Consider the following 288,358-nt stretch of genomic DNA (forward strand, 5'->3'; position numbering starts at 1 on the left):
TTGCCTCACACTGTGGCCTGCTGCGCGGTGGATTGCCTCACACTGTGGCCTGCTGCGCGGTGGATTTCCCCACACTGTGGCCTGCTGCGCGGTGGATTGCCCCGCACTGTGGCCTGCTGCGCGGTGGATTGCCCCGCACTGTGGCCTGCTGCGCGGTGGATTGCCCCACACTGTGGCCTGCTGCACGGTGGATTGCCCCACACTATGGCCTGCTGCGCGGTGGATTGCCTCGTACTGTGGCCCACTGCGCGGTGGATTGCCTCGTACTGTGGCCCGCTGCGCAGTGGATTGCCCCGCACTGTGGCCCACTGCGCGGTGGATTGCCCCGCACTGTGGCCCGCTGCGCGGTGGATTGCCTTGCCCAGGGTCCCGCTGCGCGGTGGATTGCCTCGTACTGTGGCCCGCTGCGTGGTGGATTGCCTCGTACTGTGGCCCGCTGCGCGGTGGATTGCCTCGTACTGTGGCCCGCTGCGCGGTGGATTGCCTCGCACTGTGGCCTGCTGCGCGGTGGATTGCCTCGCACTGTGGCCTGCTGTGCGGTGGATTGCCTCGCACTGCGGCCTGCTGCACGGTGGATTGTCTCGCACTGTGGCCTGGTGCACGGTGGATTGCCTCGCACTGTGGCCCGCTGCGCGGTGGATTGCCTCGCACTGCGGCCTGCTGCACGGTGGATTGTCTCGCACTGCGGCCCGGTGCACGGTGGATTGCCTCTCACTGTGGCCCGCTGCGCGGTGGATTGCCTCGCACTGTGGCCCGCTGCGCGGTGGATTGCCTCGCACTGTGGCCTGCTGAGCTGTGGATTGCCTCGCACTGTGGCCTGCTGCGCGGTGGATTGCCTCGCACTGTGGCCTGCTGCGCGGTGGATTGCCTCGCACTGTGGCCCGCTGCACGGTGGATTGCCTGCCACTGCGGCCTGCTGCGCGGTGGATTGCCTCGCACTGTGGAGCACTAAAAAAAATAAGGCCTGCTGTACTTTTTTTAGCCCGCCCTACCACGATGCAGTAGTGTGAAGCGGCCATGTAGGGGACAAAGCATTTTGCCTCATCTTGTGGTGGGACTGCAGTGGAATTGCCGTCCAGCGCAGTCCTACCTCACCTGGTGTGAATAGACCCTCATTTCACTGGGCTGCCCTACGCGTGAGGAACACACAAGTCCTCCACCCTTTTGCTAAATCTTGTCTGTGTTAGCAGATTTGTGAATGGCTCCCCCCCCCCCCCATGCGTTAGTTTCTGTGTGAGTCTGGAAAGTGAGTTATTGTGTGTGCTTTCTGTTCTTGGGTTTAGGTATATTTTTATTGAGGAAGAATGGAAGAACATGACACCCCCAGGACTCCTCAGCAATGCATTTCCCGTCATCTACAGGCTGATTTGCTTTGGTCGTTTCCACATTCCCCCGCCAGGTGGCGCTCCAGTGCTGCGGGCCCCGTTCTGCAGAGCGCCCATCTCTATAGTGCGCAGCGCGGCCCTGGTAACAGATACATGACTACGGGTTGTCATGGAGACGGGACGCGGCCAGGAAGGGCTGCTGTGTGTGAGACAGCCGGGAGGGTAGAGAGCCGGTCACCGTGATGATCCCGGGGAGAAAGGATCTCTGATACCGCCAGCATGTCAGACATTATCTGCCAGTGGCTCAACGAGGAGCTGGGGCTGTCCAGGCGTGTGGGTGAGTGATGTGCATGGAGTGTGTTCACAACACTGGCTACATGCTGAAGGACAGGTCTGTCCCTGGAAATAGGCTTCGCTCTCAGTGGTGACCAATCACATCATACAATCTGTCTGTACGGCATTTATATATCACAAGTATGATTTATACATTTATTTGTGGAAAAACTATTATAGGTGGATGGTGGGCGACATCGGAGGAGCACCGACCAATCAAATCGTCTGTTTTCCTCGCTTACCGATTCCATTCTAATGCTGTAATTATATCCTTATAATGGATCCAGCCTTGTCCTCCTCTCACATCCATCCCGCTCTCCTCTCATTCCGCTCTCCTCTCCCATCCTGCTCTCTATTCTGTCCCACTCATTATGCCATCCCGCTCTCCTCTCCCATCCATCCCCCCTCCTCTCCCATCCCGCTCTCCTCTCCCATCCATCCCCCCTCCTCTCCCATCCCGCTCTCCTCTCCCATCCATCCCCCCCTCATCTCCCATCCCGCTCTCCTCTCCCATCCATCCCCCCTCCTCTCCCATCCCGCTCTCCTCTCCCATCCATCCCCACTCCTCTCCCATCCCGCTCTCCTCTCCCATCCATCCCCCCCTCCTCTCCCATCCCGCTCTCCTCTCCCATCCATCCCCCCTCCTCTCCCATCCCCCTCTCCTCTCCCATCCATCCCCCCCTCCTCTCCCATCCCGCTCTCCTCTCCCATCCATCCCCCCTCCTCTCCCATCCCCCCCTCCTCTCCCATCCATCCCCCCTCCTCTCCCATCCCGCTCTCCTCTCCCATCCATCCCCCCCTCCTCTCCCATCCCGCTCTCCTCTCCCATCCATCCCCCCCTCCTCTCCCATCCCCCCCTCCTCTCCCATCCATCCCCCCTCCTCTCCCATCCCGCTCTCCTCTCCCATCCATCCCCCCCTCCTCTCCCATCCCGCTCTCCTCTCCCATCCATCCCCCCTCCTCTCCCATCCCGCTCTCCTCTCCCATCCATCCCTCCCTCCTCTCCCATCCCGCTCTCCTCTCCCATCCATCCCCCCTCCTCTCCCATCCCGCTCTCCTCTCCCATCCACCCCCCCTCCTCTCCCATCCCGCTCTCCTCTCCCATCCATCCCCCCTCCTCTCCCATCCCGCTCTCCTCTCCCATCCATCCCCCCTCCTCTCCCATCCCGCTCTCCTCTCCCATCCATCCCCCCCTCCTCTCCCATCCCGCTCTCCTCTCCCATCCATCCCCCCTCCTCTCCCATCCCGCTCTCCTCTCCCATCCATCCCCCCTCCTCTCCCATCCCGCTCTCCTCTCCCATCCATCCCCCCCTCCTCTCCCATCCCGCTCTCCTCTCCCATCCATCCCCCCTCCTCTCCCATCCCGCTCTCCTCTCCCATCCATCCCCCCTCCTCTCCCATCCTGCTCTCCTCTCCCATCCATCCCCCCTCCTCTCCCATCCCGCTCTCCTCTCCCATCCATCCCCCCCTCCTCTCCCATCCCGCTCTCCTCTCCCATCCATCCCCCCTCCTCTCCCATCCCGCTCTCCTCTCCCATCCACCCCCCCTCCTCTCCCATCCCGCTCTCCTCTCCCATCCATCCCCCCTCCTCTCCCATCCCGCTCTCCTCTCCTATCCATCCCCCCTCCTCTCCCATCCCGCTCTCCTCTCCCATCCATCCCCCCCTCCTCTCCCATCCCGCTCTCCTCTCCCATCCATCCCCCCTCCTCTCCCATCCCGCTCTCCTCTCCCATCCATCCCCCCTCCTCTCCCATCCCGCTCTCCTCTCCCATCCATTCCCCCTCCTCTCCCATCCCGCTCTCCTCTCCCATCCATCCCCCCTCCTCTCCCATCCCGCTCTCCTCTCCCATCCATCCCCCCCTCCTCTCCCATCCCGCTCTCCTCTCCCATCCACCCCCCCTCCTCTCCCATCCCGCTCTCCTCTCCCATCCATCCCACCCTCCTCTCCCATCCATCCCGCTCTCCTCTCCCATCCATCCCCCCTCCTCTCCCATCCCGCTCTCCTCTCCCATCCATCCCCCCCTCCTCTCCCATCCATCCCGCTCTCCTCTCCCATCCATCCCACCCTCCTCTCCCATCCCGCTCTCCTCTCCCATCCATCCCCCCCTCCTCTCCCATCCCGCTCTCCTCTCCCATCCATCCCCCCTCCTCTCCCATCCCGCTCTCCTCTCCCATCCATCCCCCCTCCTCTCCCATCCTGCTCTCCTCTCCCATCCATCCCCCCTCCTCTCCCATCCCGCTCTCCTCTCCCATCCATCCCCCCCTCCTCTCCCATCCCGCTCTCCTCTCCCATCCATCCCCCCTCCTCTCCCATCCCGCTCTCCTCTCCCATCCATCCCCCCTCCTCTCCCATCCCGCTCTCCTCTCCCATCCATCCCCCCTCCTCTCCCATCCCGCTCTCCTCTCCCATCCATCCCCCCTCCTCTCCCATCCCGCTCTCCTCTCCCATCCATCCCCCCCTCCTCTCCCATCCCGCTCTCCTCTCCCATCCATCCCCCCTCCTCTCCCATCCCGCTCTCCTCTCCCATCCATCCCCCCTCCTCTCCCATCCCGCTCTCCTCTCCCATCCATCCCCCCTCCTCTCCCATCCCGCTCTCCTCTCCCATCCATCCCCCCTCCTCTCCCATCCCGCTCTCCTCTCCCATCCATCCCCCCCTCCTCTCCCATCCCGCTCTCCTCTCCCATCCACCCCCCCTCCTCTCCCATCCCGCTCTCCTCTCCCATCCATCCCACCCTCCTCTCCCATCCATCCCGCTCTCCTCTCCCATCCATCCCCCCTCCTCTCCCATCCCGCTCTCCTCTCCCATCCATCCCCCCCTCCTCTCCCATCCCGCTCTCCTCTCCCATCCATCCCACCCTCCTCTCCCATCCCGCTCTCCTCTCCCATCCATCCCCCCCTCCTCTCCCATCCCGCTCTCCTCTCCCATCCATCCCCCCTCCTCTCCCATCCCGCTCTCCTCTCCCATCCATCCCCCCTCCTCTCCCATCCCGCTCTCCTCTTCCATTCATCCCCCCCTCCTCTCCCATCCCGCTCTCCTCTCCCATCCATCCCCCCCTCCTCTCCCATCCCGCTCTCCTCTCCCATCCATCCCTCCCTCCTCTCCCATCCCGCTCTCCTCTCCCATCCATCCCACCCTCCTCTCCCATCCCGCTCCCATCCCGCTCTCCTCTCCCATCCATCCCCCCTCCTCTCCCATCCCGCTCTCCTCTCCCATCCATCCCCCCCTCCTCTCCCATCCCGCTCTCCTCTCCCATCCATCCCCCCCTCCTCTCCCATCCCGCTCTCCTCTCCCATCCATCCCCCCCTCCTCTCCCATCCCGCTCTCCTCTCCCATCCATCCCACCCTCCTCTCCCATCCCGCTCTCCTCTCCCATCCATCCCCCCCTCCTCTCTCATCCCGCTCTCCTCTCCCATCCATCCCCCCCCCTCCTCTCCCATCCCGCTCTCCTCTGCCATCCATCCCACCCTCCTCTCCCATCCCGCTCTCCTCTCCCATCCCCCCCTCCTCTCCCATCCCGCTCTCCTCTCCCATCCATCCCCCCCTCCTCTCCCATCCCGCTCTCCTCTCCCATCCATCCCCCCCTCCTCTCCCATCCCGCTCTCCTCTCCCATCCATCCCCCCCTCCTCTCCCATCCCGCTCTCCTCTCCCATCCATCCCCCCCTCCTCTCCCATCCCGCTCTCCTCTCCCATCCCACCCTCCTCTCCCATCCATCTCGCTCTCCTCTCCCATCCCGCTCTCCTTTTCCATCCCACTCTCCTCTCCCATTCCGTCCTCCTCTCCCATCCATCCCGCTCTCCTCTCCAATCGCGCTCTCCTCTCCCATCCCACTCTCTTTTCCATCCCACTCTCTATTCCATCCCACTTTTTATACCATTCCCCTCTCCTCTCCCATCCCACTCTCGTCTCCCATCTCCCTCTCTTCTCCCATCCCGCTCTCCTTTCCCGCCCGCTGTCCTCTACCCTCTGCTCTTCGCTCCTATCCTGCTTTCCTCTCCCATCCCTTTCTCCTCTCCCATTCCACTCTCCTCTCCCATCCTTCTCTCCTCTCCCATCCTTCTCTCCTCTCCCATCCCACTCTCCTCTCCCATCCCACTCTCCTCCCATCTGCTCTCCTCTCCCATCCTTCTCTCCTCTCCCATCCCGTTCTCCTATTTCATCCCACTCTTTATGCAATCCTGTTCTCCTCTCCCATCCCGCTCTCTTTTCCATCCCACTTTTTATGCCATCCCCCTCTCCTCTCCCATTTCCCTCTCCTCTCCCATCCCGTTCTCTCCCATCCCTCTATCCTCTCCCATCCCTCTCTCCTCTCCCATCCCATTCTCCTCTCCCTTCCCGCTCTCCTCTCCCTTCCTGTTCTCCTCTCCTATCCCGCTCTCTATTCCATCTCGCCGTCCTCTTCCATCCCGATCTCCTCACCCATTGTGCTCTCCCCACCCATTGTGCTCTCCTCTCCCATCCTGCTCTCCTCTCCCATCCCGCCCTCTGCTCTCCTCTCCCATCCTGCCCTCTGCTCTCCTCTCCCATCCCGCTCTCCTCTTCCATTGCGCTCTCCTCTCCCATCCCGCTCCCTTCTCCCATCCCGTTCTCCTCTTCCAGGCCTCGTCCGGTGTCGCCATCTTAACAAACTCACTCATCCATGTCTTTATGGACCTTGCTTTGTGCATTGGTGTGCAGTCATGATGGAACAGGAAGGGGCCATCCCCAAACTGTTCCCACAAAGTTGGGAGCATGAAATTGGCCAAAATGTCTTGGAATGCTGACGCCTTAAGAGTTTCCTTCACTGGAACTAAGGGCCATACACACTATAAGATTTTCTGAAGACTTTTTCCTTTAGACTTACCAAAACCATATAATATGAGGTCAAACCTAAACACTTTCATTTGTATGCAATCCGGCAGGCCCTTGCACTACATAGAAAAGGTAAATCTGAAGACAAAAGTCTGCAGATAATCTGATAGTGTGTATGGCCCTTAAGGGGCCAAGCCCAACCCCTGAAAAACAACCCCACACCATAATCCCCCCTCCACCAAATGATTTGGACCAGTGCACCAAGCAAGGTCCATAAAGACATGCATGGGAGAGGAGGAACTTGACTGACCTGCACAGAGTCCTGACCTCAACCCGATAGAACACCTTTGGGATGAATTAGAGTAGAGACTGCGAGCCAGGCCTTCTCGTCCAACATCAGGGCCTGGCCTCACAAATGCACTTCTGGAGAATGGTCAAACATTCCCATAGACACACTCCTAAACCTTGTGGACAGCCTTCCCAGAAGAGTTGAAGCTGTTATAGCAGCAAAGGGTGGGCCAACTCCATATTGAACCCTACGGACTAAGACTGAGATGCCATTAAAGTCCATGTGTGTCTAAAGGCAGGCGTCCCAATACTTTTGGTAATATAGTATATATCAGAATATTGATCCATTCTGATGTACTGAATACAAGGGCAGTAAAAATGACCCATTTTTGAAAAGTAGACAGTCTGGGGAATTTAGTAAGAAGCATGGCGAGTTTTTTGAAGTTGTAATTTTTGTCACAATTTTTTTGGAAAATGAAGAAAGTAAAATTTGTTTTATTTTTCCACAATTGTTTTTTTTTTTTTTTTTTTGTTTCACAAAGTCATCAGCACAGTACAGTATCATCATTTGACTGGTGTGGCATTGATCAGAGATGCCTACTGATGACAGTATGTTAAATAAATAAATAAATAAATCATTTTTAATTCAAATTTTTAAACATTTTTTTTTTTTATCTGTCATCAGAGTAGTTCAGTGTCACCATAGTGACCGACACAGTACTGCTCTGGGGGTAAACAATAAATAATATTATTTTTTACACTATTATTGCTTATAACAGTAATGATCGCTTTTAGGGCTCTTTCACACACTCCGTTGGACGTACTCCGTTTTTCTCAGCGGGTGATCGATCCGCCGATCCCCGAGCAGGAGAATGACAGCTGTTTCTCCGCGCTGTGTGCAGAGACACAGCTGTCAGTTCCCCATGCATCTTTATGGGGGAATCGGATGGGAACGGACCGTCTGTCCGTTCTCATCTGATCCGATCCGCTGGACGGATGGAAAATAGGGTTTCCATCCGTCCAGATTTGACGGATCGGATCAGATGTCAGCAGACATGTCTCCGCTGACATCCGATGCCCCATAGAGATGCATGGGGGGACCGTTCAGATCCGCCAAAAAAACTGACAGGCGGATCTGAACGGTCCGCCTGTGTGAAAGGGGCCTTATAAGCAATAGCTTTAGCTGTCATGAATTACTTTCATTCATGACAGCTTGCTTACTATTGTGATGCTGTGATTGGCTACAGCTAATCACATGGTACAGGGTGCCAGGTACCATGTGATAGCTGTGGGCCAATCACAGCATCACAACAGCAGGTAAGCAGTCACGAATGGAAGCCATGTATGACAGTTTTGCTTACATTGTAATCATGTGATTGCTATGATTGGTCATAATGGTCACATGATACCCCAGCCGCTCAGAGCGGTCAGGTACCCAGCATGGTGGTGGACATAGCAATCACAGGATCCTGGCAGTGCACATACACGCTGCGACGTACCAATACGTCATGGTGCCTGCAGCTGCCACCCACTCTCAGGAAAAATACTGTGGGCAGGTGGCAAGTACTTAAAGGAGAAGTATGGCCAAAGCTCTTCATTCCTGTGACCCAGTGAATTTGGACTAAAGCCGGCTGTTGGCTGCTGACATCACTCAGATGGTCCAGGCTCTGCAGGGATCTCGACAATAATGTAGGGATGCACTCAGATTCCTGACTGGCAGCTGGCTAAACTGAAGGTAGAAACCATCCACTATATTTAAAAAGGGATCAAAGTCTTTGCCAAGTAACTATAGACCTGTTAGTTTAACTTCTATAGTCAGGAAGATACTGGAGAGTTTAATAAAAGAGCACATAGATGAGTTCTTGCTGGGAAAAAATATGTTAAGCATCAGACAACATGGATTCATAAAAGACAGAAGTTGTCAAACAAACCTGATTTCTTTTTATGAGGAGGTAAGTAAAACCTTGGACAGAGGGGTGGCTGTGGAAGTAGTATAATTGGATTTTACAAAAGCGTTTGACACAGTTCCCCACACACGGCTAATGAGTAAGGTAAAGTCTACAGGCTTGGAAAGATCAGTTTGTAAAAGGATAGAAAACTGGTTAAAAGATAGAATTCAGAGAGTAGTGATTAATGATTCTTACTCTGAATGGTCTAAAGTTATCAGTGGTGACCCCAAGGTTCAGTGTTGGGACCCTTACTTTAATATCTTTATAAATGATATCGGGTCTGGGATAAAAAGTAGCATTTCAGTCTTTGCAGATGACACCAAGCTTTGCAGTGAAATAACTTCTTTACAGGATGTCTCCAATTTACAAGCTGACCTCAATGCACTGTTTAATTGGGCAACTATGTGGTAAATGAGGTTTAATGTTGATAAATGTAAAGTTATGCACTCTGGGGCTAAGAATATGCATGCATCATACATACTATGGGGAGTACAACTGGGGAATCCATAGCGGAGAAGGATCTGGCTGTTCTGGTAGACCCTAAGCTTAATAATAGCATGCAGTGCAGAGACGTAACTAGAACCTTCAGGGCCCCGGTGCAAGAAACCATGAAGGGTCCCCCGGACCCCTGGCCGGGGGCCTTCCCTCCAAGCCTGGGGCTCTTCCCACTGATCCTTTACTCTCATTGCAGGGCCTTTATTACGGTCCTACAGCGGGACCCTTTCATAAGGTCTGCAGTGGGCCCCCTTCCTGCCATCTTTGGGCCTCCCCCAGGTGGTGGAATGCCAGGGCCCAGTTGCAAGTGTGACCTTTGCGATCCTGGAAGTTCCCCCACTGGTGTCAGTAGTTTTTATTTACTTGGTATTTTAATTGTATTATTTTTTAGCATTTTATGTTATTTTTTTACATAGTCAGCTATGACTCTGTCCATTCAGAAAAGGAAGGAGCTGGTAAATTACATATTTACCGACCCCTTCCTGGTTCTCTATTGTGACACATCCCCTGCTGCAGCCGGCAGGAGAGGGGAGAGAGCACAGTGGGGGGGGGGGGGGGCAGGGGGCCCAGAGACAGCAGACAACACAAGTGAACTGGATAGGAGGAGTGGCGGGGGCAGCATAAAGAGGAACCAATCTCCTCCATTTTCCTTCTGCAGCTACAGGAGGAAAAAGGAGGACAGTGATTTCTCTACATGCTGCCCCCGCCACCTCTCCTATCCAGGTGTACAGGGGAGCTGCACAGGCCCCGGGAGCATGGGGCCCGGTTGCAATTGCAACCCCTGCAACCCCTGTAGTTATGCCCCTGATGCAATGCCAAGCGGTTTTCAAAGCAAGCAAAGTCCTTTTTTGTATTAACAGAGGCATGGACTCCAGAGAGAGAGATATCATTTTATCCCTGTACAGATCATTAGTAAGACCTCATCTGGAATATGCAGTTCAGTTTTGGGCACCAGTTCTCAAAAATGATATCGGAGAACTGGAGAAAGTGCAAAGAAGGGCAACCAAACTGAAAAGAGGCATGGAGGAGCTCAGCTATGAGGAAAGATTAGAGGAACTGAATTTATTCTCTGTTGAAAAAAGGAGATTAACCACTTACCGCCCGCCCGCCGTCATATGGCGGCGGGACGGTGCGGCTATTATCCTGGGCGGACGTCATATGACGTGACCCAGGAAATGCACGGCAGGCGCGCGATCGCGGGCGCGCCGCCGTGCACTGCCGGTGTCGGGGTGTCCCCGGGACACCCCCCGTCACCGGCAGGGGGGAAACAGCCACTGGGCGTGGCTGTTTCCCACGTGATCGGCTGTGTTCTAATGACACAGCCGATCACAATGGAGGCGGCCGGGAGATGACCGCGCATGCGCGATCGGGAGCGCGCAGCGCGGTCATGTCGGTGGCACTGTGTTCCGTAGGAACACAGCTGTCACCGGCAGTAGTAAACAGTCACTGATAGTGACTGTTTACTATGTGATCGGCTGTGAATCCATTCACAGCCGATCAGAAAATGTAAACAAAGAGCAGTAACTCAGTGTTACTAGCTCTTCTCTCCTCATACAGTTTCCAGTATGAGGGGAGAAGAGCTAGAAACATTGAGTTACTGCTCTGTGTACCTGTAAAAGTAAAATCACACTAATAAAGGTCCCCACACAGTCCTCAGCCCCCCCCCAATGTCACCTGTCACCCAACAGTCACCTCATCAGTGCCCAGAAATTGACACCCATAACGTTCACATGTGAGCGTAGCGATCGCAGGTAGAATCACCGCGATTCTGCCCACAATCCGGAAATCATTGCAAATTGCGGGACGCCTGTGCGTTGCCCGTTTTTTGCAATAGCACCCCAAACGCTGTGCGATGTTGCCGCCATTTCCGCCTGCCGAATCGCGGTAACATCGCGCAAACAACGCATGACGCCCAAAAAAGGTACAAGAGCTTCTTTGGGGCGTCATGCGTTGTTTGCGTGATGTTACCGCGATTCGGCAGGCGGAAATCGCAGCAACATCGCACAGCGTTTGGGGTGCTATTGCAAATCACGGGCAACGCACAGGCGTCCCGCAATTTGCAATGATTTCTAGATCACGGGCAGAATCGCAGTGATTCTGCCCTCGATCGCTACGCTCACATGTGAACATAGCCTAAAATTCACCGGTCACCAGAGACTGCCATCAGTACCGCCGTGCACCATCGCCCGTCACCTGTCACCCATCAGTGACCATCGCCCGTCACCTGTCACCCTATCAATCACCGTCACCTGTCACCCCATCAGTCATCGTCACCTGTCACCCCATCAGTCACCGTCATCTGTCACCCTATCAATCATCGTCACTTGACACCCCATCAGTGATCGTCACTTGTCACCCCATCAATCATCGTCACATGTCACCCCATCAGTGATTGTCATCTGTCACCCCATCAATCATCGTCACTTGTCACCTCATCAATCATCGTCACCTGTCACCTCATCAGTCATCGTCACCTGTCACCCCATCAGTCATCGTCACCTGTCACCCCATCAGTCTTCGTCACCTGTCACCCCATCAGTCATTGTCACCTGTCACCCCATCAGTCATTGTCACCTGTCACCCCATCAGTCATCGTCACCTGTCACCCCATCAGTCATCGTCACCTGTTTGCCATATGCATGCAATCACTTACTGACCGCCTAACGACTATATGCGTCGGTCATTAAAAGCTAAATACTGGGGTTATGGCAGCAGATAGCCCCCATAACCCCGGTATTTTTTGAAACGGCGGGCGGTCGGCTTTCAGATAAGGGTGGTCCCAGTGGCGGATTCGCCGCGGAATTACCCTTACGGTGCAGGGGAAGAGGTGCCCCCCCCCCCCTCCTGCCGCGTCCCAGACGTTTTCCCAGCTTACCGGACCCGCCAGCAGTGGGGAAAACTATCCGGTCCCGGATCCTCAGAGACAGGAAGTCGAGTGAGGGCAAGATGGCCCTCACTCAACTCTATGGTCTTGGAGGACCGGAGCTACGTCAAAAGACGTTGCCTAGCAACCGGTTTAAAGGGCCGCTTTTTTTTTTTCTTTTTTTTTTTTCCTCTTTCAACAATTTTTTTTTTTTCTTTTCTTTTTTAGTGTAGTTGTGAGGTGTGAGGTCTTTTTGACCCCAGATCTCACAATAAAGAGGACCTTTCATGCCTATTTCTATTACAAGGGATGTTTACATTCCTTGTAATAGGAATAAAAATGATCAAAACATTTTTTTTTTTAAACTGTGTAAAAATAAAAAAATAATAAATAAAATAAATAGGAAAAAAAAAAATTAAAGTGCCCTGTCCCCGTTAGCTCGCGCGCAGAAGCAAACGCATACGCAAGTCCCGCCCACATATGTAAACGGTGTTCAAACCATACATGTGAGGTATCGCCGCGATCGTTAGAGCGAGAGCAATAATTTGAGCCCTAGACCTTCTCTGTAACTCTAAGCTAGTAACCTGCAGAAATTTTTAAAATGTTGCCTATGGGGATTTTTAAGTACCAATGTTTGGCGCCATTCTGTGAGCATGCGCAATTTTGAAGCATGACATGTTGGGTATCTAATTACTCGGCGTAACATTATCTTTCACATTATGGAAAAAAATTGTGCTAAATTTACTGTTTTCTTATTTTTTAGTTCAAAAAAGTGAATTTTTTTTCAAAAAAATCGCATCTGGAAGACTGCTGCGCAAATATGGTGTGATAAAAAATATTGCAACGATCTCCATTTTATTCTCTAGGGTCTCTGCTAAAAAAAAATATATATAATGTTTGGGGGTTCCAAGTAATTTTCTAGCAAAAAAAATGATTTTAGCTTGTAAACACCAAGTGTCAAAAATAGGCCCAGTCTTAAAGTGGATAAATGGACAACTTTGTGTAAAGCGCTACTTGGATGTTAGGCCTATGTATGTGGCCAGGCTGTGAAAAAGTGTTGCACATGTGGTATCGCCATACTCAAGAGGAATAGCAGAATGTATTTTGGGGTGCAATTTTTGCTATGTACATGCTATGTGTTAGAAATATTGCATAAATGGACAGCTTTGTGTAAAAAAAAATGTGTTTTCATTTTCTTTCCACATTTTCCAAAAACTTGTGGAAAAAAATGACAAGTTCAAAAGACTTATTATGCCTCAAAAATTATACGTTGGGCTGTTTGCTTTCCAAAATGGGGTCATTTTATGGGGGTTTCCATTGTCCTGGTGCTCCAGGGCCTTCAAAAGTGCGATAGGTTGTCAGGAAATTATATGTGTAATTTGTGCTCCTAGAATGCCGGACGGGGCTACTTGAATGTTAGGCCTCTGTATGTGGCCAGGCTGTGAAAAAGTCTCACACATGTGGTATCGCCATACTCAGGAGGAGTAGTAGAATGTGTTTTGGGGTGTAGTTGCAAGTATACATGTGCTGTGTGAGAGAAATAACCTGTTAATATGGCAATTTGTAAAAAAAAAAAATCTTCATTTTGCAAAGAGTTGTGGGAAAAAATGACAACTTCAAAAAACTCTCCATGCCCCTTATTAAATACCTTGGAATGTCTACTTTCCAAAAAGGGGTCATTTGGGGGGTATTTGTACTTTCCTGACTTTTTAGTGTCTCAAGAAATGAGATAGGCCTTCAGTACATCAGGTGTGAGCAAGTGTGATCAATTTTCAATGATTCGCACCATAGCTTGTGGACTCTATAACTTTCACAAAGACCAAATAATATACACTTACTTAGGTTATTTTTACCAAAGATAAGTAGCAGTATAAATTTTGGCCAAAATTTGTGAAGAAAAATGACTAATTTGCAAAATTTTATGACAGAAACAAAGAAAAATGCGTTTTTTCACGATATTTTCAGTCTTTTTTTATTTATAGCACAAAAAATAAAAAACCCAGTATTGATCAAATACCATCAAAAGAAAGCTCTATTTGTGTGAAAAAAAGGACACAATTTTTGTATGGGTACAGTGTTGCATGACTGAGTAATTCTCAGTCAAAGTGTGAGAGCGCTGAAAGCTGAAAATCGGTCTGGGCAGGAAGGGGGTGAAAGTGCACTGTAGGCAAGTGGTTAAGGGGGGATATGATCGACATGTATAAATACATAAGGGGTCCATATAGTGAACTTGGTGTTGAGTTATTCACTGTAAGGTCAACACAGAGGACACAGGGGCACTCTTTATGTCTAGAGGAAAACAGATTTCATCTCCAAATACGGAAAGGTTTCTTCACCGTAAGAGCTGTGAAAATGTGGAATAGACTCCCTCCAGAGGTGGTTCTGGCTAGCTCAGTAGATTGCTTTAAAAAAGGCCTGGATTCTTTCCTAGGTGTAAATAATATAAATGACTACTAATAATTATAGGTAAAGTTGATCCAGGGAATATCTGATTGCCTCTCTGGGGATCAGGAAGGATTTTTTTTCCCCTGCTTTAGCAAATTGGATCATGCTTTGCTGGGATTTTTTCGCCTTCCTCTGGATCAACTGCGGGTATAGGATTATGTATATGGGATTGTATGGTTGGATTTTCTTTACTGTTTTGTTTTTTGTCGGTTGAGCCAGATGGACTTTTTTGTCTTTTTTCAACCTATGTAACTGTGGCTGTCCACCCCATGACTGATATTATCCAGCAGCTGTCTCCTTGGTAGCTAAGTTGTTGGATGACGGCCAGGGGGGGTGGTGACCCCCTGTCAGACCTTGTAGCTAGGCTTACAAAGCATGTAGGAACATAGGACAAAGTAGTCCTGGGGGAAGAACAATAAAATAAAAAATAATAAAAAAATAAAAAATAAAAAAATAAATAAAAATAAAATAAATAAATTAATGAGGTGAGAGTTTTTTTCTTTATTAATCTCCCCGCCTCTAGGAGTGTAGCCCACCTTGATACATACCGTATTTATTGGCGTATAACACGCATTTTTTCCTCCTAAAAATGGATGAAAAAGCAGCAGTGCGTGTTATACGCCGATATTAAAAAAAAAAAGGCCAGGAAGCATCCCCGACAGCAGAAGGGGCGGGCCGGGCCGAGGAGAAGGAAGGACGAGCTGTCATAAGAGCAGAAGGGGGCTGGCCGGGCCAAGGAGAAGGGAGAACGAGTGAGCGCAGTCATTGGAAGTCCCGCCTATGACAGACGTCACACGTCTCGGCAGAGGAGGCGGGACTTCCGATGACTGCGCACGCTAGTTCTCCCTTCTCCTCGGCCCGGCCCGCCCCCTTCTGCTCATATGACAGCTCGTCCTTCCTTCTCCTCGGCCTGGCCCGCCCCTTCTGCTCTCGGCGCTGCTTCCTGCCCTTTTTTAAAACAGATTCGGACAGTTCCAATGGCGCTTGTGAGGCTGCATATTTGGACACTGCGCTTGCGAGGCTGCTTATATGGACACTGCTGGTGAGGCTGCAAATATGGACACTGCTGATGAGGATACATTGCTGGACACTGCTGACGAGGCTGCATTCATGGGCACTGGTGAGATGTCATTTTATTAAAAAAAAAATGTTCTGAGTTCAAAGCTGTTTATTTTAAATTTAAGCTTTTTTCCTGAAATTTCTCTCCAAATATTGAGGTGCGTGTTATATGCCGATAAATACAGTATTTACCTTCCAGCCCTTTCCAGTAATCTTCACTGCACAGCCCTGCCCAGAGCCGTATACCAAATACACCTCCACCGGATCCTCTTCTTAGTGTACATGAGCAACGCCTTTCATTTCTATACAAGAGCTGTAAGTTTGCCCTTCAAAACAACCCTGTCTGGAAAATTAAAGTGGTATTAAACCCAGAAATAAAAATGTAATATATTACAGTTTACTAATCCTTAAACGTGATGGCTGCATTATTTTCCTTTTTTTTTTTTTCACCTGGTGATCCAGCCAATAACACACTTCCTGTCTTAGGGTGTCTCCACTCTGGATGGAGGAGCACAGGGGGCCAGCAGTGTTGATTTGTGGAGAGGGTAGATTTACTAACAAATTTAGATGGACTTGACCAGGGCCGGTACTTCCACTAGGCAAACAAGGCAGCCGCCTAGGGCGCATTGCCACTTAGGGGCACAGCCACGAGTCGGCACTCTCTCTCCATCATGAATGATTATTGTGAGCTGAGGGAAGGGGTGGCGGTGGGGGAGGAAGAAGGGACAGAGGAAGATGCCAGGTGTCTTGGGCAGTGGCGGAACTACCAGGTCCTGGCTTTCCAACACTGTTGGAGGGGCCCCAAGAGGCAGGAAGGGAGCCCACCAGAGTGCTGCCTACATGATGATCCTCTTTGGCTGGAGCTGATCGGCCTTAACCTCAGGCAGAAAGAGACTCTCTGCACTGAGCCGGTAGGCAGCCGTTCATTTCCCTGGGTTGGTATTAAGCAGGGAGCAGAGGAAAGCTGAACCTGAGCCAGAGCTCGGCACTGTAGGGCGGAACCTTTTTGGGGCAGAAGCGATAAGGCACCGGAATGGTCTGAGGAGGTTGGTGATGAAGGACATGCGGAGCTCTCTGACTGCTGCTTTTCCCTCCACCAGGAGCCGGTTGGAGCTGTGGTGAGCACTTTGGTCCAGGAGAGGAGCGTCTTGGGAGAAGGAATCAGCAGGATCACAGTGAGGGAGGGCAGACTGCGGGCCACTCTCTTCATACCATCCAGTGAGTGTCCCCAGAACAGGGGATCGGGGCCCCTGGGTGTTACATGGAGCATCCCTGGTATGAAAGGGAATCAGGGTCACCAGGTGTGCCATGGGGAATCAGAGTCACCAGGTGTGACCTGGGGGATAGGGGTCACCGGGTGTAACAGGGGTTCGGGGTCACCAGGTGTGCCATGAGGAATTGGGGTCCCTGGGTGTGCCATGGGGGATTGGGGTCCCCACGTGTGACACGGAGGAACATCAGGGTCCCCAGGTGTGACATAGAGGAACATCAGGGTCCCCAAGTTTGACATGGAAAAACATCAGGGTCTGACATAGAGAAACATTGGGGGTCACTGGGTATGACAGCATGACATTTAGGAACACTGGGGTCCCTGGGTGTGACATGGAGGAACATCAGGGTCAGTGGGTATGACAGCATGACATGGAGGAATATTGGGGTCCCAGGGTGCGACATGGAAAAACATCAAAGTCCCTGGGTGTGACATGGAGGGACATTACGGTCCCCGGGTGTGACATGGAGGAATATGGGGGGGTCAGCATAACATGGAGGAACCATCAGATCAGGGTTACTGGGGTTGACAGAGGAGTTTTTAACACCTTCCCTTTTTTTTTGGGGGGGGGGGGTACAAGTAGCTGGTCTTGCCTAGGGCGTAAAATAGTCTAGCACCGGCCCTGGACTTGACTAACAAATTAATGAACTCCAACTAACACTTTTTAGGGTACTTGCACACGGTCCTGATGTCTGAACATTAGTATTCCAGTCCAAAATCTCAGGCGTTTATTTTGCACACATTTGCGTGTATGCGCAAACAACACTAAAAAATTCAAGCCTCTTCAAATTCAAATTATAATTTTACATATGTATGCACCTACACCCGTAAAATACTGACCAGCATTATTTTTTTTATAGTGCCCCAAAACCTTCTGGGATGTGTGACATCAGTATTCCAGGATACCGCGGGCGAATGAGATGTCATTATTGCCTAGGCGAGAATCCCGAAAGGGCTGAGAGATGTCCCTATAAAAAATATATTAGGTGAAAGTAAATAAATGTCCAATTATGAGGGGAAGAATATGGTCATGTTAAGTGGGTAGGGAAAGTGAAGATCCACTTTTAATAGTACACTGAACAAAACTATAAACGCAATACTTTTGTTTTTGCCCCCATTTTGCATGAGCTAAACTCATAGACTTTTTCTATGTACACAGAAGGCAGATTTCTCTGAAATATTGTTCACAAATCTGTCTAAATCTGTGTTAGTGAGCACTTCTACTTTGCTGAGATAATCCATCCACCTCACAGGTGTGGCATATCAAGATGCTGATTAGACAGCATGATTATTGCACAGGTGTGCCTTAGGCTGGCCACAATAAAAGGCCACTCTAAAATGTGCAGTTTTATCACACAGCACAATGCCACAGATGTTGCAAGTTTTGAGGGAGCGTGCAATTGGCATGCTGACTGCAGGAATGTCCACCAGAGCTGTTGCCCGTGAACTAAATGTTAATTTCTCTACCAAAAGCCATCTTCAAAGGTGTTTCAGAGAATTTGGCAGTACATCCAACCGGCCTCACAACCACAGACCATGTGTAACCACATCAGCCCAGGACCTCCACATCCAGCATCTTCACCTCCAAGATCATCTGAGACCAGCCACCCGGATAGCTGCTGCAACAATCAGTTTGCAGAAACCATCTCAAAGAAGCTCATCTGCATGCTCGTCGTCCTCATCGGGGTCTCGACCTGACTGCAGTTCATTGTCGTAACCGACTTTGAGTAGGCAAATGCTCACATTCAATAGTGTCTGGCACTTTGGAGAGGTTCTCTTCACGGATGAATCCCGGTTTTCTTAGAGCTTTGAGTTCAGCTCATGAAAAATGGGGGCAAAAACAAGTGTTGCATTTATAATTTGTTCAGCATATGAATAGTTCATCCAAATGAGGGACATCTGGGAGTTATAGTACATGTGAGTCTGACTGATTGCTAGAGGTCAAAATTAGACAACTTTAATTTCTTAACTTTAATTAGTAATGATCCAGCATGGTGGGAGTTTGCATATTTCCTTTATATTAGTGTGGATAGTTTTTCGATTGCACCATTTCCTGTCTACAGACGAGTTGTTAATTGGCCTCTCTGCCTATGGTAGCTGAATAGATCCCACCTATTATTCTTCAAGTCCAGTTGAAAGAGTCCTATCTGGCTGATACTGGGAATACTAATGTATTTTAATGCTTGCCATGTACTGCTGTCATGGATGGGGGGAACTTTAAAGCTTATATCCAGGAATTTGGGCCACTTTGTAAAAAGTGCAAGCACACAATGAGTTAAGTCCAAGGAGGTGCACAAAATCTCCTGAACTTATCTCTAATATTTATATCTGACAGGTTTATGGCACTGATACTCTGGGCAATTAGATGAGACTGGGAGTAATGGGGGGCTCTTCCTTGCACCCCAGTCCCCTTTACAGCCAACCCTTACTTGTGACTCAGTCCCCTTCACAACCCCCCTTCCTTGCACCCTATTCCCCTTCACAACCCCCCCCCCCCCCTCCTTACACAGAGCTGCTATTCCCACCCCTTCCCCCTGCTGCCCAATCAGAGAAGCCTATGCATTTTGTGAATGAGTTCACATAATACAAAGGCTTCTGTGATTCGGCAGGTGGAGGGGAGGGGCAATTGTAGCAGCTGCACTGACTCTAATGTTGAAGATGCTGAGACCTGAACCATCAGCATCGGACTCCAGGAATTACAGGGATAGCAATCTTCTGGTAGTGCATTAAAACTGTCAGATGTAAGTAATAGAGATAAGCCCAGGAGATGTCATGCAGCTCCTTGGACTTAACTCATAATGTATTCATAGGAGTTGAATTCCTGGAATTGAGCTTTAAAGGGACCAGATTCAACGCACAACCATATACCATAAGTAAAGAAATTCCAACTTTATTGCTCCATCATTAAAACATAAATAAAAAATTGGATGTAGGATGAAAATAATCATACTCTGCTGAACAAAGGTACATAATTATTGATCATTCCAGTGTAGAAGTTACACCAATATGTACTGACACATTTCAAGTATTACTCTTCCTCAGGGGCACCAGTTTAACCTGAAAATCAGGTATGTAGTAAATTGCCTACAGCAGCTAGTTTAAAAACAACTTTTTTTACCTGTGCGTTGAATCTAGTGCCTTTAAAATCCCACACACCCGTGATATCATTTTTTTTATATACAATTTTGGGATGTTGACACGAAGGGTAGACTCAAATCACACTAATTGTCATAATGTTGCCACATACTGCTTTTGTTTTTTTTTTTGGGATGGATCTTTGAGACCAACAGGATATAATAGAAGGAAGGATCATAATCATTGGATCTAGAATTGACTGTTTAGGTAGGCCCCAGCACTACATACTGTAGCTGTTGGTAAATTTTTTTAATCTGACAAATCGAGCTAGAAGAAAATCTGATGTTGTGTTTCCGGGTTCACATAGATATAAGAGGCACATTGTGCCCTGTAGATAAATCCCTGTGCAGCTACCACCCTTCATCTTGGAGACCTGCAGACCGAGGAGGTGTCATGGAGGTTTTCCATAAAGAATGAGCGGTACTATTTATTCAAATTCACATTCTACTCAATGGTTTACTTTCTACTCTTTTTGTGTACTTTGTGAATACCACATAATAGTAAAGGCAACACCAGAACTGGATATGTTCTTGCTCTCCTGCATAGTATTTTGGGTGTCTACATGCAGCAGACATGGGTGATTGGCACTGATGATGTTCCCCTATACCAGGGGTATTGAATTAAAATTCACAAAGGTCATCATTAAAATTTTCATCCAGAAGAGGTCAAAGTCTCGTGTTTGTGTGATGACTCCTATCCTTCATATCGCGGCCCCACCCCCTTACATTACAGTTACCCCTTTGCGTTGGTGTCATCTGTTCTCCCCTTTACATCACAGTCCCCCCTTTACAATACAGCCCTTCCTTACATTACAGTGCCCGCTTTACATCACAGCCCCCCTTTGCATCCAAGTCCCCTTATTTTACATCACAGCTCCCTTTACAGTACAGCCCCCCTTTACATCACAGTGCCTCCTTTACTTCAATGTCCATAGTCCCCCCTTCACATCACAGCCCCCCTTCCTTGCATCCCTGTCCACTTCACAGCTCCCCTTACTTTAATCCCAGCCTTCTTCACAGACCCCCTTCCTTGCATCCCAGTCCCCTTCACAGCTCCCCTTACTTTAATCCCAGCCTTCTTCACAGACCCCCTTCCTTGCATCCCAGTCCCCTTCACAGCTCCCCTTACTTCAATCCCAGTCCTCTTCACAGACCCCATTTCTTGCATCCCAGTACCCTTCACAGCTCCCCTTACTTTAATCCCAGTCCTCTTCACAGACCCCGTTTCTTGCATCCCAGTCACCTTCACAGCTCCCCTTACTTTAATCCCAGTCATCTTCACAGACCCCGTTTCTTGCATCCCAGTCCCCTTCACAGCCTCCCTTACTTTAATCCCAGTCCCCTTCACAGCCCCACTTCCTTTCACCCCAGTCCCCTTTACAGCCCACCCTTACTTGCATCTCAGTCCCCTTCACAATCCCCCCTTCCTTGCATCCCCATTCCCCTGCACAGCCCCCCTTACTGACATCTCATTCCCCTTCACACCTCTCTTCCTTTCTTGCAATCCAGTCCTCTTTATGTGAATGCCCCCTCCCTTACATAATGTTTCCCTGTGCCAATCACAACCTTCCTTTAACCTTACCAATCCTACTTTAGCAGGTAGAAGGCAGTAGGCACAGCATGTCCGGACATGGGGCAGAAGCTGCCCATGCCCTGTTCATATTAACAGGCAGGTGATTGGTTGCTAGGACTGCCCCGCAACAAATCACCGGCTTGGTAACTTGAAAAGTTGGGCAGCTCCCATCCTCTGTCTGGACCTGCTGTGTCTTCTGTCTACTACCCACTGTTAAGATGAATGCTGTGGCAGCGGCGGAGGAAGGAGGATATCACCTGGCTTTTAAATGGCGGACCTGCGGTCCAGGTAGGATTGTCATTTAGTCTGTGTCCGGACCGTGGTCCGCAATTTAGTGATGCCTGACCTACACCCTCAGTGCTGATGACAGACAGGATTGCAACAGATTTCTTGGTCACCATTTTTAAATGAACTACCTTGAAGGAATGACGGCTCCCCTCGCTCATCTCCCTTGGGATTTAACAACAGAAATAATGATAAAATGGGTTTTGTCTTCACATAGGTTGGTGTCCTTTGACAACAGTATATTTATTCTCAACCTCAAATCATGAATGTGAACTCTGTCACTTCCCTGGACAAGGTTTTTATTCATTATAAGGTCTGTGTACCTAGGTGAGCTTCAGGGCTGTACCTTTGCCTTTTAGAAGTAATGGCTGTGATCAGTGATTTTTAGCGGGGCTGTGACAATGCAGAAGACAGATCGGACCCCTAACTGACATTTTTGACACTTTTGGGGGGACCAGTGACATAACTACAGTAATCAGTGCTAAAAATATGCACTGTTACTATAATAATAACACTGGCAGGGAAGGGGTTACCACAGTGGTAATCACAGGGTTAAGTGTGAGCCTAGGGGAGTGTTTTCTAACTGTATGGGGGATGGGCTTGTGAAATGACCATAGAGACATGTGATCCTATATAGTAGGATCACAGGCACTCTGTGATCATTTCAGAGAGCAGAACGGTCAGCTTTGTTTACAAAATCTGACCTTCCTTCTCTCTCAGCAGGGAGCGATCGCGGGTGCCCAGTGGCAATCGCAGGCCGCCGGCCCCATGGAACGGCATCCCCACTGCCTAGTGGGAGCCCCCCAGCACCACTCGCACGACTGACGTAGAGCTATGTCATTTCGCGCAGCCGAACCAGCCTGCCGCAGTAAAACTGCGGCGGGTGGTCGGCAAGTGGTTAAAGTGGTTATAAAGCGTAAACATTTTTTACCTTAAAAGCATTCCTTAGGTCCTGCTGCTGTCAATCAAAGCCAGTGACAAGGGATCGGGGGACAGGGCCAAGCCCCGCTGTCTGTCTCTATAGACAAGCCCGCATGAGTGACACCATAGGAAGCGGCTTCCAATGGGAGCATGCACCAGAGAGGAGCAGCCAGAAGACCCAAGAAAAGGAGGTTCAGGGCCGCTCTGTGCAATTGTATTGCACAGAGCTGGCAAGTATACACCTGTTTGTAATTTTTATTTATTTGTTTGTTTTTTTTTAATTTTGCATTCACTTTTAGGGGGAGAGTTTAGGGGTCGGTGAAAAATGCAGCTTACCCTGCATATTTTTACCGCTCCCCAACCACAAGTGTAAATCAAGCCTACTGCTAGAGTTCACAGCTTATCACAGCCCAGACATTCACATTTTGTTCAAGGTAGAACACTCCACTTTTGGCAGCCGCTGTATCTTTGCTTTAGTTACAGAGGTGTTTTACCTTAGTGGACCTTGTGTGTTTCCCTAATGGATCTCCAGAGAGTAAGTGGAAGAGACTTTCCTGTACACAAGAGCACGGCTCGTTATTACCAGAGGCACTGTATAGGAACTGTGTTATTGTGGAATAGATAGAAGTTTGATCGTTATTAAAGCTGTACTCCGCATAGATCATCCAGGGATGGGTTTATTAAAAATGTATTAAGTGTTAAATACAACTAGTATAAGTACCAGTATTTGTCTTTATTTTTTGTTCTTTTTTTTAACTCCCTGAACAGCAAGGCCAAGACCCAGGAAGGGTGAGCCAGCAGTGTGAGCCAGTCAGCTTCTATTGCATTGCACAGTGCTGTCAGTGCAACACTGGGTGCTTGCTGACAGGAGAAGACAGCAAATGGAGCAGCAGTATGACCTTGCTGTATGCTGATGCTTCTATGTAATTTGCTTTAGTAGTAGCTAGTTGGCATCCAGATACATTTTAGTCTAAAATCTGATACATCTGAAACAAGTTGCAGTGACAGCTGTAGTTTAGTCTACTCATTTTTAACTTTCCCTGGTTCCTCCACCCCCTCTCATCAACATGCTTGTAATATCTTTTTTATAAAACTTTTCCATTTTCACTTATTTTATACACCATGATATCATCACTGGGTCTCCATGCTTCTCTATGCAATGCAGGCAGACCATGACTGGTCGGAAAGGGTCGGCAGGGTGCTGTGCAAAGCTTCCTGAAAATATAACAGCACCCTGTCTCAGTACCCTTCTGAAGAGCCTCCAGTCCTTATGAAGGCAGTATGCTTATTCTGGTTATTGTGGAATTATGAAAAAAAAAAAAAATGCCTTGATGTGTGAGCGTTAGTTTGGATGTTTAAGCATTCCTGGGCAGGCTGCATTTGCATCCAGGCTGCCCTAGGTATTGCCCAAATGTGATGCTGAGCCTCCATGTTCGAAAGAACTGAACCCAAGGAATGAAAGGGGCAGTCTACCCAAAGAATGAAAGGGGCAGTCTAGGGACAGTAAGGATAGGGTAGGAAAAGAACCCAAGGAATGAAAGGGGCAGTCTAGGGACAGTAAGGATAGGGTAGGAAAAGAACCCAAGGAATGAAAGGGGCAGTCTAGGGACAGTAAGGATAGGGTAGGAAAAGAACCCAAGGAATGAAAGGGGCAGTCTAGGGACAGTAAGGATAGGGTAGGAAAAGAACCCAAGGAATGAAAGGGGCAGTCTAGGGACAGTAAGGATAGGGTAGGAAAAGGCTCGATAATACTGGGCGTCCTCCAACCAGGAAGTAGGGCAGGCTGTGTGTGACTTGCTGCAGTTTCTAATGCTCGCTGTATGAAGCTTAAAGTGTGCAGTGAAATCAAAGTAAGCAGTACTGGAAATGTGCCTGTACAAAGCTGAAGGGAAGGCCAGAGTTCAGCTTTAATCTAACCCTTTGGTAGTTATGTGCCAATAGGTATTTAACACTTAAAAGTACCTTTGCCCAAAGATCATTAGATGGAAAAGTTGAATTTGGAGGCTGTATGGGTTTTATTGGTACCCACATAGACAACAAACACATAAATAGTCTAAAAACATTGTTTTATTACATCATTTAAATAAAAATATATACGCAGTATTGTGCCATGACAAGGGCACTAAAACCGCTGTCTCTTTAGTGGATACCAATTGCTGAATCTTATTATGGTCTATCACATAGAGCCTATCCGTATCTTCTCCACATTTTTCGTGGTATTGTCCGCTTCTTCAGGAGTATTTTTAGAGAGAAAAATGATCTATAGAAAGACAATAATAATCGAAAAAAGACCCAAAACTTTAACTTTAAATCTAAAACACTAATAATGCATTCAATTTAAAGTTACAGTTTTGGTCTTTTTTTTATATGTTGTGGGCCTTTCACTAAAATCAAAATATTCTATATACTTGATAGGCAAGATTCTTGCACCCTTTGTTTTAGTGCTCACATAACTGCCGGGAGGAGTTTGCCCTTGGCGTCCCACATGCTGTGAACCTCCTTGGGTAATGGGTAAGCCCTTATACATCTCTATTATCTGGATCTTCATGTCCAACCATATAAATTAAATGGTATTCTGTTTTCTCCCTTTTTATGATTATTATTGTCTAAAGATAATTTTGCTCTCTAAAAAATACTCACGAAGAAGCGGACAGTTACTGCGAAACCTGTTGAGAAGATACAGATAGGCTCTATGTCAGCCTTTCTCAAACTTTTCAACACAGAGGAACCCTTGAAATAATTTTCAGGTCTCAGGGAACCCCTGCTGAAAATGACTATATCTACAACTCGTGATACATTGGTGTGATGGTCAGTGGCATGAATGCTCCTTACACGTGTTGACATTGGGAAGAATTACCTTCTTCCAGACAGCTAAAAAGATCAATGGTGTCAGGGGGAACTTATCTGAGAGGCAGAAATTGCTCATTGCTCAAGGAACCCCTAGCAACCTCTGGAGGAACCCTAGACTTCCACGGAACCCTGGTTGAGAAACACTGCTCTATGTGATAGACCAGGGGTCTCCAAACTGTGGCCCGGGGGCCAGATGTGGCCCTTTGCTTGCCTTTATCTGGCCCTAAGGGCACTATTTCTCTAACTGGTATGATGCACTATCCCTCCCACTGACACCAACAAGGGGGCATTATTTCCTCCACCGATACCAATGATGGGATACTATTCCTCATACCAATAGGGGCACTCCTCCTCCTCCTACTGACCACCAGCCCTGAGGCCATATTTATTCTCACTGATGCTGGGCCCGGGACATTTTCTGCCCCCACTGGGCAAAGCCAGCCCAGCCCTCCTAAAGTCTGAAGGACAATAGACTGGACCTTCGTTTGAAAAGTTTGGCGACCCCTGTGATAGACCATAAGATTCGGCTATTGGTATCACTATGGAATTATCCACTAAAGAGAAAGTGGTTTTAGTACCTTTGTCAGGGCACAATACTGCATATGTTTTATTTAAATGATGTAATAAAATAATGTTTTTAGACTATTTTTGTGTTTGTTGTCCATGTGGGTACCATAAAAGTCCATACAGCCTCCTAATTCAACTTTTCCTTATATTTTAACCTAGCCCTGACTCTAATTTATAAAGTAACCCCTAATGGTAACACTTATAGTAACCCTTTGAGAACATAAATATGGAGGCAGCCATTGCTGGCTTCATTTTTAAAAATTCAGACTCTAAAGCTGTCATCTTGACCGTGGCTTCACTACTTAGTGAGTTAGTAACTGGGAACAAGTACACAGGACGGGTATTAAAAGAGAAGGATGGGTTAAAAAACAAAACAAAAAAAAGCATACTCACCTAGATGGATGCAGCATCATTCCCCCACTGCTTCTAAGAGCTCATGCAAGCTGCATCTCAAAGAAGCTCAAAGAAGCTTCTCCCACAGGCTTTTGAGCTTTTTTGAGCTCTCATTTTTTCTGTCTGGAAACTCCTGTCTATGTTAGTCAATTTGTCCATGCACACTATGGCTTATTCAGCATATGAGCATACATGCAGAAAAAAACCTCACCAAACTTGCGTTTTTGAGAGGGGCGTGAAAAAGTACAAAAAAAGCTCAAAAACGCACACAAAATGAAGGAAAAATTAGCTAAGTGCCCAAAAATGTGCAAAAAAGTACAAAAAAAGCTCAAAATCACACACAAAATATAGTAAAAATGAGCTAAGGGGAGGCTTTGTAAAAAAAAAAAAATAAAAAAAAGACATGCTCAAAAAAGCTCAAATAATCTCAATAAAAACACGCAAAAATGTGCTCTCTGTCAGTCACCGGCTCTCTGCTCTGCCTCTCTAGCGCTCACTGGAGCACTGGGCTGTGAAGGGGTGGGAGCGGCTGGCTTAGGCTCTCAGCGGCTGAGTGAAGTCAGCCAACAGCAGTCTTTAGACCGCTGTCAGCTGAGAATGGGTCACAGGAGTGCACTTCATTCTGCAGTCCTGTGACCCATTCTCAGCTGACAGCGGTCTAAGGATAGCTTTGGCCCTACTTCTTCTTTAACACTTTTTTAAAATTTAGTGGTTGCAAGCTTGTTCCAGATCAGAGACTTACTAGGTAATGAAACTTGGATTAGGATGAACCTTTAAAGTAATGACAACTGCCATATTTCTTTTTTTTTTTTTTTATATAAATGAAAGTTTAATACGTTTTGCAGGAAGTACAAAGTTTTATAAACATAACAAGAACCATACAAAGGTATAGGCATAAATTCCACATCGGTTGTACAGAGCTGCAAGCATTACCAACTTATGGAAGTGGTTAAAGTCAATGAAAACGTGCTGGAGCAAACACTTGACTTGTGGTTGTGGCACATTAGCACAATGCAACATTGCTGTTGGCCAAAAAAAAAAAAGGAAAAAAAAAAACAGGTATTCTGGAGGTGACAGTATAACCTCCTGAATGCCTGGATACTGCTGCTTTACTACCCTCCGTAAATCAATCTACCCAATGAACCCAGCCTAAAAGTGAACTGTCTTACTTTGCTTTCTTTTGGTCTGGTAATCATACAAATGAAAGTGTTTTATTGTATCTATATAGGCCCGTGGTAAGCTACAATATATTGGGTTTAGATATCATTTCAATGCAACCTGATTTAGTAACCCTAAACATAAATCTAACCATGACCTTGGCAGAAGCCATTATCTGATGCACTGAATATTTTTGTGGCAGTTGCAAGCTGTGTCAAAAATCAGTGTTGAAGCTGCACTAAAAAAATTTTGTGCTGAAAAATATTTTTTCCTATATAATAATATAGTTATTTATAATATAATGGTAATGTGTCTGTGACAAGCTTTTGTCATTTAAAGATTGGCTGGTTTCCAACGCACCATCCTAATCCTATATGTGATCTTGGAACGCGCTTAGCAATGTTCTGATTCACCTTCAGCCAACAAACAAGATTGAATTGCAAGGGAGAACAAACATCTGTGTCCCTGTAGACCTGCTCTTCACATGCTTGCACTGTTTATGTTCTGCTCCTAATGCCAGACGGAAATAAAGCTTTGTATTTTGCTCTATAGTAATTTAGCCCTACACAGCAGCAACAGACCCATATGGGGACAGTCACACTGATAACATACATGCAGACTAAAAATGCAGTCTTTTTTTTTTTTTTGCCAAAGTGATTTTTTTTAGAAGCAAATTTATTTAGCCCAGTTGCAATTGTGAGACTATTTAGAAGCTGAATAATTTGCAAAATTGCATTTTGTTGGTAAAGCATAGACATTGCTAGAGATTTATAAATCCCCTCTATTGTGCTTAAAAGCTTAATTCCATCTAAACCAAGCTTTCTCAACATTTTTATAATAGAGAAACCCTTGAAATAACTTTCAAACCACAGGGATCTATTGCTTCTAATTACTATATCTACAGCTCAGGGTGCATTGGCCTAAACAGTAGATGGTAGATCAGAATAAATAAAATAATAAAGAACATTCTGTGCTTAGAGTATTATAAATACCAATAATTGTAAGTATTAATAATGAAATGAAACAAATATTATTAATGTTCAAAAAATAAATTGACAGTGAAATGCTCCTTCTGATTGGTCAGTGGGAGAAGAACCACCTTGCATGTGTGGTCATTAGGAGAAGCGCACTGTTACACTAGTTGTCATTGGAAGACAGGCCCCATTACACTGGTGGTCATTGGAAGAAGGGCCCCATTACACTGGTAATTATTGGAAGAAGGGCCCCATTAAAATGGTGGTCATTGGAAGAAGGGCCCCATTACACTGGTAATCATTGGAAGATGGGCACCATTACACTGGTAATAATTTGAAGACGGGCCCCATTACACTGGTGGTTATTGGAAGAAGGGCCCCATTACACTGGTAATCATTGGAAGAAGGGCCCCATTACACTGGTGGTCATTGGAAGAATGGCCCCATTACACTGATGGTCATTGGAAGAAGGGCCCCATTACACTGGTAATCATTGGAAGACAGGCCCCCATTACACTGGTAATCATTGGAAGAAGGGCCCCATTACACTAGTAATCATTGGAAGAAGGGCCCCATTACACTGGTGGTCATTGGAAGGGCCCCATTACACTGGTAATCATAGGAAGAAAGGCCCCATTACACTGGTGGTCTTAGGAATAAGAGCCCCATTACACTTGTTTTCATTGGAAGAAAGACAACATTACACTGGTGTCATTGGAAGAGCCACAATACACTGGTAACCATTGGAATAAGGGCCCCATTACACTTGTGGTCATTAGCAGAACGACATCATTACATAATGGGGAAGAGCCCCTTTACAGTGGTGTTCAGTGGTAAGAATGCTCCTTATATTATGATCAGTTAGAAGAATGCTCCTTATATTTATGATCAGTTAGAAGAATGCTCCTTAAATTGGTGGCCAGTGGGAAAAATACCTGTCTTACCTAATAGTGGAAACGATCATTGGTGTCAGTGGTTATTTACTTAAGAGCTGAATTTGCCCTAACTCAAGGAACCCCTAGTAATATCTGAAAAAAACCCTAGAAAACCCTGGTTCAGAATGATCGATCTAAACTATGTTTGGTTTTGGATACATTTGGGAAGAGTAAATAGGGAGCACAGTATTTGTGACTCAACAAGGACATGTTGGACAACTCTTGAAGGATTTGTGTTCTCGCACAAAGCAGCAGCAGTCTTGATCTCCAGTGCTGCTAGAGAAATTTAGATTGGGATGGTGCTAAAGCACTATTAAACTCCCACATTGTTGAGCCGATTCATCAGAAGGGCAGAACGCACTCTTACTATAGACCTATCTTTCCCCTTCACCCCTCACTTACTCCTCCTGTTATTCTGGGGAACCCTCCACAGTTAAGTTCTCTTTGATTCTAAAAGTCGGGTAGCATCTGTGCATCTAAAATAGGTTTTCATCTACCTGAGGTTGCAAACTTCTTGCTGCTTATAATTTGTACAACATCTCAGTGTTTGATGTATGTGATGTTGCCCTTTCTTAAATAAAAAATGTAAAAAAAGAACACTATTAAACAAAAAATGGGCTTTGTAAAACTTAAAATGTTTTGGAAATCCTGACTTTATCTAACAGTTAAAGAATGAAGCTACAAATAGACTTTGCACTTGAAACACCCCAAACCCACAGCATCGCTCCAGACTCGCTCTTCTCCCAGATAATCAGGGTGCCGGTTCAAAGAAGCCCATCCTGGCTCACCATTGTAAGAAATAGATAAATGAGAGCCACACTCCAATCTCCACTCTTCCAAATACTTTTATTCAAGCATCAACAATATACAGGTAGCTGCAATCATGGTGTCTCCATCCAAAATAAACCGTTGCCTCCTTAAAGCGGAGTTCCGGGCACAGAATCGTTTTTTTTTTTTTTCAATCTCCCCCTAACAATCACCCTTACACATCGATACATCCGCTAATCCTGGTTAGAATGGTGAAATAATGAGTTTGCAAGAATAAAATCTTACTTTATATAATTTCTGATGTGCGGCGCCATCTTTGTTGTGGATTGCCGAGTCCGTTGTGGGGAAATGTCTTCCCTTCTTCCTGATTCCAGTGGGCGTAGGCCTGTGAGTCAAGAAATGAGAACAGTGGTCGGCCGCCCATGTGACTGCAAAGTGCATCATGGGAGGGCCGAGGAAGAGCTCCCAGGACGCATTGCGGCAGGAAGTGACGAGGAGAGCCGAGGCACAGGAGGGAGGAAGTCATTTGAAAGGTGAGTATACAAACCTCTGTAAACAGGTAAGTGAAAAAAAAAAAACTATGGGAATATCCAATTCTGACTCAGCGGAGAGTAAGGAATACAATGCAGTAATTATTAGAAATTGAATTTTGTGCCCGGAACTCCGCTTTAACATGTTCCTTTACTAATAGTTAGATTACAAGGAACCTTTAGAGCAGAACTAAACCCCCCCCCCCCCATCATTTTCAGCCAAGTAAGCTGCCATTATGGCCTCGGTTTAATCTGCAACTGCCATCATGCTGTACATGTGATCAGTTATGACAGCGGCCATTTAATGGTTTGACAGTTTGGTTGAGAGCACAACCAATGTGACAGTTAAATTCCTAGAACATGCTTGGTTAACTAACTGTTATTGACACTGTTCAATCAATGGGTTTAGTTCCTTACTAAAGAATCTCTTCAACTCTTTTTTTAAGAACATGATTTTTTCCTATTTGATGTGTTAAAAAAAAAAAAAGTAAAATTAAATTTTATTGAGATGTATTCAGTGAGCACAGCTTTCCTAACCAGGCCTTCAGTTTATCAGCCAGGCATAGATGTGGCATACCAGTTTTTTTTTTTTTTTTTGGTAATCTGGTGATTGGAGATGAACTTGGGCATTCCTCAAATTCAATTCCAACCCAAAGTCTGAACTCTGGTTTGTATACTCCAGTGTACTGTAGGCCAGGTTACTCCTAGCTCATGTGGTGAACTCAGCACTCTTTTTTACTGCTTGTATAGGCAGTGTTCTGAAACACCTCTATTGCCAGCTCCTCGTCTTTCATTTACAGAAAGCCTGATCCATAATATATTTTTTTAACTATCAGTCAGATTTAACATGATTTGGTACAGGAGAAGAGAAAGACTGTGCAGGCTTCAAGAAAGCAGGTGCACCCAGTCTACCGAACTCTGTAAAATCTAGATGTAGCAGGTGACATAGAATAGCTGAGTGGACTTTTTTTTAGTTTAGCACAGTTGCAGGGTATGCACTGTTGGGTAGTACTTACACTTCACTAAATGCTTGTACCTGTGCTCTTCAATTGGTCTTTACATTCTTTTTGTTTCTAGAACCTAAGAGTTTTGCCAAAGAGTTTGCCACAGGATATCTTGTTGGGGAAGTGCTGCACAAATATCAGTTACAAGATGACTTTGACCAATTTTCACAGAGCAGGTGAGTTTTGTTTTCTGTATGCATGAAATTATGCCTTCCTATTAATTGTCATCAAGGTAGTTCTGTTTTCAGGCCGCTGACTTGGGCTCCAAGATTGAGTTCAGACCATAGTCCTCACAGACAGGAATAATTGTTTTCGTGGTGCCAACATGGCAACATACATGGGGTAAGACTCCCCACCTACTACATATTTGCTGCCATGAATTGGTCCCAGGAAAGGAATTTTTGGCTGTATGTGCAGATTTCCCTTCACTTCCTGTTTGGTGAAACTGTTGTTACCATAAGTGCCGGTTCACACTAGGTCACTCAGACTTCGGGGGCGACCTGTGAAGTCGCGTGCACCGCGACTTGCACGGACTTCATATAATGAATGTCTATGCAAGTCGCTCCGAGGTCGCCCCGAAGTAGTACAGGACCCTTTTTCTAAGTCGGAGCAACTTGTGTCGCTCTTATTAGAACGGGTCCTGTAGCACTGCATGGACCGCAACGGACCACGACTTGTCAGGCTGACAAGTCGCGGTAGTGTGAATGGACACTAAGAGTTTGTGGAAGGAGATTTTGCTAAGCAATAACAGATAGCCCAGAGAGCTGTACAATTTTAACAGAAGTTTTAGCTGGATACCATTATTAGGAGGATCTAAGCTGTGGTAGCTGTGCAGAAAAAAAGGCAAACAGAAGGCCAATAATAAGTCACTAGTATTGCTTGTAGGTTCCCTGCAGCAGGGGAGATTAACTAAAACAGTGTCACATGGAATCTGGTGCAGCTGTGCATAGTAACCAATCGGCTTCTAGGTTTTATTGTCAAATCTTAATTGAAAAAGTTGAAGATAGAAGCTGTAGCAGATTCTGTGTGCACCAGCGTTAGTAAATTTCCCCCACCATGTCTTGTTCTTCACTGTGTCTCTGTGTGGAGGCAGCCATCTTCAGAGCAGGACTTTTCTTTCTCATAACAATTAGCTGACGATGACTGATGATCAGATGACTGGTGTGATAATAATAAAGAAGAAGTAGGAAAGATGGCTGAAGCACATATTCGCAAAAAGGAAGAAGCTGTAGCAGGGAGATTCTTGTACTGTAGGTCCTCAGGTACAACTTTCTCTCTTAAAAGAACAATGAGCTGCGCAGAAATGACATCAAGAAATATAATAAGGCTAGCAGAAAGATGTAGAAGTGCCTTAGGTTATCCAAAATTGCAGATGTACTAATTTGAGGCTGCACAGGATGGATTAGAAACAAAAAGTCAATTTTCTTTTTTTTTTAGGATAGTGATTAGGCACAATTAACAACTTTCTATGTTCCCGATAACATAGCAAATCTTACATGTTTGAGCTCAGTCCCATTTTAGGTGTACATAATAATTAAACAAGATTTCCATGTATTCCAGAAATGTTACCGCTCCAGGTGTGCGTCCTCCAACTCACGCTTCCCTATGTACACAGGTGCTGGCTCTGCAATTCAAGTGAAGAAATTAATGGTTCTTGGACAGCCACACTCCAATTGAAACCTTTATTGATGTATTAAAATCCATACAGCATCAGAGAACACAAAAAACAGCAGCAGCTGTTGATGATCAGCTATGATTAAGCACCAATGTTAGGTGTGAAACTTGTCAGCTGCTGCTGTTTTTTGTGTTCTCTGATGCTGTATGGATTTTAATACATCAATAAAGGTTGCAATTGGAGTGCGGCCATCCAAGAACCATTAATTTCTTCACAAGACTTCCATATAGTTGAAACATCCCAAACCTGCAACACTGCTCCAAAACTGCTCCTCTCACATGTCCATGGATAAACAGGGTGTCAGCTTTAAAGAAACCCATCCTGGCTCACCATTATAGGGAATAAATGAATGGGAGCTGTGCTCCAGTCTCCACCCATCCAAATACTTTATTTAGGCATCAACTATTTAACTGCAAACAGTGTCTCAACCCGAAAGAAATCACCACCTTCTTAACGTGTTTTTCCAAGAAAGGCATGATCACAATCATAGGGTGTGACTCAGAAAGGTGAGGAATATACACTTTTCTTAATTAAGATAAGGCTTTCTTGTATCATTGAACACTGTACATAGCTAATATTTGGAAAGATTAGAAGCCCAATTACTGACTGTCTGTGTTCCTATTGGGGAGAATTTCCCTCACTTAATTTCTTGATGGCATTCTACTATACCTGAAACAAAGAATGAGTGGAAAAATCTCCCCAGTGGGTGCAATGTCAGCAGTTTCCTTGATCAACCTGCCAATGCTAAACAAACTTTTTTTCCAAATTAAAAGGACAGAAAAAAGTGGGGCTTTGCGTGCCAGTGGGAGGAGAAGGATCAAACCAAAACCAATATATAAAACAATTTACATTTTATTAGATTTACAAATAAAAAACATGGGCGATCACGCACATGTTAACAAAGACAAAACACATAGAAAAAATTAGGGTATAAAAACAATTAATAGGGGTCATTAGGGTAGAAATACATCCCGAAGGGGGAAACCAAAAGCCTGTGTAGGATGGAGAGTAGGTCTCAGATGTAATGCGGTCAATGTAGGTCCCCAGCAAGCCGACGCGTTTCGCTCAAGGCTTCCTCAGGACCAGAGAGACCATGACAGACCGGTATTTCCTTTTTAATGACTCAGGAGATGGCAGACTACGGCAAATACGCAGTACAGAAACATCAATAACTTAATAATCATATATAGCAGCCAAAATTCATAACTGTTCTCAAATGTATATTTGGATATCCAGCATCTCAGTCAATGTCGGAAGACCACTTTATGTACTATACAGGGTAATAATCCATTAAAGCCGAGTAGTTCACTGCTACGTCCAAGAATCCGGAGGATCCACTGATCAACACTCTGATGGTGACACTTCATATGTCCAATTTCAGTCGCCTCCTCACTCAGGCAAATCGGATAGAGTAGTTTTTTGTGTATATGCATAAAAGGGTATGCGTTGATTACAGCCTATATATAGTATATGACTGGTTTCAGGCAGGTACAACAAAGCGTCACAGCATCCTATTATAGGGAGGCGGGGGTACTAACATGTACCGAACCATCAATGGTCCGTTAATATAACCCACGTCGCCGAGCCTGCCTGGTTGAGGTTGGGCTCCATTGAAGCACAGGAATTGACAGGCATTATATGGCACCTGCACATTAGCAGTTTTGTTACCTATGGCCTTTTTTTGGCCATACCAGGTTTTCAATGTTTTCCTGCTCTTTTTTTCATACATTATAATTGTAGCAAAATTTCCAGGCCTGTGGCCTGATGTGGGTCTGCCATTATTACCGGTTACCTCTCCAGCCCATGTGAGCTGCGGCCTTGGGTGTGAGAACTGAGACATTGACAACTCTGGCATCTTTGTTTTGTGGTTTTATTGTAGATAAGGGGATGGGAGAAGGGAATGAGTGGGATACTCCTTTAGGCTCAACTAAGTACAACTTGGGACTTTATCCAGAAAATGTCTGTTAACGCTGCCTTGATGCCAGCCGACGCTAGCCAACGCTCACTGACGCTTAGAACACACTGTAACTTGAAAGAAGTGCTGAATCCTCGACTCTAGGTCCAGAAGACTCAGGACTGTGGAGCATAGAACTGCTGACACTGCTGCAATGCAAAGTCTCTGACCCCTCTCTCCAGCCTGGCACTGGCTGGAGGTAGCTTGCTGTGAATTCCCGTATGGTTGCAACTCTCAACTGGTACTCTGTACAATTCAGGGCCCAAACTGCAGATGCGCCCTTTACACTTTTAGCTCTTCAGGGTCCACTGACTAGGTATCCCCTCTGCTACTTCAGGGTCCTCAACCTATGTACCCCCCTTTACAGATAGCTGACACTGGATCCCAGAACCTCCTCCGGAGTGGTCTCCTCTAACACTTCAGGAAGACCCCCAGGGGCAATCCTCAGTACTCACGACCTGTGTAGGCTTTCATAGGACTGGACCCCTCTCCGCTGGTTCTCGGCACACCGGATCCCCTCAGCTCAACTCAGCACTCTCTCTGAATCCTCAGTCGACACCCCGAGACATCCACTTCCTCAGACAGGAGGAGAGACAGCCATTCGCCAAAGACGCCAAGCCATGCGCCCCCTTCAGACTTATAGCCTCCCCCAGAATCCTCTGTGGCAGAATCTGCCTCCTGGGGTAGATACAAGCCTGAATGTATCTCTGCTTGGGTTTCCTCCACTGCTCTTTCAGAAGCCTCCTTTAGAGCCAGTGGGGAGACTCCCCTCCTCAGAAGACACACTTGGGAGTCATGACAACCTACCTGAAAAAGGAAACATGGCCCTGCTGTTAGGCATACAAGGCCTACTATACTTTTACCTAGCACCTACCTGTAGGGTGCTAAAATAATATAGGGCTATTTTTAGAAGACTTGTAGCAAATAAAGCTATTGGTGATAGCAAGCCTCCTTTAGAGCCAGTGGGGAGACTCCCCTCCTCAGAAGACACACTTGGGAGTCATGACAACCTACCTGAAAAAGGAAACATGGCCCTGCTGTTAGGCATACAAGGCCTACTATACTTTTACCTAGCACCTACCTGTAGGGTGCTAAAATAATATAGGGCTATTTTTAGAAGACTTGTAGCAAATAAAGCTATTGGTGATAGCAACAAGCATATTGCTTGTTGGATTTTTTTTTTTTTTATAGGTAATCACTTCATATTTGCTTTGCTTTTCTAAACTGTACTATTTTGTAGATCGGTTCAATAAATATCACTTCTTCTTAGCACTTTCCTGTTCTCAAATGTATTGTTCAAAGCATCTACAAAGGTACAGTTCTATTCACTTGCGTGTTTCTGTTTACCTCAGAGCAGCCAATGCCAAGCTAAACAATTTTACCCGAATGGAGCCCACGTTGCAGCTATTAGGCATCCCATTTGACCAGAATGTGGCCCAGAATATCATGTCGGAGCAATATGGAGCTGCCACAAGACTTCTCTACCAGTTATACATCGCTTTGCAGAGGAAGAAGAAAGCCGGTCTCACAGGAGTTGCTCTGGAGACCTTGAGACCAGCCGCCCCAGCAAAGCTGCAAAGTATTGGCACTGAAATGTATAGAGAGGTAAGGAAGTAATGTTTATCATTGTTAAGAGCCACTTACAGCTGAATTTCTGTCATACATTAAAATGGTTCTAAAGGCAAAAGGTTTTTTACCTTAACGTAGTTCTAAAGGCAGAAGGTTTTCATCTTCATGCATTCTGTGCAGATTAAAAACCTTCTGTGTGCAGCCCGATCTCGATCCAGCGATGTGCACATGAGCCGCTGCTCTCACAGCTACTCTATCCTGTCTAACAGTTTACGTTAAAAACAGGGGACACACTGGGTGCCTTTGCTGCCATTGTACTATATGCTTGGTATCCAGTTTGCCCCTGTGATTTTAAGGAAGGGTGGGGGAGGAGTTCCCTCCAGATTTACCTGCCCCCTATCTATCTATTATTATGCATGTGCTTCTACTGTGGGAGCTCTCAGAAAATGTATAGAGTTAGGACTGCAGATAATACTGGGGTGCTGTGAAGTGGCTTTGCAGCTTACGCATGTATTTGCAAATATGTGCAGACTAAACCCCTGCTGTGAAGGCCAGTCATAGGGGTGGGCAGTGGTCATTTGTTTGTACCTGTGAAGCTGAGCAGGAAATCATCCAGCCAAGGAATACTGAGGCAGGAATAGAACCCATAGCCAGTGAAGGTGCAGGGTATAGATAGATGAAAGGGAAACTGGCAGACTGACAATGATCAGACAGGGAAAGGATATGATTGGACAGGCAGGTGCAGATTTAGGAGGCAAGCGAAGGTTTAGGCACAGGCAATGTTGGGGTCAAGTCATTTTACAGAAGTGCAGCTGATGACCAGTCTCGTAGTAAGGCTAAGCCTCAAGTAGCACATTTGGTGCCAAGACCAAAGATAGGTATGTGTATATGCTAATTGACATGCACCTGAATGCGCGCATCCCTACTATTCACCATTACCAAAGCTGCCTAAAATCAGTTTGCTCAATTTGCCTAAATCTGAAATTTGTGTAATCTACTGTTGCCAGAAACCAAAATGCATTTCAAAATTAAATTGGCAGTGTACTTCATAAAGCTTGTGCTCTAAACCCATATTTGATACCTTTTAGAATTTGTGTAATTATTTTGAATTCCAAGCTGCTGAGCTGAATAGTGCTTTATGTGATCTCTTCTAGCGACTTAAAACACTGGTACCTCGGCAGACAGATTTAAATTTGCAACAAGTGACTGAACAGTTTGATCTAAAAGCAAAAGAGATGGATGAGAAGATGGCCCAAATACAAAACGATGAATTGAAGAAAATCCAGAAGATACAAGAGGAACTAAGAATACAGGATATTGAAAAGGTAGCATGAATGTAGATGAGATGATCCTATGCTGTAAAATCTATAGCCAGCCAATGACTTCTGTATGCTGGAGATTTTACAGTGATGGAATTTCATTTTATACTGTTCTTTTAAATGAGAAAAATACATCAGAACTGCTATATTGTGATACATATTGTATATTGTTACTTAAAGTGGAAGTTTACGCAAAACGCAGCTAACTTTAAACCTACTTTCAGCCACATTCTAAGCCTGATCTATCTAGCCCTGTAAAGAAAAGATCACTATACTTACCTATTCCGAAGCTGGTCTGGTCTCCAGCAGCGCCGTCTGTGTGCAGGAGAAAGCCAACAATGGTTGGGAAATGCCTGGGAAGTGACGTCAAATGTAGACTCAGTGCCGGTAAAAGGTCATCCATCGCCCAGGGCAAGGATGCCAAACTGCACCTCCCCCTTCCCTTAGGGTTAGGGTCAAGGCGCTCCCCCATCCCTGCATTTAACCCTTGCGCCCAGGGCAACCGTCCCTCCTGCCCACCCCTTGTCCCAGCCCTGCGTAGACTTACTATGGGGCTTCCATTGTTGGCTGTCTCTCCTACACACTAGTCAGCCTGGGACCAGAGTGAAGTGGCTTCAGAATAGGTAAGGCATTTTTTTCTTTATAGGGCTAGATAGATTAGGGTTAGAATGTGGCTGAGAGTAGGTTTAGAGTTGGGTGTAGCCTTTTCTTCCACTTTAAAGCCTGCTCTTATTGTTACTTAAAGTGCAGCCAAAATAACATGCCTTACAGTCAGTAGGATGTGCCCCTTGTGCTGATGCCTCTCTGTTAGATGACATCCTCCTCCTTCCATGTCCCCCCTTCCTCGCTGTCACGATTGCATATTTTTTGGGGGGTTAATGGAACTGTGGGAGCTGTTACAGGCTGTCATCAAGAGTGCTGACTATGTCCTCCCTTTCTGCTCAGATTCTTCATTCATAGAAGGCGATACTTTAGCTTCTATAAATAAAATATAATCTATTAATGAAGGACAGGCAGATGATTAAAAGATCTGACCCCCCTCCATTCTTAGATCAATTGTTTTTGTAATTTAATTACATCAAGTGATGTTAGAGGAAGTAATAAAAGCTTTTTCTCTCTAATGGAACAAGGTAAAGGAAAATAATTATGTTAAGAATGTTCTGAAGGTGGAGAGAGGGAGGTTTGGAAATAATTTTGGTATTGCCAGGAAATAGACTTTAAATAATATAAAATAGTACAAGTTTGCTTATGTTTTCCTTCACTAGCTTCGCCGAGCAAGAAGGAGACAAAATGAAATAATGGCCCGAATTCAGGCTGCAATTGTGCAGATTCCCAAACCTCCACAAAACCGAACATTAAGAGCAATAGAAGCACAGAAGATCCTCAGGAAAAAGAAAGAAGCAGAGGTACATTTATTGTCATTCATGTTAGAGTTTAGATTTGAATGTTTGTGCATAGTTACATTGGTCCAGCTTGGACCAATGTAAGAATGCATATCTGATACCTGAGCAATCCTTGAGGAAGCTGCAAATCATTGTAGTATTCTCCTCTGCAGTGATAGCGGAGGTCTTACAAGTCCAGTGCCAAGAGGCTATCCTTCCTTGCCTCTTCAACGCATCTGATCAGAAAACACCTTGTATTCATTTAAAAAATACTAGGTGTTCTGTGAATGGTGGCAGTGCCAAACGAGCGACCCCCCTGTGGTTTGTAAGAATATTTAATAATAATAACTCACGCTCGTACTTCATTATGTCAGAATATTTATACTGCTCTGAATATAGCAGTGTATTTATTTATGGTTAATAAGCAAAGATCTGTGCGGAAGGAGAATCTCCACTTATGCCATAAATCAATTTGTCGTGAATTATTTTTAATTGATTAATTTCTTTTTAAAAGCATATACCAATCTTAGTGAGTACAGTCTACAGTATGGAATATATATAAAAATATTTATTCTCCAGACATGTAATCACAATATATGATCAAACAAGAAGTGACACAAAGAAACAACTCTTCATAAACTACTAACTTCAAACAATCAATGCAATGTGATGTTTAGCTCAATAATGAAAGTGAAAGTAAAACAAAGTGAAAGTGAAACGAAAGCAAGATTACCATTTCTCCAGGTAAAGCACAAACCATAGGTGTTCTATATAAACAGACCATAATTGTCTGCGAATCACACGGCCGAAAGTCATTCCACTGCAGATGGAGATAGAATAAGCCATGCAAAACGGAAGACTTAAAATTGCAAATAATGCACTAAATCTGATATTAATAAAAATGTATAAAAACAAAAATCAGCTTTTTAGAGAAAAATCTACTATGGTTTATACGGCTGGGATTGCAATCATATTACCCTTAAATATGCAATATAAAACATATAAGGAAGGAAATAAACAATTGAATAAACTCAAATAACATAGCAAGGTTATATTTACCACACTTAAGATGGCCGCTAGCTTCAAATGGTCGTTACCAGAGTCTTAAGATGGATGCCTTTCTTAAGATGGTGGCTTCCCTTCAAGTTTCAGATGAATGATGGACCAAGATGGAGTATGTCTGGATGAGTCTATCGAGGAATGTAGTAGTGTGTGTGATGTATGTGTATTGTATGTTGGGCAATGTAATGTGATGTGTCCTCTCTCATATCTGGGGTGTTCTTTTATATGGTAAGAACAAAGGGCTATTAAAATTACCATAAGTTAAACCCAGAGGGATGAAACATTATTCCCATTGGCTGGGATATTCTATACCTAAACTGGTGAGGTCAGAGTCACACCTCTTTAAATAATTAACCCAATACTTGGTATAATAAAATTAAAGGATGATTTCTCTATATGTAAGAGTAATCATAAAACACAACATAAAACTTTGTCCAGACTCCCAGTACATACATAAATGTCCATCTGTATCTCCATCATTCACCTTGGCAAGTAATGCCATTTCAATAATTATATTTTTAATACAATATAATATTTCTATATGGGAATATCTGAATAATCCCAAAACTGCATTTGGTATTTCGTCTATAGAGGGCAGTATCGTACCGTTCATTAGATTTTGTGTGTAACAATAATAGAATATATTGTTATCTGATGACCTTATTGACCTCTAGCTAGTGAAGATCCATTAATTATTTGACCATGCCACATGTTGTCAGACAGAGCGTCTAGTTTGTAATATTTACGACACCTTGAGCACTTAAACTAGTCCAAAGCAATTCTTATATAAACACTCCTACCACATACCTTAAAATTAAGTAATTAGTATTCACTCTAGTCTTAAGTCTAAGTAAGATTACTACTGTAAGAATATAAACCCAAAATGTGATATAACATTCCTAAATATATATGTATATGCCTTGCATAATATAATGACATAATTATGGCTAATATCTTCTCACATATAATAATGTATCTATAAAAACTTATATGGTTCATCTTTAAATGTCGAGTATACTGGGGTATTGTCCATTGTTAAATACATAGACAGACTGAGATATCACCCCCTTAACATAGCGTCAGACTGACTAAGTCTTATCTGATAGAGATGTCAATGTATTACCTGATTTAAGATTACATAGATACAAAGACCTCTGTTAAAACTCTATTCTGTCTTGTAAGCTTGTAAGAGACATTTTGCAACAGAACATATATGAACTTTCTTTGACCTTAAAAACAAGATGGATGCTGTACCATTCAGAATCTCTTATGCATAATATGAATATACATGGCTTTTAAAATCATTTTTATTCTATTATTTAATTACCTATTATTATTTGAATCACCCCCAATAATCCCGACAGGTTTCTTTGTTGAAGGGCAGCCACTTCGCACTGGACTCAGAGGACTGCTGCTATAACTGTAGTGTTCTGATTTGCCACAAAGTCTAAGGCCAGTTTCATATATGTATTTGTGATGCAATCAGGGCTGCCATCAGGGGAGGCCAGCCCATGCCATTGTAAGGGGCACAGGCGTCCCGAGGGGCTGGCCGCCTAGCAGGCCCAGGAGAAGGTAGGGGCGGGTGAAGGGGCGGTCCGTGGCTGCACTGGCTTTCAATATACAGTAAAACCTTGGATTGCGAGCATAATTCGTTCTGGAAACATGCTTGTAATCCAAAGCACTCTTATATCAAAGCGAATTTCCCCATAAGAAATCATGGAAACTCAGATGATTCGTTCCACAAGTCCTTCGATTTATAGTCTATATACAAAGATTATAGCAATGTGATAGGTTGTGTAACCATAAAATGTCCATCCACAATATGCAGCCTACCCAAGGGGAATAGAAGCAAAATCTAGCAGAGCTACAGAATATAAGAGAGATGAGAGGAGCCTCTAAGTGTAGCAATATGGTTACATTTAATGAAGGTTCAACATTTAGCAACTCACATGGTTGATGATTAAAATAGGCATCCGGGGTAAAGCTGTCCACATAGACCATCTTCTGAACCACCGGCTCTCACCACTGTCAGTTTGCAATCATGACCGGGAAGAATAGCCTGCAGTAGAGTGATCTGAAAGTGAGGCTTTGAATCACTCGTGGAGTGCAGCGGGGAAGGGATGATGAAAATGGCTGTGCAGAGGATGGTCTATGTGGACAGCTTTACCCCAGATGCCTGCATACTTAGATGTGCCTGTTTTAATCATCAACCATGTGAGTTGCTAAATATTGAACCTTCATTAAATGTAACCATATTGCTACACTTTAGGGGCTCCTCTCTTCTTTTTTATACATGACGCTACTTGTATATCAAAACATCGCTTGTATATCAAGTCAAAATTTATTAAAAAAATCTGCTTGTCTTGCAAAGCGCTCTCAAACTAAGTTACTCTCAAACCAAGAGTTTACTGTAGTTGGCAGCTGCTGATGTTCTGTAGCACGTAAAGCAAAAAAGTCCTGGATGGCCGCAATCCAGATGAAACACCTTTATTGTGTGTATAAAAAACTCATGCAGCAAGTTCTAACCTCTGGGAGATGACCCAAAAGATGACCCTGAGATGGTACCTAACTCCCCAGCAAATAGCTAAATTTTCTCCACATTCCTCTCCCCTGTGTTGAAGAAATTGCGGAGAGGTGGGCTGAGTGCGTACAGGTGTGGCAAAGGGGGGGGGGTGAGTGTGTACAGGTGCCTGACACCGTGGAGCTTGATTGGAATTTGCCATGGAACACCAGAATTTGCAGGTCCGCCACTGGCGCCCTGTGCTTTTCACAGATGATAGCAGGTTCACCCTGAGCACATGTGACAGACGTGAAAGGGTCTGGAGAAGCCATGGAGAACATTATGCTGCCTGTAATATCATTCAGCATGACCCTTTGGTGGTGAGTCAGTGATGGTTTGGGGAGGCATATCCATGGAGGGATGCACAGACTTCTACAGGCTAGACAATGGCACCCTGACTGCCATAGATCACAGATGTTTATAACATGTTGCATCTGAATGAGTTTTTCTATACTCATTTTCATACAGTAAACTGCCTGCAAAGGCATCTCTGTCGACAGCAGTGGTTCTCAACCTTCCTAATGACGCAACCTTTCAATACAGTTCCTCGTTGCTACTTCATAACTGTAATTTTGCTACTGTTATGAATCGTAATGTAAATATCTGATATGCAGAATGTATTTTCATTGTTACAAATGGATGCAGGGGCTGCGGGCATGGTGCAGGAAATGCAGGGGCCGCAAGCATGGTGCAGGGCTGTGGGCATGGTACATGAAGAGCTGAGGGAATGGTACAGGAGAGGCAGTGCTGTGGGCATAGTACAGGAGATGCAGTGCTGTGGGCATGGTACTGGAGATGCAGGGGCTGCGGAGGGGTCTCACTTACCATTTGGTGAGGCGCCAACACGTCACAGCGCATGTTCCGTCTGCCCCGAGAATAGCCGAGCGTGTATGGGCTTTCCCGAGCAGCAGCGGTGCATGTGCAGTGTACCTGTCAGGCTGGCCGTGGGCATTTTTTATTTTTCAGGTGCCGGTGCCGCTGTGCGTTCTCTGCCTAAGACCATCGGAAATATATGTGTTTCCTGATTGTCTTAGGCGACCCCTGTGAAAGAGTCGTTGGACCCCCAAAGTGGTCCCGACCCACAGGTTGAGAACCGCTGGTCTAGACAAAAGCATTTAACCAAGGATGAATACAGTTCTTCTTCAGCATCAACAAAAGAACCTAAAAATGATGCAGCTATAACATCATATAAATAAGTTATTTTCAGTGCAGCATCACATCCTTTCTTTAGCTCCTTTTATTTATTGCATGCCTTGCTTAATTCTGTGTTCTAATCATTTTATTATATGTACAATGGTATTATGAACACAAGATGGAGCTATAAAACAGCACAAGCACTTTGTTTTTTTGTTTTTTTAGGAGGTTTACCAAGAATTGGCAAGATTTGAAAAATCAGTGAAGAAAGATGCTGTGATTAACAGCATCACACCAAATGGAAGGTACGTCTGGATGTTGTACTGTTCTACTGTCCACAATTTCTGGGCATTCTGATCTAGACTGACAGGCTGGCTCTGATGTGTCTGAAAAGAAAATGTGAGCCGTTCTGAGATGATATTTCACCCCGTATCAATCATCAATAAGAGAATTCACATCAGTGTTTACTGACATTCTGTACTGCACTATACCCGTACAAGTATATAAACATGATGCTCCATTTAGCAGAGGCATTTGTATGGAAAGCTTTAACGCTGGAGGGCTCTCCGTACAGGTAAGTCCGTAATAAATGATAGTATGTAGTGCATTCTGCACCTGCAGTGGGGCCCATTGTTTTTATATTTCTGGTTTACTACCACTTTAAGCTGGCCATACATGATTATTTTTTTTTCATTCAACCAGCAGATTGGTTGGATGGGGGAATTCCACCCCGCTGAGCTATTGTATTCTGACTGCAGGGAAACGTCCCCACTGTCGGAGTACAATAATCAATGTTCAGCAAAAATCTGATAGACTAGCTGTTAGGAGGAGGAAACCCGATGTCACGTAACTGGACAGAGAACAGCTTCAAAAAATGTAAAAAAAAGAAATGCCGGGGCATTGCTCCTAGACTGGGGGGGGGGGGGGTCAAATGGGCCCAACATGGAGATGGGCTTTAAAGACAAACTCTTCATATTGACTGAAAAAAAGTATACAGGTTGTAAAATATTAAACTTTCTTTCAGGAGTCCGACATTGCAAAGAATAAAGTCAAATGGCAGCATTGGCAGTGGTGTCGTCAAACTAGAATCCACTGATGATTATGTAAAAAAAATTCAGAAACGACTTGAAGAGGATACCATGGCACGTGAGCAGCGGGAGAAAAGAAGGCGCAGGGTCCTTATAGAGCAGCTTGTCGCTCATGGGGCACAGGAGGTAATGATATGTTATATATGACTGCCAAAATAGTCTTTATTCAGTAGAGACAAAGCAATCCCGCAATGGAAAAAGCAAACATCAGAAATAGCAATCCCGCAATGACCAATCAGCCATCATCTTGTCTGTAGCAAGTAGATTAGAAATGTAAACAGACAGCTAAGGGCACAAGCGGTCAGGACATTTGTTTGTTAATCAGCCATTGCAACTCAGTCCAGAGACCCCCTGAAACTTCCATAGGCATTCTCCCCCACACACAGAACAATGCAATATCCGCTGCCCGAGTGACTTGTCACCTGGCTCTGGCACTGCCATGTTATGTGTAAGTGGGTGGGAAAGGAATGGGGGAATGTGTTCCACATAATGGGATGGACAAATTCACTATTTGCAGAATCATTTAGAGTACATTGAGCGGAAGAGATTTCTTTTGGTGGTAGTTGATCAGCTGTGAAATTTTTATTTTTTGCGCTATAAACAAAAAAAGAGCGACATTTTTGAAAAAAACAATATTTTTCACATTCTGCTATATAACATTCCCACAAAAAAATTTTAAAATCAACATTTTTTAACATTTTAGGCCAATTTGTTTTCTGCTACATATTACTGGTAAAAAAAAAATCACAATAAGCGTATTTTGATTGGTTTGCGAAAAAGTTATTGCGTTTACTAACTACGGGACTGCAACATTGCGTCTGACAAATTGGACCCCTAACTGGCATTTTTTACACTTTTGGGGGTACCAGTGACATTACTACAGTAGTCAGTGCTAAAAATATGCACTGTTACTGTAATAATGCCATTGGCAGGGAAGGGGTTAATACTATGGGTGATAAAGGGGTTAAATGTAAGCCTAGGGGAGTGATTCTAACTGTGGTGGCGTTAGGCTTGTGAAATGACCATAGAGACATGTTGATCTTAAATAGCAGGATCGCATGGTCTCTGTGATCATCTCAGGGAGAAGGACAGACGGCTGTGTTTACATCAGCCGTCTGTCCTTCTCTGTCAGCGGGGTGAGATCGCGAGTTGCCGGTGGACATCGGAGCCGCCTGACACTCGCGCCAGATCCCCATGGCGCGCGCTCGCCCCTAGCTCCTCCGAGTCGAGCACCGTACATTTACGTAACTTTGCCTGGGAGAGCCAGCCTGCCGCAGTACATCTGCGCCAGCTGGTCGTTATGTGGTTAAAGGGTAACTCTACTTTCGTGGGGAAAAAATCAGCAAATAAAGAAAAAATAATATAGCGTATACAATTGCGTCACAAATCATATTATAATTGAATGTTATTAAAAATTACCTTTCCTTTTTAACCTGCAGCTGTTGTAATTTTCTGAAATTGCAATGCAATATGGCTACCTGGAGCTGTTCTGTACACAGAATGTATACTGACCACACCCCAGAAATCTAATTTCCTGCTTGTGTGATTGGCTCACTAATTTTCCAGAACTCTGTACTAAGTCAGATTTCTGGCATCCCCTGCAACAAAAATGTCATTTTTGGTGAGATACTCCCAATAGGAACACATCTAAAGGGATGCAGGCTTAGCAGCTTTCCTCACAGAGGAACAAACAATGATTTCTTCGGAATACCAAAATGTAGGAATCTGCAACAAAGTTTGTTAAAATCCCTGCAATATACAGAGATCATCCAGAGGGGAATGTTTTTTTCTTAACAAAAGTGGAGTTCCGCTTTGAGTAGCCCCAACAAATTATGTTTTGGGAATTCCCCTTAGATAAAGTAAAGTAAAGTAAAGTAAAGTAGTAGATAAAGTCCTCAATATCAAGCCATTGAAATTAGTTTAAAGCACCTGTGCAAGGTGAAGGAAATCCCAAAAGCATGATTTGCTGGGAGTACTTGAGGACTGAGGTTGGAATTAAATAATGAAATGTAGAAAATCCGCGCTTAGGATAATTTTAGATTTCTAGTGTTTGATATTGGCTGCAGCCTACCTTTATACTATATTCCTAAGAATATAGTGAGATTGAAGGAAAAGAAGGGGGAAGGTGTATGGCGCTGCCAAAATGTGCTGATGGTTCTGTATGTCCAAAAGAGGTGCTAAAAGTATATACTTGTCAGCTTTCTGCCTGAGCTGGTAGTTTACTGTTTTGATTTTTCTACAGGTTTATGTTACATTGGACCCCTAAGGGCCCATTCACACCTGACGCAGTGGATTGCATTTTTGACTGCACTCCAAATGCATAGACCGAACAAAATCCAGGCTATCCTATGGGCATAGTTCACACTATTGCAGTGCAGTGAAAAAAAAGTACGTCATTGCGCAGTAAAAGTGCAGTTTCTGGTGTGAATAAGCCTTAGCCTTCTTACAGTGATATTAAACAGAGAAATGTAAATTGCCATAATGCATTCAGATAAATCATATATATCATGCCACTGCATTTTGTTTTTTGTTTTTATTCCTCATGTACCTTATTCCTGCAGCGCTGTTGTGTGGTCACATGATCTTTCCCTGTTCTTACGCATCTGTAAGGAAATATCTTCAGGAGGGGCTTCTTTTAGGACCCTTTCACATGAGCTTTCCGATCAGGTCCGCCTGTCAGTTTTTCAGGACCTGATGCACCCATGCACCCCTATGGAGCAGTGGATATCAGCGGTGACATCTCCACTGACAGCCACTGCTATCCGATCCAATCCTGTACATGAAATCCAGACCTATTTTCCATCCGATTGAAGGATTGGATAAAATCCAATGACCACGGACAGGCGGTCCGCTTTCATCCAATCTCCCATAGAGGAGAGCAGTGATCTGACAGGTCTGTCTCTGCAAAGTAAGCGGAGATGGAGCTGTCATCTGCCTGCTCAGCGGGGATCGGCGGATTGATCCCCACTGAGCAAAACGGGTCCGTGTGTCGGAAAGCCGTGTGGAAGGATCCTTACTCTGCTGATGTATGCGCTCTACAGCGTGAGTCTGACTAGCCCTGATTGGTGCTGTGCCAGTCACGTGACTAAAAAAAAAGACTTGCAGAAGAGCAATTTAAATTAGAATATAAATATCAAATAACAGTTTTACAGCTCCCAATAAATCTTTATTGAACATGATATGTGTGCTTTATGTGCATTAATATGGTGTAGTAGGAGTCAGAGGTGACTGACATTAGCTTTCATTTTGTCCAGACAGCATCTGCATCCAAGGCTCTTTTTTTACTTTACATTTGATATATTTAATGCTGATTTATATTAAACTAAGTTGTTTTTGTAGGTTTCTTAGTGAATGTAATCGATCAGCATACTATATCCCACCCCCATAGTGTTTAGCAACAGGAGAACATGGAGGAGGAGGGAGGGAGGGAAGTGTCATTTACCACTGTGTATACACCCAGATGTGTGACTTTATAGTTATGTGGGCTTCACCGATAAGAAAAAGGAGGAAATGAAGAGCTTAGAAGGGAATTGAAATTGAGCATGCTCTTTAGAGGACACCAGCTGGTCTACACAATCTCGGGCTGCAGTGGGGGCAACGAGAAGATGGGAGGGACAGCTGTAGGCAGGATCAACCAGGTATATTTCACTCTGCAAAAAACAAATCATTTAGTAGCTTAACGAGTATGAACACACTTTTATATAGCATGTAAAGAACGTTTTTCATAGTCTGGGTTTATTGACACTTTAACATTTAAAATGGAATGTCCTGCCATTGATTTTGAGATGTGCTGTAATACTGAAAATCAGCTGAACATGGCACATCTAGCTTTTCCCCTCTGAGCACTGCATCTGTAATAGACTAACAGCAATGATGCCCGCAGAACTAGAGTACACCTTAAAGAGATTGTAAAGTTTGTTTTTTTTTAATAAAAAACATCATACTTACCTGCACTGTGCAGTGGTTTTGCACAGGGCAGCCTGGATCCTCCTCTTCTCGGATCCCTATTCTGTGATCCTGGCCCCTCCCTACTGTTGAGTGCCCCCACAGCAAACAGCTTGCTATGGGGGCACCCGAGCCGAGTCACAGCTCTCTGTGTATATTCAGATACGGAGCTGCGTTTCGGCACCGTCCCCTCTCTCTTCTAAATGGCCAACTGACTTTAATTGAAAGCAGCGAAAGCCAATGGCCAATCAGGAGGGAGAGTCCTGGACGGCCAAAGGAATCGTGGATAGAGATGGGGCTCAGGCAAGTATTTGGGGGGGGGGGGGCTGCTTCACACAGAAAGCTTGTTATCTTAATGCATAGAATGCATTAAGATAAAACACCTTCTGCCTTTACAACTCCTTTTAAATGTGATGCTTCAAATTTAACTAAAATGTAAATCCTTAGACAAACTAAGTTCCAGGTTTATACCTCACACCACGTTGCTGTTAGGGATGTTACAACACTGTATCATTATCACATTGTAGTTTATCGTACTGAACAGCATGCAATAGCGTATCAAATAAGCACAATGCTACCAGAGTAGTCATGATATGGTCCTCTTTACAGGAAGCATTTCGGGAGGAACAGCTTATTAACCGTTTGATGAGACAATCTCAGCAGGAGCGGCGAATCGCCATCCAGCTCATGCACAATCGGCATGAGAAGGAAATCATAAGGCAGAACAGAATCTTCAGAGAGAAGCAGTATCAGGAGCGCCGTGAGAAGGAGTTCCAGGAGGCACTGGAGAGAGAAGCGGTATGAAAATGGCCTTTATTGGCTTTAATTTTTTGAGGACGTTCAGAATGCCTAGCCATATGCAATTATCGGTTTCAGAAAGTCAAAATGTTCTTACGATCCTGGGGGAGGGGGTGTATTTACAAAGAGGGTAGTGACCAGGAATGGGAAGGTACAATAAATCGTGTGCCAACTATACTGTATATCGACTTTGTCACCTTGGTACCACAATGTGACACGTGTGCTTTGCATTTACTTTTGGAGACATTAGGAGCCGTTTCACACCATGCCCACACAGGAGCGCACTGTGCCTTCCTGTACGATTCACATGCAGTTCTGTGAGATGCAATTTCAACCCCATTCATTTTGAATAGGCTGAAATCGCATGGATGGCACTTTGAATGTAATGTGAATTGCAAAACCTGTTTCTGTGTGATTTCTGCGCAGGCATGGTCTGATTCCGCTCTAAGGCCCTGTTCACACCTGAGCATATTTCAGCTCGTAAAACACTCATCTCTAAAGTCTCAAAACGCCCAACAAGCAAATTCCCATTCATTTCAATGGCCCCTGTTCACATATGAGTGTTTTGTAGCTTGAAGCAAAACACCTGAAGCTCAAAAAAGTACATGAGCTTCTTTTTTGGCTTAGAAGCATTTTTGTTAAATGTCAATGCCTGCCATTAAACACCTGCAAAAAACCCTGAAAAAGCCCGAAAAAAAAAACGCCTGAAAAAAGCCAAAAAAATGCCTGAAAATGATACGCTCAGGTGTGAATGGAGCCTAGGGGTTAGATTTAGTAAAATTGGAGCACACAAAATCTGGTGCAACTGTTTATAGTAACCAATCAGCTTCTAGTTTTTTTTGGCAAAGCCTAATTGAACAAGCTTAAGACTGAATTCACACTGAGGGCGGTGGCTGATGTTTATGTATGGTACGTTACGTGTCATGTTATGCATGGTAAAACGCCTGTCACTGCAGGGACACATAGAAAACAATTGTTTCCTATGTGTCCCATTCACACTGCAACGCAGCCTAGCGCTGCGCTGCAGCGTGCTGAGATAAAATGCAGACATCCTGCAGTTTATCACAGCGCACTGGCCTAAATCGCACTGTAATGGCAAGCAGCACAGCATCGGACATTGCAGTGAATGAAGTGTACGCTCATACAAAACAAAAAACAAAAAAAAAAGGGAGCAATGCGATGCGATAAATTGTGCACCACACTACCCCCTAGCGCAGCTAGCAATGCAGAGCAGCCTGAGCAGTAAATCGCTCCTGCTGCTCTGCGTTGCAGTGTGACATTTCCAATTCACGTTTTGATTTGTGTTGATCTGCATTTTAGCACACTTGTAAAATGCAGATCAATGTACAGACACTAGTTACATAGTTACATAGTAGGTGAGGTTGAATAAAGACAATAGTCCATCCAGTTCAACCTGTGTAGGTGTGTGTGACTGTATTCATCTAACATAGCCCTTTATCTCCTGATCCTTGAGATGTAAGTCTAAGAGTCTTTTGAAAGTCACCATACTACCCGCAGAAACCACCTCTTGTGGTAGACAATTCCACAATCTTGTAGCCCTAACAGTAAAGAACCCCCCACGTTGCCTGAGGTTAAAACGCTTCTCCTCTAATCGCATTGTATGTCCTCGAGTCCTCATGCAATTCCTTCGAATGAACAGCTTTTTTTCTAAGCTGAGATCCCCATTAAGATATTTATAAATTGCTATCATGTCCCCTCTCAGACGTCTCTTCTCCAGGGAAAATAAATCGAGCGATTGCAGCCGCTCTTCATAGGTAAGGTCCTCCAATCCCCTAATTAGTTTAGTTGCCCTTCTCTGGACTCTCTCCAGCTCCAACACATCCCTCCTGAGGACTGGCGACCAGAACTGGACAGAATACTCCAGATGCGGTCGGACCAGAGTTTTATAAAGTGGAAGGATTATAGTCTTATCTCTGGAATACATCCCTTTCTTTATGCATGCTAATATTCTGTTGGCTTTGGAAGCTGCCGCTTGGCATTGCATGCTGTTGCCTAATCTATCATCAACCAAGACTCCCAGATCTTTCTCCATTTTTGAGTCCCCCAAGGGTTCCCCTCCTAACGTGTATTGTGTTTTTATGTTTTTGGTCCCCAAGTGCAAAACCTTACACTTCTCCACATTAAACCTCATTTGCCATGTCGTTGCCCACTCCGTAATTTTGTCCAGGTCATTCTGTAGGATATCTGCTTCATGCTGTGCAGTTATTGCCCTGGCCAATTTTGTGTCATCTGCAAAAATTGATAACGAACTACTGATCCCGTCCTCAATGCTGTTTATGAATAAATTGAACAAGGTTGGTCCCAGGACTGAGCCCTGGGGCACCCCGCTTACTACCTCAGCCCAGTCTGAGTATGCGCTGTTTATTACCACCCTTTGGACACGGCCTTTTAGCCAGTTCCGTATCCAAGAGCAAACCCTGCTGTCGATACCTGCAGACCTTATTTTATAAATTAAGCGCTTGTGGGAAACTGTATCAAACGCCTTAGGGAAATCCAAGTACACCACATCCACTGGTCTCCCCCTATCTAGCTCACAGCTCACCTCCTCGTAGAATGCTAAGAGATTGGTTTGACAAGAACGCCCATTTGTAAACCCGTGTTGGTTACTACTGATGATGTTGTTGTCTTTAGCATACTCTACGATATAGTCCCTTATCATCCCCTCCAGAAGTTTACATACTATTGATGTCAAACTGACAGGCCTATAATTTCCCGGGATATGTCTCTGGCCCTTTTTGAATATCGGAATCACGTTAGCCTTCCTCCAATCCCCTGGTACATCTCCTGTCCTAATACTGTCAGCAAAGATTAGGAACAGTGGTCTAGATATAACCATACTGAGTTCCTTGAGCACTCTCGGATGTACGCCATCCGGGCCTGGTGATTTGTTTGTGTTAAGTTTATCCAGTCTTTCCCTGATTTCCCCCTCTGTTAGCCATAGTGGCAAGTCCTGTGTATTACTACTAACCATACAGTCATGGTCAGTGTACCCCTCCTTTTCCTGCGTAAAGACTGACGAGAAAAAAGCATTCAGCACGGTTGCTTTTTCAGTGTCCTCTGTAACCATCCTCCCATCATCGTTAATTATGTGTGCAATATGCTCTGCCCTAGTTTTTTTGCTGTTGATATATTTAAAGAATTTCTTTGGGTTTTTTTTACTATCCTCCGCTATTTGTCTCTCAAAGTTGATTTTAGCCATCTTGATTTCGTGTTTACACTTCTTATTTTCCTCCTTGTATTGCTGGAAGGCCGATACTGTGCCCTCTGCTTTATATTTCTTGAAGGCCAATTTTTTTCCCCTAATAAGTTTTTTAACGCTACGGTTTAGCCAGCCAGGTTTGGCTTTGTCTCTTCTAAATTTATTCCCCATAGGAATGCACTGCAAGATGCCTTTGCTTAATATGTTCCTAAAGCATTCCCATTTTTTCTCAGTGGTCAGGGATCCCAGGGTTTGGTCCCAGTTTACCCTTTCCATCATTGAGTACAATTTTGGAAAGTCTGCCCTTCTGAAGTTTAGGGTTCTTATGTTCCCCACTTGCCTTTTTATATTGTTATTTATACTAAATGTGATCATCCTGTGATCGCTAGAGCCCAGATTGTCCTGGACTCCTACCTCCGAGATTATGTCTGGGTCATTAGTGATCAATAGATCCAGGATTGCATTCTCTCTAGTAGGGGAATCCACCAACTGTGACATGTAGTTATCCTGTAAGGTTTCCGTGAATAGACGGGCCTTATGCGAGTGTGCAGTCCCCTCTTCCCAGTCAATGTCGGGATAATTGAAGTCCCCCAATATGATGACTGATCCCAGTTTTGCCGCTTTACCTATTAGTGCTAAAAATTCCAGCTCTACCTCCTCCCCTTGGTTAGGTGGCCTATAGCAAACCCCCACAACTACTTTTCCCTTATCTTCTTCCCTATCGAGTTCAACCCACACAGATTCTAAATCCATGCTCATCCCATCCGTAATGTCACTCCTTTCTAGCACCTTTATATTGTTCTTGACATAGAGACATACCCCTCCCCCTCTTTTTCCTACCCTGTCCTTCCGGTACACAGAATACCCTTGGATATTTGCCAGCCAGTCATGTGAGGGGTCGAACCAAGTTTCTGTTATTCCCACAAGGTCTATGTCCTCCTCATGTACTAACATTTCCAACTCATCCATCTTATTAGCTAGGCTCCTGGCATTAGCATATACCCCTCTTAGTTTTACGGAAGTTAAACGTGATTGGCGGTTATGTTTATTTTTGTTTGGTCTGCTGTTTTCCCGCACAGACCCGCCAATTGATGTTGTTGACCTAATGTCGCTGCTGACCCTACAACTGCCTTCAGTCCTCTGCTCCCTCCTGACTGATTCTACTTCTGAGCCCTCCCCCCCGTCTCCTAGTTTAAAAGCCCCTCCAACTCGGTGGCCATCTTTCTCCCCAAAAGAGCTGTACCGTCCCCATTAAGGTGCAGCCCATCCTTACTAAAGAGCCGGTAGCCGACTGAGAAGTCAGCCCAGTTCTCCAGGAACCCAAACCCCTCCTTCCTACACCAATTCCTCAGCCACTTGTTAACTTCCCTAATCTCCTTCTGCCTCTCCTGTGTGGCTCGAGGTACAGGCAGTATTTCAGAGAAAACCACCTTGGAGGTCCTTTTCCTCAATCTATTACCTAAGTCCCTGAAATCGTTCTTAAGGATCCTCCACCTACCTTTAACTTTGTCATTAGTGCCCACATGCACCATGACCGCTGGGTCATCCCCAGCCCCGCCCAACAATCTGTCTGCCAGATCTGCGATGTGCCGAACTCGGGCGCACCGAAATAAAAATTTCAGTGCTGAAACCGAAAATTCAGGATGCACTTGGCATACTGTTTATAAATATTTGTAAAATAGAGAGAATCAGTGCTCTAATCCTTAAAATGATGGTCCACTCAATAAATAATTGCAATTCAAAGTGTCCGAAATTATAAAATAATGATGTGATATTCTAAAATCAATAAATATCCATAATGTGATAATGATAATATTTATTGATTTTAGAATATCACATCATTATTTTATAATTTCGGACACTTTGAATTGCAATTATTTATTGAGTGGTCCATCATTTTAAGGATTAGAGCTCTGATTCTCTCTATTTTATAAAAAAAAATGTGGTATGTGGTGACACTACTGAATTAGCTGCTTGATCCTTGGTGTTCCACTACATTTTTATTCATTTGCTTCATCTTTTTTCGTCCTATACCTACTTGTAGCGCATAGGTTTATTCCTTATACTGTTTATAAATAATTGTATTAAATTTGACTTTTTAATTAATATCATGAATTGAAATGAATATGAATTTATTATCGGCCATTATTGGCACCTTTTAAAGCAGTGGTAAAAATCCTGGTTGCTGCATTTTTGGTGCATATTTGGCAAAACGCTCCTCCCATTAAAATGCATTAAAAACGCAGCAAGAACGCATAAAAAATGCACCCATGTTGCATTTTTGATGCATCTTTTGAGTCACATTACCTATGAAAAACACACCATAAGCACATAAAAATTGCTGCACTTATGGACGTTTTTGGCAGCCATTATCAGCACTTTTTTTTTTTTTCCTATTTTCGGTGGCTGAAATTTCAGTGTATCACTAATAAATACAGAAAAAAAATAGTTTTTATGGGTCCTGTTAAAAATACAACCCTGCATTGACCAGCGTAGCATTGCGTTATGTTAAGACGCAACATGTATGCATTTTAACGCAGCGTAGGTCAGCGCAGCATTGTAGCGTGAACAGGAACACATAAAAAACACATTACTTTTTATGTGTTTATACATTGATCTGCATTTTCCGAATGGACTAAAATTCAGATCAACGCAAGTTAACACATGTTAAAACGTGCATAAAATGGATTGTGGTGCACATCCATTTTCCCCGCATTTTAACACACTTCAGTGTGAATTCAGCCAAAGTTAGAAGCTGATTGATTACTATTGGTTATCATATCCTGTGTGCACTAGATTTAGTAAATTCCTAAATAATGCCCCTAAGTAGTGTTCAGGACTACACATAATAATTTTCAGTTTGCTTGTCAATTCAGAAATAATGAAAAGGAATGGTTAAATAATGTAATAATGGCTGATATGCAGTAAGTTGTGAAGTGAGGCTAAACAGCTACCATGAAGCTTCATCACAGAAGAGCCTCACCCCCCAAAAATAACAGCCTTCATGTGTACAATGCCGCACTATTAAAGGTTCTAAAAGTCGTTCTCTACCTCATATTCAAGAAAGTGTGTGTGTGTGTGTGTCTCACAAGAGAAAATGCTAAAAATGCTATAATATACAAAAACAAAATACTGTTTTACTGTATATCATGAATATGGAGTCGGAGTCCCCAGGTCAAACAGTTGTGCTTTACTGCTCTAGTTTACCTTCTATTCCTAGATATCAGTCTTTCCCCTATATAATTCTGCCTTATTAAGCCACTTTTACTTCTAGCTGTCATTAAGTATTTGCACATCTGCCCCTATGACAAAGAGTGCTTTTTGCCAATGGTATTAGTGAGATGGTTCTGAGATGATTGATTATATAATAACAGGAGCATTTGACCTACTGATCTGCATGTGACCTCCTTCAAGCGGGTTTTGCATTTCCATAGATTTGTATGGGAATTTAAAACCCGCTTGAAGCAATAAAAATCCCATTAACACAGGTCTTTAAAGTGACCCTCATAGCTCTTAGATATGACACCTACTAGATGAAAAAAAAAGCATTACTAGCTGTATGGACTCTCATACGTTGTACTCAGCCAGATGTGTAAAAGCAGTATTGGCCAATCCAGGCACTCGTAATCTGACAGTATAGGAAATACAAAATAAGTGATACTGGGAAGAAAAGAGAGTTCAAAGTTCCCAATATGGTCAAAAAGAAGAAAAAAATACTTTTGACCCTTAAAAATAACAGGGAAAATTTTCATTACCTGCTAATCACAATAAGAAATCTACTTTTCTATGGGTTAGGTAAAAAAGAAACTCAGCCAAGCTTGCTGTATGATTGAGTATACCTGTGCACTGTTACAGGCCTTGCAGCATCAAGCCAAGCTGGATGCCGAGGAACAGATGCGGAAAGTTCAGGAACTACACGACCAGATAGCAGCGGAACGAGTGCAGGCCCGATACAAGAAACACTACGGCATTTGTCAGGAAATAGTGCACCAGATGGTGGATCTAGTGACAAAAACAGGAGAATACCGAGAACTAACTAACAGGTGAGAGCTTTCTCCTAGTGAATGTGTTCTTTTTTGACCTTTGGGGGTTGATTTACTAAAACTTGAGAGTGCAAAATCTGGTGAAGCTCTGAATAGAAACTAATCAGCTTTCGGGTTTCATTGTCAAAGATTCATTGAACAAGCTGAAGTTAGAAGCTGATTGGCCACAATGCACAGCTGCACCAGATTTTGCACTCTCCAGTTTTAGTAAATCAACCCCTTGGTGTCTTAGATTTATACATACTCAACTTAGTGTATTCTAATGTAAGTTATAAGAATAATATCAATATACTTAAATAAATTCTAAATGATCCTTTTTTTAAATTAAAATAAAAAATATGGTATACATACTTGCTCCATGTAATAGTTTTGAACAAAGCAGCCCCGACCCTCCTCTTCTAGGGTCCCCGGCCAATGCTCCTAGCTCCTCCCCCCTGCTGAATGCCCCAAAGTAAGCCGTTTGCTATGGGGGCACTTGTGCGTGCTCTGTGCTCTATCTCTCGAGCCAGTTCTGTTTGTCTATTAGACACACACAGAGCATGGCTCGGCCCCGCCCCTGCTCCCTCCTTATTGGCTATGATTGACAGCAGCAGGAGCCAATGGCTCCCACTGCTGTATCTGAGCCAGTGAGGAGAGAGAGAAAGCCGAGAGAGACTCTGCTCTTGTGCACATCAGTGGATCAAGATTGGGCTCAGGTAAGTATTTAGGGGGAGCTGGGGGGGAAAGGTATCAATGACCAAGCTATATATGAAAAAAAAAGAATCTTCCATCCACACAAACAAGATGGATGAAGGAATCCCCCCCCCCCCCCATACCCCCTGGGACATTTTATTCTGACAGTGGGACAAAAGTTTTCCAGCATGTCGCTTCAGCAGAAGCTGATCAAACGGTTGACTTCTGTCCAGTGAGGCAGCTACATGCTGTTCCAAATTCAGCTGGTCCCTGCTCATCTGGCCCAATTTCAATCAGCGTATGGCCAGCTTTACTAAATGGCAGGGAGAAAACGTGATATGGAAGACATGGCTTTGCTTTCTGGGAGGGGTACTTGGATCATAAGATGAGTATAATTCAAAATCCTTTGGCAGCTAGTTCACATACATATATCTAAACTGTGATTTAGTTGTCAGCCTGGAATTACAACATGGCAGCATTCTGTACCCATGCATTAGTGCGTATCACTTTCCCATAAATGGAAAGCAAAGTTTCATAGGGTTTGATATATTAGAGGCAAATAGGCTGCTCAATGTCCAAGGGAAGTTGCACTTTGCAAGGCAATTTTCACCAGAGCTTAGGGAATGTGGTGAAATTTCACTTAGCAAAGAATACCCAATTAGGTGCAAGAAGAAAAAGAGAATTTTTACTTGCACATGATTGGATGATGGCAGTCAGCAGAGCCTCACCCCATTTACTAAGCTCTGGTGAAAATTCACTTCCAAAGTACAACTTCCCTTGCAAAGCCTTGCAAAGCGAACAGCCTACTGTATATGCCTTTAATAAATCAACCCTATAGTCACTTCAGTCTCTTATAGGAGGGCAGCAGTTTCTAACTCAACAATCTCTTGTAAGAAGCATCTCTTTTTAACATGACAGTTTATTGTAACTTACTTACTTAGATACTTACTTAATAATGAGTATCTCTTAGGTAATGTGGCCGCTCAGGCTTCTAACATACAGTAGCAGAGCAGAAGTGGGCTTCGGGTAGGGAATAGGGATTGGGGTACAAATGTTATTGGTCTGTGTTAGAGTACAAGTGGGTTTCAAAGTAGTTTGATAGTGCTTGTAAAAGGCATGCATAGGTTAGGCGTGGGACTATAGGAATAGGTGTCCGCTGAGCTTCTATCTATTGTACTTTCTGCAAATAAAATTCTAGGTATATTTAAACAGCTTTATCTGTGGTTTGATTAGCATTTACAATTCCATTATTATGATGCAGTTCATGTTCACAGATAGCCAGCGGCTCTAGTGTATTAAATGTTCAGTAACTGCTTGGCGTGTACATAATCTAAAAGACTGGTCTTCTTCAGGGTAATACCCAACAAAGTCATGCGAGAGTGGAAAGAGATCTTTATCTCTGGACTCCCCTTGTATGAAGAAGCTTCCATAGATCCTTTACCTTCTGAACCAACTCCTGAACAACTTGTGGAGATGGAGAAAGACAATCTACTCAATGACAAGGACTTTGAAGAGTACAAGGTACCGATGACAGTTCTTAAGCACTGTAATAATTAACTTGCTCTTGTAACATGTTTGTTAACAAAATGGCAACTTTATTTGGTGAATTTACAATTGTTGTAAAATAAAATGATTTTACATAATTTTTTGAATTGAGAGATCTTGACCCTTGTAGTTCGTCTGATCCCTTCCACAATGTAATCAATCAGTAACTAAAGCTGGTTAGATATTCTAATCATTATTGTGATAGTGTCTTTTAAATCTGATATCCATGTTTACTGTCACTTTAATAGTTTGTTTGGACCAAGCTGGTCTATTTCCTTCACTAGGTGCTGTGCTGCACTGCATCTATGCTCTGTATGTACTGTATGCAGTTTCACCTACATACAGTGCACATTGCTGGGTTGCAGCTGTGAGACAGAGACTTCCCGTCTCAGACCCAAAACAATGCAGAGTGGGTCTGAATGGTGCTCAGCCATTCATAGGCAGCTTTTTATTCTGTGAATGAATACAAAGCTTCCTCTGATTGGCTGAGGCAGAGATTGTGCTGTCATCAGCCCACCTCTCCGCCTCATTATTCACAGAATACAAAGCTGCCTATGAATGACCGCTCAGACTGACCCTGCATTGTTCCGGGTGTGAGGTGGCAGGTCTCTGTCTCACAGCAGGAACCCAGCACTCTGTACTGAAGGTAGCTGAAACTACATACAGTACATACCGCGCATAGATGCAGTGCAGCACTTAGGGAAGGAAATCGTTTGTTTGGACCATCTTGGTCCAAACAAACTATTTAAAATGACAGTAAATATGGATATCAGCTTTAAAGCTGAAATTCAGGGTAATAAAATTAGGGCTAGACCGACATGGTTTTTTCAGGACCGATACCGATACCGATCTTTTGGTCACAACGTATCGGTATCAGCCGATATGGGCTGATATTTTGTACATTTAAGGTTTTGAAAAATGAAGACAATTTTTGATACAAATCTGGTATTGAATATGTTCATTTTTGTTTAATGCTTAATGGCTGGCTTGCTGGCACCCTGTGGTGGGTGGGTGGCTGGCTGTCTGGTACCCTGTGGTGGGTGGCTGGCTGTCTGGCATCCTGTGGTGGGTGGCTGGCTGTCTGGCATCCTGTGGTGGGTGGGTGGCTGGCTTGCTGGCACCCTGTGGTGGGTGGCTGGCTTGCTGGCACCCTGTGGTGGATGGCTGGCTGGCTGGCACCCTGTGGTGGGTGGCTGGCTGGCTGGCACCCTGTGGTGGGTGGCTGGCTGGCTGGTACCCTGTGGTGGGTGGCTGGCTGGTTAGCACCCTGTGGTGGGTGGCTGGCTGGCTGGCACCCTGTGGTAGGTGGGTGGCTGGCAGAGGGGCTGTGGGTGGCTGGCTAGTACAGGGCCTGTGGGCGGCTGGCTGGTACAGTGCCTGTGGCTTGCTGGTGCCGGGCCTGTGGGTGGCTGGCTGTCTGGCACCCTGTGGTGGGTGAATGGCTGGCACAGAGGCTGTGGGTTGCTGACTGGTACAGGGCCTGTGAGTGGCTGGCTGGCTGGTACAGTGCCTGTGGATGGCAGGTACAGGGCCTATGGGTGGCTGGCTGGTTGGTACAGGGCCTGTGGGTGTCTGGCTTGCTCGCTGGTACAGTGTCTTTGGCTGGCTGGCTGATACAGGGCCTGTGGGTGTGGGTGGCTGGCGGGCACCGGGCTGCTGTGGGTGGGTGTATGGCTGTGATACACTCCCGCGAGACTAGTCCCGACTCAAGACAAGGCTGTCCAAGGCGAGGGAGGCGGCCTAAGAAGGCAGAATGACGTCACAAAAATATCGGCAGTATCGGCCAGTTCCGGGGCCGATACCGGTATATCGGGGAAAGTGCATATCGGCCCCCGATATATCGGCCTTGCGTATAATCGGTCTATCCCTAAAAAAAAATATTGTCAAAACACAAGAGTCATGTGTATAGCTACTTGAGTCTTGGTATCATTTGAGTTTTTCTTCCAGATCTGTGCAATAATTCATCCTGAAACAACTCCTGCTTGTGCAGGGTGACTGGTGTAGGCAGCCTGTTGTGAGTGAACCTGCTGTAATCCACCCATAGATCTGCTCCCTGCAAAGGCTATGTGCAGCATGGTAATGATTTTACCACTACCTTTACAGGACGTAACATCTGGGTTTGCAGAGGCATATGGGGCACAGAATGTGGATTTATATCCTTTGTGGCCGTTAAGGAATGTATTTGAATTACATTTTTTTGTGCCTGGAGTTCACCTTTAAAGGAGTAGTGGGGCCAAAGATCTTTTGGCCCTACTTCTCCTATGGGTCACAGGAGTGCACTTTGTTCTGCAAAGATGTGACCCAGATTCAGCCGACAGCAGGCTGAAGTCTGCTGTCAGCTGATGTCACTCAGGTGGTTCAGACTCTGGAGGAATCCCAACTTCAATGTCAGGATCCACCCATATACCTGACCGGCAGCTGGCTCAGCCTCTCAGCGTGCCGCTGAAAGGCTGAGCCAGCTGCTCTCACCCCCTCCACAGGCTGGCACTCCAGCGATCGCTGGAGTGGCAGAGCAGAGAGACTGACAGTCACCGGCTCTCTGTTCGCTGAAGACTGAGAATTGAGCAATCAGCAGTCTTTATTCACTCAGTTGAGTATGGATGTTTGTTTTGTTTAAATCTCACACTTCTCTTCCAAACACAGATATGAACGTTCCTCATAAATTGCATGAATGCTTATTTGCTGTACAAGCAGATCTTTAAAATAAATTGTGTGCATGTTCTATCTTTTTGTTAAAGATCATCTGAAATTTCCTTACCAGAATTAATATGTAATTAAAATTAAAATGTAAAAAATACGCCATACAGTGTCATACATAAACGTTACCATAAATTAACATTTTGTGCTATCATACATACATTAAAAATCCTAATAACCGTCCAAAAAACATATTTTTGTGAAGTAAAAAGCAAACTCCTGGGTACAAATAAAAAGTCCACTTTGCAGGCTCATGTCAATCAATGCAATATATGAAAATATATAGTCCATCCATAGGGGGACAGCTGTGTCAGAAAGCCATCACCAGACACATCTGTGTGCAATGCCTGCTCACCTTACGTATAGAACCCACTACAGGTTATGCTTCACCTTTTTGTATGTTAATACTCTGGTGTAGCTCCAATCTGATTATACTTCTCTTATTGTGGATTATTTAAACTGGATAAGCTCCGCTGGAGGATGAATACTTGGAATATAAAGGAATAGGCTTAGAGCATAATATGCCTTTAACCACTTCAGCTCTGGAAGGTTTTACCCCCTTAATGACCAGGCCATTTTTTTGCTTTTTGGCACTGTGTTACTTTAATGAAAAATTGCGCAGTCGTGCGACGCTGTACCCAAATACAGTTGATGTCCTTTTTTACCACAAATAGAGCTTTCTTGTGGTGGTATTTGATCACCTCCACAGTTTTTAGATTTTGCGCTATAAACAAAAAAAGAGCGACAATTTTGAAAAAAACACAATATTTTTTACTTTCTACTATAAAACATTCCAAATAAAAAAAATGTAAAAATCTAATTTTTTTTATCAGTTTAGGCCAATTTGTATTCTGCTACATATTTTTGGTAAAAAAAAAAATCCCAAAAATCGTATTTTAATTGGTTTGCGCAAAAGTTATAGCGTTTCCAAACTACGGGATAGATTTTTGGACTTTTTATTTTATTTTTTTGTTTTTATTAGTAATGGCGGTGATCAGTGATTTTTAGCAGGACTGCGACATTGTGGTGGACAGATCGGACCCCTAACTGACATTTGTGACACTTTTGGGGACCAGTGACACTAATACAGTAATCAGTGCTAAATAATTTGCACTGTTACTATATAAATAACACTGGGGGTGATCAAAGGGGTTAATGTATGCCGAACAATGCCTACTCACTCAATCGCCACCGCTCCTCCCACGGCCCGCCTCCCGCTGTGTCTAAGACTACGTGCCGCCGAGACTACGTGCACAAAAACACGTGGATCTACAGGGAGTGCAGAATTATTAGGCAAATGAGTATTTTTGAGGATTAATTTTATTATTGAACAACAACCATGTTCTCAATGAACCCAAAAAACTCATTAATATCAAAGCTGACTATTTTTGGAAGTAGTTTTTAGTTTGTTTTTAGTTTTAGCTATTTTAGGGGGATATCTGTGTGTGCAGGTGACTATTACTGTGCATAATTATTAGGCAACTTAACAAAAATCAAATATGCAGTATACCCATTTCAATTATTTTTTTTACCGGTGAAACCAATATAACATCTCAACATTCACAAATATACATTTCTGACATTCAAAAACAAAACAAAAACAAATCAGTGACCAATATAGCCACCTTTCTTTGCAAGGACACTCAAAAGCCTGCCATCCATGGATTCTGTCAGTGTTTTGATCTGTTCACCATCAACATTGCGTGCAGCAGCAACCACAGCCTCCCAGACACTGTTCAGAGAGGTGTACTGTTTTCCCTCCTTGTAAATCTCACATTTGATGATGGACCACAGGTTCTCAATGGGGTTCAGATCAGGTGAACAAGGAGGCCATGTCATTAGCTTTTCTTCTTTTATACCCTTTCTTGCCAGCCACGCTGTGGAGTACTTGGACGCGTGTGATGGAGCATTGTCCTGCATGAAAATCATGTTTTTCTCGAAGGATGCAGACTTCTTCCTGTACCACTGCTTGAAGAAGGTGTCTTCCAGAAACTGGCAGTAGGACTGGGAGTTGAGCTTGACTCCATCCTCAACCCGAAAAGGCCCCACAAGCTCATCTTTGATGATACCAGCCCAAACCAGTACTCCATCTCCACCTTGCTGGCGTCTGAGTCAGACTGGAGCTCTCTGCCCTTTACCAATCCAGCCACGGGCCCATCCATCTGGCCCATCAAGACTCACTCTCATTTCATCAGTCCATAAAACCTTTGAAAAATCAGTCTTGAGATATTTCTTGGCCCAGTCTTGACGTTTCAGCTTGTGTGTCTTGTTCAGTGGTGGTCGTCTTTCAGCCTTTCTTACCTTGGCCATGTCTCTGAGTATTGCACACCTTGTGCTTTTGGGCACTCCAGTGATGTCGCAGCTCTGAAATATGGCCAAACTGGTGGCAAGTGGCATCTTGGCAGCTGCACACTTGACTTTTCTCAGTTCATGGGCTGTTATTTTGCGCCTTGGTTTTTCCACACGCTTCTTGCGACCCTGTTGACTATTTTGAATGAAATGCTTGATTGTTCGATGATCACGCTTCAGAAGCTTTGCAATTTTAAGAGTGCTGCATCCCTCTGCAAGATATCTCACTATTTTTGACTTTTCTGAGCCTGTCAAGTCCTTCTTTTGACCCATTTTGCCCAAGGAAAGGAAGTTGCCTAATAATTATGCACACCTGATATAGGGTGTTGATGTCATTAGACCACACCCCTTCTCATTACAGAGATGCACATCACCTAATATGCTTAATTGGTAGTAGGCTTTCGAGCCTATACAGCTTGGAGTAAGACAACATGCATAAAGAGGATGATGTGGTCAAAATACTCATTTGCCTAATAATTCTGCACTCCCTGTATGTGATTTCGAGCAGCCGAGACACTCTGCTGCAGTATATTTGGGGCGGTCGGCAAGCTGTTAAAACAATCTCTTTTAAAAGAATTAAAAACACTTACATGTACACTGCTTTCCACATAGCGCATAAAACACAATCCTTGGGACGGTGAAACACCTCCTCATACTTCCACATCTCTGAAACACCGGAAGTCACGTCACTGGCTCCACCCGATGCGTTGCGTCACTTGTCACATGACTTTCTCACCCACTTTCGGTGTCTCCGAGACGCAAAAGTATTGTGGTGAGGAGACGATTCACCGTCCCAAGGAAGGTATTTTATACACTACGTGGAAAGCAATGTATATACGTTTTTTATTCGTTTTCGTGACGGGCAAGGGCCTGTGTATGTGATTTTGAACAGTGTACCATTTCTATCTTTACATATTGTTTTTAGTGATTAGAGTTTACCATACTAGTGGTTGCCGTTTTCATAATTTTGCACTTATTTTCTTTGCACATATCATTTTAATATATGATACTTACATAGCAGCGCATTATTATTTTTAAATTATTTTCTTAACAAAATTAAACTGTTAGTTCACTTTTACTAAAACATGCCTTTGCAGGTAAGAGGCGCCTGTAGATAAATACAAACTAAACAACTTTAACTGAAGTTGGATAATGCCTTTGCTATAGGTGTAGGGCACTTATGTACTTGGCCAAAAAAACTCCTAGAAATGGCATCATCACTCCCTGCCTTGTTGCTAGGACGTTGCTGTTACTGTTCACCCCCACCTCATCACAGGAGCAGACTCTCCAATCCACACATGTGTGGTCCACTATCTCCTCTAACGCAGCATCACTGAGCTCAGAGTTACTGCGACAGGGGAGAGGGAGTGGCTCTTTTACCATGCTATGATCAAGACAAAAGGTATTTGTTCTTCCATCATTGTAATAGTGGAATTACTACGTTTATTTTGTCTTTTCTTTTCTTGGACCGTGCTTCAATACAATTTTTTTTTTTCTGTTAAAAAATAAAATTGATTTGGGTGTGTTGTGAAAAGAAGCAGGAAACATGCTTGCAGGATTATACCCATCCAAACTCATATGACTGGTTTATCACATTCATAAATCTAGCTTGATTGTAATCTTTGATGTTGTACATAAAGACACCTCACACAGGAAAAGCAACAAACACGACTGAGGTTAGACTGAAACACCTAATAGATCTGCGTGTCTGTTAGTAAAGAAGGTTGGTTAAGTAAAACATATGACATAAACATATAAAATACATGGCACCATAGTGCAATACCTTGAGTTGGCCAAAAACTGGTTGAAATTCAACTTGTTCAGCATAGACCGAAACTTTGATCAGGTTGAGACAGTTTCCACATGACAAGTTAAATCGACTTATGTTGAAGGGACTTGTTGGAAAATTTTCCTCGCTTAGTGAGTGCAGCCAATCAGATGTAACTGTTGATCAGTGTATTCTGTCATTTGTTTGGTTGGAGGAATCTGTTAGTGTATGGCCATCCGTATTGTATGGCCAGCTTAAAGCTGCCCATAGATGGATCAAAATTTGACCAGTTCATACTGGGACTGGCCAAATTTCAATCCATGTAGATGAATGAAGTGCGCTGGATTTTATATAGTGAAGCTGCAACCTTAGATCAAAAGTGAGTAGTGTTGTGATAAAGTGTAAGAGCAGGTGCGCTAAACTGATGTGAACTCCTTAATCAAATGAATGATTAAGCTGAAAGAACAAAATAATGTGAACAGTGCAGAACAGAGGTCTGTCACCTAGGCTCAACAAAATCCTATGTGGTGGATACAAAATATGGTTGGCCTGTGGAACAATACAAACCAATACAGGAGACTGATCAAATAAACAGTCAATAAATTGGTGCAAAAGTGAATACACAATAAATAAATAACAGACCACTTAAACCAGTGAAAACCAACAAAGGAAAAACTGGTCAAAAAGCAGCCAATAAAATATATAAGTGCATACAAATGAATAAATACAGTTGTGTAAGGTGCATAGTCCAAAAAGTCTGTGGTAAAATAAAACACATTCAATGTGATTCCGAGTGAAGATGCACAGCAACTGGATGTGTGATATACTCCCACCACGTTAATGGGCTGGCTCCCTTACCAGAGTGAAAAATCAAAAGGGTATGTGAAAGACCAGATCCACGATGGAAATCTCATGCTGGGGTGAGGGAGAGGATATAGCCACAACCCCTCTTCTTAACAGGAAAGGGTGGATAAGCCTCTTACCAGATATACACAATGTAAAGGCTGATGTCTTAACTCCACTGTGAATAGGTATCCTCCTCTCCTCCTAGCATTGGGCTGGATTGGTCACCTCTGGTTAATTAGTGTGGATAAGATCCTCACGGTATACCCTGGCATAGGTGACAGTGTAGGTGCGGTAGGGAGGGGGTTGGTTATCTGGCTTCTTCGCAGCGGTCAGCTTCCCAATGCAACTGGGACCCATAGACTACATGGGCCAGTGTCTGCTAGACACAAGGAATCTGCATGTGTAAACAAATCCTCCACTGTCCTGGTCTCTGTGTAGTGGAGGATTTGTTTCTCCCTTCTGATTGCCTGCCTTTGCTGTCATTCCAAGTCAGCTAGCCAGTCAAGAGAGAGGGCCAGAGCCTGGGCTCCATGTCTGAATAGACACATGGAGCTGTGACTTAGCTTGGGTGCCCCCATAGCAAGCTGCTTGCTGTGGGGGCAGTGAACAGGAGGGAGGGGCCAGGATCACAGAAGAGGGACCCGAGAAGAGAAGGATCCGGGCTAATCCACTGCAACAGGCCAGGTAAACATAACATGTTTGGTATTTTTATAGGAATAAAAAAGAGACTTTACAATAACTTTAAGAAGCCTATAGATTAGTATTTTTTTCCATTCAACCAGGAGGGTGGATGGGATAACCCTCCCCGCTCAGGGCTTGTACACTGACAGCTGGGACACTTCTCTGCTATCAGAATACACTGATCGGTGCTGCCAGATATAGCCTGCAGTGCTGATCGAGCTGCAAAAAGCCGACAGGCAGTTGTATAGAAGTCGATCAATAGACCACCCTGCCCATACATGGATCCAAATTCAGCCGATTCAGCAGAATTCAGCAGCAATTTCGGCAGCAATCCATGTATGGCCAGCTTTAGTCTAAACTGTCATACCGTTCTATTGGCTTTGAAAGTAAAATGCCTCTATTATGAGCTTTTCTTAAATAATGCATTTCAAACTTTTTTTTACAGAGTGTCTGTTATGCAGTATATGAGTTGGGAAATTTTTTCTGTCAACAAATTCTCAGTCAGGAGTTTCACTTTGTGCCAAATTCACTTTACAGCTTAACTCCAGGCAAACAGCTAAATACACAGATAAAATATGTCTGAAAACTGTTTACCTGCCAAAGGATTGGCAATTCTGTCCACCCAGTCCTGAGATCTGCACATTATTATTATTATTTTACAGGATTTATACAGCGCCAACAGTTTGCGCAGCGCTTAACAAAATGAAGGCAGACATTACAGTTACAATACAATTTGGTACAAGAGGAATCAGATGGCCCTGCTTGTTAGAGCTTAAGCTTAATCTAAGAAGGGAGGGTCAATTGATAAAAAAGGTAATAGCTGTGGTGGATGAGCTGATGGAGAAAGTGAAACAGTGTATTAGTTAGAAGCCAGATAGGCTTCTTTAACCACTTCCATACAGAGCAGTTAGACACCCTTCCTGCCCAGACCAATTTTCAGCTTTCAGCACTCTCACACTTTGAATGACAATTGCTCAGTCATGCTATACTGTAACCAAACAAAATTTTTATCATTTTTTTCACACAAATAGAGCTTTCTTTTGGTGGTATTTGATCACAACTGGGGTTTTTTTTTTTCGTGATATATGCAAAAAAAGAGCAAAATTTTTGAAAAAAATACATTTTTTTTTAGTTTCAATTATAAAATTTTGCAAAAAATTAATTTTTCTTCATATATTTGGGCCAAAATGTATACTGCTGCATGTCTCTGGTAAAATTAACCCAAATTAGTGTATATTATTTAGTCTGTGTGAAAGTTATTGAGTCTAGAAGCTATGGTACCAACTACTGAAAATTGATCACACCAGATGTACTGACGGCCTATCTCCTTTCTTGAGGCCCTGAAATGTCAGGACAGTACAAATACCGCCCAAATGACCCCTATTTGTAAAGTAGACAGTCCAAGGTATTTAGTAAGAGGCATGGTGGGTTTTTTGAAGTTGTAATTTTTTCCCACAATTCTTGGGAAAATGAAGAAAAAATTTTTTTTTCTTTTTTTCCCCACAAAGTTGTCAATTTATAAGCTATTTCTAACACATAGCATGTACACAGCAAAAATTACACCCAAAAATACATTCTGCTACTCCTTCCGAGTATGGCGATACCACATGTGTGAGACTTTTACTCAGCCTGGCCACAAAAAGAGACTCCACGTCCAAGAAGCACCTTCAGGCGTTCTAGGAGCATAAATACACATAAAACTTTCTTACTACCTATCACACTTTTCAAGGCCCTAGAGCACCAATACAATGGAAAAGTCCACAAAATGACCCCATTTTGGAAAGCAAACACTCCAACGTATATTCTATGAGGCATTATGGGTCGTTTGAACATATCATTTTTTTCCACAGGTTTTTGGAAAATGTGGGAAAAAAATAAAAACTTTTTTTTTTTACACAAAGTTGTCAATTTATAGGATATTCCTAACACATAGCATGTGCACAGCAAAAATGACACCCCAAAATACATTCTGCCACTCCTCCTGAGTATGGCAATACCACATGTGTGAGACTTTTTCACAGCCTAGCCATATAGAGGGGCCCAACATCCAAGGCGCACCATCATGCATCCTAGCCACTTGCCTAGGCCTATTTTTGACATTTGGTGTTTACAAGCTAAAATCAGTTGTTTTGCTAGAAAACTGCTTAGAACCCCCAAACATTATATATTTTTTTTAGCAGAGACCCTAGAGAATAAAATGGAGATTATTGCAATATTTTTTATCACACCGTATTTGCGCAGCGGTCTTCCAAACGCAATTTTTTTGGAAAAAATTCACTTTTTTTAATTAAAAAAATAAGAAACCAGTAAAGTTAGCCCAATTTTTTTCCATAATGTGAAAGATAATGTTACGCCGAGTAAATAGATACCCAACATGTCATGTTTCAAAATTGCGCACGCTCACGGAATGGCGACAAACTTTGGTACTTAAAAATCCCCATAGGCGACAATTTAAAAATTTCTACAGGTTGCCATCTTTGAGTTACAGAGGAGGTCTAGGGCTCAAATTATTCCCCTTGCTCTAACGATCGCAGCGATACCTCACATGTGTGGTTTGAACACGTTTACATATGTGGGCGGGGTTTCTGTATGCGTTCGCTTCTGCGCGCGAGCTCACGGGGACAGGGCGCTTTAATTTATTTTTTATTTTTTTTTACTATTTATTTTATTTATTATTTTTTATTTTTACACCGTTTAAAAAAAAAAAAAATTGATCATTTTTATTTCTATAAAAAGGAGAACATATGAGGCCAAGGCAGTTGCCATCAGAGTGAGTAGAAGCATTTGTCCATTGATTTAGGTCAAAAGAGGAGGTTAGGCTAAGTTTAGAAGTAGCTGGAGTGTTAAGATTAATAGGGATGTTGAAGTCACCAAGAATGATTGTGGGAATTTCAGAAGATTGAAAGTAGGGTAACCAGGCAGAGAAGTAGTCAAGGAATCCTGATACCGGTATAGTAGGCCAATAGATCATAGCAATTCTCAATGAAATTGAAGAAAATAGACGAATACTGTGAGCTTCAAATGTGGAGAGGGACAGAGAGGGGGGTGGATGAAGAACCTGAAAAAGAGAATTCCAACCCCATCTCTTTTCCATCCACTAGGCCTGGGATAGTGAGTCCATAGGAGGCCACCATGGGAGAGGGCAGCAGGAGAAGGAAAGTCTGATTCTTGAAGCCAGGTCTTTGCAAATAGGTTGAAGTAGTTTTTGATAAATAGGTCATGGACAGAGGTGAGTTTGTAACAAACAGAATGGCCATTCCAAAGGGCACAGGATAAGGGGAGTCTGGTTCTAGGCAGAAGAGGAATATAAACCAGATTTTGAGGATTGCGACTGCTGTCAGAGAATAGGGGATGCTGGGTATGTTGGCCAAGATAAATGATGGTGGTCCAGGATTTGGGGAAATCTCTCCAGAGGTTAGGAGAAGCTGAAGGGTAAGAGAGGTGATATGGGAGTGTGATATATGAGGGGTCATGTTCCAGTGTCCTGGAGGTTTTATTGGTGTGTGGGTTCTGAATAGCAGGAGTTGATGAGTGCAGTAATAGGGTAAGAATAGGAGTGAGAGTGATATATATAAGCTGTGGGGTAGAGAAGAGGAGTGAAGAAGAGAAAGTTTAAGGAGAGAGGATGCAAATATGAGAAGGAGAATTAGGGAGTGCATAATACAGAGTGGTGAGATTGAGAAGCAGACTGAATGAGAGATTACAAAATTGTATAGTCAGGTCATCTGTAGTCTGTTTAGCGTTTTGCAGTTGTCTGCTGTGGATTTTCGCTTTGTGCATTCACTGAAATGCTGAGCCGAAGTGTAATACTTAATTCAATATTAATACTTTATCCAAAATTATAGTTACCAATGCAGCCCCTGCCTGTGCATTCCCTAGAAAGGGCCTAAATGTATACTGAGATGGGTGGGGGCATAGCCAATTAATTAGGATTGGATGGGAGGAACACATGGCTAACAGAACAAACTTCTCACACCAAAGGCAGACTACAAGAACCAGCAAGAAAGCGGAGGGCAGGGTTATAAAGATAAGATCAGCTCATAATTTAGGTAAAGACAATAAAAAAGCAAAATAAACATCACAGTTATATGGACAGAGGTAAAGAATTGGAAAGCATCATAGATTATCATTAAAGCAGAGTTCCGGCCACGAAAAAAAAATTTCAATAAAAATACCCCCGGGACAGTCAGGGCTAGTACATTCCACAATTGATAGCCTCTGTACTGTCCCGGGTCGCACTTAACTGCAAGAAGAAATACAGTGCATTGCGAAAGTATTCGGCCCCCCTTGAACTTTTCAACCTTTTGCCACATTTCAGGCTTCAAACATAAGATATAAAACTGTAATTTTTTGTGAAGAATCAACAACAAGTGGGACACAATCATGAAGTGGAACAAAATTTATTGGATATTTCAAACTTCGTTAACAAATAAAAAACTGAAAAATTGGGCGTGCAAAATTATTCAGCCCCTTTACTTTCACTGCAGCAAACTCTCTCCGGGAAGTTCAGTGAGGATCTCTGAATGATCCAATGTTGACCTAAATGACTAATGATGATAAATAGAATCCACCTGTGTGTAATCAAGTCTCCGTATAAATGCACCTGCACTGTGATAGTCTCAGAGGTCTGTTTAAAGCGCAGAGAGCATTATGAAAAACAAGGAACACACCAAGCAGGTCCGAGATACTGTTGTGGAGAAGTTTAAAGCCGGATTTGGATACAAAAAGATTTCCCAAGCTCTAAACATCCCAAGGAGCACTGTGCAAGCGATAATATTGAAATGGAAGGAGTATCAGACCACTGCAAATCTACGAAGACCTGGCCGTCCCTCTAAACTTTCAGCTCATACAAGGAGAAGACTGATCAGAGATGCAGCCAAGAGGCCCATGATCACTCTGGATGAACTGCAGAGATCTACAGCTGAGGTGGGAGACTCTGTCCATAGGACAACAATCAGTTGTATACTGCACAAATCTGGCCTTTATGGAAGAGTGGCAAGAAGAAAGCCATTTCTTAAAGATATCCATAAAAAGTGTAGTTTAAAGTTTGCCACAAGCCACCTGGGAGACACACCAAACATGTGGAAGAAGGTGCTCTGGTCAGATGAAACCAAAATAGAACTTTTTGGCAACAATGCAAAACGTTATGTTTGGCGTAAAAGCAACACAGCTCATCATCCTGAACACACCATCCCCACTGTCAAACATGGTGGTGGCAGCATCATGGTTTGGGCCTGCTTTTCTTCAGCAGGGACAGGGAAGATGGTTAAAATTGATGGGAAGATGGATGGAGCCAAATACAGGACCATTCTGGAAGAAAACCTGTGGAGTCTGCAAAAGACCTGAGACTGGGACGGAGATTTGTCTTCCAACAAGACAATGATCCAAAACATAAAGCAAAATCTACAATGGAATGGTTCACAAATAAACATATCCAGGTGTTAGAATGGCCAAGTCAAAGTCCAGACATGAATCCAATTGAGAATCTGTGGAAAGAACTGAAAACTGCTGTTCACAAACGCTCTCCATCCAACCTCACTGAGCTCGAGCTGTTTTGCAAGGAGGAATGGGCAAAAAATTCAGTCTCTCGATGTGCAAAACTGACAGAGATATACCCCAAGCGACCTACAGCTGTAATTGCAGCAAAAGGTGGTGCTACAAAGTATTAACTTAAGGGGGCTGAATAATTTTGCACGCCCAATTTTTCAGTTTTTTATTTGTTAACAAAGTTTGAAATATCCAATAAATTTCATTCCACTTCATGATTGTGTCCCACTTGTTGTTGATTCTGCAAAAAAAATTACAGTTTTATATCTTTATGTTTGAAGCCTGAAATGTGGTAAAAGGTCGAAAAGTTCGCAATGCACTGTACTTACCTTTAAAATTTCTTCTCCAGCGTTGCCATCTCGGATGTGGGCAGCTGAAGCCAGTGCGTCCTCTTCTGCGTCCTTTTCCGTGTCCTCTTCTCCCAGAATGCGCCTGCACCGGCCCCGCTCGTCACTTCTGGTGCGCTTCTGGGCATGCCCAGAAGCTGTTTAGCAGGGAATGCGGCACCACACCGGAAGTGACGAGTGGGGCCGGTGCAGGCGCATTGATTCCTGGGAGCGATGACGTTCAGCTCCCAGGAATCATTGCAAACCGGAAGTGACGGCGCGGGCCGCGGCCACCGAGGGAGGAAGTGGAAGAAAGGTGAGTATATTTTTCTACAATAACAAGGTAAGTAAAAAAAAATAAAAAATCGTAACTATCCATTTCTTTTTTAAGTGACAAATAGGAAGCGGATGGCCACAAAATCGATTATGTAGATTTTGTGGCCGAAACTCCGCTTTAAGCACATTGGAAACAATGAATCAGTTGCTGTTAAAGGTGGATTTTGAAAGCAGCATAGATTACCTGTGGAGGGATAGAGAAGAGGTTTTTAGATTATGCCGAACCAAACTGTAATACTTAATCCAATATTAATACTTCATCCAAGATGGTAGTTGCCAATGCAATCTCTGCCTGCGCGACCACAGCCATATTTAAGACACAGCATAGCCCTGTCTGGCAGGACAATAGACCTGACTTTTCTTTGTCGCAGTTCAGTAACACTTACAGGTCTTGTCCCTCCCCCAGCCTGTAAATGATAAAGGTGAAAGGAGAAATACTATAGTAGATTGAAGAGCTCATCTCTTTGTCACTGTGCTCTCTGCTCCAATATCATGTACCTTGCTAGCACACGTGCACTGCAACAGAACTGATTGGCTCCTCCTGCTACTTCATGGATAAGGGGGCCCCCTAAAGGTGATAGAGTGCCCCCTTTAGGTTAAGAATGAGAAGTATTTTATTGAGATATATATGTGCAGCTGAGTTAGTTAGATCTAACTGTTTTATCTATAGTTAATATAAAAGTCAAATGTCTGATTGTCACTCTCACATATTTATAAGAGAAATTGCATCATTATTGCATACATATTCATAGACTCCAGTTAGATATTTTTATATGTAGTCATAGTTTATACTATCATTATATGGGATTCTGAGTTTTGGGCTTCACAGTGATTCTGGGACTTGAAGATTCAGAGTCATTTATATTTCCTGTTGTGTTGAAACTTTATCTGTTTATTTCTTTCTCAAGCCAGTAAAATGATATATTGATATTCAAGTGTCGTTGTTTCTCTGAACCACCATGTCAGAACCAATAGTGTCTAGCGGGTTGGAGGTGCCTCAGGGTCAAGGGAGTGTGGAGGAAACGAACATACTCAGCAGCCCCTGTGGGGGTGGTGCTACAATAATATGCCTTGTTTAACCACTTCTGGGCCAGAAGTTTTTACCCCCTTATTGGCCAGACTATTTTTTGCGATATGGCACTGCGTTACTTTAACTGACAACTGCGCGGTCATGCGATGCTGTACCCAAACAAAATGTATGTCCTTTTTTTCACACAAATAGAGTTTTCTCTAGGTGGTATTTTATCACCTGTGTTTTTTTTTTTTTTTTTTGTGCTAGAAACAAAAAAAGACCAGCAATTTTAAAAAAGCAAACAATATTTCTCTGTCGCTCATTGACAGACGCAGAATCCATATCTTGATATCCATAGGGTATTACTGCCCCCTACAGGAGTAGGACACTAGGCAGAAAAAAAGTTCTGGCCACACCTATGGGCAGTCCCAGGGGGTATACCCTCTCACTTCCTGCTATAGGATGTCAGTTTTTTTCTGCCTAGTCAGGAGTAAGGACCTAAGTTCCTTGCTGGGATCTCTGGTCCTGGCAAGTTTTTTTAGATGAATCTTTTTTTAGCTAGCTTTTTTTCTCCGAATTGTTCCTGTGAGATCTACAAGCAATTATGTCGGATCTGGGCGACGGGCTGGATGCTGAGATCCAGTGGTCATCCCAGCCGGCCTACGAGTGCGTGCAGGCCCTAGCTCTGCGCTGGGTCAGACGCGACATAGTCCCGCTGGACGGGGACTGGCCCGCGGGTTAAACGTCCCGCCGAGTCCTGGCAGTAGTTGGTTCTGGAGGATATAAAGAGTGTAAAGAGTGAAACTGATATGATGACATCAGGGACAGTCTCTGCACCAGTACACTATGGGGTTGATTTACCAAAACTGGAGAGTGCAAAATCTGGTGCAGCTGTCCATGGTAGCCAGTCAGCTTCTAACCTCAGATTGTTCAATTAGGCTTTGACGAATAATAACCTGGAAGCTGATTGGTTTCTTTATAGAGTTGCACCAGATTTTGCATTCTCCAGTTTTAGTAATTCAAACCCTATGAGTCCAGGAACTGTGCTCAAGGGGGGGAGGGGAGGAAGCATGACTACCTGCACTCACAGGCCTTCCTTATGGCGCTTTTCCACTGCATGGAACCGAACGGTTCGGTTCGCTTTTGAGCTTTTCCACTGCTGGTACCACATGGTACGGTGTTGGAACGGTTTGGTATGGTACGGCGGCGCTTTTCCACTACATGGAACCGAACGGTACAGCTCGCTTAAACAGTACCACAATCCTTTGCATGCAGCCTTGACTGTTTGTCACTACTAGCCACTGATTGGTCAGAGAATCATTGTTATCCCACCCACTTTACTTTAGTGGAAAAGCAAACCGTACCGAACCGTACAGAACCGCTCCAACACCGTACCATGCGGTACCATGCAGTGGAAAACCAACAGAGCCAAGCAGGGCCGAGTGGAGCCGAGCCGGTACTTGCAGTGGAAAAGTGCCATTAGTATTCCAAACTGAGTGACGCTGTTCGTTATTTATGCAGAAGACTGAGGACATCTTGCAGGGAAGAAAAGGTACTGCTTTATTTTTTATTTTATTTATTTTTTTTAAATCAAACTAAACCCACCGATTTAAAGCTGAACTCCAGGTTTCAGTGAATCATAAATAGTTAGTTTGGAACAAACTGGAACAGCTAACAAATTACTTCACTAACAGATTTACTGGCTGTGAACGCTTTATAAACTGCATGTAGCCTTAGCTACATAAAGTACACGGCGCTGTGTCTCTGCAGCTCTTCCCACCTCCAGAACAATATCGAGTTGGACTGAGTGCTAGAGATTGTGCCATCACCTCCCCTCCTCTCCACCTCAGCCAATCAGAGGAAGCATTGTATTCATTCATAGAAGAAAAACTCCCTGAGAATGGCTGAGTCAATTTTGTTTCGGGAGCGACACGGGAAGTTCTATCCCACTGCCGGAACACAGTGCTGTATTCTGTGTTTAACAGCTGGTGTCATAGCTGATCACATGTTCAGCACCATAACAACTGTAGATCAGAGTCTAAGATGGCCACTTCCTTGGCTGTAAAGGATTAGAGGGTTTAGTTATGGTTCAATAACCAGGGGCACATTTGTTCATGTTTCAAATTTTCCCTCCTGTTTGGTAAAACATTGTTAGCAGGACTAAAATTAATGATAGACCTCTCTAACAAAACCCAGTAGGTGTCTATTATTTTCCCACTCTATCCAAAACTAAAAAAACATTTTTGGTTTGACATACACTTTATATTGGCGCCAACTGTCGTAACCCCAAAGGATGACACCTCTAAGAGCACACTTCTGGATGCATACACTGTTCTGGCCCCCTTTAGATTATGCACTGTGAAGGATACCTACCCAAAGGGGATCTGTACACACACTAGCATAACCTATTCTAAAAAAATGTTGATCTAAAAACTGAAAAACCTTGCCATTTTGTCAGATGATCTCCGTTGAATGGAGTGATCACCTAAAAAAGGTAGAATGCTGCATGAGCAGAGCTCATATAACCAAATACCTAGTTTCATCCTGTGACTGGAGGGAACCAATGGTAGCATTTACTTTAAGAAAGGTACCGGTAAGTATTATATTTTTGCCTTTCTATTGTTTATCAGTTTCAGGAAGAGAATGTAACTACTCTAGAAGACACCCGTGGAAGACAGTAGGGTGTGCTTTGCTTGTATCCTAAACCCAGCATTGCATAATTATGACAGATTCGTGAAGCACATGAACGATCGTTTGCTAATAAGAAAGCTTTTATTTACTTGAATGCTAACTGTTGAAGAGGGCTGGCCACAGGGCCGTGACTACTCTACAAGTTGAGATTCAAACCCACCACCCCGAGTGCTAAGCCTGTACCCTGTTAGGTCTCTTTCAAATAAGCCTAGCTGTCTGCTGTGGAACGCATGGTCAGGAGCGGTTGGCCCAAGGTTAGCAGGCAAATCGGGAGTGGATATGCCACCTCCCACTCACCTGTTTGAAGAAGGATTTTACACTGAAATCCCTCTTCATCATACCCAACTGCATCCATTGAACGTGGCACAGCCTCATTCACATTATGGGGTGCAATGACAGGCAGTATTTTTTGCACAATAAAGCACAGTTACAATGTGTATGGGGTTGTCCGATAACCATTGCCTGGTTGTGACAGGCGACTGAGGTGAGTTAAAACTGCGCCTCATCCACCTGATTGTGCTGCCTGACAGTGCCAGTGTAAAAAGGGGCCTTTTTCAACTCTCAAAAGCCAGAATCTTTGTGGTCAGAGATTCTGGCATTTACCAGTTGAAGTGTTAGGGTGAAACTTGGCTCAGGGAAGGGGCAGTTGTAAATTTTGACTTGGGCGGAAGTTAAGGGCCTTAGTGAACAGCCTGGGCCTATGATCCAAGAGGCTCCGCAATAATGCATGGATAAGTTTTAAGACTAAGGCCCCTTTCACACTATCTGTCCGTCGGACGGATTCCGTTTTTCTCAGCGGGGGATCGAGCCGCCGATCCCCCGCTGAGTAGGAGGATGACAGCTGTGTCTCTGCGCTGTGTGCAGAGACACAGCTGTCAGTTCCCCATGCATCTCTATGGGGGAAATCGGATGGGAACGGACCGTCTGTCCGTTCTCATCAGATCCGATTCGAAGGACAGATGGAAAATAGGGTTTCCATCCGTCCAGATTTGACGGATCGGATCGGGTCGGATGTCAGCGAACATGTCTCCGCTGCCATCCGATGCCCCAGAGGAATGCATGGGGGACCGTTCAGATCCGCCAAAAAAACGAACAGGCGGATCTGAACGGTCCGCCTGTGTGAAAGGGCCCAACAGGTGTTTCCAAGAGTTATGACTTCCTTGCTCTTCAGCAGCATTATTATCTTAGGGCAGATGGAAAGATGCTGTTGCTGAGCCATTCTACTCAAAAAAACTCTTTCTGCTCAGGTTTTAGGGAGCATTCTGTTTGAATTAGCAATGCACAATGATAACCTAGATTTATGCTGAAGTCTATAGAGACTTAAATACTTTTGTGGTGATGGTGGGTAGTTCACTGACTAATATTGAGGAAGTGTCTATACACATACTTAAGGCTTGTATTCTTAATTTGACATTCGTACCTCAGTTTACTTTTTTTTCTTTTTTCTTTTTTGTCTGGTTTGGAAAATATTTACCACAACAATCGTGCTGTGAGGCCCACTTCCTGACATTGTAGGTCTGTACTCTTCTCGCAGGAAGTCACTAAATTAACTTACTTAGGCTGGAGTTAGTGTGGGACTGTCACCAAAACATTTTACTTTCTTTTTTTTCTAAACAGGTATATGTTCTTCTTTTTAACCATACTTATGATAAAGAGAAATTAAAGAAAAAATTGTGTAATCAACAGGCGTTATAGGGTTACGAGATATTTTGTTCTGGTAAAAATAGGCATGAGTGAATCAGTCAGAGTACAACTTGTGGGGGGCTTCATGGAATGGCTGAAGTCTGTGAAACCCCAACTGAGCCTCAAACGCCATTGACTTTATGGGGGGGCAAATCGTAATTATCATTTCTGGCCATTATAAAAGCTAATAAGTAAGGTGCTATCAAAATAGGCAGGGGAGCTAATGTCATCAGGGACATCAAGAAAGCAAAAATTTTAAAAAATAAGCCTGGTACACACTATCAGTTTTTACAATCCTATCTTAATGCAGCAATCTCCCTCGCTGTGCTATTGTGTTCTGATAGGGAGACAGCCCCCTCACCAGAACATTCCAGCAGCGCTCTCAGCTATTGGCTGAGAGCAGTGATCGGGAGCTGGTCGACTGCTGGTTTTCCAGCATGCTTGTCCAACAGAAGGTGACCGAACGGACTACCATACACACAGGCCCAATGTCGCCGTTTTTTGTTAAACCGGCCTATGTTCCCTGGCATTTGGCCCATGTGTACTAGGCTATACTATACAGCAGGGAGGGGGTCTTTGTAATGCAACTTGCAGGGCAACATGGGAAAAAATCATTTAAATTACATGCTTAGGAGATGCCTTCTTGGGAGAAGTTGTACATCATGTTAAGAAATAGTATGATTTTCAAATGCATTGTTGGCATAATCATGTTCTGATATCATACAAAGTCCCACTCCATGATAAATAGTGAGAAAACCCCACAATCAAATATATATAATTCGAAAGCTGCCCTTATAACAACCACTCAACAGATGACATATAAAAGGCTATCCCTTATTCTTAATTCGCTAAATGACTTAAATAAAACCCCAAAAAATGTGTATAAAGAAATATACATGTAAAACATACTAAAATACCAGCCAAACCAAATGTGTCCATGTCAGCACATAAAAACCAACTAGGACACCCATCGGTGCATGGATCTACACCCTATAATTGATTGATATCCCAGTTATAGAATAAAATAATGTCATATTATAGAGTGAGGTCCATAAATATTGGGACATCGACACAATTCTAATCTTTTTGTCTCTATACACCACCACAATGGATTTGAAATGAAACAAACAAGATGTGTTTTAACTGCAGACTTTCAGCTTTAATTTGAGGGTAGATCAGGTGAAAGGTGTAGGAATTAGAACCGTTTGTATATGTGCCTCACACTTTTTAAGGGACCAAAAGTAATGGGACAATTGGCTTCTCAGCTGTTCCATGGCCAGGTGTGTGTTAGTCCTTCATTATCCCATTTACAAGGAGCAGATAAAAGGTCCAGAGTTAATTTCAAGTGTGTGTTATTTGCATTTGCAATCTGTTGGTGTCAACTCTCAATATGAGATCCAAAGAGCTGTCACTATCAGTGAAGCAAGCCATCATTAGGCTGAAAAAACAAACCCATCAGAGAGATAGCAAAAACATTCGGTGTGGCCAAATCAACTGTTTGGAACGCACTGGTGAGCTCAGCAACACCAAAAGACCCGGAAGACTACGGAAAACAACTGTGATGGATGACCGAAGAATTCTTTCCCTGGTGAAGAAAACACCCTTCACAACAGTTGGCCAGATCAAGAACACTCTCCAGGAGGTAGGTGTATGTGTGTCAAAGTCAACAATCAAGAGAAGACTTCACCAGAGTTCATACAGAGGGTTCACCACAAGATGTAAACCATTGGTGAGCCTCAAAAACAGGAAGGCCAGATTAGAGTTTGCCAAACAACATCTAAAAAAGCCTTCACAGTTCTGGAACAACATCCTATGGACAGATGAGACCAAGATCAACTTGTATCAGAGTGATGGGAAGAGAAGAGTATGGAGAAGGAAAGGAACTGCTCATGATCCAAAGCATACCACCTCATAAGTGAAGCATGGTGGTGGTAGTGTCATGGCGTGGGCATGTATGGCTGCCAATGGAACTGGTTCTCTTGTATTTATTGATGATGTGACTACTGACAAAAGCAGCAGGATGAATTCTGAAGTGTTTCGGGCAATATTATCTGCTCATATTCAGCCAAATGCTTCAGAACTCATTGGACGGCACTTCACAGTGCAGATGGACAATGACCCGAAGCATACTGCGAAAGCAACCAAAGAGTTTTTTAAGGGAAAGAAGTGGGATGTTATGCAATGGCCAAGTCAATCACCTGACCTGAATCCCATTGAGCATGCATTTCACTTGCTGAAGACAAAACTGAAGGGAAAATGCCCCAAGAACAAGCAGGAACTGAAGACAGTTGCAGTAGAGGCCTGGCAGAGCATCACAAGGGATGAAACCCAGCGTCTGGTGATGTCTATGCGTTCCAGACTTCAGGCTGTAATTGACTGCAAAGGATTTGCAACCAAGTATTAAAAAGTGAAAGTTTGATTTATGATTGCTAATCTGTCCCATTACTTTTGGTCCCTTAAAAGTGGGAGGCACATATACAAACTGTTGTAATTCCTACACCGTTCACCTGATTTGTATGTAAATACCCTCAAATTAAAGCTGAAAGTGTGTAGTTAAATCACATCTTGTTTGTTTTATTTCAAATCCATTATAGTGGTGTATAGTGCCAAAAAGATTAGAATTGAGTCAATGTCCCAATATTTATGGACCTGACTGTATATACATAAGTGTAATTTAAAAAATTAACTAATAATTTAAAGAAAATCAGTACATTAAAACATCTCAAAACCCATTCAATGTGAAAATATACTAAGCAACTGTCCCAGTGTCTATTTTGCCCAAACGAGCCACAGAATCTTTACCTCTTTATGTATAAGCCTCAGTCCATCTTCATATGTTTGTATTTACCATTGTGACTTGATCTAAACAGTTCAGCCCATCAGCAACTTAAAGCGGAGTTTGCCTCAAATACCTTTTTTAACTAAAAATACCCCTATAATATTAATCCATCGCCCTTTACAGAACCGCTATTCTCATACTTACAAGGTGTACAGTATTGGATTTTAGTCAAAATCTTACTTTTAAAAACGCTGTCTGGGCGTGGCCATCTTAGACGTGGGCATCTGAAGCCGTAGTGTAATCTGCTGTGTCCCTCTTCCTGATTCCAGGGAGTGTTCTGGGAGTTCTTCCTGATTCCAGCCTCCTGGGAGTGATGACAAACCGCTCCCAGGATGGAATGCAAAGGGGGAAGTGATGTCGATGGCCGTGGCCACAGAGGGGGTAGAAGGAGGAAGTACAATCAATAATGCCCTGAAAATAAGGTAAGGGACCCCCCGAAAAAAAATTGAAAATGCCCAATTGTTGATCAGCATAGCGAGCACTCCAGGAATCACTAAAGTTGCAAAATAGGCCGGAACTCCACTTTAAGGCTTTACTCACCAATTTATGTTGTCTAAAATATGTTAACTTGGGCCCAAACAACACCCAGCCCAGTGCTTTCATTCCTTTAAATCTAGTATTCCATGCTTTCCCAGATCCTTATCTTTTGTGTCTCCCTGTACCTGATTAGTTGCAGCCTGCATGGGTGAGCTTCCTGAGCACACCACCATCCAGCGTGCTGGCTGCAGGAAGGGTCCATAATCTCCAACTACACAGTTTGTTCAGGCCATGCATGAGGGAATGAACCCAACTTAAAGAGAAAGTTAGAATGCCTGGCTGGGCTGGGCGTATAGCCAATTGAATCAACCACAGGTGAATACCTTGAACACAAGTCTATTGGGATAACAGGTAACAGTAGAACTTTGCAAGGTAAAGCTGTGGAACTACATGTACCAGCATGCCTGCTGGGCTTGGGGATCTACATGTACCAGCGTGCCTGCCGGTTTTAAGGAACTGAGGTGACAGATCAGCAGCAAAGCTGCAGATCTGTGACAATAAGGGGTAGAGACAAGGCATGCTTTGTCTTACAATAGAAATTAGAGTGTATAATTTGAGAAACAACAGCCACAAATATTGCACAGTGGCTGCACATGTAAGTATCTCGGAAAAGCTGCAATGTAAGAGGGAAAGATGGGACAGGTTTTATCTTGAAATAAATATTATAGTGTATTATCTGAGAGACACCACAAATATTTTTCAGTGGCTGGATAGTATGTAAGCAGCTTGCTAAGGCCACAATAAAAGAGGGAGAGAGGAGGCAGATTTTATCTTGAAATAACCAACAAAGTGTATTAAAAATCACTGGAAGTACTGGAGGAGGCCAAAACCTCAAGCCTCAAAGCAAGATTACCCTTCAGTATACCGTAGAAATTTGGAAGCTGTGGTCCAGCTATGGAAACATTGTGTGGCACTTTTAAGGTATTGGAGCCCCTGAAAAGGCCACCGACTTCAAGGCACAGCACAGGATTTGCCCTGCAGCAAACATTAGAAATTTGATAGGTGAGGGCCAGTTGTGGAAACATTGTATTTGTTTTTCTGTTTTCTTTTAAATGCTTATGATAAAGAGCAGCAGACTGGGCCAGGAGAGTTGTCAGGAGCTTGTAATGGTGACAGATATCATTTTTTTTTTTTTTTGGGGAGGAAGGAGGGTAAGGAACAGGTGACACTTAAAATTTTAGTCTGTGGCATCATAGCAGGGGTTTTGTACTCATCAGTAACCCCCCAAAATAATTAATTTAACTAAAGTGATCCAGTCAACCCTGTCAGGGGACAGATAGATTTACCTATCTGTAACAAATTCTCTGCTGTGCAGAAGGCCCCGAGACAGCACACTGGCTGCAGGGCAAGTTCCAACACATACTATGGCTAGTTGTTCAGTCTGGATACCCAGTAGCCCTTAAGGTCCTCATCAGGCCTGGACGTGTTGTTGTCACAATCACGTGGTTCAAGAGCTGCTTGTGGCCTGGCCTGGCTGCTGTGGTTTAAACCTTTCACTGCCAGGGGCGTTTTTTTTTTTTCTTGCAAACGTGTTAAAATGCACATTTTAGGCCTGTAGAATAGATAAAGCCCCCAAAACTGATTTTCTGAATGCAGAGAGTGTGCGGAAGTGATTGGGCAGCTGTTACTTCTGGCGGAAAGCTGGTAGTTGGCCAAATAAGCGTAAGCACACTCCTAGCTAATATACTGTAACAGAGTAATAGGAAGTTGGAGAAATCTCTCATAGGGGAATTTCCTATTCTGTCTAAAATGAGAAATAGTTTTGAATGGAGTAAAGCTTTACAGCATGTTGAGAATAGTGAATATGGGGTTTTGTTTCTTCGTGAGTAGTTTGACGATGAGAAGCTAAGCTAATCTTTATATAGACTTAAACCTTATTTCAACTTGGAAATCCCCTTTATGTCTGACTTTAAGCAACCTCAACCATGTCGTCGTTCCCATTAAAATACCAGTGAATTTAAAGATGAACTCCGGGCTAAATACATGGATGAAACACATGTATGGGAGCTGTTTCACATGGAAAAGGGTTTGTAATATTGTCCATTCAGTTGTGATATTTACACATCTCTGCAACACAATGTCCCAGTCTAGTGGTACAAGAGATCTGATTATTCTCTGCTTCAATTATGTAACACTTAGCCCCTTATGCATGGGGCAGAATCTATTCTGATCAGCAGGGGATCCACTCACAGACCCCCTGCTGATCGGAGCAGAGCAAGTGGATGACACAGCCATGTCCGCTAAGTTTCCGCAGAGTGAACATGGACTGAGCCTGCTCTGTTCTACGGGTCTGGGAGTAAACGGACTCCGTTGTCTGTTTACACCTGAATACCCTCCGATTCGATCCACCTAAACAGAAGATGATGGATCCCCTTACGTTTTTTAGCAGACCGGTCAGACCCAGAGGTAGGTGCCTGTCCATAGGAATGTATGGACCTTTCCAATCAGGTTTGCCTGAAAAACAGGCAGGCAGATCTGATCAGATCGCCTGTGTGAAAGGGGTATTACAGTTCTTGTCCCTCATTTACCAAGTGACTAAACATTGAAGGGAGACGCAGCAGACTAATGAGTTCATCAAACTGTCACATTGCTCTCTTTTCCAATCATCATGTGGCTTGTTAGCACAAAAGAACAGCAGCATGACTGACTGGCTGCTTGTGCTGCTTCTTCATTTCCCAATTTGAGTTCTGTTGTTCAGGGTATTGGAAGAGGCTGATACCAGGTCAACTGTAGGTATTGCATTGCTCTAATTTTAAAAATGATATTTAATGCTGTAATAATGAATACAGAGGCACATTGATTTCTTCAGTTTTAAATGGAAATGAAAAGATGTTACTAATCGGTCTGTTTTTAACGAATTCGCTGGATGAACACCAAAAGCATTTGTGCAAGCTGAATGTCATTTCTCTATTTCTTTCTAATAGATTAAGGTATACGTAAAGGCAATTGGAGATGAATTAGAACACCTATAAGGTTTTCTATTGCCACCTCTGCTTCTGTTAGACTTAGGGCTCTTTCACACGGCCTCTCCGTGTGAAAGCTCCGCTGCGGGACTTTTTTTTTTTTTCACGGAGCGGATGACATTTGTGTCATCCGCTCCGTATGTCCGCATATCATCCCATCCGTTTGCGGATGATATGCAGACATAATGTAAGTCTATGGGGATTGCGGATGTCAGCGGATGACACCGCTGACATCCGATTTTCCTTCCTTTCCGTTTTTTGAACGGAGGAAAAATAGGGTTCTGTTCCGTTCCAAAAAACGGAACAGAACTGAAAGGAGGAAAATCGGATGTCAGCGGATGGTATTCCGCTGACATCCGCAATGCCATAGACTTACATTATGTCCGCAAATTATCCGCAAAAAAATAGGATGATTTACGGACACACGGAGCGGCCGTGTGAAAGAGCCCTTACAGAGATTTGTTCTCTATTTGTCCTGTTTACTGCTATTTTTAACAAACCCAATTCCAAAAAAGTTGGGACTCATACTTTATTCACAATAATAAATAGAAAACATATCAAATATTAAACTGAGAAAATGTACTATTTGAAGAAAGAAATAAGGTGATTTTGGAATTAATGGCAGCAACATGTCTCAAAAAAGTTGGGACAGGCTAAGAAAAAGCTGCCAAAGGAAGTGGTACAAACATGGAAGAGCTGGAAAAACATTTTGCAACTAATTAGGTAAATTGGCAACAGGTCAGTATAAAAAGCATATTAGAGGTTTGACTCATCCCCCTTCTCTCCCCTCTGTCCCTGCTTCATAGGAGATTTAAAAGGAGAGAAAGCATCAAGGCAAACAGCTTCTGCTGTGGAAGAGTTAGACAAAACAAGATAGTATTTTTTCTAACTTTTCTCCACAGATGTTTTAATTTTTTGCAGTTATAATATGACATTTATACATTGGAGGGTGGGCTGGATTTAAGATTGTATACCAAAAAAGTTTTAAATACTCTATTATTATTAGTCATGTGACCACAGTCTTTTTTTTTTTTTGAGTAATATCAGCCAGGGCCGTTGTTTGGCACTCTGCAATCTCTACAGGTGTTACACCTTGAGCTGGAATTTGTACTTACCAGCCCGATGATCCATTTTCTAGTGACAGAAGGCAGTAGCTATAAATCAAGGAGAGGAGGGTTTTTACTGGGTGGGATATGTCTGAACATGCCCAACCTCTTCCTCCTAATATTAATATGCATGGGGAAGAGGCAGCATTATCATGCAGCATGTACTTTAGCGGTGGAGCCGCTAAGGAGGGGATGAAAACTCTCTCTGAATTTCAAAATGCCTCATAGGACGTTGTAACCAGTAAGAGGCGTATTTACAAAAAATATTTGTCCAGCAAAACTGCATGTACATTAGTCCTGTGCAAATAGAGGGGAAATTTAATGTTATTAGGCTATTTTCTCTCCAGGTTTAATATTATTCTTCATACACTTAGAAATACCACATTATGGCCACTAGATGAAGGTGACGATGATAGTAAATAAGTGTTTATTTCCTATAATCATCAGCTCTGTCTGGTAGCCATAATGTGGTATTTCCAGATTCACTCTTTTCTTATAAAAGCAATAATGCCTAGTACACACAATGAGAAAATTGGACGAAAAATACTGCTTTCTGAGCGACCGCCCGATAATCTGATCGCTAGTACACAGGTTTTGACAGTCGATCACGACAGATCATGCGAAATTAAATAAAGGGACAAGCATGAAAATTTTTCTCATATGATAACAGAACAAAATATTTTAGTTTAATCAGTACAGTATTCATCCGTAAAAAAATTGAGTAAACAAGACTGCACATGCTCAGGAACTAAAGAATACAATACAATACATTTCATCATCACGGGAAGTTGTATTCTGTTTCATCTGGATTTTCGTAACTCTAGTAACCTATTTGTTTTCAATATGAGTCTAGCATGCAAAAAAAAAAAAACTACAATTATTTGACTGATATTTTCATTACGTGTATGAGGCATAACATTTGACCGGGAGAGAAAATAGACTAATAACATTTGATATTTTCCCCAAGGGCGAATATCTCTGCAATGTTTTTATAAACACACCCCTAAGAGACCTTGGTACAGTAAAAATTGGCAAAAATGTTTTCCCCTTTACATAGTGCTTTTCCCTTTACATAGTGATTTTTAAAGTTTATTTCCAGAGCTTTTTGGAGGTGTTAGAACATGGGGGAACGCAGTTCCGGCACCTCCAACACTGAATGTATTTTATGGCAAGGTGTGCTGGAGGGTTCTGGAGGGTGTTGATGCTGGCTGCCACGGGGTGTATTGTTGCTGGTGGGGATCTATTTTTTTGTAGGAGTCTATTGTTGCTGAATAGATCTATTGTTGTTGGGTGGGGGGGGAGGATCTACCATTGAGGGAGAGTTCTATTGTTGCTGGCTGCTGGGGGGTCTATTGATGCTGGCTGCTGGGAGATCTGTTGCTGCTGCAGGGGTCTATTGTTGCTAGGGTGATATTTTGCTGCCGTGGTACATTGTTGCTGGGGGGAGGTCTGTTGTTGTGTTGGGGATCTCGTGTTGCTGTGGGGGTCTATGGTTGCTGGAGTGGGGTCTATCAAAACCCATACAATTTACTTCGTAGCACAGAATGATACTTGATTTTGTATTCTCTAAAAGGGGGGTACTGGGAGGCGGGAAGGGGTGGAGCCAAAAGAGTGCTCAGAGGTGGGTAGGGGGCAGAGATGAAGGGTGACTCAGAAGGGAGGAGTTCCTGCACCTATTCTCTGAGAAAAAAAGCCCTGTTTTATTTACATCATGTAGTTGAGAAGGATTACATGACCTACATACTAAAGATATATTAGCATTCAAGAAATAAGCAGGTACCCTGTGAATTAGGTCTCCTTGATGTGGTTTTTTGGCCAGATATATGTGAAAAAATAATACTGTCCCACTATACACAGCAGCAGTATACGAAAGTAAAAGCAGATCTCCAGACAGTCCTAACTCTGTCTTCTCACACATCTAACCCAGCCAACACCAGTACATATAATGAAAATTGGACCTGCAACTCAGTGTGATTACATATAGTATTGTGTTAAACTGGTTTGTCCCTATATTCCCATTTTAGCAGGGGATGACATTAATTTACAGGATTACACACAGTGCAATTCAAAAATAGCTTTTATTAGTTGTTCACTGACTTTGAATGGTCTGATGGTCTAAAAATACGCTGTTTTTATTTCTTTTTAATTGGCCTTTATTATAATTAAAGCCTTAAGTGCAGTTAAAATAAAAAACACAAGAGATTTATACAAGGGGCCTAAAATACTGTCAGTGGAATATGTCTCTTGCCCATCAAAGTCACGGGCACTTATTAGGAGTGCCCAAGTATGCCCGTCCTTTTTGCCCAGCTTCTCCATTAATAGAAGCTAGTACTACAACTTCAATGAAAGAAACACAATCTATGAATGGAGGACATGCGGATGATCTATTCATATTCCATTCATAGAATTTCATATATTTGAATCAATGTATGTTAATATTTAAAAATTCTTGTTTCTCTGTAGTGTATAAATTGGATCAGTAGGTATTGGAGTTAGTTTGTAGTTAGTATTTGTTTGAAGGTGAGATTTAGGCCTCAAGCACACTGGACATTATGCTAACTCTCCTAGAATCTTTTCCGCTTGTAAGCCCGTGTGATGCATTTAGATGCATTAGGCACGTCAAGCACTTAGAGCAGCCTTTCTCAACCTTTTCAACACAGAGGAACCCTTGAAATACATTTCTGGTCTCGGGGAACTCCTGCTAAAAATCTACAACTCATGACACATTAGTGTGACAGTCAGTGGGACGAATGCTCCTTACTCTTGTCATCATTGGGAAGAATTACCCCCTTACAGATATCTATAAGGAACATTGGTGTCATTGGGAACTTATCAGAGAGGCAGAAATTGCCCATTGCTTAAGGAACCCCTAGCAACCTCAGGAGGAACCCTAGGTTTCCATGAAACCTGGTTGAGAAACCCTGACTTAGACGTTAATTTATTTTGTTGGTTAGAATAATAATTTATTCTGACCATTGAAATAAATGAATGCTCAAGGTCTAAATGTGCTTGGTGCATCAAACATTTTTTCTGCCAAAACTCTGCTTGTCCTTGACACACAGGTTGTGGGTTTATTTTTTATTCTGCCTCTTTACACCCGTGCCTCTCAACAAAATATGGGACCCCATTGTTTCCTTTGTGTGAAATATCTGGTGATCATGCCAGTCTTTCTGCTTTCCTATTTCAAACTGACCATGCTAGGCATTAAAGCACATCCTCCACAGCATAGCCTGTTTTCTGTCTGTGCTTGGAACTTCTGACTTGTGCTGACATGCCCTCCCTGCACAGCCATTCACTGTAAAAATTAATGTTCTGCTGTTTCTCCTCCCCCTCCTGCCCCACCAAGTCCCTAGTGCAGCTGCAAACAGAGGTCATGTGATAATTTATAAAAAGAAAAAGCTATTTATATTTTTTTTATATGTCTCTACACAAATGTTTTGCCTTTCATTTCTATTTAAAACTGCCATGTGTGTCTCGTGGGGAGATTTCCTTTCACTTCCTGCTCTGTACACACAACAGAAAGTACCGCTAATAGGAAACCTCTCCAAAGTGAGTAGGAATCCCCTTTTGGACAGTTGTTTCTCTATTCCTGTTCTGATGACAACCCAAAAATGCTTGATTTTTTATTGTATTTTGTTTCAGTGACAGTGCTCAGTAGGACAAATAGGGAGAGAGGGCATGTCTGCAAAAGGGACACACACAATAGACCTACAGCAATAAATATTAGCAGTGAACCTGACACAGGTTCAAAACACTCCTTGCTCTATTCAAAGCATAAAAAAAAGGAATTGGCTTTACATACACGTAGCCCCTTTACTGCATCCACCATAAGGATTTAAATAAAAGATGTGCTCTACTCTAAAAATAAGTATACCACTTCTGTGAAAATGGTTAGTGCATTGGTTTCTTCCCACAGATTAATATCAGTATACATCTGTCTTGATTGGTCCATGTGGTATAACATATTCCCTGATTCTTTACAGACCATGTCAGGAGAGTGGGTTTTATCTGATGACTCTGAGGTGAAGACACCTGCACCCAACAACAACATCCTAGGCCATGTGGTTCATAGACTGTTGGATATTGTCAATCCGCCCCCAGCCAACACACCGCCACCTGGGTTTCCTCCATTCCCCATCAAAGGCTGCATTCTTGGGAAGAACTTCTCTGGAAAGAGCAACAGCCTCAAGCATTTGGCAAAGGGTAAAGTATCATTTACTTCGGAAGTAGAATTATTTAGGTTTTTTAAGGCTTTCGTGTCCTGGTGATCTCACTGACAAAGTTAGGAATCTTAGCTACACAATGGTACATGTTTTATTTAACCCCTTCCCCTTCAAATTTGACAATATGCTGGGCAGGAGCACTGTTGTTCTGGGAGGACGTCATATGGCATCCTCTCAGGATCGCACCCCACGGGCCGTGCTCCGGCGTGATCTGTCACCCGCCGTGTCCACCGGACACGCCTGATGACAGATCACTCTACCATAAAGTTCATATTCCTATCGCACACCTTCCTGGTCTGTAGGCACCTGTATACTGGGAAAAATGTATAAAGAAGTGCAGCGCTAATAATCAATAAATGCAGATAAATACATAAAAATATGTATAAGCAAAAATATAAGTGAAGTGAAAGTTCCAAGTGGTAGGAGTGACATAAATGTCCAGTTAAAGCGGAGTTCCGGGCACAAAAACATTTTTTCAATGAACATACCCCCGGGACAGTCAGGGCTAGTACATTCCACAATGGCTAGCATCTGATCTGTCCCAGGTTGGCACACCTGCAAGAAGAAATACTCACTTATAAAATTTCTTCGACAGCGTTGCCATCTCTGTTGTGGGCAGCTGAAGCCAGCGCGATCCTCTTCTGCATCCTCTTCCGCGTCTTCTTCTCCCAGAATGCGCTTTCACCGGCTCCTCTCGTCACTTCCGGTGCGGCGCCGCATTCCTACACAGCTTCTGGGCATGCCCAGAAGCTGTTTAGCAGGGAATGCGGCGTCGCACCGGAAGTGACGATAGGGGCCGGTGCCGTTGCATTGATTCCTGGGAGCGATGACGTTCAGCTCCCAGGAATCATTGCAAACCGGAAGTGACGGTGCGGGCCACGGCCACAGAGGGAGGAAGTGGAAAATAGGTGATTATTTCTTTCTACAATTACAAGGTAAGTAAAAAAAAATAATCTATATATAATATATTAAATAAACAAAAACCAAGATACACTTACAGACATCTCTTGGAGAATAGCATATCAGATAACATCAGTAGGCTGTCAATGGCGTGGCCACTGACATTTATTTAATACTTTTTAGCAGTATTACACTATTTTTGCCCCTTTTGCTTCATTTGCCATGTCTTGGCTGTATGGGAGCCTTGGGGAGTCTCTGATGTAACGGCACATTTGCTACAAGATCCCATTGGAACATCCTTGAATTATGTACTGTGTTGGATAACCCACCTACGTTATATCAAGCTCTTCTGACCCAGATGCTATATGGCATTCCGAGTCCAACCTTTCTGGTGAGCATATAGTATCTCCATTCCCTGTTGGTGTCGGGACCTGCTGAGCACTGTGATCATCCACTGCTTAACTGGACATTTATGCCACTCCTACCACTTGGGACTTTCACTTCACTTATATTTTTGCTTATACATATTTTTATGTATTTATCTGCGTTTATTGATTATTAGCGCTGCACTTCTTTATACATTTTTCCTGTTTAACAATTTGTTGTCAATTGTCTGTGTCAGCCGCTTAGTGTCCATTCACACTAGTACGACTTGTCAGGCGACTTGGTCAGCCTGACAAGTCACGCACCGTCGCGTCCCATAGTGTAGTACAGGAACGGTTCTAATAGGAGCGACATAAGTTGCTCCGACTTAGAAAAAGGGTCCTGTACTACTTCGGGGTGACCTGGAGGCGACTTGCATAGACATTAATTTTATGAAGTCCGTGCAAGTCGTGCCGAAGTCGCGGTGCACTTGACTTCACAGGTTGCCCCGAAAGTCGTGCCGCTTCAGTGTGAACCGGCACTAATTATCTTTATGGTTAGCACAATTTTTTCTTTCGTTTTCACCTGTATACTGGGTGCTGAAGCGATCACCAGCTGGCCACTGGATCAGTTACAAGTAGATACATATTCGCCAGCACACCATGGATCTTGCAAAAGCAGTCCAAAAAGCTTTATTGCAAAGAAGATAATATCAAAAAAACATATAGTGCAACGTTTCAGAGCCACGTAGAACCCATTCGTCAGGCATGATCACTGTACCGGCCTGCAGCGGGTACCATGTGACCGCTGTGGCCAATCACAGCAGATCACATGACATTTGTACACAATGAAAGGCTTTTATCCATGCCTTTCATTGTGTATTATGGTGATCGCTGTCTTTTTTCTTTTGTATTGCAAAAAAATAAAAAGTGGTTAAATGCCACTGAAAGAAAGCTCTATTTGTGTGAAAAAATTATAAAAATGTTATATGGGTACAGTGTTGCACGACCGTGCAATTGTCATTCAAAGTGTGACAGCGCTGAAAGCTAAAAATTGGCCTGGGCAGGAAGGGGGTAAAAGTGTTCAGTATTGAAGCGGTTAATGGCTAACTCACCTTTCACATTTATGTTACACCTATTTAGGTTGTAAAATTGTGCCGTTACCAAGTCACCACCTTTTTTATCCACCCCCCACCTACTGTACCTGAATTGTGGGGTGCTTCTCCCCGCAAGCTTCTGTTTAATCTTAAATTATATGCCGCTATCTGTGGCTCAGCCCACAAAACCACATCATCCACTCACATGTGAGATGTGTGAATGGAGAGACTACAAATCCCATCTTCCACCTTGTTCTCAATGGAGCACACGTGCAGTGATGTTACCGCATTTGTAGTCGATTAATACTTTCTCCAGCTCTATAACTGAAGGTGCACCCCTTAGTACAGACTTGGGGCTGGGGCTGGAGGAAAAGTCTGTACAAGCCTGTGTATCCCATAATCATGCTTTGCAGGCTCATAACCAAAAAATGTAAATGCCCTCTTTCATTTTTTTTTAATATGGGTGCATTTATTTTTTTTAAAAAGTGGAATATAGATTAAACTATTATGGATGGGAGAAATTCATTTTGAGTTTTAATTTTTACAGGCATTTCATAGAAAATCATCAGATTTCTGCAAAATGTCATAATTTCAGTGAACGCATTGGAATCAATGAGTAAGGTGAAATTAAAGTGGTTATTGGCTGTTTTCAGGGTTCAACGGCTTTATTTGGTGCCTTTCACCTATGTTGGATCTGTTTTTGGGCCAAAAAAGGACCCTCATTAGCTTCAATACGATCCCTTTTTTTTTTTTTTTACTTTGAAAGACATCCAAAGATGGATCGGACCTCGGCCAGTTGAGTAGGGACCAGCCGAGATTCGATCCATCTGTGGGCAGGCTGGTTCAACTTAAGTCAATCCATCAATCGACTTCAGTACAACTGGTAAATTTTTTCACGCGATCACTGCCAGTGGCTATAGCTACTGGCAGAGATCACTGCATTCTGCCAAAAGGGAAGGCTCTCCGCACCCTCCTGCCAGCTGAACCCAATAGCGCTGCAGGAGGGATTCCCCCATCAACACTGACTGTGTTGATGGGGAGGAATTAAGTAATTTTCTTTCCTTCCACCCATGGTGGAAGGAAAGAAAATTGTATAATCTATGGTTTGCTAAAGTCACAAAACAATGACAATAAAAACAAATACCGCACACACAAAACAGCCTCTAAACGAAGAAAAAAAAGATTTTTTAAGAAAAATATTTTACCTAAGCAGTTTAATGAGCCAAATCGAGAGCTTCCGCTTTAGCAAAATTTTGCTGAAATTTGTAATTTCGCTGCAAAATCAGTTTCAGCAAAAGCACTCTGCTCATCCCTAATGACTAAATTATGCATCTTGTCTTGAATTTTTATATTGAAATGAGACTTTTGAGCACATGGACTATGGCAATGCAAACAATGACGCAGGTTGAGGTGCACAGTACAGAATCCTCAGGAACCTACTGGATTCCAATTTGCTAAAATCAGATGGCTTTTATATGGATTCTGATTGGCTGTTATTAGGCTTACACTTTGCCTTGTTAAAAATCACATGTTCAAGCAAACCATTTTAACATTTTAAATTTAATAATAGTACCATGAGATACTTACTATTACCTGCATTTACAAATATAGCTTTCAGCTTCTACCCCTAATCCAACGAGAGCAGAGGAAGGTAGGTGGGCAGGCATAGGTCTGACAGTTGGACTTAAAGTGATTGTAAACGATCACCAAAACAACCCATTCAGTTTAAAATAGAAAAAAAAGACAAAAAATGTTTGTATAGAAATAGAAAAAAATTATAAATATATTTTTTCCCCTTTTGTAGGTGATCACGTTCTCTGTGCTGCATAGGAGCTGGGGGAGGAGAGGCAGCAGCACATTGAGCTTCCCATAGAATGGCTTTGCAGCGGGGGCGTGTTAGGACAAGTCTTATCATTGGAAGAGAGCATACTGAGTTCCCAGCTAGAGAACTGACCACGATGTGTTCTCCTGCTAAGTGTGGTCAGGTTTTAATTGGAGAGGGAATGGCAGGAACACCAGGGATTTCACATAAAGGAAGCAATACAAAGAGAACAGGATACTTTATCATACAAGTACATGAAACAGCAGACACATATCAGGAATATGAAGTGTTGGGGTAACAAACGCTTTAACCTCAAATTAAGCGATGTCAGGCTTTTAGTAAAAATACAAAATCTTGATTTGTAAAGCACACAATGAAGTTTAATACACTTCTTTTGAGTCAACAAGATAAATATCAGCATCATCAAATATAAAAAAAAGTGGCGGAGCTTCCTCATGTGACCTATAGATACTCCAAAGCAAAGATCACATGGTCTCTAGCTGCCAGGAGCAATGTAAGTATCTAATGTTATTAAAGACTGAAAAAAGTCTGTAGTTTGAACCAGACAAATTATTTTTGACAGTCTTATATTGAGATAAGAGGCCCAACAGACAGCGCAGTGGATAAGTGGTTATCACTTCTTTCTAACAGCCTTAGGTTTGTAGGTTCTGTTCCCATCTATGGCACTACCTGCCTGGAGTTTGCATGTTCTCTCTGTGCCCGGATGGTTTCCTCTGAGTATTCTGGTTTCTCCTCCAAAGACATGCTAGTTGGCTAGTTGACTCCATTCTAAATTGGCCCCAGTATGTGTATGTGTATGAGGTAGGGACCTTAGATTGTAAGCTCCTTGAAGGCAAACATTATTTATGCCGGCTTGATCTTTTTTAAGTGGGTATAAAAAATTACAAACATTTGGAATGATAAAAATTCCACATAGTGATCATATCATTTGACTTTTTCTACCCACAGCTGTGGTAATGAATGACCTGGACAAAATAACAGAGTGGGCAACGACATGGCAAATGAGGTTTAATGTGGAGAAGTGTAAGGTTTTGCACTTGGGGACTAAAAACATAAAAGCACAATACACTTTAGGGGGGGGAACCCTTGGGGGAATCAAAAATGGAGAAAGATCTGGGAGTCTTGGTACAGGATAGACTAAGCAATAGCATGCAATATCAAGCGGCAGCTGCCAAAGCCAGCAGAATATTAGCATGCATAAAGAAAGGGATGTACTCCAGAGATAAGACTATAATCCTTCCACTTTATAAAACTCTGGTCCGACCACATCTGGAGTATTCTGTCCAGTTCTGGTTGCCGGTCCTCAGGAGGGATGTGTTGGAGCTGGAGAGAGTCCAGAGAAGGGCAACTAAACTAATTAGGGGATTGGAGGACCTTAATTATGAGGAGCGTCTGCAATCGCTTGATTTATTCTCCCTGCAGAAGAGACACCTGAGAGGAGATATGATAGCAATTTATAAATACCTCAATGGTGATCTCGGCATAGAAAAAAAGCTATTCAGTCAAAAGGATTGCATGAGGACTCGAAGGCATACAATGCGATTAGAGGAGAAACGTTTTAACCTCAGGCAACGCGGGGGGTTCTTTACTGTTAGGGCTACAGGATTGTGGAATTCTCTACCACAAGAGGTGGCTTCTGTGGGAAGTATGGTTGCTTTCAAAAGACTCTTGGATGTACATCTCAAGGATCAGAACATTCAGGGGTATGAGAGATGATTACGGCCGCACACACCTACACAGGTTTAAATGGATGGACTATTGTCTTTATTTAACTACTATGTAACTATGTAACTATTTATCTATATATAGACTGCCCATGCTGTAGTCATATTTTATCAATGAATATAAGGAATTCCCTGATTCTTTAAATTTTTTTCTATGTAAAAGTTGTATTTGGCTCCATCTCTTCCCACCTCCCCATATGAGGGAAGACAATACAGTTACAATACAATTCAATACAGGAGGAATTAGAGGGATCTGCTCATTAAAGCGTACAATCTAGAAGGGAGGGTCAAGTGAAACAGAAGGCAATAAACTGTGGGGGATTGGCTGATGGAGAAAATGGAAGTACGGTTGTTAGGTGTTGCTAGGATAGGCTTCTCTGAAGAGGAGGGTGACCTCCCTGATAGATTAAGAGGTTCAGTAAGTGGGAGGAAAAGTGGGTGGGAAAAAAATTAAAATTTGCAAACACTTTCAACTGATAATCGATGATTTCACTGCTAGTCAATATGAGTTTCATTGAGGGTAATCTCTACTTATGCATTTTTTTAAAACATTTTTTACAATATGCTTGGTTTGAACTGCCAAAGCTTGCAAGTGATTAGGTGAAAGTTAAACTCCAGGCACAAAAAAAAAAATAAAAAATTTAAATATATTCCTCAACAACCACAAAAGGTATGAAGTCAATTGGTATGCACCACATGCATTTGCAAACCCAGGTATCTAGTAGCAGTGGTGGTGACATCATGACTGAGCTGCACATAACCTGTGCAAAGAGCAGAGCTTTGGGAAGGACCCAGGTCCTCCCTCTATAAGCTGATCCTGAAAATTGTTTCATGCTGAATTACTGCAAAGATCTGGAAAAAAAACACAAAGGGCGTCAAGATTCAAATTAGAATATACATAGCTCTTAGGCTTCATTCACACCTGAGCGTATCATTTTCAGGCAGGTTTTTTTGGGCGTTTTTTCAGGCATTTTTTGGACGTTTGCGATTTTTGCAGGTGTTTGGATGCAGGCATTGCCATCTAACAAAAATGCTTGTAATTGCCAAAAAAGAAGCTCATGTACTTTTTTGAGCTTCAGTCATTTCGCTTCAGGCGACAAAACGCTCATATGTGAACAGGGATTTTGCTTGTTGGGCGTTTTGAGACTTCAGAGATGAGCGTTTTACGAGCTGAAAATGCTTAGGTGTTAACAAGGCCTTATATTTACACAGTACTTGTTTAGGCCCAATTTCATCTTTAAGATTTGCATACTGTAGTTGTTGGTATGTAGTCTTGTAAAATGACTTGTTCTGCATTGTAGACTGCTGTACCCCATGGACTCTATTTAAAGAATTGTTTTATTATTCTTAGCTTTCAGCATCGAGGTGCTGTGTGTGGATATCTTAGTGAAAGAGGCCTTACAGGCCTATAAAGACAATGAGATGGAGCAAGAGGTCATTACATCTGCTAATACAGATCAAGAGGAACCTCAGGAAAATAAGGTACTACAATTTGATGAACTTTGGGTAATGATTGTTTTCACAGCAAAGTTTAAAGCCAAACTCTAGGCAGATTATGGGCTGGTTTACACATACGGCAAAGACTACCACTCTGAAATGCGATCTGCACTCAGATTGCTTTTCAGTGGTGTTTGACAGGCATTGAGGAAGCATTATGTTGCTTCCTCATCACTAGTTTTGACCTCTAAATTCTGCACTACAGCGCCGCAACCTTGTTTACTTGCATGGATCACGTTTGGTGGGTGGTAGTGCCCAACGAATGTGCTAGCGGGTTTAATTTCTACTGTGAAACCAAGCATTGTGGCCATAGCATGTGTACACCCTGGCCGCTGCCTGTGCAGTTTAAGGGGAATCGGTTGGGTGCAGTAAAAACACTGCTCAACTGTGTGTTTTTACTGCCAAGCATAAGTGTAAATGAGCTCTAATAGACAAATCTCCAGTTACATGAGGGATGGGGATACAAATCATTTACAGAAGAAAGATAACATTATTTTTGCTACCACTTCATCTCACAGGAAGTGACAAGGACCTTGCATTTCTGCCATGATCAACAGTTATTTTCTGAAAATGTTCTTAGCTCGACAAAAAAATGCAGCCAACAGATTCAACAGCCTAACAGTTGACACATATCTATGTGAACTGTTTCACCTGCCAAATATGTGTAATCGTGTTAAGCTATCTCGCATCATAGTCATCATAACTCCTGGCTTGTCCTAGGAGTAGTGTCTCAAGAAAATTGTGGATGGAAGGATCACAATTTTGGAGATCTTTGAACTAGTTACTGATTGTGGTGGGAATCTGGAGAGAAATGGTGTTTTACTGGGATTTCAAAGAATGCTCACAAAAAATTAAATTTTTTTTCTTTTATGAAATCAGACGACAGACAATGTTCCTGCTGAATCAAATGGCCCAGAGGTTCAATCTGCTGAAAGTATTCCTGCAATTACAGGTGGGTTTTCAGATGTGACATAATTTGCATACAAGTTGGTCCAGTGTTTTTTTCCTTTAAAGAGTAACTCCACTTTTTTTTGATAAAAAAAACTTTCCCCTCTGGGTGATATACAGTATCTTTTGTTGCCAGTGGTTTAGACGTTAATGGTTGTGTGTTGAGTTTTCTTGAGGGGACAACAAATTGACACTGTTATACAAGCTGTACACTCTCTACTTTACATTGTAGCAAAGTGTAATTTCTTCAGTGTTATTACATGAAAATATATAATAAAATATTTACAAGAATGTGAGTGGTGTACTCACTTTTGTGAGATACTGTATGTACATTACAATGATTTTACCAAACTTTGTTGCAGATTCCTACCTTTTGTTATTCTGAAGAAATCATTGTTTGTTTCTGTGTGCCTCATTGCTAATTGGGTCAAATGGGAGTGGTTTCATAATTATCTATCAGCTGTGCACCTGCAGGGTACTAGCGAGGAAAGCTGCTGGGCCTGCATCCCTTTAGACATGTTCCTATCGAAAGTATCTTTTTTAATTTAAAATATTTTTATTGATTTTTTAAGATACATTACATGTCTTCTTTCAGGTGACCTTTAAGGCAGGAAAATTCCTCATTCAATACAATACATGCATTTATATAAAACAGAAAATGAGGGGGGGGGGAGGGGAGAATTATTAACTCTTTATCAAATACAAATCGTGAGATTCAAATACAAAAAAAGAAAAGGAAATGTTGTGAAGTGAGCACGCAAACTCATAAAAAAAAAAACAAAAAAAAAAAACGTGACTAGTTATATACAAAAATATATTAACACTCTATTAGTGTATCATGGGAAAAAGTGAAAGAAAGAAAAAAGGGAAGAAAAAAAAATACAGAGGGAAGAGGAGGGAAAAATCCCCCCATGAACATTTGCAAAATTGATATAAAGTGTGAATACTGTTAACAATGTGTATCATGAGTGACTTATATAATGTGGTATCATTAAAAAAATTATTTTAAGTCCATAACATGTGAGAAAAAAAAGGGGGGGGGGAAATTTCCTGCTCTTTTAAAGGGCATCTAAAAAAAAAAAAAAGAGATATTGACAGGGCAATTACTGTGTTCCGAATAAATAGGAAAAAATTAGAGAGTGACAGATTTTATATATCATCATTCTACCTATAAGTATATATCACATTTGTCTCCCACTAAGGGTCCCCACTGGCAGATTTGATAAAAAAGAAGGAGAAAGAAGAAGAAGATAAGAGGAAGGGAAAAAAAAGGGGGGGGAGGCTCCCCTCAATTCCGGCTGGGCTGGGGGCATCCAAAGGCACGCTTCCCCAACACATAGAGAGAGAATCTTTAGAATTAAACATTATGCTGTAGATATTCATCAGTGCTTATGAATTGTGACCATGGTGTCCAACAGGTCCGAGTCTGCTCCTCAGAATTATTTAAAGCCGCGGTTAGGATTTCATTTACTCTTGCGACCCACATTTGTCGTGAAGGGGGGCATGACTGTTTCTACATTACTGGAATGCAAGCTTTCGCAGCATTAAGCAAGTGCACTGTCAGTGATTTCCTATATTTCCTAATTGATCTCCTCGTAAGGTGAAGCAGGCACAATGCAGGGTCCTCACCCACCTCTTCCGAGGTGAGTTCCTTAATCACCAGAGCGACCTCCCTCCAAAAGGCCGCCACAGAAGGGCATGTCCAAAAAATGTGGATCATCGTTCCTCCCCCAGCGCCACATCTCCAACATCGGTCGGGGATCATCTATGCAAGAGCGCAGGGACTCTGTACCAACAAGTGAGAATTTTGTAGCTGATCTCTTGGTATCTACTGGCCAAAGAAGACCTGTGTACTGATGATAGAATTTTCTTAATTTGCGGGGGGGTGAAGGAAACATTAAGGTCGCATTCCCATTGTCGTATATAAGATAAGGGTTGCTCCTTCGCTGTTTCTCCGAGCATCGAGTAAAAAAAAAGATAACGCATGTGGAATAGATGTCCCCCCCTTACATAATGTCTCAAACGGGGATAGTGGACGCGGGGTGTAACCCTGTCTTTGTAGGTGGAGAAGGAAGTGTCGAATTTGTAGGATGCTTAAAGGATCCAGGTTCAGATCTGGCCATGCTTTAATCTTCGAATGAGTTGGTGGATCTTTCTGTACCCAAACGTCCATAAGACGCACCCTCCCCAACTGATATTGGAAGAGCCTGTATAATATAGAGTATGCGTGGCAGTATGTTCATTTTGAGTGCACTGCACCGGCCAAACCAGGTCAGTGAAAGTGATTGCCAATTTCGGATGTTCGAGTGGAGAGTCCCCAAAAGAGGTAAATAGTTTGCTGAGTAAAAATTCCCAGGATCCGCCGTAATACGCACCCAAAGGTATTTTAATGAGCTGGTAGACCAATGGAAAGGGAAAGATGCACATATAGATCTCCAGGTATCCAGGGGCACAGAAACATCCAGGGCAGCAGATTTGGACAGATTTATTTTATAGTAAGATATGTTGCCATATATCCGAAGTGCGTCCAATATACGCGATAGAGAATTAATGGGGTTGTTAAGAAAAAGATCAAATCATCGGCAAATGCTGCTACCTTATGATGCTCGTCTGCCACCTGGACACGTGTGATGTTCACATCCTTACGTATTGTGCAAAGGAATGGTTTGAGGGTTAAGATGAAGATCAGATGGGATAAAGGGCAACCTTGTCGGGTACCATTGTTAATGCCAAAGAAATCAGATCTCCAAACATTGACCCGCACTGCTGCTGAAGGTGATGTATACAAGGCCATGATACAGGTCAGCATCCAGGGTCCTAGGCCAATATATGACAGGGTGGCCTGGATAAAATCCCAGGCCACCCTGTCAAAGACCTTTTCAGCATCTGTAGAAAGTAGCATCATAGGAAGTCGTGATGAGCGGGCACTATGTATCATATCTATCACACGGGTCGAGTAATCTCTCGCCTCCCTAGATGGAATGAAGCCGACCTGATCCAAATGTACCAATTGTGGGCTATACGATATTAATCGATTTGCCAGAACCTTGGCAAAAAGCTTAAGGTCGGCGTTAAGCAGAGAAATAGGGTGGTAGCTCCCGCACAGTGATGGATCCTTTCCCTCTACGGGCATAGAGCCTCTTCCCCCGATTGTATTGTAATATGATAATAAAGGAATCTTCAGATGTTGCATAAATTGTTGGTAATATGTAGGGGAAAACCATCAGGGCCGGGGGCCTTATGACGTTTAGATTGAGATAGAGCCAGGGTCAGTTCTTCCTCTGTAATTTTGCCCTCCATGGCTGCCGTCTGTTCTGTAGGCAGAAAGGGCATACCGGAGGCTCATATGTAAGCTTTCGCCTCACTAACTTTCTCATAAGTACTTTTAGTTGCGTCGGGGGATACAGATTATATAAAGTTTTATAATAAGCACTGAATTCCTTTGCGATCTCGGCTGATGAATGAACTTTACGTCCATTTGTGGTTTGTATATGTGAGATTACTGTGCGTTTTTGTGGCCCACGCAAGGCTCTTGCCAACATACTTTCTTCTAGTTAACATAAGGTTCCGAACTGTTCTCTGGAATAATAATTTGTTTAACTCTTCCCGTGGTTTCATAAGGGGGATTAGATGTTCCCTCGCCAAAGACTGTTTATGGGAGACACTCAGTTTTGAGATATGCGCTAGAAGCGCAGCTACCTCCTTCTCCCGCTCTCATTTGTACCTAGAGCCTTACCTCATTATTACCCCCCGAATGACACATTTGTGTGCTTCCCATATTATCGCGGGTGATTGTAGTGGGTCAGTGTTATTCACAAAAAACTCAGTCAGTGCTGAATCGATTTCAGCCCTGGCTGTAGGAATCTGTAAAAGGGATTCATTTGGTCTCCAAGTCGATAGTCTCGGTGGTCCAGAGTCCCACTCAAACATGGACAGGTACATGATCTGAAAAGGAGAATGTGTCTATTTGGGTGGTGGAAATCAGAGGGAGGTCGCTCTGGGAAATCATAAATCGATCTATTCTGGAATAGGTGTTATGGGTGGCTGAATAATATGTGTAATCCCTCTCCCCAGGGTGCATTATTCACCACGGATCAACCAGATCTAGGAGGGATAATTCCCTTTTTAATCTATTTAATCGAGAATAAGATAAATGGGATATTCCTCGTGAAGTGTCTATAAGGGGCTCTGGTGAAAAATTAAAATCCCCCCCACGACAAGATGTCCCTTGCAGAAATCCAATATAGTCGGAGTTAGAAGCTGCATAAAGGATACTTGATTGATGTTGGGGAAGTATACATTCACTAGGGTAATTACCCTTTGTCCTAGCATCCCTTTGATCATCAAATACCTGCCCTGAGGGTCTGCCTGTAAAGCCATAAATGTCCAGGGGATGTTCTTGGATATAACTATGCTCACACCTTTAGCTTTTGAAATAGGTGAGGGGGCATGATACGCCCAAGGAAAATCCCTGTTATACAGTCTAGGGATCGAGTCTTTCTTGAAAAAAAGCTATATGAGTATGGCTGCGTCGTATATCAGATAATAATCGTGAACGTTTTTCCGGAGTGGACAGCCCGCGTACATTTAGGGTAGTCAATTTGAGGTTAGGCAACATCTCACCTGCTGAAGACACCATGTCTCACCTCTGTGTCCCCGTCTCAGCCGGAGAAAGGGGGGGGGGGTGGGGGGGAAAAAAAGGGAAAGGGGATATTTTTATTCTTCCTCGTTCCTATCAATCCGCCAGTAATGGTTCTAAATAATGGTTAATATTTAACCTTGCGCAATTTAGTGTGGCCTAATGTAGGGGAGGTAAAAGGCAAAATAGCTCCGTAGGGTACACACAGTGCAATTGAAAAACAGAGAGAAAAAAAAAAAAAAGAATGCACAATCAATATGCCTAATGGGATAGGGAAAAAAACAGGTAAAAAAAATGTGAATATATAGAATATATAGAGCCCTGGCCCACAGGTGACAGCCCTGTATCTTATTTAAGCATGTAGGGAGATAGAGAATAAGAAGAAAAGAAAATAATATGGAGGGACAATATACTCTTATTCGGAAGAAATTAATAACTACAATACTTTATCTGCATCCCTCCTAATATCATCAACTTATGGTCCTATTTCTCCCCTATATCTCATCTCCTCACTTTAGAGTTTATCACAAATCCCTCCCTCCTCTATTCCATGTTCCCATAACACCTAAAGGCTAAGATGTCCAAAAACTTCTGTGAGTTTTATACACAGAGTGACAGCAACTGTTGGTCTCATCACGCAGTAGGCACGGGTTCTTCCCATATGTTTCCAGGGGTAACAGTTCCATATTGTTGTTCCCTTAGACGTTGAGGTCTGCTGGATAGGGGGGGTTAAAGAAAGTTGATTACGGGGGTCTTCTAGCCAATCGGGAACTAAGATTGGCGGAGTGTCCAGAAAGGTGAGGAGTCCCGGTACTTGGTCCGGCCAACGCAAAATATAAGAGGATCCCCCCTTCATGGCAACCAGGTGAAAGGGGTGCCCCCAATGGTAGGTGGCTCCCACAGAGCATATTACCTCCAATTGAGGCTTCAGGATGGCCCTCATCCTTAATGTGCGACGGGATAAGTCTGGGAGCATGCATACAGTGGACCCCTCATTATCCAGTGGACCCCTTACCCAGGCTTTCCTCATAATCTCTTCCTTGGTAGCAAAAAAGTGTACTCTTGCTAGCACATCTCGTGGATAGTCTTTGCCCAGACTTCGGGGGGCACACGCTCTGTGGAACCCGGTCTAATTCTATGGACTCAGTAGGGGGTCGCTCCAAGAGCTCATTGAAAATTGCAGTTATTTTAGTCCTCAACTCAGGGCCCTGGATCGTCTCTGGAAGACCGCGCAGACGGATATTGTTTCGTCTGCTGCGGTTTTCTCCATCGTTCTGTTGCAGTTGGAGCACAATTAACTGCCTGTGTACTGCTGTATAGGAAGTGTCAAGCGCGAATACCCTGGAAGACAGTATGGTATGGCCTGATTCTACTGCTTCCACTCTGTTTTCTGTGTGATCTATTTGTTGTTTGAGTGAATTAATCTCTTGTGTAAGAGTACTTACAATAGATGCCGCCATTTCTGTAAAGTCCTCTTTGGTGGGTATGGTAGATAGAATTTCCTGCCATTCAGGAGTCTGGGGCCGCCGTGCTTGATCTAGCTGAGTCGGGGACACCGCCGTGCTGCCCAGATCAGATACCCGTGGAGAGGTAGGGCGGGATAGGCTTTTAGCACTAGCATCCTGTACCTCCATCTGGGTGGTGTTTCTCTTCTCAGTCCGCTTGCCTGCAGCGTGTCCCGCTACGGTCGGGCGGGTCGGCATCATCTTGGAATAGTCCTTTGCTGTCTGCAATAGAGGGGTGCGCCGGAGGAAGTAATCCGAGATATCTGCTCTGCTGCTGTCTGCCTTAGATCCCTGGGACCTCGCACCGCTAGGCATAGAGGAGAGAGGGGGATCGCTGGCTGTTCAGGGCTGGAGCAAATTGGTGAGCCAATCACACAAGCAGGAAATTATGTTTCTGGGGTGTGGTCAGTACACATTCTGTGTACAGAACAGCTCCAAGTAGCCATATTGCATTGCATTTTCAGAAAAATACAACAGCTGTAGATTGAAAAGGAAAGGTCATTTTTAAAAACATTCAATTACCATATGATTTGTGTCGCAATTGTCGCTATATTATTATTTTTTTTTATTTGCTGTTTTTTTCCCCCACAAAAGTGGAGTTACCCTTTAGAGTTGAGCACCAGGAAAACAGCATGTACACTCCTAAAATATGTTGGTGTGACCTGTCTTACCTGCTCCTGTTTTCTTCAGCCAGTCTTGTGATCTAGGCACATCTGCAAGGCAGCATAGCCAGATCAGTGACCTCGGTTTTCTCCTCTGCAGTTAAGTCACTGACCTAGTAATGAGAAGTAGCTAATGTGTCCGATGGTGAGGATATCTCTCTGCTTTAAAACAAGCCATCCATTACTATCCAGTTGGTTTCATTTAAAGCAGAGTTCCACCCTAAAATACATTTTTAACAAAAAATACCCCTAGGACAGTCAGGGCTTGTGCATTTAAGCAACGATAGCCTCTGAACTGTCCCCTGTTTAGCTTACCTGTAAGAAAAACTTACCTTGAAAATTTCTTGTCCAGCGCTGCCATCTGCGTTGTGGGCAGCTGAAGCCGTAGAGTCCCTCTTTGTATCCTCTTCCGTGATGTCGGAGTCCCAGAATGCCCTGCTAGTCACTTCTGGGGCAGGCACGTCATCCCGCAGCTGGTTCTGCGCATGCCCAGAAGCTGTTCTAATTGATTCAGCAGGGAATGACGTGCCTGAACCGGAAGTGACGAGGGACACCGGTGCAGGCATATTGACTCCTGGAAATGACGCTCATCTCCCAGGTGTCAATGCAAAGGAGGAAGTGACGTCGGGGGCCGTGGCCACAGATTGAGGAAGTGGAAGGAAGGTAAGTTAATTTTCAGAAAAAATAAGGTAAGTGAAACAAAAAAAAATAATAACTATCCAATTCTTTTTCAGGTTGTTTTAAGCTAACGGAAGGTGCAAAGTTGTAAAATAGAGTGGAACTCCGCTTTAAAGTGATATTGAAGTCATTTTTTTTTTTTGTAAAAACATGTTATATTTACTTGCTCTGTGCAGTGGTTTTGCATAGAGCATCTCCGATTCTCTTCTTCTCCCCTCGCCGGTCCCCCAACGGTGCTCCTGGCTCCACCTTCCTGCCCGATGCCTCTAGAGCAAACAGCTTGCTGTGGGTACATCTGAGACGCTGCTCTACGTGTCCATTTAGCCAAGGAGCCGCGGCTTTGCCCCACCCCTCTCTTTTTTCATTGACTCACTAGCTGTGATTGACAGCCAATTGCTCCCACTGCTGTCTCAGCCAATAAGGAAGGGGATTCCACAAATAGCCGAGACTCTGGTGCACATTGCTTGATCACGATTGGGCTCAGGTAAGTATTCAAATGCATGAAGGTAAAAAAACTTTTAGAACCACTTTAAACTGTCCACACATGGGTCAGTTTCTTTTTTTTTTTTCGTTCAGCCAACCAACTAATTCCCCTATCCAAACATTCAGTGTGGATACGAGGATCCTCCCCGCCGTGTCAGTGTATTTTGACAGCGGGACACCCCTGCATTCCAACTGTCAGAATACACTGATCAGTGCCGCTGCCTTCTGGCTGCAGTGCTGATTGACTCTAAAGAACAGTAACGGCCATACATAGATCGAAATTCAGCCGCTTCCTGCTGAACCAGTGGAATTTCGATCCATGTATGGCCAACTTTAGAAACACCTGCTGTATGTTTACATTGGAGGGACATGAAAGGAGGTAGCACAATCCAGGTGACTAGACTGGGAGCTGACCATGTCTAATCTGTGATCTTGGGAGAAATGGTGCCCTTTTGTTGGTGTCAGTTGGCAGAATAGTGTCTCACATCAGTGGGAGGAATAGTGCACCAAGGGCCAGGTAAAAGCAAACAAAGGGCAGCAATTTGGAGTCACTGCACTATAGGATACCTGGCTAGGACTCCAGAGATCCCCCAACTTTCAGTGTTTGGAAAAAAAGTAGTCACAGGCTTCTATGGCTTTACTGCAGACAGTCACAGCTCCTGTGATTACATAATATCACATACAGTGCATCCGGATAGTTTTCATAGCGCTTCACATTTTGTTATGTTACAGCCTTATTCCAAAATGGATTAAATTCATTATTTTCCTCAAGATTCTACAAACAATACCCCATAATGACAATGTGAAAGAAGTTTGTTTGAAATCTTTGCAAATTTATTAAAATGAAAAAAAAAAAATCACATGTACATAAGTATTCACAGCCTTTGCCATGACACTCAAAACTGGTGCATCCTGTTTCCACTGATCATCCTTGAGTTGTTTCTACAACTTGATTAGAGTCCACCTGTGGTAAATTCAGTTGATTGGGCATGATTTGGAAAGGCACACACCTGTCTATATAAGGTCCCACAGTTAACTTCACAGCATAAACCAAGCCATGAAGTCCAAGGAATTGTCTTTAGACATCTGAGGCAGGATTGTTTCGAGGCACAGATCTGGGGAAGGGTACAGAAACATTTCTGTAGCATTTAAGGTCCCACTGAGCACAGTGGCCTCCATCATCCGTAAATGGAAGAAGTTTGGAACCACAAGGACTCTTCATAGAACGGGCCGCCCAGCCAAACTGACCAGTCAGGGGAGAAGGGCCTTAGTCAGGGAGCTGACCAAGAACCCAATGGCCACTCTGACAGAGCTCCAGCATTTCTCTGTGAAGAGAGGAGAACCTTCCAGAAGAACCACCATATCTGCAGATCTCCACCAATCAGGCCTGTATGGTAGAGTGCCCAGACAGAAGCCACTCCTCAGTAAAAGGCACATGACAGCCCATCTGAAGTTTGCCAAAAGGCACCTTAAGGACTCCCAGAACATGAGAAACAAAAAACAAAATTCTCTGGTCTGATGAAACAAAGATTGAACTCTTTGGCCTGAATGGCACACGGCATGTCTGGAGGAACAACACTCATCACCTGGCAAATACTATCCCTATAGTGAAGCATGGTGGTGGCAGCATCAAGCTGTGGAGATGTTTTCCAGTGGCAGGAACTATGAGACTAGTCAGGATCAAGGGAAAGATTAATGCAGCAATGTACAGAGTCATCCTTGATGAAAACCTGCTCCAGAGTGCTGTGGACCTTAGTCTGGGGCGAAGGTTCATCTTCCAACAGGACAACGACCCTAAGCACACAGCCAAGAAAACAAAGGAGTGCCTTATGGGACGACTCTGTGAATGTCCCTGAGTTGCCCAGCCAGAACCCAGACATGAACCCAAATGAACATCTCTGGAGAGATCTAAAAATGGCTATGCACTGACACTCCCCATCCAACCTAATGGAGCTTGAGAGGTCCTGCAAAAAAGAATAGGAGAAACTGCCCGAAAATAGGTGTGCCAAGCTTGTAGCATCATACTCAAAAAGACTTGAGGCTGTAATTGGTGCCAAAGGTGCTTCAACAAAGTATTGAGCAAAGGCTGTGAATACTTATGTACATGGTATTTTTTAAATTTTTTTAATTTTAATAAATTTGCAAAGATTTCAAATAAACTTCTTTCATGTTGTTAATATGGGGTATTTTTATGTAGAATTTTGAGGAAAATATCGAATTTATTCCATTTTGGAATATGGCTGTAACATAACAAAATGTGTAAAAAATGGAGCACTGTGAATACTTTCTGGATGCACTGTAATAGTCACTACTATACCATAAATATTTTTTTTTAGGTATATCTGAACCCAAGAAAAAAAATTTAATATAACCTAGCTTACCAACCTTTAGATTTGGTTTCTGCATTAGGTTTCTTTTCTTTTTTTCTAAGTACACTTTGTGCAGAAAATACCTGTTGCTTCTGCAAAAAAATGTATTATTTAATTTATATTTATATAATTTATTATCATTGTAACTTTTTGTGCACAGAACATAAATCTTACACTATTTTTCCAACATTCCCAGTGTAATTCTGTGAATTTAAAGTGATTTTATACCCTCCTTACCTTCGCTTTTTTTTTTTTAACCCTTACCTAATCGGTGGTGAGATCAGTACATTTTAAATGCTCACCCACCCAGTGGATCCAGCAGTGTCCAGCAGACATCCTCCTCTCGGTTCCGCTCTGCCATGTTTTGCCATGAGGGGCTTCTGGGTGTTTCAAATTCAGCTGGCACGTCTCTTAATGATGCCCCACTAGGCCCACCCCCTCCTCTTTTACTGAATGAAAGGCTTTGCCTACTGGGATATGTGGCATTCATATCCCAGGAGGCAAAGGGGGAACAGGGCACATTGTTCGCCTAGGCAAATGGCATGCAAGGGGGCAAATACTGTAGCTGCTGACTTTTAATATTAGTACACTTACTTGTCCAGAGATCCCGCGGTGTCTTCACCCAAGCTGACATTTCAATCGGCTCTCGAGTGCTGCCACCGCCATCTCAGGTAAGGGAAACTGGTTCCCTACTGCGCAAAGTGCGCTGCGCTTTGTGAATGGCTCAGTGGCAGGGGAAGGAAGAGGGGGGGGGCCGAACTTCTGACTTCACCATCAAAACCAGGTACCTACACCCCCCCCACGAAAGGTGCCAAATGTGGTAGCAGATGGGGGAGGGGTGGAGTAAGTGGAGCTTATTGGGCAGAGGACCGGAGGAGGGATGGAGAAAAATGATAATGATATGGAGGGTGAAGATCTGCTTTAGGAACACCTTCCCCTATGTTTATTGAATGAGGAGAGGGAGAGATGTCTGTGGTCCAAATCAGGAGTGCGGCCTAAGGTGACAACGCCACTTCTTCATACATACAGTACAGTGAATGAGCATTGTCATCCTAGGGCAGAAAGGGTGTTAGTGGCAGGATCACCAGGTGAAAATAAAGGAAAAAAGCCTAAGAAAAGAAAATGAATGCAGCTACCACATCTAAGGACTGGTGGATATATATTACATTTGTTCTTGGGTTTAGATATACTAGGTATACTAGATACTATACTAGATATACTAGATACTATACTAGATATACTAGGGCAAATTATAAACTGTGTTTTTTTTTCAGTCTAGTAAAATTTATAACTGTTAATATATTTCTTTTGCTGCCTATTTAGAAAATGATGAACCTATAACTGAAACATTGCATCATACAGTGCAAAGCTTGACTAAAGAAAACTCTGTTCAGAAGGAAAATAAGGTAAATCTTCCATATGTTTTGAGCCTGGTAAATAATAGAGCAGTTAGGCTGAACTATGTTGTGTCCTTACTGTCACATTTTATCTTTCATGTCAAAGCTGAGCTGTAAAATTTTTTAGATCTGTTATCTTGTGTTTTCAAATTACCATGGTATGTGACTATACTAAGCTATTCAGAAGCCTCTGGTGCAACATGGTATAAAAAAAATTCCTGGAAAACCTCCATTATTATAGAAGAGACTCTACATCATTGGTTCCCAAAATGGACAGTGGGTGTGGCAGAAAGATCCAGGGGGGCTCAAAAGAAAGAGCCACAAAGGGGGGTCAAAACCAAAGCAGCAAAAATTTTTATTTTACAGAATCTCAATTACAAGACAGGATAAGCACTGCCAGAGCCCTACAAAATGACCTCCAGCAGGCCACTGGTGTGAATGTCTCTGACCAAACAATCAGAAACAAACTTCATAGAGTGGCCTGAGGGCCCAACTTCCTCTAGTGGGCCCTTTGCTCACTGCCCAGCATAATAGAGCTCAATTGGCATTTGAACACCAGAATTGGCAGGTCCACCACTGGCACCCTATGTTTTTTACAGATGAGAGCAGGTTCACCCTGAGCACATGTAATAGACATGAAAGGATCTGGAGAAGCGATGGAGAATGTTATGCTGCCTGTAACATCGTTCCACATGACCAATTTGGTGGTGGGTCAGTGATGATCTAAGGAGGCATATCCATGGAGGGACACACAGACCACTGCAAGCTAGACAATGGCAACATGACTGGCATTAGGTATCGGGATGAAATCCTTTGATCCATTGTCAGACCCTACAGTGCAGGGGGTCCTGTGTTCCTCCTGGTGCATGACAATGCCCGTCCTCATGTGGCAAGAGTATGCACCCAGTTCCTGGAAGATGAAGGAATTGATACTATTGAATGGCCTTTGCTCGCCTGACCTAAATCCAATAGAACACTTCTGGGACATTATGTTTCAGGCCATCCAACGCTGCCAGGTTGAACCTCAGTTGTTCAGGAGCTCAGTGATGTCCTGTTCCAGATCTGGGAGGAAAAACCCCAGGACACCAGCCGTCGTATTATTAGGAGCATGCCCCGACATTGTCAGGCATGCATACAAGCACTTGGGGCATTCAAACTACTGAGTGCCATTTTGAGTTGCTGCAATGCAATTATAGAAAAATGGACTAGTCTGCTGCATCATTTTTTCATTTAGATTTTTGGGGTGTTTTTGAATTCAGGCCTCTGTAGGTTGATAATTTTCATTTCCATCAAACGTGACATCCTTTCGTTCCTAACACATTACCCTGTCCATATCAGTATAGATATCCAGCATGATATTTTTCCTCATTGAGATCTCATGTTTTTTCAAAGTGTTCCTTATTTTTTTGAGCAGTGACATTTTTGTTGCAGTGGATGCCTAGAATCTGACTTGTATCTTAGGCAGACTTCTGGGAAAATTGATCAGCCAATCACAAAAGCGCAGGAAATTATGTTTGTGTAGTGGGGGGGGGGGGGGGGGAGGTTTCAGTACACTCTCTGTGTGCAGAACAACTCCAGGTTGCCATATGGCATTTAATTTTCAGAAAATTACAGTGGCTGCAGATTGAAAAGGAAAGGTGATTTTTAATAACGTTCATTTGCAATATGACTTGTGTTGCAATTGTATACTATATTATTTTTTCTTTTTTTTGCTATCCCCCCCCCCCCCCCACGAAAGTGGAGTTACCCGTTAATAATGGATCTGGATGCAAAGGGCAGGCATCGTCAGGCTCTTTTGATGGCAGCCTGTGGCAGATCCTTAAGTCGGCCATACATGGTTAGAAATTCAGCCGGTTTAGCAGGAACCAGACGAATTTTGATCCATGTATGGGCACTCTGGTTATACACAAGTCGATCCATCCAGCCTGTCGGCTTTTTCCTGAACGATTAGTGCTACCAGCTAACCAGCTATAAGCCAGCAACACTAATCATTATGTTCTACCAGCAGGGAAGGCTCCTGGCACTTCCCACTGGAAAAACACAACAGCGCAGTGGGAGGGATTCCCCCATGAATACTGACTGTGTTGAGGGGGGATTAACCAAATTTCCTTAAGAAAATTGCATAATGTATGGCTTGCTCTAGTTGTATTAACCCTCCCCCACTTGAAGATTTTGGGGGTGGGGGTAAAGATGCATACCTCCCAACTTTCTGAGATGGGAATGAAGGATACCTATTAGCAAAAGTATGTAGGCATAGGAAATGCCCCTTATCATGCCCCCTTAAAGAAGAAATGTACAAAACAAAATGATTGGTTAAACCCACAAATGCTTTTTACCACTGCTATTCCTTTATATTGGTATTTGGAATTTACAAATTCAGCAATTTAGAAATTGGATGAAAGGTTTAGCACTCGTAAACACTTTTTTGATAGCTAAGTAGTGCATTATACAACTATATACAGTAAATCAGACCAAAATGAGGGACATGTGAGGAGGAAAGAGGGACAGAGGGACTTTGTTCCAAATGAGGGACAGTTCCTTGAAATCAGGGACAGTTGGGGGCTATGAGGATGGAGGAAGATTTTTAGCAACAGAAGAGGAATCAGCACCAGGGACACATTATACTGACTGTAAGTTATGTCTCTTTTGGAAAATGTCCCTGCACCCTAGTCACATTTTAAAAACAGTGTAGCTTTGCGGGTATCCGCCCATGCAGCCACGTCATTCATTAATTCACAGCTTCTCGGCCTTTTGGCTAAGATCAAGTGTAGTATCTGTTCTTATCAGTTGGTATGGACCCTGAGGGTTAGTATCGGCAGGGGCTGAAATGAACCGGGGCGCTCCAGACGTCACTGGGGGACCGGGAAGTAGGCACTGTCAGAGAAAGCCGGATGGGTCCGTTGCCTTCTGATTTGAATGGGTCCGCCCCTACCAGTTTGAAGGGAGCAAGAGGGCTGGTTCGTCGTGGAGGCCGGTCTGTATTGCTCCTGGATGTAATTGGTGAGGAATTAGGATGGCGGTGGGAGGGCCTTTCCTCCTGGGTTGAATCTGGCCTTGCAAAAGGCTTGTCCCCAGTTGAAGGTAGGCTCACCCTAAGCTGTCCACGTTCCAAACCTCCTGGTAGGTAAGGGCTACACTGGGTCTGGCTATTGGGCCGGGGTAGAAAAAAGCCCGTAGTGTATGTGCCCCTGGGGTGGCAGCCCAGGGGTGCCTTAATTCTCACTGGTGAGGGGCAGCTCGCCTTGAGTTTTTCGGCACCATGGTCACTGCACCTACACACTTTTTTTAAGCACCTGCCTCTTGGGCAAGGCCTTTTGGCTTCGACCAGAGGAATTTTTATTCCGGCCGGAAGGCCTGCCTTTGTTTTTCACTTAGGCACTAATTCACTCCTCCACCTCCCCTTCCCCACCTTTTTGTTTGTGTGTATTTTTCTTTGTGGTGTGTCACTTCACTATCACTCTTCTCTTCCTGCACGACGAGTACGGTGTGGGTCTCTGGGCCTACCTTGAAAGTCTTGGGAGGGGGTGGACATGGCCTTTTGGCTTAGTTCGCCCTCTCTCATGGGGGTCTCCCTTCGGGGGAGCCCCACCCAGTACTTGGGGTGGGCTGTTTCGGCAGTCCCCCTGGAGAACGGGGTTTGCCAGGTCTCGGCCAGGCAAACCATAGGAAGTACCTCAGTCCCTGTCAGGAGTCTTGCGCCCCGGGGGATCAAGGTATAGGTCCAACCTCTTCGGAGGCCAGACCATTTTCGCACACCCTGTGCAGTTTTTGTGTGTTCACGTTTGCGTGTGTGCACTTTTTTATGCACCGGGTGCTAAGTCTTTTTTGAGTGTGATTTCACACGCTTCGGGCTTAAAAAAAAAAAAAAAATTCATTAATTCACAGCTTCCTTTGATCAAATGAACTACAAGTACCATCATCCACCTCAGCGGATGGCTTTTAGTTCTGAATAAACTGTGAGGGCACTGATGAGCACTCTGGTAGTTCAGTTACAAGCCCTGTAGCTTTTTGGTTTCAAATTAATTTTATTACATTTTTTAAAAGAATAACAAAGAGCATCCAATCTGCCCAAGTTGGAGCTTGGAGTGGTAAAATAACTCTGAATAGGAAAGGAAACCGAAGCAATGGTTATATGCAAAGAAAACCTAAAGCACAAAAATAGTCAGGCGCTCAAAGATCACAGGACCTGCGCCCCTTCAGTATTATAAAACAGTTGGCGTGTGGGGATCAAAAAGTAGCTGTGTGAGATTAAGCACCAGGATGGATGCTGAACCATATAGCCAAACCGAAAGTAATCACATTTAAGCGCTAGATGAGCCCAAAAGGGTGATGATGGTGACCGCACACAAAGTCAAGGATGGTGAAAGCACTATGCACTATGGTCAACTCTGTAGAGATGGAGATGGAAAAAGTGTCCAGGAGGAAGAACGTGGAGAGGGAGACCCAGGTCACAAGGTGTCCATGGTGAACGGCAAGGAGAAGTGTGGTGTGATAGCGGCGTCTCCGTGTTAGGGCCTGAGCTCCGCGGTGAGTTCGCACCAGGACGAGAGCCGAACATGACGTCAGCCTCTCAGAGGGAAGCAGACCAGGATGAGACTTGAGCCGCTGGTAGTGAAGGCTAAAACCACTGGTGGAGCGCAGATCGCAGATGTGGAGGGAGAGAAGAGCAGGGGAAGCTTGCTGTTACAATCTGTTGTCCTGACAACGTGTTTTGGGTGGGGCCCTTCTTCAGGTCATATGATCTGGACAACAGATGGGTTTTAAATAGGGACTGGCGCTGGAAAAATTCCCGTTGTCTTAAAGGGGCCACAGCTCTTTAATGTAAATCAATATATAAAGAGATATAAAAGGATATATAAAAATTGATATGTATATATGTGAAGCTGCAAAGAATTAAAAAATCTACGTGCAAAAATACATCTGCACAGTCCTGATTTGTTTAGTTAATGCTAATATATAGAAATCATCTATAATGGTATGCTAAAATGCTATTTCACCCTATGAGTAATACATACAATAATTACTAACAAATGACACAAGCTCTTCAGAAAAAAATATATTAAATATATATATAACCATAATAATAATAATAATAATAATTTGGGCTGGGGGGGCCAGAGGTTATAGAATGCTGTGCACCTCCAGCTCCTCATTAAGCCCATTCGGAGTTAAAGGTGCCAGCTTATAAATCCAAAAGGATTCCTGTTTGCACAATTGGGAGAACCTCTCATTAGTTGTACGTGAGCCCAGAGGTATGGACTATATGGTTACTACCCTAAGACTGTGTATCTTTAGCATGATGGATTAAAAAATGGTGGGGAACGCTATGTTTTGGGCAACCCTTTTCTATGAGGCGCCAATGCTCTCCCACGCGTTTTCTCAAAAACTGTGCATGGTTCGCCCTACATACAAAAGGTTGCGAACTCACTGCGGAGCTCAGGCCCTGACATGGAGACGCCGCTATCACACCACACTTTTCCTTGCCCATTCACCATGGCCACCTTGTGACCTTGGTTTCCCTCTTCGTGTTGTTCCCCCTGGACACTTTTTCTATCTCCATCTCTACGGCTTTGACCATAGTGAGGCCGCCTGCACCGCTGTACAGACCTGGTTGGTAACATGCTCCCCACAGCGATCTAACTTTGAGTTGCCTTACTCCTTTGAGTTTCATACGGCAGCCTGGAGGTTTCTGTTTTTAAGCTTGTTATTGTCCATATACTGTACTGTCTTTTGCTAACCTTTTTAAATAAATAATTTCTACACATCGCACACAAAGTCAAGGATGGTGCAACACCTTTTGTTGGTCACCATCATCACCCTTTTGGGCTCATCTAGAGCTTAAATATGATTACTTTTTTTTCGGCAAAAATACCTAGACAGCTGAGACGGGGTCCAGGAAAATCCACAAACATGTCAATGTCAAACCTGGACAAACCAAATCCCTGAGAATGATGCAATATATTTTCGCACAGAGGGAATGCAGGGAAGCCGTAGAGAAAGGGAGAAGGGGTTGTGAGCCTCTGAAGGAAGAGGAAGAAAAGGAGGACAGAGCGCAAGGGAAAGAAAAGGAGGAAAAAGAAGGAAGCCAACAGAAAAAGGAGAGGATGGGCAAAGAGGATATATGAAGAGAAAGGAGGGGGAAGGTGTATGGCGCTGCCAAAAACTGCTGATGTTTCTATATGTCCAAAATTTAGGCGTTATAGATACATACAAAATAAATCACCACTATGAATAAAGTGTCCAGTGCATCCTATGTGTCTTCCTATTGAATGTGCAATACTAAAAGATAATACAAATAAATAATAAATATTTGTGCTGAAAAGTGGATATAGAATAAGTGAAAATTGGTATGATGAGAAAATTAGATGAAATGTATGAATTAAAAAATAGATAAAGGGGTGGATTTGTACAGAATAAAAATAAATATATAAAAAATATAAAAATGGATCCACTTAAAGTATGACTTAAATAAGGTGCACAATAGGTAGATAAATATTATAGCAGCAATGATACAAGAATAAATAAGTCCGTTACACCTAAGAAAGAACAAATAGTCCCACAATGCAAGAAAATTCCTAAAAAACTTGGCACAAAAAAAGGTGACTTGAGTGCAGGTGTTCTGATGAAATATTAAAGGTGCTCAGGTATATGGTGACCGTTCAGTGCTCCCCGCACCCCTTGGACCGCACTCACCAGAACTATGTACCCCTGCAGGGGTATCAGGCCTTGTCTATAATCCTGGATCTTCTCCACTGACCATCAAAGTGGTTGGGTGGTCCGATTATCTACCCGAATCTTGTGAACCAGGTTCCTTGATGTTAGGGTCCGAAGGTGTATCGATATATGGGGGAAGAAGGCTCACATAGAGTAGTACTGCTAAGTTTTAAAATACTTTATTGTATATAAAAGTTAGGTACTCACAAAGGGAATAGAGGGTAATGGCATAGAAAGCAATAATAGCGCACTTCCGGGACGCCGTGCGTTCCACAGGGCGGGTGTGCGTTCCACTTAGGCGGATGTGACGCGATGACATCCGCGTCACATCCGCCTAAGTGGAACGCACACCCGCCCTGTGGAACGCACGGCGTCCCGGAAGTGCGCTATTATTGCTTTCTATGCCATTACCCTCTATTCCCTTTGTGAGTACCTAATTTTTATATACAATAAAGTATTTTAAAACTTAGCAGTACTACTCTATGTGAGCCTTCTTCCCCCATATATCGATACACCTTCGGACCCTAACATCAAGGAACCTGGTTCACAAGATTCGGGTAGATAATCGGACCACCCAACCACTTTGATGGTCAGTGGAGAAGATCCAGGATTATAGACAAGGCCTGATACCCCTGCAGGGGTACATAGTTCTGGTGAGTGCGGTCCAAGGGGTGCGGGGAGCACTGAACGGTCACCATATACCTGAGCACCTTTAATATTTCATCAGAACACCTGCACTCAAGTCACCTTTTTTTGTGCCAAGTTTTTTAGGAATTTTCTTGCATTGTGGGACTATTTGTTCTTTCTTAGGTGTAACGGACTTATTTATTCTTGTATCATTGCTGCTATAATATTTATCTACCTATTGTGCACCTTATTTAAGTCATACTTTAAGTGGATCCATTTTTATATTTTTTATATATTTATTTTTATTCTGTACAAATCCACCCCTTTATCTATTTTTTAATTCATACATTTCATCTAATTTTCTCATCATACCAATTTTCACTTATTCTATATCCACTTTTCAGCACAAATATTTATTATTTATTTGTATTATCTTTTAGTATTGCACATTCAATAGGAAGACACATAGGATGCACTGGACACTTTATTCATAGTGGTGATTTATTTTGTATGTATCTATAACGCCTAAATTTTGGACATATAGAAACATCAGCAGTTTTTGGCAGCGCCATACACCTTCCCCCTCCTTTCTCTTCATTCTCACTATATTCTTAGTAATATAGTATAAAGGTGGGCTGCAGCCAATACTAAATACCAGGAATCTAGAATTATCCTAAGCGCGGATTTGTTTACATTTCAAAGAGGATATATGGATTCGGAATGTCAGGCGGGTCAGTCACAGGCGTCCAATATTAACTGGAGGTGAGGGGAAGGCAGCCCTGTAGCTTTTAAACAGAGAACCTGTATGGAGGAACAGGCAGAAAGCTGCAGGCGTGTCTGCAAAAGCTTGACATTGCACCCTGATCCACTGATAATGGGTGCAATGCTTTCCAGGCTTCTGCTAGAAAAAATAGTAAATGCACATTTTTTTTCCTGTAAAAATATATGCTTTTAATATTTTTTCTTGAAGGGTGAACTAATCCTTTAAGAGGCTTGTACATAGTACTTGGATTTGGGACCTGTTTAGATTGTTACATAGGAGCCTTTAGAGGTATTTTAGGCACATCTGAAACTTCTTACTTCTGAAGATACAATTGAGATAACTTGACCCTAGAAATATATAAAGATGTAGTGCAGAAAAAGAAGATAGTGTCTTCCCAGTGACTGGTAATGCATAATTCTGTAAGCCCTTCAACCGCTGACTAAAATGGTTTATCTTTACTCTATCTATAAACCACTCTAAGTTTTGCAGACTTTCGCTTGAATTCTTTCTTGGACTTCCCACAAACAGTGGTTCGAAACCACTCACCCCTTGACCATTAGTGGTCTGCAAACCCTCTGCCACTAGTATTAATCATGCAGCCAAGCATACATTAAAATTACATATTTTTTGGTTATTGTTTTTAACTTTTGAAGCTGGTATTCTTTTTGAATGTTTCTACTTTTGAGGCCCCAGGCATATTACATTTTTTTTTTTAAGCGCCTAGAAGCTCTTATTAGCATTTTTTTTCTGCTCCTAAAAGCTAAATAGTCTTATCCTATTTGTCCATGTACACTACTTTAACCCTCCTCTTATGTTAGAATTCCGTTACTATCCATGATGTTAGGGTCAGTTTTGACCCGTGTTTTAAATCAGCCATAAAATACCCTCTGAATAATTATTTATCATCAAATTTGTTTCTTACCTCTTGGTTACCTTGTTAGGCTTCTTTATCCTTGAAAAGATTGGTTTTAATATTTTTGGTGTGACCCCTAGACCTTTCTTTTGATAGCATACCTCTCATTGTCAAATTTAAAAAATGGTAAAATAAAGTCAGCAACTCTGAAATGAATTTGTCCTATGTTTCTTCACTTTATTTAGAGAAGCAGACAAGCAGGAAAAGAGATAGGCCCCTCCCTAACTACAGCTTACAGGGTTGAGAGGGGATTGGCTGTCAGTGTTACTAAGCAGAGAGAGTGTTTATGATTTCAGTTTTGGAACTTATTAGTGTCCTAAAATCCTATATTATAACTGGGTCAGAATTGACACTAACACCATGAACGTCTTAATTTTCACCACAGTATTTTATAATTTAGTGAAAAGGATTATTTTTCTATTACATTGTTTAAATAGAGGTTCCTGACAAAGTAAAAAAATCTTGATGCAATAAACAAATTTATGTGATACTTATAGACATTCAAAACCTGAAAACGGGTCAGTTTTGACCCTAACACAAGAGGAGGGTTAAGTTATTAGCGCTTTTTTGAGCTTCAGCGTCCAGGGGCAGAAAAAAATGTGTTTTTGTAGAGTTTTTTGGAGCATTTTTCTAGCAGAAATGCTACTAAACGCTATTAATATCGTTCTTTGAGCTTTTTTATTTTTCATTAAAGGAACTGCAAAAATGGTAAAAAAAAATAAAAACCCTAACGCTACTACAAAAAGAAATTACCACTCTCTATCCAGCATTTTTTCCAGTGTTTTTTAAACTTAAAAAAAATGCTAGTGTGGATTGAGCCTAAAGCTAACCTCAACACACATACACACACAGTGGAAGTAACACTAAACTCTGGTTTAAAAAAATTGAATTCTATTCAAGTATGTATTCTTAACTCAAAAAAATCCTTTTTTATGCTTCTGTGATCTGACTTTCTGTTAGAGGGTGGCTACATTCACTCTCCATGGACCACTGTATGTAGGAACGTAGCCACCCTCTCTTGCTCACTCCCAAGATGGATTATGAACTAAGGACAATGGGATTTGAGGTGTGTAGTGTGCATAGAGCAGTGCACATCACCGCAAATAATGCACACTGCTCATTCCAAACAAACAGAAGTAAGAGGGAAAAGGAGACATTTAAGAGCTCACTGCAGAGTCATGAGCGCAGTATGATGGAATATGCTTAAAGAGGAGTTACGCCTGGGAAAAAAAAAAAAAAAGTCAGTAGCTACAAATACTGTAGCTGCTGACTTTTAATAAAAGGATGCTTACCTGTCCAGGGAGCCTGCGATGTCGGCACCCAGTCGATTTTCGGTTCGGCTGGCAGGTGCTGCCGCCGCCATTCGTCATAAGGCGGTTCCCTACTTACTGCGCATGCTGTGCTTGCTAATTGGCCTGGTGGCGGGGGAAGGAGGAGGGGAGCCGAACTTCCAAGGGACGGCGCCTTCTCCTGTAAGTGGGGAAGGGAACATGTCTAAAACATTTACCTGTTCCCCCTCCCCCGGAAAGGTGCCAAATGTGTCACCAGAGTGGGGGGAGCAGATCAGCGGAAGTTCCACTTTTAGGTGGAACTCCGCTTTAAGACAGGAGTCATCAACTCTATTTCCTTTGCAGCAAAACGGGAGACTTGTATGGCTTTTCTTTGGTGTCCAATGGGAACATTCACATGGCATTGAGAAAAATCAATGGTTCACCGGCAAATCATGCATGTAAGATGAATCAAAGAAACTCTCATAGTGTGAAACAGTATAAAATTTATTACAGATAACAGATACCAACTACTTACATAGAGGGAGTTAAAAACACGCATATATGCAATGTATATCTGTCCCATGGTTCAAGCCAACAGCCTCGTGGGGGTGGCGGGCGTGGTAAGGTCGTGAGCATGGACTCCGCCCAATGTGTTTCGTGAAAGATCATGCAAGATTATGCAAAAAAGTGTTCAAAAATTAGTATTCAAATATGTTACTCATACATTTAAATAGGTATTTAAAGTGCTGGAAACATGAATAAATTTCATTAATTTTAGGCACTGTGCAATTATACGTGCAATATGCAATACAATCCAAAGTGCTCAAAATACATATATGTGAGTTCTAAATTAATCTTCTAATATATCAACGAGGATAAAATGATGTATTCAAACTAATATAAGTGCAATAAATGTTGTGACTTCATAGGAAATGTGTGAATAAAAACTCCATAATTCTTCAGACCTATCGGGGGTTATAATCTCCTCCTTCCCCAATAAAGTGATCCGTGCTTCAAAAAAATGTGGTAATAGTGGGTAATCTGTGCTCTTCCACCTTGGTAAGTATTGGCCACTTACCAGAGCTATTCAGGCCCCCAGGACCTTCAGAGCTGTAATAGTGCCTCCTAGGCTATGGGGTATTTAGGTCTGGATCGGTTTGGTGGATATAGTAAGCCCCGTCAGATAAGTTTCACCCAGGTATACTTGGAGCTCAGGGATATCAAGCAGATAAAGGTTTCATTGCGCAGATATATTTATTTAAACATATGTGCAAAGTACAGATAAAGTGCATAAACTCACATTTAATAGTGCTTCCAGTAGCACTAACTATAGATAGCCTGTATACAGCAGTCAGGAAATGCCGCTCACGTAGCGTGCGTTCCACCCTGCCCGGAAGTGACGTGATCGGAAGTGATGCCGCTGGAATTAACCTCAATGCATTTCCTTGGATATGGCATCTTCAGGAAGTATATTTGTATGCTGAAGCATTAACAGTATGGTTTAGTAGAAACACCTGATCTTCATTTTCTGGAAGGCTGCCTGCATACTTTTGGTTATATAACAGTTATGATGGTCAGGTGTTAACAAACTTTTGGCCCTATAGCCCAATATAACAATAGGAAGGGCATTGCAAACATTAAATGTGTGTACTATATTATGTTTGCAGTGCCTTTCTTATTGTTATATTGTGTTACATATTTTGGTTATATTGAACTGAAGGCTGCAGTGATATTGCACATTTGTTTTATCACGGATACGTGATAGTTTAAATTTTCGGGGTTGTATTTAATATGAGCAAACAGAGATCACACAACTATTAATAACATTGAATTAAGTTATGACAGATACAGATAACGAATAATAGAAACTATAACCAGAATACCTAACTAAAGATGCTTTTTCTGCCATGGGTCCTTCCATGATGGCATGGCCAATGACCAGATCAGACGCATGCCTAATGGTAGCTCTGAGGTGAGACAATAATACAAGTTCAACCTATAGTATATACAGGACTCGAATGTAAAGAAATCGTTGGTATAAAGTCAGCTAAGGTAACCAGGATAACTAGGACATTGGAGGCTTTCTTTCTTAGGTATTGTAAGACAACCATACAACCATATAACATATTAAATAAGGAAATATGAAATATGCATTTTCCCCATTAACATTCTCTTCATATTTTTGGGTTATTGCATATCTATAGGGCTGTGTTGGGTGACTATATTTAAACTTTTAGCAATTGAATATGTAATGGTTCAAGATACCTTTCATGTGCTGAGATTTTCTGAAAAGATGAGATAACCATGTGTATTCTGTTTATGTACTTCTTATGGCTTACTACTTATACAGCTGTCCCCCAGGGCCGAGTTGGGCAGATTGATGGAGAAATATCTGAAGAAGGGAAAAGCTGTGCCAGATGAGTTACTTGTTGACATCCTTGTCACAGCCATCAAGTAAGGAAAGATCTTTTGTTACATGCTCTGTTCTCTATTGTATGTTCCTTAAGTTGCTTATATATGAGTGGCAAGCAAGCAGTTGTGGGCCCCATATTGGTCTTTTATTCCCATACTGTTTCTAATTCAAAGGAAACCTGTTTTGAAATAAATATGAGGGTTTCTATTGCTGCCGACTTTTAGAATAATAACTGCCTAGATGTTTTTTGGATTCAATACTTTCCCAGTCACTGACCCAGGACAAGCATGCCTTTTTGGAGCTTCTTTTATTACATACTTGCACAATGGATCAGCATGACAGCCAGAGAACTGAGCTTATTTTACTACTTGCTTGCTCAATGGATCAGCATGACAGCCAGAGAACTAGTATTTTCAGAAGGAGATGTCAGCAGCAGGGGCGTAACTACAGGGGTTGCAATTGCAACCGGGCCCCATGCTCCAGGGGGGCCTGGACAGCTCCCCTGTACACCTGGGGTGGCGGGGCAGCATGTAGAGAAATCACTGTCCTCTTTTTTTTTTTCCTCCTGTAGCTGTAGGAGGAAAATGGAGGAGATTGGTTCCTCTTTATGCTGCCCCCCTCCACTCCTAGTCATAGGCAACTTTAATAGTCAGTGACATTGTAAAAAAAAAAAAAATAAAATGATAAAAAATTATACAATTAAAATACAAAAAATAAAAACTACTGACCCCGGTTGGTGAACTTCCTGGATCGCAAAGGTCACACTTGCGACTGGGCCCTGGCATTCCACCACTGTGGGGAAGCCCCAAGATGGCAGGAAGGAGGCCCACTGCAGAACTTGGGAGAGTAAAGGGCCCCAGGATCAGTGGGAAGAGTCCCAGACTTGAAAGGAAGGGCCCCGGCCATGGGTCCGGGGGGCCCTTCATGGTTTCTTGCACCGGGGCCCTGAAGGTTCTAGCCTCTGGTCACCACTGCTGGCCTCTGGTCACCACTGCTGGCCTCTGGACTTCTCCTCAGAAGGTTTGTTGACCCTTTTGGAAGTGAGGGTCATTAATACCTAAATATCCAGAAATTTTTAAATAGGAGAAATTTTGCTGCATCCATAAATGTTAGTTAGAAAAGATCTAAAGGCAAAACTTTTTTTCTGCTTTGAACAGATCGGAGAGGTCTTAGAACACCTGTCAGGTTTTTATTTCCGTCTGGGCTCCTGTTTGGGGGATTCACCTTCTATATTTGTCCTATTTACCATTATGATTGAAAGTAAAAATAAAAGAAAGGGGGCGTGGTCTGGCCGCGCGAGGTAATGGACGCTAGATAGGAGAGCTCCCGCTGCCACGAGCCGACTTAAACACACAACAGGGTCTGCTCGCGCTCCACACCCGCGGTAAGGATGTCAAGTACAGCCCGCTCCTCCTCTGCCACCCGCTCTCGATCCCCGAGGGAACCCGCCGCCAAGATAAGCCCCAGCATTCCGGAGATGTTCCGGACCCAGGCCGCCACAATGGCGCCGACGGGCGGCAGCTCCTCTCCCTCACTTAACTCTCCACCTTCCGCCCGTTCCTATGCAGCTGTCACCACCGGGGACCATGCATCCAGCTCCCCCGTGCCAGCATCACCCAGGCAGCTGAATATGGATGACCTCCGCTCGGTGGCTGCAGATATCAAGGACACCCTGGGAGCAGCCATCTTGGAATTGAGGGCAGACATACACTCCCTCACAGGCAGGGTGCATGAAATTGAGAGGGTTACGGCACGTCAGGACTCTGCCATCCATGAATTACACTACAGATCTGACACCCACACCATCCAGATGAGGGACATGCAGCGTCATTTGGAGGATCTGGACAACAGAGGGAGGCGCCATAACCTGCGCATTCGCGGGGTGCCTGAGTCAGTGGATGGTGACCTCCTGACCCCCACCATAGTCTCCCTGTTTAACTCGCTCCTAGACAGACCCCCACAGTCTCCCATCGAAATGGAACGTGCACATCGTGCCCTGCGCCCTAAGGGCAGGGAGGGGGACCCACCGAGGGATGTTATCTGTTGCCTGGTGGACTTCCGCCTTAAGGAGGACATCCTACGCAAGGCCAGGAATAGGCCTCACATAGATCTGGAAGGGGCCCCCATCCAACTATTTCAGGATCTTTCGGGTATTACGCTCCAGCGTCGCCGAGAACTGAGACCGCTACTTGACGCACTCAGGGCCAACGGAATTATTTACAGGTGGAAATTCCCGTTTTGTCTCTCTGCCTCCACGCAAGGCCGAACAGCACTTCTCAGGGTCCCTGAGGATCTACCCCACTTCTGTTCCACATTGGGCATTCCGTATATGAGCCTTCCCAACTGGTATGCGGAGTTCCGTCCAGGACCCTTGGTATCTGACGCACCCGGAGCGGAACCCATGGACGCCCAAGATGTCAGGTTCCGACGCCAACGCTCCCCATCTGTGATACGCCAGGCCCGTGTCTCTGCTGCTCCCCATCATGCCAACAGTCCTACCAAGCCGCCACAGGTTCGCCGGGCCAGACTAGATGTCTGAAGGCCTTCTACGTACCCTTAGGGGCTCCGGTAGTGAGCTTCCGGCCCACGGCACCTGCAATGTGCCCTGCACCATTCTCTGCACTGACTTACATGCTGTTTTTTCTTGTTCATCTGTTTTTTTTTGTTTTTTTTTTGTTTTTGCTTGAATAGCTCACTTCCTCGTTTGGATTTCCTGGATCCCACAGCCTTGATATCTGCGGATGTCCCGTCTGACTGTATTTATGCCTACCGTACGGACTCCATGCGTATCAGAATATTATCACTTCGCTGACCCACACCCTACTCCTTGGAATGGTAACGTACTTTTGATTCCCCCTAGGCCCATTCCTTTATTCCCACTCTCCATGTTGGCCTGCGATGTCCAGCCTCCCACCCCCAGGCCCGTTTCCTCCTGTAAAATGTCTGAGTCGTTTTTGCCTGATAGCTTTTGAGTTCTTTACCCTGAACTGCCCCCCTACTTGGCTGCACACGTTTTTATCTAGGACTGCGCTGTGTGTGCCAGGACTGCCAACGCCCTCGGCCTCCCACTTTTCTCCGAATCCTGCTGTGCTTGTGGGGTTTTTTTTTTTTTTTTTTTTTTTTTGGCTGGTGCGGGCAGGTCATATGCTCTCCCGTTGGCTTTAGGGTCTCCCCCTCTTGGAGGCCTTCCGATGGTACATGTCCGTAGTTTTGTATGTCCTGTACGATTTATGTGCTCCATTGGTTGTTTATGCATATGGGTCCACTCATCCTGTGGGTAGCTTAGTCTATTATTTTATTATTGTTTTATTATGTTTTTTGTTTTTGTGCTTGCTGGCAACGATACGCCATGCCTATGTAAGGCGCTGTGTCTCATCCCTAGCTTGGGAATGCAGAGCTTTACATCCGCTCCGGAGGCTACTCGCTGGCATGGGTCATTGGCCCCTGCCCCTTCCTCGAGGATGTTTGTAGAGGCCCTTACGTGCTCCCATTGACTAGACTCCCGGACTTACCCCCGCCCCTCCCCCGTTATTGGGGAGGCTACTCCCCGCCCACGCTTTCAACCTGTAGGGAGGCGGGAACTACATCTTACGACTCGAGGAAGGGAGGGGATGCCTTTATTCATATATGCTGTCTTGGCTGCTGCATGTGATCACACGGTGTTGCAATGTTGTCTAATTGAATATTACTGCTTAGAGTTTTCTTGTTCAACTATGTTATTCAACTACTACGTTCTCCTCACTTCTCCAGGTAATTAGACCGTTCACTCCCCCTCCCCCGCTACAGCGCTGTTGGTGCGGTCCTAGGTCTCTGCCCTGTAGTTCTTATTCCCTTGACCCCACTCCCCTTGTACCCTCAGTATACTCACGTAAAGCCCTTGCGCAGACTACCTCCATCTCTCATGTGGAGCTCCTTCCACACACGTTTCCGCCCCTTCCCACTTGTATACCCTGTCGCCTGACCCTATAGTGCTCTAATTGCCGACCAACGGACTCTGCACTCGCGGACGGCTTACTATCACCCCATGCTCCGATTTCTTACGGCTGTTATTGTACCCTGACAATGCCCATTGCCATGCGCTACCTCTCGGCTCGTGGCCGGGCCCCCCTATTTAGGTGACTACTTCGGTCCCCTCTTCTCGTTTGGTCTACCCCAACCCCCCACTTAGTGGCCCCATAGCCTTCCCCGTTCACGACACCCTTCTTCTGCATTTACCTGAGCCACTATACTTCTTTGTACTCCTTTTACCACTCCGTTTTGTCTCGGCAGGCCGGACTAGGTTGTGGTCTCTTTTCCTTGCCCTCCCCTCCTCCCCCCCCCACTTCTCCCTACCGTTCCTTCCTTGTCTGTTCCCTTCCCCTCCCCCCTTCTTCCTTTTCCTCCTCTCCCCCTCCTCCCTGTGTTGTGTCTAGTCCACTTTTCTATTCTTCCCTGGCCATATGCATCTCACGCTCAAATTGTACTCTCTCAACGTCCGTGGTCTTAATATTCCTGAAAAGCGCTCCCAGCTTGCCCTCGCCCTGCGCAAAACCAAGGCCGACATCGTATTTCTACAGGAAACCCACTATAGGTCTGACAGCATCCAAAAAGTCCCGTCTCCACACTACCCTGAGGCATATCATGCCACTTCGGCGGACTCCAAATCCAAAGGGGTGACTATACTTCTATCCAAGCACTGTCCATTCAAAGTCACAGAATCTCTGGCTGATGACCAGGGTCGGTTCATCTTCCTTAAGGGACAGCTGAACGGCCGCCCGTGTACTCTTGCCAACATCTACGCCCCCAACAAACACTTAGTCACCTTTTTTAGATCTACCTTCCAGCGCCTGTCGGATTTCTGTTCTGGTCAGCTCATTTTGGGGGGGGATTTCAATGTTGCCCTGTCCCCTCTTGTAGATACTTCGGCGGGTTCATCCTCCTTGCCATACGCCGCCTTGCGCGCGATTAAAACTCTCCTGACGTCCTTTCTCCTGCACGATTCGTGGCGTACCCTACACCCAACCACTAAAGACTTCACCTTCTACTCGTCCCCTCACGATCGTTACTCTCGTATTGACTACCTCTTTGTCTCCCAAGATCTCTTGCCGACCCTCCACTCTGCCTCCATTGACCCGATGTTTCTTTCGGACCATAATCCCATCAGTATCACTTTCTCTTTCCCCACTCGGTCACAAGCCTCGCGGGCATGGAGAATGGATAGTTCCATTCTCTCCGATACGACGTGTGTTTCTGCGCTTACAGAACGCCTTCAGCATTACTTCGTCGACAACCAATCTCCGGATATTACCCCCATCACGCTTTGGGCAGCTCATAAATGCGTGATCCGCGGGGAATTTATAGCGCTCGCCTCGAAACGCAGGAAAGCACACTCGGCTCAAATTGAATCTCTACTGCTGAAAATTGGTACTCTGGAACGCGCCCACAAACGCTCCCTAGCGTCAAGTACCCTAACAGAACTTACCCTGGCTCGTCAGGAGCTACTGGAGACTCTTGGGAGGTCTGTTCGCCGCAAATTCGCCCTATCCCGGGGTCTGTTTTATGAACATGCTAACAAGTCGGGACGGCTCTTGGCCAGGGCACTCCGGGAAAAGCGGGCTGCCAACACCATCCACTCCATAGTTGACCAGGCGGGTAAAACGCTGAACTCAACCCCTGACATAGCAGCCCAATTTGTTAGCTATTACTCCCATCTGTACAATTTGACGCGATCGGACTCTCAGGAGTCCCAGTGCTCCAGACTCCAGGCCATTAGACAATTTCTGGAACGATACTCTCCTTCCCCCCTACCGGACGCCACTCTCTCTGTGCTAGACGCGCCCATCACTTCGACGGAAATCTTGGCGGCTCTGAAGCAATCTAAACCGGGCAAAGCCCCGGGCCCGGATGGCCTTCCAGTGTGCTACTACAAGGCCTTCTCGGATCTGCTGCTGCCACACATGGTGAACGCTTTTAACGCCTTCCCGGACGCTGACTCCCTTCCTACGGACTTCTTGGAGGCACATATCGCGGTCATACCGAAACCAGGTAAAGATGCCTCCCTAGTCCCTAACTACCGGCCCATATCGCTCCTTAATGTGGACGTCAAAACATACGCCAAAGTGTTAGCTAATCGCCTCCTCCCCTCTATTCCTGATGTGATTTCCCTTAACCAAGTCGGTTTCGTCCCCGGCCGAGAGGCGAGGGATAACACTACCAAAGCCCTTCACCTCCACCATTGGCTATCCACGTCCAACTCTCCCGGTTTCTTCCTGTCCCTCGATGCGGAGAAGGCGTTCGACAGGGTGGCCTGGGATTACATGACTGAGACACTCAGGGCCCTTGGCCTAACGGACCGGTTCTTGCGGTTTGTCGCTGTTCTGTACTCCACCCCGTCGGCGCGGGTCCGGGTCAATGGCGCTCTCTCGGACGCCTTCTCCGTGTCAAACGGTACGAGACAGGGCTGCCCCTTATCCCCCCTGATCTTTATCCTCACCTTAGAACCCCTTCTCCGCCAAATCCACGACGACCCGAATATTAAGGGCGTCTCCATAAAGGATAAAACGTACAAACTAGCTGCTTACGCGGATGACATTCTCCTCTTCCTTACTGACCCCTTGACTTCCGTCCCTAATCTTCTTTCGGCCCTTACATCCTTTCAGGCTCTTTCTAATCTCAAAATCAACTACTCCAAATCCCGCGCCCTCAACATTTCCCTTCCTGCTTCGCTCTTGCGACTCTGCCAAACCAATTTCCCCTTTCATTGGGATCCCCACGCCATCACATATCTTGGGGTTCAGCTACCGAGCAAACTTTCGGACTTATACACCAGGAACCACTTGACAATTCTACAATCTGTTAAATCAGACCTACAATTATGGTCTAAGGGACCCTTCTCTTGGTTTGGCAGGGTCGCAATAGTGAAGATGAATATTCTTCCCCGTCTACTATACATTCTACATGCCCTCCCCATCCATGTTCCTCCGGCCTTCTTTAAATCCTACCAGCATATCTGTTCAGACTTTGTATGGCGGTCCCAAAGGTCGAGAATACGGTGGGACACGCTCACTCGCTCCAAAGCAGAAGGGGGGGTTGGCATGCCGCATCTGCTGAAATATCACTGGGCCTGTCACCTTACCCGGATAATTGATTGGCACGCTCATGCTGGCTCTAAGGACTGGGTATCCTTAGAGTCTGCGGTATCTACCATCCCCGCGCATCATCTCCCGTGGGTGACGCCGGCCAAGACTCCACGCTCAATTCTGGCTCACCCCGTTACGGGTGCAACCCTGCGCCTTTTCCATACGATACGCCGCAAATTGGATCTTTCTCCGAAACTTAGCCCACTACTGCCCCTGAGTGCGTCCCCGGAATTCACTCCTGATCTCCCTTTCGTCCCACCCACAGGGCCCACCGGAGACATGCCCTTTCAAGCGCGTCACTTTTTTGTCGACTCTCGCCCTCTTACACATCAAGCCCTTCGCCTCAAATACCCGTCTGTTGACATCCCGTTCTACAGTTTTTTACAGGTTAGACACTTCCTACACAGCGCACAATCGGTGGCGGATTGGAATCGCTCCCTTACCTCCTTCGAACGGCTCTGTGAGGCGCCGGGGCCACACCGTCATCTGATATCCATACTATACACCATGCTTTTTCCGGCTGCCCACGCACACACTGAGGCACTTAGGTCCAGATGGGGGAGAGACCTTGGCAAAGACTTCTCTGAGGACGACTGGACGAGAATCTATTGCCACATGCACAAGGGTTCTCTGAATGTTCTTGCCCAAGAAACTGGCTACAAACTCTATGCTAAGTGGTACAGAACTCCTGAATTATTGCACAAGTTCTCAGCAGCTAACTCTCCCACGTGTTGGAGATGTGGCCTACACCCGGGCTCTCTTTTGCATGTCTGGTGGGATTGCCCTGTCGTCCAGCCTTTCTGGAGAGAGGTACACTCTCTGATTCCCCGAATCACCACCTACACTCCCGACTTTACTCCGGCACAATACTTGCTCCATCACACGTCCATACCCTATTCCAGTTACAAAAAATCCCTCACACTACACCTCATCAATGCAGCTAGGATGTGCGTGCCCTGTCATTGGCGCTCTACTTCCCCCCCCACAGTTGCGGAATGGCTGAAGAGGGTTCAGAGGGTAGCAGAAATGGAAGACACTATTGCGCAGGCTAAGGATACCCACCACAAATTTTACACGACCTGGGCTTCCTGGACACACTTTACAACTCTTCCTGAATTCCAGAGACTGACCACTACATCCTAGATGCTAGCTAAATTCTACCGGACGTGGGATGCTTCGGCCACTGATTACACTTAGTTGATCGAGTCCCTCTCACGAATACCACGGGCCTCATGCCCCCCATCTGTTTATTTCTCTCCTTATTCTCCCTTTACCCTCTTTCTTCCTGTCTAACGTCCTCTCCTCATGTCTTTTCCTCGACCCTCCTACCCACTCCTTCCTCTCCCTCCCCCCCCCCACACCCGGATGCTCCTCTGCTCCCCCCAAGCCGCAGACCCGACTCCGCCCACGGGCCGGAACACTCACCTCCACTGGCCCCTTATGTGGGTTTCTTCGGAATTACCCACCCCGAGACGGCATGTACGCTTTTGATGGGTGCCCCCCATGCCCGGATACAGCATGTTCCCCCTTGGGGGTGTCCGGACATGTGGGGGCAACCACCACTGCCCTTGGAGGAGCCTTATCCGTCGCACGCCCAGTCATGGTGGAGGTCGCCATGGGTTTTTCTTCTGTTGTTGTTTTTGTTTATATGTTATCCCCATGGCCCGGCACCAAGAGTATGGGGACCAAGATTGTCCTCACTTTACTGACCGGTCTACATTGCCTGACTTGTGCTGATCTTGTACATTCCTGTACTTCACTGTATGATTATGACGAGGTCTGTTTACTCAACCTTATTCACGGTGCATACTGTTGCTGTTTAACTAGCTTTTCTTTTTGATGCACTATGTATTTCTTAAAAAGGATGTTCACTTGTTATGTCATACCATTTTACCTCAATAAAATGTTTTAAAAAAAAAAAAAAAAAAAAAAAAAAAAAAAAATAAAAGAAAATCCCAAATTCTGGGTTGTCCCCAGAAAATGAATAGAGAAGAAATCTTCCAAAGGGCACGCTAGTTCATTTCCTGTTTTGGCTATGGGAAAAGAAGTGAAGGTGAATCTTCCCAATGGGACAAAGATGGCAAAAAATAAACCTTTCAGGGGTTTTAACCCTCCCATAGTCTATCCAAAATGAAAAAAAAAAAGTTTTGTTTGTATTTTTTTTTTTATCTTAACCACTTAACCACTTAAGCCCCGGAAGATTTTACCCCCTTCCTGACCAGGGGGTATTTTGCGATTCGGCACTGCGTGACTTTAACGGACAATTGCGCGGTCGTGCGACGCTGTACCTAAACAAATTTGACGTCCTTTTTTTCCCACAAACAGAGCTTTCTTTTGGTGGTATTTGATCACCTGTGCGATTTTTTGATCACGCGCTATAAACAAAAAAAGAGCGTAAATTTTGCAAAAATAACAATATTTTTCACATTTTTTTATATGAAATTCCCCTAAAAAAAAAAGTAAAAATCAAAATTTTTTAAAATTTTCGGCCAATTTGTTTTATGCTACATATGTTTGGTAATAAAAATCGCAAAAAGCGTATTTTGATTGGTTTGCGCAAAAGTTATCGCGTTTACTAAGAAAGGGAAAGATTTTTGTCATTTTTGTTGTTTTTTTTTTTAACGCGTAATGGCGGCGATCTGCGATTTTTTTTGCGGTACTGCGACATTGGGGCGGACAGATCGGACCCTTGACTGACATTTGTGACACTTTTGGGGTTACCAGTGACATTTCTACAGTAATCAGTGCTATACATATGCACTGTTACTGTAAAAATACACTGGTTGTGAAGGGGTTAACTTTATTTGGAAGGGAGGGGCTGTGTGTATCCCTAGGGGCGTGCTTTCTACTGTGATTGGCTGTGGCTTGAGCTGTAAGGACACTGATCAACAGATCTACATACTAGATCCGTTTTATCAGTGTCTTTACAGCGAGGAGAATGACAGGCAGCTTGTTTACACAAGCTGCCTGACATTCTCCCTCTCCCCCGCCGATCGCCGAGTGACCGGCGGACATCGGGTCCGCTGGTCACACGCACGGGGGGGTCCGTGACCAGGCGGGAGCGGGAGCGTGCCTCCGGGGGCGCGCGCTCGCTCCCTAGACCCTCACAAGCTAGTGACGTAGCCCTACGTCACTTTGCCTGTGAGGGGCTGACTGCCGACGTAGATCGGCGTTAGGCAGTCGGCAAGTGGTTAAGCCCCAGCCCTATTTCGGACACTTTTTGTTTACAAGTTAAAACCAGTATTTTTTCCTAGAAAACTACTTAGTACCCCCAAACATTATATATATTTTTTTAGCAAAGACTCTGGAGAATAAAATGTCGGTCATTGCAAAATTTTTTGTCACGCGGTATTTGCGCAGCGGTCTTTAAAACGCCATTTTTTTGGAAAAAATTTGAAAAATCACATTTCACTGCATTTAAAAAATACTAAACAGTGAAGTTAGCCCATTTTTTTTGTATATTGTGAAAGATGATGTCACGCTGAGTAAATAGATACCCAACATGTTACGGTTTAAAATTGCGCCCCCCGTGGGATGGTGACAAACTAGGGTCAATAGAGATCTCAATCTGCGACGCTTTAAATTTATTTAACGGTTACCAGTTTAGAGGTAGAGTGTAGCTCTTTTTTTTTAATTGCCCACGCTCTGGCAATCGCGGCGATACCTCACATGTGGGGTTTGAACAGCGATTTCATTCGCGGCTCGACTTGCGTATATGTTTTGTTTTGTGCGCGAGCTAACGGTGATGGGGGCGGCTACATTTTTTTTTCCTATTTATTTTTTATTTTTTTTCAACTTTATTACAGGTTTTTTTTAAAAAAAAAAAAATCTGATCACTTTTATTGCTGTCACAAGCAATGTAAACATCCCTTGTGACAGCAATATGCGTGACAGGTACACTTTATGGAGGGATCGAGGGTCTAAAAGACCCTAGACCCCTCCACTACACTTCCCTGTATGCAAAACGCCGAAAACGGCATTTTTGCATACAGCCGTTTTTTAAAACTGCCGCCTTTTGCAGCACAGTAACCCGGAAGTGACGTCATGGACGCCGTCTCCGGGTTACGTCATCGGAGACCCGATCGATGCCGTTTCCGGCATTCATCGGGACTCCATCCAGCCGGCGGACATGCCGGCTGGGTGCTCGGGGCTCCCGGTGGGACGGGAGCCCCGAGCAAAGCCACGGAAGGCGGCGGGAGGGGGGGGACGTCCTCTCCCGCCCCCCCCGGGTAACGATCGAGCGGCTCCCGAGCCGCATCGGTCGTTACCGGCGGAAAGCCGACCGTCGGCTTCAAACCACGGTACCGGGATGATGTCTCTAGCTAGAGGCATCATCCCGGTATAAGCCCGCAAAGTTTACCGACGTAGCCCTACGTCGATATGCGGTAAATGGTTAATGCATTCTATGTGTTAAGATAAAAAACCTTCTGTGTGCAGCAGGTCCAGCGATGTTGCAGGGGTTTCGCAGCTGCCGGTGACTATCCTTATTTGCTGAGACAGCAGCGTTGCGCGATTGGTTCCTGCTGCTGTCAGTCAAAGTCAGTCAGCCATTCAGCAGAGAGAGGGGGCGGGACTGGGTCATGGCTCCTTGTCTAAATAGACACGCGGAACCGTGACTCGGCTCGGGTGCCCCCACAGCAAGCTTTTTGCTGTGGGGGCACTCAACAGGCGGGAGGGACCCGAGAAGAGGAGGATCTGGGCCACTCTGTGCAAAGCCAACTGCAGAGGGCAGGTAAGTATAACATGTTTGTTATTTTTTATTTTTTTTAAATGAGACTTTACAATCACTTTAAGGACAACCTTCAATTGGTACATTGTTTTAATAAATACCCTGCTTGGATTTTTAACTTCACTAAAACTATTGGAACTTCACCAAATATTTAAACTTCACTAAAAGCTGAGGATCGGCTTTAACCCATGGACAAAAGTGTATATATTTTTTTTAATTAAACAGCTTATAATCTTTAAAATAATGTATTTCTTTTTTTTTTTTAATGGTTTTCCTTTCAGCTGGAGCCTGCCGACTGCTTTTGCCAGAGTGCTTCTTACTGTGAGAGGCACATTGACAATTCGTTTGGCGGACTCCAGTCTCTTTATAGCTTACAACTGTCATGTTGTCACTAAAAAAATATAGTGCAAACAATCCAATTAAAACCCGCGCTAAAAGCAATAACCAGTGCTTCCTGCAGCTGCTGCTCACTTAGGTAAAAACCAAGAAAAATAAAATGTCAGAAAAAACAGCGCTACCAGGAATGTGCATAATCATAAATAGATGGTAAAATGATCATAAATAAATCTTGAAATAATCAAATAATTATATATAAAAAGTGCACTTGTAGTAAAAAATTTAAACAATTCACACTTGTAGTAAAAAATGTAAACAATTTTTACTACAAGTGCACTTTATTATATATAATTATTAGATTATTTCACTATTTATTTATGATCATTTTACCATGTATTTATGATTATGCACATTCCTGGTAGCGCTGTTTTTTTCTGACATTTTAAAAAAAATATAGTGATTGCATGATTAGAAACCATAATGATTGGGTTTTAATTGCTAAAGGCAGATTATTGTGAGGCACTGGCTGGTATGATTGTGGACGGTGTATAGGTGACACCTAGGTTTCTCACCACACAGGGTGAGGGGCTCCATAGTTTTTATCTGCTATGGAGGAAACAAACTTTGTTATTTTCTTAGAAGTTAATAAGTTCTTATTTTGATCTGGATCCAGAGGCTCTGTAGAGGTTTTGGTAGGGTAAAGCCTCCAGTTCCATATCTTACCTGTTTGCCAGACCATGCTAATTCGTCCTTTAGGCCTTTTTATACCTGAGGTGACTGATGCCAGAGGCTCTCTTTCATTTTCTGTGCTGTGAGAGCTTGCTGCTGGGTGGTAAAGCTGACTGCTGACAGAACATTAAAAAGGTACCCTGCCAAGCATGGCGCAGACAGTATGAGAGTACTCTTTATACATGGTGATACTAAAGAAAATCCTACTGGGGTAGACTACCTAGTGGAACTGTAAAGCATGCCATGGGTGTGGTTAGGAACTACTACAGTTACACAGTGTAATAATGTACTGTTTTGGAACTGTGGGGGAAACAACAGGTAGTCAGTTCTGAAAGTACATCTGAAGTAAATGAGCTTAATATTTTGGTTGAACTTGAGGGGAAATGTTGGTAACCCTACGTCAAAGGTACCTGACAACTTCCCTCTAACAGTTATGGTTACGGAGTAAGAGGAAATGACCTCAGTGTCAGACTTAACACATATACTCTGGGCCAGGGAACATTCAGGAACTGCAAAGGTATTGGGTTACAATTTGGCAAATGCATGGTAAAAAGGGCAGTGATAATCTGAGTATCCTATGAACCAGAGGTTAACCTTGTATACCCACATTTTGCAGTATACCATAACTTACTATGTCTGGCGAAGAAAGAATGGGAGTAAGTAGGTGGTTCCCTAGTTTCACACAAAGATGTTGTTGGATATGGCCCATTCTCAAGTGCTGGGTGGCCATTTAGAGGTAGAAGAACAAAAGAGTGGATTGAGCAGTGTTTTCTGGCTTACAAACCCCTTGGGGAGTTTTCTAAATATTGCCCTATGTGTCAAATGAATGCATCCCAACCACACTTTCAAAGTTCACTGATATGATACCCTTGCCTAAACCTAAGGTTTCTTTTAAAAGGTCTGGTATAGAGCTGGTCTGGCCATTGCTAAATTCCACCAGGGGCATCAGCACATGTAGATAATCCTTGATTATGCCACCTGGTATCCAGGAGCAATCCCCTTCAGAGACACATCCTCTAACGTTATACTAAAAGAACAGTTCAACATGTTTTCCTGTGTATGTATTCCTAGCATAATTCTGACAGATCAAAGAACCCCTTTCATGTCAACGTTAACTAAGGAGCTGTGTTGGTTGTTGAAAATTACCCCCCTACACAGATGAGTGTACCACCCTTAAAGTGATGCAGTCCTATACAGGCCTTATCCATTTGAACTATTATACAGAAGACAAGACATCCCCAGGGACTCCTGGATATAGCCCAGGAAACAAGAGAGCAAAAGACCACACCTCCAAAATGTGTAATCTAACACATTGCTAAGATATCAGATAGAGGCAGTAATGCCTATACCTAAGTAAATTATTCAGCAAGCCTAAGAGGCGCAGACCAGAGTTTATAACTGCTCTGCAGATTCAGAACTTTTAGCCCAGGAGTCTTATTTTTGGTACCCACTGTAGAGAGTAAATTTCTAGAAAATAGTAGTGCCTCCTATGGGATCACAGAGAATATCAGAGATTTCAATAACCAGGCATATCAACATGGAAAAAGAAAGCCCCTCCAAATATATCATGTTAACCTAATACAACCTTGGAAGGATCAGGAGGCTCTCTCGTCAGAAATCATTCCTAAAGTATCACCAGAAAAAGGTACCCCTAATGTTAGGATCTCAGAAACTCTGTCTGCTACTCAAATTCAGGAGGTGAGAGATTTCTTGTAGAAGAATCAAAGGAGATGTTTTCAGAATGACCTGGCTGAACTATTTTAATGTACAATAACGGAACTCTAGTTTGAACCAGAAAGCTCATCCCTATTACCCACCATGAGATCCTTCAGTCTAACCGCCATGCCATACTAGAAGCATCACTCATTTCTTACACCATTCTGGGACCTGTCCTAAGACAGAAAGTATTCATATACAGTTACATTATATGGCCAAAGGCTAGTGGAAGCCTAATGTGCTTGTTTAACATATCATTCCAAAACCATGAGCATTAATATGATGCTCGTCCATTTTTGGTGGGTATAACAGGCTCAAATCTTCTGTGAAAGCTTTCTACAAGATTTTAAAGTGTGCCTGTGGGATTTTATGTCTATTTATCATTTGTGAGTTCCAATTTTAATGTTGGATGAAAAGACCTGGTTTAAGGCTGGTACACATGAGCCGCTTATCGGCCGGTTCAACAGAAACCAGCCAACATTCGGCCAGTGCGTATACCAGCCTGTCCAACAGAAGGAAGTCTGCCGGCTTATGTCGAACGGGCATGCTGGAAAACCAGCATCTGATCAGTATGTTCTGCAGGGAGGGCAGGCAGCCCCCTGTCAGAACACAATAGCTCAGCAGGGAGATCCCAGCACTAAAGACACTTATGTTAGTACGGCGATCTGTATTTTTTATTTCGTTCAGCCCACATTACAATCGATATTCAAATTTATCTCATTGGTGTTCAGTAGGATTAAAGTCAGGGCCACGTATAGGCTATTCCAAATTAACCTTGTTAAACTATGTCTTTATGGGCCTGGCTTTGTTCATAGGGGCACAGTCAAGATGGAACAGTAAAGGGTCTTCCCAAACTGTTTCCACAAGGTTGGAAGCACACAATTACCTAAATTGAATCTTTATACTGTAGCATTGACACTGTGCTTCACTGGAAAATACTTGGAATTTATTATTTAGTTGTTTATCTGCAAACTTCTGGCCAAATGGTGTAGCTGCAATTCAGATTCATTCAATTTCTCAGAATCAGTTATTATAGGTTAGTTTACTTATCATGTAATTTATACTGTATGTTATTTTCGCAAAGTTGTTATTTTTTGACACACAGCTGACTTCCAGTTCAACAATTCCATGAATACAATTTACTGCTATTTGTAATAGTAGCAATCTTTATTTCTTTGGAAGTATATTTAATAAAGACAAAATTCACATGCATCAACTGCCTTAGTTTTCCTTACACTAATGTGTCCCACGTAACTTGTACCTGCCTTATCATTTGACGTTGAACTGCAGGCAAACAGCCAAATCATATGTAGTTCTTTCAGTTCAATCCTGAGATCATCACAATCCTTTCTGACAGGAGACCAGATTTTTCTCTGCTATAATTAGGTAACACAGGTCTACTTTGCAACCCCAGCCTGTGACTGGACAGGAAAAGAAGAATGATGATCTAATTTCTCTTTTGCTCTGCTCTCTTGGCCTATCAGCATGCTCCCGTTTAGTACATGATCATTAAAAGCTGCATTAGTTTGTGTCTTTTATATCTGCATGAACTTCACCTTTAAAACTTAAAGTGGTTGTAAACTTCATAATAAAAAGGTTTGCTGCGCTGTGGGAAAAAAACAGCAGTGAAAAGAAAATATACACATCAAAAAAATCATATGAAAAAAAGACCCATGAACGATCACAGTCCAATAACAAAGCCGCTAATGAAAGTTAAAAGTGGTGAAGAATTAAAAAAATAGTCTGTGCTCAAATATGAATCCAACTTGCCTTGTGAGCATCAGAGCAACAAGTGAATCACTGCAGTGCTCCTCCACCATATATTAAAAGTGGCTACTTACCAGAGAGAGTGGACTCTAAGTCCCCGTTCACATTAGGTCGCTCCGATTTAGGGGGCGACCTGTGAAGTCGCGTGCAGCGCGACTTGCACGGACTTCATATAATGGAAGTCAATGCAAGTCGCCTCCAGGTCGCCCCAAAGTAGTACAGGACCCTTTTTCTAAGTCGGAGCGATTATTAGAACGGCTCCTGTACTACACAGTGGGAGCGGGAGGACCGTGACTTGTCAGGGTGACAAGTCGCCTGACAAGTCGGATCAATGTGAATGGACTCTAAGTCATAAGAGTCAAAAGCACAAAATGAAAAAACGTCCTGCAAAGTGAAGGTCCTTAATTCCCCGCCTCTTTTTGGATAGAAAATCCTCTCATTTGGAATGGACAGTTAATCCAGCATGACATGGACAAAGAATAGAGATATTCCCATAGCGTAATAATATATCAAAAAGGTTTATTGTAGATAAAAAGCACCAACTACTCACAGTAGGATAGTTGAAACAAGCATACAGTATCTCACAAAAGTGAGTACACCCCTCACATTTTTGTAAATATTTTATTATATCTTTTCATGTGACAACACTGAAGAAATTACACTTTGCTACAATAAAAAGTGGAGAGTGTGCAGCTTGTATAACAGTGTAAATTTGCTTTCCCCTCAAAATAACTCAACACACAGCTATTATTGTCTAAACCGCTGGCAACAAAAGTGAGTACACCCCTAAGTCAAAATGTCCATATTGGGCCCAAAGTGTCAATAGTTTGTGTGGCCACCATTATTTTCCAGCACTGCCTTAACCCTCTTGGGCATGGAGTTCACCAGAGCTTCACATGTTGTCACTGGAGTCCTCTTCTACTCCTCTATGATGACATCACGGAGTTGGTGGATATTACAGACCTTGCGCTCCTCCACCTTCCATTTGAGGATGCCCCACAGATGCTCAATAGGGTTTAGGTCTGGAGACATACTTGGTCAGTCCATTACCTTTACCCTCAGCTTCTTTAGCAAGGCAGTGGTTGTCTTGGAAGTGTGTTTGGGGTCTTTATTATGTTGGAATACTGCCCTGGGGCCCAGTCTCCAAATGGGGGAGATCATGCCCTGCTTCAGTATGTCAAAGTACATGTTGGCATTCATGGTTCCCTCAATGAACTGTAGCTCCCCAGTGTCGGCAGCACTCATGCAGCCCCAGACCATGACCCTCCCACCACCATGCTTGACTGTAGGCAAGACACACTTGTCTTTGTACTCCTCACCTGGTTGCCGCCACACACGCTTGGCAATTAAGTTTATCTTGGTCTCATCAGACCACAGGGCATGATTCCAGTAATCCATGTCCTTAGTCTGCTTGTCTTCAGCAAGCTGTTTGCAGGCTTTCTTGTGCATCATCTTTAGAAGACGCTTTCTTCTGGGGCGACAGCCATGCAGACCAATTTGATGCAGTGTGCGGCACATGGTCTGAGCACTGACAGGCTGGCCCCCCACCCCTTCAACCTCTGCAGCAATGCTGGCAGCACTCATAAGTCTGTTTCCCAAAGACATCCTCTGGATATGACGCTGAGCATGTGCACTTAACCTCTTTGGTCGACCATGGCGAGGCCTGTTCTTAGTGGAACCTGTCCTGTTAAACCGCTTGTACGGTCTTAGCCACCATGCTGCAGCTCAGTTTCAAGGTCTTGACAATCTTCTTATAGCCTAGGTCATCTTTAAGTAGAGCAACAATTCTTTTTTTCAGATGCTCAGAGTTCTTTGCCATGAGGTTAAACATGTTAAACTTCCAGTGATCGGTATGAGAGAGTGAGAGCGATAACACCAAATTTAACACACCTGCTCCCAATTCACACCTGAGACCTTGTAACACTAACGAGTCACATGACATCGGGGAGGGAAAATGGCTAATTGGGCCCAATTTGGACAATTTAACTTAGGGGTGTACTCACTTTTGTTGTCAGCGGTTTAGACATTAATGGCTGTGTGTTGAGTTATTTTGAGGGTACAGCAAATTTACACTGTTATACAAGCTGTACGCTAACTACTTTACATTGTAGGAAAGTATCGTTTCTTCAGTGTTGTCACATGAAAAGATATAATAAAATGTTTACAAAAATGTGAGGAGTGTACTCTTTTTTGTGAGATACTGTATATGCAGGAAATGTAAATCCCAGGAATTGAGCTTACAATCTCTTTGGGTCGGCGGGCGTAATGACGTCACAAGCGTAAACGCTTCCCTTCGCGTTTCGATGATGTAAATTCCGACTAAACGGGTAGGGTGCAGTTTAAGCTTGTGACGTCACCATATCAGCCAACCCCAAGAGGCTGTCAGCTCGGTTCCCAGGATTGAGATTTACTGTATATATGCTTGTTTCAACTATCCTACTGTGAGTAGTTGGTGTTTTTTTATCTACAAAAAAAACTTTTACATACAGTTCTACGCTATGGGAATATCTCTATTATTTATACATGTCATGCTGGATTAACTGCCCACCATTCCATATGAGAGGGTTTTCCATCCAAAGGTAGGCAAGACATTAAGGACCTTCACTTTGCAGGATGTTTTTTCATATTGCGCTTGTGACTCTTTTGACTTACAGTCCAATCTCTTTGGTAAGACAACAGTTTTAATATATGGTGGAGGAGCACTGCAGTGATTCACTTGTTGATCTACAAATTCTGGATGGACACTCTGCACATTGCTACACCCTTTCCAGCAAACTATGCAATGAAAAACAGGGATATTTAGTTCACATATATTGCCATACATGTTTAAGCTGACCAACTGCATCAAATTAATCCCTCTTCTGGCCAGTCCTACACTGCCTTGCCACTGCAAATGCTACGGTGGACACAATGCCAATATGGGGCATATAGACTCAAGGTGGGGGAGAGCGACTAGGTTTAGATCTGAAAAAAGGTTTAGCTAAAGCCACATCTGCAAAGTATGCGGAACCATATAAGCCAGAACCTGCCTAACTAACCGGACTTTAAAGGCTCAGCTATAGGAGACAGAGGTATAGGGAAAAAAAATAGCATTTTATTGTACAAATATTCTAAAAACAAAAGCATATAAGTCCAAAATAGATCCACCAATAATTGTTTACATAGACTCTACTCAGGTACCTGAAGACCGTAAATAAATGTCAAAAAGCATAGCATTTTGTAAAGCTGTAGGCTTCTGGTAACCCAATCTGCCAGGTCAACGTTTCACCAGTAACATGGCTTCTTCAGGACCCGATAGTGCAAGGTAGAGCAACTAATATTGCAGTGAATTGTGCGAGTACAGTGGGGTGCAGTGTGGGGGCGGGCACAGGGGCACCAAGGAAAATAATCAGATGGTGGGGACACGTCACAGGCAGAGAGACGGAACTATATAATTTGATTATTTAGGGATGATTGCCAACTTTGACTATAGGTGAAGCTCTCACCGAGTAGTAAGCAAAGTGATGAATTCGCTTAAGGTCCCGTCAATCAGCTAAGACATTCTGAGAGTCAGAGGTTAAGGGTCATATGTTTCATAACAGTGGTCTAAGATGATGGCCACATAAAGTATGCATCAGCCCTAATGTCCACTACCGCCACAGAACAAGCAGTCTGCATTGAAGCTTAAGGGCTCCATCTTCTAAAGCTTCAGAGTTTAGCCCCACCCACAATCTCTATTTCCAGTAAGAGATGCTGTAATTTGACTATTGGATTCATTACACTAAGAGGCAGGAAAGTCATGCCTTTAGCAACTAAGTAAAGCCAGTGTCAGTCACAGAGAAAAAATAAAATGGTGATACTGTACCTACTGTCAAACTTCACTTTTTCTTTTTTTAAAGTGTAAAATGTCTTACAGATTCACTTTATATATTTAAATTATTGTTTTTTTGTTTAGTAATATTCCAGCAAACACTGGATGGGTCATAGATGGCTTCCCAGCTACTTTGAACCAGGCAAAACTGGTAGAAAAAGCTCTTACAGGATGTGACCCAGACAAAATGGCAACAAGAAACCAGAAGAAAACGTCAACTCTAGTGAAAGATCCGGCTGGCCCACAAGATCCTCCGCCACCTCCTCCAGCGTTTGACTTTGCTGCCTTAATAGACATTTCAGACAATGTAGTATTACAGCGTTCTGCAACGTTTTATGGTAAGATGGCTGGTGAGAATAAAATTAGGATTGGTCACAACTGGCAGATATCTAAGCAAAACTGATAGGTGGTAAAACCTCTGCCTGAGGTCTTTCACTTCTCTGCAGTGCAGGGTTCCCATGCAGTTTTACAGTACACCTATTTCAGCTTACCTATCCTTAAATTTGGAGGCTGCTTTTATTTATGTCAGGCTTTTTTTTTCTTAAAATGATACTAAACAGAGAAGTGTTAATTGCAATATTCATATCATATCATATAAATCATATATATCATGCCACTGTCTTTTGTTTTTTGTTTGTTTTTTAACCACTTGACCCCCATGTCTTTTTCTAACACTTTTGTTTACGTGTAAATATCGGTCTCATTCAAATGCATTGATCAGGACTCCTGTTGGGATGGGAGATCCTAGTAAAGCCACGGAGGGTGGCGGGACGTTCCCTCCCACTGCTTGTAAAAGCAATCCAGCGGCTAGTTACCCGCTAGGATTGCTTTTACAAGAGAGACAATAGTCTGCTCAAAAAAACAGTACCAGGATGATGCCTGCAGCTGCAGCCATCATCCCAGTATAACCACTTGAAATCTAGCAGCGTATGTCGTTACTGGTCATCAAGTGGTTAAATCCTCTAAGTACCTCTTTCCTGCAGTGCTGTTGTGTGTGGGATTGTGGGCCTTCTATTACTCTGATAATGTATGCTCTCTACAGTGTGAGTCACTGATTGGTTCTGACTAAAAAAACAGTTTGAAGAGCAATTCAAATTCGATTATAAATTTTTAAAAAATTATTTTCCAGCTCCCAATAAATCTTTATTGAACATAAAATGTCTATTTTGTGTGCATTAATATCCTATAGGTAGAGTCAAAGATGACTGACACTAGCTTTCATTTTGTTAAGAAGGCATCTGCATCTAAGGCTCTTTTTTACTTTATATTTGATATATTTAATGCTGATCTATATTAAAACTAAGACTTTTTGTATGTTTCTTAGTGAATCTAATCAATCAGCATACTATATCCCGCCCCCCCCCCCCCATCAAGTTTAGCAATATGAGGACATGGAGGAGGAGGAGAGAGGGAGGGGAGGGTCATTTACTACTGTATAAACACCCACACTTATGACTCTATACTCATGTGGGCTGCACATAAAAGAAAAAGGTGGAAATAAAAAACTTATAAGGGAACTGAAACTGGAGCATGCTCAGTAGATGACAACAGCTGGTCTACACAATCTCATTCTGCAATGTGGACACAGAGAAGATGAGAGGGACAGCAGAAGGCAGGATCAACCAGGTATATTTACAGAAAACAAATGCTTCAGTGGCGTTGCAAGTATTCGCACACTGTTAAATAACATGTATTGTGAGTTTTTCATGACACTTTCATTTTTGCTGGTGATCCTGCCAATAACCAACTTCCTTTTCCAGGGTGACAACACTCTCTCACTCACTGTACTGTAGTAACAACACTTCCACCCTAAGACTGGAAGTGTGTTTAAACTAAAAAAACACCCCCTCTCCTCATCTCTATAGCATGAAGAGTATTCTGTAGTCTGCTGAAGTAAACTGGGCAAGGCTAATGACACTGCTTGAGATATAACTGCATAGTGCACAAGACACAGAAAAGCTCTAGATATCTGGCAGGATCAATGGTTATTTTTAGCTCTGATTAAACAGATATAATATAAGAAATGAAAAAAAATTCAAAGCAAAACTGTATAAGGTTCTTACAGACTGTGTTTTGATATGATGTGGAAGAAGAAAGCTTTGCAAGGTCCAGCATGCCTTTCCACAAATATATTTGTAGTTTTCTGAAGAGCTTGTGATTTATTTCTCTTTCTTAGTATTTTGTTATTGAGATTTAAAAACATCTCAACAGGTCAAAGAGATGACCCATACAATGAAGCGGATTCTAAAGCAGATGACCACGAACAGAAATTGGATCAGATCCAGCACAGGTAAGAAGACACCCCCCTTAGTCAGTCTTATGTGCCTCCATATGGCAGTAAAGAACAATAAAGCATACACATCTGAAGGAAAGAGAAGGGTAACATGTTGTCACCCGTCTAACACATATGTGCGGCAGCAAGATGGGCTTTAATGCCCAAACACTGCAGATATGCATAACTGGGTGGCCAATGTTTCTGTACTTAGAGCGGGCTCCTAGCGCAGAGACTGAGCTGTCAAAGACATCTTTTAGTCCCAACTAACAATTAATAGCTGGCATGACTGGCTCCAATTCATGTGACCACTCTCAAAGCCAATCACAGTGGTCAGATGATCCCCAATCTTTCTCGACCCCCTGGGTATGCAGAACCTATTGAAAGGATGCTGGGGCTGGGCACGAAGGCATTAAAATGTTGCACAAGTGTACAACCCTGATCTAAAGAAAAATGTGGCTACAAGAACACTACAATGCTAACAGCAGGTAGTTGAGGTTATAAGTTACATACTTTGTACTTGCTGCAGCAGAAACTCTCCAATACCTTAAAACACTCCATTTGTATTTATTTTTAGTTCAATCTTATTTTATTGAAGGAAAAAGATTTCACAAAACAGGAATAGAATAAAAACATGAGAAAAACAGATATAGTGATGAACATGGCATACAGCAGCATTCATACATGACGCCAAAGGGCAGTATGGTCTATGAATGCACAATGCAAAAGTGGAGTTATAAGTATAACGGTAGTAATGTGATATAACATATTCCAGCTTTAGTAGCACAAATAACTATAATGACGCAAGACAGCCGTATCGGGCTTTGAGACAAGGGGGGCGGTAAATCGGTACGGTTGGCAATGCATAGAAAGGAATCCTGAAGTAACTTATGGGTGGTCAATAGGTGATAATAAAGGGATACGTGTATGGTGTAGAAAATCGGCGCTAATTCAAATCATAAATAAATGTGATACACTCTGTGACAATAACGATGTCCACCAAAGGGATATCCCCAAAGGGATATCTGTAAAGGTGGCCAGAGAAATACCGTCCAGAGTAGAGATGAGAGAGTGTAGATGAGAGCAGCAGATATAGAAGCAAGAAAAGGAGCAGAAGAAACAAAAGAGTAGTGGGGGAACGCGGACCACGTACATCCCACTACAACCCATCAGCTCCCGACTCTGCGGGCGTCTCTATCCAGGCCTTGAAGCCATCTGAACAACGGAATAGGTCCCAGGATGACCACGTGGCGGAGAACCTTTCCTCCCTGCCCCCCTCCTGGACCAATAAGCTTTCCATGTCTCTGATCCTATCCAGCTCCAGGGCCCATGTATTTATTTTTTGGTGAAGAGGGGGGGGGGGCATAGGGTATTGGAAGGTTGCACAGTTTTCTGTCCTATTTATTTGTAGTTTACTCAGGCATAGACCCCAGTTATGTCCCCAGGGTAACTGGAATAAAAAAAAATGATTTAAAAACTCATCCTACCATGGTGTCTACAACCTAATTATTGTGATCCCTACTCTTTTCTTTGTTGTCCATTGAGGGGCACAGGACTTCTTTACATTTTTAGAATTTCCTCTATGGGCTCCAAGAAAAGGATTTTCTGGCAAGTAAAATAATCCTATTTTTCTTGTCTTGATTCTCATGGCTCCCGGTCACAACACTTTTCCCAAGTGTCTTGTTGTTCATGTTCCTGTATCTGCTACCCATGTTGCACTTGTGTCTGCCCTGCCCTTACCTTTTGCAGTATGGTGCTGTTGACTTACAATTCAGTAATTCCTCTTTGGCTTGTCATCCACATCTACCACTTTTAATAGTAAGGATACATGCAACTCTGCAATTGTTCAGATCCCAGAAATCCTCTGGTCCCCAGCCCATAACAAGCAGTTCTTAGCTGTCCATAAGAAAGACTTTTACTAGGATATTTTAAAAAGATGGAAAAGCCCGTCTTTTGGTTGACTATGCATTACTGTTTTGTGCATAATCCGTTTTAATATGTTTCTATTACTTGCCCTGCATAATAATACATAGGGGTGTGCCATGAGGAGTAGATTACAGTTATGTCTTTATTTGGCAGTAAATTTAAATATTGTTCATTTTTTAGAATTACAGGATTCCTTGACAACTGGCAGAAACTGGAGGTGTGGTTTTCACTGCAGAATATCTTAGTCAAAGTAGATGGAGAAGTTGAAGAGGACACTTTATACCAGACAATGGAGAATGTATTTTTAACAACTCTCTACAATAAGCAGAATAAAGGTACAGCTTTTAAAGTTGAACTCCAGCCCTATCTTTAGTCTTGCACAGTTGTACAGGTTCCTCTCATGTACTAAAATTGCTTACTTTTTCACTGTACACTGTGATGCATTAGAAACTGCAGCAAGTCAGATACAGTTCGCCCCATTTCTTGTCTGGGGGGCATCTGGCATCAGCTACAACAGGGCAGGCCCCCTGTCTAGTCGTGGGCTGGGAAGGCAGAAAGTCTGCAGTGTCTGTGCCCCCCGGGTGGCTGCCCCAGGGGTGCCCTTAGCAACATTTGGATGCGGGACCTCACTGTGTGAACAAGCACTAAATACTTTTTCTGCATTGCGCCTCTATGGGCTGGGCCTTGAGGCAATTTTTGCTACCAGGGCTCAAGGTCTAGCCAGTGTTTCTCCACAGGTTTGTCACTTTTCACTTTTGTGTGTGTGTTTTTTTAATGGATGGAGGGTGTGAGTCCTCGAGCTTGCCTTGAAGAAGTCTAAGGGGAGCATGTGTGGCCATCAGATTCCTTTCTCCCCTGAACCTGGGGGTCTCTGTTCGGGAGAACCCCTGGACCTAGTACTCGTTGGTGGGCTTCGGCTGGCCATGAGGAGAGGGGTCTGCCAGGTCTTCTGGCTAGGTGGACCATGTTTCAAACCTTGTCGTTGCTTGGAATCTTGTGCCCCAAGGGTTCAGGGAAAGGTCCTACCACTTCAGGGGGTGGACTAAAGCACAACCTTAAGTGTACTTTTTGTGTGTGTTTCACATGCATTTTTTTTGTATACGTAACAATTTTCGTTTTTTTGCACAACCGCGAAAAAAAAATCTGTTCTCATCAGTGTCCAGTAGGGGTGCCCCCCGCCATCATTCTAACCTTTTGGTAGGAATGGGAGGCTGTATAGTATTCTGGCTGGTATGATGGGGGCTCTGAAGGCTAGTACTGGCTGGAATAGAAATCGGGGCACCCACTGGATGTGGGCGTGTGAGTAATTCCCCCGGGAAGGTTGGAAGGGGCAAGTGCCTCCTGATTTGAACAGGTCTACCTTGCCTGGCCATGGGCTAAAGAGGTAGAGAATCCACGGTGTCAGTGCCTCCCTGGGAGTTGGTCACCCCAGATATGCTCTTAGTAGCACTTGGGATTGGGAACCCCAAAATGTGTAAAAAGGCACAAGGTCACAGCACTAAAGCTGTTTCTGCACCAAGCCTCTCAGGGCTAGGCCTTTGGGCAATTTTTGTTACTAGGCCTAAGGGCCTAGCCTATGCAAATGCACAGGCAATGTTTATTTATTTTATTTTTCTCTTCATGTTTTTGTCACTTTGCACTTTTGTTTGTGTTTCTTTCACTGGATGGAGGGTGTGGGTCCTTGAGCCTACCCCGAAGTGTAGGATGTGTGGCTATTAGGTTCCTTCCTCCCCTGAACCAGGCAATCTCTTTGGCCTGGCTGACCCAGGACTCGTTGGTCGGCTTTGGCAGACTGAGAGGAGAAGGGCCTGCCCAGCCTTTTGGCCATGTGAATTATTCTCAAACCTTGTCCCTGTCAGGGATTACAGGGACAAGGTAAAAAACAGAGAAGAGCAGTGCATGCCCAAGGTCAGCAGCCTGTAGATCACAATCTGGCCTTACCGACCTGCCATCCCAGAGTTCAGTGAGCCGGCACCAACAGTGGAGAGAGCAGGCAGCCACAGAGGGAGCAGGAGCTGCATAGCCGATGCTTCCTTTGTAGGGCCCGTTCCTGTCCCGGGTGTATTGATACCAAGTGCACTCTGCCTTTTATCCGTTCTAGCAGCTGGGAGAGTGATACCAGCAGCAGCTGTTAGAGAAAAAGAAGAGGTCTTCAGGTCAGTGTATTAAGCAACACATAGACTGGGCATAATAGCTTCTAGCAATGGACATATTAGCACCTATAAAAGGATTAACAACTATTAGGCTGCTTTCATACTGATGCTGTGTGGTTTACCCACACCGCGGGTACAGTGCAGTGCACCTGCAGCTTTCCTGCGGATTAGCTGCACTGAGCCATAGACTTCTATTATATCCTCTGGGTTTGGTGCACTTTCTGAAAGTGTCCCACACCCGCAAGATATAATAGAAGTCTATAGCAAAGCTCAGTTCACCCGCAGGAAAGCTGCAGGTGCAGCGTACGGGTAAACCGCAGCGCATCAGTGTGAAAGCAGTCTTATAGGAGGCTCAGGACAGTAAGGGCTTGTTACATTTGCAGTTTGGGAGGAGGTAAAACCCCATAGTTGAGATGCATTTTTACCATACACACCCAACCACTGGTGTAGCGTCAGGGGTCGCCATGTTGACCCTGCCTCATGCCTGTGCGGCCTCCCTGTCACATTCTGTTTTAGGCTTGGACAGGAGGGGCGGCGTATACAGGAATTGATCCTTTCCTGCAACAGCTAAAATAGACATAGAGTCCTTGTAAAAAGGAAACAAAGTCAGTATTCACACTAGTGTCATTGACTCTTTCTTTTTGTGATTAAACAGTGGGTAAACATCCAACGAGGATTGGTCCCATGGAAAATAATGATCCTGATTGTTGTTTAAAATCTTTATTATGCTATTTAAAATAAAAAAATTCGGAGTCATTTCATTTCATTGGGGTCCATTCTCTTCAAAAAATTGAGCACCCCTGAACTAGAGCTTTCCTCCCCGGTCTTTCTGTCCCTGGCCTGCCAATTTCATTCAGCTTTAGTTATTTTAATTATAGAAGCTCAGCCTCACATAACATGTAAAATTTGCCCACCTAGGGTATCCACTCCTTCAGAGTGTCATCAATCCATCAAGGTGTATTATTTTTTGCATAACTTCTCCCAAGAGCCAACCCACTGCTTGCATCAGGACTGAGGGATCTTGATAGGAGTACTGAGGCAAGACACTGTGATTTTTTTTTAAGAAACTATGTACAGCGCCCTTACTCTGAAAATAAGAGTACATAATTCCTATTTCACTCCTAGCTTCTCAATTTGTTACACTTGTGTTATAATAGCATTTGATAACATTTGCTGCAAGTCACATTATCATTGTGAATTGTCTACTATCACATATACCAGTTTCATGCATAACTGTTGTGACAGGAAGTCAGGTAAATCTGTTGATGTTGTCACAGACAGGAGATACATTTCCACCTGGTTTAGAAAATTCACCAATTACTATAGGGTTTCGGCTGCAGAGGTAGCCAGAAAGGTGTAAGGATGTTGAAAAGACTTCAGCTGTTCAGAATGAGGCAATTAAGGCCTCTATAAGTTATCCAGAGGATGATTACTGATCGCTGCCTCCTGAAATGATGTGCGCTGAGGAGAGCAGTCAGCTGAAGATTTCTCAAGGTGAGGTCATGGATTTTTCTGTGTGAAGAGAAAACAAATGGACATTTTCTGTGTGAAGAGAAAATAAATGGACTATTGATTGTCTGCTGTATGATCAGCAGTGTCTGCCCAGCAGTAGGTTGGGACAGACTCCCTAGGTAGGTTCCTGTGTGTGAAGGTAGACACCCACAGTGGCCAGGGTTTATTTTATTTTATGTTAGTTTTTGAATTATGCTGTTTTTGATGCTTGCACTTGTGTGAAGAAATATGCAAGAATAAACCATAGACTGTTGTTTTTAACTACTCCTCGGCTATTTCTCTGTGTAACGAACCCCCCCAAGGGGTCATTTACACCCACCACCGAGCTAATCCCTCACATATTCTAAACCAGGTGGAAATGTATCTCCTGTCTGTGACAACATCCACAGATTTACCTGACTTCCTGTCACACTGTGTTGTATGTTTAGCTGGGCCATGGCTCATATGGCAGAAGTAGCACTGTTGCAGCATAGCTGATTTTCACCACAGATTCATGATTGGAACAGGCCTTTAGGCTCTTCTTTTAGGAGAGCTCTGCACATGTCAGGGCCTTTATTGCCTTCTCGCAGTCTAATTCCATTTTATTTGTGATGTCCTGTTTTTGTTTATTACATGTGATCTACAGAAAAAGAGGCTGAGAAGAAGGAAGAGATTCCACCATTGCCAGTCACACCACCAGCTCCATCTCCACCTCCACCTCAACCTCCCACTCCTCCTCCAGAGACCACCAAAGAGCCACGTCCTTCGTCTTCTGACAAACAGAAATCTGCAAAAAAAGGAAAGGGGAAATCTAAGTCACCCAAAGGTCCTGTGACTTCTCTTAAATAATTGAAGATTTATCTCTGGAAATATTTTTCCTTCCAACCTTCCTTTAAAAATTAACTATTATCATGTTTGCTGCTGTCTTTTCAAAGCTTGAAGCTCAGCATGGTGGTATATTTTTCATGCAATATATCATAACTTATGGAGGTTGTGATATACCCAGTAGAACATGGGACACTTCATTTCTATCCTAAAAAACTATCAGAGAATTTTCTGTCCTTCCCATTCATTCATTCATTCCTGATCTCCACATACCAGTGCACCATCTATGCTTCCCTCTGTGCTTCTCTACAACACTGGGTCCTGATATCCTACTGAAAAATCTGACTTCTGTGCCCTCCTTTATACCCTCAAAGATCAAAATATCTTTTTCTTTTCACATCTTGAAAACGTGTACAATATTTCTTTTCTGCTACAGCTCTACTACAGAACTCTCTACCATGACAAACTAATTTCCTCTCTCCTAGAATGCTAAGTTTTTTTTTTTAAGACTTTTGTGTTTGGAGAGGTCTCTGTCTTGTATCTATTAAATCATGTTGTTATTGTTAAAAAATTGAATATAGTGTACATACTGTAGATAACCCGTCCCTCAGCACTGGACTTTAATTGGAAGTTTAAATACATTTTAAGAAATATGTAAGGTTCATAGATGAAATTATGTTAGGAGGCTGTACTGTGCTATATTAAAAAAAAAATATATATATATATATATATATAACATTGAAAAGACAGAATTGACTGGTGCCAATATCCAATCAGTGTCTTGTGAAGTAATGGGACTTACTTCATTACTTCACAAAACACTGATTGGATATTGGGACCAGTCAATTCTGTATTTTCAATGTTTTATATGTTTTATATGTCTTGCATATATATATATATATATATATATATATATACAGAACTTGTAATATATATGTAGTCAGGAAACCCTTTTAAACCCTATATACAGTAGGCAGGATTGGAGAAGAAGCTTACCTCAAAGAAGATATCATAGGAGCTAGTTCTGGGAAGAAAGGGGTGCAGAATTTTGTCTGATATGGAAAATTGGTTCAAGGATCAGAAGTATTATTTTTGCTAATTAGGCTAATTGCACTTTTGAAAGCTACAATCATTTAAGTGTACACATTGGGGTTGATTTGCTAAAGCCCAATAGACTGTGCACTTTGCAAGTGCAGCTGCTTCAGAGTTTAGTAAATGAGGTGAAGCTTCACTTTGCAAAGAATACCCAATCACATGCAAGGTAAATAAAAAAAAAAGCATTTTTGATTGTACATGATTGGATGATGGAAGTCAGCAGAGCTTTCCCTTATTTACTAAGCTCTGGAACGACTGCACTTGCAAAGGGCACTGGGGTTGATTTACTAAAATTAGAGAGTGCAAAATCTGATGCAGCTGTGTATGGTAGCCAGTCCGCTTCTATCGTCCACTTGTTCAATTAAGCCTTGACAAAAAAACCTGTAAGCTGATTGGTTTCTTTCACCAGATTTTGTGCTCTCCAGTTTTTAGTAAATCAGCCCCACAGTCTATTTGCCTTTAGTAAATCAACCCCATTGTCATGTCTCGTTCAGTGTTTACAACAGCTGGCAATGCTGTATTTAGTGATGTTTTCTAAAAGTTGATTGATTTCCTACATTGTAAAAAATATATATATATTTCTGCAAAATTTACTTCTGTTGGAACAGTGTAAATGGTTTTATTTGTGGCCACACTTTGCACAAGAGAACCTGTAGCTTTGGACATAACAGTAGGCTATAAAGTAGGCTGTCTGGGAAAAGAAGGGCGTAATGTTCCTTTTTTAATGCAAGGCGTCATACAAACATTATTTATCTATTACCTATAGTGGCATTGTAAAGGGAATGGGCAGGAGGTGGGGGGGGGGGGGTAAATGCCTTAGTTAAGTGCCCATCATGTCTTACTTAAAATCCGTACCTCTTTTACCACTAAACTCCCATATCCCAGGCCCAAAGTCTTTATACCCAATAAAGAATAGTGCTTAAACTTAATATAGCATGATTTATCAATCTTTACGGCTGGATACAGTGCTTGCACAAGGACTTGGGTGAAGTGCTTCAGCAGTAGGGGGCATTACAAAATGTAAATATTGCTTGGACCAGACCACCAAAGAGTACTGCTTTGTAGCTGCAACTGCCGCTCCAAGTGCCATGCCTGCAGAGGTCTGTCTCCCTCTCTCATCTTTGCATGCTAAGGCTGTAGTGAACAGCACAACTGATGCCAGTGTTCTCATGCACACCATTTATGGAAAATGCAAATGGCGATTCCCACCGGTCTCAACTTTGCTTCCCACACATCTCACGTATTAAAAAGGCTTAATCATAAATCTCTCTATAATTGAGTCTGTTTTAAAGGCGAAATGAGCCACAGGGGAAGCTGAGACTGGAGAGGATTACCTCTACTGGAATTTACCAGTAAAGTTTATAAAAATGCTGACCACAGTTGTGCTGTTCACTACTTCTTTATACTTTATAAGTTAACAATACAGGTAAACAAGTCTGCCAAGGTGTACTAATTTACGTATCACGGACATGCTTTGATATCATATACATTCTACCTAGGCATTTACAGTATCTCACAAAAGTGAGTACATGCCTCACATTTTTGTAAATATTTTATTATATCTTTTCATGTGACAACACTAAAGAAATGACACTTTGCTACAATGTAAAGTAGTGAGTGTACAGCTTGTATAACAGTGTAAATTTGCTGTCCCCTCAAAATAACTCAACATGCAGCCATTATTGTCTAAAGCGCTGACAACATAAGTGAGTACACCCCTAAGTAATAATGTCCAAATTGGGCCCAAAGTGTCAATATTTTTTGTGGCCACCATTATTTTCCAGCACTGCCTTAACCCTCTTGGGCATGGAGTTCACCAGAGTTTCACGGGTTGCCACTGGAGTCCTCTTCCACTCCTCCATGACGACATCACGGAGCTGTTGGATATAAGAGACCTTGCGCTCCTCCACCTTCCGTTTGAGGATGTCCCACAGATGCTCAATGGGGTATAGGTCTGGAGACATGCTTGGCCAGTCCATCACCTTTAACCTCAGCTTCTTTAGCAAGGCAGAGGTTGTCTTGGAGGTGTGTTTGGGGTCGTTATCATGTTGGAATACTGCCCTGCGTCCCAGTCTCCGAAGGGAGGGGATCATGCTCTGGTTCAGTATGTCACAGTACATGTTGGCATTCATGGTTCCCTCAATGAACTGTAGCTCCGCAGTGCCGGCAGCACTAATGCAGTCCCAGACCATGACACTCCCAACACCCTGCTTGATTGTAGCCAAGACACACTTGTCTTTGTACTCTTCACCTGGTTGCCGCCACACACGCTTGGCACCATCTGAACCAAATATGTTTACCTTTGTCTCATCAGACCACAGAACATGGTTCCAGTAATCCATGTCCTTAGTCTGCTTGTCTTCAGCAAACTGTTTGCGGGCTTTCTTGTGCATCATCTTTAGAAGAGGCTTCCTTCTGGGACGGCAGCCATTCAGACCAATTTTATGCAGTGTGCGGTGTATGTTCTGAGCACTGACAGGCTGACCCCCCCACCCCTTCAACCTCTGCAGCAATGCTGGCAGCACTCATATGTCTATTTCCCAAAGACAACCTCTGGATATGACGCTGAACACACACACACATGCACTCAACTTCTTTGGTCAAACATGACGAGGCCTGTTCTGAGTGGAACATGTCCTGTTAAATCGCTGTATGGTCTTGGCCACTGTGCTGCAGAGCTCAGTTTCAGGGTCTTGGCAATCTTCTTATAGCCTATACAAACTTTATGTAGAGCAACAATTCTTTTGTTCAGTTGCTCAGAGAGTTCTTTGCCATGAGGTGCCATGTTGAGCTTCCAGTGACCAGTATGAGAGAGTGAGAGCGATAACACCAAATTGAACACACATGCTCGCCATACACACCTGAGACCTTGTAACATTAATAAGTCACATGACACCGGGGAGGGAAAATGGCTAAATGGGCCCAATTTGGACATTTTCACTTAGGGGTGTACTCACTTTTGTTGCCAGCGGTTTAGACAATGGCTGTGTGTTGAGTTATTTTGAGGGGACATCAAATTTACACTGTTATACAAGCTGTACACTCACTACTTTACATTGTAGCAAAGTGTCATTTCTTCAGTGTTGTCACATGAAAAGATATAATAAAATATTTACAAAAATGTGAAGGGTGTACTCACTTTTGTGAGATACTGTATATCAAAAATAAAAACAACAATTGCAGTTAATAACTCATCATGTGCTTTATATTAAATCATAAAGAAAACATATCAATAACTCTCCACCATTAAAAGCCCTTCATTACCCATAATTATAAAGCTTTATTTTATTAATAATCAAGGGTGGTAACAGGGTTTACTCAGAGGAGAGTTAATGTATGTTTTATGAGATGTATAGTGTTTTTATATGTAAAAGAGATCAGCTGTAAATGGTCCTATTAATATTAACGTGTTTCCTAAAATCTTGTTTTTTTGTATTATATTAGCATTTTCTCATCATAATGTAAAAAATAATATACTCCATTATACATAGCCATGGATGTATGTATGATTTCTGTAGAATAAGGCATAACTCCAGCCAAAGCTTGTTTCTCTAGTTTCGAGTAGATTCCTGAAAGGTTAGAATCTCTGTTAGGATTTAATATCTGGCTGTGGCCCCATTTGTGAGATCCACCTTCAGTTAATGCCCTGGTGACCATAGTCCCTGGGATAGAAAGTGATGTGAAATCCACAGTTTTACTGTTGAAACAGAATTAGAAGGGAAGTTTCTCATTGTGAACCCTTGTTCCAGTGAGGACTGAAAAAATTTGATTTATTTTGTTACTTGCTGTTGTGTCACCAGGGCAGAAAATGAGGGGACATTTCACTAAGGCCAATTTCACACTTGTATAAGAGCAGTGTGAACAGAAAGTTTTGACAAAGCATTTGCAGAGCTTTCAGCAAGCTTTGTTGAAGCTTTTAAAGTGCCATTCAGCTCCAGCTTGTAAATGTTGAACATAGATCCAAATGGGAGTGCTGATGACCACTTTACATGAGCTGCTAGCAGACTTCAAAACTTATTGAAACTTATTAAAAACCTGCTGAACAGCTTGCTGTTCACACTGCTCCTATACAAGCCGCAGTCTGTGTGAAACAAGCCTAAAGGCCCGTACACACGATAAGAAAATCTGTAGGGAAAATTCATCCGAGGACCGATCTGCCGATTTTCGGATTGTTATTATGGTGCTTTTGACAGCCGACTCCGACTTTTCGGCCAAAAAAATTCTGATGTGCAGGCTATAACATCTCATTAGTACAGTTTTCGACGGAGAAAAATCTTAAGAGCAAGACTAGGCATGCTCAGAGACGAAAGAACACATACAAAACAATCCAACACATGACATCACTTCTGAAGTAGAATTGTGTCGTTCGGGAAAATTCGTATGAAAATAACCTCTTCACTTTCCACATCAGACTAGCATGCCACAAAAAACGGACGACAGATCGTTCGATAATCTGATCATGTGTACGGGGCTTTACATTGTCAATAAAAATCTGCAGAGTTTTTTACTCTTTCAAGCTTTATTCAACACTAGGAAAACAATTTAGGTGAAGTTCCATATTAAACTCTTGGACAACACAGATAATAAATAACTATTTTTATCATATTGCGCGATCTGACAATTGCTCACCAAACTTATATATGAAGTATAATAATAATAAAGATATTAATAAATGTATTTTATCATTACATACTCATGTGTGCACAGTTTGTGTATGTATAGATAGATTTATGTCAGTCCCACAAGTGGCTTCTCAATGCGCCGTCTTTCCTATATTGTTTCTTTTATATTAATTTGATAGCCGGTCCAATGTAGTTTTTCTTGAGCTAAAGTTGTTGCAAGACTGTATTATTTTAAAAAAAGCCATCTGCGAGCTAATTTGTCTTGTCTATCCTCATAGATAGTTCTCTAGATAAAAAAGAAAAGAAGGCAGATACACCTCGAGGAAAAGATTCGGCACCGAAGTCACCAAAAGCAGGTAGAATACAATTTTAATTTTAGTTTAAAGAACTGTCATTAATTCTTTTCTCACTGTTCTGTCATCTGTGGGACAAAGTACATGTAGTACCTTGTCGAATGTTGCTATGTGCTTCTTAAGCTGGCCATACATAGATCGAAATTCAGCTGGTTCAGCAGGGACTGGCCGGGATTCGATCCATCTATTGGCAGGCTGATTGTACTTAAGTCGATTGATTGACTTGGGCACAAAAAGACTGTCAGATTTTTTACCTGCCATTACTGCTGGCAGCTATAGCAGCTAGCAGTAATAATTGCGTTCTGCCGGCCGGGAGGCTTCCCTGCGCCCCCCCCCCCCCCCCAAACCCAGGCATAATGGCAGAACACAGAAGCACAGTGGAAGACATTCCCCCTATCAACATTGACTGTGTTGATGGGCGAATTGAGCAAATAAAATCACCTATGGGTTGCTTAAATCCTTGCTGTGAGGTTGCACTTGTGGCCCCACCTTTGCCCAAGAAGTAGCAGAAGAAATGCAGAGGGAAGGGAGACTGACACGCCCCCTCTCCTTCTGTATTCCTCCTGCTGAAGCTTGTCTCAGGAAAATACTCATCTCTTTCCTACCTATGTTATCAGGTGGCTGCAAAGGAGGGGGAGGGGGGGGTAGGAGCGACATAGGACACAAGTACTACATGCACTGTGTCCCACGCAGGACTAAAGAGTGAAAACAAATTTAAAATACAATTTTTTACTTAAAAGCATTAATCACAAAACTGAATTATAGCATGTGAGTATTTGTAGTGACAATGTTTCTGTATGTTGTACAAAAGGCTCTCGCCAAAAGTTTCCAAATAATAAAAATCTAATTCATCATCTTTAAAATAAAATCTTGAGGATAGCTGAAAACTGTGTTGTTTGAGACCATAAGGATGGCAATCACTAGCAATGTGACTAATTCACACAGCACCTACAGCTGTGGCATAGTGTAGGTCTGTAGGGGATGCAGCCAGAAGTGGACACATTGGAGGAGAGAGATGACAGCACAGAAACAAGATAGAGATAGCAAAATGTAGACAGGAGAGTAATGACGGCAAAGAAGAAAGAGATGACAGCACAGAGACATCAGAAAAAATTATGGTGCAGAGACGAGAGAGAGGACTACACAGAAACAGAGAGCGTTGACAAGATAGCGAGGAGGGGAGAGATGACAACACAGACACAGGTGAGAGATGACAGCACAGAAACAAGATAAAGATGACAACATGGAGACAGGAGAAAGATGACAACAAAGGGAAAACAGATGACAGCACAGAGATATCAGAGAAATGGTGGTGCAGAGACAAGAGAAAGAGGACAACACAGAAACAGAGAGTGCTGACAAAATAGGAGAGAAGAGAGATGACAACACAGACGCAGTTGAGAGATGACAGCACAGGGACAAGAAAGAAAGACAAAAACATGTGAACAGAGAAGATATGACAACACAAAGAAAAAAAAAAAGAGATGACAACGCAAACAGAATAGATGCAACAGCTCATAGACAGAAAACAGATCATATCTGAAAGATAGAAGATTGATAAGAACATAGAAAGAAGAGTAAAGGCAGCCTTGAGACAGGAAAGATGTAGGGTTTGGAGAGAGATGAAAGCACAGAGATAGGAGAGAGCTGATGATACCGAGACAAGTAAGATGACAGTATAGAGATGAATGTTATGGCAAACATATAGAGAAAGAAGGGAGATGACAACAGTGTAGTAGAAGAGAGGTGAGACTACACAGACAGATAATAGCATACAACAACAGCACAGTGTCAGGAGAGAGATAGCAGCAGAAAATTAAAAAGATGATGACAGAACAGGGACAGGAGTGGGTATCAGGTAGAGATAGGAAACAGACGACAGGACAGAGATAGGAAAGAGATGACAGCACATGAAAATAGATCACATAACAAAGACAGGAAATAAAAAGAAAGAAAACAGGGATAGAAGAGAAAATACAACACAGAGACAAGTAAGATGGCAGCACAAAAGAAGGACAGATATGATGCTATAGAGACAAGGAAAAATGACAATCACAGGAAAGATATGACAACACAGATACAGGAGGGAGAAGAGATTTGACAAAACAGAGACATGAAAGATGACAGCACAGAGACAGGAGAGAGATGATGCTACAGAGATCAGAAAGAAATGACAACACAAAAATATGAAAATGACAACACAGACAGAAGAGAGAGATGACAGCACAGTTAGGGGACAGAGATAACATCAAAGAAAGAAAGGTGACAGCTAAGAGAGGGGACACATGGCAGCACAGAGAGGGGACAGATGACAACACAAAGACAGAAGAGTGATGGCAGCACAGAGAGGAGGCAGAGATACACTGAAAATTATAAAACGCAATACTTTTGTTTTTGCCCCCATTTTTCAAGAGCTGAACTCAAAGATCTAAGACTTTTTCTATGTACACAAAAGGCCTATTTCTCTCCAATATTGTTCACAAATCTGTCTAAATCTGTGTTAGTGAGCACTTCTCCTTTGCCGAGATAATCCATCCACCTCACAGGTGTGGCATATCAAGATGCTGATTAGACAGCATAATTATTGCACAGGTGTGCCTTAGGCTGGCCAAAATGAAAGGCCACTCTCAAATGTTCATTTTTAACACACAGTACAGATGTCGCAAGTTTTGAGGGAGCGTGCAATTGGCATGCTGACTACAGGAATGTCCACCAGAGCCGTTGCCGTGAATTGAATGTTCATTTCTCTACCATAAGCCATCTCCAGAGGCGTTGCAGAAAATCTGGCAGTACATCCAACCAGCCTCACAACTGCAGACCACATGTAAGCACAATCAGCCCCGGACCTCCACATGCATCATCTTCACCTCCAAGATTGTATGAGACCAGCCACCCGGACGGCTGCTGCAACAATCGGTTTGCATAACCAAAGAATTTCTGCACAAACTGTCAGAAACCATCTCAGAGAAGCTCATCTGCATGCTCGTCATTCTCTTCGGGGTCTCGACCTGACTGCAGTTTGTCGTAACTGACTTGAGTGGGCAAATGCTCACATTCGATGATGTCTGGCACTTTGGAGAGGTGTTCTCTTCACATGTGAACCCCGGTTTTCACTGTACAGGGCAGATGGCAGACAGCGTGTATGGCGTTGTGTGGGCGAGCGGTTTGCTGATGTCAACTTTGTGGATCGAGTGGCCCATGGTGGCGGTGGGGTTATGATATGGGCAGGCATATGTTATTTACAACAAACACAGGTGCATTTTATTGATGGCATTTTAAATGCACAGAGATACCGTGACGAGATCCTGAGGCACATTGTTGTGCCATTCACCTACGACCATAACCTCATGTTGCAGCATGATAATGCACGGCCCATGTTGCAAGGATTTGTACACAATTCCTGTAAGCTGAAAAGCTCCCAGTTCTTGCATGGCTAGTATACTTACCACACATGTCACCCATTGAGCATGTTTGGGATGCTCTGGATCGGCGTATACGACAGCATGTTCCAGGTCTTGCCAATATCCAGCAACTTCGCACAGCCATTGAGGAGTGGACCAACATTCCACAGGCCAAAATCAACAACCTGATCAACTCTATGTGAAGAAGATGTGTTGCACTGCGTGAGGCAAATGGTGGTCACACCAGATACCGACTGTTTTTTGGACCCCCCCGGACCCCCCCCCCAATACAGTAAAACTGCACATTTTTGAGTGTCCTTTATTGTGGCCAGCCTAAGGCACACCTTTGCAATAATCTTGCTGTCTAATCAGCATATTGATATGCCACACATCTAATAGCACAAAGATTGGGCCAAGATAAGACAGAAGAAGAAGGACAACTTGGAGAGGAAAAAAGACAACCGTTCTGGGAAGGAAGAGAGATAACATAGATAGAGAGAACAGATGACAGCCCAGTAACAGAAAGAGGAACATCACAGAATTTGAAGAAGGTTACACATGCCTTTAAGTGTACATGACATTATTTAAAGTGATCCAAACAAATGGTGGCGAAAAGTATGGGGGAAAAGGAAAGGTTTGGAAATTCATGGAAGATGTTACAAGGAGGCAGGAGAACAACTCAGTAAGGAAGGGTTTCATGAAAAATAGAATAGAGGGCCATTAAATAGTGGATGTAGATAGATTATTTATGAAGAATACAGATATTGTTTAGTGCACTTTTACCTTTATGTAACACAACTTCTTCTAGAATATTCATAAGCGTTTCTAAATTCCCATGAAAGTGCTTATGTATGCAGTATTCTTATTCTCTCATCTACCACACACGACACACACTCATTCTTTTTTTCCTAAAACACGAATCATATCTGCGTTGACTAACTTTCAAAATGACTACTTAGAGCAGATTTTGGTGAAAAGCATTCAGTCTTCCAGGTGAGCAGGTCCATCAGCATAAAGGTCAGTGATTGCAGCGCTGCTAGTAGAAAATATATATATGTTCTGAAAAACAATATAGTGATCTGCAACTATTGTTTGTAAATAGAAATGTACGGAATGATGAATTCAATCATCAATAAAGTGCCAGTGAGTGCAAATTCTGTGCAAAACGATAAAGATCATAAATAGTGCAGATATTACAATGTAAAACTCATATCAAAAAATTGCAAACTGATTGCCAAATACAACAGTCCATGAATAGTCCTTATAGTTAAAACAGGAGCTGGATGCTTAATCTTGCTGCTTCGGGGTATCCCCCTTAGGGTATCTACTTACCACTATGTGGTTAGGTTGTAGCAGAGTAAGCTGATGTTTGTCCTGTAGCTCCTGCAGGGCTGGTTGGGCTGTGTGTTGGAAGCGATCCTCTTTCACAGTGTGGTATTCCCGGGTGTCCTCATAGAAATAAAATAGCTGGACATAGTGAGGACCGTTTAAAATACATTTATTTATGTTAAAATACAATGGGATACTCACAAACGAATAACATATAAAAGCCTGTATTTGTCTATCCTCGGTTCGGTGGTTGGCTGCTCCACAGCGTTCTCCTCACCGACCGGAGCTACAGATGACGATGTGTTCACAGCGAAACGCGTATAGCCATTGGCCGAGAGGCAGCCACGTGACTTCCGGTCGGTGAGGAGAACGCTGTGGAGCAGCCAACCACCGAACCGAGGATAGACAAATACAGGCTTTTATATGTTATTCGTTTGTGAGTATCCCATTGTATTTTAACATAAATAAATGTATTTTAAACGGTCCTCACTATGTCCAGCTATTTTATTCCTATGAGGACACCCGGGAATACCACACTGTGAAAGAGGATCGCTTCCAACACACAGCCCAACCAGCCCTGCAGGAGCTACAGGGCAAACATCAGCTTACTCTGCTACAACCTAACCACATAGTGGTAAGTAGATACCCTAAGGGGGATACCCCGAAGCAGCAAGATTAAGCATCCAGCTCCTGTTTTAACTATAAGGACTATTCATGGACTGTTGTATTTGGCAATCAGTTTGCAATTTTTAGATATGAGTTTTACATTGTAATATCTGCACTATTTATGATCTTTATCGTTTTGCACAGAATTTGCACTCACTGGCACTTTATTGATGATTGAATTCATCATTCCGTACATTTCTATTTACAAACAATAGTTGCAGATCACTATATTGTTTTTCAGAACATATATATATTTTCTACTAGCAGCGCTGCAATCACTGACCTTTATTCACTAAAAGCACTAGCACTTTTCCCTTGCAGCAGGCAGCTAACCACAAACACTGAGCTTATTGACACTAAACACTCCACAAGCGGGAGGTCCACAGTCTTAATAGGACCATCAGCATAGCACAGCAGGATTTATTAGCAGAATTTTGTTTGACAATTTTCGATTTGGAACTCTTGTTCAATTTTCTAATAGTTTAGTGGAGTTAGATTGGGGTTTGTTCTTGACCATAGTTATGAGAACATTTGAAGCAGTATGGAAAATTTTTCTTGAAATTCTAACCTTAAATGGGGTTTTGTTTTGGGAAAATTATACATATAGCATATAGCAGGTGTGGATGAAACTATAGGGGTTTTAAAAGAAATTAGCTGATTCAGCAATAGAAAGAAAGAAAGCTCGGACTAATTATTTTTCTATAAACAGTCAAACGAAAATCTATTTATGGCCAACTTAAAGTGATTTGAAAGGTTTATTTTTTTCCAAAGTAACAAACTTATCATACTTACCTACTCTGTACAATGGTTTTGCACAGAACAGCCCTGATCCTCCTGTTCTGGGGTTCGCTGCCAGTGCCCTTCCTGTCTTTGAGTACCCCTCCTATCACGCTGCTTGCTAGGGGGGTACTCGTGCATGCTTGCTCCTGAGCTGCACAATATAGGTACATCTCATAAAATTAGAATATCATCAAAAAGGGAATTTATTTCAGTAATTCAATTCGCAAAATGAAACTCATATATTTTATATAGATGGGTTACACACAGAGTGATCTGTTTCAAACATTTCATTCTTTTAATTTTGGTGATTATGGCTTACAGCTAGTAAAAAACCCAAAATTCAGTATCTCAGTAAATTAAAATATTACATTAAACCAATAAAAAAAAATATTTTTAATACAGAAATGTTGCCTTTCTGAAAAGTATGTCCATGTACAGTATAATATGCACTCAATATTTGGTCAAGGCTCCTTTTGCATGAATTACTGCATCAATGCGGCGTAGTATGAAGGCGATCAGCCTGTGGCATTGCTGGAGTGTTATGGAAGTCCAGGTTGCTTTCATAGCGGCCTTCAGCTCATCTGCATTGTTGGGTCTGGTGTCTCTCATCTCCCTCTTGACAATACCCCACAGATTCTCTATGGGGTTTAGGTCAGGCGAGTTTGCTGGCCAATTAAGCACAGTGATACCATGATCATTAAATCAGGTATTGGTACTTTTGGCAGTGTGGGCAGGTGCCAAGTTCTGCTGGAAAATGAAATCGGCATGTCCATAAAGCTGGCCAGCAGAGGGGAGCATGAGGTGCTCTACAATTTCCTAGTTGAGGGCTGCGCTGACTTTGAACTTGAAAAAACACAGTGGACCAACACCAGCAGATGACATGGCTCCCCAAATCATCACTGACTGGGGAAACTTCACACTGGACCTCATGCAACTTGGATTCTGTGCCTCTCAACTCTTCCTCCAGACTTTGATTTTCAAATTAAATCCAAATTAAATACAACATTTTTCACAGTCCGCTATGATTTGGTGAGCCGTGTCATCTGCTGGTGTTGGTCCATTGTGTTTTATGTGTCAAGAGGAAGATGAGAGACACCAGGCCCAACAATACAGATGAGCTGAAAGCCGCTATCAAAGCAACCTGGGCTTCCATAACACCTCAGCAGGGCCACAGGCTAATTGTCTCCATGCTACGCCGCATTTATGCAGTAATTCATGCAAAAGGAGTCCCAACCAAGTATTGAGTGCATACTATTCTGTACATGGGCATACTTTTCAATAAGCCAACATTTCTGTATTAAAAATCCTTTTTTTATTGGTCTTATGCAATATTCAAATTTTCCGAGATACTGAATTCTGGGTTTTCACTAGCTGTAAGCCATAATTATCAAAATTAAAAGAAATAAATTCTTGAAATATATCACTCTGTGTGTAACGCATCTATATAAAATATACGAGTTTCACTTTTTGAATTGAAATACTGAAATAAATTAACTTTTTTGATGAGATGTACCTGTATGTGTCTATTGACACCCACACAGTGTGGCTCAGATTTAATCGACAGCAGTGGGAGCCAATGGATTCTGCTGCTATCAATCTACCCTATGATAAGGGAGAGAGAGAGCAGCCCTGGACCAAGACCAGGCTCGGGTACGTTTTTAGGGGGCTCGGGTGGGGGCTACTGCACCTACTGCATCTTGCTCACATTCCATGAGCTCAGTGTCCTCTATGACATTTAGTTTCCCTGCAGTCTTCTTTTAGTTTCCCTTTTGGAAGCTCTGATTGTCCCTCATACCATTTTAGGGTTCTGTCTAGTAGTACACAATGCCAATCTACAACCCTATCATTATACATGGTTATGAGCTATGGATAATGCCAAGTTTCAAACACTGTCTATGGCTTAAAGAGAAGTCAAGGCCTTGTGTTCAGTCTGGACTGAAGGAGTAGGGCTGTCCCTAGTCTTAAAGAAACTTAAGCAGCCCATAGATAACTTGTTGTTCTTTCCATCCATTACGGATGGATCTATAGATTGACTTAAAAACAATCAGCCTGCCTATACTGTACATGGATCGAATCTTGGCTGGTCCCTGCTGAACCAGCCATATTCCAATCCATGATTTCATAATCCAAATAACTTTCTGTAACTTGCTTTACAGAAAGTTATTTCTCCAGTAATATTAGTTGATTCAGTTTGGTGTACAGTTAGATAAGTTGCAGAACCTGTTCTCCATGCAATACTTGCCAACATTTTAATATCTGCTGTGTTCAGGCATCTACCAGTGTCCACTAATTAATAAATTAAAATTCATAGTTACCAGCTCCTAAAAATACACAGAGGCTAATCCAGTTTATGTTAACAGGTATTAGGCTAACTATTGCTAGCTCATAGAAACAAAATTATGTGTCATTCTCTTGAGCTAAAAGAAAAATATAATGGATCATGGCACAGGAGAAGATGGTTGCTCCACTCGAGAACAACTCGAGTAGATTTGCTGCAATCTGGGAACCATAGGCAAACTTTAGGAAAAGTTCCAATCTCATTATAAGGGCTTTCCACTTTTTTTGTCAACAAAACTTAAAGCGGAGTTCCGGCCTTAAAATCGAAAAAATCAATTTTGGGCCATCCGCTTGATGAGTGCAACCTGAAAAAGAAATGGATACTGCCGATTTTTTTTTTTGGTCATTTACCTTATTATAGAAGAAAATATACTCACCTTCCTTCCACTTCCTCCCTCTGTGCGGGCCGTCTTTTCCGGGTTTGCGATGACTGCTGGGAGCTGAACGTCATCGCTCCCAGGAGTTAATGCGCCTGCACCGGCCCTGCTAGTCACTTCTGGTTCAGGCGTGGCATTCCCTGCTAAACAGCTTCTGGGCATGCCCAGAAGCTGTGCAGGGATGCCGCGCCTGCACCGTAAGTGATGAGCGGAGCCGGTGCAGTGCATTGTGGGACTCCGATGTGACGGAAGAGGACACGAAGAGGGACGCTGCGGCTTCAGCTGCCCACACCTGAGATGGCAGCGCTGTAGAAGAACTTTCAAGGTAAGTATTTCTTCTTACAGGTAAGTGCGACCCGGGACAGTTCAGAGGCTATCCATTATGGAATGTACTAGCCCTGACTGTCCCGGGGGTATTTTTAGCTAAAATTGACCCCCGAGGCCGGAACTCCGCTTTAACCCACCCTGATCTTTATTTTTAATTTTTCCCGCTTTTCAATTATCACTCCAGTCAGTATACTTCCTTTTTTCTATTATTCTCTTTCCTTTGCCTCTTTCACCCTCAGCTTCTTCCTCCCTTCTCTAGGTGCATAGTCATCCCCTGAAAACTAGATTGAGTAGGGCATACTACTTTTGAATATTTTGGGATTGCTCATCTACATTCTATGTTATCTATTTCTTTTTTCTTCTTAGTTTCTGAAGAACAACAATATTACTGTTTGATAATGTTAATTGTGTGATGTTTCTGCACATAACCTCGAACCTCCTTTTGTCTCTAAACTCAAGAGTGCGAACACTCTCACTGTCTCCGCTCCCGGGACGCATTATGTTCCCTTTAGGGGCGTCTGGGGGTTTGTGATGGATGGTTTCTCCCCCCCCCCTTTTTTTGTCTTTATCATTCCACTCTTTGCCTTAAACTCGAGTCTGGTAGGTTTTTCAATTGCAGCTCTTATCTGATTGTTATCAATTATGGTGCATGGTACATTGTTTGTTCTACTCTCTTCAAAGTTATTGCTTTTCCTATGTTAAATTACTTCAATAAAAATTAGTGAAATAAATTCATAGTTAACTATGGATCAGTGAATCCCTGTGATCTATGTTCACACAGGAGCTGTTCCTGCCATTTTAGCTGGGAAGGGCTCCAGGCAATCTAGAGAGATCCTATGTAACTATTGTCCTGGAAAGACCTTGGAATACCCTGTAAACACTAATGCTTTAAATGCAGAACACCCAGTCAAATTGAATTTTGGGTCAACATAGCTCCTCCAAACATGCAAATTGAACATTTTGTTAATTTAACAACAATAGAAAATGTCAAAAATCAATAATCACATTTTAGTTGTACCAGACATATAGACTTGTTCACTAATGAATTTCTTAATTTTCTTTTGTGCATCTGTAAGGATCCGCAAGGGGTCGTTCACCTGGAAAGAAAAATAAGTCAGCCCCAGCTACTCCTGAACCTCCAGCACCCACACCTCTGGGTCCTCCACCCATTCAGCCTGGGTCTGCGGAATGGGTTTATGTAAACGAGCCACTTTCCAAGGTATGTGCTGGGACTTGTAAAGATGCTTATTTAGTTTAATTGTGGCCATACAAGCTTCAATTCCAATATTAGTTTGATGTGTTATTAGATCTAAATGATCAAAATCTGCAAACAATTGAATAGCTAGAACTTCCCTTTCAATCAATTTAGTTTTGATTTAGACCGCATTCAATCAAAGAGGGCAGAACATTTTGATCATTTGGCAGCACCAAGTGACTTTGTTCATGAATACGATTGTATTTTGATTGATCAGAATAGGGGATTACATGGTGGAAACAGCGATGCGATCCATAACTACGATTATAAGTTAGGCTCATATCTTACCTATCAATTGAAACCCATCTCCCCATGTTTGGCATATCAATCAAATTGGTTGTCTCAAAAGAGATCAGTCAGTAAAGAATATTACTAATTTTTCAAAGCATGCATTGCCACCATTAAAAGAGTTTTCCTGACACCAACATGGTGGCATATTACCACATGCATGCTGCCATGGACTGGTGCCAGGAAGGAAAAATTACTGTAAGTATTTGATACAATTTTACTTTTTTCAAGCATTGGAGAAATGGGTCAGCACAGGTGAAGTTGTGCTGATATCAATCATCCTATCACATGCAAGCAACAAATCTTGTTGTTTTACTGTTCCTTGCATACGATTGGGTGTTCTTTGCAAAGCTAATTTTCACTTTGTTTCAACTCATTCACTAAAATAATTCACTTTCCACTTGAAGTTAACATTCACTTTTAGGCTGGGTTCACACTTAATATGGATGCGGCTCACAGTGAACATACTCTACTCCTTTAGTAAATCAACCCCACAGTGTAATAAGCGTTATCGTATGAGTCTATATTATTGACATATTATTGATTATTTCTTAAAAGGTGAAATGTACAAAAGGGTTCTATGGCCTCCACAGAAAATGGAAATGTTAATCTTGTCAACCTCTACTCATTAGGACATTCCAGAGTTCCTGGTACCTTACTGGGAGACTATAGAAAAGGCATATGAAGCTGCAGTCAAAGCCGGATTAAAGAGTATGAGACAAGAACGCTTCATTGTAATTCATTATCTTTATGATATAAGGTAAATTATATTGTTTATATATCACCTAATATATATGTTATGAAATCTGAATGATTTTAATTATATCCAAAGCAAAACTGTTTTGATTTTAAATTTGAAAAGGGTATAGAAGGGTTAAAACCCTTGCCAGGTTTATTTTGCCAACTTTGTCCTATGGGGGGATCTCTCTTCACTTCCTGTCTTGCACACACAATAGGAAGTATGGAGATATCTCTCCAAAGTGAAGGTAGTCTCCTCTTAGACAGTTACCAGAATAAGAGTCTCTAGTAACAACTCACATTTGGCAGTAACAATGGTTACAAGGACAATTAGAGGGAGTAAATCTTAAAAGAGGGGATTTCAGAAAGGCCCTAACCTTACCTACTCTATCTAAAATAATAAAAATGGCTTTTGTTCCACTTTGACGTAGAACTATGGGTGAAAAAAATGGCATGATGCAGTCTGTCAATAGCAATAACATAGCATTTTATTGTTCTTTTATTTACTATTAATTGATTATTATTATGGAATAATATTTTTTTTCTATTTTATATTAATGGACTACTTTTAGGATCAACAGGTAATAAAACAATGTTACAGGGGGGACTACTGCTACTGACAGACTGCAGCATATATTTGGTTTTGAATTTTGCCTAAAGTTAAACTTCAAGTATTAAAGCAGAACTAAACTGATGGATTTAACGGTTTCAAAAAAGTCGCTTGTGCTCTCAACCAAACTGTCAAGCCATCAAATGGCTGGTGTCATAACTGATCACATGTGCAAATCAATCGGAGGCTAAGCTGGCATTTTCTTTGGCTAAACAATAGGAGGGTTTAGTTCCACTTTATGTACCAGATATTATTTCCAGGAACACTTTTCTAGCCCTTCACAATCGATTATCAAGGAATGGACTCTAATTCCAGATAAACTGTTAGCATTTATAATAATTGTTATAATTTTATAATTGTTATTATTCCTATCAGGGTGTAGCTATAAATAACTGAACTGATACTAAGAGGATGATTTATAAAGAATATAAAGAATTATAAAGAATTTCCATAGCCATACAAAAAAAAAAAAATGCAAATTAAGAGTAGAAGGGAATTTAATAAAAACCAATAAGTGTTCACTAAGGGTTAATAAAGGACCACAATGTTGTTAAAAAAAGTTTTTTTTTTTTTTTTTTGCTATTTACACTAAGGCTCCTTTCACACCCATGCGTTCTGGATCGTGGTTCTGGATTCTGCCCACAATTCCTGAGTCGTTTGACAAATCGCGGCAAAATCGCGCAAACAAATTTGTGGGACGCCTGTGGCCCAAAAGAAACCCCAGAACTTTTTTTGGGCGACAGGTGTCCCATTTTGGCAATGTGACAGTGTCTCTTTGAGCTAGGTAAATTAATAATGAAATTGTTATTTTTTGTAATTGACAAAGTTATCAATTAAAAATGTTGATTTTTTCAGGAATAAATTTAAAGATTATCTAAAACGTCCAGACCATAAGCAGGAGTTTGTCTCCCAGTGGCAATCCAACTTTAATTCCATACCAGAAGATCTTTGGGAAGATGAGGAGACAAAAGCAGAACTGCATCAAAGGCTGGATGTAAGTAACACTTAACTACTTAACTACTTCCATTCAGAGCCAATTCTGACATATCTTTCCTATATGTAAAAAAAATACTTAGAACCCCCAAACATGATATATTTTTAGGCAGAGGCCCTAGAGCAGGGATCCTCAAAATATGACCCTCCAGCTGTTGGGGAACTACACATCCCATGAGGCATTGTAAAACTGACATTTACGGACATGACTAGACATGATGGGAATTGTAGTTCCTTAACAGCTGGAGGGCCAAAGTTTGAAGACCCCTGCACTTGAGAATAAAATGGTGGATTTTGCCTATTTTTATGTCACATGATATTTGTGCAGTGGTTTTTCAAATGCAAATTTTTGGGAAAAAATACACTTTAATAACTTTAATGTACAAATAAACAATCTATTTGCACAATATAGCTCCAGGTTTGGGCAAGGCCAGCAACCTAACAGGTGCCCTTTAGGTGCCTTCTCCTCAAAAGTAGTAAATCTAGGATTAAGGATAAGAATATCAGGACACACAGTTACTGTTTTAGTGCAAAAGTAGGGAATAAATAAGTATATAAATGGAAGCAGAGAAAAAACACTTAGTAGACTGGTCCTTTATTGTGATGCGTGACGCATTGACCTATACTGACATGCACGAGACAAAGGGCCCAAGCTTAACCTTTGGAGCTGAAGAAAGACACTTAAAGACTGAACCTCAGAGGTTTTGGGGCTGTGTATAAGATCCCTAATGCCTGCCTTTAAAGCGGATTTTAACCCATAACAACTTAAATTATTTTTTTATTATATAATATTCTTTAGCAAGGAACATACTGTACATTCCACATTAACAATTATGCTACCAAAAGAAGCGTGTGCTGTAAATTGCCTCCAGCATTGCTCCTGTTTTTTCTTGCTGAAGGCTGCCATTTTGCTGAAGCCCAGAGCCCCTGAACAGCAGAAAATCATAAAGCAGAACTAAACCCATCGATTTAACGATTTCAAAAAGCAATTACATTACCGGATAGCTGTCACATTTGCTTCTTTCCAAACTGTTAAACCATCAAATGGCTGGCATCCTAGCTGATCACATGTGCTGCACCATGGCAAATGAAACAGAAGCAGCTTCCTTGGCTGTAAAGGATAGGGGGGGGGTTTAATTCCGCTTTAAGGCTGTCAGTAAATCGGCCTCTAAAATTCAACAGTGCCTGAAAGGCGATAGCAACTGAGCATGTGCAGAGCAGGACGAGACAGTGTATTACTGGATTATAGGCAGTATAGACACTTATTTTTAATGTTTTACATAGCTATACCTGCAAAAGGGGCCAGCCTGAAGTGATCTAGCAGGGCTTCATTTTCTAAAGTTCCATTTTAAGTGTTGTTGTTCATTGCTATACTTTAAAGTTGAACACTTGTCAAAAAAATAACTGTGTTTTAAGGGCCAGTTCACACCCCATGCAGTCCAGCGCATTTTTTTTTTCCTGTATCAAAAACGTATGGATTGTAGGTTATATGGTTTTCAATTGCATAGTTCACACCAGTGGGGTCAGTTCCAGTGCATTCCAGTTCCAGAAAAAAAAGTAGGACATGCTGCATTTTTTCTGAGCTGGACTGCACTGGAACGCGGTAAAAGGCATCAAAAATGCACCAGAACGCACCTAAATGCACTGAGACACACATATTCTTATTTAGGGGTAGGAAAAAACTGGACTGCATCAAAATCGCACTGGAATGCCTTAAAAACACATCAAAAATGCAAATTTGTGTTGTGACAGGTTCCCTTAAGGATAACCAGTCAAGAATAGGCATTTGTAAGAACTCAAATCTCCAATCTATAAGTTGTTATAATAGTGCAGCCTTACCACCCAGATAGAGCTGTATGTACTGATATTTGGTTGTATACTCTCCCTGTCAGAGAGATGTCAGTTCACTGACAATCTGTATGCTATCCAGAGAGGCTTCCCTGTCTCCTGCCTGAGTTCAAGGCTGCTAACAGACACTCTGTCTAAACTTTCACAGTCGAGCAAAATATCAAATAGAGAAGCCAGTATTTTCTTTCATGTAATCTTGACGATACATTAAAGCGGAGTTCCACCCAGTGAACGTTTTTTTTTTTTATAAAAATACCCCCGGGACAGTCAGGGCTAGTACATTCCACAATGGATAGCCTCTGATCTGTCCGGGTTGCACTTACCTTTTAGAAGAAATACTTACCTTGAAAATGTATTCTCCAGCGCTGCCATCTCAGGTGTGGGCAGCTTGAAGCCAGCGCGATCCTCTTCTGTGTCCTCTTCCGTCTTCTTCGGTCCCACGATGTACTGCACCGGCCCCGTCGTCACTTCCGGTGCGACAGGGTCATCCCTGCACAGCTTCTGGGCATGCCCAGAAGCTGTTTAGCAAGGTATGACGGCGCCCGCACCGGAACTGACGTCGGGGCCGGTGCAGGCGCATTGATTCCTGGGAGCAATGACGTTCAGCTCCCAGGAATCATTGCAAGCCAGGAAGTGACGAATCACCGTGGCCCCCGAGGGGAGGAAGAGGAAGTAAGGTAAGTATATTTTCTTCTAAACGAGGTAAGTAAAAAAAAATTGCGACTATCCATTTGTTTTTCAGGTGACCTGGAGCAAGAAGATGGAGGTAAGTATAATTTTAGGGTGGAAGTCCACTTTAAGGCTCAGTTCACAATGGTGCTATGGAAGACATTGCATGTGATTCGCACAGCATGCACAGATTGTATGGCTGAATTCACATTGCATTCGGACCCAACTCGTGCAGGACCCTTTTTTTGGTCCGCACCTGTCCGAATTGACAAATCTCACTGTGATACGCGAACCGATCTGGGGTGTCATTAACTTTGTATTGACACTTCCAGCGGTTCGCATATGGCAGTGTGAACTGCCTGTGAGTTTGGTGCGATGCGGGAACCCATTTTCAAGCTGACCCGATTGGGCCACCCATTGACCTCTGTATTGACCTCAGTGAATGTCCGCTGACACCCGCCTGGCGTCCGAGCCAACAAGATCCGCTGAAATCAGACGTATGGCGATATGCTCGCCATCCATCCAGCAGGTCAGATCCGATGGGATTGGATAAAAATGGACAGGCTGTCTGTTTTCATCCGATCTCCCCATAGAGGAGAGCTGGACCCTGACAGGTACGTCTCTGCACAGTGAGTGGAGACGGACCTGTAATCCGCCTGCTTAGCGGGGATCATCGGAGCGATCCCTGCTGAGCAAGTGGAGTCTGTCAAAACGGATCCGCCCCGTGCGAAAGGGGCCTTATTATACCAAAATGACTGCCACGATAGATGTCTTGCACAGAAATAAACCTGGACTTTATTGGCACAGCATTATAAACCATCACAAATTTAATTTAAAAAATCATACAAACTTTATTAAAATAATTAAAATCACAAGCCAAAATACAATATAAAGCAAAGACGAGATTGAACCCATCAAGAACACAGAAAGGGGGAAAAATAAAGAAACCCCCTTACAGTAAATACCCTCTGTAAAACTTGAAATCAAGGCATTACATTGCTAATTTATGTGTTTTATATATTTACTGACGCCCTTTTAGTCTTTATGGTCCTAAAGAACCTATAAACAGGTGAAACGCGTTGGCCTTCGGAATTGGAATAGTACATCTTTAGCACCTTATACATTGGGAAATATGTTATATCCATTAGGTATTTAGATTGGTGCCTTGATTCCAAGTTCAACAGAGGGTATTTATTGTAGGAGGTTTCTTTATTCTCTCCCCTTTCTTTGTTCTTGATGGGCTCAATTCCAACTTTATTTTATATTGTATTTTGGCTTGTGATTTAAATTCTTGTAATAAAGTTTGTATGATTTTTTTAATTAAATTTGTGATGGTTCTCATGTTGTGCCAGCCTGGTTTATTTCTGTACAAGACATATATCTTGCCAGTTTTTTTTTTTTAGTATTCATAGTTTTTTGGATATAGGTATTTGAAGGTCCTATTTGTTTACATTTTTAACACCTTTATTATGTATAAGAAAAATGTAGTAAAGATATTTTTTTAGCTCCCTCCCGAATGCTTTTAGTCCCGGTTCACATATATGCGATGACATATAAAATAAGGTCTGCAGGCATCGACCACAAGGTTTGCTCTTGGATACGAAACTGGTTAAAAGGGCGTGTCCAAAGGGTGTTAGTAAATAGCGTATGCTCAGACTGGTCTGGGGTGGTAAGTGGGGTCCCCCCAAGGCTCTGTCCTGGGACCAACTTTGTTCAATTTATTCATAAACAGCATTGAGGATGGGATCAGTAGTTCTAAATCAGTTTTTGCAGATGACACAAAATTGGGTACGGCAATAACTTCACAACATGAGGCAGATATCTCACAGAGTGACCTGAACAAAATAAATAATGTGGAGAAGTGTAAGGTTTTGCACTTGGGGACTAAAAACATAAAAGCACAATACACTTTAGGGGGGAAACTTTGGGGGAATCAAAAATGGAGAAAGATCTGGGAGTCTTAGTAGAGGATAGGCTAGGCCAGTGGTTCTCAATTCCGGTCCTCGGGACCCACTAACAGGCCAGATTTTAAGTATTACCTTGGGGGATGCAGACTAGAATACTGCAATCACTGAGCAGCAAATGAGATCACCTGTGATGTAATTTAGTTATCTTGCAAACCTGGTCCGACCGCATCTGGAGTATTCTGTCCAGTTCTGGTCGCCAGTCCTCAGGAGAGATGTGTTGGAGCTGGAGAGAGTCCAGAGAAGGGGAACTAAATTAATTAGGGGATTGGAGGACCATAATTATGAAGAGTGTCTGCAATCGCTTGATTTATTCTCCCTGGAGAAGAGACGCCTGAGAGGGGACATGATAGCAATTTACAAATACCTCAACCGTGATTTCAGCATAGAAAAAAAAATGATTCAGTCGCAAGGATTGCATGAGGATGCAAGGACATACAATGCGATTAGAGGAGAAGTGTTTTAACCTCAGGCAATGCGGGGGGGTTCTTTATTGTTAGGGTTACAAGATTGTGGAATTCTCTACCACAAGAGGTGGTTTCTGCGGGAAATATGGCTACTTTCAAAAGACTCTTGGACGTACATCTCAAGGATCAGAACATTCAGGGGTATGAGAAATGATTACGGCCACACACACCTACACAGGTTGAACTGGATGGACTATTGTCTTTATTCAACCTCAACTACTATGTAACTATGTAATGTAAGACACTGCATGTGATTTGCAGCGCACTGCTCTGAAAATCACATGCAATGTCTGTACGATGCACATTCAGTCATACAGATTTTATGGCTCAATTTGCATCAGATTCGGACACAACTCGCACAGGACCCATTTTCGCACTGTAATATGCAAACTTATCTATGGGTGTCGTTAACTTTGTATTGACACCCCAGCGATTTGCATTTGGCAGTGTGAACTGCCTACGAGTTGAATGCCATGCGGGAACCCGCAGTAAATTCGCAGGGTTCCCACATCACATCTGTGAACCAGGGCTTAAAATGTCAAATGCTAATGTGTCTGTTGAATGGAGTTACTTAACGTGTATGTAAACCAAAACATTTTTTTTCAGTATGTTCAACATCATGTACCACTGTTTACCGTTTTCCTAAAGCGGAGTTCCGGGCACAAAAACGATATTTTTTTTTTGTGCCCCTCCGCTAGGTAGACCTCACCTGAAAAGGAATTGGATAGTTATTTTTTTTTTGTTTACTTACCTTGTAATTGAAGATCGAAGATACTCACCTCAGAGTACTTCCTCCCTCGGAGCCGCGGCTCATCCCGTCACTTCCTTTTTTTCAAATTATATCTTTATTTCTTTAAATTCAGTTACATAAACATTTAATACATTTTGACTTCCAAAATTATAATATACAAAACATCTATGTCCCACATTCGGGACAAATATCTTTCATAATATTCTATAACTGAACCCAAATCTCCCATTTTTCCTTATCTTTTCCCTCTTTCCCCTTCCCCCCTCTCCTCCGAGGTCCTAACAACAGACAAAAAAAAAAAAGGGATAGTTAATACTCTGTTATTCTAATTTATCTATTTTCTGTATGCTAATGGGCTGGTTCTTGCTCTGTGATTACAGATTGGCCTTCCTCTGAGTTAGTATAATCTATCCACTGTTTCCATTTCTTCTCATATTTATCCGTTTGTTGGCGGGCTGATAGAACCAGTTTCTCCAGGCTGCTTATCTCCTCCACTTTCCTCATCCACATGTTTATATTAGGTGGCTCAGTCTCTCTCCATCTAAGGGGTATGCATATCTTTGCTGCGTTTACTAGATGGGGCATAATAGATTTTCTATAATTTTGCACCGGTTTACTGGGGGCGTGGAGCAGAAAGAGAGATGGTTCTTTAAGAAAGTTGCATTTCATAATCTTCTGTATTGTCCTCCAGATCTGTTCCCAAAACACCTCTAGTTCAGGACATGTCCAGAATACATGAAGCATTGTCCCTCTCCCCGCTCCACATCTCCAGCAACGGTCGGTGTTTGCTACAGAAATTTTATTCAACTTAACTGGGGTATAATACCATCTGGTAAAGATCTTATAATTCAGTTCTTGAATTCTCACGCACGTTGAAGTTGAAAATACTGACTTAATTATTTGATTTTCTTGTTCTATTGAAAATATGGTACCCATTTCCCTTTCCCATTCCCTCAGGAACGGAAGTTTTCGCCGTTCTGCTGATGTCATTATCAGGGAATACAATTTTGATATAGTATGTTCCAAAATCCCATTCTGGATACATATTTTTTCAAAAGGTAATACAGTTTTGTCTCCCTGAGATGGCATCTGCAACGTCCCTAGAAAATGGCGTAATTGAAATGCTCTCTATAAATCTAGGCCAAAATGGCCTGAGACACTTGTTAGTTCCTCCATGGTTACCCATCCTGTCTCTGAGATAAAATCTGATATCTGGAATATTCCTCTCTCTGCTAATATCTTAAATTTCTTATCCCGATATCCCGTCTCGAAGTGGGGATTACCCAAGACTGGATACAGGATGGAATTCTCCCGTATAAGTTTTTCCTGTTTGAATGTTTTCGCGCATATTTTAATTGTGTTTCCTATAATAGGATGGTTCTTCATGGATGCTGGTATAGTTTTATAGCACCATGGAGCTCTTTTCAGTAAGATCTCACATTGTGCCTGCTCTAAGTTTGGCCATGTCTTATATTTCCCATGACGGCACCAGTCAATCACTCTTCCCAGTTGAATAGCTTGGTAGTATTTCCTCATGTTCGGAACTGCCAGACCCCCCTCTGATTTTGATTTAGATAGATATTTTTTCCCTATTCTCGGACGTTTTGATTTCCAGATGAAATTCATTATCATGGTTTCGATCTGTGACAGGAATCGAGATGGGATATGGATGGGAAGTGCCTGGAACATGTATAGAAATTTTGGTAGTACACTCATTTTGACTATATTGCACCTGCCGATCCATGAATACATTCCCCCTTTCCATTTTTGCAATAATAGATTTATTGATTTTAGTAAAGGGTTGAAATTTAAGCTAAATAGTTGCGTTATTTTTGGTGTAATCCGTGTCCCAAGATATTTTAGGGCCTTCTTTGTCCAATTCAACTTAAAATTTACATATAATTGTTGTTGAAGTGCCTCTGACAGTTCTATTCCCATTGTTTCGGACTTAATAAAGTTTATCTTCATATTCGATTGAATACCGTATCTCTCCAATTCATATAACAAATTGGGAAGTGATATAGTTGGATTTGTAATCGAGAATAAGACATCATCCGCGTACGCTGATATTTTATATTGGTCCTTCCCCGCTTTGATACCCGAGATATCAGGATTCATGCGAATTTTGCAGAGAAAGGGCTCCAGTGACAATACGAACAGGAGTGGAGACAGGGGGCACCCCTGTCTTGTACCATTTGTGATTAAGAATTCTGAGGAGAGAACTCCATTTACCTTTACTCTAGCCGATGGAATTGAGTAACTCTGTTTTATCCATTTTAACATTTTCTCTCCTATTCCTATGTAGCGTAGGACAACAAACATATACTCCCACCTAACCCTGTCGAACGCTTTCTCTGCGTCAGTGTTTAACAGGACCGTTGGTATCTTATTCTGATGTATTATGTGTATTAGGTTCAGTAACTTGGTCGTGTTGTCCCTTGCCTCTCGGGTTGGGACAAATCCAACCTGATCTAAATGGATCAATTTTGTCAGGTATTTCTGTAATCTTACTGCTATAATCTTTGTAAAAATTTTGAAATCAGTATTCAACAATGAAATTGGTCTGTAGCTTTTACAGGAGGAAGGGTCTTTCCCTTCTTTGGGGATTACCGTTATATGAGCATGTATGGTTTCTTTGGGGATACTATTCCCTGCACCCCATGAGTTAAACATATCTCTCATGAATTCTTTCTGGTATGGGATTAACTTTTTATAATAGTGTATAGTAAATCCGTCAGGACCAGGTGCCTTCCCTACTTTGATATTTTTAATAGTTTCCATTATCTCCGCTGCTGTAATTGGAGATTCAAGAATCTTACTCTCCTCTTCTGACAATTGGGACATTTGTGAAGTTTGTACATATTCCTCCAACTGCGTATGTGGAACTATCGGGGTTTTCAAGTTATATAGGGTTTCATAATACTTTTTGAATTCTTGGGTTATCTGTTTAGGATAGGTGAATCTCTGTCCTGCATCGTTTACTATATGTGGTATATAAAATGTCAGGTTTTGGTCTCTAAGCGATCTTGCCAAAAGCCTTCCACATTTGTCCCCTGATTCATAGATATTTTTTTTAGTTTTCTGAATTGCAGCTTTGGCTCTGAAAGATAGGAGTTCATTAATATCCCTTCTTATTTTTAAAAGTTCTGCCTTTCCCTCTGTTGTCGGTGCGTGCTTGTGTTTTGCTTCTGCTTTATGTAAGGATTGGAGTAAATGGTTTAATTGTTTATTTCGTTGTTTTTTGATCCTAGACCCATGTTTAATTAATATCCCACGTATGACTGCTTTGTGAGTTTCCCATATTATACCTGGATCTGAGTCTTCCGTGGTATTAGTCAGAAAAAAGAATTCTATTTCTGATTCTACCTCTGCCATAGTCTCACGGTCCTGTAAAAGACTTTAGTTCAATCTCCAAGTTGTTTCTCTCCTTTCTCTTTTGTTTGGTAACTCATAAGTTAATATAATTGGGGCATGGTCGGACCAAGTCACTGAACCTTTATATCTTTATATCTTTTATAGCGTGTAGTTGACTGTGTGGAATTAGAAAATAATCTATACGGGAGTATTGTTGATGTAGGGAGGAATAAAATGAGTAGTCTCTTTCTCCTGGATGTCTAAGACGCCATGCGTCTATTAATTGCCCTTCCTGTAATATTTTGGCAAACTTTTTTTGTACCCTAACAGGGATTGAGGATACTCCCCGTGATGTATCCTCTGTTGGAATCAGGGGAATATTCAAATCTCCCCCTATTATTACTTGTCCTTCCCTAAACTCATTGAGTATATCCATCCCTCTACCCAGGAATCCATCCTGTTTTGTGTTTGGGACATACATGTTGACTAATGTAACTACGGTCTCCCGTATAGTCCCTTTTATAAATAAATAACGACCATTTGGGTCATTCAAGATTTGCTTACATTTCCAGGGCAGACTCCTTGATATCAGGATGGATACACCCCTTGACCTTGCCTCCAAGTTAGTTGCGTGGTAGACTATAGGGAAAAAATTATTGCCTAGCCTTGGGCATTTATCCTCTCTGAAGTGTGTCTCCTGTACCATTGCTATATCCACCTTTGATCTTTTCAAGTCATCTAATAAGATTTTCCTTTTTTCAGGCACATTAAGGCCCTTTGCATTAATAGATAAAATTCGTATGTTTTCCATTGTATTAACGGAAGAAAGTAAAGAAGAAAAAAAAAAAAGAAATTTATATCAAAACTTTAAACCCCCCAAAGGATGAGGGAGGAAAGGGGAAAATACCCGCTTGATCTCTCAGTTATAAGAGGTCACTAAGTAGCTTTGCGCTGAGTTGCTCCTCCAATTATTATTGGTTCTTTGAGCAGTTTCCTAAATGGGGTTATGGTTGGATTAGGCTAGAGAATGAAAGAAAAAAAAAAAACAGAAAAAACAATAAGAGGTACTCTCCCCTCCCGCTCCCGGGTCCCGACACAGATCATTTCCATAGTCTAATGGCATTTATTTATATACATTCACTTTCTCCTTCGAACCCACCCTCCTCTCAATACATCTCTATCTCGCTCTTTAAGCTGAGGCTGGGAGGATGGAGAAAAAAAGAAAAAAAAAAAAAAATCCCCCCTTCCCCCCCCCTCCCCCTCAAAACCAGAAAAGAAGAAGGGGGGGTGGGGGGGGGAAAGGGCAGGCAGAGGGGAAAACCCTCCCCCCTCCCAACCCCCCCCACCCCCCCATCCCCCCTCCAGGGACCAGTTTCATACCTCCTTCATCATTCACTGGTTCCCTCCCCTCTCTTAGTACTCCAGTCATTGAGCTGCTAGTTAAATCTTCCTCCATCCTCCATACTTCCCTAGAGAGATCTTACATCTTTAATCTCGCCAAAGAGAGAGAAAAAAAAAAACAGGTGAGTGAACCCCCCAGTCTCCCTGTCTTATCACCCTCTTCGGGACCCCCTTAGTTCGGTCCTATTAAAACTATTAAGTGCTTAAAAAAAAATAAAAACCAGGAGGTGCTGTGTAATAAAATAAAATATAGATTGAATATTTATATTGTGTTTGTTTTGTGGAAACCACTTCCCCCTTTCTTATCTCTTGTTCCTTCTAATTCCTCTATTTACTTAGTGTATTCAATTATCTATTCATTTTGTGTAAAAAACCGTACCCACACCAAAAAAAAAAAAAAAAAAGATAAGGGGGGGGGAACCCAAAAAAAAAAAAAACCCCCCCACCAAAAACTCACACCCTCTTTACTCAAAAGAGAACCATATCTCCCCACCTCTACAATCGTGTACGTGTTTCTAGTGATATTTATGGAAAACACCAAATAGCAAAACCAAACAAAAACAAAAAAAAAAAAAAAGGGAAAGAAGGAGTAAAAAAAAAAAAAAAAAAAGAAAAGAGATAAAAAGAGAAAACCCTCCTTCAGCTTATATGATCAATTGAGTCCGTGCAAAAGTTCATATTCTGTCCAAAGGGGTTAGGAACTCTACCCTCTGTCTCTCACCAGAGAAAAAAGAAAGGGGTGAGGTGTATATATCTTTAACAGTTAAGCAACATGGTACAACATATTATTCACCCCTTGACAAGAGAGAGAAAAAGAATGGGGGATAAAATTGCGGAGAGAGGGAGATGCCAGGAGAACATAATATAAATTATATGAATATGGCTTCCCTCTCCCCCTTCCAGAGACCAAAAAAAAAAAAAGGGGGGGGGTCAAATTCCCCCTTGCCCCCCACCCCATCCCCCTCTCCTCTCCATCTTAATCCTCAGTTTATCCAGGTTTCTCAAGCATGTACTGTCCTATTTCCATCCAGCCTCCTTTCACGGGGTCCCCCACTTGGGTACCCCCTTGTTCTTGGGGGAATTGCAAGCCAGTCTTGTACTTGTACAGGTTCAGTACCAAGAAAATCAAATAAGTTATGCAGGTCTTCTGGGGTACGAAGAACAAACGAGTTGCGTTCCTTAAAAAAAGTCACTGCTAATGGGTATCCCCATCTGTACTTGAATCCTAGCTGTTTTGCTCTTTCCAGCAATGGCCGTAATAAAGCTCTACGGTATAAAGTGGATTTAGACAGGTCCGGAAGTATCTTTATTTTGGCCCCTGCAATTTCAACAGAACCTGTAACCCAGGCTTTACGGAGAATCTCCTCTTTCTGTCTATAATAGTGTGTTTTACACACTATGTCTCGGGGTCTGTTGGGGTCTGTGCTTCTAAACCCCGCAACTCTGTGGACCCTGTCTATTTCCATGGGGGCCATAGGGTGAGAGGTAGGAGCTAGCAATCTTAGAAAAATATCTCTCACCTTCTCCTGTAGGTTTTCCCCTTCCTCCTCAGGGACACCTCTCAACTTCAAATTACCCCTGCGGCTCCGGTCTTCCAGGTCTTCCATGTATAGTTGCATATTGATAGTAGCTTCAAACAGTGCTTCTGTAGTTTTCCTTATTCCGGCCACTTGTTCTTTAACTACAGTGATCTCAGTTTCCTTTGAAACAACTCTGTTTGATAACTGTGTCATGTCTTTACGGAGCTCTTGCATATCTGTCCGGTGTGTCTCCTCGATCCGCATAATCAAAGCCTCTATTTCCGCTTTTGTTGGAAGTGCTTTCAATAGGTCTTTGATATCCGGACTCTCCAGCTCCTGTTGTTTAGTGGGGTCTGGTCCAGCTCCCCTCACTGCTATTGCCTCCGAGCTTATAGTTTCCTCCGGCAGCTTTTCCCCTCTCTCTGTGTGATGTATACCTTGTGTGTTCAGTTTGGTCTGTGTGCCCGCACGTGCCGCCGCCATCTTGGCTTCAGGCGTTCCAGGCAGCTGATGGGAAAAGTATTGTTTAATGTCTCCTGATCTCCTCTGCGGGTGGCGCCTTTCCGCAGCCGAGCGGTCGCTAGTCGAGCGGGTTACCGGGCGGGTCCTGGCCGGTTTGCTTGTTTGCATGCCGCGCTAACAGTGCCGTGTCGGGCTGGTCCGGGAGCGTGGCGGTCGGGAGCTTCACTCAGACGTCCTCACATCACGCCCTCTCCAAGCCACTCCCCCAGGTGATATCATCATCCCGTCACTTCCTGTCTCGCTATGATTCCTGAGAGCTGAACGTCATAGCTCCCAGGAATCAATGCGACGGCACCGGCCCCGCTCGTCATTTCCGGGCAACGCTGCATTCCCCTGCTAAACAGCTTCTGGGCATGCCCAGTAGCTGTGGAGGAATACGGCGCTGCACCGGAAGTGACGAGAGAGGCCGGTGCAGGCGCATTCTGGGACAAGAAGACACGGAAGAAGACACAGAAGAGGACCGGGCCGGCTTCAGCTGCCCACAAGAGAGATGGAAACGCTGTGGAAGAAATTTTATAAGTAAGTATTTCTTCTAAAAGGTAAGTACGAACCGGGACAGATCAGAGGCTAGCCATTGTGGAATGTGCTAGCCCTGACTGTCCCGGGGGTATGTTTAGTAAAAAATTACTTCTGTGCCCGCAACTCCGCTTTAAATTGGAACCTCACTGTATCTGAGCACCACAAACTGAAAACGCTATTTAATTCATTTTTAATATTCAAATAGCAAATAAGCAAACTCACCCATCCATGTCTCCATGCTTTATTTTGTTGAGAAATCACTTTGAAATACTCCCCCTTAGCATTTCAAGCCGCAGCCATCTTGAATAAGGGCAAATGATTCATGTAGCATTTACTTCCTGAAATCCATCTGCCTTTAGCTCAGGCGTGCAGGCAGGAGGTGTGCATATCCGAGAAAGTCCCCTCCTCCCCTCCGCCACATGAAAGAAAATAAATGCACATGAAGACTCCTGGGATGTATGGTGGCATAATAATGGCTTAGGCCAGAAACCAGGAAGCAACTGAAAAAGATTTAAAAAACATAAAACTATATATAATATAATATAACTTGCTACCTATGTACTAGTGCTAGCAGCAGAAGGCTTAAAAAAAAATTTTTGTCAGGTACCTGTTCCCACTTCTGCTGGAATCACCTAGGTCAGGGATCCTCAAACTACGGCCCTCCAGCAGTCGCAGAACTACACATCCCATGAGGCATTGTAAAACTCTGACATTCACAGACATGACTAGGCATGATGGGAATTGTAGTTCCTGAACAGCTGGAGGGCCGCAGTTTGAAGACCCCTGACCTAGGTGATTACTGTATAATAATAATAATAGTTTCATATGGTTAAAGGAAAGCCTATTATCTAGCATCCGTCATCTTATCTTGTGCATTCAATTCTGCTTTATTGTTTGTTATAAGGATCTAAGAGACTGCCTGTGGGACATCTGTGACAACAGGAAGGAGGAAGCTGAACAGGAGCAAGCGGACATCATGAACGAAGGCTGGCTGCAGGATCATCTAGGGATCCTCATGAACCACTTCTTTTCTTTGATGCAGGTAGATGGAGGAAGCAATACTTTTGTTTTCTTATTCTAGTAAAAGTTATCCGGAATATTTATAGAGACAGTACAGATATAACTCAGCCTGCAGCTGTGTGGCCACAACAACTATCAGAATATATGCTTTAAAGTGATTGCAACCTTTTTTTTAATAGTAAACATGTCACACTTACCTGCTCTGTGCAATGGTTTTTCCCAGAGCAGCCCCAATCGTACTCTTCTGGTGTCCCTCTCTATGCTCCTGGCTCCTTTTAGGCAAGTACATCTATAGGAAGCTGCTTCCTATGGGGGCACTCGCGCGGGCTCAATCCTGAGCTACACCACTTGCATTTATAGACACAGTGTGGCCTGGTTCGGCCCCCGCCCCCCTTATTGATGCACCTGGGGAGCAAAGGCTGGCTCATGTAGTCCGGTAGTCTGAACCAATAGAAGAGCTACATATAGTTACATAGTTTGTGAGGTTGAAAAAAAGACATCAGTCCATCCAGTTCAACCTACTGTAGCTCAGATTGCTGGAAACGTTAATGCTGGATCCAGTAGAAAGGTGTCAGCTGCAGACCTCTCAGGGTGCCCATGCTGACCTGTGTCCACAGCCAAAAGGCTATGTTTAACCACTTCAATAAAGGGCATTTTCACCCCCTTCCTGCCCAGGCCAATTTTCAGCTTTTAGCGCTGTTGCAATTCGAATGACAATTGTGTGGCCATGCAACACTGTACCTAAACCAAATTTATATCCTTCTTTTCCCACAAATAGAGCTTTCTTTGGTGGTATTTGATCGCCGCAAGGTTTTTTCTTTCTTTTCTTTTTTTGTTTATGTTATAAAATTTTGTAGATGAATACATTTTTCCTGCACTAATGAGCACTGATAAGGCCGCACTGACAGGCACTGATGATGAGGCACTGATGGGGTGGCACTGATGATGAGGCACTAATATGCAGCACTGATGGGCACTGCTAGGCTGCACTGATATGCAGCACTGATGGGCACTGATATGTGGCACGGATAGGTAGCAATGATATGCAGCATTGTTGTGCACTGATAGGTGGCACTGATGGGCACTGATAGGTGGCACTGGACACTGATAGGTGGCACTAATGGGCACTGATAGGCAGCATTGATGGGCATAGGTGAGCGGCACTGATAGATGGCAAAGATGGGCACTGGTGGGCGACACTGATAGATGGCAATGATGGGCAGCACTAATGAGGAGGGCACTGGCAGGCTCCCTGAGCACTGATTGACATCCCTGGTGGCATGGGTGGGAATCCCTGGTGGCTATGGGTGGGCATCCCCGGTGGGCAATCCCTGGTGGCTCTAGTGGCATCCCCAAGAGTCTCCACTGGTAAAAATAATGCTCTGACTACACAGACCCCTTCCTGTCAGGAGAGCCAATCAACGGCACTTCCTATTTACTATGTGACCAGCTGGTCACATGGTAAAGAGCCTACATCATAGGCTCTTTACTGGGATCAGAGATGCGGTGTGTCAGAGTTACACACCATACCACTGTCCTGCTGGACGTCATATGACAGCCAGTCAGGATAGAGCAACCACTTTGCCGCCATCATTTTGCTATATGACGGGCGGAAAGTGGTTAAGCACCAGACTATGGTGTGAAACGTGTCAGCTGTTATTGCTGCTGTACTTGATCTCCACGTTGCTGTATGAGTTTTTTTTATACACAATAAAGGTGTTGCATCTGAAATGCAGCCATCCAGGACTTTTTTGCTTTACACAGCCAAAAGCACTTACAATGTGCACTTGCGCATCAGAACTTGACCACAGAGCAATGGAAGAAGATGGCCTGGTCTATTTAATCACATTTTATTTTACATCATGTGGATGACTGTGTTTTTTAAACCGTAGAAGAGGTGTCATCAGGGTGTACTATAGGAATAAGGCAAGGTGGTGGCAGTGTGATGCTTTGTCTAATGGAGTCCATGCCTTCATGGGTCAGGGCTGTATTGGTGGCAAAAAGGGGAAGTGATCTACTCACTATTAGGTTAGTGGTCATAATGTTATAGAGGGTGATCATAATGTTATGACTTATCGGTGTATTCCAATACCAAGGGTGCCTGTAAACTCTGGCTGAGCAGGTGACAGTGCTCCCAGCATTAAAAGAAAGAAATGTGTGTGCCCTTTGTGCACTGTATTTCCTAGTGTGGGCTGCTTGTGAATGTGGTTTTTCTCATGTTCCCAGGCTTAGGCTCTGCCGTTTTGTCAGTTACTATTTTCATAGCTGCCTTCATAAATCTTTATGGCAGGTGCTGCTATTCCCATTACTGGGCTTGTTCACTAAGACAATGCAAGGCGCATTGCTGAACTCTACCAGCCATATATCTTTTTCTTGGAGTCAGATGATGAACAGAGAAAATCGGATTGGCTGCATTGAGTCAACGGGTCTTATTCTCATTGCAGAATACCCCTGTATGCAAATCTAGTCTATAACAAGCATGCCCAGCATACTGAGGTTTGTCCATGGATTTCAAAAGTTTACCTGAGTATAAACTGTATAACCTTTACAATCTTTAAGTAAATACTGTAAAAAGGGTAAAGCAGCAGGATTATAGGAGTTAAATACCACTGCAAGCAACACTTACCTCTCCCCACAGTTTACACACTGACCGCAGAAATCCTGACCCATCAATATTATTTAAATACAAGTAGTTGCACCCCCTAAACATCTTTGACGGCTCTGTCAATTCCGTTAATGATCGGGACAGGAAGCCTACAGTCAGCTTGTGGTCTACAGGGACAAAGGATATCCAGGAGCATATATTCGGCTGTATCATCCAAAATATTGTTTTGGATTTTACATGCTAACGTTACAGTGCCTTGCAAAAGTATTCGGCCCCCTTGAACTTTGCAACCTTTTGCTACATTTCATACTTCAAACATAAAGATATAAAACTGTATTTTTTTGTGAAGAATCAACAACAAGTGGGACACAATATTTCAAACTTTGTTAACAAATAAAAAACTGAAAAATTGGGCATGCAATATTATTCAGCCCCTTTACTTTCAGTGCAGCAAACTCTCTCCAGAAGTTCAGTGAGGATCTCTGAATGATCCAATGTTGACCTAAATGACTAATGATGATAAATAGAATCCACCTGTGTGTAATCAAGTCCCCGTATAAATGCACCTGCACTGTGATAGTCTCAGAGGTCCGTTTAAAGCGCAGAGAGCATCATGAAGAATAAGGAACACACCAGGCAGGTCCGAGATACTGTTGTGGAGAAGTTTAAAGCCGGATTTGGATACAAAAAGATTTCCCAAGCTTTAAACATCCCAAGGAGCACTGTGCAAGCGATAATATGGAAATGGAAGGACTATCAGACCACTGCAAATCTACGAAGACCTGGCCGTCCCTCTAAACTTTCAGCTTATACAAGGAGAAGACTGATCAGAGATGTAGCCAAGAGGCCCATGATCACTCTGGATGAACTGCAGAGATCTACGGCTGAGGTGGGAGACTCTGTCCATAGGACAGCAATCAGTTGTATACTGCACATATCTGGCCTTTATGGAAGAGTGGCAAGAAGAAAGCCATTTCTTAAAGATATCCATAAAAAGTGTTGTTTAAAGTTTGCCACAAGCCACCTGGGAGACACACCAAACATGTGGAAGAAGGTGCTCTGGTCAGATGAAACCAAAATCAAACTTTTTGGCAACAATGCAAAACGTTATGTTTGGTGTAAAAGCAACACAGCTCATCACCCTGAACACACCATCCCCACTGTCAAACAGGGTTGTGGCAGCATCATGGTTTGGGCCTGCTTTTCTTCAGCAGGGACAGAGAAGATGGTTAAAATTGATGGGAAGATGGATGGAGCCAAATACAGGACCATTCTGGAAGAAAACCTGATGGAGTCTGCAAAAGACCTGAGACTGGGACGGAGATTTGTCTTCCAACAAGACAATGATCCAAAACATAAAGCAAAATCTACAATGGAATGGTTCACAAATAAACATATCCAGGTGTTAGAATGGCCAAGTCAAAGTCCAGACCTGAATCCAATTGAGAATCTGTGGAAAGAACGGAAAACTGCTGTTCACAAACGCTCTCCATCCAACCTCACTGAGCCCGAGCTGTTTTGCAAGGACGAATGGGCAAAAATTTCTGTCTCTCGATGTGCAAAACCTATAGAGACATACCCCAAGCGACTTACAGCTTTAATCGCAGCAAAAGGTGGCGCTACAAAGTATTAACTTAAGGGGGCTGAATAATTTTGCATGCCCAATTTTTCAGTTTTTTATTTGTTAAAAAAGTTTGAAATATCCAATAAAGTTCGTTCCACTTCATGATTGTGTCCCACTTGTTGTTGAATCTTCACAAAAAAAATTACAGTTTTATATCTTTATGTTTGAAGCCTGAAATGTGGCAAAAGGTCGAAAAGTTCAAGGGGGCCGAATACTTTCGCAAGGCACTGTACCATGGTTGGGTAATGAGGTAAACACACAATATACATACATTATTAGTTGGTTAATTTGTTGGGATTTTTTACACAGGCAGAAGTTGACCGCTTTCAAGATACAATGAGATTTCTTCATGATTATTATCAAGGAATGGAGAACAAAATTCCACCTGAAAACAGCCAGGAATTTGCCCGTATTCCTTTGCTCGATATCACTAATTCCAGTGTACCGGAGGAACCTGAACTGCCCAAAAGGTACAAAAGATTTCTATACATTCCCATAGAATAAACCTTGTGTGTGAAGTGGCCGTCTTTGTTTTCATCTTAGCAACCAGTCAGCTTCTCCCCTTCTTACCAAAATTGGCCATAAAAAGATAGAATCATAATGTCTGCTTTTGTACTGCTTTTTTTTAATTATTGTTTTTCATTTATTTACTTTTCAGTGTTTGTAGTGGTTCTGAGCTTAAAGTACATATAAACCCTAACAATTAATGTATTTTATTTGCCCTATTTGATTTGCTAAATATACTGTACCTTTAAAATAGTTTTGTTACATTTGATCCTGCCAGAAATCCAGAGCCCTCTGCCTCTGCTGCATTTATCAACCGTGTCCAGTTTACCTCAAGAAAACCGCCCTCCTATGTTAAAGGGATTCTAAAGGCTCAGGGTTTTTAGCTTCATGCGTTTTATGCATGAAGGTAAACAACCTTCAGTATGTGGTTCACTCTGCCAGCCCCCCTAATACTTACCTGAGCTCAATCTCAATCCACTGATATGCATTAGAGCAGCAGCTCACCTTGCTTCCTGCCTTTTCATTGAGATAACAGCGAGAGCCATGGGCTCCTGCTGCTGTCAATCACAGCCAGTAAGGAGGGACTGGGGGCGGGGCCAAACCTCGCTCTGTAGGGTTGGATCCCAGAAGCTGTGCAGGGATGACGCTGCGGCACCGGAAGTGACGGCGGGGCCGGTGCAGTGCATCGTGGGACCAAAGAAGACGCAAGAGGACACAGAAGAGGATCGCCCTGGCTTCAAGCTGCCCACACCTGAGATGGCAGCGCTGGAGAATACATTTTCAAGGTAAGTATTTCTTCTAAAAGGTGCAACCCGGGCCAGATCAGAGGCTAGCCATTGTGGAATGCACTAGCCCTGACTGTCCCGGGGGTATTTTTATTAAAAAAAACGTTCACTGGGTGGAACTCCGCTTTAATTGAATAAGGTGAACTTAGAAGCTGATTGGCTACCATTTAGAGCTGCACCAGATTTTGAACTCACCAGTTTTAGTAAACCAACCATTGTGTATCTTATGGACGCATAGAGCAGGGCTCAGGAGTGAGCATGCATGAGTGCCCCCAGAGCAAGTGGGTTGCTGTGGGGGCATTCAGCAGGGGGAAGGAGCCAAGATCGCTGGTGGGGCTACCGAGCAGTAGAGGATCGGGACTGCGCTGTGCAAAACTATGGCACAAAGCAGGTAAGTATGACATTTTTTGTTATGTAAAAAAAAAATGTTTTCCTTTAGCATCACTTTAAGGTGATAAAGAGAGGAGAAAATGTCCTGCAGTTCTGCACTTCCTATCCTAGAGTGACACCCTAGAACCAGATGTTTTGTATTGGCATGAACACCAGGTGAAAATAAAGGGGGAAAGCCTAAGAATAGAAACCGAATGCAGCCACCAAGAAAGAATACACCACTCTAGGTCTGCCAGATACACACTGCCACAATAGCACTGAACAGGTGCCGGCCAAGCTTACAGTTGATGAAGAAGTAAAATGGAAGTCTGGAGGGCTGCCCTACTGTGGAAATCAATTTTATTTACAAAATCACCTAACAGGGTAAAAACTTTAGGGAAACAGCAGCGGAGGAGCAGGTTGACCCGCTGACAAGTTTTGCGCTACACTAGCACAAAACGGATATGAGTAAGCGCTAGTGTAGCGTGAAACATGTCAGTGTGTCATCCTGCTCCTCTGCTGCTATTTCCTTTATACTTTTACCCCGTTTGCCAATTTTCTAAATAAAGATGATTTCTTCAGTAGTGCAGCTGTCCAGATTTCCTTTTTCCTTAATGCAGCCACTACATCTAAGGACTGGTAAGTTGCAATATATTAAATTTTAGTCCTTGGGTTTAGCCACACATTACCATGCTTCCTGAACGTCCAATATAACGCTCTCCGAATGGCACAAGCTTTTACCAGCAGCTTGCTATGTTGCACTAAGCCCTATGCAACATGTTACTAAATGTTATTGATAGGATTAATCCTATGTGTATTTACGTACGCAATGCTGACAGATTTCTAGACCATTTTCATCAGTAGCTGCTTCTGCAGGTGACAGCACAGCACCATTTCTAACTGGTATACCGCCATGGTAACTGCTGATCTGCCACACTCATTTTGGATGTTCCTTGTATCTACAATAAATTGAGCCACCCTTATAGATGTGGGTTTGTTTAAGGATACTCTGTGACAGGAAAAGGTAAACACAAAAGTATAATAATAGTCTTTGCCAGGAAAGGCAAGAAAATTTCACCAGCACACCATGGATTTCCAGAACAGGTCCAAAGCTTTATTCAGCTGTCACATGATTGTAACAGAAATAATGTTTCGGAGCCTCGCAGGGCATGTGACATGCCTGATGATTGGGTCCTGCGAGACTCCAAAACGTTATTTCTGCTATAATGATGTAGCTGCTGAATAAAGCTTTGGACCTACTAGATATGAGAGCAAAATCAGCGCAACACAGTGGATATATAAACTGAAATTATTGTGCCATAAACACACAATTAATTTAAAATCATGAGAATAAAAATAATGTGCTAGTGCTAATTAAAGTGCAAACATTTAATATTCAGTGTTAGATGCAATAAAGCGGCTGCTAGCACTATAAATGCTTCCACTGCACATCTAATGGCACTTTTCCACTGCAAGTACCGGCTCGGCTCTACTCGGCCCTGCTTGGCCCGGTTTGCTTTTCCACTGCTGGTACCGCATGGTATAGTGTTGGAACGGTTCGGTACGGTATGGTTTGCTTTTCCACTAAAGTAGTACTAGAGTTAAGTGGGTTGGATAACAACGGGGTGGGTGGGATTCTCTGACCAATCAGTGGCTAGTAGTGACTGCATGCAAAGGATTGTGGGATATGGTACCGGGTATGGTACCTCTTGGAACCACAATCGAGGTGGTACTGTTTTTGAGAGCTGTACCGTTCAGTTCCATGCAGTGGAAAAGCGCCGCCGTACCGTACCGTACCGTACCGAACCGTTCCTACACCGTACCATGCGGTACCAGCAGTGGAAAAGCACAAAGCGAGCCGAACCGTTCGGTTCCAAGCAGTGGAAAAGTGCCATAAGATCATTAGTAAAGAGAAGTGCAGCGCCACTTAAAAATATATGAATGTTAAATGTGCAACATTAGTAAGTGCAAATAAAGTGAGAAAGTGCCATACATAGATATACACAATCACAATTCATATGAATATAAATTGTGCATAAAAATATTGTTCCTAAAAATCGCACAAGATAAATGAATATACAAAACACCAATTAGAATATTCAAGCTTATGCAAAAGTCCCAAAACCTCAAATATATAAAATTAAATGTATTAAAGTCCAGTGCAAAAAAGAGTCTTTGTGCAAAAATGTCAAGATATGGACTACAAAAGCCAGAAAGTGTTGGTGCTTGAGAGTGAAACTTCAGAAATCAAAAATCCTCCACCACATATAATTGGCCACTCTCCTCACACGTTACGTCATGTGATTGACCCCTACTGACGAAGTCAATCAGATGACGTAATGCGTATAGGGGTTGGAGCCTGCTATCGGATGTCTCCTCGCTCTGCATCTCAGTATTGAGAGGATCGTGTTATCAAGCCCACACAGCTGATTGTGCCCGAAAATGTGAGTTGGATATCTATTGTATTTTTGCCCTAATAAAGCTATACATACAGAGAGCACTAGATTTGTCCCTATTTTTTGTCTCCCATTGGAGAAATTGCTAAGGATAGTGAGTGTGGAGAATCGCATTTCACAAGATACTGGCTGATTATCATTCACAAGATTATATCCCTTTCTGGGAACAGCTTGTTCTGACCCACTGATAACATAGGGGTCAGAACGTGAGGTGAGCGGCCAATTGTATGTGGGGGAGGATTTTTGATTTCTGAAGTTTCACTCTCAAGCACCATCACTTTCTGGCTTTTATAGTCCACATCTTGACATTTTAGCACAAATAAACTTTTTTGCACTGGACTTTCATACATTTAATTTTATATATTTGAGGTTTTGGGACTTTTGCATAAGCTTGAATATTCTAATTGGTGTTTTATATATTCATTTATCTTGTGCGATTTTAAGGAACAATATTTTTATGCACGATTCATATTCATATGAATTGTGATTGTGTATATCTATGTATGGCACTTTCTCACTTTATTTGCACTTACTAATGTTGCACATTTAACATTCATATATTTTTAAGTGGCGCTTCACTTCTCTTTACTATAAAGCTTTGGACCTGTTCTGGAAATCCATGGTGTGTTGGTGACATTCTCTTGCTCTGATTATCTTCAGTTCTATCCGGTGGTCGCTGCAGCACCCATATACACACAAAGACACTTTTCAGGAACATGTGTGTTGGGAATACTAAGTTGGAATCATTGCCAGGAAAGGTCCCGAGTGGCTTGATTATCAAACTTGGTGAGGAGAGGGGCAAATAAAATGTGAAAGGAAACACTAATTGTGTCAATGACAACAGTGACAATTTTAAATATACTGTATATCCCACTCATCTGATAATGTAAGTCAAGAATCACAAATTGTTTTATTTCTGTGACATATAAAAAAAAAAGGTTTTTACACAATTGCTTTGTACTTTTATATCCTGTTTGGGCAGATGTTGAATTTCTTTATTATTAATTTCACTTGCCAGAGCCAGCAGCACACCACTGCATCCATACAGAACAGATGGCCTGTGCCGTCGAGGTCTTTACCATTTTTCAGAAATTGGCAGCAAAAATTTTTACTGACATCTATTGCCTTCATTAGAAGCTGTAACTTACAGAGCTAATCCTGTAGGCTGTAAGCTTATAAAGACAGGACTCTACCTTTACACAGGCTATCCCCCCTTCATTCTATTATGAATGCTGCTGCTAGACTAATACACCTTACTAACCAATCCCTGACTGCTGCTCCTCTCTGCCATTACCTGTACTGGCTTCCCCTACCCCGCCGTATAAAATTCAAAATACTAACCACAACATACAAGGCCATCCACAACATCGACCCCAGCTACATCAACAACCTCATCTGCAGATATTGCCCATATCGTCCTCTTCACTCCTCTGAAGACCTCCTGCTCTCTAGCTCCCTTGTTACCTCCTCTTATGCTCGCCTTCAGGACTTCCCCAGAACCTCTCCTATTCTCTGGAACTCCCTGCCCCAGTATGTTTGGTCAGCCCCCACCCTGTCCTCCTTTAGGTGATTCCTGAAAACTCACTTATTCAGGGAACCCTACCTTACCTCATCCTAAGAACTGTACCCAAGTCGCCTTCATCAGATCATCCCCACAGCTATTACCTTTTGTACCACCTCCCCCTCCCTTTAGACTGTCATAAACAGGGCTCTCCTATTCCTACTGCATTGAACTGTATTGTAATTGTACTGCCCCCCCCCTCTACATTGTAAAGCGCTGCGCAAACTTTTGGCACTATATAAATCCTGTATAATAATACCGTAATTATAAGCTGCCCATTAACAGATTGAAATTCGGCCTGTGCAGAAGGGATTGGCTGAATTCCGATCAGATTTTCTGGCCATCCCTGTTTAACAGAAGTCAAAAATTTGCAGAGCCAGTGCAAGAATTTTTGTCTACACAGGCAACGGTGCATTTTGCGTGTACTTGTGTTTTAGGGGAAAACTGTAGTTTTAAGATTTTAATGGTTTAAATTATAGATGTGAAAGAGTTAAGTTTATACTATTGTCTTATCAATGTGTTCTATGGCTTGTGTAGACAAGCAAGTGGCTTCCTTTCTGTTGCATTCAACTTGCATTTGAGATCATTCACAGTTTATTGGCAGGTGTATCTGACCTCCATCTAAGCTGCATAGACCTGCTTCAAGCTTCTTTTGCATTCTTATTGAATTAAGGAGTGCAAGAAATTCTGATTGTGAACTAAAGCTCCTCTACACAGGCCCTTAATGGTAAACATTTTAAAGTTGAAGTTTAGGAATGACAATTCTTACAGTTGTATCAGTCCAGCTTGGTATGCATGTATGTGCTATACCTATGGGATCCTATGGGATCCCCCAAGAATACGGAAATCACTGTAGTAGGCACAAATGCTACAGTGATTGCCACTAGCATTTTGGCTCTATGATGAATGACTGCACTATTGTATAGTAACCACAGTGGGTCACTCGCTCTGGCATGGGGACCATTTAGAGAACACTCAATGAATGTAAAGTGTTCTCTGATTGGACAAGGTAGAGGTCACTGCCCCACCATTCCACCTCACCCAGTCAGAGAACACATTCACTGAGAATATGCTAAATTTACATTACATGGCACCCATGCTGAGCAAGCAATGTCCTGAATTCACAATGCAGCAGGGCAGCTGCTCAGCTTGGGACCTGGAAAATAGTGAAGATCACTGGTAGTAGTCATGCCTATACAGTAATTCCAACTTCTACATGCATCCCACAGGTATGACACATACATTTCTCCAAACTGTACCAATGTAACTATGTAATGACAATTCCCCTGTAGTGTGTCTGTATTATATAGTGTGTGTTTCCCTATGATTTCTTCACTTATACTGGAAATTGCAAGGCTTACATTATTAGAGAAATGCTATTTTACTTTGAAATGGAAGGGCATATTTAGAAGATTTATCTTATACTTAGTCACACTGAAGATTAATAAAAAAGTTTCCTCTTTGAAGGATTCCACTTGTTCCTCGAAGAACTCAGTCCCCAGAACAGAGCTCCGCCAAGCAGAGAAATAAGAATGCCACAATGAAAGGAAAAGATGATCCCTCCTTGGAGAGCAATGGGCACATCTCTGAAACCGATCAGAAAATTATTCATGACACATGGCAAACAGCATTATCTGCTATTACAAATATGGTAATGTCAGTTCATAGCATACTAGTCAACATCTTCACCTACAAAGTCAGGACAAGTCAAAAGTACACATCCTGATGAACCGGACAAAATTTGAGCTGTGGGTGGTCCAGTCTTCACTATTCCACCTGACATCCTTCATTCTAAAAAAATCAAAGGGAAGAACATTGTCATCCGAACAATGACTGCAGCCTTTAGCAGCCTTTTTAATTTTTTTACTCTAAAGCAGGGGTCTCCAAACTTTCTAAGAGCCAATTTACTGTCCTTCAGACATTAAGTGGGCCTGAACTGTGGCCAGTGTCCTGAAGTTACTGGGACTAAACAATGCCCCATCTTTGGTATTCGGGGGAGGAATAGTGTCCTATTGTTGGTGTCAGTGGAAGGAATAGTGTCCCATCGTTGGTGTCAGTGGAAGGAATAGTGTCCCATCGTTGGTGTCAGTGGGAGGAATAGTACTACATTGTTGGTGTTAGTTGGAGGAATAGTCCCCCAAGAGCTGGATAAAGGCAAACAAAGGGCCATATCTGGCCCCCAGGCCACAGTTTGGAGACCACTGCCCTAGAAGAGTTGTTTAAATAATTTTCAAGTTTAATGGACCCCTGCTAAAAATCATATCTACAACTCACAGTAAATTAGCGCAAGATCAGTAGGTATTAGGCATTTTATTAAATAAAAGAATAAAGAATGTTTCCAGGCTAAAATATCCAACAATGAAGGTGGATACTTTTTTAACATCTGATGCTCTATATGATAAAATAATTTTCAGTAACAATGCAAAATAAAATTAAAAATAATAATATGTTCCAGAAAAGAACCATAGACAGACTGCCTCACATTGGTGGCCTATGGAGAAATGCCTCCTTCTGTTGGTGTTAGGATCCTCTAACATTGGTGGGTAGTGAAGGTTTTCTTTACACTGGTGGTTAATGGGTGAGATGTCCTCTCACATCTGTGCTCTGTTAGAGGAAGAATTCCCTTTACATTGGTGGTCAGTGGAGAGAATGCACCATTTAATTGGGGGTCAGTGGGAAAAATGCCCCTTTCATTGTGATCAGAAGGATGAATACCCACATCACAATAGTGATTGGTGGGAAAAATGCCAACCTTACAAAGTTCATAATTTTTATGCCCTTTGTTCTGTCACATTACAAGGGCCGTCTTGAACTATGCAGTCAATATGCCACTGCTCAAGAAACCCCTAGCGATCCACAGAGCCCTAGTTCAGAATGGCCTAACTATAGTGTTTGCATTTGTAGATAGCCCTTACATCTATAGTTGATGACTAATGCAGTATGATGCAGTGATATTTAATAACTCTCCTGCCATGTGATTGCAGGCGGCTCTTGCAAAAGAAGTGCTAGAAGCAGAAGAGGAGAAGGAACGACAGATGATGGAAGCCAGGGAGAAGGAGCGGGTAAAAGCATCCCAAGGAGCTTCCAGAGACAGCATGAAAGGGGCAAAAAAGAAGCCTCCAAAGTCACCAAACAGAAAAAAAGGTATTGTTAATGTGCACAGGTTCTGGAAGAGAAACTTGTATTTGTACTTGTATTATACTGTATGTGATGCCCAGAACCAGACCCCAGGCCCTTAATGTCTAATTGTTATACACCACATATACCCTATATATGAATGACTTTTCTGACTTGCAGGTTTACCATAGCATGCATATTTATGCATGTAAAAATTAAATTGCAAGCAAGTTAAATCTTAGGGTCATAGAAATAAAGGGGATGTGGGAGGATGAGATAACAGGGGGAGGGTTCTTATTTGACCATGGTTCCAAAATATGTCCATAGGCGGTTTAAAAGCCTTTAGAGCTAATTATTTAGAGTTAACTGTGAATTATGACCCTAGTACTACTGTTCTTACTCACAGCGATACTTCACTGTTTACATACATGTACACGTCCTATGCGTGCATTTGCAATTGCACATGTGTGAAGGGCAACAGGATTACATTTTTATTTTTTTAAACTTTGTTTTTTCCTAATTTGATTTTTTTTTCACTCTTTTCATGATAGTATGGACAGGTGATGGGTGCTTTTTATGGAGATGTATGTTAAACCCATAATGTCTCCCCTGGCCTCTGCTACAGGTGACCAAGCACAGGGCTGTACTTGATCATCCGTTTGTGCTTTCCAGCTGGGAGTTTTGACAGCTTTTAACCCAGAAATGTTTACAGATTGGAGTGGAGGGGGCTTCACATTGCAGTAAAAGTGATCTACACCCGTCTGGAACACTTTTACCGAGAAGCTGGAAGCCAATTGAATTTTTTTTTTACTAGCCTCATGGTTGAAGCTGTGGGCTTGTTTGTACCCACCTGAGGTCCAGGCCATTCAAAGAATGGCCTTTGGGTGGCAAATGTTTAAAGCTGAACTCCAGACTAAACAAATATTGGTGAAATACAAGAGGTTTGTACATTTTTCTTGAGCTCATATGTATCTTCCTCCCAGATCTGTTGTGCAGGAGTTTCTGGTAATAAAGACCATTCACACTTGCTCTCTTCCTCCCAGCCAGTCTGTAGTTTTCTGCAGGGAGCCTGCAGTGGTTGGGCTTGCTGAGCCCCTCCAACAGCTCTGCTGTCTGTATAGGCCATATGTTGCATAGTAAAAATGTAATTGCTATTTTTGAAGGTAAAATCTGGGTTTGCATATGGTGCACACAAAATATTTATATCTTCTATGACTTTTTAGAGATGTGTTTCAATGAAAGTTTTTTGCATAGAGTTCAGCTTTAAGGTTTAATGTAGTTATGTATTTTTATGTATTAAAACTCCTCTGTAATTTGAACTCATGCAAATTGTTAACTTTCTTTTAAAGAAAGGAGTTTTTTTCTCAGTTTTAAAGTAGGCTAGACTATGGATATTTGTATAATTACAAATTCATAACAAGCAGAAAATAAGTTCTAATACAAGCCCTAACTGATCTCTATGACTGTAGCACTGTGGAGCAATTCATCCTCAAAGTTCACAAGAGATTAGGTAAAGTAGTTTGAATGGGGTCTGAGCACTCTGCTCTTTCCTTAGTTTACAGATTAAAAGGCTAGCAGATTCAGGAGGTCAATGAGAGTTTTTTTAAGGTAGGTTTCCTTCTTATTAAGAACATGTATATAGTTGAATGTCCACAATCCCACTACAGTTCTGCTTTAAGTACCCATTCTAGTGGTATGATGGTTTGTGCCCCCACCCCAGCCACCCCTCATTTTAGGCAAAGGTAAGTGCCTTTTTGGCAATTGGATTCAAATGTCACTGAATTAGCAGTTAACTTCTTGCAGTGTTTCTCAAAGTAAAGTGACCCTGCAGCTGCCATCAGCCCAGTCTGCCTTTACAGTCTCATAAAATGCTACTGTAAGTAAATTCTGACTCTTCTGAAAGCGGATAGCTCACTATTTATCTCTAACCCATTTATTATCATGCTCTGGCCAGCTGATGGGCCTTGTACACATAGTTATATAGTTACTGTACATGGTTAGGTTGAAAAAAGACACAAGTTCATCTAGTTCAAACAATAGTACACCATAGTCGTCCAAATTGAGGATGTAGTGATAAACAGAATCCTGTCAGCATTTCACCATATCGCCAAATGAGAAAAAGCAGCACCTCTGCAGGGAGCACATCAGCTTAGTACTGCAAACTCACACTGATATAAAATTGTATGTGTCCAGATTTAAAATAAGGGAAATCCTGAGCATTTTACATTTGTTACAGGAGGAAAATCTCCTGGACCTGCAGCCCCCTCGCCTCCCCCTTCAGCTCCCGAGGACAACACAGAGCTGCAGAGACAACAGGAATTGCAAATGAAAATGAAGCAAGAATATTTTGCTGCACTGGAATCTGAAGGTATTATTGTGTTGCAATAATAAACCAGTTACAATGTGTCTTTGTAGACTTTGATACTTATTGCAGATCTTCACCCTTAAATAACAGTTACCTCCTATAGACCCCTCCTCCCCTCCGCTACACAAAAAGAGCAGCTAACTAAATTACTTCTGTTCCCGCCCTCCATGCACATCACTCGTTTAGGTGAACAGTGTGAACTCTGCTGGCTGTACCTCTTGGGATATGCACGTCACATATCCCAGGAGGCATAGTCCTTCATTGACAAAGGAGGCCCAGTGGCCTGTCCTCGGGAGGCCCATCCGCCTGAACCTGAAAGAGCTGGCAACCTCGCGATGACATCACACAAGATGGCAGTGTGGGACAGAAGAGAAGAGGATCTCAGCAGCACAATTCTAGATCCACTGAGTGAGCAAGTACAGTAAAACCTTGGTTTGAGAGTAACTTGGTTTAAGAGCGCTTTGCAAGACAAGCAAAATTTTCAAATAAATTTTGACTTGATATACAAGCGATGTCTTGATATACAAGTTAAATTTAATGAAGGTACAACATTTAACAACTCACATGGTTGATGATTGGAACAGGCACATCTAAGGATGCAGGCATCCAGGCTAAAGCTGTCCACATAGACCTTCCTCCGCACCGCCATCTATGTCATCCCTTCCATGCTGCCCCTCCCTTTCAGATCGATTTACTGCAGGGTGGTCTTCCCAGTCAGGATTACAGACTGGCAGCCGGCGGTGCAGAAGATAGTCTATGTGGACAGCTTTACCCCGGATGCCTGCATACTTAGATGTGCATGTTTTATTCATCAACCATGTGAGTTGCACCTTCATTAAATGGAACCATATTGCTACACTTAGAGGCGCCTCTCTTCTCTTGGATACTCTGTAGCTCCTGTTGGATTTTGCTTCTAATCCCCTTGTGGAAGCGGCTATTTGTGGATGGACATTTTATGGTTATATAACCTAACGCAATGCTATAATCTTTTTATATGGATTATAAACTGAAGGATTTATGAATAAATGGTTGTGGAACGAATCATCTGAGTTTCCATTATTTCTTATGGGGAAATTCGCTTTGATATAAGAGTGCTTTGGATTACAAGCATGTTTCCGGACGAATTATGCTCACAATCCAAGGTTTAACTGTATTGGAAATGTGCAGAACACAGCATCAGCTAAGCAGGGGTTGAAAAAAAAAGTGGGTGAAGATCCTCTTTTTAAATAAAGAGAACATGTTAAAGGGCAAATCCACAGACAACATATGAAGCAGTGTTCTTAGTTAACCTCCCTACAGTAGGTGATCGAAGATCCATAAGGCTCCATTTACACTATGCAATTTGGAATTGCTCTGCACAAAGCTATATCTACCTTCCAAGTGGTCCTATATGCAAGGGACAAACTTAATCTTTCTCTGGACAAGATGAGCCATTTAGATCTTCAAACCAAGATGTCTCCGGCTTGGTGGCTTCTGTCCCTGGCATTGTAGGAAGACAGGATTTTTCTTCCCTTACATTGAAAGTTTGTCTCGTTAGACACCAGTCATCTGCTGTGTGCAGGATTTCTGGATCATCTGCTATTCAAGAGTTTTTGATCTCAGGAAGAATTAAAGCTTGTGAGCAAAATACTGGAGTGTTTGTTGTTGTTACTTTACTAGACACTTTATTTGGCTGGTCAGCCATCTGGTTTGGGTTCAATTAGCAAGTGCCAAAGCTTGGCTTACATCAATAATCAGGGGGTCACCAGGAGTGTTGGAAGTAGGGTGGAGTTTCATATTTCAATGAACTGCAGGGCAGATTTTCTGAACAGATAATATTTGGACCCAAGGGAATGGTCTCTCTTTTAGGAAATGTTCCGATGCATACAGTATGTCAACATTGGGGTATTCCAGATATGAAAGTGTTAGCCTCTCCGTTTCATAAGAAACTGACCAGATTTGTCTCCAGGGAGAGGAACCAAACGACAGAGGCCACAGATGCCCTTGCAGTGCTGTGGGAGCAGTGTGCCCTGATCTATGCATTTCTCTGCTAACACTTTTATCTTAACTACTTCAAAGCATGGAAGTCAAGGGTATTCTGGTCATTACCATATATAAGCCTGGCATAGGAGAGTGTGGTATGCCAACCTTGTGAGTCTGTTAGCTGACACTCCATGGTCTCCACCAGATCAGCCAGATCTGTTATCAAGATCACCCTGCCTCTGATTCACTGCCTTTGGCGGAACCCAGATCCTAAGAGACAGGCATTTAAGATTCAGTTGTCCCAGCTGTGCTTAAGCTTAATAGATCCATTTCCTGCTAGATCAGTCATTGAGCCTGGAAAACTTATTTTCACTGGTGTGAGTTTCTAGGGTTTCTGCACATTCTTTTTCAGTGGGCCATGTTCTTTCATTTCTTCAGTTAGGGGTAAAACAACATTTGAGCGTTAGCCCTATGAAGGGTCAGGTGTCTTCCCAACAGCATTGGGCAATGGTGCTTTGGTTGTGCTGTGCAATTTTTTGGGAAGTTCCTCTCAAGGTACCCCACAATGCTAAAGGACATGCGGGCTGGTATCATCATAGCGGGGGTGAGTGCTCCCATCTCCCTTGCTATTGGTATGCCAGCTTGCATGCCTGGTGCAAGACTGGTTACAGGACAGAAGAAAAAAACATTCCATGTTAGTTGTGTTAAATCTGTGTACAATTACATATTTCTTCACACATTTTGATTAGAAACATTTTTTCACCAGAGGCAGCTGTGAATGCTCGGCTTGAACTGATAAAAACAAAGGCCTTACAAGTGTACCAGGACATGTTATCAAAAGCACAGCAGGCTTATAAAGACATGAACATGTGGCTGGGGGCTCGCTTCCTTGCTGAGATGTCAAGGTAAGTAACCAAGTGTATACAATAATGTGTGTTATTTCCAGATCCACATGAGCAGCATATTGTCACTTATCTCCTAGGGAGCATTGCCCAGAACACTTTAAAATGTAGGTCAGATATACATGTTTAGAGTGGTGGGCTTTGGTGTTTTTTCAGGATGGAGCTGTCAGTCTTGGTGCATATTACTTAAAACGTAAACCTGTTAAAAAAGTTAAGCATAATTTTATATGATAATAATATAATAATTTTATATGATAATAAATATCTATATGTACATATGTTAAAGAATAAGTGCACTTATACTTGCTGCCTATTCCCTGACCTAAAGTAACCACCCCCACCCTTGATATATACTTACTTGCATCCCATGACAGCATCCTGACAAAATTCTCTTTCCGCTGGCTGCATCTGAACAGTCAATCCCCATACACTTAGGGCTATCTTGCGAGTGGGATGCATCGATAGGTATAGACTGCGCAGAAGCAACAATGCCCCAATGAGATCTATGGCCCTGACCTGTTTCGCCCACATCAAAAGCTTCATCAGGATGCTGCTGCTGCTCATGGCACGGATCTCAATTTTAATTTTTCCTCTTCGCGGAACCCATTACCTTTCTTCAATCTAATTAGTCCCACTTAAATGGCTTACCTCACTTTCAATTCTGTACATAATTGCAGTATATTTTAGTTCATACGGTTTAATTTAGTAAAACTGGAGATTGCAAAATCTAGTGCGGCTCTGAATAGAAACCAATCAGCTTCCAGGTTTTTTGTCAAAGCTTAATTGAACAAGCTGAAGTTAGAAGCTAATTGGCTACCATGCACCAGATTTTGCACTCTGCAGTTTTAGTAAATCAACTCCACAGGGTACTACAGTACATATTGATCAAAACAGGCACAAAGGGCACTTTACTTCTACTTTTCTTCTTTTATCACAATAAAGCTCCCAGCTGAATTATAACTTAAAGCGTTTGTTACCCCAACACTTTATATTCCTGATATGTGCCTGCTGTACCATGTACTTGTATGAGAACGTATCCTGTACTCTTTGCATTGCTTCCTTTATGTAAAAAGCCCTGGTGTCCCTGCCAGTCCCTCTGCTTTCCTATAAAAAAAAATGACCACACTAAGCAGGCGAACACATACACATCGTGGTCAGTTCTCTACCAGGGGAGCGAATGTGATCACCTACCAAAAAAAAGGGGAAAAGGGTATTTATTATGTTTTTTTTATTTTTATATCTATACAAAAATGTTTTGTATTTCATTTCTATTTTAAACTGAGTGTGTTGTTTTACAAGGTGATCATTTATAATCACTTTAAGCATAAACCAAATATTTTAGTGTGGATTACCCCTCTTTTTATCTTTTTGCAGTATTGACAAGTTGATCCAGACTGCTCGTCACCACATTGAAACAAGCACTAAGATACAGTATGAACTAGTCCTGGAGCAAACAGATTTCTATATCAGCTCTGATATCAAAGTTTTCCCAGATCCCATCCCACCTCCCAGACCTCCTCCGGTGGAAATGCCCTACAATGGCACTTTGACCATATCTCAGCTTCACAGATTACATCGTCAGTTTCTGCAGGTGGCTCCTGAAGGTAGCGCTAAACTGTTTGCTAGATATTTTAATATACAAAATAGCATTATTAAATGGAGCTATTGGGCAAGGTATTAAGACTAATAAATGTTGTGACGTAACCATCCAGCACCCAGCATGGGTGCTTCCGTCAAGATACAGTTTCCTCCAGTCTAGACCCAGGAACCGGGTATTGTAGCTGAACACCAAAGGACTAGATGACAATAGCTTAGGTGCAAATTGGAACTCACCTTATTGTTACAGAGTTAGTGTGGATGAAACAAGACACCAGTCCATCCAGTTCAACCTATGATGAGTGTTCTGTATAAGTGTTTATGTCAATAGTACATTTTATACCCGTGTATGTTGTGGTCTTTAAGGTGCCCATCTAATAGGTTTTTGAAACAATTGATGCTCCCCGCTGACACCACTGCTTGTGGAAGAGAATTCCACATCCTTACCGCTCTGACGGTTTAGAACCCTTTACGCACTTGAAGGTTAAACCACTTTACTTCTAATTTTAGTGAATGGCCACGAGTCCTTTTATATTCCGTTTCGCTGAATAGTTTGTTCCCTATGCTAGGGTCCACCAGTACAGTATTTGTACATTGATATAATATCCTCTCTCAAGCGTCTCTTCTCCAGAAATAATTAGTTCAATGCTTGTAGTCTTTCCTTATAGCTGAGATCCTCCAGTCCATTTATTAGCTTTGTTGCCCTTCTCTGGACTCTCTCCAGTTCCAGCACACCCTTCCTGAGGACTGGTGCTCAGAACTGGATGGCAATCTCGAGATGCGGCCGGACCAGAGTCTTGTAGAGTGGGAGAATTATCGTTTTATCCCTGGAGTGAATCCCCTTTTTAATACATGCCAGTATTCTGTTGGCTTTGCTTGCAGCAGCTTGACATTGCATGCCATTGCTGAGCTTGTCATCTGCTAGGACCCCCAGGTCCTTTTCTATCTTAGATTCATCCAAAGGCTCTCCCACTAGTGAGTAACTACCGTTCATATTTCTGGCACCCGAATGCATTACCTTACATTTTTCAACGTTAAACCTCATTTGCCATGTAGATGCCCACCCCATTATTTTTTTCAGTTCTTCTTGTAAGGTTTCCACATCCTGCATAGAAGTTATTGCCCTGGTTAATTTCGTATCATCCGCAAATACGGAGATTGAGCTGTTTATCCCACCCTCTAGGTTGTTTATGAATAAATTAAATAGGATGGATCCCAGGACAGATCCTTGGGAGATCCCACTTTCCACCACAGAGCATTCCGAATTCTCCCCATTTATCACCACCCTTTGGACTCACCCCTGAAGCCAGCTTTTAATCCTGGTACTCACTCTATGGTCCATACCTACATACCTTTGTTTGTACAGTACATGTTTGTGGGGAACAGTATCAAAATGCCTTTGCAAAATCCCACATCCACAGGCCTTCCTTTATCTAGATGGCAGCTCACTTCTTCATAGAAGGTTAATAGATTGGTCTGGCAAGAGCGATTTTTCATGAATCCATGCATTACTACTAATGATACAGTTTTCATTACTAAAGTCTTGTATATAATCCCTTATCACCCCCTCCAATATCTTACAGACTATTTATGTAAGGCTAATCGGCCTGTAATTCTTGATCATTCTTACAGGCAGCGGGAGGGGACATCCCCCCTCCTGCCGCCCACCGGGACTTCTACCGGCTCGCCCGGCAGCGGAAGTACAGCATAGAGACTGTCGATGATCAGATGGTCCCCGGCAGTCTCTATGACTCTCGGAGGCCTGGGTTCTAAGTAATTTTCTAGCAAAAAAATCATGAATTTTACATGTAGGAGCGGAGTGCCAGAAATGGCACGGTATGGAAGTGGTTAATTTAGCTCCTAAGTCCCTGAAATAGTTTTTTTAGGACTCTCCATCTCCCTCTACCTTTGTCATTGGTACCCACGTGTACCATGACAACTGGGTCCTCCCCAGCCCCACCCAATAATCTGTCCACCAGATCCGTGATGTGCCAAACCCGAGCGCCCAGTAAACAACAAACAGTTTGGCGCTTGCGGTCTTTTTGACAGATTGCCCTCTCTGTCCTTCTAATAATTGAGTCCCCTACCACTAGAACCTGTCTTTCCTTACCCTTAGCCTCGCTCCCTCCCTCACTAGAGGAGTTCTTACCCTGGCAGCTAGGGGCGCCGCTCTGCTCCAGCAATGCTGGTCCCTTTCTGGTTTCCCCAACATCATGCAGCAGGGCGTATTTATTGGGATGTTCCAGCCCAGGACCGGCCTCCTTGACTCTGTCCCCTCTACCCTTCCTATCTGTCACCCAACTACTCTGCTCTGGAGCCTGCACCCTTGTATCTCCACCCGCCTCTGTGCTGGCCCCTGCCGGCACCTGCCGAGTACGTTCCCAGCTCTCCTTAAAACGGAGTTCCACCCAAAAGTGGAACTTCTGCTTTAGGTAGTCCTAACCCCCTGACATGCCACATTAATTACCAACTAGTCACCTAAACAAGCCTAAGTGCCCAGATCATTTGGCAACAAGCCCACAACCCTGGATACACAAAGTACATTACACATTATCTTTAGCATAAACACATAAAATCCCACAATGGTTCGATAACCAGGTAAAGTGGACACAAAATTACCACATCTCCAAGAAATGAGCAGACAGACAGAAACAATAGGTGACTCAATTACCAAAAGTAATTCACACCTAGGAGGCACACAATGAGGCAAAGACACATAACATCCTAAACAGATTATAGAAGGATAGCCCAGTATCAGCTTGGTTTGAGTTGAATATATTAATATCTGCTCTGAGTCTCACAGTCTAAAGCAGTCATTGCTGATTTGGGCATGGAGGCCCCAAATATGTATCTGGGTCCTTCAGTTTCCAGAGTCTGTGTGTTTTGGGGAGACATGGCACTCACATTCCAATAAAGTCAAGGGGTATACGAAACAGCTATCAAAAGAGAGTACATAGTTGGCACATTAAGCAAGGTATCAAATGCGGAGCATTAGCTAAATACGAATAAATAGTTAATCGAACACTGTGAATGTGAAGTTAACCCAACCTCCCCAGACCTTGTCGAACTTAGCAGGAACCCTCCTGATACTTCAGTAAATCTTTAACAAACAAATGTAATGACTATACGTAATATACATTTTTTAGTTAGGGCCATTTCACCCTGCTGCGCTGTGGTTTGGCTGGAGCGCGGGTGTACCTGCGATTTTCATAAGGGTTACTTGCTGTTTCCCATAGACTTTCTATTATGTCCACATTTTTTGCCTGCTTTTGGCATGCTTTCTGAAAGCACACCAAAGATGCAGCATGCAGGACTTTTGGTGCGCTTTCAAAAAAACATGGCAAAAACGCGGGACATAATAGAAAGTTTACGGGAAACCGTGGGTACACCTACGCTGCGGCCAAACTGCAGTTTCTTTACTACAAAGTGACTACAGAGGGACATGTCCAAATAACTGCATATAGGGAAAACTCTACATTGTGTGGAATAGATATTACATATTTGGATTATCAAACCGTTTATCTGTTCATGTAGATATGTATGTTGCATAAAAGGACTACATTGACTGTCTCCCGGTGTAGGTATAATATCAGATAAGAAATTTACAGAAATTCTAATGGATCTCACGTCAATAAATCTTGGAGATGACACTCTTCCAGATCTGTGGATGCATCTTGCTCTTCCTGAGGTATGTTCAACCTTTCCAAACGTTCAGATTTATTGCAATCTGACTTGTGATAACCACAATTAGTTCCTCCATGTTACTAAATAGAAGGATCAGAAGCAGATGAGGGTTTAAACTAGAAATAACTTTACCATTCTTATTTAACTAAAGTTTTGCCCATGTTGTGACAGATATTTAATTTTACATCATAAATCTCACCTTATCTTTACTCCCCTGCCACTACATTAGGCAGTCAAGAGCAAGAAAGGACAGTTTGTGTGGATTAAGAATTGTTAAACAAAGCTTGGGATTGAACCCCCGTGTTTTTCAGTGCTAACCCAATTACAAAGCACAAGCTCTGTCACATGGGAAAAGGGAAGTGGTTTACATGCTCCCCCATACTTCAAAGAACCTCGTATTTTCTCTGCTGCAGAGAAGTCAAGAAAAAGTGGCTTTAGTGTAAACTTGTTGCTGTGCCCTGTGGTGGTCAAAGCACAGGTTTGCTTTAAAGCAATATTAAAGGTTATTTATTTTTTTAAAATTGCAAACATCCTATACTTACCTACTCAATGGTTTTGCACAAAACAGACCGATCCTCCTCTTCTTAGGTCCTGCACTGTCGCTCCTGGCTCCTATTTCCTTGGTGCCTCAATAGCAAGCTGCTTGGTATGGGGGCACTTGTAAGTGCTTGCCCCTGAGCTCTGCTCTGCGTGTCCATAAGACACACAGAATGGGGTTCAATAGGCTCAAGTAAGTATCGAGGAGGCTGCGGGGGGGGGGGGGAGCTGCATATGGAAGGTTTTTTACCTTAATGCATAGAATGCATGAAAGTCCAAAAAACCTTTAACCTTCCACTTTAAAGACCTTGTTTCTGTATATAGTATATGTAAATGGAGGAATGCAAATTTTGGACATTACATATGCAGGCTCTGCTTCTTCCTTAGTAGTGATGCACAGTGGTCGTGTTTTACAGTTCTTCTCTCAATAAAATTCTAACATAAGGATCTTACTTATTGAAATGATGTCCTTAATTTTTTACATTTATCTCCACAACTGTTGATCAGATGTGAGTGTTTGCAATTGAAAAAAGAGACCCAAAAGAGGGAGGGAAATTTACAAATCTGTTTATATAACATAATAGAGGAGTTACAGTATGGTACAGTGAGCATGGGAAAAATTGAAGAACGTAAGTATTTGTTATTCTTTTACCTTACTGACAGGTGGTGCTTAAATCTCCATTTGCAGGTTTTTGGTTTCCCATTACCTCCTTTTATTTACAGAGCTAAACAGCTCAAGCTGAGCAAAGACTCTCTTTAGATAACCCATAGCCTTGTAAATCCCTTTTCATATATTAAATGTTTAATGTATATGTCTTGTATATAGTATATTGTTAATTGCAAACTTTACATTCTAGATACTTGAAATAACCTCAGCCCTGTCACTGGGCTCAGACATGATGAACTGGCGTAAGTTCCTGTTAGCTGCATCCTTACCTTGGCCGTACCCCTCATTGCTCCAACTTCTGGAGACACTGCAGAGATTTCAGGCTACAGATCCTGATATGTGTGGTGTAGTCGATGAAGAAACTTACAATCAGGTAATTTGTATTCATGGTGATTGGTTATAATTGCATTTGTCATGGTGCTACTGATAGTTTTAAAGAGGCTTTTCTATAAAATTAGGGTCCTTGTTCTGTTTATATGGATATTGTGGGTGGAAAGGACTCTTTGGTGTTAATTCATAGAAAGGGTTGAGGCATAAACCCAGTTTATGTTTAAAAAGTAACTCTAGTTAGAACATTTACCTACATTTTTGTCTGCTTAGACATTTTATTGTGTTCTTGGGGTCTGTCCTCCATGATATGTAACTTTTAGTTGAAACAATATGACAAAATTTTATTTTAATTGTAATCTCTGTATGATCGGTTACCTGATACTTGTCTGAACTCCTGAAACATGGGACTGTTAGAGCCCTGATAACCCAGCAAAAGATTTAAGGAATTGCTCATCTTTAGTAGCTTTTTTTTTCCTTGATAAGTGATAGGTTAAGTTTTATGATTTAGATTAATAGATTAATGTTCAAGGTTATGTTGTAAAGTTAGGGTTAAATTACAGCTCCATACCTGAGTGATTTCTGTGGAAGCAAAGAATCACTGTAGTAGTCATCGATGCTCCACTTCCACAGCAGTCCCATAGGCATGAAACATATATACTCACATTGGTCCATGCTGGACTAATGTAACTATTAGACATGGGCCGAACACCCCCCTGTTCGATTCTCAGCAGAACTCCTGAACGGGGGGAAAGTTCTAACCCGAACAGCAAACCCTATTAAAGTCTATCGGAGCTGAACAGAAAAAAGTGCCCATTTTAAAGGCTTATATGCAAGTAATTGGCCATAAAAGGGGTATAGGGGTCCAAATACTGCCCTGGTGGACATGTATCAATGCAAAAATATTTTTTAAAAACAATTGTTTTTTCAGGAGCACTGATTTTTATTATGCTTAAAGTGCAGCATTAAAAATGAATAAATTCTTTAAATATAGTGGCTGGGAGGGTCTCCCTAAAGTGCCTGTAAAGTGGTGCATCTGTAGCATGCATAAAACATGCTACAACAAAAATTACATTTCTAAAGAAATAAAAACAAGTCAAATCCCATTTAAAAAGACTCGCGGTTACAATTGCCGGCACCCGGCTATTGAAAAAATAAAGACAAAAATGGTGTGCCCCCCCCCCCTAAAATCCATAACAGACCCTTATCTGGGCATGCAGCCTGGCAGGTCAGGAAGAGGAAGGGGAGCCCCCCCCCCCCCAAAAACACTTTCTCTCCATGTTGATGGGGACAAGGGCCTCATCCCCACAACAGTGTCCGGTGGTTGTGGGGGTCTGCGGGCGGGGGGCTTATTAGAATCTGGAAGCGGCCCCCTAAGACCCCCCCCCCCCCCACTATGTGAATGAGTATCGGTACCCATTCACCAAAAAAAAAAAAAGCCAAAAAAACACAGAGACAAGCTTTTGACAAATCCTTTATTAAAAAATAAAAAAATAGTGTCCCCCGTTGTAAATCTATCGTCAATCACGCCGCCCACCGAGCTGGGTGGCCTTCTGGGATGGCCTCCCGCTAAATGCCTCTTCTCCAGGTGACAATCCCAGGTGGCCCCGCCCCTTAACCATATAAGAAATGTCAAAGCGGAGAGAAGGCATTCGGTGGGAGGCCGTCCCAGAAGGCGGAGCATTTTTTTTTTTTCCTAAAGGATTTGTCAAAAACTTGTCTCTTGTTTTTATTACTTTGTACATTTTTTGATGAATATGTAGGGGAACTATGTACCCAATACTCATTCACATGGGGGTCGGGCTGGGATCTGGGGGCCCCTTCCAATTCCTGAAAAGCCCCCACCCGCAGACCCCCACAAGCACTGGCCACGGTTATGGGGATGAGGCCCTTGTCTCCATCAACATGGGGACAAGGTGTTTTGGGGTGGAGGGAGCATGTGGCCTGGTATGGTTCAGGATAGGGGGCGCTTGCACGTCGCCCCCCCCCCTTCCCTTCTTGACCCGGATAAGGGTCTGGTATGAATTTTTTTTTGGCATGGGGTTTCCCTCCAAAATTTATACCAGACTCGAAGGACCTGGTATGGACTGGGTAGGGGACCCCACGCCGTTCTTTTTCTTTATTTTGTAACTGGCACTTTTTTTTTATTTTTCAGCTGTCAGCGGGAAAACCTATTGACAGCTAATAACTCATCGATTGTTAAGGACGCCGTGGCCGGCTTCCCGGCCCTGCTCCTTAACAATTTAGTTTACACTGCGCCTTGATTGGGCAAAGATTTGCCTAATCAGGGTGCAGAATGCACTGTGCAGCACTCAGGGTGTTCGTTTGGGCGAACACCCTGCAAATGGGGTGTTCGACGAATGGCCGAACAGGCAAATGTTCGGCCCGAACTCATGCTCAGGCCGAACAGGCAAATGTTCAGCCCGAACTCATGCTCAGGCCAAACCGTTCACCCATCCTTAGTAACTATGCAATAAAAAAAAGTTTTGCTTTAAGAGTTACATAGTTACATAGTTGGTGAAGTTGAATAAAGACAAAAGTCCATCCAGTTCAACCTGTGTAGATGTGTGTGGCTGTAATCATCTTGCATACCCCTGAATGTTCTGATCCTTGAGATGTACGTCTAAGAGTCTTTTGAAAGCCACCATACTACCCACAGAAACTACCTCATGTGGTAGAGAATTCCACAATCTTGTAGCCCTAACAGTAAAGAACCCCCCACGTTGCCTGAGGTTAAAACGCTTCTCCTCTAATCGCATTGTATGCCCCCGAGTTCTCATGCAATCCCTTCGACTGAACAGCTTTTTTTCTAAGCCTAGATCCCCATTTAGATATTTAAAAATTGCTATCATGTCCCCCCTCAGGCATCTCTTCTCCAGGGAGAATAAATCAAGCGATTGCAGACGCTCCTCATAATCAAGGTCCTCCAATCCCCTAATTAGTTTAGTTGCCCTTCTCTGGACTCTCTCCAGCTCCAACACATCCCTTCTGAGGACTGGTGACCAGAACTGGGCCGAATACTCCAGATGAGGTCGGACCAGAGTTTTATAAAGTGGAAGGATTATAGTCTTATCTCTGGAATACATCCCTTTCTTTATGCATGCTAATATTCTGCTAGCCTTGGCAGCTGCCGCTTGACATTGCATGCTGTTGCCTAGTCTATCATCAACCAAGACTCCCAGATCCTTCTCCATTTTTGATTCTCCCAAGGGTTCCCCTCCTAACGTGTATTGTGCTTTTATGTTTCTAGTCCCCAAGTGTAAAACCTTACATTTCTCCACGTTAAACCTCATTTGCCATGTCTTTGCCCACTCCGTTATTTTGTCCAGGTCATTCTGTAGGATATCTGCTTCATGCTGTGCTGTTATTGCCCTGCCTAATTTTGTGTCATCTGCAAAAACTGATATTGAACTACTGATCCCGTCCTCAATGCTGTTTATGAATAAATTGAACAAGGTTGGTCCTAGGACTGAGCCTTGGGGGACCCCGCTTACTACCTCAGACCAGTCTGAGTACGCGCTGTTTATTACCACCCTTTGGACACGCCCTTTTAGCCAGTTCCGTATCCAAGAGCAAACCCTGCTGTCGATACCTGCAGACCTTATTTTATAAATTAAGCGCTTATGGGGAACTGTATCAAACGCCTTAGCAAAATCTAGGTACACCACATCCACTGGTCTGCCCCTATCTAGCTCACAGCTCACCTCCTCGTAGAATGTTAAGAGATTGGTTTGACAAGAACGCCCATTTGTAAACCCGTGCTGGTTACTACTGATGATGCTGTTGTCCTTAGCAAACTCTACGATATAGTCCCTTATCATCCCCTCCAGAAGTTTACATACTACTGATGTCAGACTGACAGGCCTATAATTTCCCGGTATATGCCTCTGACCCTTTTTGAATATCCGAATCACATTAGCTTTCCTCCACTCCCCTGGTACATCTCCTGTCCTAATACTGTCCGCAAAGATCAGGAACAGTGGTCTGGATATAACCTTACTGAGTTCCTTGAGTACTCTCGGATGTACGCCATCCGGGCCTGGTGATTTGTTTGTGTTGAGTTTATCCAGCCTTTCCCTGATTTCACCCTCTGTTAGCCATAGTGGCAAGTCCTGTGTATTACTACTAACCATACAGTCATGGTCAGTGTACCCCTCCGATTCCTGTGTAAAGACTGATGAGAAAAAAGCATTCAGCACGGTTGCTTTTTCAGTGTCCTCTGTAACCATCCTCCCATCATTGTTAATTATGTGTGCAATATGCTCTGCCCTAGTTTTTTTGCTGTTGATATACTTAAAGAATTTCTTTGGGTTTTTTTTGCTATCCTCCGCTATTTGTCTCTCAAAGTCTATTTTAGCCATCTTGATTTTGTGTTTACACTTCCTATTTGCCTCCTTGTATTGGTCGAAAGCCAATACTGTGCCCTCTGATTTATATTTCCTGAAGGCCAATTTTTTTCCCCTAATAAGTTTTTTAACGCTCCGGTTTAGCCAGCCAGGTTTGGCTTTGTCCCTTCTAAATTTATTTCCCATAGGAATGCACTGCAAGATGCCTTTGCTTAATATGTTCCTAAAACATTCCCATTTTTCCTCTGTGGTCAGGGATCCCAGGGTTCGGTCCCAGTTTACCCTTTCCATCAACAAGTATAATTTTGGAAAGTTTGCCCTTCTGAAGTTAAGGGTTCTTATGTTCCCCACTTGCCTTGCTATATTGTTATTTACGCTAAATGTGATCATCCTGTGATCGCTAGAGCCCAGGTTGTCCTGGACTCCTACCTCCGAGATTAGGTCTGGGTCATTAGTGATCAATAGATCCAGGATTGTGTTTTCTCTGGTAGGGGAATCCACCAACTGTGACATGTAATTATCCTGTAAGGTTTCCGTGAATTGACGGCCCTTATGTGAGTGTGTAGTCCCCTCTCCCCAGTCAATGTCGGGATAATTAAAGTCCCCCAATATGATGACTGATCCTAGCTTTGCCACTTTACCCAAAAGTGCTAAAAATTCCAGCTCTACCTCCTCCCCTTGTTTAGGTGGCCTATAGCAAACCCCCACAATTACTTTTCCCTTTTCTCCTTCCCTATGGAGTTCTACCCACACGGATTCTAACTCCATACTCATCCCTTCCGTAATGTCACTCCTCTCTATCACCCTTACATTATTCTTGACGTAGAGACATACCCCTCCCCCTCTTTTTCCTACCCTGTCCTTCCGGTACACTGAATACCCTTGGATATTTGCCAGCCAGTCATGTGAGGGGTCGAACCAAGTCTCCGTTATTCCCACTAGGTCTATGTCCTCCTCATGTACTAACATTTCCAACTCATCCATTTTATTAGCTAGGCTCCTGGCATTAGCATATACCCCTCTTAGTTTTACGGAAGTTAAACGTGATTGGTTATGTTTATTCCTGTTTGGTCCGCGGTTCTCCCGCACAGACCTACCAATAGACGTTGTGGACCTACTGTCGCTGCTGACCCTACAACTGCCTTCAGTCCTTTGCTCCCTCCTAACTGACTCTACTTCTGAGCCCTCCCCCCCATCTCCTAGTTTAAAAGCTCCTCCAACTTGGTGGCCATCTTTCTCCCCAAAAGAGCTGTACCGCCCCCATTAAGGTGCAGCCCATTCTTACTAAAGAGCCGGTAGCCGACTGAGAAGTCAGCCCAGTTCTCCAGGAACCCAAACCCCTCCTTCCTACACCAATTCCTCAGCCACTTGTTAAGTTCCTTAATCTCCTTCTGCCTCTCCTGTGTGGCTCGAGGTACAGGCAGTATTTCAGAGAAAACCACCTTGGAGGTCCTTTTCCTCAATCTATTACCTAAGTCCCTGAAATCGTTCTTAAGGATCCTCCACCTACCTTTATCTTTGTCATTAGTGCCCACATGCACCATGACCGCTGGGTCATCCCCAGCCCCGCACAACAATCTGTCTGCCAGATCTGCGATATGCCGAACGCGGGCGCCCGGTAAACAACATACTGTTCGGTTCACGAGATCTTTTTTACAGATTGCCCTCTCTGTCCTCTTGATAATTGAGTCCCCCACTACCACAACCTTTCTAACCTTTCCTGAGTTACGGCCCCCCTTCTTCCTGGAGCCGACCCCCCCCTGGCAGCTGGGGGAGGGCGCATGCTCCAGCACTGCCACCCCTGAGTTGAAAGTTAGGTTCAATGAGTTAAGGGTTCATTTGTCTTAGCTTACGGGTTAGGGTTTTAAAGATGAGCAAATGGTCAAAAATTCACTCCACTGCCAACTCACTCCAGCAGAACAACTCCACTGTGCTGTTGAGCTATTAGCCATTTCAAAGTAAAAATATTATCAAGAAGTACAGATTTTTTCTTAGAACAGAATGTTTAGTGTATTGAGCTCCTGGAACTAAAACAGCAATTTTTTTTTTTTTTTTTTTTTAGTACACAGAGTTTAGATATAGATATAAGCTCCTGGGTCTAAAACAGCAACATCTTTTGCATAAGAAAAGCTCCATGTCTTCTGAATAACTGCAGTTTTGGTAAAATTCAATAGCTCCTAGAACTAAAACGGCATGCTTTTTTTGTAGAAACAGACCTCAATATTTCCCAAAGGGCAGCTTTTAAGATTATATCTTTTTATTAATAAAAAGAAATGTTATAAAATACAACACAAAGTACAGTCATGAACTCATGAAACAAGTAATTCTTAGGTCCCTTTCACATCTGGCAATTTGGGATTCCAAATCGATCTGCAATCGTGGCCAAATGCTCTACGCGTGTTTGGGTGCCTTTTATTTTTAATGGTACCTAAACGCGGTGTGGTTTTGCCATGATTGAATCTCTCAGCAATCACAGCAAACTGCATGTTGCCAAAAAGAAGCTCCTGTTTCTTTTTGGGTGAAAAACTTTGCTTTAGTCTGTTCGAGAAAAAATAAAAGTCAGCAGCTAGACATACTGTGTCTGCTGAAATTTTAAAAAAGGACACTCACCTGTCCAGGAATCCGGCACCATGCTCACCCGGGCCAATTCTTCACCCGTCTTAGAGACCCTGGTGCTAGCATGTTTACCTTGGAAAGCCAAATCCCTGCGGCTTCACAGCCGGCTACCCATTGCCCATGAGCGAGCTGCCCTGTTCTATGTGAATAGTCCCGCAGTTTTCTGGGACCTATGACATGTCCCAGAAGGTTACAGGCAGCGAGGGGGGTAAACTTCCAGTGGAATTGCTGCAGTGATTCAACCAAAAGTGAGAGAAGGTGCCTATCAAATCCAGGTACCCCCTTCTCCCCCCAAAAAAGTGCCAAAAGTAGAAGAGTTGCTCTTTTAGAAGGAACTGAGTTCTGGGTGCTGTGCCAAAACAGGCAGCCAAAGGGCAAAAGAGCAGTCACCAGTATTGCTCGTGATCTCTCTGCAGCTGAATTTTCCCTGTTACTAACTTTTTACTAATATTTTTCTCTGTTTGTGGAGGCGGCCATCTTGGTAGAGGCGGGTCTTTGCTTCCTCACGTCTGAGCCTCCAACAAGGAGAACAGTGAGCAGTACAATAGTGACATTATCAAATCTGAAACTAGCATCAGAGGCAACAGTGCCTTGGATCTCACACTGAAAAAATACAGCTATATGAATGTGGGCACAGGAGTGCCTAGGCACCGCAACATAGCAGGAAATGCACTGTTATATTTCAGAAATATTTCAAGACAAAGAGTATGTTTTTCAGGGTACTGCGCCTGCTTAGAAATAATAAACACATCCAGATGTCCCCTATAACAAATATTCACTTTTCAGCTCTACTTAATGTCCATGAAATCTGTTGTGCGCATTGTGTTCTGACTTGTGTTGATCAGTGTGCTCACTCCTAGGATCAGGTAAACGATTAGGGCAGGTTTGAGGTCAATAGGTTTTCTTTTAAAAAATTACATTACTTTTTAGAAGCTAAACTTTTGCACCAAATAAGAAATTATCTTCATTTTGTCATGTTACAACCAAAAAAGTACATGCATTTTATTGGGATTTTATGTGATAGACCAACACAGAGTGACACATAATTGTGAACTGGAAGGAAAATTATAAATGGTTTTCAAAACATTTTAAAATAAATATCTGAAAAGTGTGGCGTGCATTTATATTCAGTCCTCTTAACTCTGATACCCCTAACTAAAATCTAGTGGACCCAATTGCCTTCAGAAGTCACCTAATTAGTAAATAGAGTCCACCTGTGTGTGTAATTTAATCTCAGTATAAATACAACTGTTCTGTGAAGCCTTCAGAAGTTTGTTAAAGAACCTTAGTGAACAAACAGCATCAAGGACAAGGAACACACCAGACAGGTCAGGGAAAAGCTGTTGAGAAGTTTAAAGCAGGGTTAGGTTATAAAAAAATATCTCAAGCTTTGAACATCTTACGGAGCACTGCTCAATCCATCATCCGACAATGGAAAGAGTATGGCACAACTGCAAACCAACCAAGACATGGCCCTCCACCGAAACTGACAGGCCGTCAAGGAGAGCATTAATCAGAGAAGCGGCCAGGAGGCCCATGGTAACTCTGGAGGAGCTGCAGAGATCCACAGCTCAGGTGGGAGAATCTGTCTACAGGACAACTATTAGTCGTGCACTCCACAAATCTGGCCTTTATGGAAGAGTGACAAGAAGAAAGCGTTTGTTGAAAGAAAGCCATAAGAAATCCTGTTATTAGTTTGCGAGAAGTCATGTGGGGGACACAGCAAACATGTGGAAGAAGATGCTATGGTGAGATAAGACAAAAATTGGAACTTTATGGCCTAAAAGTGTGGCAGAAAACTAACACTGCACATCGCCCTGAACACACCATCCCCACCTTGAAACATGGAGCACCATGTTGTGGGGATGCTTTTTTCAGCAGGGACAGAGAAGCTGGTCAGAGTTGATGGGAAGATGGATTTATTATTACAGGGCAATCTTAGAAGAAAACCTGTTAAAGTCTGTAAAAGACTTCAGACAGGGGCGGAGGTTTACCTTCCAGCAGGACAACGACCCTAAAAGTACAGCCAGAGCTACAATGGAATGGTTTAGATCAAAGCATATTCATGTGTTAGAATGGCCCAGTCAGAGTCCAGACCTAAATCCAATTGAGAATCTGTGGCAAGACTTGAAAATTGCTGTTCACAGACGATCTCCATCCAATCTGACAGAACTTGAGCTATTTTGCAAAGAAAAATGGGCAAAAATGTCACTCTCTAAATGTGCAAAGCTGGTAGAGACATCCCCAAAAAGATTCGCAGCTGTATTTGCAGTGAAGGGTGGTTCTACAAAATATAGACTCAGGGGGGATAAATATAAATGCACACCACACTTTTCAGATATTTATAAACAATCTTGAAAACCATTTATAATTTTCCTTCCACTTCACAATTATGTGCCACTTATTATGTGTGTTGGTCTATCACATAAAATCTTAATAAAATACATTTGCATTTTTGGTTGTAACATGACAAAATGTGGAAAATGTCAAGGGGTATGAATACTTTTTCAAGGCACTGTATATTAAAAGTGAAAATGAATCAGTTTTGGATGTGCTTACTATTGAACAGCTATGCTACACATTGGAGGTGTTTATTCATAGACTTCTAAATCATATATAAGGGGGTTTTTAGTGTGTTTGGTTCTCCTCACTGTAACCAAAAGTGCTGTTCTGAAGATACATTTCAGATACATTTCATGGAAACATTAATAACATTTTATATTAAAACATGTTTTCTTTTTTCCAAAAAGGTTGAGCTGTGGTTTACATGTAAAAGTCAAGAAATGGTTCCTGAAGACCCAACAGAACCTCTGCCCTTTAATAGGCTAGAACATCTCATAAAGGTATATTATTTAATTGAAGCTGCACTTATAAATACATTGATGGCAGAACAGCGGAGCTGGGTCTTATCCTACAGCAAGAGATAAAAAAAGGCTTTTTCACACCCGGTGGTATAGGAGCGAGAAGAAGTCATTCCAAACAGTGAATCTCTTGGTCATGAAATATTTTGAATTAAAGAGGTTGTAACCCTCAGACATAAAATATGAACAAAGCATATCCAACTATAGTGTGTCCCAATTGAGAGCACTAAGTGTATTTTCTGTCTGCTGCTTTGTTCCTCTGCTATCAGCACGGGTCACTTCTGACAAGTTTTCCTGACACCAAGAGAAAAATGGTGACAGGGGAAGGATCTCTAGCTGATGTGACAGCCTCAGCTCTGTTCTTGTTTGCTGTGTGAAGGGGCGGGGTGTCCTTTTCCTCCATTCAGCTCTCAGAGCTCTCCATACTGAGTGTAATTTCAGCTCTCTACCCTCTGGATTCTCAGACAAGCTCAGACAAGCTTTAAAAATTCAGCACTTTCCACTGATATAGAGAAGAGAATACTGCTGATTGATAGGTACAACTTATGTAGGAGGGTTTTTTGCATCTCTGTGTGGTTTACAACCACTTTTAATGTCCTGCCTGAGGACAAATACAAAAAGGTGCCTGCTTTTAAAAGTTTAAAAATCCTCCCTTGTATGCTTCTCTGAATCTACGTAAATGCACTTTGAAGAGGGGATTCACCTTTTGTTGCATTTGTGACAGTATACATTATGATACTGTATATATGTTTTTAACCACTTGCCAGCCACTAATAGTAGATGTGGTATTTAGGCCAATCACAGCACCCTGTACCATGTGATTAACTGTAGCCAATCCTAGCATCCCAATAGTAAGCAAGCTGTCATGAATGAAAGCCATTCATGGCAGCTAAAACTATTGCTGAGAACAATGATCATCACTGTTATAAGCAATATTAGTTAACCCCCCTCCTCCCCCACCACCCCCAAGAGAAGAACAGAGTCACTATGGTGACACTGAACTACTCCGATGACAGGATGGGAAAAAAATTGCAAAAAAAGGAAAAAAAAATTTAAAAAATGTTAATTTTTTTTGTTCATACTGTCACCAGTCAGTATCCCTGACCGCCACCGCACCAGTCATGCTGTACTGCACTGAGGACAGTATGTACTGTAAAAAAAATGTGAAAAAAAATTATATTTAATTTCTTTATTTTATTAAACATTGTGAAAATAAATTACAACTTCAAAAAAACTCACCATTGCTCTTACTAAATACCTTGGACTGTCTACTTTCCAAAAAAGGGTCATTTGGGGGGGGGGGGGTATTTATACTATACCCTGGCATTTTAGGGCTTAAAGAAATTAGATCAGTCGGATTCGGCATTGCCGAATTTGTACAGTGATCTGCGTGTCCGCGGCTCACTGTACAAGGACGGACAGGCAGGTAATTAGCCAATTTTGATTCTTTAGCCTAAAGTTTCATTTTAATCTTAGACCTTACTCTTACCCCAAGCCAAAAACCTCAGCCTAACTTCTAGCCCTACATTTTTAAATAGCTGCTAAAGCTAGAATTACCCTTTCCCCAAATGTAAAGGCTAGATATAATCCTGGTCCCGACAATAATTACAATGAAAATATTAGTGCCAATATTGAATGCTCATGAACTATTCTGTGCAAAAAAAATGTTGCCATTGACAGACAATATGTTAAATATGAGTGCTCCACGCTGAAAAAAAAATCTGCTAAACTGTGATCCTACAGCTTTCTTCCATACTCCGCTATCTACATAGAGAAGCTTACAGAAGCATATAACCCAGTGCTATACAGAGTACATAGATAAAGCAAATCAGTCTTTGTTCATACTAGGACCCATTTTGTAGAAAAGCCAATTATCCTTCCTTTTGAATTTTCTCATGTTTTCTGTTTTCAGTTTTTCTTTGACTTGTTCGCCAACCAGGAAACACAGCATGCTCAGCTTCACTATGTGGATATGTTGTTATACTTCGCCTCCCATCCAGATCCAACAGAGGGATTCTATAGAGCGCTGAGTGTAGTCACAGGAAAACCAATAGTGACTAAAACAGATGACAACTCACTTGTGAAGGTAGAGAACATAGGCTGTCCTATCATGCACCCTGTATGAAGCTCTTATTACACTTCTTGCAATTAATTATTTGTTCTTATATTAGAATTTGCTGTTTATTATATTGAGATTGTATCCTGGATTTCCCAGAGTATTTCCAAGTCTCTTTCTAATCATCTAAAGCCAACATTTATTTTTTTTTAGTTTTGCATATAGTGGGAAGGAGTTAGAACCTCTGTCAAGTTTCTATTGCTCTCTGTGTCCCCACCAGTGAATTCCATCCTCTTTATTTTCTCTGATGACCATTCTCATTGGGACAAAAATGATAATAATTTCAAAATGTTACAGTTGTCACTGAAACAGGAATAGAGGATACATCTTACAATGGGGACACTTGTGCCAATGATTTCTCCTCATTGCCAATCACTTCCAGTTGTGTTTCCAGGAAATTTCCCTATAGGACACAGATCATATTATAACCCTATGCTCTATACTAGGGATGCGCCATTACCATTTTTTTTACCATGAGTACAAGTACAAGTACTATCGTTTTTTTGTAGTACTTACCAATACCAATTACCGATACCTGCCTGCCAAAACAGTTTTGTTTACACTTCAGCTGTCAGCAATGGTACAAAGCATTGAAACGGTATTTACAAACGAAATGGGGTTTTTTTTGTTTGTTTTTTTTTTTTTTTTATTTTGTACTTTTTTTTAAAAGTAAAAGGTGTAAATATATGTTAAAGGTGTAAAAATATTCATTAAAAAAAGGAAACAAAAAAGTTTTAATTATTAATAGTTTATAAAATAGAAGAAAAAAAATCAGCAATTAATCAATATTAAATGGAAAAGGAGAATAAGGGATTAATTAAGAATGATTACTGATGAACTGATTACTGATCTGCAGATCGAAGTTTTTAGTTTTTCCATTTTTTTCCATTTCATCTGTAGGTGAATAAACAGAAAGGTCCAACAAGAAACAGTGTTTCTTTTTATCTTTCTGTCTTAGGCTGCATTCACATGTCAGCGTTTGGATCGCGGGCAGAACCGCCGCGGTTCCGCCCGCGATCCGGAGATTATTGCAAATCGCGGGACGCCTAGCGTTGCCCGTTGATTTGCAATAGCCCCCCAAACGCAGAGCGATGTTGCCGCGATTTCCGCCTGCCGAATCGCGGCAACATCACGCAAACAAAATCGCGGGACGCAATACGCTCCAAAGAAGTACAAGAGCTTCTTTGGAGCGTATTGCGTCCCGCGATTTTTTTTGCGCGATGTTGCCGCGATTCGGCAGGCGGAAATCGCGGCAACATCGCTCGGCGTTTGGGGGGCCATTGCAAATCAACGGGCAACGCTAGGCGTCCCGCGATTTGCATAAATCTCCGGATCGCGGGCGGAACCGCGGCGGTTCTGCCCGCGATCCAAACGCTGACATGTGAATGGAGCCTCAGACTGAATAATGTTGTTGAAAAATATTGCCTGGCTGCTTTTTTTTTTTTTTTGACAGCTTAAATTGCGAGACTTTGTTTACACTTCAGCTGTGAACTTGGAAATCCCACTGACAGCTGAATGGGTTATCGGTTGTAAAAACCCCGGTGGCCCCGTTCCTTAACAACAGACAATTGGCAGCTTTTTTATTTTTTACATTTCAGCTGTCAGTAGGGGAATCCCGCTGACAGCAAAAAGAATCAAACCTGAAAGTATCGGTTTCTGGCATTGGAGCGTTTTTATGGGTAGCGATACTTGTGCAAATGCTTAGTATCGGCACCAGTATTGGTGCAACTCTACTCTCTACTAAAACAAAATGTTTGGCTTTGCATACAAGTCCACTCCACTATAATGGTAAGCCCTGCCCTATAGTGTCAAATTCCCACATTTGAAGTAAAGGGGGAAGAGCTTTCAGCCACCACTGAGGATCATTTCATCCCACAATTCACTTTTGAACACATCTCTATAAATGCCTTCTTTTTTTTTTCCAAAGGGTTCCCTTTGCAGTTGTGAACCACTCTTTGCATTATATATAATTTTAATTTTTATTGTTTATAAATATACAGGTATAAAGTATTTTAAGCATTACAATTATGTACTTTTTTCACCTGCAGTCTGTTCCAAATATGGGTATTTTTGAAGATGGTAAAGTTGGGATTATGGGAAACGAGGATGACATGCTGAAAAACACAGAAGAGGTCACTGTCACCCTGCAGGAAATCCTGCAGGTGTTTGAGCATGGAGCTGGAGATGATGGGGAAAGTCATAGGTTTTACTCCCGCGAAAAAGAAGCAAGTAGTGATTACAAGGTTAGTAAAATGATTATATGAGTACAGTGCTGGCAATATTTTTTTTGAAAAACTAAAAAAAAAAGAAACACCAGCCAGTATTAAAAAAAAAAAAAAAAGGGAAAGCCCTGACTGCAGTACTCACACTCCTCCCCAGTGCTTTCCCCCTACAGCAATTATATTTGGACACTAGATGTTCTCATTCTTCTAATGGGGGGGGGGGTCATGGGGAGCTTTTCTGGTTCTGAACCCTGAGTTGGGCTTTTAAGAGACCTTAATTGGGCTTATGCAGTTGTATTTTTCAGTCTAATTACTGTAGCTGTGCAGGTTTGCTTATAAAATATTTATATTTTAACCTATAATGAACCTATAATTTTTTTTTTTCAAATATAAATTTTTATTCAGGAATATTCATACAAAAAAAAAACAAAATACAAACATTTACTTCAAAGTGAAATTTACAACGTTTTTTAACACATAATTTAATCTTCCTCTTCCACTTTTTACCTCTTATATTCCTACATTTTTTCTCTCTTCCCTCCCTCCCTCCCTCCCTCCCTATCAAAACCCAAAAAAAAAAAAAAAAACCCCATAAGTTTTCTCTCCTCCTCTCTCTCCCCCCCTCACCCCTCCATCCACAGCCAATGTTCAAGTGATCAAAGCAATCAATAAGTTTTTCCAGATTACTTTATCCTATTGTAAGTTGTTTCCCTTCTTCCGAGATTATGAATTGACTCCACTCCTCCCATATTTTCTTATATCTTCCCTGCCTATTCTGAGAGGATGCAATCATTTCCTCCATTCTCCTTATTTCCTCTACTCTATTTACCCATTCTCCTATCGAGGGGGGGTGTGCTTTTTTCCAGTTACTCGGTATACATGCCTTTGCTGCATTTATCAAAAATGGGACGATCGAGTTTTCATATCTCTTTGTCGGTATATCCGACAAGTGCAGCAGGAAAAGGGCTGGTTTTTCCTCTATTCTATTTTCAGTAAATTTCTGGATTACCTCCTTTACTCTTCCCCAAAAGGGTTTAACTTCTGTGCATGTCCAGAGAATATGGACTAGCGTGCCTATTTCTTTTTTACATCTCCAGCATTCACTGGTTTCTCTTGGATACCAATTATGCAATTTCTCAGGAGTAATATACCATCTCATCATGAACTTATAGTTCATCTCTTGAGTCTTGGTACATCTAGCTGGCTTAAAGGTTAGTCTCACTATTCTCTGTACCTGCCCTTCTGTTAACTCAAACCCTAGATCTTTCTCCCACTTTCCCACCCACTGAGGTTTAACTTGCTCTTCTGGTTCCATCAGTAAATCGTAGGAGATTGACAATGTACGCGATAGTTTCCCTGGTTCTACACATAGCTTTTCAAATTTTGTTAATGCTCTACTATACTTCTCTGAGCCCTGTATGGAATCCAGGAAATGATGTAGTTGCGCTGCTTGCCAAAAAGACAAGCTATACGCACTATCTCTCTCCAGCAATTCACTGATCGAAACCCAGTTATTTTGTATAAGAAATGATGAAGCCTGTTCCTGTTTCTTTTCTCTCGGCTGTATAAAGCTTCTGGAGTCTAAGCCCGGAGTAAACTGCGGATTCCCTAATATTGGAAATAAAGGTGATTCCTTCTTCGTTAGTTTACTATATATGCTCGGATGCGAGCATATCCGCAGTGTATTTCCTATTATTGGGTGATTTTTCAATTCCTTAGGTAACCACTGGTAGACCCATATCGCCCTCTTTAAGTCTATCTCTGTTTGAGTCTGTTCAATTTGTACCCAAAGTTTATTTTCTGAATGATGCCACCAATCCAATATCCTGCTCATATGTGCTGCAAGATAATAGACTCGGACATCTGGTACAGCCAGGCCCCCATTCTTTTTCGGTAGGGTTAAAGTTCTACGTGCTATGCGGGGTCTTTTATGGGCCCATATATACTTTACAAAAAGAGAGTGTATTGTCTTGAAAAACGCGCTTGGTATCTTAACTGGTAAGGCACGTAATAGATATAAAAATTTAGGTAGTACTATCATTTTTAATAAGTTGCATTTACCGAACCAAGAATGTAGCCCGCCATTCCACTGTTTAAGTAGTTTCCTAGTCATTTCCAAAAGTGGTGAAAAATTAAGGTCAAACACCTGTATTAACCTTGCTGGTATATAAGTCCCCAGGTATCTCACTGCGTCCTCCTTCCATTTAAAACCAAAACTGTCTCTTAATAGGTTAATTTGAGCTGTAGATAATCCTACGCCCATTGCTTCTGATTTTCCATAGTTAATCTTTAAATAAGACAAGTTGTTAAATTTTTTAAATTCCTGTAGGAGATTTGGCAGTGAGATACCCGGTTTAGTCAGGGAAAATAATATAAGCAGCTACTTTATATTGCACTTCTTTTACCTCTATCCCTTCAATATCCTGATTCAGTCTGACTCTGCACAGAAAAGGTTCCACCGTTAAGGCAAACAGGAGGGGTGACAGGGGACATCCCTGTCTAGTACCATTCCTTATTGGGAAAGCTTCTGATAATAACCCGTTGGCCTTTACTCTGGCTATCGGTTCCGTGTATACCCTAGTAATCTTCTCTAGCATATTTTTTCCTAATCCGATGTGTCTGAGTACGGAGAACAGAAACGGCCATCCCACTCTATCAAATGCCTTCTCTGCATCCGTACTCAGCACAACATAAGGGATCTTTTTTTCTTTTGCTACTTGCATCAAATTGAGGATTCTTGTTGTATTGTCTTTTGCCTCTCTAGATGGCATAAAGCCTACCTTATCTAGGTGTATTAATTTTGGAAGGAGTTCTGCCAATCTACTTGCCAAGATTTTAGTCAGTACTTTTAAATCCACATTTAATAGGGATATTGGCCTATAGCTGCCACATGCCGCTGGGTCTTTACCCTCTTTTAATATTAACGAGATATGAGCTGTAAGTGTATCTCTCGCTAGTTTCCCTTCCGGACCTGATGCATTATACAGCTTTGCCATATACGGTCCCAAAATATGGAACAGTACCTGGTAATATTGTACCGTTAGGCCGTCTGGGCCAGGCGCCTTCCCGGGATTCATGGCTCTAATTGCCTGTTTTATTTCCTCTAGTGTAATCTCGGCTTCCAGACTTTCCCGGTCCTCCTCCGAGAGTCTAGGCATCCGTGACTGTACCAGATACTGATCCATATCTTGCTGTTGAGGGGGTGTCTCCTGTAAATTATATAGAGAAGTATAATATATCTCAAATTCTTTCAATATTTGTTTTGGCAAAGTCTTTTTAATTCCCTCTCTTGATGTGATAGATGGTATATAGGATCTTTTCCTCTGCTCACGCACAGTTCTAGCCAGTACTTTCCCGCATTTATCACCCGCCTCATAATTTAACTTGCGGCATCTTTGTATGGCAGCTTTTGCTTTATACTGTAACAGGTCTGTTATCTGTTTCCTGACTAGTTTTAACTCGACCAAGGTTACATCTATTGGTCTTTGTTTATGTTCTATCTCTAGTTCTCTAAGTTTTCCCAAAAGCTGTGACAATTGCTCATTCCTTTCTTTTTTAATACGTGCTCCATGTTTTATAAGGAGTCCTCTCACAACTACCTTATGTGCCTCCCAGAGTATTCCCATCTTACAGTCTGGTTGTTCATTTATTTCAAAAAAACTTTTCATTTCTCTCTCAACTTCCCTTAATATCTCTTCCTTTTGTAGCAGACTTTCGTTTAGCCTCCAGAAGCTCCTCCCCTGTGCAGAGTTCACCACTAAATTATACAGCAAGGATATAGGTGCGTGGTCTGACCATGTGATACTACCTATACTTGTTTTTTGAACTGATTGTAATTGTGCATGTGGTATAAGAAAAAAATCAATTCTAGAATAAATCTTATGCGGCGTAGAAAAAAAAGTGTACTCTTTTTCAGAGGGATGTTGTAACCGCCATGCGTCTATAAGTTGAGCTTTATATAGTGTCTTTAAAATTTTTTTATTCCTTCCTGCTGAAAAAGTCGATGTCCCTGTAGATATATCCAATGCTGGTGTTAATGGGCAATTAAAATCTCCTCCCATAATTAACTGTCCCTCTGAGAACCTCATAGATTTCTCTATTACTTTAGCTATGAATCTTTCCTGTCTGCTATTGGGCGCATAAATTGTTGCTATTGTTATTTGTATTTCTCCTATTTTCCCCTTAACAAACAGAAATCTTCCTTCCGGGTCTTGCATTTTATCTTGAAAAGTCCAAGGGACAGAGTTTGCAATAAGTATGGAGACTCCTCTTGCTTTAGATTGTGTATAAGTGGAATGATATACATAAGGGAAATTTCTGTTTTTAAGAAAGGGTAATTTATCCGTCCTGAAATGCGTTTCTTGAATCAGCGCTATACTAGTATGTAACTGCTTTAGGTCAGATAATAGCATGTGTCTTTTTTCTGGTACATTGAGTCCCTTGACATTATATGATACCACCTTTATATTTTCCATCCTTAGCTCGTGGCGCAAAAACGAGCAAAAGGAGGAAGAGAGAGAGAGAGAGAGAGAGAAGAGAGAAAAAAAAAAAAGGGAAAACCCCCCCTCCACTTTTCCTAAACCCCCACCCCCCCTTTACCCCCCCTTCCTACGGGTTCGAGGGGGACGATCTCTACAAGAGAGCGGCCCTCTACCCCGTAGTTTCGGATAATAACAAAACTTATCCTTATTTCACACGGTCACTTTCGTGCCACTTGTGTGACTCTATAGATAGGGTCGTGCCCTGAAGTGATTCTCTGTGGACTCTCCTCCACCTCCTCCCGCCGTTTTTTATGTGCTCATTCTATCCTTATTTTATTCTAAGATTTACCGGAGTTTCCTTCTTTCCCTTCATAGTCTTCAATTTCCCCCAATAAGTAGAGGCCTTCCCTTCTCAATAAATTACCAAAGGACATTAAGATGTCTAAATTATGACCCTGGGGATAGGTGGGGAGGAAGTAGGTTTGAGAATAACCTCCCTCTTCCCTTCTCTCCCTTCCCCAACCATCCCTCCCCCCGATCCCCTAAGCGTCATTCATCACATAATAAGCATCACAACATTTTCAAATTCATTAATTCAATCCCCTCCTTCTTTCCTCCCCCCAATTGTGGGAAGGAAGGAGCTTAATCTATCAATCCCCCATAAAATTAGTGATTAGAGGAATAACTTCCATCATGCATTTCAAAATTGTGTAATAATAAAAAAAAAAAAAAGGGGGTTTAAAAAAAATAACCCCCTCCCAAAATCCCCCGTAAAATTAGTGATTAGAGGAATAACTTCCATCAAGAATTTCAAAATTGTGTAAAAAAAAAAAAAAAAAAAAAAAGGGGGAACCCCTCCCCAAAATCCCCTGAAAATTAGTGATTAGAGGAATAACTTCCATCATAGTTTCAAAATTGTGTAAAAAAAAAAAAAAAAAAAGGGGGTTTAAAAAAGATGACCCCCTCCCAAAATCCCCCGTAAAATTAGTGATTAGAGGAATAACTTCCATCAAGAATTTCAAAAATTGTGTAAAAAAAAAAAAAAAAAAAAGGGGGGAGATTATTAACCCTTAATTCCCATAAGGGGATCTCACTACAATCTCTTAATAGTTAAGTCTCTTTATCTTCTTTCTTCTCTTGATAGTATCTCTGATCTTTTCTCCCTTTGTTGAAGGTATGTTGGCGGTTTTTCACTGGGCAATCGGTTCAGCCAATTCACTATTTGAATAGGATCTGTTTCAATAAACCGGAAAAATGCCGTCCTGTCCTGATATGTCCTAAGGTTAAAGTACTGTCCGTTCCTACGGAATGTTACAGAGAATGGGAACCCCCACCTGTATGTACATCCTGCTTTTCTTGCCAGGTCTAGTAGCGGTTTCAAAAGAGTTCTTCTTCTCAATGTACCTCTGGCGATGTCTGCATATATCCTAACTAACCCTCCTTCCACTTTTATATCCTGGGATTCCCATGCCAGTCTTAAAATCCCTTCTTTATGTACGTAGTGAAATAGTCTGCAGATCACATCCCTTGGGCTTCTCTCATCCTTATTTCTGGGGCCAGTGGTTCTATGTATTCTTTCTATCTCCAGTTGTTCCGGATATTTGTCCTTCATGATCTGTTTAAAAATATCTTCCGCTACTTCTAATAATCTCTCTTTTCCCACCGTTTCAGGTATGCCTCTTATGCGTAGGTTATTACGTCTATTTCTGTTTTCTATCTCCTCCAATTGTAATTGTATCTTCTCGTCTATCTCCCTTTGTATGTCTCTTGTTAATTCCAATGATGTTACTCTCTCTTCAATATCTTTTCTGGCCTTTGATTCCTCCACTAAAGCTTGTGAGATATTTTGTATATCTTTCTTAATTTCCTGCATTTCTCTCTGATGTGCTTCCTCTATTTTATGCACCATCTGTTCTATGTCTATTTTAGTTGGTAGAGCTTGTAGTATAGCTTTTAACTCAGCGCTGCACTCCAAGCTCTGTGCATAATTACAAGATATTTCATTCTCCCTTTGACTCGTCTCCGGACTTTCCAGATAATTCTCTGAGGTAGGAGAGGTAGTCATAGAGCTCGGCACATCCCCTGACTCTGGGCTTGTTAGGGCACTGTTTCCACATCTTGCCATTTTTACTTCCCTTGGCGTTTTATGATTATTAGCAAAGTATTTATCTATTTCTCCTTCTGGTTTATTTATCTTGACTTTTATAGTGTTTTTCTTTCCTTTCCTTTTTTTAGTTAATGTCATGCTTTCCTTTTTAGTTCAATAACCAGTTCTCTCCCAGTTTCTAATAATTCCTCTAGGAGGCTTTATTTCAATAACACCAAGAGGCAAACAGATATCCGGCACAGAGGGGATGCAGTCCCTTTTTCTTCCTCTTTACCCGCTATGGATATCACAGTCTATGGCCATCCCACAAATAATGGAAATAGGTAGATATAGGTAGAAGATAAAAAAACAAAAAGGTATTATCTCACCCACGTTCAAAGCTGTCCTCTTTCGGTAGGTATACAGTCCTTTTTCTCTGGGGGAAACCCTTCACATTAAGGTGCTTAAAAAAATATAATGACCTGCAATAGGTGTCTTGTGCTTGTTCGGGCCGGCTTTTCAAAGTTTCCGTCCTTCATGGTTTCAGTGCTTATCTCCTCACCTATGAATTTTTAGCCATTCTGGCATCAAACCAGGAAGATCACCATCCGGGAGTCCCCCCTCCTTTCTCTGCAGTGCGGGAGCTCAAGAGACTGGTGTCCTATTTCCTCCTTCTACTCTCCTTGTCTTCTCCACACCGTTACCCCGGCGCGCTCCAGCAGCAAGGGGCTTGGCGGCGGAGACACCCAGCGGGAGGTCCGAGACACGTTCCCCTACCCGGTCGAGCCGCCCACGCTCCGAGCGGCGGGATCTGGCCGGGCTCCGTCTCTCTCTCCACGCACGGGACAGCTGCTCCTCTCTCCCCTCCCGAGGCACGAGCTGCTCGGATGTCGGCGGTTGGATCACAGCCAAGTTCCGGCTCTCTAGCTCCGCTGTTTTAGGGCGTCCTCGCGGCGTCTCTGTCAGCTCCGGCGGGAGAGGTGTTCAGCGAGGAGATACACAGCCCACACTCACATCCTCACTTCCGGGCACGCCCCCCTCCTGTGTCATGAACCTATAATTTACTTTATCCTGTCTGAACGATAACTGAGAGGAAGTCATAGGTGATTGTACATAAAATAAATAACAGAGGTCTGTACCATTTTACAAGGTCAAGTTCATCCTAAAACATTTATAAATGCCTATTTTTGAAGGTAAAAATAATGTGCATTTTTTTTTTCTTGGGAACCTGTACAGCATTGCACCCACAATCAGCAGATCGTGGGTACAATGTCAGGCTCTTGCAGACTGACCGTACCTCTGGGCAGGCAGTTACTGAAGTCCAGTAAGCTCAATGAACTATGAGAGCACTCACTAATGCCCTTGCAGTTCATTGAATACTACAAGCTGTCTGCCACAATGGCTGTTAGTAGTTTTAGTTCATTCATTTACAGAACTCTATGACTAAATATTGCAGCTGCATGGGCGGAGCCCTGCACGGCCGCATTGTTTTCAATTGTGACAGCGGGTGCAAACTCAGGAACTTTGAAACCGTTGTGCATTGTCTGCATAAAAACGATTAATAGACAGGGTAGAGGCTATCAGAGGTAGCCTCAAAAAAATAAAATTAGGAGGCATGTTAAATTGTTTTGAAAACAAGATTGCACAGATCAAAAAATTTTAGGCTGATTTTTTGTCGGCAAACCTTCGCCAGAAGGGTCCTTCTTCAAAATTAGTATCTCAGCTGTAATTTTTGATTTTCCTGTTTTTTTGCAGTCATTTAAAATAGGGATAGACCGATATGTTTTTTTCAGGGCCGATACCGATATTTTGGTCATAACGTATCGGTATCGGCCTATATGGGCCAGTATTTTGTACATTTAAATTTTTGAAAAATAAAGACAATTTTTGACACAAATCTGGTACTGAACATGTTAATTTTTGTTTAATGCTTAATGGCTGGCTTTCTGGCACCTGTGGTGGGTGGCTGGCTGACACCCTGTGGTGGGTGGGTGGCTGGCACAGGGGCTGTCGGTGGCTGGCTAGTACAGTGCCTGTGGCTGGCTGGTACAGGGCCTGTGGGTGGCTGGCTGGCTCGCTGGTACAGTGCCTGTGGCTGTCTGGTACAGGGCCTGTGGGTGGCTGGCTGGCTCGCTGGTACAGTGCCTGTGGCTGTCTGGTACAGGGCCGGTGGATGTGGGTGGCTGGCTGGCACCAGGCTGCTGTGGATGGGTGTATGGCTGTGATACACTTCTGCGAAACTAGTCCCGACTCCAGACGAGGCTGTCCAAGGCGAGGGAGGCGGCCTAAGAAGGCAGAATGATGTCACAAAAATATCGGCCAATCCGGGGCCGATACCAAGATATTGGGGAAAGTGCATATCGGCCCCCCGATATATCAGCCTTGCCGATAATCAGTCTATCCCTAATTTAAAACCTTTCTTAGCTCCTGTGGTGTCATCACAGAGCTCTATAAATTATCATAGCAGCACTGACAACCCGAAGGAGAAGTCTGCCATACTCCCTACATCATTACCAAGAATCCTCTGCATATACTCAGGCTATGAACAGGCTGCTGGATGTTAAGGCAATGCTGTGGGCAAGTGGTGACAGAGGAGCAGGGAACTCCCCTGTCATTGCCTTGACACATTTGCCAGCAGTATCACTGTATTGGGTAAATAATCATTGGAAACGGACATAATTAGCACACACCTTTTCTTTCAGAAGCCTGCACTATACAACTAGCAGGCATCAAACGCCGCTGTCAGTGTCCAGAGGCACCTATGAGCTGCAGGCTACTGACCTGAGAATCAGAGATAAGAATAAGACAGTTACCCAAGCCAATATGCAGGAAGGGTCCCCTCCATCAGGAAGCTCTGACATTATAAGAGAGTGACTGGTTTGCTGCATGGGAAATTAGGCATCTAGGACACTCTAATAATGGATGAAAAAGAATAAAATAGATCAGGACACTCTAGAGAGGAAAAGAAAAACAATATTTGGTGATCACCTGTAAAATTAAGACTTTTATATTTTAAAAAATGTAAAAAGTAAACAACACTTCAAGAGCTGAAAATAAAAAAAAATAAAACTAAAAATTCTTAGGTACTTTTCAAAGGGCAGGTCATTTGCAAAATCTTAATTAAAACAAGAGTGTGATTACTTGTTAAACATTTACTAAGCAAGAGAACATTGCCAAAGAAGATAAGCCCTTCCAATCAGTATATCATGGTATGTCACTGGTTCCAGCATCAATAATTCATTTGCTTTTCTCTACAGAGTATCCAGCGCATATTCAGTGAAATAAACCCAGACGGTGGCGCAGTGTCTGTCACCTCTCTCCTGAAACACCCTGCTTTTTGTGATCTCGTTGAAAGCTGTCAACACTATAAACTTCCTGTAAGTAAATTTTCTATATCTGGGTTTTGCTTTGTTTCCACTCACAGCTAAACAATTTTATGTAATGATAGTCCTTTAAAGCCATAGTAAAAGTGGTTGCAAACCCTTACATATACCCAATGAAGTGACTGGCCTTGGGTGATACACAGGGATGATACAAATCCTCTTACATAAGTTATACCTATTTATCTGCAGTTTTCTCTTCTCTACAGCCATTCAAAGTGCTGAAATATAAAGCTTTTCTGAGAGTTTATAAGTTATAAAAGTTATACTCTGCAGAGGTCAGTGAGGAGAGCTTTGAGAGCTGATCGGAATGAATGGACCCCCCCCCCCCTACACACACACAAACACATTCTTACAGCACACAGGAACAGAGCTGAGGCTGTCAATAAGCTGAAGCCCCCCCCTCCCATCACCTTTATTCTCTTGGTGTCAGGAAAACTTGTCAGAAGTGATTCATGCTGACAGCTGATTCTGGCCAATTAAATTAATTAATGCTCAAGCACTTAACACACCTAGCCTTACCAGGCGTTAACAAGTGTCAAGCATTGTTTCTCCCAAACTCTACTGTTTCTGGACGCACTGGCAGTGGGGTTTTTTTTCCTGCCTCTGAAAGCTCCTGCCACTAAATGTGGATAAAAGTCTATGGGGTTGATTTGCTAAAGGCAAATAGACTGTGCACTTTGCAAACTGCAGTTACTCCAGAGATTATCAAACTAGCAGAAGCTTTGCTGACTTCCATCATCCAATCATGTGCAAGCAAAAATGCTGTTTTTTCTTTTCTTTGCATGTGATTGGGTATTCTTTGCAAAGTGAACCTTTACCTCATTTACTAAGCTCTGGAGCAACTGCTCTTGCAGAATGCAAAGTGCACAGTCTATTTGCCTTTAGTAAATCAACTCCTTTGTGTGCATGGACACATAGGGCTCGATTTTCTAAAGACAAATTGACTGTGCACTTTGCAAACTCAGACTTAGCTCCCCTGCCTTTTAGCCTATAGGGTTGATTTACTAAAGGCAACTAGACTTTGTACTTTGGAAAGTGCAGTTGTACTCTGCAACAGCAGTTGCTCCAGAGCTTAGTAAATGAGCAGAAGCTCTTTCATCATCTAATCATGTGCAAGCAAAAATTCTGTTTTTTTATTTTCCTTGCATGTGATTTGGTATTCTTTACAAAGAAAAGCTGTACCTTATTTACTAAGCCCTGGAGCGATTGCAGAGTGCAACTGTACTTTTGCAAAGTACACAGTCTAGTTGCCTTTGGTAAATCAACCCTGTAGGCCAGTGATGGCGAACCTTGGCACCCTAGATGTTTTGGAACTACATTTCCATAATGCTCATGCACTCTGCAGTGTAGCTGACTATCATGGGAAATGTAGTTCCAAATCATCTGGGGTGCCAAGGTTCGCCATCACTGCTATAGACTAACACAGTGTTTTTCAACCTTATTTCAGTCAAGGCACCCTTTAAAAATGATGGACATTCTTGAGGCGCCCCATTCTAAAATGTAAAAACTATTCTAAGGCTGGCCATACATGCTCAATTTTCTTGTACCATTTTCTGTTAGATTTACCAAAAAACATTTAATAGGAGGTCAAAACTAAACAACACTTTCACTTGTATCCTATAAGGCAGGTCTTTGTACTATATAGTTGAAGGTAAATCTAAAGAAAAATGTGTAAGAAAATTGTATAATGTATGGCCAGCCTAATAGTCTTACATAATGCAGCAACATCCACAAGTCCAGGTAGGACACCCAACGTTAGAGGTGATTTATTCTTCCAAAGCAAATAGACTTTTGTAAACTGGTACTGACTAGTATTCCAATGTTTCTCTTCTCCTTGAGTTATTCTCTATCATTCAGCTAATGTGAGGGGCAGGGGAGGGTCAAACAAGGATGCTATGCAGGCGACTGACATTCTCCTTATCAACTGATTATGTCAATGGTCGTTTGGACACCGGCAGTTAGAAGGTTATAATTGTGCACAATGAAAATCTTTTTTTGAAAACAGTTTTTGGGCAATTTTGAGCCATTTTGCCAAGGAACCCGTTAAGAAACCTCAAGACACCCCAGGGTGCCTGGGCACACTGGTTGAAAAAGGCTGGTAGGGGAGGTAAGAGGCAGGAAAAAAAATGTCTGAGGCCCCTAGTAGCAGCTGTAAAAATGTCAAACGTGCATGAGGGCTTAGAAAAAAAGGTGTTCTTTTCACATACCTTAACGTTACTTGCAAAGATGTATATATAACCTTTCAACCTCTCAATGCTATTGCATTAAAGCGGAGTTCCACCCTAAAATTATACTTACCTCCATCTTCTCGCTCCGGGTCACCTGAAAAACAAATGAATAATCGCAATTTTTTTTTTTTTACTTACCTCGTTTAGAAGAAAATATACTTACCTTACCATCCACTTCCTCCTTCCTCAGCTGCGGCACACGCCGTCACTTCTGCTTTGCAATGATTCCTGGGAGCTGAACGTCATCGCTCCCAGGAATCAATACGCCTGCACCGGCCCCGACGTCAGTTCCGGTGTAGGCACGTCATACCTTGCAAAACAGCTTCTGGGCATGCCCAGAAGCTGTGCAGGGATGACGCTGCAGCCCCGGAAGTGACGGCTGGGCCGGTGCAGTGCATCGTGGGACTGAAGAAGACGGAAGAGGACACAGAAGAGGATCGCGTTGGCTTCAAGCTGCCCACACCTGAGATGGCAGCGCTGGAGAATACATTTTCAAGGTAAGTATTTCTTCTTGCAGGTAAGTGCAACCCGGGCCAGATCAGAGGCTATCCATTGTGGAATGCACTAGCCCTGACTGTCCCGGGGGTATTTTTATTAAAAAAAAATGTTCACTGGGTGGAACTCCGCTTTAAATATATTTAAAAACATTTTTAGGATATACTTAAAAATGTATAGTAGTTCTTTAAGGGTATCCTTACTTTTGCCATACATGGATCGAAATCTGGCCAGTTCAGCAGGGACCAGTGGAATTTCGATCCATGTATGGGCAGGCTGGTTGGACAGAAGTCGATCTTCTGATCAGGAGCTTTGCCTTTCAAAACCCCTCGGAATTTGGGCCAAGACAGAAGAGTTTGGGGGACTTTCAATGATTTACGCAGGCAGCTCTAGATACCTCCACATCATTCCGGTGACAATTTTAAAACTTGTTTTTAAGCTTATCCGGTGTTGCCTTTTATAGAAACCAGTACCCAAAAATGTCTCTTTTTTGTGTTACAGGACATTCAGACCATACTACAGAAATCCAAAGTGACACTCTCGAGTGAAGGAGAAACCATAACATCCAGCTTCACTGGAGTATAATACACAAGGCATATGCCATATAATCTCATGCTGCAAGGATTCTGCCAGCAATGATATTTCTTGCTGGAAATTTATGTTCACAATTGTATTTCTATCTGAAAATGTATTAAGAATTTTTAAAGTGTTATTAAACCCAAAATCAAACATTTATTATATAGCAGCTTACCAATTCTTAGATGTGATGGTTGCATTAGCTTTCTTTTTTAGGCTTTCTTTTTTCTACTTTCATCTGTGATCCAGCCAGCAAATCTGTTGTTTTTCAGAAGTACAAGCTGTTTACTGAACAGAATCAGTTTTTCATGAATGAGACAAACCACTTAATGCTGACAGGGGTGGTTAAAATGATCATCTTTTATTTATTCATGTAAAACCTTTATACCAAAAGGAAAAAAAAAACTGTCTCCTGTACCTGATTTTAATGTATGAACTGGAGTTTGGCTTCAATTTGTTAGTGTATTTAAAACTGCTAATACATTTAACACTACCCTACCCCCAGACGTACAATGCTACTGTCTGTTGTACTGCCTGTGCACATTCCTCCAAAGTTGTGTGTTACTAATACAGGAGGTGTGTTATTGGCCACGTGAAAACAGAGGGGGACAAAAGCCCAAAAAAGTAAAACTGATGAAGCCTCCACATCTAATGATTGGTAAGCTGCAATATAATACATTTTTGGTTTTGTGTTTAGCACCGCTTTAAGATTGTTGGACCCTAAAACCAAAGTTCTTATTCTGTGTTAGAAAAATGCCAATATTTGACTCTTGGCAGCTGTCCTAGGACAGTAATGTGCAGCTGTGCTCTGTATTGGGCCCATGACTGGTCCTGGTAGTGGGATGTTGGCAGAGTCCAGATCCGGATGTGCGCCTCAATTTAGACAGTCTGATTCTTTTTGCTCTCTTCAATAAAATATTTGAAAAATATGTGTCTGAATTTGTAGCTTTAACCAAACAGTATCTTATGATTTAAATAAAGACCTAGCCAATCATGTCAACACCACACCCCAAGATATAAAAGAGCAAAAACGGGGCTTTCATGGTGTTGACTCCCCTTTCAGAAGAAATTCAAGTACACAAATCTTAAAAAATTCTTTACCTTATTTATTACCAATAAAAAAAGGATCACCGATAAAATCAATACAACTCTGTTGCACCAATTATTAAACAAAGTAGCAAATTACCGTGAAATAAAGGCCAACATCCCAATAATGAACAGTAATCAAAAACAAAAAAAGAAAGGGCGGGATTTTCAAGGCCAATGAAGGAGGGATGCTCACAAATGCAACAATTTTTCAATAAAACCAATTTTATTAAATCATAAAGATAAAAGAGAAGTACATATGCATACAAAATTTTCACATAAAACAATCGTATTCCCTAAGGAATCATTAATACAAAATACCAAATTGGCAACAATTATGTCTCATAGCGAATATAGTCTATAGGTCCTCAAAGAGCTGACGCGTTTTGCCAGAGGCTTCTTCATGGCCAGAGAGACCTTCAAGACATTTATTCCCATAAAGTCATGCACCAGGCATACCATCTCCCGGGGCAAGCGTTGGGACCATATGAGGATAGAGCGGCCACACTCGTGTATTCAGATCATGTATAACATAATGTGGGTAATATACATAATATCGCCGGCTAGGAGGGGTATAGATATCCAATTCTATTGAACTGATCACCCAGCAGGGCAGTTTGGCCGGGAGTCCTAAGACCCTATTGGCCACGAGTCCTAACTCCTGATTGGCCAGGAGGAGAATCGACTGCCAGAACTCTAGAGGAGATGCAGGGGTGAAGGCACCACCTGTAAGTGCAGGGGCTGGCGGGGGGGCCTGACAGGCGATCGAGCGATGGGGGGTTATGTGGTTGGCTAGCTGGGGGTGGTGTGGGCCACCCCCCCCCCAAGGAAATTAACCACCAGCCGCCACTGTGTACAGCCAAACGAGGTTTGCTCGTACTTCTTTAAGTTATTAAAAATTCTAGTTTTTGGGATAACCTAATCCCTTTAGGCTTTATACAAATAGAATATAAAGTCTGAAGTAGGTAAAAAGCTACCTGAAAGTTAGCATTTTTGGTAACCTAAAGCTGAAGTTTATTTAATTTTTTGGGGGGGACAGAATTAAATACCTTAATTATGTGTAATGATTTGTATCCTATTACCTGCAGGCAGCTTCTTTTGGCAGAAATCTTCCTTGCAGCGTCTCCTACAATACAAAACAAACTCCCACCACACTAAGCAGCTAGTCAGCAAAAAGAAAAAAAATCCTACACAGTTTTAGCAAACTGCATAAAAAACAGGTTTCGGTTTTCAAATGTATGCAACCAAAACCTACATTTTAAATGCAAATTGCTGAAACAGTGTAGTATTTCAGATTTTTTGCTGACTGACTGGTGAGTGTGCTGGGAAATGTTTGTTTTTTATCATTCTATGAAATATTTTGCCCATGTGCACATTGCTTTAAAAATCTAGCAATGAATTGATTGGAACAGTTGCCACTTTTGTTAGTTGTTGGATTTGGTGCAGAGATACACTGGAAGTCTTTAGCTGCCATTGTACTGAGCTGGGCTTCTGGTAGATCCCTGCACCTTTAACCACTTGCCGACCGCCGAACGACTATTTACGTCGGGAGTCAGCCCCTCACAGGCAGAGCGACGTAGGGCTACATCGCTAGCCTGTGAGAATCTAGGGAGCGAGCGCGCGCCTCTGGAGGCACGCTCCCGCTCCTGCGGGGTCACGGACCCCGCGCGTGTGACCAGTGGACCCGATGTCCGCCGGTCACTCGCGATTGTTGGGTGGAGAGGGAGAAAGGCAGGCGGCTGATGTTGTGTATTACAGTGGTAAATCGTGGAAGTTTACATAAATAACATATACACAAAAAGTGCTTATTTTATTGGAAGAATGACTGTAAAATAATAACCTGTTATTATGACGTGCTGTGATCAAAAAGTGATGTGAAACTTCACATATATATGCAAGTGAAAAAATAAATGAAGTAGTGAGTCCTCTCTAGTAGAGAAATGAGAAAACAGGTGTTGATAAAAAGAAAAAGGAGAGCACGGGTTGCAAACACCAATGTAGCCACTAGGTGTCGCACCCGGCCAGTATACCACCTGTATATCAATAGGGACCAATATGGAATCCTGGGGTTCCCTCACCACGGTCTCTCCTCGTCCCGAGTACCTCAGAATACAAAAAGAGAGAGAGAGGGGGACCCCTTGGTGCGATGTATGGTGCCAATCTTTAAAGGGCGAGGTAGTAACTCACGGTTAGGCTGTCCTCGATCAGTGAAGAGAAGCCGGGAAGCTTCCGCGTTCCACGGCCCACGCTCCAAATACCGGAAGTGACGTAGTGACGTAAGACTCCACCCTACGCGTTTCGTAATACAACGTCTACTGGAGCGGCGTCAACATATCGGGCTCCCGGTGTTAAATAGCCGCACTGTCTCCTAGGTAACCAAATGGCTTCCGCCGCCATATTGGTGCTCTCAGACCTGAAGCCGGACGGAGGACACCTTTAGCCTCACTGCAATGCCGGCGATTCTGGTTCTGTAATGGAGTGGCAGCTTTCATCATTTCGGGGACAGCCAATACCGATCAAGGTGTGTGTATATGTAAACTTGCAAAACATAGGATAAAAATAAAAATAGTTTTATTTCAAAAAAATCCTTCTCCGCAAAAAAAAGGGAGAAATAAAAGCAAAAAAGCAAAAAAGCAAAAAAAACTTTATTTAAAAACATGGCGACAACGGAACTATCTTATAGCCAGACTAATAACCAATTCCATGGGATATATAACACTTCTCTCTGCAGGCCCACTCTGATATTCAGTGTGCAAAGGGGAACAGCCGAGGGGCATGTCAGAAAGGTTTTCCTAAATAACAGGGTAATCATGGATGGTTAATGATTTAAAAGTTATATAGATAAAAAATATGTAAAAAATAAAAATAAAAATAACAAAAATGAAAATCAAAAAATAAAATATAATAAAATATTTGTATTAAAATAATGTCTATTCTTTGGAGTTCTTCTGATCTGATGTTCATGTTGATGTTGCTTCGGATATTTCCTAAGTATTTAAACGGGATCGACCATATTATCCAACTTACATATTTTAATCATGTTGATTTTATATTGATGCTGGATGAGAAGGCTTATTCCTTTTCCTCATTATGCTGAATAAAAATTCCACGTATTTATTTTACGTTTGTACCATGCTGCTTGGTAGAATTAAATATATAGTTCAATGGTTTTTATATTTAAAATTATGTGTTGAGGTTGGACGAGAAGGCTCCTCAGAATTATAATTCTTTTGTGGTCTTTTATGATATCTTGGTTTAGTGAAAGGCAATTTACTTTTATATGTATATATATATATACACGTCTAGTGCGGGTGACCCCAAATACATATACAATCGCTAGATAGAACAATTTGTTCCACTAGGAAAAAGTTTTTTTATTTATAGCAATTATTATCCGTATGGTGATAATATACCAAAAAATTGAATTTGAGGCAAAAATGTATGTTGCTAGGAGTTTGTTTACAGGCAATGTGAAAATATACAATGAGATGCAGATATGCTTGGAGATATAAAATACAAATATCCAAAAATTGATATTAAAAACCAAAAACGATTATTGGAGTTCTCAATAGGAAAAAGATAAAAAATTAAAAAATTAGGGAAGAGGTATAAAAATTTAATTAATATGGGAGATTGGGTAAAGACTTAAAACCTCTAAAAACTTTTAAAAGACTTTGAAAACGGGAATCTTTTAAAATCCTATTACAAACCTTTTCCTTAAACAGAAATTCTTTCAAAAAAGAATTATAAAATAGGATACTAAAAGGAAGAATTTTTAAAAAGAATTTTTTAAAAAGAATTCTTTGAAAAGAGTTCTTTAAAAAGGATTTAAAAAATAGGGGGGGGGGGGGGGGGGTTTACAAGATAAAGGATAAAATGTATATAAAATTGTGGATTAAATGTCTGTTATAAAACAATTTAGATCTATATCTACATTCAACCCATCAGGGCGAAGAGACCTCATCAGAAAAATCCACTTAGTTTCGTTTTTTGATATCATCCTTTTCTTGTTTCCTCCTCTCCAATCCCCTTTTATTTTATCAATTCCATAGAAAATTAAGCCAGACGGGTTTTTTGCATGTTTTTCTTTAAAATGTCTTGAAAGGTTGTGTTTATCGAACCCCTTTTTGATATTTTTTATATGTTCCCTAATTCTTACATATAGGGGACGAGTTGTTCTGCCTATATATTGTAGATGACAGGGGCATTCGATGACATAGGTTACGTGTGTACTATTGCAGGTGATGGTTTCCCTTATTTTATACTCTACACCTGTGGTGTGAGATTTAAATCTATCAGTCTTCCTTGGTTGATGCCTATTGTTCCTACAAGGAAGGCAATTCCGACACCTAAAAAAACCATTAATGTTTGTAGGCAATTTTATTGTTTTTGGGGGATTCACCACGTTGTGTACCACCTTGTCTCTCAGTGTAGGTGCTCTCCTGTATACAAATGATGGTTTATTAGGCAAAATTTTTTTGAGTGTCCTGTCCGCTGTAAGAATGGGCCAATATTTCTTGATTATTTTCTCCACATCTTTATGCTGCCTATTATAGCCAGTAATAAAGGCAAACTCATGTTTGTTTTGTTTGGCTTTTTTCCTCCCATTTTCTTTTATCAGATCCTTTCTGTCAGTGTTCTTTATCATGTTCTTTAAAATTTCCAGGTTTTTCTTTTTGTATCCTTTTTCCACAAACCTTTGTTTGCAAAAAACCCGTCTGGCCTAATTTTCGATGGAATTGATAAAATAAAAGGGGATTGGAGAGGAGGAAACAAGAAAAGGATGATATCAAAAAACGAAACTAAGTGGATTTTTCTGATGAGGTCTCTTCGCCCTGATGGGTTGAATGTAGATATAGATCTAAATTGTTTTATAACAGACATTTAATCCACAATTTTATATACATTTTATCCTTTATCTTGCAAACCCCCCCCCCTCCCCTATTTTTTAAATCCTTTTTAAAGAACTCTTTTCAAAGAATTCTTTTTAAAAAATTATTTTTAAAAATTCTTCCTTTTAGTATCCTATTTTATAATTCTTTTTTGAAAGAATTTCTGTTTAAGGAAAAGGTTTGTAATAGGATTTTAAAAGATTCCCGTTTTCAAAGTCTTTTAAAAGTTTTTAGAGGTTTTAAGTCTTTACCCAATCTCCCATATTAATTAAATTTTTATACCTCTTCCCTAATTTTTTAATTTTTTATCTTTTTCCTATTGAGAACTCCAATAATCGTTTTTGGTTTTTAATATCAATTTTTGGATATTTGTATTTTATATCTCCAAGCATATCTGCATCTCATTGTATATTTTCACATTGCCTGTAAACAAACTCCTAGCAACATACATTTTTGCCTCAAATTCAATTTTTTGGTATATTATCACCATACGGAAAATAATTGCTATAAATAAAAAAAACTTTTTCCTAGTGGAACAAATTGTTCTATCTAGCGATTGTATATGTATTTGGGGTCACCCGCACTAGACGTGTATATATATATATACATATAAAAGTAAATTGCCTTTCACTAAACCAAGATATCATAAAAGACCACAAAAGAATTATAATTCTGAGGAGCCTTCTCGTCCAACCTCAACACATAATTTTAAATATAAAAACCATTGAACTATATATTTAATTCTACCAAGCAGCATGGTACAAACGTAAAATAAATACGTGGAATTTTTATTCAGAATAATGAGGAAAAGGAATAAGCCTTCTCATCCAGCATCAATATAAAATCAACATGATTAAAATATGTAAGTTGGATAATATGGTCGATCCCGTTTAAATACTTAGGAAATATCCGAAGCAACATCAACATGAACATCAGATCAGAAGAACTCCAAAGAATAGACATTATTTTAATACAAATATTTTATTATATTTTATTTTTTGATTTTCATTTTTGTTATTTTTATTTTTATTTTTTACATATTTTTTATCTATATAACTTTTAAATCATTAACCATCCATGATTACCCTGTTATTTAGGAAAACCTTTCTGACATGCCCCTCGGCTGTTCCCCTTTGCACACTGAATATCAGAGTGGGCCTGCAGAGAGAAGTGTTATATATCCCATGGAATTGGTTATTAGTCTGGCTATAAGATAGTTCCGTTGTCGCCATGTTTTTAAATAAAGTTTTTTTTGCTTTTTTGCTTTTATTTCTCCCTTTTTTTTGCGGAGAAGGATTTTTTTGAAATAAAACTATTTTTATTTTTATCCTATGTTTTGCAAGTTTACATATACACCTTGATCGGTATTGGCTGTCCCCGAAATGATGAAAGCTGCCACTCCATTACAGAACCAGAATCGCCGGCATTGCAGTGAGGCTAAAGGTGTCCTCCGTCCGGCTTCAGGTCTGAGAGCACCAATATGGCGGCGGAAGCCATTTGGTTACCTAGGAGACAGTGCGGCTATTTAACACCGGGAGCCCGATATGTTGACGCCGCTCCAGTAGACGTTGTATTACGAAACGCGTAGGGTGGAGTCTTACGTCACTACGTCACTTCCGGTATTTGGAGCGTGGGCCGTGGAACGCGGAAGCTTCCCGGCTTCTCTTCACTGATCGAGGACAGCCTAACCGTGAGTTACTACCTCGCCCTTTAAAGATTGGCACCATACATCGCACCAAGGGGTCCCCCTCTCTCTCTCTTTTTGTATTCTGAGGTACTCGGGACGAGGAGAGACCGTGGTGAGGGAACCCCAGGATTCCATATTGGTCCCTATTGATATACAGGTGGTATACTGGCCGGGTGCGACACCTAGTGGCTACATTGGTGTTTGCAACCCGTGCTCTCCTTTTTCTTTTTATCAACACCTGTTTTCTCATTTCTCTACTAGAGAGGACTCACTACTTCATTTTTTCACTTGCATATATATGTGAAGTTTCACATCACTTTTTGATCACAGCACGTCATAATAACAGGTTATTATTTTACAGTCATTCTTCCAATAAAATAAGCACTTTTTGTGTATATGTTATTTATGTAAACTTCCACGATTTACCACTGTAATACACAATATTAATTTGAATAAAAGCACCGGGTTTGGTTTCTTTTCAAGTTTTTTCTGGCACTAGCACTTATGATTGATAAATGTTGCAATATCTAACCTGTTATCACTCAGAATATGAGCACTTTAAATAAATAATACACACCAGCACTTTATTTTATACACTATTTATTTATTTATTTGGCACATTAGCACTTTGAAGGTAGCGCCGATTTCAACCTTTCTTACAATTTTATCACTTTTAACCCTTTCAGGGTTGGTTGTTGGCAGCTTACACCTTAGGTCTTTTTTTGTATTTATTATAAACTCCATAGCGCTGGTCACCTCCTGCATAAAACATTTCTTGCGAAGACACCTTGGTGACTTCACCGAGACCTAGCAGCAGAATGGAGATCTTTAAATACATGACCTCTAGAGCAGTGAATGTGGAAGAAATTTTTGATCAGGATACCATTATACAGAGACAGGATATGGAGGGTTCTTTTAAACAATTAAAACACAACATGGAAAAACAGCTACGGGTCTGGTGGGATATAGTAACCTTGGAAAAATATACAAAGGAAGAAATAACACCTAGGAGACTGAGGTGGGATATCTCCCCCAATGATCATATCACAGACCCAACCCTCCTGGACCAATGGTATGCCTTTTTTAATAAGTGCGAGAAGGAACTCCTATTGATGCTTATTAAAAGGAGACAATTTAAACTTAAAAAAATTGAAGGCACTATCATACAACTTAAAGAACAGCTAGTACCATATGCGGACACAACAGAGTACAAGAATAAAGAGAAGGCACTTCAGGATGCCATACAAAAGTATGACAAGACAATACAAGCTAAAAAACAGAAGAAGTATAAAAGGGACATCTTGGACTACAGGAATAAAGATGTATATAAGTGGCAATCAGATGAACTATATAATGGGCTAGGAGCCAGTGTGGATCCTATCCACTTGGACTCCAGGGAACCTTCTGAAATGGGAGAAGATGATGAGGATTCTTGGATGGAAGTCGGAACACCTGCAACCCCTAGAACCCCCAGAACTCCCAGAACACCAGCAAACGGAGGAAGAACAAATGGAGAAAGATCCCTGGAACAAAGACCAACTTATACTGATCACAGAGAGAATGCATATTCGGAAAACAGAACACCATATAATTCCCATAATCGAATTGATACATACAACAGGTTCTCTCCCTTAAGACATTACCCAGATGAGCATTACGAGAATAGGGGACCTCCCCCAAGACAATACCCAGATGACCATTACAACAACAGAGGACCTCCTCCTAGAAGGGGTTTTTTTCCCAGGGGGAACAGGGGAAGACCACCCAGAGGAGGCCCTCAAGGACATCAAGGCCAATGGAGGAACAACGGTTGGCACCAACCTTGGAGACATGGACAGTACCAAGGAGGCCCGAGAGGACCCCACAGACCACAAGGGAATCAACACATAAATTGGAGGGAAGACAGAGAAAGGCCCCAATGGGAAAATCATCAAGGCCCCCCAAGACAAGGAGGATACGATTCGCACAGGAGAGAGGATCCCCCGAGGTTCTACGAATATGGAGGAAACGGAGGCCAAGGGGCAAACGAGGGGGGTCTAAGAAAAAGAAGGAGAGAACAATAGGAAAAGGAATTTTTAACCTAAGCAGCATTACCTTTGATGAAAACGAACGGAGGCTTCTGGATTTAGGCTTAAAGTATGCGCCGGATAAAAATTTGGACAAATTCGAGGCCTACATAGACCTGCAAAAGTATATACGCAAGATTAATATCAAAAAAATTTGTGAAATTAAAGGTGAGAAAGGAAACCCTTCAGAAAATACTGAATTCAGGCACACTGCACTTAAAAACAAGTCGACCTTCAACCCAAAAAACCCCCATAATGAAAATTTAGAAGTTTTTAAAAGGATGGTAGAAGAGGAAATTAGAGCTTTGAAGATAAAAAACAGAAAAGAAAAGGACATTTGGAACACAATCAAAAAACTTGAAAAGAAGAAAGGAATTGTTATCAGACCAGCTGACAAGGGAGGGGGTCTGGTCATCCTAAACCAAAAAGATTATGAGGACGAAATGGAGCATCTCCTTAGTGCGGAAGACACATACAAAAAACTTCCTGGGGACCCCAAAAAGAAATATGAAAAAAATTTGAAAACATACATTAAGAAAGGAAAAGACCTGGGCATTTTAAATAATAAAGAGGCAAAATATCTACATTTGGAAGCTGCAAAAACACCAGTCATATATTATTTACCTAAAATACATAAAAATGAAGAAAAACCACCAGGGCGCCCCATAGTGAGTGGCATTAATTCTGTCCACTCTCGATTAGGAGAGTATTTGGACAAATTCTTACAACCCCTGGTACCTAAAGGTAAATCGTACCTCAGAGACAGCAAGCAACTATTATCAGATATTCAGAAGTTGGAAATTAGGGAGGAAGATATCCTGGTCACCATTGACGTAAATTCGCTATATACCAACATAGTACAACAAGATGGGCTGGATAGCGTGGAGTGGGCCCTTTTTAAAAACACAGATTTAAAACATGCACAGGTGCAATTTATTTTAGAAGGTTTGAAAATGGCAATGAATTCGAATTACTTCTGGTATAAAGGAAGATACTATGGCCAAACGAAAGGAGTAGCTATGGGGGCAAAGTATGCCCCCAGTGTCGCTAATATTTTCATGCAAAAATGGGAAGAGGAGCAAGTTTTTAGCGTGGAAAGGCCAAATTTAAAGTATTACCAGAGATATATAGATGATATTATTCTGATATGGAGAGGAGATATGGAATCATTACAAAACTTTTTTGATGAAATCAGCGCAAATGCTTATGGAATTTCGTTCACAGGAAATTGGGATAATCAAAAAGTGGCTTTTTTAGATTTGGAACTTTTTAAACAGGATGGGAGATTGGCTAGTAAGACCTTTTTTAAAAAAACAGACAAGAATGGATATATTCCAATTAGAAGCTGCCACCACCCACAGTGGTTGGGCAACATTCCGAAAGGGCAATTATTACGCATACGGAGAAACTGCAGTAATATTCAAGATTTTAATACACAAGCAGATGCCCTTATACAAAGGTTTGTGGAAAAAGGATACAAAAAGAAAAACCTGGAAATTTTAAAGAACATGATAAAGAACACTGACAGAAAGGATCTGATAAAAGAAAATGGGAGGAAAAAAGCCAAACAAAACAAACATGAGTTTGCCTTTATTACTGGCTATAATAGGCAGCATAAAGATGTGGAGAAAATAATCAAGAAATATTGGCCCATTCTTACAGCGGACAGGACACTCAAAAAAATTTTGCCTAATAAACCATCATTTGTATACAGGAGAGCACCTACACTGAGAGACAAGGTGGTACACAACGTGGTGAATCCCCAAAAAACAATAAAATTGCCTACAAACATTAATGGTTTTTTTAGGTGTCGGAATTGCCTTCCTTGTAGGAACAATAGGCATCAACCAAGGAAGACTGATAGATTTAAATCTCACACCACAGGTGTAGAGTATAAAATAAGGGAAACCATCACCTGCAATAGTACACACGTAACCTATGTCATCGAATGCCCCTGTCATCTACAATATATAGGCAGAACAACTCGTCCCCTATATGTAAGAATTAGGGAACATATAAAAAATATCAAAAAGGGGTTCGATAAACACAACCTTTCAAGATATTTTAAAGAAAAACATGCAAAAAACCCGTCTGGCCTAATTTTCTATGGAATTGATAAAATAAAAGGGGATTGGAGAGGAGGAAACAAGAAAAGGATGATATCAAAAAACGAAACTAAGTGGATTTTTCTGATGAGGTCTCTTCGCCCTGATGGGTTGAATGTAGATATAGATCTAAATTGTTTTATAACAGACATTTAATCCACAATTTTATATACATTTCATCCTTTATCTTGTAAACCCCCCCCCTCCCCCCCCCTATTTTTTAAATCCTTTTTAAAGAACTCTTTTCAAAGAATTCTTTTTAAAAAATTCTTTTTAAAAATTCTTCCTTTTAGTATCCTATTTTATAATTCTTTTTTGAAAGAATTTCTGTTTAAGGAAAAGGTTTGTAATAGGATTTTAAAAGATTCCCGTTTTCAAAGTCTTTTAAAAGTTTTTAGAGGTTTTAAGTCTTTACCCAATCTCCCATATTAATTAAATTTTTATAACTCTTCCCTAATTTTTTAATTTTTTATCTTTTTCCTATTGAGAACTCCAATAATCGTTTTTGGTTTTTAATATCAATTTTTGGATATTTGTATTTTATATCTCCAAGCATATCTGCATCTCATTGTATATTTTCACATTGCCTGTAAACAAACTCCTAGCAACATACATTTTTGCCTCAAATTCAATTTTTTGGTATATTATCACCATACGGATAATAATTGCTATAAATAAAAAAACTTTTTCCTAGTGGAACAAATTGTTCTATCTAGCGATTGTATATGTATTTGGGGTCACCCGCACTAGACGTGTATATATATATACATATAAAAGTAAATTGCCTTTCACTAAACCAAGATATCATAAAAGACCACAAAAGAATTATAATTCTGAGGAGCCTTCTCGTCCAACCTCAACACATAATTTTAAATATAAAAACCATTGAACTATATATTTAATTCTACCAAGCAGCATGGTACAAACGTAAAATAAATACGTGGAATTTTTATTCAGCATAATGAGGAAAAGGAATAAGCCTTCACATCCAGCATCAATATAAAATCAACATGATTAAAATATGTAAGTTGGATAATATGGTCGATCCCGTTTAAATACTTAGGAAATATCCGAAGCAACATCAACATGAACATCAGATCAGAAGAACTCCAAAGAATAGACATTATTTTAATACAAATATTTTATTATATTTTATTTTTTGATTTTCATTTTTGTTATTTTTATTTTTATTTTTTACATATTTTTTATCTATATAACTTTTAAATCATTAACCATCCATGATTACCCTGTTATTTAGGAAAACCTTTCTGACATGCCCCTCGGCTGTTCCCCTTTGCACACTGAATATCAGAGTGGGCCTGCAGAGAGAAGTGTTATATATCCCATGGAATTGGTTATTAGTCTGGCTATAAGATAGTTCCGTTGTCGCCATGTTTTTAAATAAAGTTTTTTTTGCTTTTTTGCTTTTTTGCTTTTATTTCTCCCTTTTTTTTGCGGAGAAGGATTTTTTTTAAATAAAACTATTTTTATTTTTATCCTATGTTTTGCAAGTTTACATATACACCTTGATCGGTATTGGCTGTCCCCGAAATGATGAAAGCTGCCACTCCATTACAGAACCAGAATCGCCGGCATTGCAGTGAGGCTAAAGGTGTCCTCCGTCCGGCTTCAGGTCTGAGAGCACCAATATGGCGGCGGAAGCCATTTGGTTACCTAGGAGACAGTGCGGCTATTTAACACCGGGAGCCCGATATGTTGACGCCGCTCCAGTAGACGTATTACGAAACGCGTAGGGTGGAGTCTTACGTCACTACGTCACTTCCGGTATTTGGAGCTTGGGCCGTGGAACGCGGAAGCTTCCCGGCTTCTCTTCACTGATCGAGGACAGCCTAACCGTGAGTTACTACCTCGCCCTTTAAAGATTGGCACCATACATCGCACCAAGGGGTCCCCCTCTCTCTCTCTTTTTGTATTCTGAGGTACTCGGGACGAGGAGAGACCGTGGTGAGGGAACCCCAGGATTCCATATTGGTCCCTATTGATATACAGGTGGTATACTGGCCGGGTGCGACACCTAGTGGCTACATTGGTGTTTGCAACCCGTGCTCTCCTTTTTCTTTTTATCAACACCTGTTTTCTCATTTCTCTACTAGAGAGGACTCACTACTTCATTTATTTTTTCACTTGCATATATATGTGAAGTTTCACATCACTTTTTGATCACAGCACGTCATAATAACAGGTTATTATTTTACAGTCATTCTTCCAATAAAATAAGCACTTTTTGTGTATATGTTATTTATGTAAACTTCCACGATTTACCACTGTAATACACAATATTAATTTGAATAAAAGCACCGGGTTTGGTTTCTTTTCAAGTTTTTTCTGGCACTAGCACTTATGATTGATAAGTGTTGCAATATCTAACCTGTTATCACTCAGAATATGAGCACTTTAAATAAATAATACACACCAGCACTTTATTTTATACACTATTTATTTATTTGGCACATTAGCACTTTGAAGGTAGCGCCGATTTCAACCTTTCTTACAATTTTATCACTTTTAACCCTTTCAGGGTTGGTTGTTGGCAGCTTACACCTTAGGTCTTTTTTTGTATTTATTATAAACTCCATAGCGCTGGTCACCTCCTGCATAAAACATTTCAAGGCGGCTGATGTAAACAAGCCGCCTGTCATTCTCCCCTGTGTAGGAATGGTGATCATATGGTTCTACTATGTAGGACCGTTGATCACTGTTCCTACACCTCAAGCCACAGCCAATCATAGTTAGAATCACGCCCCTAGGGACACACATAACCCCTCCCTCTCAAAAAAAAGTTAACCCCTTCACTGCCAGTGTAATTTTACAGTAACAGTGCATATGTATAGCACTGATTACTGTAGAAATGTCACTGGTAACCCCAAAAGTGTCAAAAATGTCAGTCAAGGGTCCGATCTGTCCGCCACAAAAAAAATCGCAGATCGCCGCCATTACGCGTTTTAAAAAAAAACAAAAATGACAAAAATCTTTCCCTTTGTTAGTAAACGCAATAACTTTTGCGCAAACCAATCAAAATACGCTTTTTGCGATTTTTTTTACCAAACATATGGTAAAAAAAAATTGGCCCAAAATGTTAAAGAATTGTGATTTTTACTTTTTTTTTGGGGGGGGGAATTTCATATAAAAAAATTGGAAAAATATTGTTATTTTTGCAAAATTGACGCTGTTTTTTTGTTTATAGCGCAAAAAGTAAAAATCGCACAGGTGATCAAATACCACCAAAAGAAAGGTCTGTTTGTGGGAAAAAAAGGACGTCAAATTCGTTTAGGTACAGCGTCGAACGACCGCGCAATTGTCCGTTAAAATCACGCAGTGCCTAATCGCAAAATAAGCCCTGGTCAGGAAGGGGGTAAAATCTTACGGGGCTTAAGTGGTTAAAGGCTAATTCCACCTTTTGCAAAAAAAATGATTAAAAAAATGCACACACATTCATTTTAAAAATGTGACAATATTATTTTTCTGCATGGAGCCTGCAAAGCATTGCAACCGCAATCAATTGCAGTCTGTCCTTCCAGCCGCAGGTCATTTACCTTGGTTAGGCTCAACCGGGGTTCCCTGAAACCCTAGGGTTCCACGAGAGGTCCCCAGGGGATCCGCAGCGATCTACCTGTCAATCGCAAGTCGCTGACGGGTAGATTGCATCCCCACTGCTAAGGCCCCTTTCACACACTCTGTCCGTCATACGGAGTCAGTTTTTCTCAGCGGGGGATCGATCCGCCGATCCCCCGCTGAGCAGGAGGATGACAGCTGTGTGTCCGTGCGGAGACACAGCTGTCAGTTCCCCATGCATCTCTATGGGGCAAATCGGATGGGAATGGACCGTCGGTCCATCCATCCCAGGTGCTTGTATGAGACAGGAGGGAAAAGAGAGGGAAGGGCTGGCTGGCAACATCACGTGAGAGTCAGGACTACCACAGCCACTTTCCTGTGTACCTCTGCATGAAAAGGAAGCCGCCCTGCTCCAATGTAAGAATGTGCCCTGTTCACATGTAGGAATGTGCCCTGCTCCCATAAGTCAAAAAAACGGTTGGTTCCCCTGTGGGTGGGACTTTTAGGGCACTAATATTTCAAAAATTGCACATAGGTAAGAGTAAAAGATATCACTTTATTGAAATAGTTTATACAAAAAAGTAAAAGATAAAAGCATAGGCAAGCAAAATCATACGTCACATTATAGAATAGAACATCCACCATAGAACCCCCGGGCTGACACCCGACGCGTTTCGGAGATGCACTCCTTCTTCAGGGGTGCCCTGGGAGGGTGGTCTGCAAATAATCAGTATATATATACATATTGTAAATATTCCAGATCCAATCTAACAAACAAAATTTTTTGAATCAAAAGAATGCACTTACATAGTTCACTGTAATGGTTGAAGGAAGAGTGCCTGCCTGCGAGGCTAAAAACAGAACATCAACAATGCCAATGTGGATCTTATGGTATGCCGTTTAGAAGTGATGGAATTTGCTTCATGTAGAGAGAAGTTTTTTAATTTGTAGAATTGGAGTTCAATCGAGATTGCTTGCTACCAGACGTCTGTGTGAGTCTGGGTGGGGACAGCTGAAATCCCAAAAAAGGCAATCCTGCTGGGCAAAGAGCCAAAATAGGGAAGGATTCATAGTCAATGATAAGTCATATGAAAAAGTAGAGGGACAAAACAGGACAAGAAAGGGTTGATCCCACCAGAGTGCCTCCAGCCATGTATGAATGGTGGGTTCTCTGGGATGAGGGAATAATCCCGGTGGCTCAAATGCTCTGACAGTCAAAAAATGAAAAATAAAAAATAAAAATAAAATATAGAAAATAAATAAAAATAAAAATAAAAGAGAAAAGAAAAAGGAGGACAGAGGCCCCTTGTATATAAAGTCTATCATTATAAGACATTATAGAGTCGACCACTAATGGGTAGCAAATGAAATGAATGATAAAAGGTTTTTTAAACAAAAAAGTTTTTTTCTTCCTTTAAATGAAAATTGCAGCTGTTTGAGAGCAGAGGAGCCAGCAAGGATTCAACATTAAAATGTCTAAAGTATAAAAATACCTTCAAAGTCCAATCTTGACAATAAGTGAGTCCAATGGCAGAGTAGGTGTTATTCCATGCTCAGCAAAGGAGCATATGAGTCCGATGCCGAGCATGGAGCATATATAGGGGAATGCCTAATCAGCTGAGAACAGTCTCAGCTGGACGGCTATTGTGTCCAGCTGACTGCCGAAAGGATTTCCTGGGTCACATGGGCCAGCACCGCCCCCAGCCGGAAAAAGTCCGGCGGAAGTGATGACAAGTCATCGCCGCCGGAAATGATCCGGCGGAAGTGACGTCGGCCCGTGTGTCCCACCGACACGGTATAGACTTCCGCCAGCGTTGTAATCGTCAGGCGGGGTCTATTGGGCATGCGCGATGGGCTCAACATATGAGCCAAGTGTTAGAGGCTGCTGCTACCATTTGCGAACGCCACGAAGTGGCGTCCGCTTTGCCGTGCCGGGCTGTTCCCATAGCGATAGCAGAAAATGAGTACTTCTCTGAAAAACAAACTCGATAAGGATAAATAATCATGTGAAAAATGTGTTATCTATATACTGGGCGGCCAAAAAGCTGAGGTTATGTGTCTTAAAATTATATAGTAATCTTGAATAACAAAAAACAAAAAATAGCACATTGGTTCAAGACACATCTCTGTGTATAGATTTTTGGCCATTAAATGGAAAAAAAGAGGAAAAGCGTTGACAACCATAGTTACATTACAAGGGCAGGTTGATGTTCATGTGTACAATGCAGGGCAAATAATAAATACAATAGTGTGATCACAAAAAATATATCTGAAAGGGGAAGGGAAGGAAAAAGTGGATATGAGGCAGAAATATGAAAAGGGGGAAGAGGGGGGGAGGGGGGATTAGGGAAAAAAAAAAAAAAAAAAAGACCCGAAAGGGGAATATCCGGGATGTGGCACTCACGGGACCACTCCACATGAACTACACATGTACAATTGCTCCCATAAGTGCTCTGTTCCCTTGTAAATATGTGCCCCTCTCTCGTGTAATCCTGTGCCCTGCTCCCATGTAATCCTGTGCTCTGCCCTCATGTAATTTTGTACCCTGCTCCCATGTAATCCTGTGCCCTGCTCCCATGTAATCCTGTGCCCTGCTCCCATGTAATCCTGTGCTCTGCCCTCATGTAATTTTGTACCCTGCTCCCATGTAATCCTGTGCCCTGCTCCCATGTAATCCTGTGTCCTGCTCCCATGTAATCCTGTGCTCTGCTCTCATGTAATCCTGTGCTCTGCTCTCATGTAATTTTGTACCCTGCTCCCATGTAATCCTGTACCCTGCTCCCATGTAATCCTGTACCCTGCTCCCATGTAATCCTGTGCCCTGCTCCCATGTAATCCTGTGCCCTGCTCCCATGTAATCCTGTGCCCTGCTCCCATGTAATCCTGTGCCCTGTTCCCATGTAATCCTGTGCCCTGCTCTCATGTGCCCTGCCCTCATGTAATCCTGTGCCCTGCTCCCATGTAATCCTGTGCCCTGCTCTCTTGTAATCCTGTGCCCTGCTCCCATGTGCCCTGCTCTCATGTAATCCCGGTGTGCCCTGCTCCCATGTAATCCTGTGCCCTGCTCCCATATAATCCTGTGCCCTGCTCCCATGTAATCCTGTGCCCTGCTCCCATATAATCATATGCCCTGCTCCCATGTAATCCTGTGCCCCGCTCCCATGTAATCCTGTGCCCCGCTCCCATGTAATCCTGTGCCCCGCTCCCATGTAATCCTGTGCCCTGCTCCCATGTAATCCTGTGCCCTGCTCCCATGTGCCCTGCTCCCATGTAATCCTGTGCCCTGCTCTTATATAATCCTATTCCCTGCTCCCGTGTACCCTGCTCCCATGTAATCCTCTGCCCTGCTCCCATATAACCCTGCGTCCTGCTCGCATGTAATCCTGTGCCCTGCTCTCATGTAATCCTATGCCCAGCTCCAATGTAATCCTGTGCTCTGCTCTCATGTGCCCTGCTCCCATATAACCTTGTGTCCTGCTCGCATGTAATCCTGTGCCCTGCTCTCATGTAATCCTATGCCCAGCTCCAATGCTCTGCTCTCATGTGCCCTGCTCTCATGTAATCCTGGTGTGTCCTGCTCCCATGTAATCCTGTGCCCTGCTCCCATGTAATCCTGTGCCCTGCTCCCATGTAATCCTGTGCCCTGCTCCCATGTAATCCTGTGCCCTGCTCTCATGCAATCATGTGTCCTGCTCCCATGTAATCCTGAGCCCTGCTCTCATTTAATCCTGTGCTCTGCTCCCATGTAATCCTGTGTCCTGCTCCCATGTAATACTGTGCCCTGCTCCCATGTAATCCTGTGCCCTGCTCTCATGTGCCCTGCTTCTATGTAATACTGTGCCCTGCTCCCATGTGCCCTGCTCCCATGTAATCCTGTCCCTGCTCCCATATAACCCTGAGTCCTGCTCACATGTAATCTTGTGCCCTGCTCTCATGTAATCCTGTGCCCTGCTCTCATGTAATCTTCTGCCCTGCTCTCATGTAATCCTGTGCCCTGCTCTCCTGTGCCCTGCTCTCCTGTGCCCTGCTCCCATGTAATCCAGTGCCCTGCTCTCATGTATTTCTGTGCCCTGCTATATCTACAGCTCAAGAATCACACCGATGTTCTGTGACCTGTCGATATGAAAATTTTTTCAGGGATTTCCCGAGATTTAAGACTTTTGCCAGAGGTTCCTCAACAGTAAAAAGGTTGAGAAACACTGGGCTACGGGGATAGGGGAAGTATCAATTGACTACAAGTGTGGTGAGACCCCTTGCCTATGTGCTCTGCTGAGATCTAAGAGATCCGTTGCTGAGGTGGGAACATTAAATATGAATAGCACCCAAACACATCTGGCGCGTTTTGTCATTATTGCAGTGCAAAATCACAAAACGCAAGATGTGAACAGGGCCTAAATCTTGTTGTAAGGCAATGCTAAACAGGAGTAATGAGACACATTGTGAAACAGATTTATTACAGGTTTACTGGCTGAGTCATAAATTCCTCCTTTGGCTACTATAAAGTGCATGTTGAGTTATGCCTGACCCTGACCACTTTTTAATTATGCAAGATTGAACTTGCCGTCTCTCCATTCACTAATATCTGTGAATGGATGACGCGGCTATGCAAGCAGAGCTGTACTTAATTTAAAAAAATAATAGGATCCCCCTCAGGGAGAAGGTCCCCTGGATTCAGTAAGGAAGGGGCGGTTTGAGGGTGGGGGTCTGCAGACTGTGACCGTGTTTTTTATGTTACCCTCTAGTTATGGTTGTAAAATTACACATGGTCAGAATGGTAGACCTAGCCTTTAAGGAAGAATGAGGAATTTCAAAAGAACTTATCCCGCACAACGGAAAATATATGAGTAAAAATTAGATGGTGTGAATGTGTAGATGTGGAGTTGCTGCCACCCCTAAGTTCCCTGTGGGGGAACTGAATATGTGAGTAATGCAGTATATGGGGTAGGCGCTACTCTATAAGATGTAAATTCAATAGCAGTGTGTTCACAATATTACATAAGAGTATTCAACAAGCAAAAAACATATAAAGGTGACCAGTGCTTTAGTGGTGTGAATCTTCCACCTAAGGTGCTATCCGTGATTTGAAACAATTTTTGGATGAGTACCTAGTTCCTCCACTAGGGTGAGTATTGTTTCTGTGTCTACAGTTAATAATATATTTATATAAAGTGCCAAGTGTACCAATGATAAGCAAAGTGTTGGAGTGCCACTTAAAATACAAAATAAATAACCGTATATTTGGGAAAATAAAAGCTGTGCGATATCATGCAGTACCAGCTTCTACATGCTTGAGAAATTAATGAAGTGCTAGCATATATGGTGCTTAGTGCATGAATGGCATACATATATTAACAAAATCCTCTTATGAGTTGGTGATAGTGTCAGAAATAATAAATAAATAAAATACACAGTCCACAGTCCAAAATGCTGAATGCAATGCAATTCGTGTTATAGTGATCTTGCAGTGATGAGAAAAATAATGGAACCACTGGTTGACAGTAGTGCTTTTTTCCTCCATGCTCCTTAGCGCAAACAAGGTTATGCTGTGCTGTCTATGCTGTCCCCCTAAGGTTTCGCACTCACCGCATACACGTACCCCTGCAGGGGTGTCAGGCCTTGTATGCAGTAAGGACGTTCCTCCGGATCCTCCAGCCTGAACTATTGATACAAAGCAGGATTGATCCATGCTTTCATGTTGTTACGCCAAATTCTGACCCTACCATCTGAATGCTGCAGCTGAAATGGAGACTCATCATACCAGGCAAGGTTTTTCCAATCTTCTATTGTCCAATTTTGGTGAGCCTGTACGAATTATAGTTTCCTGTTCATAGCTGACATGAGTAGCACCCGGTGTGGTCATCTGCTTCAAGGTTCGATGTGTTGTGTGTTCAGAGATGGTACAGTAAACCCCCCTCCATTGCGGCGGTTACGTTTCGGACCTAGCTGCGAAAAGTGAAATTCCGCGAAATAGAAAAACCCTATTAAAATGCATTGTAGTCATGTTTTTTTTACTGTCACTGTACGTGTAAAAGCATTTTAAGGTCTTTAAACACACTTTTAAAACAATAGAAACTCATTTAAACACATAAAAGATACTAAGAGACAGAGCAAGAGCTATGGAAAACCAAAAATATTTCTTTTTTAATGATTTATATAGTAAAATAACATTACAAAAAAAAACGCGAATTGCCAGGACCGCAAAAACTGAACCGCGATGGAGCGGGGGATTACTGTTCTGCATACCTTGGTTGTAAAGAGTGTTTATTTGAGTTCCTGTTGCCTTTCTATTATCGTGAACCAGTCTGCCCATTCTCCTCTGACCTCAGCAAGGCATTTTCGCCAAAACAACTTCCGCTCACTGGATATTTCCTCTTTTTCGGACCATTCTCTGTAAACTCTAGAGAAGGTTGTGTGTGAAAATCCCAGTAGATCAGCAGTTTTTTAAATACACAGACCAGCCCATCTGGCACCAACAACTATGCCACGTTCAAAGTCACTTAAATCCCCTTTCTTCCCCACTCTGATGCTCGCTTTGACCTTCAGAAAGTCATCTCTACTTCATCTAGATGTCTAAATGCATTATTTTGCTGCCATGTGATTGGCTGATTATCAATTTGTGTTACCAAGCAATTGAACAGGTGTACCTAATAAAGTAGCCGGTGAGTGTAAGTGCAAACATACGCAACCAAAACCAATATTTTATTACAAATTTATGAAACAGTGAAGCATTTTTTTGTCTGATTATCTGGTAAGGATGTAGAATTTTTTTTTTTTTTTTTTTTTTATTACTCTGAAATAAATATGTTACCAATACCAGCCAGTCGTATGTAGGCTTTTCTATGTCTACCCTCTGTTAAAATATTGAGATCTGAAATCTGGCTGCTTTGGTGAAAAAGCCTTTTTTTTAATTTTCTCCAGTTTTCAGCAGCCTATGTATCTTTCTGTTGAATGCAGGCGTGACAGCAATAAAGTAGTGATGCTGAACAGGTAACAGCTACTCTACATCTTGTGTTTTCCGTATCAGAGCGGGGATTATTGACCAGAACTATGTATTTTTCTCTTTGTAGCAGAGACATAAGAGACAAGCTGTACTTTTATGTGATTGCAGACATTTGTTCTCCAGACGCTGTGTTCTAACCACGCAGGGGAACATCACAAACCCAGCTCAGTATCAGGGGCAGCTATCGCATGACTGTACCCCAAAGAGCCGCAGCTAAACCACAACATCCTTCTCTGTGATGTCAACCTACTAACAAAGTTCTTGTTGATGAGATACCATCAGCATCTTTTATGTCATGTAGTTCTAAAGAATAGTAATGCTCACTTTTTGCTTAAAATATAGCTTGAGCTTGCTTATATGCTGCTGAGCAGAGTTAGTATTTCTATGTACATATCTGGTACCCTACAATGTTCCCAATGACACATACCTATTTTTATTAGAAGGATTGAAGGTACCTGAAAACTTGTGTAAATATGTACCAACAAATCGTATACTCCCAGAAAAACTCACCCAAAGCTGATAAATTAAGTTTTGCATTGTTGCCGGCAAATGTTTTGCATGTTCTATTTCCAGTTCCCATTTATTGATGAGTACCAGGGATTTTTTTCTCAGAAAATAGGTGCAGGAACTCCCCTTTCTGAGTCACTTCTTGTCTCCGCCTCCTACCCACCTCTGAGCAACATCCCTTGGTTCCACCCCCTACCTACCTCACAGTGCTGCCTCTTTTAGAGACTACAGAACCAAGTATAATTTTGTGGGGATAAGTAATTTGTATGGAATTTGTTAATAACAAGAAGAGCATTACAGTAGATCCCTAGCAGCAATAGACCCCCCCCCCCCAGCAACAATAGATTCCCCCAGCAACAATAGATTCCCCCAGCAACAATAGACCACCCCAGCAACAATAGACACCCCCCAGCAACAATAGATTCCCCCAGCAACAACAGATTCCCCCAGCAACAATAGACCCCCCCCAGCAACAATAGATTCCCCCAGCAACAATAGACCCCCCCAGCAACAATGAACCCCAACAAAAATAGACCACAAAATAGCAACAACAGATTTCCCAGCATCAATAGACTCCAGCAGCCAACAACAATAGACTACTCCCTCAACAGTAGATCCCTTCCAGCAACAATTAACCTCCCCTAGCAACATAAGCCCAACCAACAACAATAGTTCCCCCACCAACAACAATAGGCCTCCCCAGCAACAATAGACTGCCACATAAAAATAGATGCTCTCCAGCAACAATAAAACACCCAATCGCCAGCAACTATAGACCCTCCCTCAACAGTAGATCGCTTTCGGCAACAACTGGCCCAACCAGCAACATAAGCCCCCCCTCAGCAACAATACCAGTCATGCAAAAATAGATTCACCCCAGCTTCCCTTTCCATTACATTCAGCGCTGGAGGTGCCGGAACTGCGTTCCCCTGCGTTCCCGCTGAAAAAAAGCCCTGATGAGTACTATTACTTATTAAAACTACATACGTGTCAGAGATCACTCCATGATTGTGTATAGAAGAGGTAAATGAAGTTATCTTGCAGGCTGACTCACACCAAAGTTCTGCAAGCGTAAGCAAACAACCATTCAACTTTTTAAGTGGGTTGATATTTTTTAGAGTTATTCATGTGCATATCTACATGTAAATGAGTCACTTATCTGAGTATTTTTAGCTCAGAAAAGAATCGTACCCTTCTCTGCAGTATTCTTCATGCTTTTGGAGACTTTTCTAGCTTTTCCAAATACAAAACAAAAAATGCGCTTAGTGTAAACTTAAAAAATAAGAGCAGCGCTCAGATATCAGAATACTGTGATATCAGAAATAGTGTTGAGCGAACACGGACTGTATTATTCGTGTTCGTACCGAATAATTGGATTTTTTGTACCCGAACACGGACACGGACACTTTTTTGGGGTGCAGTGAACAACATCCTTTTTGGGGTGCAGTGAACACAATCTTTTTGGGGTGCAGTGAACACAATCTTTGTGGGGTACAGTGAACAGAATCTTTGTGGGGTGCAGTGAACACAATCTTTGGGGGGTACAGTGAACACAATCTTTGTGAGGTGCAGTGAACACAATCTTTGTGGGGTGCAGTGAACACAATCATTGTGGGGTGCAGTGAACTCAATCTTTGTGGGGTACAGTGAACACAATCTCATACTTCTGAAGGTTTGAGGGTGCTGCCTGTTCCATACTCCCCCTACTCCTCATCTAGCCTTTTAGGGGTACAAACAATAGTAATTGGGGCCTAGTGTGGTTGTGTACGTGTGATATACATACACTTTTTTGGGATCATATTTTCTATTCCGCTATTTAATCAAAAACCTTTGGGGATCAGTTAAATTGGGGGATAGTCTGTGTTGGTACGTGTGAGAGAGATCCACCTTTCCAAGTTGTTGGGGTTCATCTCATACTTCTGAAGGTTTGAGGGTGCTGCCTGTTCCATACTCCCCCTACTCCTAGCCTTTTAGGGGTACAAACAATAGTAATTGGGGCCTAGTGTGGTTGTGTACGTGTGATATACATACACTTTTTTGGGATCATATTTTCTATTCCGCTATTTAATCAAAAACCTTTGGGGATCAGTTAAATTGGGGGATAGTCTGTGTTGGTACGTGTGAGAGAGATCCACCTTTCCAAGTTGTTGGGGTTCATCTCATACTTCTGAAGGTTTGAGGGTGCTGCCTGTTCCATACTCCCCCTACTCCTAGCCTTTTAGGGGTACAAACAATAGTAATTGGGGCCTAGTGTGGTTGTGTACGTGTGATATACATACACTTTTTTGGGATCATATTTTCTATTCCGCTATTTAATCAAAAACCTTTGGGGATCAGTTAAATTGGGGGATAGTCTGTGTTGGTACGTGTGAGAGAGATCCACCTTTCCAAGTTGTTGGGGTTCATCTCATACTTCTGAAGGTTTGAGGGTGCTGCCTGTTCCATACTCCCCCTACTCCTAGCCTTTTAGGGGTACAAACAATAGTAATTGGGGCCTAGTGTGGTTGTGTACGTGTGATATACATACACTTTTTTGGGATCATATTTTCTATTCCGCTATTTAATCAAAAACCTTTGGGGATCAGTTAAATTGGGGGATAGTCTGTGTTGGTACGTGTGAGAGAGATCCACCTTTCCAAGTTGTTGGGGTTCATCTCATACTTCTGAAGGTTTGAGGGTGCTGCCTGTTCCATACTCCCCCTACTCCTAGCCTTTTAGGGGTACAAACAATAGTAATTGGGGCCTAGTGTGGTTGTGTACGTGTGATATACATACACTTTTTTGGGATCATATTTTCTATTCCGCTATTTAATCAAAAACCTTTGGGGATCAGTTAAATTGGGGGATAGTCTGTGTTGGTACGTGTGAGAGAGATCCACCTTTCCAAGTTGTTGGGGTTCATCTCATACTTCTGAAGGTTTGAGGGTGCTGCCTGTTCCATACCCCCCCTACTCCTCATCTAGCCTTTTAGGGGTACAAACAATAGTAATTGGGGCCTAGTGTGGTTGTGTACGTGCGAGATACATACACTTTTTTTGATCATATTTCCTATTCCGCTATTCAATAAAAACCTTTGAGGATCAATTGAATTGCGGGATAGTCTGTGTCGGTACGTGTGAGAGAGATCCACCTTTCCAAGTTGTTGGGGTTCATCTCATACTTCTGAAGGTTTGAGGGTGCTGCCTGTTCCATACTCCCCCTACTCCTCATCTAGCCTTTTAGGGGTACAAACAATAGTAATTGGGGCCCAGTGTGGTTGTGTACGTGTGATATACATACACTTTTTTGGGATCATATTTTCTATTCCGCTATTTAATCAAAAACCTTTGGGGATCAGTTAAATTGGGGGATAGTCTGTGTCGGTACGTGTGAGAGAGATCCACCTTTCCAAGTTGTTGGGGTTCATCTCATACTTCTGAAGGTTTGAGGGTGCTGCCTGTTCCATACCCCCCCTACTCCTCATCTAGCCTTTTAGGGGTACAAACAATAGTAATTGGGGCCTAGTGTGGTTGTGTACGTGCGAGATACATACACTTTTTTTGATCATATTTCCTATTCCGCTATTCAATAAAAACCTTTGAGGATCAATTGAATTGCGGGATAGTCTGTGTCGGTACGTGTGAGAGAGATCCACCTTTCCAAGTTGTTGGGGTTCATCTCATACTTCTGAAGGTTTGAGGGTGCTGCCTGTTCCATACTCCCCCTACTCCTCATCTAGCCTTTTAGGGGTACAAACAATAGTAATTGGGGCCTAGTGTGGTTGTGTACGTGTGATATACATACACTTTTTTTGGATCATATTTTCTATTCCGCTATTTAATCAAAAACCTTTGGGGATCAGTTAAATTGGGGGATAGTCTGTGTTGGTACGTGTGAGAGAGATCCACCTTTCCAAGTTGTTGGGGTTCATCTCATACTTCTGAAGGTTTGAGGGTGCTGCCTGTTCCATACTCCCCCTACTCCTCATCTAGCCTTTTAGGGGTACAAACAATAGTAATTGGGGCCCAGTGTGGTTGTGTACGTGTGATATACATACACTTTTTTGGGATCATATTTTCTATTCCGCTATTTAATCAAAAACCTTTGGGGATCAGTTAAATTGGGGGATAGTCTGTGTCGGTACGTGTGAGAGAGATCCACCTTTCCAAGTTGTTGGGGTTCATCTCATACTTCTGAAGGTTTGAGGGTGCTGCCTGTTCCATACCCCCCCTACTCCTCATCTAGCCTTTTAGGGGTACAAACAATAGTAATTGGGGCCTAGTGTGGTTGTGTACGTGTGATATACATACACTTTTTTTGGATCATATTTTCTATTCCGCTATTTAATCAAAAACCTTTGGGGATCAGTTAAATTGGGGGATAGTCTGTGTCGGTACGTGTGAGAGAGATCCACCTTTCCAAGTTGTTGGGGTTCATCTCATACTTCTGAAGGTTTGAGGGTGCTGCCTGTTCCATACCCCCCCTACTCCTCATCTAGCCTTTTAGGGGTACAAACAATAGTAATTGGGGCCTAGTGTGGTTGTGTACGTGCGAGATACATACACTTTTTTTGATCATATTTCCTATTCCGCTATTCAATAAAAACCTTTGAGGATCAATTGAATTGCGGGATAGTCTGTGTCGGTACGTGTGAGAGAGATCCACCTTTCCAAGTTGTTGGGGTTCATCTCATACTTCTGAAGGTTTGAGGGTGCTGCCTGTTCCATACTCCCCCTACTCCTCATCTAGCCTTTTAGGGGTACAAACAATAGTAATTGGGGCCCAGTGTGGTTGTGTACGTGTGATATACATACACTTTTTTTGGATCATATTTTCTATTCCGCTATTTAATTTAACTGGGCCTCCATGCGAGACCTGTGTGCCTTGTTGCGCTGTTTTGAGTACTCCACCAACATGGCCAGTGGCAATGACGCCGTTCTCAGCTTAACTATCCCACTTCTATGCCTCCTTGAAAAAACAATTCGGGCGATGATGGAAGAGGATGTGGCACAGGATGAGGAGGAGGAGGAGGATGAAGAGGTAACATTTCCAAGGCTTTCAGGGCAGTCATTCGCAAGGGGCTCCGAGGGTGGGTTCCTGCACACGCAAACGCCAGGGACGCAATTGTCCAGCAGGGGCACAGTTCTGGAGGATGAGGAGGATGAGGAGGAGGAGGAGCTGGAGGAGGAGATGGAACCATGTTCACAGCAGGGTGGCACCCAGGCCAGCTCATGGCCATCACTGGTGCGTGGCTGGGGGGATACAGAGGACACGGACGATACACCTCCCACAGAGGACAGCCTTTCGTTGCCTCTGGGCAGCCTGGCACACATGAGCGATTACATGCTGCAGTGTCTCCACAACGACCGCCGAGTTGCCCACATTCTAACTTGTGCTGATTACTGGGTGGCCACGCTGCTGGATCCCCGTTACAAGGACAACGTACCGTCCTTAATTCACTCACTGGAGCGCGATCGCAAGATGCGCGAGTACAAGCGCACGCTGGTAGACGCCATGCTGCTGGCATTCCCATCTGACAGCGGGGCCACAGTGGAAGCACAAGGCAGAGGAGGAGGAGGAGGAGGTCGCCAACGCAACCAGGGCACCGCCAGCACCTCAGAAGGCAGGGTTAGCATGGCCGAAATGTGGAAAAGCTTTGTCAGCACGCCACAACAAACAGCAGCACCAGCAGCTCAGATGGAACGTCTTAGCAGGAGGCAGCATTTTACCAACATGGTGGAGCAGTATGTGTGCACACGCCTACATGTAGTGAATGACGGGTCTGCCCCCTTCAACTTCTGGGTCTCCAAATTGGGCACATGGCTTGAGCTTGCCCTTTACGCCTTGGAGGTGCTGGCGTGCCCTGCAGCCAGTGTATTATCTGAACGGGTATTTAGCACGGCTGGGGGCGTTATAACAGACAAGCGCAGCCGCCTGTCCAGAGACAATGTGGACAAGCTCACGTTCATTAAAATGAACCAGGCATGGATCCCACGGGACTTTTCCGTACCTTATGCAGAATAGCAATGGATACCGACCTTACCCACCCATTGTTCCATTTTTGCTCTTTCTCACTCTTTTGGGGTGTACCCTCATTTAAAATTTTTGAAAAGAAGCAGTGTTGGCTACCTCGTCCTCCTCCTCAGGGCCAGATTAATGTAGGGGCTATTGGAGCTGCAGCTCCAGGCCCCTACCTTTTATATAGGCCCCGGGTTGGCCATATTCACTGTTACCGCTCTTCTGTCACTTGTAAACACAGAAGTCTGGCTTCTATGCTCGCTTCCCCAGGCAGCACCCTCAGAACCTCCCCACACAGCGTGAAGGCCGGACAAGGAGGGACAGTTGGCGATGCATGGATGTGTTTATAGGCTTCAGAGACAGCATCCCATGTTGAATTAGGCATGCATGGCTGCACCCTTCCTCCTCTGGGTGCATGGCAAGGCACGGCCCTTAAGGCCCTTCAAAATCCTCAGCACCAAGCCCATGATGCTGTTAATCCGGCCCTGGTCCTCCTCCACCGCCGCTTCCACCTACACCGCCCATAGGTGTGCGCAGCCTATTGCATTAAGGTGTGCACCCCAAAGTTGAAATACACATGCATGTGTTTGCCAGCAGGGAGAGTAATGTATCGGGGCCATGTACCTGTAGGCAAGGAGAAATAGAGCAGAGCAGGTCCCAGGGAGATCTTTCCCATCTCCTCACTGGCAATGCTATGTGCCCTAGGTGATTAGGGTGTGCCCAGGCACACCCAGCACACCCTGTGCGCACGCCTATGTCACCGCCACATCCACCACCACCTCAACCTCCCTCCTACTCCATATGGGCCTCGTCCTTCAGAGATGAAGAAGAACATTGTTTTATTTTTCTGTTTTTTTTTTGTTGTTTTAAGTTATTTCCCTATCCACATTTGTTTGCAGAGCACTTGCCATGCTCTTAATTACGTTTTGCTGCCATTTGCAGCACTCTAGCCCTTTCCTTTGGTGTTTTAGAGCCATTTTAGTGCCTTAAAGTTCGGGTCCCCATTGACTTCAATGGGGTTCGGTGTCCGGGAAAAGTTCGGTAAAAGTCCGGGACACGGACCCGGACTTTTTTTTAAAGTTCGGCCGAACCCGTCGAACACGGACATCTAGGTGTTCGCTCAACCCTAATCAGAAATACTACGCATACATAGAAAAGTGACATTTTATTTTCTTTTATCGTTAACTTTATTGTCTGAGTATAGATCTATGTTTGTCCCAAGCATGTTTTACTTTGTCTCACCACCTCTCCTAGTAGTTTATTCCAAGCATCAACTACCCTTTCAGTAAAATAATACTTTCTAAGATTAGTTTTGAACTTTCCTCCAGTTGGTTTGAGGTCATGTCCCCGTGTTCTTGATTTTGGTTTCATATTAAAAAAACTGTCCTTCTGAACCTTATTCACCCTCTCAATGTATTTAAAGGTTTTAATCATTTCTCCCCTTCTTTCCTCCAGACTGTAAGGTTCCTGAAGTCGCTCTTGATATGTTTTATCCCCCAAACACTTCACTGTTTTTGTTACCTGTTTCTGGACTCCTTCTATTTTATCAATATCTTTCTGTAAGTGAGGTCCCCAGAACTGGAACAGTATTCCAAATTAGGTCTCACTAAAGATCTATATAAAACAGTGATGGTGAACCTTGGCACCCCAGATGTTTTGGAACTACATTTCCCAAGATGCTCATGCACTCTTCAGTGTAGTTGAGCATCATGGGAAATGTAGTTCCAAAACATCTGGGGTGTCAAGGTTCGCCATCACTGATATAGAGGAATCAGAACCTCCTTTCTCCTGCTGGTAACCCCTCTAGTGATAATAAAGATCTATATAAAGGAATTAGGACCTCCTTCCTCCTGCTGGTGATCCCTCTAGTGATAACTAAAGATCTATATAGAGAAATCAGAACCTCCTTCCTCCTGTTGGTGATCCCTCTAGTGATAACTAAACATCTATATAGAGGAATCAGAACCTCCTTCCTCCTGTTGGTGATCCCTCTAGTGATAACTAAAGATCTATATAGAGGAATCAGAACCTCCTTCCTCCTGCTGGTAACCCCTCTAGTGATAATAAAGATCTATATAAAGGAATTAGGACCTCCTTCCTCCTGCTGGTGATCCCTCTAGTGATAACTAAAGATCTATAAAGCGGCACTTGCCGGCATTTTTCACAGTGTTCCTAGTTGTACCTAGTTGAGCCAGAGGAGTATCCCACTCATTCCCTTCTCTCATCCCTATAAAAAATAAACAAAACAAACCAAAGATGCTGGATTGTTCATTGCCTCAGACCTCACACTTGGGGAATCAGCTCAAAGGGGCTGTTGGTGATAACGGTAACCCTGGCAGACCCATATCAGTCCCAATGCCTGGAAATACTGCTACATAATGATTATGGCTCTGGGTTTCATGATAAACTCCAAGAAATGGATTTTACATGTAAGCTGTAGAAAAAAAATCCATATTTTTGATATTTTTGTGGGACCAGTGACATTACTATAGTAATCAATGCTAAAAATATGCACTGTTACTGTACTATTGACACTGGCAGGGAAGGGGTTAACACCAGAGGCGATCAAAGAGTTAAATGTGTCCCTAGAGGATGCTTTATAACTGTGTGGGGGATCTACTTGCTGGATGAACACAGAAACCTGTGTTCCTACATAGGAGGAACACAGGATCTCTGTGTTCCTCACTGACAGAACAGCGGTCTGCCGTGTTTACATCCGCAGACCACCATTCTGTCTTCCTGGGGAGCGATCGTGGGTGCCCAGTTGACATTGCATCCACTGGATCCGTGGATTGGCTCCCCCTGTGACCAATCGGCGCGTGCGCATGCCTGTGGCGGCATGCATGCGCCCCCACTAACTGTCCCGCAAAACGACAAGCAGGTTCGTCATTTTGCAGGACAGAGCTGTTCTGCCGCCGTATAAGTACAGCGGCTGGTCAGCAAGTGGTTAAATAAATTCAAATGAGTCTCAAGTAATGCATCAATAGCTTCTGTGCCTTTGAGTGGCTGGCTGCTTAGGGTATCCTAAGTCGGAAATCTCTGCCTAGGCTTGTAAAGCACTACAATGTGATATTATTATAGACATAGCTAATCCTTTGTAACCTAGCTGGAACAGATGGAAGACTCTTCTTAAAGAAAGTTTCCAATCTGACTCCACAGTTACTTGTCACCCATTTATGTGTTGATGAAATGTTCACATCCAAGTAAAATTACCTCTGTCTTTTAAATTGGGCATAGTTGATTTTGGTTTTCATCTCTCTAAATTGAATGTCCCCTTTTGCAATTTTATGGCTAAAGGTCCATTTTTTGATCAACTTGAATTGTCAAATATAATGGTATGCTAATAGTCCAGATTTGTGTTGAGCTGAAAAGAAATGTCTCCAGTTCTTCTTTCAGAAGTGCTAAAAAATTAGCACAAACAATCCTACCTTGTCTATATATTTCCAGCTCTGATTGATTGTCAGATGGTCCTGTATGACAGACTTCTGCAGTTTTATCTGGATCTGGTTGAAGGGCCATTCCCCCCAGAATGGATTTATTCAAAAAAATGACAAATTTGACCAAAAAAAAAATCTCCATAGAGGCAAAGACAACAGTTGAAATTGACAGCAGTTTTAAACCTTTCCCATTCTATCTAAAACAAAAGAAAACTCTAAACTTGATTGAGTTTTCACTAAGCCTGCAAATGTGGATCAATGTTAAAGGAATGTGTGACTGTTTTTCAGTGATGACACAATAGTCGTAAACAGGTTACAAAGGAGCTTTTCAGCTTATGTTGCTATGATACTATTTAGGTAGCAAGAGCTAAATACAAACCAAACCAGCCCAGCAACAAGAACTTGTAGATGTTTCCTGCAGGCTCCTCTGAGTATGCTTTAAATTTTTTTATTTTCTCCAGTCTAAAAAATTATTTTTTTATGAAAAGTGCATTAGAATGGAAAATACTGTCAGGCTACGCGGTCCCAGCTGTTTTGTATGTGGTGTTCCTGTATCTCCATGCCCATCACCGGCCATCCCTCCAGAATTTTTTAAGGAACTGGTTCCAGTGGTTTGCAGATCAGTTCTTCTTTCGGCTTCCCACCCACAATTCACAAGACAAGAATTGGAAATTAAATTGAGGAATGGAGAGATTGATCCCAACTTAGGGTGTAAGAGCAACAAACTTCTTGCTATGCAAAAGAAGGAGGATGGATGGAAAGAGAGGAGAACGTTACCTCCACTGTCTGGCAATGGCACAATGTCCAGGCCAAGAAGCCAACAATCTCTTCAGAAGACTTCTTCAGGTTTCTTCTCAGACTTGGCACACTTACAGGGACAACTTGTAAAAGGCAAGTGATTTTTTCATTTGTTTGCTAAAATTCCATTCTTATTCCTTTCGATCTAGGTCTACAGTTCATTGGGATCAAGTTGGGTTGTTTAACAAAATGGCAAAAACATAATTTGACATGAGTATATCAAAAAGTGCCCACCTTTAGATATTAGTACCTAAAATTGTATTGTATATGCTGTATAATGTTTGAAAAACAAATACATACCTGTTGTGCAGTAACAGTAACAAAAAACAGGAGATAATAGCCCTGACCAGAACAATCTAGAATAGCGTTTCCCAACCTTAAAGAGGTTGTAAACCCCTAAAAGAAAATTAAAAAAAAAAACCTGTAAGACAAAGGAATAATGAGCTAGTATGCATCACATACTAACTCATTATGAAATACTTAGCTTAGAATGATGCCCCAGCAGTGCTGCCCGCTCAGCAGAGACACGGCCAACATGTTCGGCCGTCCTGCTTCCTGGTTCGGATTCCTCCAGCCATCTGATTGGCTGGAGTCGCAATAACATCACTCCCGCGCATGCACATGGGAGCCACCGTTTACGACACATGGCTCTGAAGGAGCGGCACGGATGGCCGTTCCTTCAGAATGAATGCGTCGATGACGTAATCGGCTGCATTAAAAGTAAATATCTCCTAAGCGGTGCAAGTTTAGGAGATATTTACAGTACCTATAGGTAAGCCTTATTAACCACTTGCCCACCGCTCACATGGAGCGTACTGCGGCAAAGTGGCTCGTTTCTGTCCAGCGACATAGACCTACGTCGCTGGACTCCTCCCCCTGTAGGCGGCGCTCGCGCGCCGCCGGAGGCGCGCTCCCGCTGTTTTCATTCACATCGGGAGTCGGGCCAGGGGAGGAGCAGCGGCGATCACCGCTGCTCTGCCCCGATCGTCGGGGAATCGAGTGAGGAGATCCGCCCGCCTGTGTAAACAGAGCGGGCGGATCTCCTAAGTGACAGGGACTGACAGATCGGAGTGTTCAGCATAGCTGAACATGCGATCTGTCCCTGACTCACTCAGTCACCTCCCCCCACACACGTTAGTAGGCACCAGGCATACATTAACCCCTCCCTCTCCAATAAAATTAACCCCTTCACTGCCAGTGTCATTTTTACAGTAACAGTGCATATGTATAGCACTGATTACTGCAGTAATGTCAATGGTACCCCAAAAAGTGTCAAAAATGTCAGTCAAGGGTCCCATCTGTCCGCTGCAATGTCGCAGTACCGCAAAAAAATCGCAGATCACCGCCATTACGCGTTAAAAAAAAAAACACCAAAAATGACAGAAATCTTTCCCGTAGTTAGTAAGCGCAATAACTTTTGCGCAAACCAATCAAAATACGCTTATCGTGATTTTTTTTTACCAAACATAGGTAGCAGAAAACAAATTGGCCAGAAATTTTAAAAAAATTTGATTTTTACATTTTTTTGGGGGAATTTCATATAAAAAAATGTTAAAAATATTGTTATTTTTTCAAAATAAACGCTCTTTTTTTGTTTATAGCGTAAAAAGTAAAAAGCGCACTGGTGATCAAATACCACCAAAAGAAAGCTCTGTTTGTGGGAAAAAAGAACGTAAATTTAGTTTGGGTATGGCGTCGCACGACCGCGCAATTGTCAGTTAAAGTCGCACAGCGCCGAATCGCAAAAAGTGGCCTGGACGTAAGACAGCAAAATCCTCCTGTGGTAAAGTGGTTAAAGGCTTACCTATAGGTATAAGTTATAAGAGAGGGTTTACAACCACTTTAAGTAGAACTATAGTCATTTTTGGATACATTTTTTGGATAGAGTAAGGGAGGGTTATAACTCCTGTAAGATTTTTTTTGCCATCTCTGTCCCATTTGGGAGATTTCCCTTCACTTACTGTCCCATAGCCAAACAGGAAATGAGAGGACACAAATAGATCAATAGGGAGCGAGCACTATAAGTTCATAAGCTGCTAGCACTAAAAAGGTGAATATATACCTCCTAAACAACAAGAAAAGAAATAAGTGCAGTGCTTATTGGTAACTGATCAATAATGGAACTACAATCCGATATAGTCTATAAATGGGTAAAAAGTCAAATTCTATAAATGTCCATATAACACAGTATAGGAAAATGAAGATGGAAAACGAGGAGCCCCTTGGATGTCAAAAATCGGTATACAATTCACACGAAATCCACAGGGTGATTGACCATCAAAAATCAGTGCGTTACATAACAGAGTGATCCTCCAACAGGCACATCCGCCGCTCCACAGCACGGATACGGCGGACAAACGCCAGTGTGTAGGCCCAGTCCTGGACGCGTTTCTTGTTAAAACACGTTCTCAACAGGGGTTTGCCTATCGATATATATATATATATATATATATATATATATAGGCAAACCCCTGTTGAGAATGTGTTTTAACACAAAACGCGTCCAAAACTGGGCCTACACACTGGCGTTTGTCCACCGTATCTGCGCTGTGGAGCGGCAGACCTTCTTATTGCATCCATTCTGAAGACCAGCATGTCTCTATAGCCATAAGAGGATACCTCCATTAATCCACAGGAATTTGCTTCAAGGATTGGCTCCTTGGAAAATCTGGTGAGCATATAGATGTGCCTGGTGGAGGATCACTGTGTTATGTAACGCACTGTTTTTTGATGGTCTATCAAAGTTGTGAGTTTCTTGTGTGAACCGTATACCGATTTGGAACATCCAAGGGGTCCCTCGTTTTCCATCCATTTCCCTATACTGTGTTATATGGACATTTTTAGAATTGGACTTTTTACCCATTTATGGACTATATAGGATTGTAGTTCCATTATTGATCAGTTACCAACCAGCGCTGCACTTATTTCTTTTCAGGAAATGAGAGAAAATCCCTGAAATTTAAGGGAATTCCTTGAGGACTCCCGGGTCACCAGAACTAGTGTCCCCATTGGAACATTTCCCCCCTGTTACATTTCTGGGGACAACCCAAAATTTGGGGAATTTCTTTAACTTTCGCTTTCAATGATAATGGTAAACAGTACAATTAGAGAGGATAAATCTTTTTAACAGGGGCACAGACAGCAACAGGTGTCCCAATCTATCTCTCCTCTATCCAAAACTAAAAAAAAAAAAAGTTGTGCCTTTGTTATTCTTTATTACTGAAAGGAAACACACAAAATAATTTTCAGGTCTCAGAGAACCCTCGCTAAAATGAAGACTATATCTACTTTGTACAACTCACAATACATTATTATGATCAGCACAATATAATATCAAATAAAAAAATAAGGAATATGGCTTACTAAGGCTCCATTCACACCAAGGCAATTTTAATCGGAGGCGAAATCGCCGTGACTCTGACTGCGAAATTGCACTGAGATTGGGGTGCCTTTAAGATGTAATGGCATTGCAAATGCGCCCGTGATTCAACTTGCCCAGGTGTGAATGGAGCCTTGGGAAATTTGATACTTAGAGCAGATTCAGAGCCGGTTCACATACAGGCGACCAGACTTCCCAGGGGGCGACATGCAGGGACTTCATATCAGTTCCCTCGGAGCGGCATGCAGGGACTTCATATCATTGAAGTCAATGCAGGTCGCTCCAGGTCGCCCCAAAGTAGCACAGGACCCTTTTTCTAAGTCGGAGCGACTTGTGTCGCTCCTATTAGAACGGGTCCTGTGCTACTCTATGGCAGGCGACCCACGGCAACTTGTCAGGCGACCAGGTCGCCTGACAAGTCTCCCCAGTGTGAACGGGGTCTTAGAATCCTCTGCTATGTGTTTACTTTGGAGGTCTGGCGGATAGCCAAGATTTTGACACAACAGAAAGTAATAGGTAAAAGTTGTGAACTTTGAAGATGAATTTCTTCTCATTGCCTATAGCTACAGAGGTGAACAAGTGTTTCTTTTAAAGTGATTTTACTGCTTGTTCAGAATATTTAAATACTTTAATGTGAACAGTCTGATTACTTGAGAGCTGGTTTACAAAAAAACGGAAAATTGTTTCATACTTACCGTAATTTTCCTTTCCTGGTGCCTATCCATGGCAGCATACTAGTGATAGAGCCCCGCCTCTACTCCTCCCTCAGGACTAGTGAGTAGCATAAAAGAAAGGCCCAGCCCCCTGTCCCATCATTCTCTGTCATATAGAATACCAAGGGTGGGAGCATATGCTGCCATGGATAGGCACCAGGAAAGGAAAATTACGGTAAGTATGAAACAATTTTCCGTTTTCCTGGTGCCTCCATGGCAGCATACTAGTGATAAATAACTAGCAAGACAAATGGGTGGGTAATGCTAAATATGCAAATCTTTAATTGGGCAAAGACATGGCTGACTGAATAGTCCTTCTGCCGAACTCTACAGTTGTAAGCGACCCTGGGTGGATACGATAATGTTTGAAGAATGTATGACGTGATGACCATGAGGCGGCCCTGCAAACCATCTCTAGGGAAACGTTGGCCCTTGCCGCCCAGGAAGCCGAGACTGCCCTAGTAGAATGAGCTCTTACTTGTGAAGGTGGAGATAGCCCCTTGACTTTATAGGTTTTCTGGATGAGTTTGATGATCCATGATGATAGAGTCCTCTTGGTGGACTCTTTGCCCCTGTTTTTCCCAAAGGGGATGACAAACAAACTGTCAGATTGTCTGAATGAACTTGTGATTTCCAGATAGGCTCGAAGGACTCTAGAGATGTCTAGGTCGTGCTGAGTTGCATCCGCGTTTTGGAAAACCGGAAGGGCCCAAGGTTCTAGAAGATGGGAAGAGGAGGAGACCTTGGGGATGAACCCCTGTCTAGGGCGAAGTTCAACCCTGTCCGGAAAAAAGGTGATGTGATCCTCACTTATTCCCAGGGCATGTAGCTCGGAGACTCGTCTGCCGGAGGTGATGGCCAAGAGGAAGGCAGTTTGTAATGACAAATTCCAAAGAGAAGCCTGTTCCACTGGAGAAAATGGGGGGTTACAAAGAACTTCCAGGACCAGGGAGAGATCCCACTGTGGAAACGAGCGTCTAACGGGAGGGCGAATTTTCAACACTCCTCTTAAAAAGGTAACCACTAGAGGATCTTCGGCCCATCTCTTGTTGGTTGCAGCCGAGATTGCCGCTACCTGTACTTTGAGGGAGCTTAGTCCCAATCCTAAATCCAGTCCTGTCTGTAAGAAGGCTAAGACTTGAGAGGTAGAGGGGAGGACGGGGTTGAAGTCCTGCCCCGCGGCAAACGCTAGGAATTTGTTCCACACTTTTGAATAGACCGCGTTGGTAGAGGGCTTCCTGGCTTTCAAAAGTGTCGTGATGACTTCAGGGGTACACCCTAAGGCCTGAAACCTTTGCCTTTCAGTTTCCAAACCCGCAGATCTAATCTCTGCGGGTTCGGATGAAATAGTCCCTGCTGGGACAGTAGGTTGGGAAAAAGTGGAATCCTGATGGGGGGTTCCACACTGAGATGGATGGCTAGAGGGAACCATGGTCTCTTCGGCCAAAAAGGGAGTATCGCCAGGACTTGTACTGATTCTGTGAGAAGTCTCCGGAGAAACTTCAGAATCAGTGGGCGGGGAGGAAAGGCATAGGCTGTCGAGAAATTCCACGGGCATGTCAGGGCATCGACTGCTTCCGACTGAGAGCAGGGGAGACGAGAGTAGAATCTGGGCAGTTTCGAGTTGTCCGGAGTGGCAAACATGTCCATTTGAGGAGGGTACCAGAGGTTGGTGATTTGGAGAAAAACTTGTGGATGTAGGGACCACTCGTTGTTGTCTGCGAACCTCCTGGATAAAGCGTCTGCCACTGTGTTCAGCCGGCCCGGAATGTAAACGGCCCTGAGATCTCGTAGGTTCCTCTCTGCCCACAGCATGATGGGTTCGACCTCTCGGAGGAGGGTCCTGCTGCGAGTACCTCCTTGTCTCAGCAGGTATGCCACTGCTGTCTTGTTGTCTAATCTCAGGAGGACTCTGTGGCCTTGGAGGAGGAGTGCCAAGGAAATCAGAGCTAGAAATGCCGCTCTTAGTTCCAGTACATTGGATACCACCCCTTTGGTTGAGTGGTACCATCTTCCCTGAAGCTTGACCTCCCCGCAATGGGCGCCCCATCCGTGCCCACTCGCATCGGACGTAAGGATGGTCCAGTTGAATGAGCCTAGGTGACGGGGGTTGGCAAGATTTTCCTTCTTCGTCCACCAAAACAAGCTTCTGCGCATTAAGGCGGTCACTTGGATTTTCTGGGAGAGGTGTTGTTTTCTCCATTGTGACAGAAAACCTGTTTGGAAAAACTTCAGGTGCCAGTGGGACCATGGCACCATGGGAATACAAGAGGACATTGTGCCGACTAGACTCAGACACTGAGAGGCCGTCAGATGAGTACTCCGAATTACAGTGAACATCCTCCGTATGATAATATCCATCTTCTGGCTGGGTAAGGACACTGTCCCCACTTGGGTATTGAACATGGCTCCCAGGTAAACCATCTGTTGTGTCGGAGACAAGTTGCTTTTTTGAAAATTTATGAGCCAGCCGAACTCCTGTAAGGTCTGAAGGAGAATTTCCCTGTGGGATCTGAGTTGATCTGGATTCCTTGCCAACAGGAGAATGTCGTCTAGATAGTGGTACACTCTCAACCCCCTTTCCCTGAGGGGGGCTAGGACAGTTATCAAGGTCTTGGTGAACACTCGCGGAGACGTGCAGAGCCCGAATGGCAGGGCCTTGAACTGAAGGTGTATCTCGCCTACAGCGAACCTCAGAAATCTCTGATAAGTTGGGAAGATTGGGATGTGCAGGTAAGCATCTTGTAGATCGAGAGATATCAACCAATCTCCTGGCTGAATAACCTGAATGATAGTTTGCAGGGATTCCATTTTGAAGCTCTCGAGTTCTATATATCGGTTGAGCCTCTTGAGGTCTATCACCGGCCTCCAACCTCCCGTCCTTTTTGGCACTAAGAAGAGTGGAGAATAGAAACCGGTGTAACGCTCCGCCAATGGAACTGGTATAGCTGCACCTTGAAGCTGAAGATCTGTCAGGAATTGGGATAATGCCAATGCTTTTGATGGCGAGGCTGGTATTCTTGACTCCTGAAACGATGCATGAGGAGGAGGATGAGCAAACACCCACCGGTGACCCTGATGGATTGTTGACAGAACCCAGGGGTCCTGACAACGCGAAGCCCAAATTGGGAGAAAAGCCTGTAGCCTGGCTCCGACTGGGAGGGGTTGCGATCTTCTGGCGTCAAAAAGGCTTCGTTGCCTCCTGGGGAGTGGTGAAAGCCTTGGTTTTGCGTGTGTTCAAAAAAGAGGCCTGGGTGCCTCTCCAGGGTCTTCTGTTATCCCTGTTCTGTCTGGTTTGCCTAAAATCTCTGGAATTTGAGGGCCGGAATCTAGACGAATAGACTCTTGTTCTCTTGACTTTCCTGTCTTGTGGCAGGAGACCAGACTTGCCTCCAGTTACCCTGGAAATGGCCTTGTCCATTTTTTCTCCGAAGAGGGTTTTGCCGTCGAACGGAATCTTACACCAACTCTGTTTGGACGCAAGGTCAGCTGTCCATGGTTTTAGCCAGAGGGCCCTTTTGGCCATTACTGTGTGGAGCATTGATTGTGCTGAACAACGTATGGTATCGATGGCGGCCTCTCCGATGAAATCGGCCGAAATTTTCAGTTCCTCCAGTGCCTTGACAATGTCTTCTCTAGGGACATTTTGGCGTAGCGCTGTCTCAACATTTTCTGTCCAAGCCCTGATGGCATTGGAGACAGATGTAAGGGCAATAGCCGGTTTACAGGCTGCGCCCGAGGCCAGGTAGCTCCTTTTTAGGTCCAGATCTATTTTCCGATCTAGCGGATCTTTGAATGACGCTGCATCTTCCATAGGTAGTGTCACGTTTTTGGCGAGCCGAATGACTGCAGCATCCACCACCGGCATGGAATTTAATGATTGCGCTTCAGCCTCGGCTAGAGGGTAGAGTTTATTAAGACGGCCCAATGAAAACTTTTTATCCGTCTTCTTCCATTCCTCTTCGATAATTTCTCTTATCTCGCCCATAAGAGGAAAGAATACTTGTTTCCTCTTAAGGAAGGGAAAATATGTTTTTGACTTAGGAGTGGGTTCTTCAGGATCCTCCCAGGCAATTGCTGTTTTAACTGCCTGAATAAAAGGTGGGATTAAGGCATAGTTAAAGCCTGACGGGTCCGACTCCTCTATGGATTCTTCTGAAAGGTGACCTGAAGATGCCTCTCCAAGTAATGGAGCCGCAGCGCGTGAAGGGTTTAGCCCAGAGGGGCCTGGAGCGCTATCATCCCTGTCCGGAACTTGAGCTGCAGAGGGAGCCGCCTGTGCGGGTACTAGAGTTGTCAACTCCGAAAGGGAATCTTTCATTGTCTGCTTTAGCAGATCCACCACTTGTTGGTTTTCCAACTCCCGGTTGGCTGCGTAGTCCCGAAAACAGTCCTGGCAGACTAGTTTTCTAGGTAAGGGTACTGCGCCACAAGCCCAGCACTTCTTCCTTGATGAATGTGATGGCGGAGAAGGAGAGCGATGGTATCTTGACCTAGATCTTTCTGAAGATCTATAGTGGGAAGATCTTGATCTGCGATCTGGACTGTCATGGTCGCGGTGCCTCGAAGACTTCCCGGATCTTTTGGAGTGTGTTGGGCTGGAACAAAGGACACTTGTTAGTCCATACAAGCACTCTTTTCCTTCTTACTTCAATACTTACAGAAAGGTGGTCCCATACCTATTGTGAGGATCTTGGTTACGTGATGAGTGGCTCATCGTAGGGCGTTGCAGAAGGACCGGCTGTGAGAAAAAAACGCAAGAAGGAAAACAGAAAAAGGGAGAAGAAAAGAAGGGCAAAAAAAAAAAAGGTTTTATTGAAGACAAATAACAACTGAATAAATGGAAATGATGACGGAAAAAAAAAAAAAAAAAAAAAGTATTATAAAATGCTACCTACCAAGGGCTTTAACAAGTCGGTAGGAGCAGGGAAAGATGCTGTCTTTCGGGTGGACAGCAGGTGGAATGGCCCTTTAATAGGCAGAGCAGCCTAAGAGAGCACAAAACCCCTCCCCTTAGCTTCTGTGGGAACTCAGGGCAAAATTACACCTGGTTCCCACATCCAAGATGGCCGCCCGAGCCTCAGCCACACTGCGCATGCGCCCGCGCATGCGCAGACCGTTCCTCGTGCACGGCCCTACTCCCCGCCCTACGAGGCGGTCCGCAGAGACGCCGAGACTCTGTGGAGCAAGGGGCGGCCTCGATTTGCATGGCGCTGCAGGGGGAATCCCAGGACTGGGAGCCATGTACACAGGATCGGATGTTTTCATAGAAAACTTAAAGGGACAGGCTGAAAAGGTAAGACAAAAGGCAAAAAGGGAAAAGAAAAAGAGGGAAAGAGAAGGGGAAGATGACAATGAAAACGAACACAAACAAACAAACACACAAATAAGTACTGGGAAACCTAAAGGGAAATCCAAGCTGAAAAGAGGGAAAAAAAAAAAAAAAAAGAAAAAGACGGTCCTTGTGCAAAATCCTGCAAAGCCAAACATTTAAAGATTTTTAAAGAGACAGTAGCAGTATGCGTTCCTATGAGGAAACACTGCAATTTGTACCCCAAAGATCCACAGAAGGGGGTTCCCGGCCTTATTAGTGCTTTGAGCGACCCAAGAACCGGGACTGCGCACAGGAGAGGCTGAACCCGGCGGAAAGCTGCCTGGAGGCAGAGGTATGGACATACTGCTTATTCTTCACCAGTCAGGAAGGTATGAGGAAAAAAAGGAGAATGATGGGACAGGGGGCTGGGCCTTTCTTTTATGCTACTCACTAGTCCTGAGGGAGGAGTAGAGGCGGGGCTCTATCACTAGTATGCTGCCATGGATAGGCACCAGGAAAGAGTATTATACCAGTGGCCTTGCTCACTTAAAATTAGGTTCAGGGATTTTTCTTCTTTTTTTTTTTTTCTTTTGAGCCCAGTGCACCATAAATTTACTGTTTAGTTACATTTTACATTCTTTGGTTACAGCAGGATAACTCGTTTATTGTGATAGACATTTTCATAATTTCTAAAATTTCAAATTGCAATTTCAGTTTCTTTTTACTTATGCAGGGCATGTGAAATGGTGGAAACCCCCTACCAAACCCGCACAGATGAAACCATCAATGGCACCATCAACCTCGAGTTACGTACAAGCTAAAAGATATTTCACAATCATAAATGACCCAACATCAAACAAAAGCAAAGCTGATTTATTTCCTCCCATTCTTGATGTATGGGCACAGAATGATGCAATGCAAAGGTCTATCACACTTCGGATTTAAAGGGACTGTCAATTTAACTTTTATTCTCATGTGTCGGTGTGTATATGGCAAAGAACTGGTAAAGGATATAAGTCAAAGTATCTGTAAATAGAATGCAATCTAAATAATTTAGTACAAGGAGATATACAATATATCACAAGGATTGGTACTGGGAGAGCTAATTCTAGTATGTCCAGATATTAACAAAAGCAGAGTTGTATAAAGTACTCGAAACCCATACTTGAGTAAAAGTACAAGTGCTCAATCAAAAAGGGACTTGAGTAGAAGTGGAAGTGCTCGATCAAAAAGTGACTTGAGTAGAAGTACTAAAGTATTCAACATTTTTTGTACTTAAGTATTGCAAGTAGTTTTTTTTTTAAATTTTGCTACTCAAGTACTGAAAGTAAAAGTACCAGTAGTTTTGAAAAAAAAAATTGCTACTCAAGTACTGAAAGTAAAAGTACAAGTACTGTGTTATGTAGTTATTAAAGAAAGAAGTCAAAAGTTTGAACATCATATTGGTTTTTATTATTTCAAATGCAGCTTATATATATATATATATATATATATAGGCAAACCCCTGTTGAGAATGTGTTTTAACACAAAACGCGTCCAAAACTGGGCCTACACACTGGCGTTTGTCCACCGTATCTGCGCTGTGGAGCGGCAGACCTTCTTATTGCATCCATTCTGAAGACCAGCATGTCTCTATAGCCATAAGAGGATACCTCCATTAATCCACAGGAATTTGCTTCAAGGATTGGCTCCTTGGAAAATCTGGTGAGCATATAGATGTGCCTGGTGGAGGATCACTGTGTTATGTAACGCACTGTTTTTTGATGGTCTATCAAAGTTGTGAGTTTCTTGTGTGAACCGTATACCGATTTGGAACATCCAAGGGGTCCCTCGTTTTCCATCCATTTCCCTATACTGTGTTATATGGACATTTTTAGAATTGGACTTTTTACCCATTTATGGACTATATAGGATTGTAGTTCCATTATTGATCAGTTACCAACCAGCGCTGCACTTATTTCTTTTCAGGAAATGAGAGAAAATCCCTGAAATTTAAGGGAATTCCTTGAGGACTCCCGGGTCACCAGAACTAGTGTCCCCATTGGAACATTTCCCCCCTGTTACATTTCTGGGGACAACCCAAAATTTGGGGAATTTCTTTAACTTTCGCTTTCAATGATAATGGTAAACAGTACAATTAGAGAGGATAAATCTTTTTAACAGGGGCACAGACAGCAACAGGTGTCCCAATCTATCTCTCCTCTATCCAAAACTAAAAAAAAAAAAAGTTGTGCCTTTGTTATTCTTTATTACTGAAAGGAAACACACAAAATAATTTTCAGGTCTCAGAGTACCCTCGCTAAAATGAAGACTATATCTACTTTGTACAACTCACAATACATTATTATGATCAGCACAATATAATATCAAATAAAAAAATAAGGAATATGGCTTACTAAGGCTCCATTCACACCAAGGCAATTTTAATCGGAGGCGAAATCGCCGTGACTCTGACTGCGAAATTGCACTGAGATTGGGGTGCCTTTAAGATGTAATGGCATTGCAAATGCGCCCGTGATTCAACTTGCCCAGGTGTGAATGGAGCCTTGGGAAATTTGATACTTAGAGCAGATTCAGAGCCGGTTCACATACAGGCGACCAGACTTCCCAGGGGGCGACATGCAGGGACTTCATATCAGTTCCCTCGGAGCGGCATGCAGGGACTTCATATCATTGAAGTCAATGCAGGTCGCTCCAGGTCGCCCCAAAGTAGCACAGGACCCTTTTTCTAAGTCGGAGCGACTTGTGTCGCTCCTATTAGAACGGGTCCTGTGCTACTCTATGGCAGGCGACCCACGGCGACTTGTCAGGCGACCAGGTCGCCTGACAAGTCGCCCCAGTGTGAACGGGGTCTTAGAATCCTCTGCTATGTGTTTACTTTGGAGGTCTGGCGGATAGCCAAGATTTTGACACAACAGAAAGTAATAGGTAAAAGTTGTGAACTTTGAAGATGAATTTCTTCTCATTGCCTATAGCTACAGAGGTGAACAAGTGTTTCTTTTAAAGTGATTTTACTGCTTGTTCAGAATATTTAAATACTTTAATGTGAACAGTCTGATTACTTGAGAGCTGGTTTACAAAAAAGAGTATTATACCAGTGGCCTTGCTCACTTAAAATTAGGTTCAGGGATTTTTCTTCTTTTTTTTTTTTTCTTTTGAGCCCAGTGCACCATAAATTTACTGTTTAGTTACATTTTACATTCTTTGGTTACAGCAGGATAACTCGTTTATTGTGATAGACATTTTCATAATTTCTAAAATTTCAAATTGCAATTTCAGTTTCTTTTTACTTATGCAGGGCATGTGAAATGGTGGAAACCCCCTACCAAACCCGCACAGATGAAACCATCAATGGCACCATCAACCTCGAGTTACGTACAAGCTAAAAGATATTTCACAATCATAAATGACGCAACATCAAACAAAAGCAAAGCTGATTTATTTCCTCCCATTCTTGATGTATGGGCACAGAATGATGCAATGCAAAGGTCTATCACACTTCGGATTTAAAGGGACTGTCAATTTAACTTTTATTCTCATGTGTCGGTGTGTATATGGCAAAGAACTGGTAAAGGATATAAGTCAAAGTATCTGTAAATAGAATGCAATCTAAATAATTTAGTACAAGGAGATATACAATATATCACAAGGATTGGTACTGGGAGAGCTAATTCTAGTATGTCCAGATATTAACAAAAGCAGAGTTGTATAAAGTACTCGAAACCCATACTTGAGTAAAAGTACAAGTGCTCAATCAAAAAGGGACTTGAGTAGAAGTGGAAGTGCTCGATCAAAAAGTGACTTGAGTAGAAGTACTAAAGTATTCAACATTTTTTGTACTTAAGTATTGCAAGTAGTTTTTTTTTTAAATTTTGCTACTCAAGTACTGAAAGTAAAAGTACCAGTAGTTTTGAAAAAAAAAATTGCTACTCAAGTACTGAAAGTAAAAGTACAAGTACTGTGTTATGTAGTTATTAAAGAAAGAAGTCAAAAGTTTGAACATCATATTGGTTTTTATTATTTCAAATGCAGCTTTTATTTATACATTCAGTAGCATTTATTTTCGTATGCGCTGATAATACACATGTTTTGAGCTTCATGAAACCTGCCATCTACTGTTCTGGCAGTGGTCATTTTTATAATAGTAACGAGTAACTATGCAGCACAAAAAAAAAATATCGGAGTAGAAGTATTGAAATCATCGAAAAAATGTAGTGAAGAAAAAGTGGAAGTAGGAGAAAAAAATTCTACTCTAGGAAAGTACAGATACCGCCTTTCCATACTTAAGTACAGTAGTGAAGTAGTTCTACTTAGTTACTATACATCTCTGACCAAAAGTTAATGCCAAATCTCCCATTCCCCTTTACAGCATGTCCCAGAATTATTGTTTCCCATGTGACATCATCTTTTGCTTACAGAATTATACCAGGGGCAACTCCTGGGAGGCCTGGGAGGTCACTTCACATTGATGTAGGCATATCCCCAGAACTGCATCTTCTAATAGCTCTTTCCTTACACACATTTTGTATGCAGGCTCTTGGGAGTAAAGGCAGCAGCATTGTTTTGCTGGGGGAAAAAATAAATGTATGTATGTGGGGTAAAACAGAAAGGGGAATAAGTGGCATTCTATAATCCAGCAGGCATGGCTGACAACGTTGGTTGGGATCAGTGTCATCTTAAGAGCATTAAAGGGCCACGGACAATGCAGTGCACTGGTGCCCTGCCTATACAATTAGCCATGAGAATAAAAATGTAAATTATCGATAAGGCTAAATTTATTGGTACAGCAGTGCCAGGCTAATGACAGCTTCCATATTTGGTGGCTGGGTCTGGTGAACACACACACAGATGAGAGTCAGACTTGACTGCCCTGTGTGTGCCTGTTCCTAGGAGGTGGACAGGCATTCCTGCAGCTGTGGGCTCCCCCTCCACTGCCCAAGTGGCCTGACAGCAGCACAGGGCCAACAGGGGCTTGCCACCTGCTAAGTTTGGCAGTGGGATGCACACTGGAATCGGGACTAATGCTTGGCTGGGGCTGGGTCGATGGGCAGGTGGTGCCCCCGGGCAACTGCCCAGCGTGTCCATTCGGTAAGATGGCTCTGGTTGGGATTTCAGACTAGTAAAGGCACTGTGCTATCAGTTCAAGCAGGAAGTTAGGAGCTTGCCAGATTTCTGGTAGGTATTTCTGTGCTTGCAGCGCTTTTAAAGGGACAAAGCAATAGAAATGTGCATCTACTGGAGAGATGTACTCAAAGTAATGCTATGCAAAACTAAGTTTCCAAAAGCTTGTAGTACAATCTTAACAAATGTCAAATTTGTATTTGGAAAGGAAACCTGCCATGAGAGAAGTGTGTAGCCTGTCATTGCTGACCCCTCCTTATGAAGTACTAATTTCCGTGGCTGTCATAGTGACCTGAAACATGTACAGATATACAGACTTAAAACTTTTCTCGTGCTTCTGGTGCATGCTTTTTCCATATCTGAGACTTGGGAATAGAGAAGTCTGATAAGTGCATATACTTTTCTCATGTCAGGTGTATTTTAGGTGGCGGGTAAAAATTAAAGAAGAACCATTTTTTTTTTTAAAGGAGTAAGGGAGTGTTATAACCCCTGTAAGGTTTATTTTTGCCATCTGTGTCCCATAGGGGAGTTTGACCTTCACTTCCTGTCCCATAGTCAAAACAGGAAGTGAGAGGAAATCCTTGAAAATTAAGGGAATCTCTTGGGCACCAGAACTAGTGTCCCCAGTGGAAGATTTCCCATCTATTACTTTTCTTGGGACAACCCAAAATGTGGGATTTTATTTTACTTTCACTTTCAATGGTAAATAGGACAAATGAAGAAGGTAAAACTCCTTAACAGGGGCACAGACAGCAATATAAACTGACAGGGGGTTTAATCACTCTCCCACGTATCCAAACCTAAAAAAAAAAAGTTTTGCTTTTGGTTATACTTTAACGTTGTACTGATAGCTTATTGTAACCTCATTGTAATATTGTAACCTCCTAGGGAGAAATCTATTTTTCTTGGTACAGGAAAATGTCCACATTCCCTGGAATGTCCCTAGATCTTTGCCAGCTAAAGGCCTGTCTGGTGAAGAAAATAGAAGGAACTCCCCTAAGGGAATGGGACTTTTAAGACCAAAAGTAACACCACAAATGTCAATAAAATAATACATTTATTGGAACTCATATGCATGAACAGTTTTTCTGTAATAGAGAATACAAGGTAATAACATTTGTAACAAAATAATATGTACATTCATTAGAAATGCCTTGCATCTGAAGCAAAATCATGTATAAATAATCGTAGCAGCCACGTTTGACTGAGCACGTACCGTGAATAGAATGGCTGACCATGTCAGGGTGGGATAAGGATCCAGGAGATAAATGGATGAAAAGACAGACCGGAATGGAGCGTCAGGAATAAAGATGGAGAGGTGGCCCAAAAGATTTCTCCGACATAGGTCCCTAAGGAGCCTATGTGTGAACCAAGTAAAATAAAAAGAAAATGTTGGTTATAATAATCGCTTTAAGGAAAAAACCTCAAGGTACAAGAGAGGGGGGTGGAAAAAAGAACAACGGAAAAAAAAACTAAAAATATAGTAAAAATAAAAAATAAAAATAAAAAGTAACATTGGAAGTGTATAAGGTATGTACCTGTATATGGAGCTTAGCTGTGTTGCCTGAAGCGATCCGTATAAGATCTATAGGTAAGTCTGTGTATGAATCCTTTGATGAGGCCAGCATACAGAAGGCACTAATGGATCATGACTAATGGTTGCTAGTCGGCGCATGCCCGTTTTGGTTCCCCCGCACGGCGCACGTGCCGGCGTTCAGCGTCCATTTAAGGGAGCCCCAGGGCTCAGTATGCTGCTGGCTCCTCCTGACCCAGACGGTCGGTCACTTTCTGGCACCCTCAAGGTA

The 288,358-nt window shown here is 42.7% G+C and overlaps 1 protein-coding gene across 2 annotated transcripts; it reads left to right on the forward strand.

Moving 5' to 3' along the window:
• Positions 1-1,507: 1,507 nt before the first annotated feature.
• On the forward strand, positions 1,508-239,464 carry SPEF2 (sperm flagellar 2). Of its 2 annotated transcripts, none has more exons than XM_082264268.1 (37): positions 1,508-1,662; positions 31,985-32,087; positions 36,893-37,145; positions 38,264-38,434; positions 39,694-39,834; positions 44,792-44,871; positions 45,591-45,780; positions 50,209-50,397; positions 57,473-57,660; positions 59,685-59,853; positions 91,242-91,461; positions 98,759-98,889; positions 99,784-99,856; positions 111,512-111,594; positions 124,224-124,327; positions 144,616-144,869; positions 146,743-146,821; positions 148,910-149,064; positions 153,020-153,199; positions 159,194-159,271; positions 169,562-169,704; positions 170,661-170,788; positions 172,232-172,370; positions 186,289-186,426; positions 190,943-191,103; positions 197,779-197,962; positions 199,296-199,455; positions 201,665-201,796; positions 204,522-204,660; positions 206,032-206,261; positions 209,835-209,941; positions 211,332-211,514; positions 221,181-221,273; positions 223,204-223,377; positions 225,456-225,650; positions 235,454-235,573; positions 238,804-239,464. In XM_082264268.1, exons 1-37 carry the CDS (start codon positions 1,605-1,607, stop codon positions 238,885-238,887), a joined length of 5,409 nt encoding a protein of 1,802 aa, XP_082120394.1. In that variant the 5' UTR covers positions 1,508-1,604; the 3' UTR covers positions 238,888-239,464. The 2 variants fall into 2 exon arrangements, with proteins under 2 accessions (XP_082120394.1, XP_082120395.1); XM_082264269.1 differs by having other exon boundaries at positions 1,523-1,662; positions 36,898-37,145.
• The last annotated feature ends 48,894 nt before the right edge of the window (positions 239,465-288,358 follow it).

This window comes from Pelophylax lessonae (assembly GCF_965119305.1).
Source record: "Pelophylax lessonae genome assembly, chromosome: 1".
In the NCBI taxonomy this organism is placed as follows: Eukaryota; Metazoa; Chordata; class Amphibia; order Anura; family Ranidae; genus Pelophylax; species Pelophylax lessonae.

Excerpts from the sequence above, each read along its gene's own strand:
- SPEF2 (XM_082264268.1), top strand. The coding sequence starts at position 1,605 with ATGTCAGACATTATCTGCCAGTGGCTCAACGAGGAGCTGGGGCTGTCC. Across the intron at positions 32,088-36,892 it reads GACCAATTTTCACAGAGCAG|AGCAGCCAATGCCAAGCTAA; the intron begins GTGAGTTTTGTT and ends TGTTTACCTCAG. Across the intron at positions 144,870-146,742 it reads GCGTTCTGCAACGTTTTATG|GTCAAAGAGATGACCCATAC; the intron begins GTAAGATGGCTG and ends ACATCTCAACAG.